The sequence below is a fragment of the Semicossyphus pulcher genome, unplaced genomic scaffold, assembly GCF_022749685.1.
Source record: "Semicossyphus pulcher isolate SPU_LCO1_2020_fin unplaced genomic scaffold, fSemPul1.0.p SCAF_18, whole genome shotgun sequence".
Lineage (NCBI taxonomy): Eukaryota > Metazoa > Chordata > Actinopteri > Labriformes > Labridae > Semicossyphus > Semicossyphus pulcher.
Genome location: NW_027211691.1, coordinates 1,302,803 through 1,588,938, shown reverse-complemented (window position 1 = coordinate 1,588,938; position 286,136 = coordinate 1,302,803). Strand labels below are relative to the sequence as shown.

The 286,136-nt window shown below is 42.8% G+C and overlaps 14 protein-coding genes, 2 long non-coding RNA genes and 1 other non-coding gene across 25 annotated transcripts in view; 9 read left to right on the top strand and 8 right to left on the bottom strand.

The window, feature by feature from the left end:
* The window catches only part of LOC138595597 (uncharacterized), a 78,051-nt gene extending 12,740 nt beyond the window's left edge, over positions 1–65,311 (bottom strand). Inside the window, exons 1-4 of the mRNA XM_069666911.1 lie at positions 65,250–65,311; positions 62,994–63,175; positions 6,787–6,905; positions 1–44 (exon numbers count right to left, since the gene is read on the bottom strand). The exon at positions 1–44 is cut by the window's left edge and continues 46 nt beyond it. Coding sequence (XP_069523012.1) covers positions 1–44; positions 6,787–6,905; positions 62,994–63,175; positions 65,250–65,311 — 407 coding nt within the window. The remainder of the gene's footprint in view (positions 45–6,786; positions 6,906–62,993; positions 63,176–65,249) is intronic.
* Positions 65,312–76,893: 11,582 nt separating this feature from the next.
* LOC138596200 (ankyrin repeat and SAM domain-containing protein 6-like) lies at positions 76,894–88,685 on the bottom strand. The gene is made up of 18 exons (XM_069667816.1): positions 88,103–88,685; positions 86,996–87,214; positions 86,680–86,875; positions 86,389–86,539; positions 84,484–84,528; positions 84,149–84,353; positions 83,930–84,036; positions 82,151–82,302; positions 81,799–82,036; positions 80,563–80,612; positions 80,176–80,370; positions 79,926–80,088; positions 79,677–79,827; positions 79,325–79,548; positions 79,132–79,199; positions 78,852–78,968; positions 78,550–78,646; positions 76,894–78,455 (listed from the first exon to the last, which is right to left on the bottom strand). The coding sequence occupies exons 1-18, from the start codon at positions 88,429–88,431 to the stop codon at positions 78,406–78,408; spliced, it is 2,757 nt and encodes a 918-aa protein (XP_069523917.1). The 5' UTR covers positions 88,432–88,685; the 3' UTR covers positions 76,894–78,405.
* Positions 88,686–89,726: 1,041 nt separating this feature from the next.
* rps20 (ribosomal protein S20) lies at positions 89,727–91,683 on the top strand. The gene is made up of 4 exons (XM_069667235.1): positions 89,727–89,835; positions 90,669–90,768; positions 90,941–91,014; positions 91,459–91,683. The coding sequence occupies exons 1-4, from the start codon at positions 89,833–89,835 to the stop codon at positions 91,639–91,641; spliced, it is 360 nt and encodes a 119-aa protein (XP_069523336.1). The 5' UTR covers positions 89,727–89,832; the 3' UTR covers positions 91,642–91,683.
* Positions 90,810–90,876, top strand: LOC138596306 (small nucleolar RNA U54). The gene has a single exon (XR_011308577.1). It is a non-coding gene; the product is annotated as a small nucleolar RNA U54 (small nucleolar RNA).
* Positions 91,684–93,262: 1,579 nt separating the features above from the next.
* On the top strand, positions 93,263–100,808 carry LOC138596145 (kinesin-like protein KIF20A). The gene is made up of 18 exons (XM_069667759.1): positions 93,263–93,362; positions 93,527–93,618; positions 94,593–94,712; positions 94,791–94,929; positions 94,996–95,180; positions 95,296–95,389; positions 95,580–95,756; positions 95,839–95,950; positions 96,027–96,089; positions 97,578–97,724; positions 97,813–97,978; positions 98,055–98,231; positions 98,379–98,518; positions 98,655–98,820; positions 99,856–99,979; positions 100,194–100,264; positions 100,343–100,462; positions 100,593–100,808. Exons 1-18 carry the CDS (start codon positions 93,263–93,265, stop codon positions 100,806–100,808), a joined length of 2,409 nt encoding a protein of 802 aa, XP_069523860.1.
* Positions 100,809–101,831: 1,023 nt separating this feature from the next.
* rgs9bp (regulator of G protein signaling 9 binding protein) lies at positions 101,832–106,567 on the top strand. The gene is made up of 3 exons (XM_069667926.1): positions 101,832–101,927; positions 103,972–104,278; positions 106,191–106,567. Exons 1-3 carry the CDS (start codon positions 101,832–101,834, stop codon positions 106,565–106,567), a joined length of 780 nt encoding a protein of 259 aa, XP_069524027.1.
* A 4,027-nt stretch (positions 106,568–110,594) lies between these two features.
* LOC138596100 (uncharacterized) lies at positions 110,595–121,509 on the bottom strand. Its single transcript, XM_069667700.1, has 4 exons — positions 121,493–121,509; positions 113,054–113,803; positions 112,711–112,880; positions 110,595–111,872 (listed from the first exon to the last, which is right to left on the bottom strand). Exons 2-4 carry the CDS (start codon positions 113,783–113,785, stop codon positions 111,068–111,070), a joined length of 1,707 nt encoding a protein of 568 aa, XP_069523801.1. The 5' UTR covers positions 113,786–113,803; positions 121,493–121,509; the 3' UTR covers positions 110,595–111,067.
* A 9,280-nt stretch (positions 121,510–130,789) lies between these two features.
* On the top strand, positions 130,790–134,314 carry LOC138596004 (uncharacterized). Of its 4 annotated transcripts, none has more exons than XR_011308569.1 (7): positions 130,790–131,134; positions 133,071–133,183; positions 133,353–133,529; positions 133,663–133,721; positions 133,803–133,860; positions 133,996–134,216; positions 134,301–134,314. It is a non-coding gene; the product is annotated as an uncharacterized lncRNA (long non-coding RNA). The 4 variants fall into 4 exon arrangements; XR_011308570.1 differs by having other exon boundaries at positions 133,996–134,043; positions 134,116–134,308; XR_011308567.1 differs by having other exon boundaries at positions 133,996–134,308.
* Positions 134,315–134,372: 58 nt separating this feature from the next.
* On the bottom strand, positions 134,373–135,758 carry LOC138596003 (putative nuclease HARBI1). 2 transcript variants are annotated; one of them, XM_069667561.1, is made up of 4 exons: positions 135,602–135,758; positions 135,383–135,495; positions 135,189–135,300; positions 134,373–135,106 (listed from the first exon to the last, which is right to left on the bottom strand). In XM_069667561.1, the coding sequence occupies exons 1-4, from the start codon at positions 135,627–135,629 to the stop codon at positions 134,733–134,735; spliced, it is 627 nt and encodes a 208-aa protein (XP_069523662.1). In that variant the 5' UTR covers positions 135,630–135,758; the 3' UTR covers positions 134,373–134,732. The 2 variants fall into 2 exon arrangements, with proteins under 2 accessions (XP_069523662.1, XP_069523663.1); XM_069667562.1 differs by having other exon boundaries at positions 135,222–135,300.
* Positions 135,759–166,923: 31,165 nt separating this feature from the next.
* LOC138595987 (uncharacterized) lies at positions 166,924–170,445 on the top strand. 4 transcript variants are annotated; one of them, XR_011308565.1, is made up of 7 exons: positions 166,924–167,268; positions 169,203–169,315; positions 169,485–169,661; positions 169,795–169,852; positions 169,934–169,991; positions 170,127–170,347; positions 170,432–170,445. It is a non-coding gene; the product is annotated as an uncharacterized lncRNA (long non-coding RNA). The 4 variants fall into 4 exon arrangements; XR_011308566.1 differs by having other exon boundaries at positions 170,127–170,174; positions 170,247–170,439; XR_011308563.1 differs by having other exon boundaries at positions 170,127–170,439.
* Positions 170,446–170,503: 58 nt separating this feature from the next.
* LOC138596199 (putative nuclease HARBI1) lies at positions 170,504–171,760 on the bottom strand. Its single transcript, XM_069667815.1, has 4 exons — positions 171,733–171,760; positions 171,514–171,641; positions 171,320–171,431; positions 170,504–171,237 (listed from the first exon to the last, which is right to left on the bottom strand). Exons 1-4 carry the CDS (start codon positions 171,758–171,760, stop codon positions 170,864–170,866), a joined length of 642 nt encoding a protein of 213 aa, XP_069523916.1. The 3' UTR covers positions 170,504–170,863.
* A 3,863-nt stretch (positions 171,761–175,623) lies between these two features.
* LOC138596198 (uncharacterized) lies at positions 175,624–184,491 on the bottom strand. The gene is made up of 3 exons (XM_069667814.1): positions 184,475–184,491; positions 176,046–176,795; positions 175,624–175,872 (listed from the first exon to the last, which is right to left on the bottom strand). The coding sequence occupies exons 2-3, from the start codon at positions 176,775–176,777 to the stop codon at positions 175,624–175,626; spliced, it is 981 nt and encodes a 326-aa protein (XP_069523915.1). The 5' UTR covers positions 176,778–176,795; positions 184,475–184,491.
* A 5,217-nt stretch (positions 184,492–189,708) lies between these two features.
* Positions 189,709–195,281, top strand: mcur1 (mitochondrial calcium uniporter regulator 1). Its single transcript, XM_069667540.1, has 9 exons — positions 189,709–190,029; positions 191,236–191,352; positions 191,444–191,547; positions 192,877–192,978; positions 193,233–193,274; positions 193,390–193,461; positions 193,804–193,857; positions 194,128–194,242; positions 194,485–195,281. Exons 1-9 carry the CDS (start codon positions 189,774–189,776, stop codon positions 194,538–194,540), a joined length of 918 nt encoding a protein of 305 aa, XP_069523641.1. The 5' UTR covers positions 189,709–189,773; the 3' UTR covers positions 194,541–195,281.
* A 103-nt stretch (positions 195,282–195,384) lies between these two features.
* dph2 (diphthamide biosynthesis 2) lies at positions 195,385–199,326 on the top strand. Its single transcript, XM_069667032.1, has 7 exons — positions 195,385–195,471; positions 195,722–195,902; positions 196,525–196,637; positions 196,842–197,062; positions 197,455–198,144; positions 198,424–198,606; positions 198,812–199,326. The coding sequence occupies exons 2-7, from the start codon at positions 195,753–195,755 to the stop codon at positions 198,937–198,939; spliced, it is 1,485 nt and encodes a 494-aa protein (XP_069523133.1). The 5' UTR covers positions 195,385–195,471; positions 195,722–195,752; the 3' UTR covers positions 198,940–199,326.
* Positions 198,647–204,552, bottom strand: ncf2 (neutrophil cytosolic factor 2). Of its 2 annotated transcripts, none has more exons than XR_011308557.1 (16): positions 204,370–204,552; positions 204,069–204,151; positions 203,778–203,886; positions 203,524–203,658; positions 202,888–202,995; positions 202,688–202,747; positions 202,306–202,349; positions 201,777–201,918; positions 201,635–201,700; positions 201,438–201,498; positions 201,254–201,297; positions 200,794–200,942; positions 200,607–200,718; positions 199,677–199,794; positions 199,426–199,574; positions 198,647–198,911 (listed from the first exon to the last, which is right to left on the bottom strand). XR_011308557.1 is itself a non-coding variant. In XM_069667031.1 (16 exons), exons 1-15 carry the CDS (start codon positions 204,541–204,543, stop codon positions 199,483–199,485), a joined length of 1,497 nt encoding a protein of 498 aa, XP_069523132.1. In that variant the 5' UTR covers positions 204,544–204,552; the 3' UTR covers positions 198,647–198,911; positions 199,445–199,482. The 2 variants fall into 2 exon arrangements, 1 of the variants encoding a protein (XP_069523132.1); XM_069667031.1 differs by having other exon boundaries at positions 199,445–199,574.
* Positions 204,553–205,604: 1,052 nt separating this feature from the next.
* garem (GRB2 associated, regulator of MAPK1) lies at positions 205,605–215,076 on the top strand. The gene is made up of 6 exons (XM_069667030.1): positions 205,605–205,938; positions 207,419–207,559; positions 207,666–207,796; positions 208,645–209,847; positions 210,514–210,668; positions 213,278–215,076. Exons 1-6 carry the CDS (start codon positions 205,818–205,820, stop codon positions 214,110–214,112), a joined length of 2,586 nt encoding a protein of 861 aa, XP_069523131.1. The 5' UTR covers positions 205,605–205,817; the 3' UTR covers positions 214,113–215,076.
* A 13,464-nt stretch (positions 215,077–228,540) lies between these two features.
* prkdc (protein kinase, DNA-activated, catalytic subunit) lies at positions 228,541–278,096 on the bottom strand. The gene is made up of 86 exons (XM_069667813.1): positions 277,931–278,096; positions 276,398–276,474; positions 276,210–276,314; positions 275,252–275,326; positions 274,997–275,105; positions 274,785–274,897; positions 274,325–274,424; positions 274,186–274,241; positions 274,029–274,059; positions 273,785–273,942; positions 273,524–273,670; positions 273,191–273,355; positions 272,928–273,096; positions 272,688–272,737; positions 272,464–272,580; positions 272,229–272,378; positions 271,395–271,504; positions 270,830–270,989; positions 270,660–270,746; positions 270,452–270,571; positions 269,720–269,879; positions 269,498–269,607; positions 267,989–268,076; positions 267,725–267,888; positions 267,490–267,642; positions 266,242–266,349; positions 265,912–266,138; positions 265,718–265,812; positions 265,351–265,453; positions 264,199–264,332; positions 263,880–264,110; positions 263,348–263,574; positions 263,062–263,270; positions 262,749–262,881; positions 261,561–261,719; positions 261,200–261,403; positions 260,811–260,999; positions 260,585–260,689; positions 260,322–260,489; positions 259,765–259,892; positions 259,468–259,675; positions 257,666–257,844; positions 257,417–257,585; positions 257,272–257,337; positions 257,123–257,186; positions 255,827–255,972; positions 255,592–255,732; positions 255,372–255,491; positions 255,154–255,297; positions 254,808–254,959; positions 253,671–253,802; positions 253,351–253,462; positions 253,033–253,157; positions 252,800–252,949; positions 252,383–252,556; positions 252,038–252,136; positions 250,180–250,390; positions 249,925–250,099; positions 249,604–249,801; positions 249,241–249,356; positions 248,990–249,121; positions 248,712–248,891; positions 248,356–248,564; positions 248,066–248,204; positions 247,767–247,955; positions 247,298–247,522; positions 247,054–247,162; positions 246,812–246,914; positions 246,577–246,739; positions 246,321–246,495; positions 243,633–243,826; positions 243,233–243,416; positions 242,956–243,116; positions 242,613–242,824; positions 239,573–239,660; positions 239,342–239,485; positions 233,597–233,804; positions 233,374–233,441; positions 233,074–233,294; positions 232,800–232,892; positions 230,617–230,697; positions 230,435–230,506; positions 230,145–230,346; positions 229,735–229,923; positions 229,355–229,494; positions 228,541–229,095 (listed from the first exon to the last, which is right to left on the bottom strand). The coding sequence occupies exons 1-86, from the start codon at positions 278,094–278,096 to the stop codon at positions 228,891–228,893; spliced, it is 12,327 nt and encodes a 4,108-aa protein (XP_069523914.1). The 3' UTR covers positions 228,541–228,890.
* Between the last annotated feature and the right edge of the window lie 8,040 nt (positions 278,097–286,136).

The window sequence follows — 286,136 nt, the reverse complement described above, 5'->3', positions numbered from 1 at the left end:
ACCATCCCATCACTGCTCACCACCAACGCAAAGCCTGTCAGAGACTGCACACACACACACACACGCGCGCACACACACACACACATACACACACACACGCAGAGAAAGAGACAGAAATAAGTGGTGACTCAGAGCAGCTCATGCAGCAAATAAACTCAAGTGCAGCAGATACATAATTGACAAACACAAACAACTGCATTCATTGTGTTTCATGTTTGCTAAGCTAACGTTAGCTAGCACGATTACACCCACACTGAGCCCAACGCTTCACCTGCAACAGAACTGTGCTCACATTCATGTACAGTTATTTCTGTTAACAGAAAGCAGCCAGATCGCGACTCCACGCCGACGTTTTGTAGGAAAAAGGACATTTCAACATTCTTTCCATCGTTCTCAGAGCAGCAAATAACATTAACAAGTGAACAAAGATGGAATAACACAACACAGATGGGTGCAGACGAGAGCGAGCCAAATACAACTTGCAGAATATTGTTTTTGAACGTCTCTTTAGAATATTTCCTGCAGGAGTTTAGATTCATGGAGTTTCTTTTAAAGCAGTGAACTTGAGAGTGACGATTTTTCTCCTTTTAAATGTGTGCATTTCAAAAGTTTCAAACTTTGATTATTAAGTCTGTTTGACTGCAAACAGGCTTTGATTTGTGTTACCAAACACTTTGATTAAAAGCAGAGAAGCTCCAGACACAAACACACTCTAGAGCCCTCTTTTCCCTCCTGAAACACACACACACACACACACACACACTCATGCACGGAGACAAGTGTTGATTAAAAGAAAATAAATACATAACTGGTTCAGTGAAAGAGGACGGACAGACGGAGAGTGTGAGAGGAGAAAGAAAACACAGGAAGGAGACGACGAAGAGGGGGAGAGCTCCTCCAGCGCGCGTGTGTGTGTGTGTGTGTGTGTGCTCGCATGCACAGCTGTGATAGCGTGACAACTGCAAGGCTACTTGACTTGCGTGACTGCCGCTGCCAGAGTCTGTCACCTCTGTTTTACTGCGAGACTATGCAGGTCTTCCCCGGTGTGTGTGTGCGTCAGCGAGTGTGTTTGTGTGTGTGTGTGTGTGTGTGTGTGTGTGTTTTACATATCCCTGTGGCCTCTAAATTCACACTCACTCTGCCTGCATGTCTCCCTCTCTCTCTCTCCCTCCCTCTCTCTCTCCTCTCAGTGATCTGATTACCTCAGCGAGCACAGCGCTGCACACGCTCCAGCTAAAACACACAACACTCTGTGATACCTGTGTGTGTGTGCGTGTGTGCGTGTGTTTTCAGCACTGTGTCCTGAGCCCCAGAGGTGTGCGAGTCATGCTGTGCCACAGCGACACAGTGACAGGAGCAGACCTTCATCATGACACGACGACATGAGAGAAACATATATGATGAGCTGGGAGCAGAGGGAGGATGACTCAGGTTGTTTTGGATGCTGATGCTGTTTGACAAGGACGATGTTCACAACATGCAGGAGGGAGGGTGACCCAACCAGACACACACACACACAGAGTCAGACACACAAACACGCAGCATGCACCGACTGATGCTAAACCTTTACTGAGAATAACACACAGGTGAATCTGCTGGACTCTGCACACCAACAGAAATCTGTTATTTTGCATGTTCAGTTTTTATGCAGATTTACTTTAAAAAGTCTGAACTGCAAAAAACACATGAATGCATTTTTTTTGCATCATCGGATCATCATCATCAGATCATCATCAGATCATCAGATCGCAGCCACATCACGAGGCGGTTTGAATCTGACTACACTCAGACTTCAACATGTGCGTGTCCCTCTCTGCTGGTTCTGCAGCCGTTTTCTTTTGCTCGAGTTTTCTGCGTCTGTTTTTGACTTTGCATCGTTTCTATATTCGCAGCACGTTTGATGTTAATGCATTTGTTTTGGCTTTTTGCAGCATGTTTTTTGATTTACAGTGTATTTCCAGTGTTACATTTGTTTTGGACTTTGCATACTTTTTTGAATGAGCGTCGTTTCTGAATTTGCAGCCTGTTTCTCCAAATGGAAACCGTTTAGGCCGTTGCAGCGCGATTGCGTCGGCCACTGTTTAAATATGATTTCAAAGTGTCTTTTGCATCTCTTGCAGGAACATAAACTAAAATAGCTTTTATTTAATCATTATGGCCTAAAGTTCTCAGCATGATGCACCACAGCCTCAGATCCTCAGGGGTTTAAAGGCGATATCAAAGGTTAGTGGGCCCATCGATACAGAAGCTAGCTACAGAAGAGTCTGCAAACAAACTGGACAGCGTGATTGTTTTCAGCGCGAGATGATGGACCTCCTGTTCTCATGCTTCTTCCTAGTTGTTTTAATAGTGTGCATAGATAGTTATATATCCCTACATTATAACAACAAGAATCTGTGCTGGTGATTTCTGTGTCTTCAGTCTTGAAGACCTGATTGGGGAAACGAGTCTGATGTGCGTGCAGCCTGACAAAGCCTTTACGTGTCGGTCACTTGGGGCCGAGCAAACATCTGGAAACATCATGTCGAGGCGAAATGTAAAATATTTATGAAACAGTTCATTTTGTCCGACACATCAACGTCGAAAATATGAAAATATCAGATTTTTGGACAAAGAATTCTGCGTCTTTAATTCATTAAAACCATGTGTCCATGTGGACATAGGGTGTTGATGTTGTCCAATCATATCTACTTTATTCAGGTTTGTTAAAATGGTCTACAAATGTACGTCCAGCTGTCCTCCACAGGTGAAGCTGGGACTCAGTGACCTGGACTCTGTCCAAACGCCGGACGCTAAAACATCCTGAATAAAGTGAAATGTGAAGTCGCCTGCAGCAGGTCCAACCCGGCTGTTAAAAAGGGCGACATTTACATGTGTGGTTCATTTCGGTTTATTCAGCCGGTTCACCTTCGACACTCTACGCTGCAGTTTTTATTCTCCTGGAACAACAAGGGAACGCACTCACAACCTGAACCATTTAAAGCGTTATATTCTGCAGGCCGATGATGTGATTGGCTTTTAAAATGAAAGAACATTTACTGTATGTGAGAACAGGGATATTTTCACATTATGGGAACAGCCATTATTAATGCTGGAACAGGACGGCCCAGTTAGAGTCTATTTATGTCACAGATACAGAGCTGGAAACAAACAGCAGCCTATGCAACTATGAGAAGGGCAAGAAAGGAAGGAAGGAAGGAAGGAAGGAAGAAAAGGAAGGACAGAAGAAAGGAAGGAAGGAAGTAGGAAAGAAAATAAGGAAGGAAGGAAGGAAGAAGGAAAGAAAGGACAGAAGAAAGGAAGGAAGGAAGTAGGAAAGAAAGGACAGAAGAAAGGAAGGAAGGAAGTAGGAGAGGAAGGACAGAAGAAAGGGAGAAAGGAAGTAAGAAGGTAAGAGGACAGCAGAAAGGAAGGAAGTAGGAAAGGAAGAACAGAAGAAAGGAAGGAAGGAAGTAGGAAAGGAAGGACAGAAGAAAGGAAGGAAGGAAGTAGGAAAGAAAGGACAGAAGAAAGGAATGAAGGAAGTAGGAAAGGAAGGACAGAAGAAAGGAAGGAAGGAAGTAGGAAAGGAAGGACAGAAGAAAGGAAGGAAGGAAGTAGGAGAGGAAGGACAGAAGAAAGGGAGAAAGGAAGTAAGAAGGTAAGAGGACAGCAGAAAGGAAGGAAGTAGGAAAGGAAGGACAGAAGAAAGGAAGGAAGGAAGTAGGAAAGGAAGGACAGAAGAAAGGAAGGAAGGAAGTAGGAAAGAAAGGACAGAAGAAAGGAAGGAAGGAAGTAGGAAAGGAAGGACAGAAGAAAGGGAGAAAGAAAGGAAGTAAAATGAAAAGAAATGAAGGAAGGAAGAAGTTTTAAAGAAAGAAATGAAGGAAGAAGGGAAGAAAGGAAAAGGATGCAAAGAAAAAAGGAAGAAAGAAAGAAAAACATAAGAAGGAAAAAATAGATAAAGAAAGAAAAATGAGTAAGGAAGAGTAAAACAAAGGAAGGATGAAAGGAAAAGGGAAGAAAGGACAAAGAAAGGAAGAGAGGAAGAAGGAGAGAAAGAAAGATGATCTTGTCGTCCGTGTGCTGCATGCTGTTGCTTCCTTCGTTCCTCACATACTCGCTGCTTTAGGTAATGGAAACAAGCACCTGCTGCTGGACGCTGCACAGATCTGCAGCCACGACGCCCCCGGCTCCCATAACCGCCCCTGGGAGACTAAAAGCTCTGCCTTACAGATCTTAAGAGGCGCTTTGCACGCAGAGCCCAAAATAAAATATTGGTCCACTGGACTCTGAAGCAGAGAGGGGGGGGCGGCGGGTCTCATTGTTTCTACAGAGTTTCTCTGGTTCTACTTCTGTCGGACTGTCAGAGATGAAAGCAGCCATGATGAGGTCATGACAAACATGACAGAGAACACACCCACATCTTACACACGCACATACTGATGTTAGAAAAATAATGGACTCTGATTTAATGAATGAAAAATGAGCCAAAGAGAGAGAAAACCTCAGACACACACGACAAACAGCAAACAGGACAGAAGCTAACCAGTGTCAGTCTTTGGTTTCTGGGTTCACAGAGACAATAATAAAGATTTAATTAACGCGAAGAAGCGTGGGATCATGGGAGTTGTAGTCATTAACAAACTATGATATGATGATATGGCTGGTGTTTTAACGTTTTATTTATCGAGGTTCATCTAGTTCTGTCATTAACTTGTTATCTTACTAATGAACTAAATCGGCTCGTTACATGTAGCAGCCAAACCAGCATGTGGTTATTGTTATGTGTGATCGGTTGGTGTAAATATTAATAGAATGATTCACTTTGACCACTTGGGCGTGTTTTGTGTCGGGGTCATTGGTCACATGATGAGGTCACATGTCACCAGAAGTTAGTTAGGTATATGTGAACGGTTCTTACTGTAACCGTTAGACGTGACACGTCTCACTCTACACTTTGCATTAAACAGGAACATCGACCGAAGCTGTTTTCATTCAGGACATTTGTTTTTGATACGCGTCGACACCATCCCGACACACCTGTGCAAGTGACTGAAGAACGTTGGACACGCACGACAAACAAAGACTGTAGCACTGTTGTCTCTCTCTGACTCATTATCTCGCGTGTTTCCGTGTTTCTCAGGGACAAAATAAAATCCACCATTACTGTGAAGGAACTGACACCTTCTCTGTGTTTGATCAGTGTTAGAAACATTAACACAAGAGCCGAGGTCAGCTCGTTCTCTGACCGTTTGATGCTGCAATGATTTAACATCATGAGATTATAATCCAGTTTAATCCAAATGAAACGCACATCTGAACAAAGTTTCCACAAATTTGCCCAAAAAATGGAAGTTTATGTTTAATAAATAATTGTTGTGGAGTTTATAGATCTTCACATGCAGTGTTACAGTTTGTGGTCGTGATTCAGCAGTCAGGTGCTGTTAACACCTGCAGGAGAGAGTGGTTTATTAAACGACTGAAACCTGAAGGATGTAACCGAGCACTCGGTGTGCTCAGCCAAACATGAAACGTTTTTGCAATATTTAAATTTCTTTGAAACGTCTGTGTGAGATTTGTTTAAGCTTTGTGTGCAACTTTAGAGCAGTGAGGTGATTACAGCCTCACAGAGCTGCAGCCTGTCTGCACACTGTTGTCATCTAGATGCTCTTTATTTAACAGAACAGTGTCATTATGCAACATTATAAATGCAATATAAAACATGAAGCATATCTACCTCCTGAAATCTGTAGTGGCCACTTTTACACACAGTAACAAGACACACACACAAACATGCAGACACTTACACACACACACACACACACACATATATATGCATCTCTCCCCTCTCTTGGGATCCGGTCACCATAACAACTAATGCACAGTTTGCTGCGAGGCCTCGCTGCAGGTCGAGTCACGCAACGGGAGGCGGCTCATCACTACGCTCAATCTCTCCTTTTGTTCACATCCCCATTGAGACAACCTGACACGTTAACAGAAGCATCAGTGGATCGGCTCGCCTCCGTGTGTGTGTGTGTGTGTGTGTGATGATCAGGTCATGGTTTCTCGTTTTAAAGACTGTGAGGATATGGAGTGAGCAGGAATGATCTGATGCTCGTCTGATCGCTCTGATGCCTCCAACAGAAACATTTCACTCTCGAGGAACACATCTTCAGTTTGAATCCAGAACACGCTCCGTGTTCCTGCGTGCCGAGCTACACTGGCCGTTCTGATCTCATGTCTCGATGCTGGGAAACTTCGTGTGATATCGTGAAATATTTGCACGTACAATTAATCCCTGATTAAATCTGATTAGAGGTCAGAGGTCAACCGGACAAAACACGGCTCTCCTCTGTGCTCTGATTAGTGTTGACAGGCTCGGTGTGCTCTTCTCACTCTCTTCTGCTCACTTTCACACACGACCACATGCATTCAGACAGAGAGGCACTCATACATGCAGACACACACACACACACACACACACACACGCGAACATGAGTGGCTTCTGAAGCCGCCAGCGTGTGTGAGTCCCCACCTCCTTCATCAGCTCTGACACTCCCGTCTCACCCTGATGTCACGCAACACCACCGCTCTGCAAAGGAGGTCAGGGCAGAGGGCGAAGGGCACACACACACACACACACACACTCACACACAGAACCCCTCCCTCCTTCCCTCCTCCCCGATTCTCACCCTCTCACTCAGACACAAACGGTTGGACGAGCTTTTCATGGCCGTGTAGGAGGCAGGTACATGAACACACACAAACACACGCACACACAGTAACAGCCGTGTGGTTTCTCACCTCCAGCAGGAGGCTGCTCTCGTTGACCGGCGTGCCCAGCTGAAGGCTCTCCTTCCTGGGTTCAGGGTTAGAGGATGCTGTGCTGATGTTCTGCTTCCTGGAGGTCTTGTCGTGGCTCACTGTGAAAAAAAAACAAGGACGGTGAGTTATTGACATTGAAACAATAAACGTTTAACAACCTGTGTGTTTACGGACGTGTACACCGTCCTTTCTGAGTAAACATAACTTGTTCATTCGGCAGGTGTTTAGGTGGTTACAGGAGCAGGTGAAGAGATCAGCCACTAATAAAGGAAGAAAAGTGCTTTTTATCAGCCGTACGCAGACAGAAATATAACCTCATATTTGCTTCGTTCAGTAAAGTCAAATCAAACACACAACAAAGCAGTGACACTGCTGCACACTCAGAACAACATGGTGAGGAATCGTCCCTCCGCTCTCTGACAGCAGCAGCGAGAGTTGGAGCGACGCGCTCACATGTGGCCGACACATTAACTGTATCAGCCTCTCTTTCTGCACGGAGCTAACGCCAGGTATTAGTCTGCGAGGTGGGCCAGCCCAACAGACAAAACAGAGCGGGATTTCATGACTTTACAGGATTCCTCTCACACGATATCAACACATGCACATGAGGAGCTCGCTGGCACGCAGACAGAGGTAATGAAGCATCTCAGATGTTTAACTGTGAACTGGTCGAAGAACAGAAAGAGGAGGATGTTTAGATGTTCGTGACAATGAGCTGAAAACTTTAGTCTGTAATTAAGTCACTTTTTAAATCTTTCCACAGCTTCGCAAAATCTGCCAAACAGTTGATTTTCTGCTCAAAACCACATTTTGTTCATTAAATCACATTTAGAAACGCAATAAAACACAGACTCGTTCAGAACTCGTCTAAGCTGACTCGAGATCAGATCCTCTGCAGCATCAGTTTGATGATTTCAATAAAGAGGAACATAAAGATAATTCAACTTTCACTAAACTATGGACAAAAAAACTGCGTCACTTTTCCTGACAAACGTTCTGTCTGTCCCACGCTCTCCCACCAGGTGTTGGTTCTCCCCAAACATTACAACTTCAAGACTAATCTTAAAACCCGCCTTCACTCGTTGGCCTTCAACTGTCCCCTAACGTATCTATCCCAGGTATTTCCTCGGTGTTGCTCTGTAGGTCATTATAATTATAATTATTACTATTATATTGTATTATTGTTGTTATTATTATCGCTGTTGTTCTTGTTGTTATTTTCATCATTATTAGTGGTGGTGATATGGTTTGTGCTTTTTCTCCTCTTCTGTTTGTAACACTTTGGACCGACTGCGTTGTGTGTGACGTGCTGTGTAAATAAAGTTGAGTTGAATAAGTTCCACCTGCAGACAGCAGACGGAATAAAGCACGCTCACGTTTTTGTTGGTGTTTGTTTAATCTAACAGTAAATCATCTTCACTTTATAACACGAGCTGTAGAACATAAAAGCACAAAAACATTGCTGCAGTAAAAGTTTTATTAGCAGGGAGAAGTTACTGCAAAAAATCAAAGAATATTTGATTTGATTCAAATGTTTAAAACCACATTTGGTCCTTTTAATCTGTTTATTAAAATGTTTATCAGCTGTTTTAAAAAGGTTTGACATTTGCTTCATTGTTTTGCACATTAAAGACTTCCATCTAATTTCTTAGTTTTTGGGCGAGCTGGCATTAAAGACGATATTTTAGAAACGTGTAAATTGAATGTATATTCAGTGAGAACAACATGAACTGTGTTAGAGTTATGGACCACAGCAGATAAATGGATTGTAAAAAGGATGTAAATCAGCGATTTGTAAATGTTTGAATGATCTGCTCAGAAACGCTTCTCAGCTGATTTAAGGAAGCTTCGTTTTAAAGGCTTCAGACTTTATTAAAGGCGTTAAAAATTAGGGAAAAGTCGGAGAAAAGGAAGTTAGCAGCTGCAGAAAACTACAAGAGGAGCTGCGTCTTTGCAGAAAACAGTGAGCTTGACCTCTGACCTCTTTGTGGAGGGAGCTAACACAAGAGCAAACCTCTGCAGGGTGTTGAAGGACCCAAAGCTACAGGCTTGTTTCTGTACCGTGTTCACTCTGCATCGCTCCGCATGTCTCTGCTTGATGAACATAAAGTAGGAGAGTTGTAAAAATCACACTCCATCAAACACACACACGTAGTACTTCCTCCTACCACCCCTCGGTGTGTGTGTGTACACATGCAATTAGCCTATAGGAGAGTGGCGTGCAGAACTGTCACATGTGCATGGGTGACGTGTGTGTTGCGTGTTGCAGGCATGTTTGCGTGTTTCTCTTATGGGTGTGCTGTCAGGGGGCATGTGGCTCACTCCAAGAGATCAGCCCTACGCTCCGTCACTCATTGTAGCAGGCACAGATTAGTCACGCAACACACACACACACACACACACAGACACACACACACACACACACACACACACACACACACACACACACACACACACACACACACACACACACACACAGCCTCATTATGAAAAACTATCTAAGTATGGATGTATGTATCTTCCGATGCTTCCTATGGCCCCACCCCCACACAGTAACCCCATTATGGCTTCCCCCCTTTAACCTTGCACCAGGTCCGTCCCTCCCCCCATTAACCCTTCCTCCACCCTCCTCCTCCTCATCTCTCCACCCTTTCTTTGTTTGGCTCGGCATCGCAGGCGATCGAGGAGCGATTTCGTGATGCTGGGAGCGTCTGGCTGCTCTTAAAGCCGCCCTGCATCACGCACAGCTGAAGGCCCGTCCACACGTTTACATTCATTCCTTTTAATCGCTCGCTTCCTGCGTAGCTGCAGTTTGTCTGAGCTGTGCTGGTGAAGAAGAAAGGCCGTAATGTGTGACGACTTGTGACAGGCAGCTTCGTAAACTTATAACTGCCAGTAATAACGTTAAGTATTTTGTCATCACCTCCGCTAGGTGCAAACACACACAAACAAACACTCAGGCCGCCGCACACACACACAACCATTCTCCTGCAGCCGTGGAAAATGAATCTAATGAGCCTCTTTATTTCCCTCCTTCGTCGCCTCGTGTGTTTTTGTTTTCTCTCTTACGGCAGCTCTTGGAGAGGATGCAGCGTCAGGAAAGACAAACACTCGGCATGATTAATTATCGGCACCGGCACTTCCTCTGCCAACAATACAGGCCTTTATTCAGCGACGCTCGTGTCTCCGCGCTTGCTTTTCTTTGCCTCCCTCTCTGGTCGAAGAAGGAAAACAGAGGAGGTAATGGTGAGGCGTTTATGTGGTCTGTGCAGGACGGGGTGTTAAGTACGAAGTGACAAGTAGAGAGGGATGCACATGCTGCCAAAGGGTGAGGCTCAAAGTGTCTCGCTCATTCAGGTATGTCTTTCCATTTCCACTCATATTAGGACCACCCGACAAATACTGAGTGCTTCCATACGCACAAGTTAAACACCTTTAATGAGCGACTGTGGAGCCAAAAGAGACACCAGACGAGTTTGATCTGATTTTATGGAAGAGAATTTGATGTAGAGAGACAGAAGAAGAGAGAAAACGTGTGTAAGGAAAGATACGAGTCATGCTGTAGGTTCCTGTGCGCATAAGAAATGTTTCTGGTGCTTCTATAAAGGCGAAAAAGCAGCTTCATTTGTTCTTCCTTTTAGGCCTCTATCAATCAGGTATTAATCTCTGCAGCCTCTAGGGGGTGAGGTGAGTCTGTGTCTCCTCTAAAGCCACTTCCTCCCACACAGCACATATCACAGAGAGGAGAAACATGACGAGAGAACAGAGAAGAGAAAGTAGAGAGCGCTCCTCTGAGAGGCGTCCCTGCGGGCCTCGTGGCGTCACTGACATGTTTCGTTCTGAGGATAATGGACATGAAACACAAAGTCGCACAAAATGATGGAAAACGCACAGATGAATATTTCAATGAGCTCATGTTCGTTAGATTCAAAGATGGCATGACACACAGCTAAAGGCTATCGCATGCCTGCGAGCGTTTCATGAGGAGCAGCGTGCGTTTGGAGGTTTTACTCCACGTTCAGTCTTTAGCTCATGTTCCTTCAGAGCAGGTCAAGTGTTCATACATGGCTGCTCAGAGACGCCAGCTGCTGCCGCTGCACGGGTTCAACCCGGCATCTACAGGCATACTTACTGCTGCTTCCCGTGTGTTTCACCTCTCCATCCTGAGCCTGTGTTGCTGAAACTGTGGATTTCTCTGCACAGCATGCACATACTATAAGAACTTCAGCTGCAGCAAAAAAACCTGAGAAAACTTTCTGTTGTTTCTCAATCCTGCAGAAATAGTAGAACAGAATAGTTTTGGCTGCTCAAAGAAGGCAGTAAAAAAAAAAGTTTGTAAAAACTCTTTCTCTGAAGTTATTTATCCATTTGGCTCAATATGCAAATGTGAATGTTACAGAACCAACAAATGACGATGTGGTTATTCTACACGTTTAGTTACAAGTAGTTCACATCGTCTCCACACATGAGAGATGCTAAACAGAGACCTGTGCTAACAGCTGACAGCGACACGTTCAGTAAGCTTCCACAGGAAACACAAACGTTTAATAATACTCATCTGTAGTTTTACTTAAATTACTTTTTGTATCACAATATAGTTATTTGAACATTCTGCCAGGATCTTAATATTTCCTCCTCCACTGAAAGAAGAATTGAGTCCTGACTGTGGAGGGAATCTGATTCTCTCTGTCAGCAGATTGATGTTTTTCAAATGTCTCAAATACGTGATTGACACCCAAACTCATCCCTGTGATCTGTGTCAGCCCGATCTGAGCAGCGTGGGTGCCATCTCTTGGCAGCTGATCCTCTCGCTGTGTTTAAAGCAGAGCTGCAGAGCTGAACATGCGAGCGCTGAGCAGCACAGCAGGCCCCGCCCCTCCCACAAGGCTTGCGTGAGTAGAGAAAACTGTGTGTGTGTGCATGTGTGTGTGTTGAGGTTGGGTTGGCTTACAGCCACTTCCTTTGCCTGTTCCCGCCCCCTTCCCTCAGCGCTCCTCTCTCTCTCTCTCTCTCTCTCTCTCTCTCTCTCTCTCTCTCTCTCTCTCTCTCTCTCTCTCTCTCTGCAGGCAGGAAATCCACAGCGGAGAGAGAAACACCGACACAGCGAGAGAGAGAGAGAGAGAGAGAGAGAGAAGCTGGCCGATCAAGGGCTGGTTGTCACGCGAGCGAGCCGTCTGTCAATCTCCCCCTCCTTCCTCCTGACAGGGTGCTGGCTGCCGGCCAAGGCCTTGCGTGCAAGCCGGCGAGCCACATTAGCCCATAAAGAATTTCATAATAGCAACAGCTGTTAAATATTGATGACTGCTGGCAAGCGCTCAATGGTGCTCTGCAGAAAGGTTAAGCCTGCGCTGTAATGGAAGCTAATACTTCATTATGCCACAGATCAAATGTCCGGATCTCAGCCGGCCAAATCCAACTCTGACTGCTTCTTGTTTTTGTAAAGTGGCAGAAAAAGAACAGAAAGTTTTTGTCTTTTTCAGAACTTTACGAACACAAACAGAAGCTTTCCCTCTGCAGCTGATGGATGAAAACAGGCCGCACTGATCCTCCATCAGCCTCCGCACCAACACAAACACTGGACTGAGTCTTTAATCTTCCTGATATTATTTTGAGAGTGTTTTGTTTCCACTCTGACATACTGTATACGATTACATTTGCAGGGATTAAGAGCAATTCCCTTTTGTCTGTTACCGAACAACAGCCACAAAAGTACTTTTCTTTGAGGCACGCAAGGAATCACAAATATTCATCTCTCAGAGGAGATTATGGAGCGCGTCACTGACTGATTTCTGAGCTGCTGGGGGAAGTCAGATTCTGGTAACTAAAAAAAAAATCAATTCCTGAATAGAGCAAAACAAAGGCTTTGTGCTCCGAGAATTAAAGAGGAAGTGATATTATGACAAAGCAAATGGGATGACACGGATCGGAGGTCGGGATGTAAACTCGATTGTTTCCACTGCTGTGTTTTGGTTGGCAGGCGGACGCTCGTCTCCGTGTCGAACAGCAGTGAGACATCTCGACATGAGCCCTGCAGCAAGACAGACTCGCAGGGCAACTCCTCGGCGGCGTGTACATACAGCTACTGTATGTGGCTCTGCTGCACATTAAACTGGCGCCACATACACACACAGACACACACTGGAGGCCTATTACAGGATCATAATGTGAGAGTCATCTAATTGCTTCTATAAATAGAGAACATGAGTGATGGCGGCGCACATGTGTTCTGTGAGCATGATGTCTGACAACTCCTCTGATGAAGCCGCTGAAAGAGACGCAGAGACGCCGAGACGACGTCTGAACACACAGCGTGCTGCGACGTTCATGCACACAATTAGAAAAGCTAACAGGATGCAGAGAGCGTGCTCCAGTGGGAGCGATGCCCTGTCCTCCACGCAGGCTGCATTCAGGCATGTGTTGCGTGAGATGAGACAGTTACGCAGGAGAGGTTTTAATTTGAATGTACCCAAATGAATGCAGCAGCGTGTGTTTTCTAATTAAAGACAACAAGAAGCTCCAGTCGGGATGCCGGGATCTGTCCCACCAGCAGAACGTCCACCCTCTGCTCAGCGGGGGTGAAGTCAGGACACAAACTCCCCCCTGAGTCACATTTATCCCTGCCGTAACCCCGCCTGCAGGCTGCATGACGGCGCAGTGAACGCTGCATGTAGCTGCAGAACAAACAAACATCAAGGAGTGAAATATACTTTTATAAAAGCAGAGCAGAGTCTGCGGCCGTTTGTTCCTCTTCATAGTATTTTAAAATCTGACAACAACTTCTTCTTCTTCTTTTTATGATTCATGTTCTGTTTTATCTGATCGCCCGTCTCATCTTTGTGCTGTTTTTCTTTCTGCTGTTGTCTCGTTTGCTCCTATATTTGTCTCAAGCCTCCCCTGATTGGCTCGCTCAAGTAGAAGCATAATTGATTTCCTTGTGGGGAACCCCAGTGTCCAGAAAACTACAGACTCAGCTCTGCAGAGGATAAAGTGTCCACCCCACTCGAGCACAAAAACAAATCTCCTTTAGACTGTTGGTGTGCAGTAAGTGATATTTCTGTAGACATGAATCATTTTTAAGCAACATAAAATAAGTGCATGTTTGAGTGTAACATTCCCGTCTTACAGTAAAAGCCATCAGCTCTGCATGCCTGCGTGTGTTTGCGTGGTTCTCCTATAAATAGCTCGTCCTTTGGATCCCTGTCTCACTGAGGATGTCTCCTCTCTCTTGTTGATCTCTCTCTCTGGTTAATAAAAGTTGCATTCAGGAACCCGCCTGGCCACAATAAAGCTATTCCTGCACTCGCACAATCTCTGTTTTCACGAGCAGCCTGAGACTGTACAGCGGCGTGTAAACCGTACAGTTCATGTGACTGATTTTGAGTTTAATTGGAGCTAAATCCTCTCGTGCTTCATCAACAAACAGAGCTCTGCAACAGATGCTCAGGAGAGGTGAAGGGAATGTTTTTAATCAATTCAAAAATGGGCTTCAGATGAGGACGAGTGAAAGTCTGACAGGAGATCAATTATCTTCTGCTTCCTCACGAGTGGAGTCCTTCAGCTCCAGGCCTCGGTCCAAACAGAACGTGTATTTAAACGCACGGCAGGCTCACGACGTACAGAATAAATAAGGTGTTTCGCTCACTTCTCACTAAACACAGCAGCACCTTCGCTGCACATTCAGCCTGAAAGAGGAAACGTTTAAACTCAGGGAATAATGATTAGTTTTCCTCCCCTGTACTTTCTGCATTCCTGCATGAGAGCAGAGCCGGTCTGCGGAGCCACATTCACCTCCTCTTCAGTAAACGCTGCCCGCGCTGCGTGCCAGCTGGTGTCACTCACATTATTCTGACTAACAGAGAGCGAAGCGTCAGATTATCCGCTCGTATTCTCGTCTCTTTTGTGGCGGCTGTAAACAGTCGGCAGGTTTCTGGAAGCGATCCACACCTTTCATGTAATTCATCAATGATCCTGTTAGCTTTTTTCCTGCAGCCGCGCTGCCGCTCCATAACAACAGGCTAATCTGTTAAAAAGATTATGGTGCCGTTTCGGCCCATTGAGGCAAATAATAACGGGCAGATGGTCCCTCAGGCTGAATCCATATGGGAGGGAAACACTAATGCTCCTGTAGCACGCAATGCTACACAAATGCTAACCGCTGAGGGAGACTTTACGACCTCAACAACTTGTGTTCAATTTGCTGAGATTTCACTCAAGAAGGAGTCGCTTCAGCGGAGGAGCAGAGAGCTAAGTGTCTGCTGTTTGAGAGCGCAGCAACACGGCCGCAGCATCGTTACTTCATCATCTTTTTATCCTTCGTTTCAGCAGAAGGTCGCGTCAGACTGACACTCCTCTGAGGGAGATCTGCTCCACACATTCAGCAGCTGCAGACGGAGTAAAAATCAAACAGTCGAGGTCACAAATTAAAGTTTAAACTCAGCTCAGATTTAATTAAATGTTTGTTGCTGTGAAACATCTCTGTCCTTTAAAAACCATGTAACTGCAACATCAACTTTTCATGAGCTGAGAAAACACGCTTGTTTTCAACTCGGTGACGACGCTCGGTGAGATAATCCGAGCGGGTTTTAAATTGTTTATTCAGCCTGAGAAGTGGGAGGACACTCTCAACACATGAAGGAACACTTAATCCTGCAGCCTCGTCCTGCGCAGGCCTCACATGTGTAATTAAACGGGCGTGAGGCGGTGAACGTGCGCGGGGCGAGGAGAGTCAAGTGATAGCCATGAAGCTGATCATGCTTTATGCACGACGGCCATTAACGTGTCAGTCAGTCACTATCAGAGGGGTCAGGTAGCCTCTGTGTTACTGTGTGTGTGTGTGTGTGTGTGTGTGTGTGTGTGTGTGGACAGGGCTGATCTGTGAAGCAGCGATAGCATCATGCACTATTTAAGGTGTGTCTCCCTTCATGAAATTAAAAGCCTCTTTTGTGCTGTTCATGTTTTCCTTTATAACTCTTTCAAGGTTATTATCAAATGCTAATTATAATAACTTTATTTATGTAGCTCTTTTTTTTTACACATTTGCAAAGTGCTTTACAAAGAATCAATAAAACCAGGCAGTCAGGAGCACAGAGGACGTAGAGACCAAACAATATTCAAATGAAGTGAATAAAAAGGGTTTAAGAAGAAGTTACAGCGATCGGTGTGTTGGGTTTGACAGTAAAAGTCTGATCGTGCTTTGTCACAAACTGCGACCTGGGAGCGCGAGCAGGACTCCATCATCCACAGGGCTCCATCATCCACAGGGCTCCATCATCCACAGGGCACAAACCAGGTAAACACATCTCGAGTTTTCGGCGGTTTAAAGTCTTAAAACCAAGTTGAAATCAAACGGGGAGCCGGTGACGGAAGGCAAGAAACGGTCTCAGTGAAAAGTCATGGAGCGTTTCCTCTCACCACCCTGTTCCTGCTGTCAGCTTCACTCTAACTCGACCTCCTCCTCCTCTCGTTTCTCACCTATAATATCACACAACAGTTTGGCCTCTGACAGCGTTGATTCATTAAGCAACACGCTAACCCCACAGTAATCTGATTATCTCTCTCTTCACACCTCCCGCCTGTGTTACAGGACATCAGGCTGCAGCTGCAGGAGCGCACGGCGAGCTCCTGGGAACGTCCTGAGGGATCTCAGCGGCTGAAACGTCCGAACATCGACATGATGCTCAGTCAAATCGAACATTTGCATTATTAAAATAAAGGCAAACTGTGGAGGATGGTTCATAACAAACACATTACAGGATCATCCGTTTATTCTATTCGGTTTTTTGGCTGCTTTAGATTTAAGAAAGAAAGCCGGTCTACGACTCGTTCGCACCGACACGTCACATGATTACCCTGACCCTCATGTTGGACAGGTGAGAAACAGTCAGGTGAGTCCGGTCAGGTCTCTTCTGTCAGGTTTGGATCTATCGTGAGCGTCCTCTCCATCTGCCCCCCTCGCATGTCATCGCTCTAATCCAGGCCTGTTCATACCCTCACTGCTGCTCTGATCACTTCATTTGGCTCAGGGAGGGAGGACATATACCCCTGTGTGTGTGTGTGCGTGTGTGTGTGTACAGGAAACAGGGGGGCGGAGGGCATGATGGGAGTGATGGTGGGATCACGCAAGCTTGCTAAAAGAGGCAAAGTCAGGAGAGAGTCACGCATGGCGGGGCTTTGCTGTGGATGCCACTCTGTCGCCACTCCACTTCCTGGCATCTGGTGTTAGCGTGATGCTACGAGCGTATATGCATGTATGTGTGAGTGTGCGTGACTGTGTGTGTGTGTGTTGTGTTTAATTCCCAACCAACAGGAGAGATTTCCAGAGTGTAAACAAACACCGACTTGTCTGCGCGCTCCGAACAGGCTGTCGCTCTGAGAGTGAGACTATTTCTCTCGCTGGACGTGTGAAGCTGACGAATCGCAGCCTGCCGAGACTCTGTTAGAGGGAAGACTGAACCCTGAGCATGGAGGGAGGGTGGAGCTGAGAGTGTGTGGTGCAAAGAAATATAAGACAAACCAGTTTGAAAGGGGCTCGTCAGCTGTTCTCCTGAAGGACAGGTTGTGAAAACAGTTATATAATTGTCTTTGGTGCATCTGGAGGAGCTCGGGGAAGCCTGACAAGCTAACCCTGATGATGTCACAGTGATGTCATCTGGGCTGCCTCAGCTTGGACTTGGAGACGGCACATTTATAACCCACATCCTGTGTGACAAAGTGAATTGTTTGGGCCTTTATTACAAGGAGAGCCTGTCGGTGCACGATGTGTTTTGCACACGTGCAGAAGTCAGTGCATGTGCAGCATGTATCCCCCTGTACTGTATGGTTTCATATCGAGGGGTTCGTCCTTCTAATAAAGTCGTATGTGACACTGTCGTGCCGCTTTAATAGAGCATGAAGCACAGGTAGACGCAGGTATTATAACGATGACGTCTGATGGGAAGAACAATCCTCTAAGCAGCCTCGAGTCGTTATATTCCTCTTGTAATCGCAGCACAACATCTTTAACAATGAGTGTTAATAAAACGAGAGCATGCAGATTCTTTTATGTTGACTTGTTGAGCCCCGTCATAAAACAACAAAACACATGTATTCCTCTTCTCTGCACGAGAGGCTCCTTTTACTGCTCTGTTGTCCTGTTGTCTTTAAGTTGGTCTCTTGTTTTGTTGTTTTTATGCTTGTTATGTTTGATTCTTCTTCAGTACATTTGGATTGGATTAACATCGCCTGATATCAGAGCCGTCGTGTCGACTCGGTTGTCTGCTCTTCAGGCTGTCAATAACAAGCCAATAAATGATCATCTCTTATTGTTTTATTCTTTGGGCCATTTTTTGCCGTTATAAATGGGTTAGAGACGGGAAGCACTGGGAGGAGAGAGTGGAGGGACTACGTGCAGCAAAGGGCCGAGCACCTGCTCGACACACTGAGCTAAACCAGCGCCGCAGTAACGGCTAATCTTTACTCAGAGTTTCTGACTGTTTCCTTCTGTAAAGAATGTTTTTAAAGTCTTAATTATTCAGTTTGTTCTTCTATTATTCTCTTTAGTCACGTCGTTTTTGTGATTACTTTAGACTGCAGCACTGTGTATTTATGTTGTATTGTTGTGTATTTTTATAACATGTAAAAAGGACATTTGTGTGGTGTCAGTAGGCACATGTGCAGAGCTGATCGGTCTCTGACACGCTCCAACCAAATGATGCTTTTTATCGTGAATGTAGGATTCAGTGTTTTGACGCCGTCACGATCTCTTTGCCTCTGATGCACCAAATAATCAACTTAAATAATCTGCTGTGAGTGACGGAGGTGTCTCATCATTGGTGCATCCTGCTATCCAAAGTATTACATCTGTTCGGTGCCATGAAGCCTGCAGGCGTCCTAAATGTTCTTTAAAGATGGATCATTGTAATCACACAAAGCAAAGATGTTCTGCTGTTACATAATCGTTAATGAGGGTGCAAGTATTCTGGACGGGTTGGTCGGGTTTATAGAGAGCTGCTGCGTAGTGAACACAAAGCATGCTGAGGTGTGACTGCAGATACCTGTGTGAAAGCTTATGTAATAGAGACAGCTAAAGCTAATGCTAATGCTAAAGCTAAAGGGAAAGATTTTTGTTAAGGGAAGTACAGCAAAAGAAGAACTGTGCGTGTGTGCGTCTGTAAATGAGAAGGCATGAGTACAACACAGTATTTGTGTGTGTGTGCTGGTGTGTGTGCTGGTGTCTGTGTGTGTGTGTGTGTGTGTGTGTGTGTGTGTGTGTGTGTGTGTGTGTGTTTGGAAATGATATCATCACCGTGTGGTTAAATCTACTTTTATCGTAAAAACAAAACTCTGCTTGTCACGCAAGCAAAGAAGCAGTGGTCAGCGTGTGTGTGTGTGTGTGTGTGTGTGTGTGTGTGTGCATCAGTTAAAAAAAGGAGGGATTGTTTTGGACAGCGAGGCGGTCGGGCACACCGGGTTCAGCAGACAGAATCGAGGGTCTCCGTCCGTTGACCCAAAAGCTTCAGTGTCCCCGGATCGAAAACGGTGAAGTGTAACGTTCACTGCCTTCAAAGTAAAAGTCTGAACACGATCTCTGATTCACGGTGACTTTTTCTTTTCTTCTTTTGGAAATACATTTGTGTAAATCCTGAAACGTTTGCAGAGACAGCTGAGCGTCGATTCACATTTTGCCTTCATGCTGTTATTAAATGTGCAGCTGAGGATAATGTGGAAAAAGTCTGAGAGGAAATATCTCGGGCTAATGTGATTTATGTAAACAGTAGGTAATATGCAGTCATTGCATAATTTGATTTGTTAGGATTTACGTTGCTTAAAAAGACAGCTGCTGAAGAACCCTGGAAGAAAGGCGGGATGACATCATGAGCGTCTGAGGTTAGTTTCCGAGCGGGACACAGGAATGTAATCAAACAGAGGAGCTCCGTGTTTCTGTGGAAGGATTAAAACCCAGCGATGGTCAGGAAGCAGGCGCCCGACGAGACGGCTGACTGTTGGTGCTTCTAAAATATTCGTTAACACAAAGAGAGAAGCTCAGGGTCAAAGTTCAGAGTGTTAGAGGAAAGTCTGATGCATGAGGACCTCACGCACACACGGCACGCCGCTCAGTCTAACCTTTAATTATCGCCTCCACACTAATGAACGTCACATTACAACCTGTGTCACAAACCACCGTCGGCCTCTGCACATGGTAAACTTCTCTCTGGTGTCGGCCTGCAGCTGAGACCTGCGGGCGACGCGGCTGGACCGGCGCCCACACCGCCGCTCTGAGCCTCCACTCCTGCTCGTTTCCACGCTGACACCTGATGTGAGCGTTTCTGTGCATCTAACAGTTCATCTTCACATTCCTGAGCAGGTGAACTCTGCACAGTCTGATATGTAGACTTATTTCTTCTCCTGCATTCATCCAAAAATATAACACTCTTCTCTTTAGACCAGGAGAGGCTCTGCGGTACAAAATGTGCTCCGAAAGTTGCATGTGCTTTCGATCTCTCTCTTTTTTGTGCCTCTCTCCTTTATCAGATTTTAACACCCAATTTTCTCAGTTTGATCTAATCAAACGTAAGAGCGAGCTTCATGCTGGAGGCATGACACGGCAGCTTTAATGTGACAGAAACAAGCTTGTGGTTTAAAATTCTGCAGACTCAGAAACTGCTCGGTTTAACTGAATACTCAGATTACATCTCCATACGTCACACGTTATACTTCTTCATTATTGCTAAGATTAATCTTTAATAAAAATGTTTAAAAGACTCAAAGGTCCATAAAACTCTTCTGTGCAGAGGAACACGTCTGAGGTGGCGAGCGTGTTTGCAGAGTATCCACCCGCTCTGTGTTCTGTACGTCACTCTGCAGCCCGTCCTCCCGCGTTCCTGCTCCCAGCTGAGGTTTGATTTATGAGCAGGACCGCAGAAATTCCTCCGGAATAGCTTCAGGATGTCTCCGGAATAAAAGCAATATCTCTGATTTGGTAAAGTATTACCAGCTTAAAAACGCTGCAGTGTCGCTGTGACCGAGTCACGCGAGGCCTGCGTGACTCGGTGCTCTGTGTGGCGTGAGGACGATTTCAACGGAGGCTTTATTCTGTTTTTTACGGCTCTGTTGTGAAATGTGATGACTGTCCGTGTTTGTCAGCTGGGGAGTGTAGAGAAGCGATTTACTCATTTACTGAGCTGACATAATTTCAGTTGATTATAAGAGATGAAGTTTGTGTGATTTTTATAGATTTCCTTTCAGAGTTGATGTATTGCTTCTTTTTCTTCTGCAGTCACTTAAAACGACTGTAGAGAAACTCAGCTTATTTGACCCAACAGAGACGACTCTCTGAATTAAAAGTATTTCATTTGTTTGTTTGACAGGGACAATGCTCAGCTGCTCAGCTGCAGCTATAGGCTCTTTGCATCTGTCGTCTCTGGGCAGGAAACAGAATAAAAACATGAGTACGGCAGCGAAGCAAAGGTTCAAACAACGAGTAAGATTAAATACGTTAGCTTATCATCAGTCCCTCCAGGACCTCGCAGCATTTTCTGTGACTGTTGCAGCTTTAAAACAAAAATAAAGTTGTGATGAAAGTTGTGATGTTTTTAGTTTAACACATGACACATCCACTGTGTGCTACAAACACTCCAATAAAGGCATCTATTGGCTGAGCGAGCTGACATCACTCAACATGCCGGAGCCTGGTCAGAACGGATCAGCTGTCCGTCTCTGGCCTGCAGCGTGTTGGAGATATTAAAGGCAAAGTTAACGACACGCAGACCTATGAAGATCAATATTTGGTGATGGACACGTCGACGCCCGAGGACACGGATTGGTCAAAGTTGCAGAGACAGGTGAAGATTGCACGAAAAAGTCGCAGGGAATCTTGAGGAACTGAATAATAATGGATTTGTTCCATTACACACACGCTGCACGCACACACACACTAAATATACACACCAACTTCCCTCCAGTTGAAATATATGCTTAAAGTAAGTCTTAAGTTAAGACTAGTTAAAATAGTTAACCTACAGTGATGTAAAGGTGAAACAGTCAGCTGACATGAGTTTATTTAGTGATGGATTCAAAGTTGAATAACTTTAAGAAACAGACAAACAGTTACTATCTGTATAAAGAGTTGGCTAACAGTTAGAGATAAATCATGTTAAACAGTCGAGTAGTTAAAAAATGGATAAATGTGTCAAGTTAGAGTAAATATGTGATGAAACTTCTCCTCGGGAAAGACATTAAAATGACTGAACGCAGAAGAAACGACAGGAGAAAGAGTTATTCTTATTCTTCACACACACACACACACACACACACACACACACTCCCAGTGTGAGCATGTGCACATGAACAGTTCAGTCACTTCGGCATGTCTTGCTCAAGGACACTTCAGCAGACTCACAGCTGCTGCCGGCTTCGGACCGTCCGTTTGGGTCTCCCGTTACACACACAAAATAAACACACTGAATACCCACATCCTCCTCACCCAACAACAGTACTGCAACTGTTTCTCATGTGACAGAGGGAGGGGGGGGCTGTGAGCAGAGGGAGGGGCGTGGAATAGCGTGCGAAGACCTAATACAACGTTTCAGCCCCAGATGGGTCACATCAGAAGCCCGCAATCAACAAATTTGGCCCTGCCAAGTTTACACGCTTTACATGTCAGAAAGGACGGCACGGGGGAAAGAGAAACCTGGCTCTTCTCTTTTTCACCCCCCATGTTTCTTTTTACGGCTGCCACGGCTTATAATTACTAATTACTGTGACTGCTTTTTCCATTGTGCAGGAGGAGGAGAGGAAGAGGGATGGAAGGACCGCAGGACGAAGACAAAACAATGAGCTGGTTACTGACATGTGGGCGTTTCATGGGAGACATTAAGAACATGTCACAGGTCACTCTGAAGCTTTGTCTCCCTCCTAATCTGAATTTTACTACAGCAGAAAGACCTCAGATAAACCTCCACGCTCATCTGATCCATTTCCTCAGTGACACCAGTGATTATTATCGGCACAGCAAAGCCATTTAGTGCTGCCAGAACACCTCCGTGTCTGTCCAAAGCGGTTAGGATGAGCCCAGAGGACACCTGGAGCGAAACTTAAGAAGGACAGCTTCCTACTGTGCTCACAGCGGGGAAGTTTAAACAGGCTGATGATATCACTGCCTCTGGAGGAATAAAGAGCCAGATAAGCAAATTATCAGTGACAAATCACACATGCACGCTTGAATCTGCACAAACACATGCAGCAGCAGCCCTCGCGACGCAGCAGATCTCTCTCCCACACACCCACACAGAGCTCCACCGTCCTCTTCCCATAACTCTGTGTGGTCTTGTCATTCAGGCTTTGTTTCCTCTGTGGCCTCTCATCTTTAAATAGCCGGCTATAATCTGTCCATTCAAGCACAGACACATCCACTCTCAGACCAAGTTTTATACACTGTGCAGTTTGAAGTCCACTGATCTGAGCACAGATCTGCTGCAGCTTTGTGCATGAGATGATGGAGGCTTAAAGGGGCATTCTGGCATTTTGAAACCACCTGGGCTGCAGGTTCAGACAATTTATCTCTTCTGCAGAAATAGGACTATTCTGGCAAACACATCTTTGGGGGGGAATTCCAGTATTTTAAAACCTAGGCCATTTTTTTTAAAACTTATTTTGGGGCTGAATGACTAAACCAAAAAAAGTTTGCCTTAAAACAGGCTGTAATGGCTGCAACATAATCCTTGATGGGTCAAAGGTCGTCCACTAAAAGTTCTTGTTGTTTCCACTGACAGGCTCAGATTGTTCTTCTAAGTGTGTGACAACATGACAGAAAGGATCCCTACAGAGATAGACCTTTTTGTTACAGAGGAAGATGATTGTTTTAACCACACACAGACGTTACATCGCTCTCTGCAAACACACCAGACTCCATTCATAAAAACACTGATTTAAGCTCCCAGGACACAGGAGCTGCTGGTTCACCTCTGCCTCAGTCCGTTAGCTAGTTTGCATTATTGTGTGACTTTGGTGTTTTAAAAAGTTAGTTCAGATCTAAGACAATATTTGTGTAAGAAAACTTAACACAATATAACTAGCACAGCATCTATCGGCTCTGCGAGGTAAAATTAGTGTTTTTGTCAATGGAGTCTGGTGTGTTTGCAGAGAGCGACGTAACGTCTGTTTCTGGCTCAAAAAAGGTCTTCCTCTGTAACAAAAAGGTCTTCCTCTGTAGGGATCCTCAAATTATAATTAATTAATCTTTTGATTGAGTGAAAAAGTTGCTTGTTCTTAGAAGATAAAACGTATGTTCTTGTGTTTAAAGGGCAAACTGTTTCCTAAACAAATTTACTTCATGAAAACAAACGAATTGCATCAGAATGATCAGAACTGTCTGGTTGCTAAATGTCTTCCTCTCTGTAATGATTTGACAAACTGTTTGGTTTTGCACTAACGCTCATCGTTAACGTTTTATTGCCACTTCAGGATGGATAAATACGCTCTTGCAATCCGAGCATCAGTTCCCGCGCTTCTCTAAACTCTGAGAGTTTGGAGGGAGAAAAGAAACATGGACTCCTTTTTGTGAGATTTTGTGAGACATTTGGAAAGAGGGGAGAGATAAAGAGAGTCCAGGGTGGGAACTGTCATAAAAAGAGCAGAGGACGAGATTCAAAGTCTTTTTCCCACCGGACAATAAAACATGAAAAAGTATGTGTTAGGAGGAAGCAGAAATCCTCCGTGGCTCCGCTGAGAGACTCGCAGAGATCCAGATGTGTCTCAAACATGCCTCAAGTTTCACTGAGATACTGAAGCGGACCCAGAGCTGAATTAAACCTGATCCAGTCTGGCTCGGGTTCAGCACAGACAGATGGCTCACATGTGAAGGCTGAGAGGACAGAGTTATCTTTTTAAACATAATGAAAGACGCCACCAATGAAATGACTCGCTATTTTTGATTTATTTCAGAGCTGCTAACAGGAGGATAAACAACATTTACACCCCTTTAATCTGCTTTGACTCCGTATTTAAGGCAATAATAAGCGACTTGTTTTGGGGGTTTCTGCAGGTTTGAATCCTCGTAAGGAAACAGTGTTTTTATTTGTTACATGATTGTGCAGGTTTCCGTGTATTTGAGGAAAATAACATTTCCAGCTCATGCAGAGGATATTGTAACACCTCCCTCATTTCAACACTTCCCCAATGTGAAAGTCAGCGCCTGACATCACCTCTCCTTTCCTGTCTCCCCCCGTTCCTCCCCCGTTCCTCCCCCCTCGCTCGCTCACAGCTTCTCCCTGTCTAAACATTTACTCTCATTGTGCCACAACAGAGAAATTCACCTCCGATCAGCAGCGCTGAATCACTGAGGCAGCAGAGAGGTCGAGACGAGGAGGGGAGGGGCTGATAAGACCCTGTTACTGCTGGTTTTATTCATGTGATCACTTTAAGTGTTAATGATGAATTTAATTTATATTTATTAATTTATATTTTTAGTTATGATAATAACCATTAAACAACAATCAGCTCTGATTGTACTGTTGATCCTCCGTCTCTGTCGCTCTGTGCTCCTGCTGCTGCAGCTGCTTACATTTCATCCGAAGAGCCTTTCAGAGCTTCAGGGCAACAAACATTTAATAAAATACCAGAAAGAATAACATCAACTGAGGGCCAAAATAAAAGTTTCAGACTAACAATTAAAACCAAATCAAATTAAACAGGAAACTCAGATAAAATCAGGAAATGCTTCAGATTAAAATACGTTATTAGACCAGACTGAAAAACAAACGCAGACTCTTATTTGTAGAGTTCGAAGAGACGGAGGACAACTGCTCGGAGACACTGAAATACGCAAAGGTTCATAAAATGTAATCAGATATATAAAATGGAGCCTTAAAGGTGATCAATAAGACTTTAAGATTAATCCCAAAACAAGCAGGAAGTTAACGTAAAAAAGGCAGAAATAGGATCCACGCGATCGGACCGTTTGGATCTGATAAACTCTGCAAACACTTTCAGTTAAAAATACTTTGCGTTAAGTTGGATGAGAAATAATTAAATGTGCATTTCTTTTCTTTTCCTTCAAACGTTTCTGCTCCTAAAATGACCAGAATAAACTGTGACGACGTGCAGAGTTTGATTCAAACTTCCCCTCCAGCTGCTCTGAAAGCGACCTTGTGTGAATGTGGAGCTAATCAAACGTCGACAGGTGCATGAAGGACTTCTGTTAATGTGGCACATCTGCCTTTTTGCATCTCGTGTTTTTCTTGACTCAGAGCCAAACAGTTTGACGAGCTGCCGACTGAAACATAAACTGTTACACGTCTGTCATATATATTTAAATGATTAACTCCAACTGAAGTCACACACGAGCAGAGTGTACATTTTTAATCACACGACAACCTGAGGAGGAACATCAAGTACGCTGCTTCTGATTGGTCGACAGGTGCAGATGGTTTGTGTGTGTGTGTGTGTGTGTGTGTGTGTGTGTGCGTGTGCGTGCGTGTGTGTGCGTGTGTGTGTGTGTGTGTGTGGGTGCGTGTGTGTTCTCATCTGATCAGTGTCAGGTACGACAACAGCACTGCATCCTGGAGATGAGTGTGTTAAGGTGTGTGTTTGAGTGATCCCACCTGATCAGTGTTAACTATGTCAGCTCTATATCCTAAAGGTGAGTGTGTGTGTGTGTGTGTGTTTGTGTGTGTGTGTGTGTGTGTGTGTGTGTGTGGGAGGGAGAGAGCTGGGATTCCCTAAAGCGTGTTCAGTAAATCCTCACCCTGCACGGATTCCCAGGCATCGCGTGCAGCAGGGTGGGACTCCCGAGCCAGACCACGCCTCCGCACATACACACACATACACACACACACACACACACACACACACACATACAGTATATACATACAGTAGACAACAGCTCGTAACAGAGGCCGGTGTAAGCTGGTGTCGTGGGAGGGTTAATGGATTTCAACCATTTATTCACCTGTCATCCCCATTAAATCCACCGCTGGTCCTTCGTGACCAAACGAGACCTCTTATCTCTGTAACAGCGCTCGTCTGGTTAACCTCCACCCCGCCGCGTGTCAGGGGGAAGAGCACCCCGTGCACGCTCGGGGCAGGGCCGCTGCAAACACAGGATGATACTCATCGCATGTAAATACAAAAGCAATGATCCGATTTACCTGCCTTCATGAAAAAGAGCTCTCAGTGTGTTTTTCTTTCTGCGACACCTGAAGACAAACGTGGCCCCTGAAGTTAGAGAGCAGTGTCCGTCTGATGAGGCTCACATGCTGACGAGGCTTCGGTTACAGTGTGGGTGGTCAGTCCACAAGAGAAACCAGAGGAGTGTGTGTGTGTGTGTGTGTGTGTGTGTTTGAGGGTGAGAGTGCAGACTATTATGGTCGACTGCACCAAAACATGTCATTGTTGAGAAATGGTCGGCTCTCCACCTCCAAACTGTTTTGGTCCTGAGGAGCAGCTTTTACTGTAAAGTCCAGATGAAGTCTGGTTTCCTTCTTGGACTGTTGAAACGTCGACAGCTGAACATTTGTTTTCAATGTGGAGAGTTGAAAGTGAAAGTTGCTTCCTCTGCAGTTAGTGTAGAAGTGTGGATTGTTTTGCATTAAAGAGACCTGTCGTCCTTTAGATCTCTACAGTCTACAGCTGCTCTCACAATATTTATATGTTTATATATTTATTTATGATTTGGTCGATTTGGACAAATATTTACTAGTTACACTTACTTGCACCCTGTGTTGTGTTTGTATGTATAGCTTCTTGTTGCTGCGGGCTCATTGTCTGGAAAAGAGTTTTTTTTCCTGTTTAAATAAAAAATAAAACAGACTCTGAATCTGTTTTCAGTGTGACAAAGAAAAGCAGCAAATCATCATATTGAAGAAGCTCGATGCTGCAAAATATTTGACGAGAATTTTGATGAAAAAGTGACCGATATCTATAATCAGAAGAGTTTCTTTTGATCGACTGCTGGATCAATAGACTGATAAATCATCATCCCATCATGCGTCGGGTGTAAATCTCAACAAACATGGCCGTCGTTCTGGAAACAAATGCTTTGGTGCACAGATTCTGCAGACGCTGCAGGAGGAGGGCGACCTGCAGGGAGCTCTGCTTGTTTACGTTCAGTTCTCTGGTTACTTTTAGGTGGCTTAGTGCTCAGCGACTTTAGATATGTTTTTTTGTTCTTGTATACTGAATGTTACATTTAACACAACAACAACAGCAGCAACAACAACGCTGCACTAATGGACTTCTACAAGATTGTACTTGTTTAACCGCGGTGACAGTAAACATCTTGAATCTTCAGTATTTACTTTAGGATGGATCAGTCGACGAGTAACTCCTTTTTTTCTGTGAGTAAAATTGCCGTTTTTGTCATTGGAGTCTGGTGACGCTGAGGAGACTAATGTGACAGGTTTTTCTGGTTTAAAAAATATTATATATATATATATAATATATATGTTAAATACAACATCCCCCAAAAAGCCATGCATAATGTGCAGACACAGCATGCTGGACAAACTCCCTTATCTGTTCACACACTCACTGCTTGGTTAAAGAGATAACGACCTTGTTTTGTTTGTTAGTTCGACCGATTCGTTCAACAGTTTGTGTCTGGTAGGTAAGACTGTTAGTTAAAGCATGCAGCCGTCCTCTCTTCAGTGTACAGTGCATGAGCATTAATGCATGTCCATGTGTGCAGCCTTGATGTTTAAACCTGACACCATTACAACATGTGATGCACACCACCTGTGCAAACAGCACTACAAAGACCTGCCCTGTTTTCACGGACTGGCCCTTTAATTAGCCTTTAATTGGGCCACGGCTCCCACAGTGAGGACAGTGAGACGCAGGCAGGCAGCTGTGGAGCGACCGGAGCGGAGAGGAGATTAACTGTGTGAAAGGATGGAAAATGACTTCTCCCATCAGTGATCAGTCATCCTGTGATCAGACTGCTTTGTGACGCAGGAGCTGTAATAAAGGAGCATATTTACATGGAGATAAATACGCTGGAGCTGTTAGGTAAGGAGGCTGTCAGCACACACACACACACACACACACACACACACACACACACACACACCTCCATTCCCCCAAAATACTTCATGATTTACAAACCGCATCTGAGAAGTTATGCAATGTTCAAACATGTGGCCAGTATTGAAAACAAACCGTGGCACGCAACGGCAGCGAGGTCACTCCATACACTGCTCCACTCTCTCTCTCCTCACTCTCTCTGAGCCTCTCTCGCCCGCTCTCTCTCTTATCCCCCGAGGAGCACTTGTGCAGCTCACAGGGAAAGCGGTCAGACATTATTAGCTCAGCATCAAGCCACTGAGTTTTTCCTGACATAAGTTGAGGCCTTAAATAGAGTAAACTCTGCAGAGGGACACGCGATGTCTCTACTTTTAGAGCCATTGATGAGAGCGGGGCAGATCTGCAGGAAGACGCAGGACAAAGGGACAAAACACGACAATATAACATAATTAAACGGCACCAATCGTGATGATCTGACAGAAGTGAAGCGAAGCGTGTTCTCCATGGTTGATAAGAAACATGTGACAGCTTCTTTCAGGTTCTGTATGCTGTGTAATGTTCATGTAATCGCTGCCACACTGAGTGGCAGGAAGCCAGGCGGAGGTCTCTAATATGACTCAACATGAATAATTGAAACTACTTCTCTCTTTGGGCAAAAGCATCTTTAAACATGCATAAATCCCCCAAACATTGTGACATTATGAATAAGTGCCCAAAATTAAGCTCTTCAAAGGGAAATTCCAGTGTTTTCCAACCAGCGCCTGTTGTTTTATTGGTGTATTTCAGGGTCTACATGACTAATAGGTACAAAGATTTTTTTGGTATTGCTTCAGTAGATTCCTTCAGCCTGCAGCCACATGACAGGCTGTAATGGCTGCAATGTAATCCTTTGGGGCAAACGCTCCCGATAGAACTACTTTCAAAGGTACCAGACTCCATTAACAAAAATGGTAATTCTACCTTGCAGAACGTGGGAGTTGCTGGTCTACTCCCTGCCTCGATCAGTTAGTTTATTTGCATTGCTGTGTGACTTTGTTGTTCTAAGTGGTTACCTCTGATCAATCGAGACACAGTTACACAGAAAAGCATAACAATTCAATACCAGAAACTCCGGAGTTCTCCGAGATAAAATCCCTCCTTTTTTAGATGGAGTCTGGTGTGTCTGCAGAGAGCGATGTAACGTCTGTTTGTGGTTAAAACAATCATCTTCCTCTGTAACAAAAAGGTCTATCTCTGTAGGGATCCTTTCTGTCATGTTGTCACACACTTAGAATAACAATCTGAGCCTGTCAGTGGAAACAACAAGAACTTTTAGCAGACGCACTAACACCAAAGTATTACATCTCTGCCATTACAGCCTGTTTCACCGCTGCCTGTTGGAACTTTTTGTTCCTGTTAGTCATTTAAACCCTAAAATTTAAGATGAGAGTTTAAAAATATCAGAATTCACCTTTAAGGCATCGAGCATCGTTATAAAGCTGGTTTGTATGAGAGGTGGTGCGGGGTGGGGGTGGGGCGGGGGGGCTGGCACAAAGAGCTGTTAATAGTGAAAATCTGTTTTTTATGATATGATTATACTAATCCGAGGAGCCCAGTATTATTATGCAATTTTATAGGCATTACATCTCCAATCTGGCAGCCGTGGTGACTCTAAAATCCCCCGAGGACGGTGAGTAGAAGAAATCAGATGTGACGTTTGGTCCTAATTAAGGATGGAGAGTGAGACTACAACAAAGAGGGTTGACGTAGAGTTTATCCACCTCTCTGCCCTGATGTAAATGTTTACTGAGTGAAATATAAAGATCACTGAACGGAGGTTGTGTGGAAATGCTTCAGAGAGAAGAGCGACTGGACAAATCGTCTCTTCCTGCAGATAGAAGCTGAGAAATGTGAGATGTGACTCAGCAGGTGACTGAATGAGAAGTAGTAAATTAAACAAAAGCAACATGTGTGGATCCATTGTTCTGTGTGTGCGTGTTGCACGTGTGTGTACATGCAGACAGCTTCCTGTGCAGCCGCAGAGGGAAACCGAACCTTTGTGTTTGTGTGTTTCGACAGCTCCTTCCTCAGCAGCACCTCCACTAAAACGGACATACGACAAGACGAAGTGGGTCTTTCTTTTGAACCTGTGCACCTTTCAAAGGTGTATTCTTTGTCACACTGACAGATCTGTGTCTCTGTATCACCAAAATACAAAGCAGGTATTATTCGCGACCTGATTCCTAGATTCCTTCGTTCCTATTCAGCAGGATCGTACTATTGTTACCAAGCAAAGATTGTTTTTTTAATTACAATTCTTATACTTGAATTAAACACATTATGTTGTAAGAATCCAGCACAAATGCTGCAGCACAGAGAGAGCGTTAAGAGCAGCAGCAGAGAGGTGGTTAAATAGTGGAAAAAGAAACCTTATAGTTAAACTCTGGACTTTTTTAGTTAAATAAATGTTATAAAAAATAATCACTTTTAGATAAATGGATGAACACGATATTGATTAATTAGTGAGGTTCAAAAACACAACCGCAGTTACTCTTTATCACCACAGGTGGCACCAAAGAGATCAAAACTGCGATGGTTCCCTTATAAGTGACAGATTAACCGTTAATAATTTATTATGAATGAAGAAAACTGTGTCTAAATTAATGTATGTGTGTTGAGAGGTTGAAAAAGCAACCATCGTCCAACAGCGACACGTCCTCTAGGAGTGACAGCCAGGTGATAAAGGACTTCCAGCCGAGACTTCCTTCTCCGAGCGCTGCGTTGTTTACAGTCCGACTATAAACTTGAGAAGCGAGGATGTAGTTAGAGTCGAGAGACGACGTCTAAGACGTGACTGTTAGCTGCACCTGCTGCAGATATCTGTTAATAGAGATTAACAAATGGTTGTTAGGTGACTGCCGACGGGCGCCGGGATGTCATTACAGTTGTTTGTGCCTCGGCGTCTCTCCACAAGGACTGTTCTTCCTGCACGCAACCAAAGCCTGACAAACAGAAACCAGAACGCTTTGGTCCTGTGCCTGCAAATATTGATTACATTAATAGCAATGAATAAATGGTTAAATTGGTTAAAACTTCTAACCAACTACTAAACCACTTCATGAGCTATTAAAAACACGATGATTAGTGTTAAATGAAATCCAGTTGTCTCCGACATTCCTGCCAAACGCTGATCCTATTAACAACATGATGAAGTTATTGTCGAGTATCTTTTGCAATCTTTCGCACCGTGTTGCTTCATGACATCCCGTCTCTGACGCTGCAGCGGTTTCACAACAAAGCTGGACCCATGTGCAGGGATCAAACTCCAGGTGTTCCTGACGCTCAGTGTTTGTCTCATGTGATATCCCAGCTAGAGGAGCATCTTTATCTGCTCTGCTCACCAGATCCTCTCACTGCCGTGCAAAACACAGAACACAGGAATCCTCTTTGGAGGAGCACGAGCGGGTATCGAACATCGCCTCAATGTACACACAGAACCACACTCCATTAAAGTCACATTTACCCACATTCCAAGTGGAAGCAACAGCTGTGTGAGAATGAATGACTGCATGTAGTACTAGCACGAGGAGGGAGGGAGGGAGGAGGCACATATGGAGGGAGAGGTGGAGTGGCACGAGTTGCCAGTAATGTATTGCTTCCACAGGATGCCCTGCACGCTCAAAACAAGCCATAATTGGCCCTGATCACGCTCAGCCATTGGAACATACAGTAAAAGTGACAGGCAGCGCAGAGAGAGGGGCAGGGGGGGAGGGGAGGGGAGGCAGGGGGGAGGGGAGGGGAGGCAGGGGGAGACGGTAAGGCTTTGTGACAGAGTGATTTTGCAGAAGAAAATGAACTGTAAATATTGACCCTGCAGAGGAGGCACAATGTGTGTGTAGTATCCTGTGTGTGTATTGTTGCCCTGCACCAGCGGGGAGACAACATCACGCACGCACGCACGCACGCACGCACGCACGCACGCACGCACGCACGCACGCACGCACGCACGCACACAGCTGAACCCCTTCACTGGTCTGGAAAATGCAGCAGCTATGAATCTTATTGAGTCGAGATAAACATCACGCTGGTTTTTGAACCGTCACAGAGGCTTCACTTCCTGTTTTAGATCAGATTCACTGAGATCTCCGTGGACATGGAAGATTCTCTAAAAGGTTGCAGCACACACACACACACACACACACACACACTCTTGATATCAGCTGATAGGACGTCTGGATGAGGAAGAAAAAGAGACACTCAAGCCTCTTGATATCGTGACAAGCTGTTAGACATCGCTCGTAAATCAGTGTGAACATTTCACCATCTTCATCAATGAATGTTGAGTTTATCGTTTGTTGTCATACTTCAGCAGGATACCATCTCTTTGTTTACACATTCCTCAGGCATCCCCACAGACTGTATGTAAGACTGCACGTCTTACAGCAACCGTGTGGAGAACCGCTTTGAAAATTCAGCATTTTAGCTGGCACCACCAGAAGTGACCATATTTGGAAGAGAGGGGGCGGAGCTTGAGAGGAAGAGAAATTTTGAATACACATTTTTCTAATTGTGACTTTAATTTGGGTGTAAAATTAGGCAAAAAAAGGCTTCAGACAAAATGTACTCAGTGAAACCTGCACTGAGGGAATACATCAGGACTATAGAGTCACACCTGCTGGATATTAGACAGAATGCACTTCCAGCTCCAGATATGCTTCTTGTATAAAGTCTGTGGGTTTCTCTATATGACTTTCGATTGGCTCAAAATGCTGCTGCAGGATTTTCACAGGCTGAAGGAACCTCTGGCTCTGGCTTCCTGCTCACGCTGACCTTCTGTCGCCTCATTAAAGAGCTCTTTTTACAGTAACTCTGTTTTCTCAGAAGGTTCATAAACTTGTTTTCAGATTTTTATAGTAGATTCTGGATTCTGGGCTGAGTGTATGGAGGAGTATTAGTGCCAGGCCTGAGAGGAGCAAATGAGAGGAGAACCGTTTATTTTATTCTCGTACTTTGAGAGGAAGTTTGAGTTTTGTTTTTGAGGAAGGTTTTCTCTCCTGTGTGATCCTTTCAGAGAATAAAGTCAAAATGTTTTAATAGAGTGAAAAAAAACAATTCAACTTTATTTTGAAAATCCTCCTCATATTAGTTTGTTCTTACGCCGACTTTAATTCGACTTTATTCTCAACATTTGGACTTTAATTAAAAAATGGAAATTCAACTTTAAGCTGGATATTTGGACTTTTATTTTCAACCTTGTAACATAATTCAGGATGTGCAAAAACACATTTAAAAACAAGGAAAAATCTTCCTCCTTTATTTTTCTTCACTGAAAGTTCGGACATTTCCACTTTATTCTTGAAAGAATTTTTGATTGTTTTGTTTGATTTATTTATTTATTTCGAACGTGTTTAAAATGACAACATAAAAGAAAAAGAAAAACTTCAGGCAAATAAAGCAAATCACAATCACCACATTCTTTCTAAGAGTCTCATTTATAACTAAAGTCTGATGGAACAGGGTGAAGTGAGAGAAGCGGATCGAGTCCTTCCCCCTTCTCTCTATTAACTATATCAACTATAGAATACAGACACTAGCTCACCACACATACACAGCAGATATTAGTCCAGTTCAGCCTTTTGTTCTGTTTAATGTTTTACATGTTTCATTTCTTCACTGCAGCTGCTCCACAGATTAACCCCGTGTTGTAACACAGTGAAGTTTAGCATTGGTTCTTACTACTTGATTTTTGAAATATATGATCCTTATTAATAATTATAATTAAAAAAAATCAAAGTACTGATTTTATTTTTCCTGACCCCTGGCTCTGATGCTCTTCCATCAGAGTGTTTGTATCAGTCCCTCCAGGAAGTTGTGACGTTCCCGTGACTTCACGCAAATTCAACCAACTTTTTGTCAACCTTGAAATTTTGGTCAATTTACGCACAGTTAATTTCTGTTCCTGTTCCCCTCCTTTATTTCACCAGCGCCACCAGGAGGAGTCATGTGACGCAGTGAGTCAAAATCATTAGAGCGCCAAATATTTCTAAATTAGTAATTGATATTTGGCACCAGCCTATTTGTAATTGTATTCCACGAGTCAGGACGGCGACATATTGTCATATTGATATTTTGTCCCACCTCCTAACCCTGACACTGAAATCAACAGGAAGTGATGTCAGAGGATAAACGGCTCGCTCAGCCAATAGATGCTCAGCGTGTTTTGTGGTGATGTGTGACACAAAACAAAAGTCTCAAAACATCACAACTTTTTAAAAAGCTGCCGTGAAATCAGACTTTTCTGGAGGGACTGAAAAATGTTCAACTCTGTGTAATAACTGTGAGCCCGGTCGTATTTATTTATGTAGAAGACTTAACTTTGTATTGTAGTAAGACAAACACTTACATGTCATAGTATGCCAGTAACATGAGGTTGGAATTAGAGATATTTACAGAGTGCATCTGATGCTGATTCTCTGTGGCACTGTGCAGTTCTGACCTGCAGGCTGCGTTATATTAAATATACGCTCCTACAGTCCAGCTTTACTCGACCTGTGTGTATGTGGAGCCTCAGAGGGGGACGGAGCAGAAAAGTGTGTATCTCACACCGAAAGCGTGAGAGTTGGCATCCCCGTTCACAACAAAGATCACAATTGTCATGTCACAGACTCGTTCGCCCTTCTCCGCTCGTCTCTCCATCTCCCTCTCTCTCTCTGGCTCTGTCCTGGAGTGCCCTCCCTCCCTCCGTCATGCTGCTGTCCCTGTTGAGCGACTCATGCATGGATACAATGTGCTCCTCTGTGCTCTTTGAAGGCTAGCATTACTGCTCACACGCAATCCTCACCCAACACCGATACGTCTCCCTCCCTCCCTCCCTCCCTCCCTCTCTTCCATCTTTTATCCCTTCTTCTTCCTCTCTTTACAGGCAGAGCGGGCAGACCTTCACAAATATTTAAACTGTTCACATCGGCTGCTTTTAATGCTTTTTACCATTTTTTCTAAAGTGAAGGTTTAACTGAACTCCCGTCTTGTATGCAGTTACTATCGTCCTGTTTGCAGCCGTAAACGGTACAAATATGCAAACATTCGAATGTGCCGTTTGTGCTGTGACAAAGCAAATTAACAGTTTCCATCTTTGTTTGATTACAGACTGCAGGTTTACAGTCTCTGACCACAATCACATCATGGAAACTAACCTGATTCTTCTCATTCTTTACTGGAAACACAGAACATTACTTCACTCTGTGCAGGAAGAGTTTAACCTTTAATTAACTAAATATAGTGTCAGCTGAAGCAGAATAATACATTTATATAAAAACAGGGATGCATGATAAACTATAAATAATGATTAACTTATTATTAGGCTCTTATTTTGAAATCTAATGCTCTCAGAAATGTCCACATTTATTTGTAAAAATAAGAAAAGTACTTTACATGCTAAATGTTTGACATTTATTTGAATGTGTATTTCCCCGCCTACTCTTTAGAGAGAGTATTGATCGATGTCTTGTGACGCGTTATAAAAAAATAAAAGCATCATTTTATGGGCAGAAACTTTCATTTGAAGGCAGTGCTGATATTTATTTTTTAACAGGTTTATACAGACGACGTTCTGTTATCATTGTGCCTCTCTAGAATAAATGTTGATTATAAGGAAAACAGGAAAACAGCAAAGTCATAATACTGTAGATTCATTGATTGATTAGGGTAACTCGAACGCCCTGATGGAGAACAAGTTGGTCCCAAGGTGTCGTCTGTTTTCAAACTATATTTTTTGCCATGTAAAAAAAAAAGGCTTTTTAATTCTACATAAATCCTACAGATGAAGAGTCACAAGAAGAATTTATAACGCTGCAGAACATTAAATACAGCTAGTTTTTCCTTCAACTGATTTAGAAACATCAGGTCGTTTCTTAGATAAATAAATGTATTTTAGAAGCATAAAATAACTGTTTTCGATGTGCTTCCCCTCAGGAATCTCTGCTGCACATTCAGAGCACGCCACCGCCACAGCAGGAAACTAATACCTGTCCTTCTTCTCCATTCCTCTCCTGTCTCCTTCCCTCAGTGACTCAAACATTCCTCTCCTCTCTCTCTTTTATCTCTGACTTTCCGCTCCTGTCCGAGCCCACTATCTGCTCCCCTGTGGCCTTTACGGTCTCCTTCTCTCACAGCTCTGAGTTTAGAGCAGAGGAACCGTGTGTGCAGGAGCGTGTGAGACTCCGTGTGTGTGCATATGCATTGAATTCCTTTAGGAGTGTCGTTCAGTGATAGTATAGCGCAAATGAGCTCATTTCTGCAGGGCTGGTCTCTCTCTCACTCTCACATTCACTCTCTCTCCGCTCGCTTCGACAGATCGTTTTCATAACCACTTTTCTGAGGTCACAGCCTCGTCTGCAGTAGTCACGCAACCCTTCGCCTGCTCAGTCAGCGTTACATGTACCCACGCACACACATGCTATATGCACACATACACTACTACAGAAATACTACACTACACAAGAGCGTGTCTTAAAGAGGCAGTGTGCGGCTCTCCCCCTGCAGCCACAACATGTTACACACTCCGCTTTAAAGGGTCGGCACGTCTATTTTTGGCTCCCTGTGCTCAAAGCATTCCTCCTGTGCAGGCAACACAACATGCAACCTGTGGCTGTGAGGGGAACACAGCACCAGCTCAAGCTTGATGTCAGATTAAACCTTTAAATTATAATCTCTTCTTGAATGCAGATGTACATAGAGCATGTTTTTATCTTTACGAGCAGAAAACAGAGAATGTTCTGGTGACTCTCTGCTTCAGGGGATTCATAAAAACGCTCTGTCTCTGTGGCTGGTGCATCCTTAAAGAGTCCTTAATGATGCAGTTGCTGGAGCAGGTCAGAGTTTCACATCAAAATGGAGGACTTCTCTTCATCCCTGATGGTCTCTCTACGTGCAGGACTTCCTTCTCTGTGTGTGGAGCTGTTAAATTCTCTCAGCGTCCGGCGGACAGAGCCCCACATTGTCCTGCCCTGACCCGGCCTTTCCATCTTTCTCTCTCCTCCTCTCTGTCCTCTTGTTTCTGTCTCCCTGCCTCTCCCAACACCTCTCTGTCCTCTCATCACCTCCCTACCACCGGGATAGCCCGGAGAGGAATATGCAGTAACTGGGGATGACAGGGAACCAGAGGGAGAAAGGACGGCGGGCAGAGAGAGAGAGTGAACGGGTTCAAGAAGACGGAGAAACAATGGGATCATTCACATTCCCGGCTTCTAAAATACTCTCAAACTCCTGCAGAGGTTTGCTTTGTTGGGCGTCGCGCTTATATAAAGGACGTGTCTGAGTCCTGATACCAGTGATGTTGAAAAGGTGGACAAAAAATGACCTCCGCTCCTCCTTCTTCTTACAACATATGTATTGTTTCAGTACCCGCTCCAGAGTTTAGAATAAACAGGTGTCTCCCTGAAAACTCTGTTACACCGAAGAGCTGTTTGCTTAGTGTTTATTTGATCTGAAATAAAACAGGAGCAACACACACCACACGACTTTAAGTCAACTATACAGGGCATAATATTTATTTATCTATTATTTTATTTATTATTTATTTATTTTTATTTCTTAACATTCAGACACCACTGAAGAATGGTGAACTCACTGTGTAGTGGACTATAGAGGAAGTAGGGCCGCCTAAGACTTGTGTCTCAAGTTGATAGTTGATACGTTTGGCCCAACACATATATTTTATATTTAAGGCACAAATTCTAATTTTATTCATTCTTCTTATTCATTTGTCATCTTGTTTTTATTTTCTTTCTCTTCTGTCACTAACCTCTCAGTTTCTTAAAAGCCCTTATTGATGGCTGCTGCAAGCAGTCGCTATAAACACTTTGATACGTGCATTGGACCGTATCACTCACACATTTTTCGGGAGGATTAGCAAGACACAGATCTGCAACGCGAAACTGCAGGAGCCACCCTCTAACTTCCTGCTGATAAGCCTGTGAGCTTCACTGTGAACAGCTTTTAATATCAGCTGCAGATTTACGACGCAAAAGAGTATTTTTCAGACAAAGGCTGAAGAAGACTTCTGTTTTCTTCAGTTGATTCAGCTGGAAAAACAACTGTGGACAGCAGATTTAAAGGCTTTAGCTCGTAAGCTAATTAGCTGAATGCGTCAAAATCACGTCTCTGGCTGAGCTTTAATGTTTCATGTTGACATGCAAATCGCAAAGTTGATGATTGAATGATTCACTCTTACATTACAAGAGATAAGGCTTATAGGATTGAGGCTAATCGATGTGTTCGGTGACCTCAGGTAACCTGGAGTTTAGACCCTGCCACATCCAATACAGCTGAACGCAGCTGCTAATGGTAGCTTATTTATTTACAACAGGCTCCCTTATAGTGAGAAATACGCCAGGTGGGTGTGCTGTTCAGGAAGACTGTGACTCTAAACAGTAGAATAAAAACGCTCCGTTAGCTTCTACAGGTAGCAGGCTAGCTGGACATGCTAACGTGTATATAAGAGCAGACAACAAGGCCTGGGTGTTTACAAACACACAAACCTTTTCACTTCTCATCACGGCTCTGTGGCTGTATAATCAAGCTGACACTTTGACACTCGCTCCACACAGAGTGGACAATAATCCCTTACAAGCTGGAATGAGATTTTCCAGCTCATCAAATCTCAGTTTGTGTTTTTTGTCATGACATCACCGGCCGGGGAGGGGGAGGCCACAGAACAGCCTCAATATGGGCTGGAAATGGACTGAGGATTTGGCCCGCAGAGGTTGCATGAGAAGGAGAAGGACTTGAAGTAGCAGAGAGGAGAGCTGTGCCAAGAGAGAAGGCTCGGGCCTGAAGGCTTCTGGCAGGTGTTTGACTCTGTTATCCATCCAGCTGCTGACTCAAAGCATGGGAGGTGTAACACGAGGATCTGTTAGCTGAACAGACAGCCTGTGATCTCTCTAATCTGCTGCTGCTTTGCTCATTTAGAAGAATCCAAAGAACACTCACTGACTGGTAGATAAATGGAGTCGACCACGTCAACGAAATGATTACTTTTATGGAAAATGTGAATCAACCACAGCAGCCTCGCAGTGATCACATGGCCCGCTAATTAGGTCAAGACAGAGTTTCTACATGAATTGGCCCATCTGACGTTTGAACAAAGGAATTGGTGTTGCGATGCCCCCGATGAAATGTGCAACAGGGGTCCTCTCCTCCTACTTTCTGCCTCCTTTCTGCCTTCTGCAACCCCCCATGCAAACAGCGCCGTGTTGAAATCACTCATGGAATTATGAATTACTCATAGCGTGACACGTTGACCTCATTACAAGAGGTCTTCTCTGCGCAACGAGAATCTACCGAGACATTTAATTGGCGGAGGTAAAGTAAGAGTGGGCGCAGGATCACGTGAAGTGGACAGGTGATGGAAAATAAAGTTAGCGAGAGGGAGTGGGAGTCAGGCTGAAGACACGCCCGCAGGCCGGCAGGTTGAACATGTCCAGGCCTCCAAGCCGAGGAGTGGTGGCACCACAAGAGAGGAAGGATTAAACGGAAGATTAACAACATCAGCGATGGCTAAACAAATATAAAATTCCCAGCCGCCCTGAGGTCTGACCGAGGACAATGACAGTGATTGATCAGGAAAAACATGAGAAGAAGAGCGAGGATCATCAAAGGAAAGTTAAATAACTTCAGGGTTAAATTGTGATTTCATTTAGGTGCAAAAGTTAACAGCTGATATGTGCTGGCTTATTTTAATGTCATTCACTTTTTACTGCTGAGATTATAAATCAGTTTTACCATCAAGCTGCAGGACAGCAAACACATGACCACCACAGCGTCTCTGTCCTGTAATCTATCTCTTTATTCTTTAAGAGAATCATCGGTCGATCCTGTAACTCAAGTGCTGTTGTTGTTGACGTGTTTTCATTAAGAAGCTGCAGATAATTGTTGTGTTGAAAGACAAAGGGCTGAAACACGAACAGATGGTGCGGATGATCCTTTAAACAGATCCAACAGCACATCAGCTGAGGGCAGAAGCATCGACAGGCTCGTCTCTGCTGCCTCTGCGTGTGCATGAGAGCGGGTATTTATAAAAGTATCAGCACATTATCATGCCTGAGACATGTGAGCGGGCGCGGCATCTTCATCCTTAACTCGTTTAGGACATATTGAGGTCATTTTCCCCGGGTTTACACAACATTGCGTGAGAAGGGAAGGGTATCCGGTGGATCCAATTGCCCTCTGTGAGGGCGGCAGCGCCTCCATGAATGTGGCCTTTGAGTGGCGAGAGGCCAGCAGACATGCAGACAGCCTGTACTTACTGTATCTGGGAAATAGGCCTGATGCGACTTCAAACAGCCACAATGATGTTATTATGGTCCCCCCCTCCCCCCTCTCTCTCTCCTTCTGAGAACTTGTTGCTCATGAGTCACAAGGAAGGAGACTCCAGCGATCTGTTGTTTACTCTCCTATTACTCATGAAGGAATCACTGAGTCAAGTTCAGTTTAAGACGATGTTTTCTGTTATCACCTCCTCAGACGATCGTCATTATCTGCTTTCACTCGGCTGAAAGTGAAGCTGTAGAAAGTGCCCTCACTACTTTTATCCAACTAATGGATTTCCACTTTTGAGGTGTATTTCATGGCTGCAACATGAAAGCTGACGTGGCGGTCGGAGGCGATGGAGGGCTCAAACAAACACAGGACCTGCAACCAGCAGGCGCAACAACAAGTCCTGTGCAAAACCAGAAGTCAACGTCAAGTTAACATCTTTTTTTAACGCACATACTGTAACATAAGGCAGCTGTAGGAGCCGTAATGAGCACTATATTTGCTGACTGTTTAAGTTGCAACTTAACTATCATTTCTTCTAATGCAGCTGGTGTGGTTTCATGTTATTCATCAGGGCTCTGATCGTTTCTATTGACCGTCACGTCTGTCTTTCATTTAACAAACAGTTAAACTCATCTGGACGTCGGCATGCTTCCGTACGAAGGCGTCACATTAAGAGCTCAATTATTCTCTCAGCAGAGTTTTCAAACACAGTCGCGACATTAACGTAACGTAACGTAAGTCGACAGACATCAGTCCTTATTCTAAAGCTATTTTCTAAACATAACCAAACTGCTTATGTGGATAACATCTCTAAACGTGGATAACGTTGTCCACGTCTTGAGAAAGAGTCCCCTGCAAGATCAAAAGTCAAAGTTGAATAAAGTGAACTGTATCGTAACTTTACTTCCTCGTTCTACCGATCCTCGATGTTCTGTAGCCGAAGCACAATATAGTTTTTTTCTCACTCTATACAAGTAGTTAGGCTGCACAGCCAGAAGGTTCCTGGTTGGACCCCCGGTTTAGACGTAGTGGGCCTTTCTGTGTGGAGTTTGCATGTTCTCCCCGTGCATGGTCAGGTAAAGATCAGAGTTTGGACTAACAGAACGTCACTGTTGACTTTTGGTTTCACACAGGATGCGCCTGTCTGGCTGCCGGGTACGTAATCCAGCAGGAAATGCTGTCGTTCTAACTGACAAGTAAAGGTTTTTGTTTTGCAGGCACCAAACACACCTCCAACTGAAATGAATTAATTTCCGGTTGTGCTGATTGACGTCTTTTGCAGCATGAAATCAGGCCGTAGTTTACAGTAATTGTTTTTTCTTGACAGGAAACACAAGATTTTATTCAACAGAAAACATTATCATTCTTTAGAGCTTTGAAATGAGTCCGCATATGGATTCATATTACTTCTGGAGCCTGAGACTGCCTTTGTAAACCCTGGGCAAACAAGCATTTCACGCTCCTTCCTCCTAAACTGGGTTATCCATAACTTGAAGCCAAGATTTGCTGTTTCTCCCCAGAAAATCAAATAAAACCTGCGAGCAAACATTTGACAGCGAGAGGAAGCAAAGTTCATCATCATCCCAACAAACCCAAAGTTTTACAACATGACGGTACAGCACAGATGTGGAAGCAGCTTTTTGAACTGATATCAGACGGGCGTGGAAGTGTTGGTTTGTGAAAGTGACGCAGGTGGCAGCCGTGTGGACGACGAGTGGATGTGACTCCGGTTTGATTTGTTGCTATATTTATCTGCCTTTCAGCGGCGGCTCAGGCTGTCATATCAACATCCTTTCAGTGTCACAGTGTTCACTGGGCCGGCGCTAACTTTTGACTGAACTGGGTTAGACTGCAGAGTGACAATTTTATCACATTTAATTTGTCAATTTATCCAGACAGGATTTGAAGAGCGCTTAAAATGATGTGTGACGTTCAGTGTCTGTACAGCCAGTGGAGCCGATGTCTGCTCCACATTAACACTTATTTTCTGGGATTTATTAGAATCAGCACCAAACTAAAAGGGTCACTACAGGATTTTTAAGACCTGCACAATGAGGACAACTCAAACAACTCAAACCAGTAACAACAGAGGTATATTAAAGTCTTATCTTGTTATTTATAATATTATTTTTTACATATTTTTGGGTCTAAGTCATTAAAAGGTACAAGAAAAAAGCTTTGTCTCTAGTAGATGTGTTCATCCTGCAGCAGTGAAACAGGCTGTAACGGCTGCAACATAATCCTCGATGGGTCAAAGGTCGTCCACTAAAAGTTCTTGTTGTTTCCACTGACAGGCTCAGACTGTTATTCTAAGTGTGTGACAACATGACAGAAAGGATCCCTACAGAGATAGACCTTTTTGTTACAGAGGAAGATGATTGTTTTAACCACACACAGATGTTACATCGCTCTCTGCAAACACACCAGACTCCATTCATAAAAACAGGGATTTTACCTCACAGAACACAGGAGCTGCTGATGTACTGCTGCCTCAATCAGTTAGTCTGTTTGAGTTGTTGTTTGACTTTGGTGTTTTAAACGGTTAGCGCTGATCAAACACGACAAAATTATTCACCAAAAACGGAACAGTTTAAGACCAGAAACTCTTCTGTTCGCTGATATAAAATCCCTGTTTCTTTCAATGGAGTCTGGTGTGTCTGCAGAGAGCGATGTAACGTCTGTGTGTGGTTAAAACAATCATCTTCCTCTGTAACAAAAAGGTCTATCTCTGTAGGGATCCTTTCTGTCATGTTGTCACACACTTAGAATAACAATCTGAGCCTGTCAGTGGAAACAACAAGAACTTTTATTAAAATGCAGCCATTACAGCTCGTTTCATCGCTGCCTGCTGGAACAATCTAGTGACACAAATGTCACAGAGGTAGACCTTTTTGTTACAGAGGAAGGTGACTTTATGTAACCAGTAACAGACGTTACAATGTTGTCTTACAGTCTGCAACCTTTCACCAAACTCCATTGAAAAAAACAGTAATTTTAACCTCACAGAACATGGGAGTTGCTGGTCTGCTGCTGCCTTACTTTGGTGTTTTAAAACGGTTACTTCAGTTCAAACAGACTCTCTGTGGGAAAAACTTTGTGTACTTATTAGTCACCTGCCCCCCCCCCCCCTCCATATTTAAAAAATAGTGCTTTGGTTTCAAAAAAGCAGAAATAAAAGTCTTGTTCTGTTTTTTTTGTTGATCTGTGCATTTAAGAGTTGTGACAGCTTTACTGCGTTTACCAAGACTCCACTCAAATCCCCCTGTCCTCTGAGTGTTGTTGTGTTGTTATACACATGTGTTAATCTGGAAACGCCGCCTGGAGCGAAGCGCTGAGATCCATTAAAGGTCAAGAAATGTTGCGTTAGAGATTAAATATGAGTGAAAAATTATGGGAGTGGTGTCTGAAAAATAAACATGGGTGGAAGCCACTTCCAGCTTTTATTTGACAGGTGAAACTGTATGAAAACACGTATTAGACTGTCAATGCCCTGAGTGGGTGCTCTCAGTGTGTGTGTGTGTGTGTGTGTGTGTGTGTGTGTGTGTGTGTGTGTGATGCATATTTAAAACATTTGCAATTTGATGATGAAAACAAACCCTGGCACATTAGCATGGAGAATTTCCCAGCTCCGCACGCAAACTTAGAGCAGGGGAGGGCCCAGTGTGTGTGTGCACGACTGAGTGTGAGTGTGTGTGTGTGTGTGTGAGTGTGTGTGTGTCGCTGTGGGTGAAGCCGGCAGCTGTTTAAATTCAGTCTAACAGTGCTCTCCCTGCAACATGCCAATTTAAACACGATCCTCTGGGACAGAAACACAGTCTGACACTCCTCTTCACCACCTCTTTCTGTCATTCTCCACTTCTCCTCCTCCTCTTCTCTGCTTCTTTTCCTTTTGTTGAAAATATCCGCTCGCTGCCTCTCAACTCACAAGCAGCAGAATATCCGTCACAGCGGCCCGCACAGCTCACTTATCTCACTGCATTAGCGGTGATGAGCTCCTGCACCTGATATGATGATCTGACTTGATCCCTGTGCTCTCTGTCATGTAGCGTCTTTAAGAGGTCGTGCCTTTGTGCCCCATGAATAAGTCATTAGATCAGCGCTGAGCTCGTCCCTGAAAGGTCCGCAGGCTCGCTGCCTGTGGCTCCTTTTCTAATAAGGTCACAAACACAAAGGAGCCTCGGTGACAGACAACAGATCTGACCTGGTCCCTGCAGAGAGGTTCAAACTGTTGGACACTTTTGGAGGTACAAACATTATAAAGTATATTAGCAGTCAAGTTGAAAACTCATTTGATGTCGTGTCCACTAGTGTGTGGTATAACTGAGCTGGATGCAGCAGTCCTGCTTAAAACTGATGCACAATCACATGGGTTATAAATGAATGAAATGCATTACTTCTTGATGCTTATGTATAAATAGTGAATGAAAAAAATGTGTGTTTCTGTGTGAGATCTAAATTTGGGCTGCAGCAGGAAGAAGCTTTTCTTTTTATCTGAAGTCAGGTGACTTACAAAAGCAATGAAAGCTTCAAGAAGCACCAACCTGCTCGATGACATATAAAGCTATATAAATGAAGCCTGTGTCCTTCATGTTTCAACCACCTGTGCTTTAATAAAACCTGTTTCATGATGGGATCGCTCCATCGTGTGTGTCCTCCAAAAGTCCACAATAAGAAGGAAAAACAACTTTTAAAAACGTGCATTCTTCTCCGCTCGTCTTCGCTCATTGCATCCATTACTCCTTCACTCGTTTTTTCTTTCTGTATTTTCACAGTTTAAACCACTCAGAAAGCCTCAGAGAGCTTTTAACATGAACTCTCCCAGCGGGCCTTTAGTGCTGCTGGTGATGTGAGTAAAAACCTCTACAGAGGGCCAGAGCAGCAGCGCACACACACACACACACACACGCACGCACGCGCACGCACGCACGCGCACGCACGCACGCACGCACGCACACACGCACGCACACACACACAAACACACACACACACACACACACACACACACACACACACACACACACACACACACCAATGAAAACACTGGCGAGCATCCAAACTGTTATCAGGAAAACAGTTTCGTGTTTTTCTGCAGAATTAACTCGTTTCAGGACATTTATAAATACAGGAAATGCTTCTAAAATGATCGACTGACTCAACAGCATCATGTGTTTACTGTATATATATATACATGTATGGTTTTGCTACATCATCACTTCCACCCAGTTTTTCACACTAACTTTGACAATGTGATGAAATTTCCAGTGGTTTGATGCAAGATGAAATCACCCGCCCTGCCCGTCAGTGCACACACGCACACACACGCACACACACGCACACACACGCACACACACACACACACACACTTTAACACCCACACACACATCTCAAATAAATCCCAGTAAGCATTCAGGCTCCGTCGTGGCTCTGTTTACTGTTGAACACTTAAGATATACCTTCCTTTCTCCTGGCTAACAAATAAAGCCTGGGGGGCTGAAGGGCTGAGCCAAGCACAAGTCACGCAACCACCTCTCTCTCTCCTCTCTCTCTCTCTTAGTCATCCCTCTCCCTCCACACACACTCCCTCTCTCTCTCTCTCTCCATCCTGACTCACTGGGTACCTGGCTGCCTGGGTGAGACATTTGGCCCTGCAGAGCTGTTCCTCTTTAACAATGTGCCTGGACGCTGTCAGCTCAGAGAGCATCCTGCGGCTGACTGATGTTTGGCTTCGCCGTGTCTCTCTCCGTGGTGCCCGAGTTAAAGAGTGTGTACGTACGATAAGGACGGATTGTCTTTACCGTCTCTACCTCCTGCCGTATACCCTCTGCTCGCGTCTCCCTCCATCCTAAATATATTTAGTCAGGCTCACTCATTCGATCATAATTCAGCGGAGAGCAGGAGTTCAGTGAGAGTTCAGCCTGAGCATCGGGTGCAGCGGAGTCTGCCAGCCAATAAAATCACACAAACACTTTTAAAAAACGCTGACATCACATGCTCTCGTCCTCTTTAATTAGCCCCCTAACAGCCCCCCACTGAATTATAGCAATATGTTTTGGCTAATACCTGTTAAATCTGTTTGACGGATTAACAAGCTGCTCAGTCCAACATTGAAAAAAGACCCCCCCCACCCCCCCAGCTTCTGTAAATCACCCTAACTTTACATGACATGATCCAAGGAACTATTTTTACCCGGGCGAGTAACGCGCTCCTGTTTTCCGTATCAAACACAGATGAAAGAGGACCTCATCTGGCTGACGGTAGTTAGTGTATCGAGCCGGATCGGGTCAGATGCCTCCTTTGCTTAGTGATCTTTCCAACCACATGGAAACATATCGATTTACATTAGGGAACAGCGGCAGGGACGGGGCTCACCCTCTGCTGCTGCACACTGAAGCATGCTGCAATTAAGATAAACGGAGGTGACAGACAAAACAAACGGTCTGATGTACAGTACGAGCAGGCAGCCAGCTGACAAGTCGATGACCTGCAGTACAGGAGGAATCCTTCAGAGAACAACCAGGAGCCTGATCCCTATCAAACACATCGCCTATAAGAGACATGCTTCAGCTTCTTTGAATTTAAATACTGAATGCATGCAGTTTAAAGGATGTAGTCCATCTTATAGCCTAGCAGTGTTAGAGTCTAGTATTATGATGCCTTCAGGTGAGGATGCAGACTGTGGTTAATGTGTTCCTTTTTTGTAACCAGAAACTGTTGTTACACACCGGTCTTAAAAATCACAAGACTCCATTGACAAAAACAGTCATTTAACCACACAGAACAGGGAAGTCGCTACTTCAGCCTCAATCTGTTTGTCTGTATAACTTGTTGACTTTGGTGTATAAAATGGTGAGTTTGAAATCAACACGATATCTGTTTAACATACAATAAGAAAATAAATGAACAATCAGGGGAGCAGAAGAGCAGCAGCTCCTGTGTTCTGTGAGGTAAAATCGCTGTTTTTGTCAATGGAGTCTGGTGTGTTTGAGCAGAGAGATCAAAACCCTTTTTCTGGTTTTAAAAAAGCATTTTACTTTTACTTCCTCTGTAACAAAACGGTCTGTCTCTGCTGGGATCCTCTCTGTAACGTTGTCAGACACTGAGCCTGTCAGTGGACGCAGTTTGAGGTAACACTCCAGCTATGACAGCCCATTTCTGAAGCAATCAACAGGAGCAGCTCCAAAAGGTTTGATGTCATTTAGAGCTGAAATGATGTAAAAAAAAAAGGTCCCAGGTTAAATAAAACCAGAACTCCCCTTTAAGCCACCTGAGGGTAACTGGTTTGTGTTGTTGATCCACATCGTGCCAGAGCAGCAGTGTCACTGAGTTCGCTCATCAGCCACTGTGAATAGCCTCTCCATCCGCTCGGTTTAGCCATCAACAGATCGCATTACTGACACCAGTGAGCTTTTTATGCGGGTGGCCATGTTAAATTGGTTGTGCTGTAGCTAATAGGCCCTGGGTGTTCACTGGGAGGAAACTGGTGGCCATTGGAGCCAGGATGACAGCCAGTGTTGAGTTCAGGGGAGTGAATCTTCGAATCAATCACCTCATTGTGCTCTGTCTCTAAAGCATGCGAGCAGGACGACAGAGGGACACAGACGGGCCTGGAAGAGCGACAGTCTGCTCCTGAGATGCTGCTATTGATTAGGTTAGCTCTGCAATGCTAAATTCCAATCAAGGCTCATTATGAGTCTTTGTTCTGAGCATTCCAGCTCTGCTGCAACGTGAATTCAGTTTTCTCAAATTCAGTAATCCCACAATAAACAGACCCCAAAAGTTTTTCCTAAACTCAGGGAGCTGTTTCTGTGCCCGCATGTCACAACAAATAAAGAAATGACTGTGTGGAGGCTTAATGAGTTATCAAATGTGCTTTCAACATGTGGCTTTGGGCAGAGCTCAATCTGTAAGCCATATTGCATGTCTGCATGGAGATCAACAAAGTCTATTTGTTTGTTGTGAGGGGGGATGAGAATAAATGTGAAATTAGTTAATCTAAGCCAAAAGGGCTGTAGCTGGGTTTAAGCGTGCTGGAGTGACGTGCTTATAAAAATAGCAACTCTGCAAACAAGAAGCAGAACAAATGTTTGTCATAAGAAATGTGTCTGACTGTAACATCACCTCTCAGTACCTGCACAGTAACTACAGTTACCACACGATGAACAGGGCTGGATACAGACATTTGTCACATGTATTAGTTAATGATGCCAGTTTGAAGAGTTTCCTGTGGCCTGAAGAAGCAGCGTTATAAAAACACCAAGCAAATCAGTTTTAAGTCGAAAGCTCACATGAGGCTGCAGGCTGAGCTGCTGCTGAAGGAGCAGATTTATCCCCAAAGGTCTTTTCTTCTCCAAAAACAAACCAACAATGTGATTTAAACCAGTAAAAACAGTTCTGTGTGAAAAATCACAGCGTGTCCAGGGCGGCTGCAGTCTGAGCTACCCCGCTCGACATCAGCTCAGTCTTTAGGTTCAGAAATCCTCAGTGTTTAACGTTCAAGTGGTTTCTACCAGGAGCCGAATTATCCGCAGATGTCTCCTCTTCTCCAAAACAAAAGGACCCAGAGAATAAAACCAGTAACGACGATGTTTTAGGCCGTTCACATTAAAAACCAGCAGCTCTCTGGTGGGGCTTTGGAGGCTGCAAGCAGAGCTGCTGATAACTTTAGCCCAGCTTGTTCCTCTGATTAGGACCCCGACATACAATGACTTAAATCTTTCATCCAGTGCTCTAAAGATATCGTGACGTGACGCAAAAGAAAAGAAAGTGGTCGGATGTTTGGCTCTAAAGCTGCAGACTTACTGCCGGTTGTCGTGTTTATTTCGACAGTGTGAAAGGCTGTTAGTTTCATTAATGTTGAGTTTGAATGTCCAAAGTTTATAATCGTTTTCAACGTGACATTTTATCAGGATCCAGTATTGCGATCCCTTAAACTTGACTTCCAGGCAGAAGGAGACATTTCTAAGCAGATTCAATGATTTTGAACACTGTGTAAAACTCCACGCTGGGATTTGTCAGTGTGTTTGTATCACTGCTGACTGCTTCAAGTGCTTCCATGATATAATTTTCAAGTTAAACTCCGGGGGCTTTGGGGCTTTGGGGCTTTGCAGCGCTGGTTGCTCCCCTCCCCGCCCCTGTGCGCTCTGTGCAGGCAGAGCGCCGCGCTAGGCGGTAGCTGTGGCGGTAATTACACAAGACAGCTTCCAACAATAGTGTTGGGCCAACAAAGGCTTCTGCTCCCTCTGCATGAGCCCGGGCTGTCTATTCACACTCACTCAAACTCAAACACACACTCTGCCCGTCTGTTCACACACACATGCACACAAACACACCTCCCATCGCTACTTGGCCGCCACTAGCTGTTACAGTTAGCGTCTAACGGGGGCCCCCCTCGGCACTGATTTGAGTAATTCACTTATGGCCTTTTGTGATCCCGGGGGGCTCTACGGGCCCCCCAGGCCAACACAGTCCAACTCCACTCAAGCGAGTTCAGTGTCTGTGGCACGAGAGGCCAGGCAGGGACAAAGCCAGTGTCATGCCTTTGATTCAAGCAACTAATGAGTTAGCTGTGAGGATCCTAAACGCGTAAGGCGGCTCCTCCATTCATGCTTCCCGACACATACGAGGGATTTGCATGGCTGGCCTGTCGCGCTGCTTAACAGCTATTGTGTGGCTGATTACAGAGGAGGGGGGGGCGCACATGCAAGAGGGTGGGAGAGCGGGCCGACATGCAACTAATGTGTAATTCAGCATGAATCATTAGGCGGGTTATAACTGTGTGTTCGCTGCAACATGGAACGCACTCTAACATTAAAGCTGCAAATAGACACGCAAGTAGAGCCGCTGTGGTTTCTACGCACAGAGTCTGAGGGAGGTGTTGCCCCACCTTACATGGTGATACTAATGTGAGCTATGATCTTAATGTTGTTTCAGTCTCAGCTTCACAGAGTATTCACAAGTTTGTTTCAACCCAGTGATAGTGATATGTGTGAGGAGAAGCTTTAACTATCAGTCAATTAATCAATAACTCCATTAAAGGAAACTTATAGTTTTCATATTTTGATCATTGATTAATCCTTTCAAATTGTCAAACACCTGCCGGCTCCAGCTTCTTAAATTGAGCGTTTGCTGCTTTTCTTTGTCCTTTATGGCAGCAAATGAAGAGTGTGAAGGGTTAGGACTGCTTTAGAAGACTTCGCTGTGGACTCTGGGAAATAGTGATAAAACATATTTCTTAAAACTGTCAAAAATATATTTATAAAGAGTTAGAGCAGAGTAAGATACTGGGTCCAGTATGATCAAATAACTAGTGTTTTATGAAAAGGGTCAGATTTAGAGATGTTGGTGTCTTTAGTGTAAATTACAGAAACAATTAACATCATTAGTCGTCTAAGAAACGCAGCGTTCAGCGTACTCCTGTGTGACCCCATGCACAACAAATGAGTGGGTTTTACCTGCCAAAATACAGGAAAGGAATGATAAGACCCTGAGCACTGGCATTAGCCTACAGTCATAACAGAGCGAGCACATTAACATCTACAATGGAAACCTATTAAGCAGCCATACGTCTACCTTTGTATATAGAGCCCGCTGCACGGAATTACAGACATCGCATGTGTAGGAAAGAGGAAGGAGGAAAGCCTGAGCACTGGCATTTAGCCTGATCACGCACTCTGCGTGGAGCACATGGAGATGAGAGGTGATTCTTTTTTTCTACAGAGGTCAGTGAAACAAACAGAAGGGCAGAACCCCATAGGGAGGAAGAGGGGGAGAGGGGGAGGAGGGGGAGAAATGTATGAAACGGGGTGACAGAGTGATTCTGTACCCCCGTTTGAAGATGATAATCACACATAAGAGCACATTTGATCTGCTTCAGTAGCATCACGCACTAGCTGGGACGATGGGAGGCTTTACATCCACGGATACTCTAAATCAATACACATGTAAGGATCGTATGAGAGTTTAGTGATGTGAAAAAGATGCAGATAATCTCATAGAGAGTGTGACCTGCAGGGAAAAGAGCGGGTACAAGCACAAACACAAAAACACTCGCAGCATCACCCTCCTAATGTAAGAGCTCAGGGTGAACCAAAGATGTCGTGCCACCAACACTTTATCAGAGCTGACCAGTCTGTGTGTATCTGTCTCCAGGCTTGTTGTGACACATGACATTTAACTGATATGATGGGCTGGTGAGTGGGGGAAGTCCCAGCATCCTTTTGGCTCTGCTGCGTTGCGTGCTGCGGGTCTCAAATGTGCAATCGTCCGGCTTTACGACATCAGCACGTAAGCATTGATTTAAAGCTCTTCAAGTTGAGACTAATTACCGCAGAAGTTTAACTGATTCCCTCCAACACGGCGATTGAGTCACACAGCGGGGGGGAGGGAAGAGGTCAGAGGCTTTGACCTGCAGCGAGTTTGAGTGTTCACTTCAAAACAGGTAGAGACAGATGCAACAAACGGGTTAATGAGCTGTGCAGTCAAGGGCTCAGTGTGCAGCCACAACATGGGAGCTCATGATGATACCAGAGCCACAGGTCAGCCTGAATGGGGTCCACGAAGGAGCCTAAAGAAGAAAGTGAGTCGCTTTAAAGGTTTTGGACAAATAAATAGTTTGACCTGATGATGCTTCAAGGTTTCACAGACATCGTGATCCATGCAAAGTCAGTCCTGTCTCTTTAACCTCTTCAGAGCGCATGTCTTCTGAAGCTAGCTTTGTTTGATAAGAAGCATCTGCAGACCTTTTATCATGCAGATACATCAGACAATTACATTATCTGTCTTTTGAATATATGCATGACAACATCTACAACCTTTTTGGACTCAGCAAATTGCTTTACATATCTCTGTGGCTCACAGCATCCTGCCTGCTGTTGCCAGTTTCAGAAGCGTAGCGCTGCAGCAGCGCTCTGCAGCCGTCCGGGCTGAACAACATTTAAAACAAAGAAAATGAGTATCAACAAATCCTCCAGCCCAAACCCACATAGCTTGTTTGTTCTTATACTTTAATACGACCTTTAGTGGCAGCTCAACGCCCTCTGACCTACACGTTCACACCTGACACGTGGAACATGTGGTTAACACTTTGAAACCGTCTCAGTTCAGTTATGTTAAAGCACCACATCTGCTGGTTTAGAAAACGGATGGTGGTTTGAAGAAGTATTCTTGTTCACACTGTAAAAAGATGGACGATATTCACGCTGATGGAAAGTTCAATGACTGTAGTGTTAGTGTTAGTTACGTCTCCTCTCGCCGTTCCTCCTCTACTCTGCTACTCGGGAACAGAACGCTGCAGGAGCCCCATTTGTCAACAGAGCTGTCAATCATGAGGCCACGCCCCCTTTTTATAGCATCAAATAACTAATTAAAAGTAAACTTGTGAGAAAAATGAACACTTGGACATAAATCAGCATGATAAGAACTAACTATAATGACGGAAACCATGACTGGGAAAAATGTATTCGACGTGTATTTTGATTTTATAGTTTGACTCATGTCCCATCTGTTAACATGGAGGAGGCGGGCTTTATGAGCTGTACTGCAGCCAGTCAGCAGGGGGCGATAGAGAGGGTTTGGCTTCACTGTAAGGGAGCTGTCATGTCGGCCATCTTTTTATACAGTCTTTGGTTCACAGTGAACTTGAACGTCAATCTTCTGGGTGAAAGTCCTGTGTTTGTTTGACCCCTGACCTCCACCCCTCTACTCTCTTTATACTACATCACCTGACTTCTGGCCGTTTTCTCCCCGTAATAACTACAATGGGCTCATAATGAGCTGTTACACAGGAAATCGACGCAGTCCATTTTTTGGTGCAGGCAGTCTCCAAACTAAATAAAGACTGCAAGTTTCGACCTCTCGTCATTTTCACTGAGGCTTCGAAGCCCTAAAAGTTGTGTCCATACAGCCATGAAACATGTCATGTGATGATCAACGTAATTATGATTAATCTTCTGAGTTCAATGAATGTTTGCACCAAAGTTAGGTTTTAGCATGGACCGAGCGACAGCCACGCTCGCAGAGCCAGGTCATAAACACACTAAGAACACAGAGATAGGTGTGAAACCATGTAGTCATAGCATCTCTTCAAAACACGTTAGAAGTTAATAAGGACGCTGTCATTACTCTGCCCTCTGTCCAAACACATTAAAAACATCAATATTGAAACAGTGTCTTTTGGTGGCCAATTGCTTTGATGGACCTGCCAAAGGTGTTTCCCATCCCTCCACTCCCGATGGGAGAGGCTCCACGCCGAAGTGACACTCAGTCAGCGGGTGAGGGCGGTTCAAAGATTGTTTTTACATAGAAATTAGAAGATTGATACGACTCTTTATTCTCTCTGGGAGGTACACACAACTAAAGCAAGCAACCAGCTAGCTTAGCATAGCTCCCCGTTAGCACTCAAAACTGGGGTAAACAGCTGGCTGTCTCTGAACAAAGATAACTTAATCAATCGACCTGCACCTCTAGCTATATCTTTGCCAAATGTAATAACAGCCATTGTGCTAAGCTAATCAAAGCAGCTAGTGGCTAAAGGTTCTTACTAACGACACAGACAGTACAGAGCATGGCGTCAAACCTGACATCTAAAGCGGGCTAATCAAGATAATCAGCAGATTTTGGGCCTGAGTCCCTCCTTCAGACAGAAGTGAGCAAAGTCCTGATGCTCTGATGCTTCTGAAGATGACCTCTCCACATGTTCCTGTGAGGGATGTTAGAGTGATTTTAGCGATCTGCTCGGAAGAACGTCGTGGCCGCACCGATTTCAAGTCTGATATCATGTCGCGTGGGGGATTGTGGAGCGTCACGTGGAACCTAACGTTAGCCAATCAGGAAGCGAGCTGAGTGAAGCAGGAAGCACAACAACCGCAGCCATGGCGACAAAAGCAAACGTGCAGCATAAAGTAACGCGTGCAGCCCGTGTTCACGCCGTCTCCACCACTTCATCCACAGTTTGTTCAAAAACCATCATCACCAGTTCTTCCTGCCCGTCGGCCGCCATCTTTGTTAACTCTAAAGTCTCGTTTGACCGCGTGAGATTTAGTGAATTTTCCAGCTGTGCGAGTCGGACTCTGGTTCCTGGTGAATGGATCTGTTAGTGTGCGGTGTGCTGTTTGGGTCAGATCGTTGCTCTGCACACACTACAGGAACAAAGCTGTTCAATCGATCATTATCTGTTGTCATGTTTGGCTCGCTCACATTGTCAGCATATGTTCAGAGTTTAGCAATCGGTATTCAGAAACTCAGGAAAGATGAGTCATTGAAGTGTTTGTTTGGGGTGAAAACATGCACAGATCTGTACTGGAATAAAATGTTTACGAGCTGTAAACATGATCTTTTTTCAGACTGTGAATCAGTGTGCGTCACGCTCAATGATTCAGACATTTTGTTTGGAAACAACAGAGCATTGACCACACGTTGACCTTTCTCCTGCTGAACCTCTTCCCTTCATTCATGTCTACGCAGCCTGCTGATTTGTCTCGGCCTCTGCCCTGCTGTCTTGTCTGCCGTTGGGTTGCTGAGTTTGGGGAAGGAAAAAAGAGCGGGGTCACTGAGAGTTTAGTAAACACAAAGTCCGACTATAACGTGACCTGATACCCATTTTCACCCTGAGCAAAGGCTCCATTCAGAAGCAGCTATCACGCTGCAGCACTTCCTCTCGGAGGGTCTGAACTTTGTATTGACTCGATTAGATGCAGATTTGACATGAAGAGGATTAACCCAAATATTCAGAGAGAGGCTCACATTCATGAAGTCTTTTCGAATTTAAAGATGAGAGAGTGCGGATCCAGACTGGTCTCTGAGGCTTGTTTCCTCCTTCCTCTCTTGCACGATGGAGGGTTAGTTTCAAAACCGTCTCCTGTCTACCGGCTGACGTCACAGGTGGCGTACGCCTGGCGTGAGTCTGTGGTCTGAGGCCTTTCTCTTCCTCTTTCAGCTCAGACAGCAACACTGAGACCGAGAGCGGCTGGCACGCGTCCGGAGATCAGCCGCACAGATACACAGATCTAAACACTGATGTATGGACTGTGTGCAGCAGTAACTAGGCATACACAGATGCACTCATACTCCAGTCTCTCATCACATCAGTGTGTGTGTTCCCGCTCGCTGTCATCGCCCTGACTGTCCTGACAGCGATGAGGGAAGGTGGGGCTTTAATGAGAGCTCACACACACTTATAAATACACCTCGCTGTGATGTGGGTTCATTTACACCACAAGCACATTCAGGCAGGAGGTTTGTTGTGGTGGAGCTTTAAGAGTTGTTGTGATGTTTTGCAGAAAGTGATGATCTTCAGGGCTGATTGTTGACTGAAAACAAAGCAGAACAAGGTGTGTAGATGCTTTTCAGGACTAGTGGAGGTTTAGATTAAACATGTTTGGTATGTTTCAAATATATTTTCAAATGTAGAAATAAGTTGACTCGTCAGAATTATTTACAGATCACTATAACATAGAGATCAGTCATTGCATGTTCTCCTCGTGCACGCGTTTTCTACAAATGACTTTAAAGCGTAAATTTAAGCTGCTGACTGAAATCTCTAAACTCAGCCTCATAATGTTGTCGTCCGTCTACAATCTGATTATCATTACGAGTAAAGGCGTCTAAATTATGTTTCTTTAGGGGCTGTCAGATATTTTAAATAAACCATAAAGATACTAAAACAAATGGGAGATTCACAGTTTATTTCTTTTTTGTTATTAATTAATTTATCTGATATTTTTACTCAAAGAGGCCTGGAGACACTTTGTGTCTATAATGTAGACTTACAGGGCCGTTTACTCAACACGTTTTAAAGCAGCATTGATAATAATTTAACAGATTTACTGAACATTACAGTCTAATTGTTTCAGGTCAAAGTTCTCGTGGGATGCTGAAGTAGGGTCTAATCTAATCTCACCACTGAAACCGACTGTTGGTCTCATCATTTCCTCAGAGTCACCGTCTAATCCAGTCTGTCGTCTTTATAAAGACCTAACTCACTATGATACAATTTAAAACAGAAAGTAATTTAGTTTTTAATGTCCCAAAAAATATCAAACCTGTGAGTCAATACTGAGGGTGTATTAGAGGTTGAATTGCTGGAAGAGATGAGGGATACATTCCTCCTGTGTCATCCTGAGAATGACGATGAGGACGGACAGAAGTAGATACGGCAATAAGACACACACACGGAGGAGTGCTCGTGCTGCGTTTTCCCAGGGGTGTGATGGGAAATCTGATCACAGAGCCACGAGGGTCAGGACCCGAGACGGTGACAGACGCCGTCAAAATAAGTCTCCGTCGCACCTCGTCAAGAACCCACTGTGGCCACCAGAACACACACACACACACACACACACACACACACACACACACACACACACACACACACTGCAGACAAACCCAACAATCATACACAAGTTTATAAAAGCGGGCACATCACAGGAGCTGCTCCTGTTAGTCCAGAGACAAAGAGGAGAAAAGAGGAGGAAGAAAAGAAGCGACAGAGACTGAAAACGTCCTGTCAGCTCATCAGCAGCAAAAAACTCATTCATTAAAAACGACATTTTCCCTTGAAGCTTCGCCTTTCATCACCTGATCCTCTCTGAGAGAGCGCGCATAACCCGATAAACAGAGCAGAACTCCACTTTTAAATAATGAGACAATAAAAAACCATCGCACAGAAACAGACTTTTAAAACACACACACACACACACACACACACACACACACACGCACACACACACACACCGGAGGAGAAATAAAGACAATCGGGGCAGAAAGACAAAGGAGGAGGTAAAGTTAATCCTCAGGGTAAATATTTAACAAGCTCAGCAATTACAGACCTAACATGGAAGAGAGGGAACTTACAGCCTGCTGACTGACACACACACACACACACACACACACACACACACACACACACACACACACACACAGACCCACTCGCTTTAGGAGCAGCCTAAAAATGCTGAAAAAACAGATCTCCTGACCAAACTGAAATCTGTGGACGGAGAGGCTGCAGGCTGCAAACTGATGACTTCTGTTTTATTATTGTATATATTCATATATTCTTTAAAGGGGCGGGCGCTCCCCCCCGGACTTGTTTTTTTTCACTGGCCTGGCCTGCTTTACCTGAGCCATGACATATTTAAACCTGATGACCTGCACATGTATTGTGCAGAGAAAGGAAGGAGTGAGAGCTGTGTTTTTCTCATTTTTATTGAAAGCTCCGTCAGACTAACTCTCTAAAGTGCGTTGCTAATGAAGGTACAAACATTAGAAAGATTTTCTACATGAAGTTAACAAATGTTTGAGGAGTGAGTCTGCAGGTTTACCTTTAAACACCTACAAACAGTTGCTCTCCACATTGTATTTTATGTGTCTATTTTTAATCTAAATAAGTGTTGGAATTAAAATTGTTTTTACTGACGATTAGACGTCCGGCCTATAAAAATATAACAAGAAGTTCAGTTAACTGTCAGGAGGAAAGAAACATTTATCAAAAAATTATTTTTACAATTTTCTCTGAAGACATTTTGCAAACTAATTAATCGATTGTCAAAATAGTTTGTGATTAATTTGGTAGCAGACAAATAATCGATGAACTGCTGCAGCTGTGTGTGAGATGGAGATGGACTGACACATCTTGTGTCCAGTAGTTTAACTAAAATAATAAATAAGCCTGTTTAAGCATATTTTTAGATTATACATTTTCAGTCAAAAGGAGTTTTTATTACAGTTTGAACTCAAACCACAGCAGACGCAGATTATTATAAAGCAGGGTGGTGCTGTTCCCCGAGGAGGTCGGGTCAGCTGAGTCCAACAAACTCTTATCTGCAAACCTTTTTACTCATCGACATGTTTCTTTCAAAGAATTATGTCTTTTAAATTATTTGTTGTTTCTAATATTTGCTTATGATTGTATGACCTGCTGCCGTTGTAACGTTGATTTTAAACAGTGCTCAGTAAATAAAGGTCAGAAGGTTTTATTTGTTTTAAACACGTCTTGAGATGATCTTTAAGTTCACGTGTAGAAAACTTCTGATAAGATGTTCTCCGAACCTCCCGGGCTGCTGATTTGAACTTCAACAGCTACACTGCTGAGGAGCTTCTCTTGTTCTGCAGCTGCTGTGGCCTCACGTGGAAACTAAAGAATAAAGCTGTAACATAAAAGTACAGCAGCACGAGAAGAAACGTCCAAAATAATAAACCCATTCACTGTCATAAAGCAGAAAGAAACAAGTCACATTCAAGAAGTTTCTTTTCTTAGAAAGTTCTGCAAACTGCTGATCGATTCATCAAAGTGTTGGTGATCACTAATCAATTATAACAACTGTGATCTGCATGCCAGAGACACAACTGTGAAGGGATATTTGTCTTGTTCACAGGGAGGTGTCTGCAGCCTGCAGGCAGACGACACTGAGTCCTATAAATAAGGAAACTAAATGTAATCAATTAATAAAGTGTATCCTTGTGCACAAACAAACGTGTGTTCATTATCTCTATGTGAGTTATCTCAGGACGTACAGTGTGTCTCACTGTGCCTGTAAACACATCACAACCGACTCCCGTGGAATATGATGAATAAGGGAAACCAGCTGAAGTGAATCTGATGCTGCTTTTTATTTACACACACACACACACACACGCGCGCGCACACACACACACACACAGAGGCAGACACACACAGCCTTGGGGGATATTTGCATACAGTTCGTAGGTACACACTATTTACTGCGCTCCACCCTTCAGCAGTCACGCAACAGAGACACCAGGTAGAATCTCTGACGCCACCTGCTCCTCGAGTTTCTTCTTCTTCTGCATCAGATTCACTTATATTTACTGTCTTATAATGCAGTAAATGAATAATTAAATCTATGTTTTATGAAAAAATAAACAGATGATACTGTTCATTCTTCAGGCAAACCCTGCGTGTCATAACTGAAGTGGACACAAGTCATCTCTGAGCCTTCACACAGTCCCCCTGGTGGACAAAAACAAGAACTGCATCATGAGAAGTGGAAAAATCTTTTGTCTTCCTCAACGCAAACGAAACTTAAGGTTGCAGGTTTTGTGGTTTCATGTTCTCAGTGAGTGAGTCACTGCTTAAAAGAAAAAAAGAGTATGACTGTTGTTCAAACCGCAGGACGGATGTGGAAATGTACCAGCTGCTCTTCTTACATTCATCTGAACGCTCAGGCCAAATTGTGCGTTTAAATATCAGCAGAAAAACTGCAACTGTGTGAGTGAAGTGAGCTGACCGAGCGGAGAGAGGGAGGGGAAACTGCGCATGCCAGAATCCCTCATGTTCCACTCTGATTAATCTCATTAGCAGAGCATCAAAGGGCAGTTAAGCTGGTCACTACTGCCACTGATAACAAGGCGTCCAGCAGAGGTGGAGCGAACAAATATAGGGCTTTGGCATCAGGTCAAAGCGCTCAGAGGAGAACATCCTAAACACGTCCTGAAAGCTATAAGCACTGTTGATCACACAAACAACATCACCTCTCACTGTCAACACAGCTTTCAAAACGTGTAGCGTTTTCCCACACGACTTTTACACTTCCAATATGGAGGATCCTCTCTTTACAGCTTCACTGAGCCTCCTCAGCATCCCGCCTCATCCACGCAGCGGTTGTGGAGTTTATCTCTGCGTGATCCCTTATCCAGGAAAGGCATCTTTAACAAGTCCGATTAGCACCTGTGACTCTGCGTGATGGCTAAGCTAAGTGAGCATTCAGGGTAAAACAAGTTAACCTGTGTGTGTGTGTGTGTGTGTGTGTGTGTGACTCTTGCATGTTGCATGACTCAGGCCAACAGGATGCCAGTTGTTTGGTGCCATGCCAAAGCAGGGCAGCAGATGACGGAGATTGAGGGGGCTGCAAGGATCAGAGCAGAGGAAGGTGACAGAGGAGAGGCACATGTGTCGAGAGGAAGATGGCTCACAAATCCCTCGCCAACTTCTCCGAGAAAACAGGAATTCCTTTCAGATCCAAGACCTCTCTACTGCTTCCTCTTCCTTTCTCCTCATCCTCACTCCACTTTATTACACGATGGGAAGACTCTTATTCTTCATTCTTAATAACTAAAAACTACCTCTTGTCTTTCCAGCAGACACATCCAGCTGTGCCACTGGCCTCTCCAACACACGCTCTGAAGCATCGGATAAATAGATGAAGGGGATTGTGAAGCACCACGAGGAGAGGACATGAGGCGTTCAGGGGTCGGTAGAAGGGTGGGAAAACGAGTGTGTGCTTCATTGTGTCTCTTAATTACATTTGATTACAAGACAGGAAGGGACGATGGCGATCTGAGGTGAATAGGCCTCATCTCTAGTGTGATGCTTTCACTGACACTTCTTCAAATCATGCTCACTAACTTTATAAAACTTTTATTGTAAAAAAACTTTAGAATAAGGTCCACATTTTCAGTTAACTAGTCGCTTATTATTGGTGATAATGAAGCACTTATTAACGTCATTTCTGGCTGATTCCTACAGCTGCTAGACCTTTGGAAAACACTTCCCTCCATAACCTCCTACTTTCTGTAAATTGATTGTAAGTAATGTGCATAGACTGCAATCTTAATATGCTCTACTCATTACTTTAAGGTGGCCATATCTTAAACATATTAAGATTTAATGTACAATAACTTCTTAGTATGTTGTTCAGTAGTCTTTCAAAATAAGGTATTAATTAGCTTCATTATAATGGCTCCCAGTTAAAGGTGACATGTGCACCTTGTCATAAAGTGTTTTCATTTAAGCCCAAAGGAAGCCGGCGAGACAAGAACAAGAGAAAACTGGAAACACATTCTCAGATCAGCCGAAGGGGCACGACGAACGTCTCAGCTCACTTCAGACTCTGAGATCATCAGAAGTTTACACACGTGTAACATTAGACCTAAATCCTGCCTGTCATTGTCCTTCACACTGAGAGGCGTCCCCAGTGAGGCACTCTGTACAGGCACCCAGGTAACTTGTTATATGTGTTGCCTATTACACCTGCAGTGTCTGTCTTTTTGTTTATGCTTTGATCGATGTGTATATTGTTTTGATTGGTGTGAAGGACTTTGTGACTTCTGTCTGAGGAAAGTGCCATATAAATAAAATGTACTTACTTACTTAATATGCAAACAAAGCAGTACAAAGGAACATATTGAGTGTCTGTCTGCCTGATCATCACACACACAAGCCTGAACCCTGAACAGCTCATCATTCACAGCACGAGACAGAGTTTGACTAATATCGTCCGGGGTTAAACGAAGTAACATTTTTTAAATTATTTAAAGTGACAATATCCAAATGATGCAAACAAAAGTCACTGTAGAAACCTGATGTTACTACTTCTAGGGCGACCAAGACTCCAAACACAAAGTACTGCTAATGATAACTTAGACAAAGAGACATCTATGGAGCAGCTTATCCTCGGGTCTATATGACATGGATCACAGTCTTTGCAGAGCCGAGCAGCAAACTAGTGGTCCGGTTAAAAATCAATATGTAAATCAGATGGGCAAAATAATACAAATATCTTTCAATAAAATGCCGACAACCTGAAAAATAAGTGAAGTATAACCGTCAACTTTCTGAGAACAACAACTGAAACTCAAAAGCTTCTTAAAACAAATCATGTCAGAGCTGTTGTATCGGATCACATGACTGTGCAGGTGTGCCGGATGAAGCAGCAGGTGAATGTATATGCAGATTTACAGCAGCAGATATCAACCTCATATATTTGTCACACCCGTACAAACTCAAAGACAACACACACACACACACACACACACACACACACACACACACACACAAACCAAGGCCCCCTCTGCTCTCCACCTGCCTCTTTAAATGTCATTTCTCCACCTTCTTCACCTCGGCTTATTTTACTATATTTGTCTGTAAATTTTGTTTTTACCTTGGAAGAAACTCTTGACGCGGAGGTAGGAAACTGCGAGGCGCAGCACGGACAGCTTGTCCAGCTTGGAGATGACATCCGGGGGGAACGGCAGCAGGCTGGCCAGCCGGTCCAGCTCAGCGTTCAGCCTGTCTCTGTGCCGCTTGGACGGGTTGGTTTTCTCGTTGGCGGAGGACGGCTTCCTGATAAGGACAGAGGGGAGAGACAGACGACTGAGTGGACTGAGGAGTCGTGATTTCAGCTGTAAAAGAAGAGCAGCTTTAGATAAAAGGCTGCAGATTAATCGTGTGTTTTTTTGTTCTCACTTCACACATTTACACTTTTCTACCTCAGCAGGCAGTGAGAGGCAGCAGCACACAGACAGATTCACTTGTTTCACTTAGTTTCAAACTCTACACGACAGGCCTTTTTATGAAGCTTACATGGTCAGCTTGTCGACCCTGATCGACTGAGCCTTAAAGATCATTTTAAATTAATTATCAAAAATATTAAAACTCCGGCTTAGATTCTGTATTTAATTTATCTTCCATAAAAACACACACACTCCACATTTGGAGAGCTACCTGACTCATGAGACTTTGTGTTTGAAAAATAGGGCACCAAACTATAAACCTGTCAAAACCCAGCAGCAGCGCGCAGGATCAGGGTTAAGGTTCTGGGAGCGTCGGGAGCAGCACAAACTAAACACTCACTCGCTCCCACAAAGTTTATCCTAAAGGTCTGAGATTTTACACACACATCATGAACATGATGTGAAGTGTATGCTGTTATTTTCATACTTTACGCACTGAGCAGGGCCACTTTAATGCTACTCAAAGATGACTTACTGAAGGTGATAAATAAATAATTTTCCTTCATGTCTGAGCAGATTCAGTGTCGAGTGTGTGCGAGCTCCGTAAAGTGATTTTAAAGGGGTTGAAGTGAGCAGTGGTATAAATAAGTTTCCAAACAGACGGTCATTGTTAATTAGTATTTCTGACTAAATGATCATGTTTATCTGACTCGTGTTGAGTTTGGCAGCCCACGCAGAGACATATGACCAAATAAACCACAGCCTGTTTACCATGCACCACACTGATTTGTATTTTTGACAATAACAAGTCTCTTTTCTTAATAACAAGAAAAAATCATATTAGATTTTAGTCTAAATTTAGCCTTAAAACAGCACAGTATCCCTCCACACTAACATCAATGATTGCATTTGTATTTACGAACATCCTCTGTGGCTGTTTTATTCCCAGAAACTTCTGATATCAACGTTAACGTTGTATACGTTACATATTTCATATTTATCCCTTTGAGCGCTACAAAGACTGTAACTGCCCCTTATTGTGCTCGTCAGCACAAAATGATGAGCTCCAGTTTCCACACATGAGAGGCTGTTTGTATCTCCACAGAGTCTTTACACTTTGTTTTATTCTAATAAACTTTTACCTAAGTTTACTTCAAGTTCAAAAACATTTAAAAGGAAATAAATTTAGTAAAACATAATTATTTCAATATCAAAATATAGCAAAATCAACAATAACTGGAGGCCAGACTCCTGAAATGTGTCGTGGAATAACAAGCAGACTAAATTTAGAGTCTCTTTCTGTACGGTCCACATACACAGTATTTAATGATACGTCGATTTCCTCTCAGATCAGCAGCAAAGGCAAAAATGAAAACTTTATAAATGCCAGAGGCCTTGTTAAATTACCACCTCCCTCTGCACAATCTTATATAACCTGCCATTTATTATTCATCACATCAGCTGACAACACTGTCCTAAAAAAGTCGCCCTGTATACTTAAACTACACCTATAACACCATCACACACTTTAATCTGACAGTAAACACATGCACATGCAGAGTTTAAAATAAAACTATATGCTTAAAGCGACTTCACTGCTAAGAATCAGGGATTAGAGGGTGGCACATATGAACTTAGTACACCGATCTAATAAATAAGCACTTTAAATAGCCGCCTCTTTGAACTATTTATAGGTTTTATATAATTAAAAGAAAGAAAAGCAATGCTTCTTTTTTTTTTTATAACAATGTGATTATAAAATATAACTAATATTTATATTTAAACTGGCTGTCTTATTCCTTATTTTGACACCTTCATGTTGCTGCCACTCAGAATCGTCCTGTCCTGTTATTGATTATAACTTAGACTCTGTTTAATAAAATCACACGTTTAAGTTAATTTCCACAGCAGCAAATAATCAGCATGCCCTGATTCAACAAACACCCTGAGAAGCGCTCCTTAACTGTTTTTGGATGGGCTTCCTCCTCTTCCTGCCCGCATACATGCAGTCTCCAGGAGGGATCATGATCCTGCGCTCCGTGGAGGTAACAGGTGCGCTCCTGCGGGGGACATACAGAGAGCACGTTCACTTTAATGACTGAAAACTTACACATGGCAGGCAGAGAGCATTAAAACATGCTCACACTGGCTGGTGCACGTTATGTCAGTCAGTAGGGAAACTACAGTTCAACCCTAACATTAAAGTTAAACAACTCTAATAAAGCTACAGATAGAGTCAAAACAAATCATTGTGAATTAATAAAATATTCTGATTAAAGGCACAAAAAACATTTTAAAACGTAACAAAATAATAACACTTCCTGTGGCAACTTATCTAATCAATATTTTGGAGCACCAAAGGCATGCCAGATCCCTGATAATAAAAATGTTATTCATTTCACAACCAAAACATGAAATAATGAAGAGCACTGACCCGAGGTCTCGGTGGGTATCAGTTAATTCCAGTATAGTGCTGTCTGTAGAGTCACTCTTATTTTGAAGTTGCATAAAAAGAGATGCGTCTCCCAGGGTGCACCGGCTCGGAAAAGCCAAATGATAAATCCAAGAGAAACAAAATAAAGCGAAGAGGTCCTGTATGAGCTCCGAGCTGATGTTTTCATCAGCTTTGCACTGCTCGGGGCAGATGTTGGCTGATGCTTTATACCCAATTGAGTCGCCTTCACTTCCTCGCGTTTCAGGTGGCGGATTCCTCTGAATGACATGTCGAGCTCTTCGCACGCAACTCTGTGCCTCACAAACAGCGCTGGGGCACACACACACACACACACACACACACACACACACGAGGCTTAGCTTGTGCTGCTTTCATGTGCTTTCTGTTAATAGGAATTACGAGCGTTCCAATTTTATGACTAAGTAAGTGCCACAAATATATATTTGTGGCATTTACCTTGACATATAATATGGACGTTACAATGCACAATAGATTACATCGCTTTCTTACTGTAGATTTTATTCACTTTGCAGACTCAACCCATAGTTGTAAAGGCGTTTTTCTATATTCTGAGTCTACTGCTTCTGTTTTGCTTACTTTAAATCATTTTAAAACACCCCTACAATACCGTGCTGTACCATCGTGCTATGTGTGATCAACTGTTTAAATCGTAGACTTTAAATAGGCTACTACTTTAATTCATGGGTCATTATTTCTAATTTTTACGAGGGGTACATGAAAGCACCAGTAGCCCAGCCCGACCCGAGCCTGCAGCCGCGCGCGACACACACACATTTGTGAGTAGCGCGAGAGGAGGGATCACACGCGAAGGGCAGCTTAGCTGAGGCACAGATCTCCGTATTCACACTGAGGCTGTACGCGGTGGACGGCGCTCACGGACCGGAGGGTATCGGTCCTGCCGCCCGTTAACGGATAACGAAGATCTTAACCAAATATAACACTGTGTTGGACACGCATGGGCTTCTTTTAACGAACATTTAGCTCAGTGGATGTAGCTTTAAGGATCCAGCTGACGCTCTGGGAAAAACAGTTCCAAGAGATGCGTCAAGCTCCGTACAGACGCCGGAAATAAGATTATTTCAAAGCAAAAGCATGAATATTTCATGGATCTGATGTAAGCAAAGTAGTGGAATTTATCTCTTCAGTGTCTGGAATAAAATGTTACACCACTGTGAGTGTGACAGGACTAAGCAATGTCGTTCTTTACCTATTTTCTAAAGTAACGTGTAATTACTAGTGTCAGTTTGCGAGCTACGTGTTGCACATTGTCTTGACTATGATACACACAACTTTTTAAATTTAGTCCAAATGATTTAAATACGTATATTTGAGAAAATTGTACTACATTCAATAAGTGTCGATAGCTAAATCTTCGTTTGCGCAGCTTTATTTTGAATGTTAGAACCGGAAGTGCTGCAATTTGGATGATTGGTTCGATCCACTTACCGTTAAATAGATCTACTTTAACTATTTATAGATCAAGTAAGGAATGAGACACTATTAGAAAGTTCTTACTGTCTGTAGAAAAGTGTATGTTTGTGAAGGTCTTCAGCTGTTCTGATATCATTGCATTACGATTCGGAATTTAGCCTACAAAATAAATGGGAAAATCTGATTTTTCGTATTAAATACAAGCTTCAACAGCCAGGTTCTTGTTTCTTCTTGATACAGTGTAGCCGGTTATTAACAACGTAATATATCAATGGTAAAAAACATCATATAAACCTGAAATGTGGCGTACCCTATGTTGACGCATATTTTGTGTTTAAATATTCTTGTATTTCTATTGTAAACATCTGTTTATAAAGTTTTCCTCGGACTGACTGCGGTACAATGAGCCATAGATAAAATCAGCTGCTGCAAAAAGCAAGCCCAAGTGCTTGAGTGATGTTTGCATACATGTAGGATAAAAGACCATCTGCAGCTACAAGTGATAATAAATGAAGATGTTCAGTTTGTCATGGATTTAATTGTATCCCCTGACTTTTAATTGTTCATTTATGTTTGTTTGTCAATGTTTAACACAATAAAGAATATCACTTGTATACGCTGTGTATTGTCATTGTTGCAACAGGAATGGTCTGAGAATATCTGCACAGTATGTAGTCGGTCTGCTGTACTACCCCCTAGTGTTCGAATCAACGCACTACAAACAATCAAGTATCCACCCAGTGAGCAAACATGCATATTGTGTATTTATGTGTAATCAATCATGCAGGCTTCTTCTTCTTCTTCTTCGTTAAATAAAGATGAGATAGTGGAGGAGAATCCCCTCAGTGATGATGTGCCACATGTGATCACAATAACACACAGCCATAATAAAACACCTTTAATGGTGGTTGAGGAGGGGGTTGATTGTCCCAAAGATATGTGTAAATGTTTTATTGATTATATCGATATAGTAGACATTGTTATTTTTGTAGTAAGTACGTAAATGTATGAGGATTGTTGTGATTTTGGTTTGTTGATATATTTTTTTTCCCCTCATGCATTGGATTTTCAATATAAATGTACATATTGATTTACTACTAATAAATAAATTAAAGTAAATTTCTTCTGTTTTTTTTTTAATTGATTTTCCGATAAAGTCTATAAACATTAAATGACAAACAAAGGCAATAACATTGTTGCTTTTATACAACCTCTAATAGAAAATAGAAACAAATAGAATCAATAGTTATCTATACTTACAATGATCCTACAGCCAATGAGACTCATTTAATTCTGATTTAGGTCTGAACATAAACACAACTGCAATTTATTTAATCAAAACCTGTCTGATTACAAGTTGCTTAATGTAAGCTCTCACATGATGTGTATATCAGAAATACTTATAAAGCCAGCAGTTCAATATAGACTCCCATGGCCAAGTTGTGGAGCTCTGGGCTCCATCTACTAAAATTGAGTCATCCAATAAGATTACTTCCAAATTCAAAGCCTCCATCAGGGGTGATGTATTGTTTGTTGTGACAGGTGGAGTTGGGGATCTGAGAGGTCCTAAGGTCCCGTTAACACCGTCAGTGGCTGCCATTAAAGCCACAGGGAGCTTTGGTATCAATGCAAATCCACCAGAAACCCTATCCAAGCTGCCGTCCAGATTAGCCCGGGCTTAAAGCCGCGCTAACACTACGGGGGCAGACCTTCGCACGCAACTGTGTGTGTGTGCGTGATTGCATGTCCATGTCCACTGTGCTTGTGTGTTTAAAGGTGTACAAAGGTGTGTGTGCGGCCTAATACACATTTCAGAATAATGACCACAGAGCCCAACAGGACCTACTGACAGCCATCTGCCAGGTGCAACAGTGTGGCTTTCATTGATTAAGATGTCTGTGTGCAGAGCTGTGACATGTCTGATGCTAATGGACATTCATTATTGATGGGACGTCGATATTAGAGTGACCGCTAAGAGCCTTCGCCTTGTACACAATTAAGTGGATGCTGATCAGTAACCGTGTTAATGTGAGAAAAACTATGACAGGAAATATGGTGATGTGAAGATGTTCATTTAAGGGTCAACCGAGGAGGAGAGTTCCCTTCTTTAAAGGATGGTTGTACAGCAGGAATAGTGTTGTCAGGATTTGTGGAGCCTGAGTATAATCCATGACAGCACAGAGTTCTTAATGGACAAGAGCAGCTCAGGAGGTCCTGTGAGGTCAAACAGGAAGTACTGTGAACATACATGTATATGTACACGTCATACAATCATACAGAACCATAGTGCAACTGTTCAAATTCATCCATTTTCACAAATGCTGGAGCAAACGGCGACACAGTGACCCCGAAGTGTTTAATACCACGTTGGAAGGGATTGTTTTATCGGGGACGAGGGTCACAGCTGCTGTGATCTCATGGGACCGTCAAAGTTCAATCCAGGAACAAATTAGATGATGAACGTAAGAAGAATAAAGCCTGAGATACGGAAAAACATTTGCAAACAAAATGTTATAAGAGCCAAACTTAGTAATGCATCACTACACATCGACTAGAACACATAACTGATATCACTTTGGATCTCATGAGGGTTAAGGCTCTGTAATACTCTGAGAAGCTTAAAGGGTAACTGACGTTTTTAGACCTGAACCCTTTGTTTGTTTGTTTCTTACATATTTTGAGGACAAAATGACAAAAAGGTACAAAAAGTTTCAGAAATGCTCCAATAGTTTGCTTCAGCTCGCCTCTGTGATAAAAGCTGTAATGGCTGTAACGTAATCCTTGGGGGAAATGCACTCCATCAAAGTAGGCGCTGGGATATCGTGTGTTAAAGATATTTTGTTCTTGTCAAAACCATTTAAAACACTAAAGTCACACAATCACATAAACAAACTCACAGATTAAGGCAGCGGTAGACCAGCAGCTCCTGTGTGCAGAGAGCGATGTAACGTCTGTGTGTGGTTAAAACAATCATCTTCCTCTGTAACTAAAAGGTCTATCTCTGTAGGGATCCTTTCTGTCATGTTGTCACACACTTAGAAGAACAATCTGAGCCTGTCAGTGGAAACAACAAGAACTTTGAGTGGACAGTGTGTTGCATAAGGCTTCACCAACGCTGTACCTTTCTGAATGTTCTCATGTAAAAACTTCTTTTTTGTGGTTGTCTGTGATGGAAAGGAGATCACATGATGTTAAAGGTTACAACAAACTAATGATATGTGAAGCTTTCGGTTCTGTGCTCTAAATGAACTAAGAAGGGCCGGTTTCACACAGACAGACTCTGACTGTGGCTTAGACATAACAAATAGTCAGACTTCAGATAGACGTCTAAATTCACCCATTTCACAAAGCAGTTTAGTGCTTAACTTAAGCAGGACTATGGTGCATTGAATTCTGGGTAAATTAAGACGTTTTTCAAAACAGAAAAAAACGGCCGACCGAGTAACCGCATCTAACCGCTCAAGTCCGTTTACCCAGCAGAAAATGTTTGTCAGTTAGAGGAATTCAACAGTTTCAAGGGCATTTTACTCGGTAAATTCAGCCAAGAGTGTAACAACAACAACAACAACAACAACAACAACAAGGAGGAGAAACCCAGCGTCTTCTAGTTTTTGAACTCGTTATATTTGACAGAAACATAAAGATTGTTAGATTTATTTGAAGAAGTTTCAGGAGCTCCAGATTAGGAGCACAAAAAAACCTCAATGTCGTGCTTTAGTGTCACGTTGTGATGCATCCGAGCATGCATGTGTCAATCGCTCTGAGAGGGGAAATTGTGTTTTGGGACTGTGTGGGGATAATCTTTTGTTGACATTTGGATTTGGGCTTTTCAGAGGGTCATTTAAGGGTCAGGTTGAAGTTGTCCTCCATCACTCTCTCTGTAGACTGCTCCATGCTGCGTCTGTGGTAAGACAGAGAAAGAGAGGGGGACAGAGGGGCAGCGAAAGGGCCACGGCGTTGTGTAACCCAGAGGATGCTGGGAAATAAGCAACTGAGTCACTTTAGTGAGGATGAATGTTGAAAGAGGAATGCTGATGTGAGAGCAGGCACCAACTGTTTGTTTGGATATAATTTGTACAAACAATACACAATGCTATGATGGTGTACGCTGCTTTAGTTTTAATTAACAACTGTTTAAAACGTACCGTTTGATGGATGAGAGAGAGAGAGAGAGAGAGAGAGAGAGAGAGAGAGACAGAGAGACAGAGAGAGAGAGAGACAGAGAGACAGAGAGACAGAGAGACAGAGAGAGAGAGACAGAGAGACAGAGAGAGAGAGAGAGAGAGAGAGAGAGAGAGAGAGAGAGACAGAGAGAGAGAGAAAGAGAGAGAGAGAGAGAGAGACAGAGAGACAGAGAGAGAGAGAGAGAGAGAGAGAGAGAGAGAGAGGGAGAGAGAGAGAGAGAGACAGAGAGACAGAGAGAGAGAGAGAGAGAGAGAGAGAGAGGGAGAGAGAGAGAGAGGGCAGCGTGGGCAAGAGAAACAAACTGACAGAGAAAGCGTAAAATGTGCGGTCAGTGTGCTCAGAGTGAACGCTCCAGAGGGCTCAGTTCTGCAATCCCTGCTCCCCACTAAATCACAGAGTCTGAACACACACACACACACACACACACACACACACACACACACACACACACACACACACACACACACACACACACACACACACACACACACACACACACACACACAGTAGTAAAGCCATTGCCCTAGGTGATGTACATGTGAAAACCGCACCGGCTTGTACAGCCAGAGGCCAATGGCCACAAAGTGAATTTCATGGTAACGGCACCCTAGCTGTTGGAGAAGACTCCAGAATGCTGAGAAAATCCTCCACAGCTGGGAACGAAGGCATCACTGCAACCTTAAATATCTTCACACACACCTGACAGAGAGCAGCAGATTATAACTCATGACTTTTAAGTCCTAAAATCTGGTATTTCTTTTAACACAACATAAATCGGAGGGAGAGTTTACTTGTTTTCAGGGATAATCCATCATGAGAGTCAATTTCCTGACAGCAGTGGAGTCAAAAGTATTAGGTGACATAATCCCAGTACAATAGTATTAGACTGGTAATTCAATGGGCAGGTGTTTTGTTCTCACATTTCTCCATATTTTGCAGCACATTTGCATTTGTGAATCAGTGTCATTTAAAAGACTAGACAAGACTAAGTCCCCCCCGGCCCTATCTGTAGCTTTGTAATTCCCAAGACACTGAACTAGAGAAGAGAGGGCTGTAAATCCATACAAAGGAAATAACTGTGCTGCAACTCACAATCATTGTTAGTACAAACTTCTATTGACAAGAAAAGAGTTTCCAGAAATGATCCAGGTGCACATTCCTTTGCATCTACATTAAACTAAGATTTTCCAAATGATTAAATGTTTGCAGACATCTTTGGGAAGATAAGGTTTCTTTCCCTGCACCAGCATCTACTGTCCATGCACAGCCTGTGAGAAGTGCAGGTGGCCACTGTGGCGTCATCCATTGGTTTGTCCGGTACTGTTTTGAAGGCTCAAGTTTTTCATTTGGGATGTTGCCATCCTTTTTTTTTTGATTGACCAGTCCCCATGGCAACTTGTCAATCACAGGTAGCCCCGCCCTAAACCCTCCCCTGCTTTATGGTCTCTGTAATCTCTGTTTACAGATTCTACATAGAAATGTAGAATCTGTAGGCAGGGACGTGGACTTCTGGGAAGTCAAGTGTTCTGTTTGAACTGCGCTTGCAGTCTGAGTAATATTGACCAATCATGTATTAGCAGTCCGTGTGGCGAGCAAAAGCAGGCGGAGCGTAATCCCCCGTAATGCCATCCCGGCTCCATCAGCGTGATCTGACGATGATTTAGCTTCTTATTAATCTCTATAAACAGACATCTGCATGCTAACAGCTAACAGCTAACAATCTGTTCTGGATCTAAAATTTAACTTGAGATGAATTCCCTTGACGCTGAGTCACGAAAGCCGTTAAGCGTTCAGATTTCTCAACTTCCTCGAATGCATCGGATCGATCCGACCTCAGTTCAACAAACAAGTGTTTAAAAAGTTTTCTTCTCCTCTTGAGGACAGACCTGACAAAGCTTGAAGTTTTACTTCTTACAAATCTGCATCATGATGTTGAGATTTGGGCTAAGAGCCGTTAATAAGTGCAGCACGCGGAAAAGGAAGTCCAGACGGGAAGTCGTTTATCGCTTACCGCCCGGCACGTTGACCGTTGTCCCCAGAGGCTATCGTCTCAGACTACAGCCGATGGGAACCGAGATTGTGGTCTGTGTGACTCTCAATGGGAGCATCAGTGACTAAATGAACATCCTGCTGTGTTGAAGAAGACTTGAGATTGAGACCATAAACTCATTAGGAACATGTTTACTGAGGGAATACATCAGGAGAGGAGGAGGAGCATGTTCTCATAGACTTCTATAGAATCCTCCTTCTTTAACAATCAGTGGAGTCGCCCCCTGCTGGACATTAGAAAGAGTAAAGGTTTGAAACACTCACCAAAAGAAATGAGACACTCTCTATGCACAGCTTTGTGGCAGTGGCTTGTTTTGTACAGTTATGTTATTGTGTTTAAACCCCCAACCACTAGATGGCAGTGTTATCCATCTTCAGCTACACACAATGCAAACTGGGACCGGACGAGGTACGCACATATAGCTAGCATAAACGTAAAGCCCACAAGCCTTCGATAATAGCAGAACATTAACAGCGCCACATACTGTATATCATCTCGCTAACAATATCGCCTTATATGGAATCGTAACCTCTTTACTGTGATGTGTAGTGTCTCTGGATTCTTGCTCATACACAGCCCTGTTATTAGAGCTAGCAGTACGTATAGCTATGGAGAAACACAGGGAATAAAGATCGGAAAACTGGAACTCACTCTAAGTGAAATCTCTCCTGTGGATCTGAACCCAGGCTTCACCTCAGACCGACTCAGGTTCCTTCAGTCAGCTGGTTCCACCGCAGACAGGAGGCCACTTTCAGCCCATGTGGCAGACATGGTGGCTCAGCCGGGGTGGACCGAGGAGGAGCGGGGGATTTAAAAATAGATTGAAATAAATTAATTTATTCATTACAGAAATCTTCTCTGAGTCACTGTCACTGTTTTTGTGGCCTCTGTGCCTCCATGATCTATGTCTGCTGTTCCTCACTACTGCACGACTACTGTGCTGACAGTTACAAACAACATCATTATTATTCAATCCATCAGAACCGTCTGTGAGAGAAATCAATTAGGAGGAAATTGAATGAGTCACTCCATTTGCTGCACACATGCCACAGCCATGATAATATATTCCAAATGTGTTCCTGTCTCTCACATGAGCCCAAGAATCTGAGCGCTCACTGTGCCACAAAGCTTTCCTACACTGAGCGATGCTTTTCATTAAACTCTACAGGAACCCTGTCGCCTGCCTGTCGGGCCAGTCCAGATCCAGGTCATCAATAATCATTTCAACAACGCCCGTGCTGTGTTGCTGTTTGGTCGTGTTTGGGGGAGGGTCCGTGTTTCTGACCTTTGTTGAAAGAGGTTTGGAGCATTTGTCATTTTTAAAACCAACACATTTTTCAGCTCATCTCGCTCACATGGTGACTTCACAAACAGAAACAAAACAACCACCAGGGACGGGGGTGTAAATGCTGAACATGTGTCTTTAAAGGATCAAAATGTGTCCTTCTTGTTGTTATTCCTCTCGGATGTTTGAGCCTCACTGAGCAGGATGATGTATGTGCATCAGTCAGAGTCAAAGCTTCTCTGAGCTCACCGTAAATATTAGTTTAATGTCCACGTACAAGAGTTAGTGACAGCCTACAACTTTACATGACTCACTGTCTTATAATGGAGGATCTTAAAGTTGTTGTGGTTAGCACAAAGGGGTCACACACAATGACTGTACATAAAGATGGATGATGACATCTCCACCTCCTCTTGTACAAAAGTGAAGCCAAAATCCCCGCCCCTTCCTCTCACCAAAGCACACCTTTACCTTGTGTCCTTGGCGTGTCGGAGCCCTCAGGTGTCCTTGGCGTGTCGGAGCCCTCAGGTGTCCTTGGCGTGTCGGAGCCCTCAGGTGTCCTTGGCGTGTCGGAGCCCTCAGGTGTCCTTAGCGTGTCGGAGCCCTCAGGTGTCCTTGGCGTGTTGGAGCCCTCAGGTGTCCTTGGCGTGTTGGAGCCCTCAGGTGGGCTCAGTCTGCAGCAGAACAGCTTCTTGTGTCGGTCTGAAGCAGATATTCACGCTGATGGAAAGTTCAATGACTGTAGTGTTAGTGTTAGTTACGTCTCCTCTCGCCGTTCCTCCTCTACTCTGCTACTCGGGAACAGAATGCTGCAGGAGCCCCATTTGTCCACAGAGCTGTCAATCATGAGGACACACCCCCTTTTTATAGCATCAAATAACTAATTAAAAGTAAACTTGTCAGAAACATGAACACTTGGACATAAATCAGCAGGATAAGAACTAACTATAATGACAGAAACACGTTGGAGAAAAATGTATTTGACGTGTATTTTGATTTTATAGTCTGACTCATGTCCCATCTGTTAACATGGAGGAGGCGGGCTTTATGAGCTATACTGCAGCCAGTCAGCAGGGGGCGACAGAGAGGGTTTGGCTTCACTGTTAGGGAGCTGTCATGTTGGCCATCTTAAACAGTCTATGGTCACACATTACAAGACGTTTCATCAGGAGTAAAGTCATTGATCTGTCTGGATGCAAGAAACAGCAAAAGACCACAAGAGAAGTTAGAGAAGTTATTTTGTCCAAAACAAGATTTTAGATTTATTTTCCACTTATTACTTTTATGGCTCTTTGTTGACTCTACTATACCTCTGACCTCTGAGGACCGGAAACACGTCGTTCGTTCTTAGAGATCCTCGGGCAGAGATCTTTTGTGTGTTTCTCAGGCCGAGCTGAAGACCGAGGAGGACGGAGCGTTTCTGCCAGAGGAACTCGTGTCCGCTGAGTCAGTGATCTCCTTTAAGTCCCTTTGGGAAACAAACTTCTCCTGATTTTCTTTCTGTCTTTTATTTCCTTTAAAGTTGTCCACTGCATCGGTATCTGTTTTGATGTTTTTATGCCTTTATGAATATTTCTTCATTTCAAAGTGACATATTTGTGCTTCGATGTGACTTTCTCAGGCTGGAGAAGAGTCCTGAATAAGAGAACCAAATCAGCACATCACATACGTTACAGCTGGACTGTACCGCTCACCGCCATCCTGTGGAGGGAAGATCGTTTCTCTTCAGATCTGATTCGTTACGATTTGGACCTTAAAACTGATCAACTATTAAACCTGACTGTCTGTTAAGCTTATTTTATTTGTTACAGACATTTTACTTGTGTTTTGATTCATCATCCACATTCCTTTTCTCACAGCGTATGTTCATCCGTCTCTTGGCACAGCACATGAATAAACAGGATGAGTTATCATCTCTGACCCACCTGAAGACTGTCACAGCTCCTTTAGATCTACGACTCGGACTATAAGCACCTGATATTTAGGAATGATGTAGCGCTCCATGTTTAATAACGGAGCCTCATGCAGGAACACAGAACAGGCTCAGTGGAAACTATTGCTCAATGCAGCTCTTTCAAACTAAATTTATACTGCTCATAAAATGCTCCCGAAATGTTTTTGCCAAAGTCTCCTCATCCCAAATCCAATAAGATCTTACAAAAACATGTAGTTATTGCATCATCATAATGTTTATTTACTGAGGACAGCTCAGTCTGTTTACACAGAGGGCCAAAGACAAAGGACATGAAGACACCAGTGAAGACGGTCCAAGAGACTGCAGGACTCAAACTCTGCTTGGCTAATGTTCCTCCTGCCCTCCGTCTGTTTGCTTTCCTCATCAGTGCAGCTTGTTTAAGTCTCCATCACAGTTTTACTGTCTAATAATCTAATTGTCATCCTCATAACTTTACTCCTCACTTACAGGGAGTTCTGGGCCCTGTTTTTTTGTGTGGTCTAAATGACTAATTGGTGAAAAACTTTGGAAATGCTCCAGTGGATTGCATCAGCCAAACAGGCAGTAAAGGCTGGTATGTAATCCATGGGAGCAAAGAGAACCAAAGTGCTTGTTCTTTCACTCACAGGCTCAGAATGTAGTTTATCAAAAGTCTTTACTATAAAGACTCTTTATAAAACTTGTACCTGCTGCACACGAGAGACTCTGGTCTACTGCGGCTTCATCATTTAGTTAGTTTGTTTCATTGTGTGACGTTTTTGGAAGGGTTACTTTATTTATTTCTTAGTCTGTTTCAGTGACTCGTATATATTCGTTTAGTGTGTTATTATCTTATTGTAGTTTATTTTTATGGATAACCTTTTAATGATTTATTATCTTGTTATTATGTTTTAATCGTACCTCCAGTGTTTCCTCAGTTGCATCAGTTCCTGTTTTTATTGATCTCTTTGTTTACATGTTTTTATTCAGGCTTGTGCATGAATTGAGGGGGTGGGGATGCTGACTGTTTCTTTTTTCTGTCTATGTAAAGCACTTACTATTGCTATACAAATAAAGATTGATTGATTGATTGATAATATAAAGTGTACCGGACTGATAGCAGCGGCAGACCAGCAGCTCCTGTGTTCTCCGAGGTGAATGTGATGGTATTGTAATGGGGTCTGGTTGCTGTGAGGAGAGATGCAACAGCTGTCTCTGGTTAAAAAGCAATAACAAAAACATTTGTACCCTTTAATCATTTAAATCACAAAATATGTAAAAACATGGAGCAGGTTTAAAGTACAGGGATACTCCTTTAACTTGCTCCACGTCTCACATGTGTATGTATAAAATAAGATCTCTCTCTTGGCTCACACTCATCTCATCTCATCTCATCATCTTGTCTGTCTCTGCTCCCTCACCTCTCTGCATACCTCAGGTCCTGCATTCACATTACATGTGGAAACTGTACCACGATGGCAAATTATATCATTCACACACATCACTTGCTTTGTGAAGTAGCAGCTCTGGACGGCCCGATCACCCCTCTGCTTTAGGATCCATCAGAGGAACACTTGAAGTCAGTCCTGGGGGTCCTTCAGTCAGTCTTTTAGGGTCTGGTGGGTCGTTTTGCTGCAGCATTGACTCTGGGACACTGGCGTCCAGAGGACTTCATGTTATTCATACCTCGGCTCGAGGAGCATTTTACTCTTATCTCAGTACCTTTGGTGGACTTCCTGGTGGGCGTCAGGGCTGCTGGGTTACCTTTTGTTGGCTGATCGAACCTGGTGTATCATCCATCCCGTTGGTGCTGATGAAGGAAGATGGAGAGAGAGAAAATCAGATAGAGATCGTGCAGGATGAGAGACGTTGAAGTTATGTCAGTTTGAACCTTTGACACTCACAGCGTGGTTCACCTGGCGGTCGTGTGTTACTGGCGCTGCTTCCAAAGGAAGACTGGAAGTTATGGATGGTCTCCTGAAGGATCTGCCTCTCTCGGCCCTGAAGGAAGCCAACAACGTTATACTTGTACACTAACATATCGTGTCCCTGTGGTATCCACTGTAAGTCGCTCCATTTTCTTTCCACTTTTATTTTGACATTATCTCTGGTTTTAATTCCAGGAAATCAAAAGAGCTTCCAGGAAACACACCACAGGAAGCTAAGTCTCCTTTGAGGTGCATCATATATGTGAAACATCACACACCTTTCCAGCGTTGAGCTCTGATATGGCAGCCAGGATCTGTTGTCGGGGTCCGTCTGTTTTGATGCCCAGCTCCTTCAGGTCTCCATCAGTCAGCGTCAGGAAAGCCTCCATGTCCACCTGGAAGAACAAAAGAGAGAAACAAGGATCATGTACAACTTTCTATTTTAAAAAGAAGAACAGAACAGTTTGTTCCAGGCACTGCAGTTCAGTGGTGCAGACTCCTTCATGTTTATGATGCAAAATACTCAAAAAACAGACTTCATGTGCAAAGACAGATTACCTCTTGTTCCTCAAATATGGGCTGGTATTTCTCCAGGGACAGTTTCTTCAATATACCAGACAGCTCATCTGAAAAGGCAGCAAATAAATATAGCATGATCAGATCTTTAGGCGACCAGCAGCAGGTCCTGCGGGTCAGTAACTGGTCTAATTACTGTAGAGTGAATGATGATGAAAGATGCCTTTGGTATCACCTTCGTCAGTAATAGTTCCACTGCTGGAGCCCCCGCTGCTCTTGGAGCGAGGATGTGAAGAGGCTGAGGACAGAGAGTCCACCGGCCCAGTGGGAGGTTTGGGTGTTGGGGAAGGAGACGGGGTGAGAGTGGGCGACGTGCTCTTGGAGGTGGAGGAATTCCCTGACTGGGGTCTCTTCTTCAGATCCATCTTCTGCAGAGGAACAGAGGTGGACAGATGCAGCCTTTAACTTTGGCTGTTAAACACGGTTACAGAAGCAATGACAGAAAGGAGACACAGACCCTCCTGGAGTGGACGTCTGAGGCGACCAGGCTGGGGTGGGAGTGGATGTCAGGCAGGCTGATGTCAGGCAGCGGCAGGCCGGGGGCTGAGGGTGGCAGAGAGGGTTGGTTCTGTGTCTGGCTCTGCTGTTTCTCTGGAGCTTGAGCCTTCACATCTACGAGGCCCGCTGCTCGCTTCCTCTGGGCTGCAATCTGTGAGAGAACACTGTCTGCACTGCCCCCTGGTGGAGGAAAGAGGTACGATTGTTTAATCTGGTTGCTATTGTTTCCCAACCTTGTTCCTCAGGATAAGTTGTTATTTGTTTGTGTTTGTGGAAACCTGATCGGTTGTGGGAGTCCCGGTTGATCCCTGCCACTCCATTGGAGCCTCCTGAGGAGTGAGGGGAGTGGTAGTGACCAGAGTTTGACGGCGAGGAGGAGGAGGGACCCTTGGGGATGCTGGGAAACTTAATGGACCTGCTAACCACACGGCTGATAGACGTCTGTCAGAAGGAGAAGAGAGCAGAAAAAGTGTGAATGACAACAAACAGGATTTACTGAAACACTAACCTTCTCTCTCTTTGACTCACAATGTCTGAGTTTCCGCTGCTGTTCAGCTTCCTCTGAGGGGGCATCGGCAGGCGGGGTGCTTCACTCTTCCCCTCCCGGAGGAGGCGTGAGCGGTCCGAGTTCCACGGTTCAAAGTTGGACGGAGGCAGGAAGGGAGGGATCACTGCTTTCAGCTTGTCATTGGGCAGCCGGGTCAAAGGGGCACCACTTCTGAGCTACAGGAGATGGAAAACATGCGTAATCATAAAGTGATGACTAACTTAATTTATACAGCAGTTATTGAAAGATGTGCAGACACTGAACATTTTAAACATTAGATTAAAGATGATTACAAAAGGAACAACAGCTTTCAGACAGGTTGTTTCAGCAAAGCATGTCGAACACAATACACCAATTCAAACTCCTACCATAGTTGTAATGAGGAAGTCCTCCTTCTCCGAGGTCGTCCTGCAAAGACCTGAAAACAGGAACATAAGTCATACTTTCACATTCCCGTCATCACGTTAAACACGGGGTTCCTGAACTACTTCAAATAAAATGAAATCCATTGCAACGATTAACCAATCAGAAAACAGTTTAAGCATTCTTATAGGCCTTCAATGGCTTCACATCTCTCACGTCAAAGTCTTTGAGCTTAAGTTACAACTCTTTGATTCCTGCAGGCTCCAACAACCTCCAAGTCTTAGGGTCCATTCACACCTGGCAGCTTTGGTCCTGACTTTTGAACTTTACTCAGTAAGTCCGGTTCATTCGGACAGGTGAGAACAAGCATTCGAACAACCGGACCATGGCCCACCAGAAAATACGGGACTCCGTTTCCAAACGCACCACGGTCCGATTTGATTCAGGTGAGAACATAAACAGAATTAAAGTAGGACCAAATACAGGAAGCAAACCAAAACACAGTGCATTGTGGGTCATTAACAGGTGCTGACACTGGCAGAGACAGTCACGCAGCCAGGCAGCAAGATGAGTAGAGAACAGACGTGGGGGAGCGACGAGGAGATAGAAATATGGGCTGACCCAACAGCTTCACAGAACACGGAGGCGTTCAAAGTCTTCAGTGAAAAACGGACGGAGAGTGAACTGATCGATCTTTGGAACAGTGTCGGTTAAAAGTAAAAACGACTCAACAAAACATTAAAGTCCGCCATCGTGTTGAGTGTGATGGAGGACTGTGCTCTCTCTCTTCAGGGAGTTTTCCCACGTGGAAATTCTGACCAATCAGAGCGCAGTGTCCTCACGCATCAAAACTTTTGGTCAGCTGGTAAAAACTGCAGCGTGAACACAAACCAAACTGGAGGCAAAATTAAACTTTGGTCTTTGATTCTAACAAACGGACTTTAGATGTGAACGCAGCCTTAGAGTCCTCCAACACTTGTCACTACTCTTGCAATTCCCTAGCTTGGATGAGCCTTAGCTTGTTGGCTAGCTAGCAACCACGACAGAAGACCATAACGAGATGACATGCAGCCAAACGCTAACACAATCTCCACTAGGGTAATTTATTGCCAACAATTAGTAGAAACATCCACCACTGGAGTTATATCCAGCTTTTTCATACATACAACACTCCCAAAAACCTGTAAATCTGTGGAGTCTCCGTTGAAGCTAAACATCTGATGTGGTTCTCTGAGTCTCACCTGAATCTTTGCTCTTGACGGCCCAGGCGGTGCTGAGGTCGTTCCCTCCCAGCGCAGGACTCGGAGCCAGCGCCCCGTTGGACCCGGCAGCAGGTTTCCTCTCCGCCTTCATCGTGGCGTCTAATGGAGCGTCAGCGTCGTCTGGAAACGGAGCCAGGCGGTTGGATGAGAGGCCGTGCCTCAAGGTGTGAGTCAGCTTCAGCCGCCGGAACCGATTGGACATCCGACTCCACCAGGACTGAAAGGGGGAGGAGTCATGAGCTGACGATAGTTTTATAACCACATATAAATAATTTAGCAGTAGCACATGGTAAGGATGGTTCTTATACAGTTTAACAGGATTTAACTTTACCCTGAGGCCTCCCTTGTCGTCGGGCGGAACGGGGACGTTGCTGAGGGACTGTCGGCTTTTGGAGCGGGTCATTAAGGCTCTGCCGCGGTGTTTCGACTTGTCCTTGTCGACTTGCATACACACCGACGCTAACAGACGCACCAACTCAGTGTCTGTGGAAACAACAAGTGGATTCATGTTTTGGCCGGTAAAGTGCAGAGCTCAGCCTTTGGTCTGTTTTGTGAAGCACTGAGAAATCAAGCATATGTTGGTGGCTAGTTAGCAGAGCTGGAGATTTTGTCAGGTAATAGCCACATTAGAGAAGCTGACTCACTCGTTTATGCAGGTATACTTAAAGCTCCTGTGAGGAGTTTCTTGGTGGTTATGAAACAGACTGACATGAATACTGATGCATCTCTATGACCTACAAAAGAAAGCGATTTCTTTGTAGATATTTTCCATGCCTGAAACCGCAGCCGGGGGGGACACAATAGTTACTTTGTCCACAGGGGGCGCCAAAACGAGCACAATCTGAAAGTTCCTCACAGGAGCTTTAAAGATAGTCTTACACCACTAATCAATAATCACATTTACAGTCAATAATTCATCAGTTGACTAACAGTTTCAGGTAAACAATTTATAATCAATGTTAAAGCTAAAGGATTTATGTGTAGAATAGTACATATGCATTTGGGAAAGATGTGCTTCTGGAGTATTGTTGGTTAACATATTTCATATTAGGATATTATAAATCACAAGTACTTAAAATACTGCGTCATAGGTTCATGTAAAACACTATTGTTGTCTTTAGAGATGCAACGATTTCAATGACAAATGTAACTGTCGATGTTAGCTTGTTAAGTCATAGCGTGTCTTTCATGCTGTGCGCAGACGTAACCTCGATTTCCGGAGTTTGCTGAGGGGTGAGACATCTCACAGCTTTACTATCTCTGCTGAGAGCTGCTCATGCTAAACAGAGACCAGGAAGCGACAGGTAAACACAACATAAGAAAACGTCGACGGCCGATGAAACACCATCGCGTCCTAAAACTTAAAGTCGTAAAGTCTGCGAGCAGTTCAGCCTCAACGCTGCAAAGAAAAGGATCGCCTGCAGGATCTGCGACTGTGTAGATGTGTGGCTCGGTTGGTGTCGTGTTTGAAGTACGTTTATTTGTTGTTTGCTTTTAATGCTGCTTCTTTGCTCGTCCTTGGTTTACTGAATAAATGGTTTCTTGATTTGATTTATTGTTTACATCAGCTCTTTGTCCGTCGTTGGTTTTCACGGTCAAAGATATCAGATTTTCCCTCGTGTATCAGTCGGAGCCAAATCAGCAGAGTTTATTAACAGACAGATTTCTGAATGAAGAACTCTTTATTGTCTTTATTGTTAGTTAGCACATGCTTCAAAATACCTCCGACTACATTCAAAGCTGACAGCAACATTCAAATTAATCGATTCAACAATCGATGACTAGTCGACTATTAAGTAAAAATAGTCGTTAGTCGCAGCCCTACTCTATTTACAGATTCTGCATAAAACACAGAATCTGTCGACCCAGGAGCAGACGTTAGAACAGGTAGTGTTCAGGTTGTTGTTTGTAGTCCGAGTATGACAGCAGCAGCACGCAGAGAAGTCTTTTATCGCTAACCGCAGGCTACACCAGAAGGCCCGGAGACTTGCTGCTATCGGCTAATCTGCCTCTGACACTACAAATGTTCAATATCATATTCTATCAATCTTTTACTTTGTAGTATATTAGGACACGTTAAACGTAAACAAAGAGAGGTTGGTGGGAGTACCTGGGTCATTCAGCAGCATCACCAAATCAAAGGCTGTGTATCCGTTCTTAGCTCGGAGGTTCACGTCTGCGCCCTGACTCAGCAGGTACTTCACAATGTCTTTGTTACTGGAAGAAGAAGAAGAAGAAGAAGAAGAAGAAGAAGAAGAAGAGAGAAAACCATCAAACGTCTGCTTCTTTTAAATCCTGAAATAATGATCCAGCAGCAGCTGGTTCTTACCCGTGATATGTAGCCTGCATTAAGGCGGTCCACCCGTGGACGCCATCTTGTTTGTCTATGTCGGCTTTCTTCTCCACCATCAGCTGCACCACCTCTAACTGACCGCTCACTGCCGCCATCATGAGAGGGGACGCTCCCTCCTGATTGGATGAATTCACCTGAGTCGGGTCCTCCTCCAGGATCTCTTTGACCAGCTGGGAGTTTCCTGAAACAACAAACACGTGTATGATACAGAAAAATGCAAATACATTGTGATCATTTATTTGTTAATCTTTCAACCAAAACACACTTCAGCTGCAGGTCGGCTTCATCTGCAGGACTTTAAACTAACTCACCCAACTTGAGAGCGCTGAACACATCCGGCCGTCTTCTCTCGTCGTCTGTGAGGAAAAGACAAACAGGAGAGACTTCTGATATTCTCAGAAACAACAGTCCGTCTTGGACACACTCCACGTGGCTCAGCATCATCTGATAGTGTGGCGGGTTTACGTAAATAATCACTGCAGAGTTCAACACTCACAATAATAACAGAGATCTGTGGGAAACATTCAAAACCTTCTCCTGTAACAGAAACACTCTGTGGAGACATTCAGCCTGAGAAGGACAGAGGGGTTACTTAGATAGAAAGGTCGGTAGGTCGGTAGGTCGATGTAGGCATCTTTAGGGGTGAAATATTGCAGGAAATTTAAATTATAATTGAGGATTTCAAATATTACGATGGAGACACTTTTCAAGATTCATTGAAATGATGCATTATTTTTATTTCAGCTGAGAAAGCCATCAAACCGTGAAGATGAAACATTAATTGGGTTCTGACCAAACAAGAATATTTTAGAACAACATTTGTGGAGCCCAGGATCTCTGCAGCGCAGCAGCTCTTCCCTTCTGTCACACATTTAACCTGAAGGTTGTTGCTGTGGATGTTTGGATATTGCTCTTGGCCATGTTGCAATTTATGGAATAATCTAATCAATTGTTTAGCGTTAGTTTAAACATGACCTCTTTCAGCCCCGAGTAGTGTCTGCAGGTATTCCTTTCAGGCTGCATGAAGCCACAGCGACCTTCATTGCTCTGAGCTCACAGTAACAACTGAAGGAGACTCAAGTTAATGAAATCTTTATTTTAACCGACTCAGATCGTCTTGCATTCGAACAATGGCGGCCGCACGAGAACAACAAACAGAGTGCTTCTAAAAGAACACTGATGTGAGCAGGAGAGCTGAGCTTAGACCTGAGTCCAGGTGAGAAGAGCCAACAAACATCAAAGAGGCTGAGAGCCACCTCTGTCGGTTTCACTCTCACATCAGTGTTAACTGCAGTGCAGAGACAGAGGCAGGTTGTTACTGAAACAAGGTGGAGGCAGACGAACACACTGACCTGAGATTCTGTTTACATGAATCTATCAAACGTCTTTACACAGATTACAAGCTGCGCTGAACGCTGCTGTTCAGCGTCTTTTTAATTCTTCTTTTTAAATGTTTCCCCATGAATCTTAACCTGCTGTTTCACCTTTTTTTAATCGATTTGATTCGATGAATGTGTCTGTGAGAGGTGCTTTATAAATAAGCTTTGCTTGAATTCTCTGTTTAACTGTAAGAAAGACATTAAAAAAATGTTCTTCATCCAAAATTTAACTCAAGTGCCGAGAATTCAACACAATCTCAGACAGAACACAATCAATTATTTACTGCAGAAGAAGCAAAACATGTCAGAGCCTGAGAGAAAACAAGGAGACACAGAAACCGAAGCCCTTTTTACTCTGCAGCTCCGCCTCAGCGCCGTAACGAAGCTCCGTCCTCATGCCACCTTTGTCATCCTACATTGGATCACGCAACGCCGACGTGCGGCCGCCCCAGTGTGTGTTTTTAAATAGCTTTCCGATGAGGCGGGAGCCAAACGTGCACGAGGTGTAAACAAACAGTGCGTGCTTCAAATACACACACGGTGCTGCTCCGCCCTGCCGGCTCCGCTGTTTACAGACGCCATTTCGCCTCTGTATATTATTCTATTATTCAAATGCACAACATTGTGTTGTTTTTCAGGACAGTATATGGTGGAGTACAGTCGTGTAGCTGTGTGATGTTTTCAGTGATGTGTAAACTATGTTTTAGCCTTTTTCTTTACCTTATGAATAATTACAGATACACTGTAAACCTTGTACAAGAGGCTTCAGCGATAATGTGTTTTATCATCGTATTAATTACAGCAAACTCGAGGTAGAGACAGAGAGGTGAGCCTCACCTGTCTGTGGCCGGACGGTGGTGATGGAGTCCAGGTAGCCCTTGATGTCTCTCTGTTTCAGCTGCATGGCGAGCTCAAAGGCCGTCTTGGACAGAACGTTGACTCGGTCGGGGTCGGCTCCTCGCTCCACCAGCTGCTGAGCCACAGCCACCTTCAAACACACACAAGTATATTTGTCACTCCAGTAGCTCCATTTTTTCTACCACTAATACGTAACTCTGCATTTAATTGTGCTGCAGCTGTGCTTCAAACAAACTCAAAACATGTTAACCATCCAACCACTGAGCCCACCTTTCCGCTGAGGGTGGCCACCATCAGTGGACCCCAGCCGGTGGTCTTCTGGGAGAAGTTGACATCAGAGCCCCACTCCAGCAGCAGACGCACTGTGGCCTCATGTCCATACTGAGCTGCCACCATCAGAGCGATGATGTCCATGAACTCTCTGCCTCCTCCTGGACAGCCTTCAGCAGCTCCAAAGCCCGCCCCACTGAGGTAAAAGAGAGGGACATCGGTTTCCCACACAAGGATTAAAAAACAGACGGACTACAGGTGGTACTGAATCACATCCAAACTGAGTTTCTTATATCTGTCTGAAAACAGCCCGAACCTGCAGCTGTTGTTGTTGTTGCCGTTTGAGATGGCATCCGCAGCAACAGCCAGATGATCGTAATCATCCACGAAGGCCCCGCTCTCCAGGAGCAGCTTCACTACATGAGTGTGTCCCCCACGGGCCGCCATAGTTAGAACACTCGCTCCGAGCCGGTTCCGTCCGTTTATCTCTGCTCCGTTCTCCAGCAGGATGTGGGCCACTGTCAGGTGACCAAACCTGGGAGGAGAATTATTGTTATTAATTGTAAACATGGTCTGAGAGACACAAAGAATCAGGTAGGTATTTGAAAGAGTTCATCAAACATGTTACATTTGGGTAGTCTGCTCTGAGCTTTATCAACTCTCTTAGGAAATGTTCCTGAAGTTTAAATCTAATACGTATACATCTATCTATACATCTGTATTTATTTCAGAGCATGAGGAAACTTGTGCATCTGGTAGAAATCCCAGAAAACAAGCAAAGGCTACACAGAAAGGCCTGAGGCAGGTGCAGAAATGTAGGACCCTAGCTATAACTAACCTCACAGCCAGTGTTGTCAGGTGATGTCAGTAGATTATTTCACAAGAATGACTGAATAATTTTAGGACAATTTGTCAAATTCATAGTCTTAAGTACAACATATAACGTTTAATTATGCTTTAGATTAGGATAAATGCATGAATACTGCACAATTTGACACCAGTAACCAGGATGTCATAACCAAGAATGAACAGAATGTTAATACTTGTTGCGCCACCAAACTCCACGCAAGAATCTGGCATTTTTTCATGATGGAGGCAAGATTTTTACAAACATCCACCACACATATAAAACTTTACATTTAAAAAACGAAAAACTGACTTTGCAAATAATTATCAAATTGTCCACTACCAGTAAACCACAGTCAGGGTTTTGTGGTCTGAAGGGTTGGTGGTTAAAACCAAACAAAAACAGGTATTTTTCACTAAATGTTGTGTTTTTTATTAGACGAAATAAAGAGTTGGTTGTGACGACTCTATCCCTGTATTGTCAAGGGATTCACTACAACCGGCATTTAGTGACACATAAAGAAGCTAGATTTTGAATGGAGTTTGGTGCGGAATGAGCTCAAGCCCGCAGCCCCACCTAGCAGCCTGCATCAGCGGGGTCCAGCCGTAGTTGTTGCGGCTGTCCACTGAGGCCCCCTTTCGTAGCAAAAACCGGACCAGGTTCTCATGACCACTAGCCGAGGCGAACTGCAAGGCGGTGTTCCCCTCCTCGTCCGTGCAGTCCACCGGTACCAGAGACAACATGTCCGCGGTGTTACACTCCGAACCAGCCTCTGACCGCAGCCTGCTCTGCCGCCCAGACTCTTTCGGGGCACCCGGCTCCAGGATCCCCCGGGCGGTGTCATAGTCCCCCTCGTCGCAGGCACGAAAAAGCAGCAGCGAATTAGCGGGGACACCGAAATTCATCTCCTCATTTAAAGTGTCTCTCCGTCTCCATTCATCTCCAGTTACTTCCACCGACGCTAACGGTCAAACGTGAAACTTTTCCTCTGTCAGTTGGCGGCGGCCTGTGTTTAGAAACCATGACGCACAGTAAAATAAAGTTTAGTCTTTGAGTCAAGGACAACTCTCCTTCTTCTCAAGCAGAACAAACAGGAGTCGTCTTTATTTTTCTACTAAACTCCGTTTCGGGATGTGCGAACGGGTTCGACACAAAACAACTTTCTAACAACCGGCCGCCGCTGCCCGGTTCCGTTACTTGTTTTGCAATCTGACTAGCAACAATGCATCTACGATACAGCATATGACTTCCGCTTCAGTCTTTCAAAATAAATGCTGCAAATGATTTGTTTGAAGTTAAAATGTTAAATTCTACTATATGTGATCCAATTTTATTCTTGCCATGTCACAATTTTACAAAATGTACAAATCTGGCAATTTCAAGTGTAATAAATAATCATGATTTTAATCAGTCATAACACATACACCATCAGTCAGTAGCAGAGGATGGTGTCTGAGGACAGGGGCAAACTAAAATAAAAAAGGGTACCATCGCCTGTCTGGAGGGCCCTGGATCAAGTTCTCAAAACTTTAAACACAATACGGAGGGCACTGTGTTATGTTTCTCCATCGAAAGTCCACCACACCGGCCTTCATCAAGTTCTCTCTGTTTCAAGGGAGGGCACTTTATCATGTTTTCTTCACAGGAAAGTGTTTTTTGTCAAACACGGGGGCGTCAGGGGGACTGATGCAATCCACCCTTCCCGCTGAGTTTACCGGTGTCCAACTTAAGTTACAAATGAGATAGAATAGTTAAATTTCTGGATAGTCAATAGATATCAATGTACTTGGCGGTAATGTAGGGTCGTCATACCATAAGTGTTATCAGGATAATGACTGGTCTGTTGCCAGGACCAGGAACAATCTGAATTAGCAATAATAGTGATAATAATCCTGATTATAATTCCTTTTCTTGCATTTATTAATTTGGATTTCAGTTCTGTCAGTGCTTCTAAAATGTTCTTTGAAAATTAACCGGATGTAATAGTATATAATTATATGTAACTTGACTCGACACTGCTGGCGAGTAGTTGTACACTTTGCTGCCATCCAGTGGTGACAATCAGAAACAACAACACTGCATTGAATCCCAAATGCAAGCGTATCCACTAGATGTCGCTGTTGGTTATAGTTAACATTAAAACACCAAAGAAGAAGAATCTGAAACCCGGATGAACAGTACATATTCCGGAAACGGGCCTCTGCTCGTTCTTTTTGTGAAGAGCTTACCACGTTGGTGGCGACCGTTCCTGGCTCACCGCTGTTCGCTTGAATTTCTTCCGAATACGTCGGTCAGGAATAATCACAATGGTATGTGCTGATCAAATATTTGTAATTGTTTCATATGAAACTTACTTTGTTGTGTTTTTGGTTATTAATTAAGATAAATTTGCCCATTGAAAATCCATCGTGTCTGGTGGCTAACGCCGACAGCTTGTGTCGCTTTAAGTTGACGTCCCGCCACGAAGAATTCACCGACTCCACTGTCAAATTATCATCGTAAAACTTATAAACCTGTCCTTAAACCAGAGCACAGATTTCAAAAAATATTTTATGACTTAAAAATTCGGCACATTTAAAGTGCACCAGCATTTGCTTTCGTCTTTAATTCCCATGATTGTCGAAGGAAAAACATTTTTTTGTTGCGAAAGAAGTGATTAGCTCCTAAGTTTTCATGTCTTCTTAAATCAAACTGCATGAGATATCTATTTCATATAGTCAGGTTACTTTGCACATTCGTGAAATGAGCATCAGGACAAACAAGTTAGCAGACGTTAGCTAGCTTATGCGCCGTTTTTATGGAAACAAATAAAGTGGGTATTTTGACGTTGGAATTTATTTATACTTAAACGTTGATAGTGATGGCTACATTAAAGCACAATTTTACTGAAGTTGCTTATTTCATATTGTACACTCCACGTGCTAGTTAGCCGGTGCTGCGTTTAGGTAGCTTCAAGTAAACCACAAGCCTGTTTGGCGTAGCGTTAAGTAAATGGGCTCAACTATTCAAATTTTAAATCGGCAAAGTCCTTAAAGTGGTTATTAAGTGTTTGTAGTTTCATGTAACCTTTAACCCTGTGAATGTGTTGTCTATTACTATCCCAGACAGTGTTCCGATACTTTTCCATTTCCTCCTCTCGTAGGCTTTCAAGGACACTGGCAAGGCACCTGTTGAGACAGAGGTCGCCATCCACCGCATCCGCATCACCCTCACCAGCCGCAACGTCAAGTCTCTGGAGAAGGGTGAGCAAAAACAAAATGGTTCATGTTGAATCAAACAGACCTGAGCTATGAGGATAAAATTTACACCTGATGAACCCTGACGACTGTATACGCTATTCTGAGCCACGGTTTATAAAGGTATGATGAAGTGACTGCTTGTTGCTTGTGTTGTAAAAGTGTTTTTATTCCCCAGTGTGCGCAGATCTGATCCGCGGGGCTAAGGAGAAGAACCTGAAGGTGAAGGGACCTGTCCGCATGCCAACCAAGGTACTGGAGCACACAGGCTAGACAAATGTATTCTACCACATGGACAACTAGAAAATGTTTTCCTTAACACTGTGGACACTGTTTATACCAAAGCTACCCACCTTCTGTGTTTTGTACCTGCCTACCTATCGTTTGTCTTTTTGCTTACTTGAAATTTCAAAAGATGTTGTGATGTTGCAAGTGTTATTCAAAAAGGTGCAAATTGCAAAAGATGTAGTTAAATGTGGAAGCATCTGCACCTTCATGGCCTCCTACAAGCCCCTGTTTATTTTCAAAGCTTGTCGGATATTCCTCAGAGCGCATACTTTGCCTGGAGAAAGAAACAAAGTCTAATGTAGCTGTACCCTCACTGGATTTCTTTACTGTGAACATGGTGTAACCACCGATCAAAGTGGGATTCTTTTTATTTTGGTCATGCTAATGCGTTTTCTCTCCCTCCTCCAGACTCTGCGTATCACCACCAGAAAGACTCCCTGTGGTGAGGGATCCAAAACCTGGGATCGCTTCCAGATGAGGATCCACAAGCGCCTGATCGATCTGCACAGCCCGTCTGAGATCGTCAAGCAGATCACCTCCATCAGCATCGAACCCGGTGTAGAGGTTGAAGTCACCATCGCAGACGCATAAATGATGCAGATGATTCAATAAAGAACAGAATGAGGAGAATGATGTGATGGTTATTTGCTTTTTTTGTTTAAGCGATGCAAAAAGCTGAAGGCTGTGAGCAGGATAACTGCAGCTCTAAATGAATCTAACCCTGCCTTTTTGCTACTTGGTTATATCTGAACTAAATCTTGGGTCCTGGGGAAATGTATCCCGAAGTTTAGACCTTTGAGTGACAGGAACCACGACCATCTGATGGTCACAATACAAAAAGATTATGGTGCAAATACAGAAGTGTATTAAAGAATGAACTAGTATTGTCTCATTTGTACGCTGTCCTATTAAATACACTGATGGAGAGAATCTAAAACATCCTGTACGCTTGGTGTCGGATGCATTATTAAAGTTAATTGAATCTCTTTTACAAAGAAGTGGCTGTGAGCAGTTAAATGCACCAGTGTCACTTCAGCTTTTCACTCAGTTGCTGCACTATAATTTGGCATTAATTGATAGACACTACTGAAATAAGTTCTTATTTAAAGATCTTTTAGGTTTCTTTTCACTGGACAGTTTCCTATCCAGCATGTAAGCTGACTGAGGCACACAGGAGGCCGTTTAATTTTCTCTTACTGAGAAACGCAGAACCTCTTCAGAGATCGCTGTGGACACGAGTGTAAACTGCAAAATCATGAATACCCAAACTTAATGCAACAGAATCACGAACAGATAAAGGGACAGAGCAGCTGATAACTTTCCCTCTGTTTTGTTTCCTGCCCACGGACTAAACTGAGCAGGTAGTTAAATCTGGGTTGAAGCTTCTTTGCAGTTTGTCCCTGATACAAAAACATTTAATAAACCAAACTAATATCAGCTTAACGTCTGTGCTCTAAGACCAATCGAGGCTGGAGCAACAAACCTTTTTATGGAAAGAATTTGGAATTCAAAAAATGTTTTATTTCTAAATGAAAAAATTATAGTTTAATTATAAATATTATGACTGTTACACAACCTAGCTTTGTGGTCAGCCTTTACAACATGTCCGATTTAAACCTAGAGGACAAAGTACTCTGTAAATCTAGACGTTTCAAACGTGTCACACACTTTGGATTTATAATGTATACTAACACGATCGATAACGTGTGCTGAGCAGAACAATCACTAGCTCTGTGGACAATAAGCAGCCTTTCTGTGTGAATCCTCGCCACAAAGTTTCTCCTGTTTCTGTATCCGTTTTCTCCAAAGGAAAGCGGCCATATTGGTTCCAGTTTTATCTTTCTATCTCACATGTAAATGTTGTTTTGTTGGGATATAAGACGTGAAAAACAAGTTGTATTAAGGTATATGTTAAAAAAAAACGTTATGTTTTTCTACCTTAAAGTTATTTTAGTCGGAAACAGAAGTCTCGGTTTGTGTCGAACTCTTTTAAATTCGTGGCTGGTCGGTCCTCCTGGTAATCTGTTTGACTTCACACCTGCTTTCACTTAAACCTGATGACGAGCTCGCTGTGGGTTTCCAGTGAAGGAACATCAGCTGACCTACATGCTGGTGAAATAAGTCATTTTAAACAGAGACCTCCTGTAAGCTGCTTCTTAAAGAGTGACAGGTGATCATCACTTCAGACGTCTTGGAGCTGCTTTGTCTCAAGATGAGCGACGTTACTGACCTGGCTCATGCAGGAGTCAGCGTGCAGCCTGTGGACGTGAGCTGTGATGTTCCTCCTGTCAGCTCTGCAGCCCAGCAGGTTTGTTTCTTTCCAACACAGATCCTCCTTCATTTCTTTTGAACTGAGGATGCTGTTCAGAGTTATTTGGTTCTTATATTATCTGTTGAAAAAGTAAAATCAAAGTCAGCTCCACCGCTCTGAGATGTACATGTGATTGTCGTCTTCTCTGTTTGTAGGCTGAAGCAGCAGCAGCAGCAGGAGCAGAGCAGCAGACGATGAGAGTTTACCTCCGAGTCAGGCCTTTCTCTAAGGAGGAGCTCGCTGACAACGAGGATCAGGTACAGTGAAGAACTGAACATGAAAGGTGTCACATATTCATACACTGAAGTGCTCCATACAGGAGCTAATAGTAGTGACGCAAATGACCTGTGTTGCGGTGTATTCCTTACTCTCATTCTTTAAGCCTGTCTCCTTTATGTACCTGATTTCCAACAAGGTAAGAGGAGAGTGTTTGTGTGGACGGAGGGTGAGGAGTAGGATGTGTGCAGCAGTCACGTCTCTTTCACCGTCAGCGTCCTCAAGCTTTACATTGTAAAATGGAAAAAATCTGGACTCCATAAAGAAGCTTTATTTTATTAATCTGAACAAACTGATTATTCTACATGAACAGAAACGGACGACCGCAGCATTCTTCCCTATAAAACATATGTGAGCAAAACAAGAGAGTGAAGTAACTGAATTAATAAACAGTATCTTACCTGAGACCCAACATGGTGTTACTGTGACTCCACATATAGAGAGGTTTAAAGCTCCCCAAATATCTCCTCGTTTCCTCCTTAAATCATTAAACTAATATTATATTATAGGCAGACTTTACACGACTTTGTCTCACTTGCATTAAATCGTTTTGCTTCCCTGTAGTGAGGGTAAGAAAACTGTGGACAACTGTCACAGTGCTCTCTCAGGATAAAATATTCATCACGTTTTAGAGACCCATGACTTTGCTCACAAAACGGACGTATTGCTTTTATGGTAAGAATCTTTTAAAGTGTCTCTGACAAAGAGACTAAACTCTGCATGTAGCAGAACACTCCTTTATGCATCAAGGTGTCTGCAGAAGCTGTCGAAGTCAGAGTAATTATTTGATTAATATTACAACAAATCTATTTAAAGGAAAGAGAGACTTCACACACCCTCCCCTGCTACATCATAATGTTCGAACTGACCTTAAGTCTAGACAAAGCTCACAGTAACTCCTTCACTGTAGCTGCACTGTTGCTCACGACTGAGACCGTTGCTTGTTTTTCCACAGGACTGTGTAGTGATTGAAAACCTTCAGACGGTGACCCTGAATGCACCAAAGGGTTCTGCCTCCATGAAGAGCAGTGAGAAAGGCATCGGCATGTCGCTGCACAAATTCTCCTTCTCTCAGGTCTGACTCTGTGGTTCTTTAACCCACCTGAACATGTGTAGGAGCTCCTCACACAACTCTGCTTTTTCTTTTTGTTAGATATTTGGACCTGAGACGACACAGTCTGAGCTGTTTGAGGACACCGTCAAAAGCCAGATGTCTGATTTCCTGGATGGGAAGAACGCTCTGATATTCAGCTATGGCGTCACCAATGCTGGAAAAACCTTCACAATCCAAGGTAACGATACAAAAACAATTTAATCAAGTTCTTCTGCAAGTTTAAGTATTCTTTCACACGTTTCAGGAAGTCCCAAAGAGCCCGGAATCCTCCCTCGAGTGCTGGACGCCACCTTTCACTACATCAGAGGTCACCAGTACGACGCGATGGACCTGAAACCGTACCTGAGGAATGATGCACAGTACCTGGACGCAGACCAAGTCAAGCAGGAGAGGAGTGCGAAGGCGGCCATTTTTGCTTCAGTCAAAGAAGTGAGAGAAGTTTCGCTTAATTTGCCGATAATAGTGCTGATAATATTTCTAAATTGCAACCACAATGTGGCAACCACGGAAGCAACAAAATGCACATTCCTTTGCTCCCCTCCAGGATTGTGAACCTCTCCGAGGCAGCGGGGGTTCAGAGTCCTTGTCCTGCTCCGGTCCTGCTCTAACATCCTCTTCTTCTTCCTACGATCAAACCGGTAACCTCACAGATTCTACACATTTTTAATGGGTTGTTTTGCATGTTAAAAATTCAAACTTGAAGTTGTCAAAGTACAAACTCTCTCAGAAAAGTGTTGGTGTCTAAAAACTGTGACCAGGGCAACATGTTACTGCAGGATTTAAATGTTCCTCATTTGACCTTTGTCCTGACTTTCTTCTTCTCCTTAGCGTTGGCATGTAACCCAGCAGAAGCAGGCAGCACTCAGTTTGCCTTGTGGGTTGCATTCTTTGAAATCTACAATGAGTGTGTGTACGACCTGCTTCAGCCTTCGCTGTGCTGCAAGTCGAAGAAGCGCGCCTCTCTGCGAGTGTGTGACGACGGAGCGGGAAATGCTTACGTCAAAGGTGAGGGCAGGAAATGTACGAAAAATATCCTGCTGGAGGATAAAAAGTGAAAGATTAAAATGTGTGTTTTAATGTGTTTCAGATCTGAGGTGGATCAACATCCAGGCACTGAGTGAAGCCAGCAGACTGCTTCAGTTTGGGAACAAGAACAGAAGTGCTGCAGCCACAAAGATGAACCAGTCGTCCAGCAGAAGGTAAAACGATCATTTCATCACATCATGACTTTTAATCTGAACGTCTTTTAAACTCACAGCAGCTTCTTTCTTACAGCCACAGCATATTCACCATGAAGCTACTGAAGATCGACGGCAGCACGGTTAGAAGGATCTCTGAGTACGTGTCGCTGATATCTGTGCTTTTGTGTTTGTGTCCGACCCGTTGTAAGTTCCCTGTGTGGCTGCATTCTAAAGATCGTTCACACACAGAGCAATTCAAAGAGCTTCACGCAGTAAAAAACACTTTAAAATACAGAATGCAAAATATAGTAAAGTATAAGAATTGGTCCCAGACTTCTTACTTCAACACTTTCAACGCTGCACTGTTAGAAACGTTCCCTGAACTTTCCTCTTAAAGGGTCACACATCCTGAACTGCTGTTTGTCGAGTTGAACTTGTCAGTTTTAATTTTCCTTCCCAGAATTCTTCTTCTCTGCTGCAATGTTCCATCTTCCCTTTTATTTTAATATTTTCAAATAGTAAATAGATTAAAATATAAAATAAATTAAAATAATTTGTTAAAGTTAATTGATATAACAGGAGTGCAGAGAGTGGGTGATTAGTTAAAAAAATAATTCAGCCATTAGCGAGCTAAGTCGGCAGTGTGAGCAGGTATGTTTTAGCTTTGAGTGACAGGTTTCAGAGTCGGGGCGTGTCTAACATCACCTGGGAGATTGTTCCAGGTCTGTGCTGCAGGATAACAGAACGCCGTTTACTGGGACGACCAGTAGTGAGCTGAGTTCTAGATATCCATGTGACGTGCACGCTCCATACACACTTAATTTTAAAGCGTGTCACTTACGATGATCCACTGAATCATATTTGAACATAAATTAACTTTGATCTGAAAGTACTCAAAACCGTAATCTAAAAATCTCAGGCGGTCACGTTATGAGAGTCTTAAAAGGGCAACTGAAGGTTTGCATGTGTCTTTGACCAATTTAAGCTTTGAGCAAGTACATTTGTGCATCACTGCTAAATGTTTGCAGGCGTCACATGTTTGCAGTTACACCGTCCACACCCTGAAGGCCACTTCAGATCAATGATTCACAAAGAGACTGGATGCAACTGCCAAAAGAATCCCTGAACATGTGATCTTAAACGTTCTAAAACTGGGCCGTTCACATCAAAGCAACGGAACGCACACAGACACAGCTGACCGTCTCCATAGCAACAACGCACTGACATACCCCACTACTTCTGCGTTAATACTATAACGTTAGTAATAGGTTCCTTGGAGAAAAATAGAATAAATAAAGAGTAGGGAATGTGCCAGTTAATATTGAACAAATTTCAGTCATAATTATAGTTTATCATTAATTTACCACATTCTTAAACAAAAGGCAGCTGAAAGTCCTTCATTTACTAACTACGAAACTAAAACAGATAATTGAATGAGAAAAATAAAAAGCATCTAAAGAGGAGAGAAATAAAGGAACTTATTTGAAAGTAGATAAACACAACGTGACTGTGATGAGGACTGATTAAACCAGATCAAGTTGTTCATACAGAAAGTGTCAGCCTGTATGTCCACTGGAAGCTCCAGCGTATGACGAGAGCTTTGTAATACAAAATAAAGTTTCATATTTGCTCTCCTGCTTCTCAGGTTTTCTCTGTGTGACCTGGCCGGCTCAGAAAGATGCAACAAAACCAAAACGTTCGGCGAGAGGCTGAAGGAGGCCGGAAACATCAACAACTCGCTGCTCATCCTGGGGAAGTGCATCACCGCGCTCCGCAACAATCAGACCGACAGGTACACGCGGTTAGAAGTGTGACAGGTGTTCGTCAGCAGCTGCAAGAATATGTTTAGTCCTGAAGTCCACTCTGTCTTCTGTCATCAGAACACGGGGCAGCTACATCCCGTTCAGAGAGAGTAAACTCACCAAGCTGTTCCAGGCTGTTTTCTGCGGCAAAGGAAGAGCCTCCATGATCGTCAACATCAACCAGTGTGCCTCCACCTACGACGAGACCCTGCATGTGATGAAGTTCTCTGCTGTTGCCAAACAGGTCAGCCTAAGAGGACATGATGATGTGAGAAGAAGAGGAATACAAACCCCTGTAGTCTTACCTGTGTCGTCTGTAGGTGGTGCAGGTGATCCCAGACAAACACCTGGAATCTCTGGCTCCTTGTTTGGTCGGCCGTGACGGGAAGCCTCTGGTGAAGAACGGGGTGATTGACAGCGAGGCTCTGGAGAGCTACCTGTCTGAGGACGAGCTGCTGGATGAGGACGAGGCCGACATGTCTCTGCTGCCTCAGAGTGTACAGCTACTACTACGAATACTAATACTACACATTGTTTCATGAACTTATCACATGTTGTACATTGGAAATTCTCCACTTGACCCCTTTCTAAGTCCCGCCCCTTTAAAGTGATCTCCTGTGAATGTTATATTCGGACTCTCCCAGGACGCTGTGGGCATGATTGAGAGCCTGCGATCCAAACTCCTGGCAGAGAGAAGAAGAAACCTGGTTCAGGAGATGGACATTCGCAAGGAAATGGGGGATGCCATGTTACAGCAGCTCATGGAGAGTGAAGAACTCCGCAGGTATGTTGTTAATTAACAAGAAGGCAAAAAATATGTACTGAACACTAACCTGTCATGTGTGCAGTCATCTCCCAAAGTAAACCCTCATTAAAGTCCAAACCAAACTTGGTGACTACCTTTTGCATTAAATGTGAAGTCGACAGATGGAGGAGCTGAAGGAGAGCTACCAGGAGAAGCTGGAGAACACGTTTGAGATGTACAAAGACGCCATCAAAGAGCACGCCTACCAGAGAGCCATGAACAACCTGGAGGACGACTACGTGCCTCTGGACGAGTTCATCGCCGAGCAGGAGAAAGTGGAGGTGTGACATTTACTCGGCTGTTAACAAGTCAGAAACATCAGAGGGTTGAAAGGGTTCATTAAATATGTAATATAATATATATATATATAATATATATACTTTTCAGAAGGAGGTGACTCTACTGGTCTGATCCTATAGAAGTCTATGAGAACATGCTCCTCCTCCTCTCCTGATGTATTCCCTCAGTAAACATGTTCCTAATGACTTTTTTGGTCTCAGTCTCTAGTTTCAAGTCTTCAACACAGCATGATGTTCATTTAGTCACTGATGCTCCTATTGAGAGTCACACAGACCAGAGAGAGGGGAGGGGTTAGGGCGGGGCTACCTGTGATTGACAGTCGTTTAGTCTCTACCACGTTGACCTGACTGTTCTTTAGCCAGCTGAGGTTAGTATCCTGACTAATACTAGTTGGATATTTATGGATACAGCAATGACTGTATATAGAGATGGAGGGCGAATCTCCATCTGCTGTCTTTGAACAAAACTGAAGCCAAAATACCCCCCGAACCGAGCGCTGCCATCCTGCGCTTGTGACGTTTCTAGGAGCCAGTGACTGTGCAGTACAGAACGTCACAGTGGCAGTTGAAATGACGGACAGCAGCAGCATTCCAGCAGAAGGGGGCGCTATAGCTAAAGAGGCGGCGGTTATTGTTAACTTCCGTCTGGCGTAGCATACTGCAAAATGAATCTGAAAAGCTGCTCCATACTACAGACTCCCGCCCACCGCAGTATATCATACACGGCAGTTCGAACACAGCCACAGTCTGTGGGATACAGCATCAAATGAAGCTAGCTTTAGCTGGTAGCTTAGCGTTGCTGGGTTACCCTCTCATACAAGTATTGTCACTTTTTTAGGCTTCAAAGAGCAAAGATGGCAACAGCCAAAATGCCATACTTACAGTTAAGTGTATTAGCAAATTAGCTTTACAGTGATCAAAAACTGAAATATATTACTTCACCAAATGAAGCCTCCAGATTTTTCCTTTTTATCCAAGTTCCCACGTAAGTTTAAATTTCGTCTCTTGACTGTGTAGGCCCTCAAGCGCAAAGTGTCCGAGTTGGAGACGTTGAATTCTGGTGACGGAGGAGGAGTGTGTGCAGCTCCAACAGAGGACAGGTCGTCTCAGACTCGACCACAGAAACCGACACAAGCAGCAGGTTAGCAAACCGGCACAGCATGTCCTCTTTCAGAAAACACCTTCTGGGAAGAATAAAGATACATTTTGTTTTAAATCGAAGCGGTTAAAAAAGTATAATCTGTATTTATTTTGTGTGTTTTCTGTTCATTATAACATGAATTTGCATGATTTCCTGTTTTAACTCAACGAATCCATTCCCTAACGACTTGTTTCAGCTCACTTAAACCCGGCAGCAGATGAACGCTGCAGCCGTCTTTACAGAGAAAAATGTGCCATAGAGAGGATGTGTGAGGACAAACAGCAGGTACGAGGACACAACTTTAAATTCTGTTTGTCTCAGTTATGAGATCGCGTGCTTAGTTTCCTTTTAATGTTGTTTCAGTTGATTTTGTCTCTGGAGAAAAGGCTGATGGAGCTCAGCGACACTCTGCAGATGGTCAGAGACAGCTTCCTGGAGAAATCAGCTGATCTGGAGATTCTGCAGAGGAAGCACGACGATCAGGTGAGGACGTTCAAAGGAGGAAATAATAAATGAATCTGCAAATGTTTGAAATAGTTTGAACGGTTTTGTTGAATCCAGCCAAACATGATATCTAATTGTTGTATTTTGGTTTTCATTTTCTTCCATCCAGACTAAATCAATGGAGGACGTGCTGCGGCAGAACGTTGAGAAGGACCGGGAGATCTCCTCTCTGAAGGCAGAGCTCTCAAAGCTCTCCCAGAAGTCTCCTGTGCAGCCCAAAACAAAGCGCAGCCTGCTGGCCAACATCAGGGAGGCGGTGACGTCTCCTCGGAAGGGGACGACCAGCCGGACGCTCAGGAAGATGTCCAAGACTCCGCATCACTGAACATCCCAGAGAGACGCCTTTTAGTTTGGAAGATTGGAAGAACGGCAAGAGTGACTCTGTATTTATTTTATTCAGATAAAGTTTTAAATGTGTTTTCTTTTAATAAAATTTAACCGCTCAAACTTTAAGGCATGAATTCCTCTTATTTTTAGATACCTTTAACTGTTAGCACCTCTGCTTTGAGGTCATGTCTTGGACACCGCACGCACCAATATTGTTTCTTTTCTTGTGGTAAGAAGAGAAACCTCGTTCCACACTGCTATAGACATGTCACGGCAGGGAATTCATGCTCCGGAAGCATTGAACCTCGTATCAACCTGGTCAAACAAGGCCGTCCATTACCCGCAGCCTGAGGGGAAGAATGACAAAAGACCCTGATGGTACAAAGAAACTGTGCAGCTTTCACTCCCTCTGAGTGCATCACTATTTAATCATTAGTCTTTACACTCAAAAGTAAAATGAATTATTTTCCAATGCAATAGAAGAAAACCGAACGTTCCCTCCACAGTAATGTATCTTTCCTGTGTTTTATTGCTCGTCCAGTTGGCTGAACGGTGCACATCCAGTGTCGTTGCAGAGCGCAGCCTCCTCCCAGTTAAGGGTCATTGTGGCAGAGACAGCCAGCTGCTCATCTGTCTCTCTGGTCTCGGTGATACTTAATGAGATTAGCTGTCGGTCTAAGCCTGCGTCAGTCCGAAGGGGTCACTCACAGGATTAGCACCTTGCTTAAGAGTTACATCACTTTATTACACTTTTTCTTCATCACTTCATTCACCCACTTTTGGCTCTTTCATTGGACCTTTTTACCTACAGAAACATGCTCAACACCTGTGATTATAGTCTAATTAGAGGATATTGTGATGCATCATGCCGCTCTGGGACTGAGTCTGTCTCGACCCTCAGCCGTTGAATGAAGCATCTTCCAGGGGGAGGAAGAGGAGCAGGGGCAGCCGGAGAAGTGAAGGGCCGCGGGGCCAGAATCTCGCCTGCTGTGGGGTCTGAGACTCTGGACCGGTCGTCCTCATGCCACTCGTAAATAACAAGGTGGGCGATGGATGCACGGTCAGCACAGACGGGGCTTTGGCTGATGGGAAGGCTCTGGTGGATTCTCTGGTGAAGGTAAGCTGCTCCCAGATTTGTCTGGTTGTATTTATGCTCTGAACTTCAAATGCGGTGGTACAATTCTGCTGTGTTGTAGTTACTTAAATGTGATCTTATAAAACAGCTGTGAGCTTTACTGTATTTTACATGCAAATATTAGTGACTTACACAATTGTTTACAAAGCACTATTTCAGTGTTGGATGTGTCACAAAAAGTGAAATAAACCTTCTTTATTGTCGTCTATTTAAAGTCTTGTGTTAGCATGTCACAGATGAGACAAACAGGACATCACAACATGTTTCCCCCTGCAGCTGAAAAAGCACTCTCACTGAAAAGAATTTCTTGGTCCGCTGCGTCTTTGTGACCGCTCTGGTATCTGTGCTAGATAAAAGAAAAGCCATTACTCTGTTACATGCATGTATTTAAGTTAATATTTTCTGCAGTATTTCTGCAGTAAACAGGATGTAGAACAATTAAATGAAGGAGAAATGTTTGCAAAGTGTAAGAAAATAATTTGATGGTCTTCTGTCTGAAATTTGAGCATGATAACGATGCAAGAACACAAGTACGCTTACCATTGTGCAGCTGTGCAATCTTACATTAAATATGATGGAGATAGGCATACTTCATATTATGCTGTTTCCCTTTTTAGACCAGGACTAAAGATGTTCTGAGATTTAACTTGTGCATAATTAAAATCAAAGTCATTTAAAATACTAAACAGACAAATATAAATGCCACATGTACTGAAGAGGCACATCTATCGCCGCTCTCGGCGCACAAGGTTGTTTTGGCTTATCTACAAATAGATCAATGATAATGAGATTATTTGTAATATTTTTCAATGAAACCTCGGCTGCTAATCCTGCAGCGCTAAGCTAATGCCAGTTAATAAAACACTGAGTTACCATCATTAAGATCATGAAAACTATTGTTCCTATGATATATTTATGCAGCTGGTTTTGTGTTGTTACAATTTACAGACATCAAACTTATGGAATAATTGTTGGTCTAGTGCCTCATGTGTACAAAAGTTTTGGGATTGCTCCAGTAGAGAATAAAACTTTTATCTTTTTAACCAGAAACGGACGTTACATCGCTCTCTTCATTGCCACCAGAGTCCACTGATAAAAACAGTAATTTAACCTCACAGAACACAGGAGCTGCTGGTTTACTGTGGCCTATATTATTTTGTTTTCTGTGTTATTGTGTGACTTTGGCATTTTCAATAGTTAGTTTTCAACACAATATTTGTGCAACTCAGAATTTCACAAAAAAAACAATCAATCCTTTGCAGCAGCAGACCAGAAACACTCATGTTGTAGGACGTAAAATCAGTGTTTTTATGAATGGAGTCTGGTGTGTCTGCAGAGAGCGATGTAACGTCTGTGTGTGGTTAAAACAATCATCTTCCTCTGTAACAAAAAGGTCTATTTCTGTAGGGATCCTTTCTGTCATGTTGTCACACACTTAGAATAACACTCTGAGCCTGTCAGTGGAAACAACAAGAACTTTTAGTGGACGACCTTTGACCCATCAAGGATTATGTTGCAGCCATTACAGCCTGCTCTACTGGAGACACTTCTAAAATGTGCTATAATGCAAATATGGGGCATCAGGGGCATGTTGACTGATACCAAACAGTCAAACTTAGAAAATGTTGTTGCACCTTTTAAAGGGTCAGGTTCCTGCCTCCGGAGCCTGTGGATCAGGGGTCTCCAAACCTGCTCCTGGAGAGCTACCTTCCTGCATGTTTTAGGTTTCTCCGTACACCTGATTCGAATGTTTTGCTTATTATCAATCCCCTGAGACACTTCAGTTGGTTGGCAGAAACCTAAAACATGCAGGAAGGTAGCTCTCCAGGAGCAGGGTCAGTGACCCCTCCTGTAGATCATACTGCATTCAAACCTGAGTTGTCAAAGAACAGCAGCCCTTCATGTAATCTCTTCCATTAGAGATTTATGTCAAGGACATTAGAACATATTAACTCCAGCAGCTTTAGATGTGCCTTACTGAGCAGCACACCGCTTCACCATCAACTCTTTCTGTCTGCTCACGCAGGTGGTGGCATGTTACAGACACCTGGCCTCGTGTGTTGGTGGCAGCACCGACAGCTTACAGCTGCGGGATGAGCTTCGTCAAACGCGAGAAAAGGCCCTAAAGTTGGCCGTGGACATCTGTAGTCATCTGACCTCACACCTCAGAAACAAGAGCCTCCCCGAGGAGCAGCGGAAGGAGATGGAGCTCCTCTGGGTGGCCTTCTCCTCCAGCCTGGAGCTGCTCCATGTTGACATGTGCAAAGTGTTCAGCATGGGGGACATCTTCTCTCTGGACAACGCTAAAACCCTGGTGAAAACTGGACTACAAGGTAAACTATAGAGCTGCAGAACTCATTGTATGTGCAGATTGCTTTTCAGTAGTTGGTCACTTCAGGTGAAGAATGTTCAGCCTGCTGGGTGTCAAGTATGGAGACTTTGGAGGTAAAGCAATAAATATTAAAGGTGTCATCTGCAAAATAATTCCACAGTTTTTAAGAACTTGCATGTGATTCAAGCTGTGACATTCTTGATTCATTGTTATAATGGACATTAAACCATGTTTATATTTACGAGACTAACATGAACAACAAACTAAACTAAAGAGGAAGTAGATGGCGTTTCAGGAGCAGTGGTTGCAAATAGAATCAAGTCTAAAAGGTTCAATTAAGTTTGGAAAATGAAGATACAAGAAAAAGAGGAAAAAATGAGTCAACTTTTAACACTTGAATTAGATATTTGTTTGAGTTAAACTTTAGCCTGATTCTGGTGTCTTTGTTCAGAGCTGCTCAGACTCCACAGGAGAGGATTCACATTGTGAAGATGATGCTTCTCTGCACGCTCTCTGCTCTCTACCATTTTAACAATAACACCATTTAGCCTGAGGGGAGCTCAGCATCCCTTCCTTATTCCTACACATATCAGACCCACTCAGACAGAGTGCAAATTAAACCGTTACAATAAGGGGGTCGACTTTTCTCCAGGATGTTGATGAACCAGCACAGAGCAGACGTGTGCTTCAGTGATATGATGTTTTTTGATTAACATGAGGTCACATTTTTATTGGTAATAAAAAGCCAAGCAATAGGCACAGCTAGCTATCTATCTATGTAGCCAACACTGTGAAACAGTTGGCGTGCTATTGGCTAGCTAACATCATTTAGCTAATGTTTGTTAAGGCCAGTGTTGTCCTTAAAGGAGCCATATCTCGTCATTCACCTCAGGCTGCCTTCTTGCACGTGCTTGTAGTCAAGTCAAGATTTCAGCTTACCATTCCGACACCTCCTGGAGATTCTTGCTCGTACATATAAGGCCGAATAACCGATCCTAGAGCAGCCATGTTTTCTACAACTTTGGAGTGACACGTGGGGGAGGGGCTACACGGTTACTCCAAATGCTTTCTGCAATACGGCTCGTTTGTTTCAGGAGGAAGGAGAAGCTCCGCAAATGTTTTAAAATGAAACAAACTTCACCAACGTGATTCAAAAACATGTTAGAATAATAGAAAACCGATTGCAGAGCTAAAATATGTCCCCTTTAAAAAGTTAGAAACTAGATGACACAGATCGTTCAGATATAATCTAAGAAACTCTAAAGTGTAGAGAGTAACGAGTATTAAACTAGATGCTCTATTGACTGGGGATAGAGTTTTATGGAGGTGCAATTCACAGGCAGGCAGACGATGTTAAACCCCTGCACGGTTTATAAATGGTATGGTCCACTTTAGGGGTGTCCATATCGTTTTATAAGAATCTTCTCGGTTTGCACACAGAAAATATTTGTAACATTACTGATAAGAAGGATACACAAACATTCCACCTGTTGTTTTGGTCCTTATTTGGTGGGGTCCTTATTAAGGGGTCAACCCCCCAATCCCACCCCTCACTCAGGAACCTTCCAGGAAACCTGATTAATAAATCTAACATTACATCTGGCAGCTCGTTGAATGGTAAGAGAATGGCTGCATCTGAATTCTTCTGTGAGCAGAAGACCACCTTATCAATATGAATCAATATGAATGTGTAATGAGAGCAGGAGAGATTCAGGCTACAACATCGTCGTGGGATTATTGGAAATCTTCTTTCTTTCTCTAAAACAGAAAGATTTTATTACAGGACTTGTTTTAGCATTTGTTGACATATATAAACAGTTTATAAGCCCACATTAGAACCAGTTCATTCATGATTTGCTGATATAATAGTGAAACTACAGACTAAAGTATGAAGCTTCCCTCTGTTGCTGCAGGAGGAGGCAGCGAGGTGGCCGCTCGGGCCCTCAGTCTGCCAGACCTGAACCACCCTCAGACCACGACCCTCCCTGCCGGCCTGGAGGTCCAGGAGCGCAGCGCCATGGAGAAGGAGATCAGCCGGATAGATCACATGATCGACGATATGGAGATGAAGGTGAACGTGCTGCGCTGGATGGTGGAGCCTCGTGGGCCGAAGCACGCGGACCAGCTGAGCAGCACAGACAGCACGTCGCTGGCTCTGATGTCTGTCGATGAGGAGCAGCAGGAGCAGCGGTCTCTGTGTCAGCGCAGCCCCGTCTTTGTGCTCTTACTGCTGCTGCTGGTCGTTTTAGTGGCAGCTACGTTATCTGTCAGTGTCGTGCTTTTCTCTTAATCCAAACCTTAGAACACTCTTTACTGTCAGACCTCAACAGAACTCTGTAAAAACTACTGCAAGTAGGAATAGTTTGATTTAGCAGCTTAATGATCTACAGAGCATATTATTAATACTCTGATGATACACTGAATTAAATCTGTTTGCCATTTACTGCAGTGAATCCAAAGCTGCCATACTTTGAACTCTCTGTGACAATGAAATACATTTAATGTTAATTTACTGTAAAATAATCAGAACATAGGAGAGGCTGATGCTGTTATTTGTTCCCTTTGTCCTTACGAACCTTCTCCTGACGAGTTTGTGACTCTTTTATTTCTTGTTGCCACTGAGAGTCAAAGGTGCTGATGCTTTCTAGTTTAGTTACTGTAATAATAATGAGTATATTCATTACCAATAACTGAAGTTTATTTCTGTACATAATCTTTGCTGTAGAAAACCGACCATGTTTAGTGACGCATTATAAAAGAATCAACTTTGATACGACACTTTCTTGTTCTCCATTTATTTGCGCCTCAGGGAAACACAATCTTTATAAGAAATAAGTACGGAGGCCCTAAGCTGACACGCATCTACTTTAGTTGTTTTCTCGAGATTTCGACTTATTCATCTCGTTATCTCGAGATAACAACGCTGCACCACTGTCACGTCAGATGATCATAACTCATATCCCCACAGCTGCAAAAGCACAAAGCAAACATAGAAACAGGATCAACTTAATAGTGTGGGCGATGGCAGCATGGTGCTCTGTAATATCACAGTAATCTCTGTGAGCAGGGACGTGGATTTCTGGGACAGCAAGTGTTTTGGTTTCCGTTTGTAGTACGCTTGTAGTCCGAGTAATATTGACCAATCACGGATCAGCAGGCTGCGGCGTATGCAGGAAAAACAGTCCGTGAGGAGATCAAAGGCAGGCGGGACGTAATCCGCCGTAATGACATCCCTCCCATCAGCGATGATTTAGCTTCTTATTAATCTCTATAAACAGACTCTGCATCCTAACAGCTAACAGCTAACAATCTGTTCTACAGCTAAAATGTAACTTGAGATGAATTCCCTTGACGCTGTGTCACGAAAGCCGTTCAGAGATGTTTCACATAAAGTGTTTATAAAATAAAAAAGTCCCCGACATAGTAGATAAACCAGTAACATGTTTTTCATGTGGATCAAAGGATAATGTAGGTCAGCACAAAACGTGTCTTTCTTCAGCCCTTGTCTCAAAACTCTTGAATGAACACACAAAGCATTTGATGGATTTTAGAATCAGTATATTGTTTACAATATATGACGAGAGAGAATACATGAACATGTTGTGGCAAAAAAGTTCCACAAACTCTCTTATCTGCAACATAATTTCAATCTCCAATAGATAATAAAACATGGTTGAAAAACTCTTAAAAATACGTTAGAAAACTTGGTTAAAAATATAATCAAAGTCTTCAAAAACTCAGACAAGCAAACACTAGAGACTGGCAGAATCTGATGCAGAAAGAGTTTATTCCCGTATAAATACAAAGAAACAAACCCGAGTCCATCCGGATGAGACTGCCCACGGCTCAGCCGCTCGGGTCTTATATACTCTCCGCCCCTCCCTCGCTGGGTTTCAGCTTGCCCCAACACCTGTTGGAGCCCCCCCCACCCTCGCTCTGGCTCTCTTCCCTCAGTTGGTTTCCTCTCAGTTTTTGCCTGACCCATTTCCAACTTTTCTGCAGGCCTCTTCTTCACTCCGGCCAATTAGGCACGTTCATGCACTGTACAACACAAAAGGAGGGGCTGGGGGGGGACACCTGATTTTCTTGGCCAGCTGCCAACCCTGCACCTGGCTTTCATACTGAGCCCAGCGAGTTTCTCAGCTTAGGATTCTATATTTATAAATCTATAGTTTTAACACTTTAGATTATGAAAACTTATTATAAAACATTAGAATATAAACCCTTAAATATAAAACATTTGACTGTTAAACCTCAACTATAAAAAACTTGACTGTAAAACTTTAACTTTAAGACATTTGACTCTAGAACTTTAACTTTAAGACATTTGACTGTAAAACTTTAACTTTAAGACATTTGACTGTACAACTTTAAATTTAAGGCTTTAGACTATAGGAAAGTTAACTTTAAGACATTTTAACTATAAAAACTTTAACTTTAAGGCCTTTAGACTATAGGAAAGTTAACTTTAAGGCATTATAACTATAAACTTTAACTTTAAGACATTAAAACATTTAATTTATAAATCTTATGGTTATATAACTTCAACTCTAAAATATTTGATTATAAAGCTTCAAAATGTTTTCCAACAAACACAGATTACGGCCCGTCTCTCTGCCTGAGAGCAGGTTACACTTCGCTTCTTATGGAACGCATAGCACGAGCGTTATCCAATGAGAACACGACACCTCTCATATATGTAAGTGAACACATCATATTTTCATGTTTCTCATGTGTAACTAAAGGCCAAGCTCTAACTTTATACGTTAGTATTAGTTTAGGTATAAAACATGTTTATTAGAAATTCAGCCACATATGCATTTTCTCATTTACTGCCCCATGACACATGTTCATCTGCACATGGGGTTCATCTACACATGGGGTTCATCTACACATGAGGTTCATCTACACATGGGGTTCATCTACACATGGGGTTCATCTACACATGGGGTTCATCTGCACATGAGGTTCATCTACACATGAGGTTCATCTACACATGAGGTTCATCTACACATGGGGTTCATCTACACATGGGGTTCATCTGCACATGGGGTTCATCTGCACATGAGGTTCATCTACACATGAGGTTCATCTACACATGAGGTTCATCTACACATGGGGTTCATCTACACATGGGGTTCATCTACACATGGGGTTCATCTGCACATGGGGTTCATCTACACATGAGGTTCATCTACACATGAGGTTCATCTGCACATGGGGTTCATCTACACATGGGGTTCATCTACACATGGGGTTCATCTACACATGGGGTTCATCTACACATGGGGTTCATCTACACATGGGGTTCATCTGCACATGGGGTTCATCTACACATGAGGTTCATCTACACATGAGGTTCATCTGCACATGAGGTTCATCTGCACATGGGGTTCATCTACACATGAGGTTCATCTACACATGAGGTTCATCTGCACATGAGGTTCATCTGCACATGGGGTTCATCTACACATGAGGTTCATCTACACATGGGGTTCATCTACACATGAGGTTCATCTGCACATGGGGTTCATCTGCACATGAGGTTCATCTACACATGAGCCTCATCTACACATGAGGTTCATCTGCACATGGGGTTCATCTGCACATGAGGTTCATCTACACATGAGGTTCATCTACACATGAGGTTCATCTGCACATGGGGTTCATCTGCACATGAGGTTCATCTACACATGAGGTTCATCTACACATGAGGTTCATCTGCACATGGGGTTCATCTGCACATGGGGTTCATCTACACATGAGGTTCATCTACACATGAGGTTCATCTGCACATGAGGTTCATCTACACATGAGGTTCATCTGCACATGAGGTTCATCTACACATGAGGTTCATCTACACATGAGGTTCATCTACACATGAGGTTCATCTACACATGAGGTTCATCTGCACATGAGGTTCATCTGCACATGAGGTTCATCTACACATGAGGTTCATCTGCACATGGGGTTCATCTGCACATGGGGTTCATCTACACATGGGGTTCATCTACACATGGGGTTCATCTGCACATGAGGTTCATCTACACATGGGGTTCATCTACACATGGGGTTCATCTGCACATGGGGTTCATCTGCACATGGGGTTCATCTACACATGAGGTTCATCTACACATGAGGTTCATCTACACATGAGGTTCATCTACACATGAGGTTCATCTACACATGAGGTTCATCTACACATGAGGTTCATCTGCACATGGGGTTCATCTGCACATGGGGTTCATCTACACATGAGGTTCATCTACACATGAGGTTCATCTACACATGAGGTTCATCTGCACATGGGGTTCATCTACACATGAGGTTCATCTGCACATGGGGTTCATCTGCACATGAGGTTCATCTGCACATGGGGTTCATCTACACATGGTATGACTCAGGTCAAAGACAGTCTTGTTAAATGACTTGGAGATGAGCAAGGAACATGAACTCAGGCACTGCATATATGACACATACTAACAGACACAGGAGAAATCATACTACAGCAAGAAATGATCCTTTTATGTTTCCTTTCTGATCCACTTTCACACCTTCACATTTCTGTTCATTGGCAGGTTTAGGAGACAAGGAGACTGAACTCACAGAGCTCATGCACACGTTTAAGATGAGCAGGGAACATGATGTTCACTAAAACACACTAACAGGCAGAAATATTCAAACAGAATAACAAAAATGATTATTATGTTTCCATTCTCATTTACTTTGACTCTTGTATAACAAACTCTAATGTACAAAACAACTTAAAGCTTCTCATTGGATTATTTTTTCATTTCCTGAATACGTGTGGGTCAGCTGTCATTACAGTGTCGTTGATAGTGCAGGCATACTGACTCTTCAGATACTCCTTGTCAAGTTTCACCAAAGTAGATCGATCACGCAGACTAGCAGTGAGATGCACGGTGGCTTTGAACCTTGTGCCCAACAGTGCCAGTGACAAGGCCAAAGACACAACATAGAACGAGACACTTTGTGAAGATTCTTCCTCTGCTGGGAGGATGTACGGGATGATGATGTGGTTCTCCTTTGGTGGACCATGTTGTTTTGTGAGAGACTCAAAATTCTTAAAGTAATCATCTGTTGGTTTCAGAGGACTGAGTATGATGTTGGGAATCTTTTGATCTCCAGCTCTCTTCAGTTTGTTCCACTCGTCTGGCAGGTTTGTAGGACGATGCTTTTCATCTGGAATTTGACAGCCATTTTCTTTATCGCAGATAAAAACTCTGTGCTGCGGCTCCATGATTCCTGTAGCAACAGCATATGCTGCATCTGCATCAATGGTGCAGTTCCAGGGAGAATACAGGACCACATCTTCGATGGTGGACAGAGGCAGGAGGCAGTTTGCTGGGATCATAGAGTCTCTGATCGCTCCGTGGGCCACAAAGGTGATGTGAACCCTGTCGCTGTGGTCTTTCTTCTCTTCCTCCTCAATGTGTTTTTTTAGGAACTTAAACATGTCTCCTAGTTTGAGAAAGGCTCCAGATTGAAATTTTTTTTCCATCCATTGTGAGACACCTTCATCCTCACACTTTTTTATTGCCCAATATATCAATGTGTAATTTTCCACAGATCTCCTGTATTTGGGGAGAAAAAAAGGCATCATGTTGTTATTCTGTCTCTTATTCTGCATCTCTTCTGAACTCTGCAGCTGGTACAAAATGCTACAGCACGTGTGCTGACAAGAACTAGGAAGAGAGATCACATCTCTCCTGTATTAGCCTCTCTGCACTGGCTTCCTGTAAAATCTAGAATAGAATTTAAAATCCTTCTTCTTACTTACAAAGCTCTTAATGGTCAGGCACCATCATATCTTAAAGAGCTCAAAGATCGCTGGGGGTGCGCGAGGCTTTGTCTACACTGAGATTGTCAAGATTAGATTTGCACATTAAATAAAGTCATTAAAAAAGCACTTACTTGATGATCAAAACTCTGTTGGTCCTCATTCAAATATAGTAGCTACTCTGTAGGCCACACCTCTATGAACTATCGGCTGATTGGTGTTAATTTTTGCCAATAAAGATTTGGAATGAATCCCTTTATTGTTTTGGTGTTCGTGTGTGCGGGGCTGTGGGGCTCAGCCTTTCTTAGATACAAGCAGGTGGGCTCCAAGGAAACAAGGTTGGGAACCACTGCTTGAGAACATTGCACTCCCAGGATGCAGGCCTGCTTGTGGTACCTAAAGTCCAGCAGTCCAGAGAAGAGAGGACACTACAAAGAAGTACTGAAAAGCACCATGTATGTCTTTAAAGCAGGTGTGGGCTCCTGGTTACCTGCCCACCTGCCCCTATCATCTTATCAGCCTCGCAGTATTTCAGCCTGTGTGCTTCACCCTTTCACGGTGGTAGCTGAACAAGCTCTACACTCTTTGCCAGCAGTCCCACCCCTCCTGAAACAATACAGAAAACTTCATACTTGATATCGTTGAGATGCTTCCTCAGTGTCCGACTGCTCTTTTGAAGCTCATCAGCTGCATCTCTCATTGATTTGCTCGCTTCAGTCACATGATTCTGCTGGATCAGGTCTTTCCAGTTGTCTATAGCCTCAGGAAGTTCAAACACCATCACAACAGCTCCGCCCAAAGCCTGATAAAGAACAGGATCAATAATATCAGATTATCGAGCTCACTGAAAATACAAAATCATGTACCAAATTGTTAATCATAAAAACATTAAATCATTTATCCTCAATCCTAAATATCAAATCTGTGATTTGTATAAATTGGTTTGTATTATTACGAAACAATACAGAATCTTACCATGGCACCTCCTTTAGCGACTTTCTTTAGTCCAGTTTTGGAGAGTTTTTTGAACAGTTGTTGGCCTCCTTTGATCAACAGACGTTCCATTTTTTCCCCAACGACTTTCAGCGAGAAAAGTGATACAATACCAGCAAGTATCACCTTCGCATCAAGTTTAAAAGAAGTCGGGTTCTGCATCATGTTTCCTGGACTTGGATAAAAATGAATCCCTGGCTGTGTCTGATCATCAAGCTTGTGCATGAACTGGTGCTGCAGTCCACTCCGTCTGGCCATGGCTTTCAGGATTTCAGTCAGCATGTATTGTTCCAGGTCATCTGGGTCTGCACAGGGACTCTCTGCCTCCAGTTGATCAAATAGTTTCTGGATTTCTTTCGCAATTTCTCTGTTCTTCCTGTCTATCTCCTGTGCCTCTTTCAAGGTGCCACTGGACAAGAAGTGCTCAGTGATTTTAGTACCAACAGATAGGCCTAAACCTGCACCTGAACACACTCCTCCTGCCAAACCTAACAATGGAGCAGCTGCACCACCAGTGAACAGAGTGGCCACGCCGGCTCCAATCAGACAGGCAGCTCCAAACACTGCCGTTGAGCTGCCGACACATTCACTAACGTTGCAGTTCCCTCTGTGCGACTCCAGCTCCTGGGCCAGTTTCTTCAGCTTCTCTGCACAGCGCTCCCTCAGCTCAATCGAGGAGAACATTTGCTCCAGCAGCTTGTCTGCGGTGGACATGGTGGAGGTCTCTGTGTGCTGAGAGAAAGTGTGAAAGAAGAAAGTCAGAGGATAACTTCACTTTCAATCATTTAATGCAAGAACACAATCTCCATACCTGTGGGGCTCGCTGCAGAAAATGACTATAATATACTGAGACCCACAAATGGACCTCGAGTTTTACTTTTTTGTCAAACTATTTCTGTGGTGAAAACGTTAGCACCCATGGGCGTGTTGGTCTTAAAATGAGGTGCGGTCAGGCAAACAGGAGGTGCGTTGCTACCTTGAGGACGCAGAAAGTGACTGCGCCTTAGACCAACAAAAACCTAAAGTCTATGGCGCAGTCTGTCTCTGCTATTTAGAGGGCGCATTATGGACATACATGGGCGAGTTCACAACACCAGTCTCTGCTTGTCACTCATCGCTTCAGTGGCTTTAACATCAATCCGTGCTTCGACATGTATCGTACAGGGACCTGTGTGTGTTCTGCGTGTGCAGGGGCACAGTGGAAGGAAACAAGTTAAATATGCTGGTCCGAGCCCAGATTAAGAAGAATGACTGAAATTCTCTGTGTAAATAGCAGGCCTGCCTGCAGGCGCACCAGACTCTTAAAGGGAATGAGAGCTCACACTCTGATTGGTGTGATTCATGTTATGCCAAAAACACGCCATGAATAATCCAGGGACTTAAGCCAACCTCTTCTGCGCCCAGATATTGAAGCTATTTTGTGACTTATCTCATTGGGACAAATCCTTTATTTTTTTCAACAACTCTAAAGTCTACATTATCTACAATAATGTAATATAATATATATATATATATATATATATATATATATATATATATATATATATATATATACCTGGTGTTTAACCCTTTCATGGTAGTGTGCGATTATCAATTTGGTGACATGATGCTCTTTAGGAATGACTGTCGGGTACTTGACTGAGTTAGGAAGGGCTGAACAACGTAGTCTTCCTTCCACCTTGATCACAGCATCCTTGTCCAAAAAGACATCAAGATGATGTAGCCTGTTGTTACTTGGTAGCAGATTTCCCTTGCTTAGTGCCTTTATTTCTTCTTGATATGCTTGTTTTTGCAGGTCTTTGATGATCACGAGCTCTGCCTTTTGTCGTTCACTTACAGTAGAGTGTGCATTTGATTTGTCCTTTAGGAGTCGCCTTCGGAGACGTGCTACAGCGCCGACAGCCTGAGCCCAGGAAGAGAATTTTGTCAGCCGATCTGTAAGACTCCTTTGTTCATTAGTCTTTGTTTGCAATGTTAGAGCCTTTCTAACTTCTGGGTCTCCTACAGGAAGTTCCAGAATCTCTTTTGCTGGAGGATTTATTTCCTTTTCCCACAGGAACTTTGGACCCATGAGCCAAGTGGATGACAGCAGCTCATCCACTGTTGTTCCCCTAGACGCATAGTCTGCAGGGTTTTCATTGGTGGGGACATAAAACCATTGTTGGGGCGTTGTGCTATTGCGAATCTTTTGCACTCTGTTTGCGACGAATGTGTGAAAACGCCTCGCTTCATTATTTATGTACCCTAGGACAACTTTAGAGTCTGTCCAAAAGAACTCTTCAACATCACTATAAACTAGCTCATCGCTTAGCATGTTACTCACTGTGACCGAGACTGTTGCTGCTGTCAGCTCTATCCTTGGAATAGTGATGACCTTTGTGGGAGACACCCGAGACTTCCCCATGATGAAAGCACAGTGAACGTCTCCATCCTTGTTTTTTAGCCTCAGATAACTACATTGTCCATAGCCAGTGGTGCTTGCATCTGAGAAATGATGCAGTTCCCTTTTCACCACCTTTCCAAAGTTGGCAGGCTCATAACATCTGGCTACCTGTACTTTCTCCAGATTGACAAGATCATTTCTCCATCGCTCCCACCGTGGTCTCAGCTGTTCAGGCAGCGGGTCATCCCAGCCACTTCCTTCACGACACATTTCTTGCAGTATCCCTTTTCCACAGAGAAGATAGGGGGCGACAAATCCCAAGGGGTCGTATATCGACGCAACAGTGGATAATATTCCACGCCGTGTGGGAGGTTGATCTTTCATTGTTATGTTAAATGTGAAGCAATCCCTTTCAAGGTTCCAGTGAATGCCGAGCGCTCTCTCTGTTTGCATCTCACTGAACGCAAGGTCCTTTGTTTTGGTGTCTGTTGCATGTTCTGATGCCGGTATACTGTTTAAAACAGCATTGTTGTTTGATAGAAACTTATGTAGCCGTAGACCGCCTTTAGCACATAATTCACGAGCCTCTCGTGCCAGCTGTATGGCCTTTTCTACTGTCTCCGCACTCCATCATCCACGTAAAAGTCTCTGACGATGAACTGTGCACCTAATGGATATGCAAGGCTGTTCTCTTTCGCTAAGTGTTTCAATCCATAATTTGCACATCCTGGCGAAGAGGCTGCACCAAAGAGATGTACTGTCATCCTGTACTCTTGTGGTGTAGTGTTTAGGTCTCCATTTTTCCATAAGAAGCAGTTCAGAATCTGTTTCAAGGCTAGGTGCTACACTGCCGACTATGCTCCAGCCTAGATCTGTTTGCACAGCATAAGGCTCATCATCTTTGCCTAGTATCACTCGTCTAGGTGCTAGTGCTCTGGCACAGTTGTAGCCTATCAAGAAACCTACTTCACAACTGAGGAGTGGCGGGACTTCATCTACGATTGGTGATAGGTGACTCCAGAGTTTAGCCGTTTCACAGGTTGGTATGTGTCCTCTGTTTACAGGTATACAATCCTTTGTGTACGCAGCAGGGAGGTGGATGTGTGTTGCAGAGCTGTAAGCCCTCACCTGGAGACCGGACACCCTTTCACTATTTACAACTGCATTCTCTCCCATCATTGTCGTTAGTTTTAGTTTCACCGGACTAGCATTCATCTGCAGCTCACGACTCACTTCTTGATCAATGAAAACGTCGTCACTTTGAGTGTCTAATAAAGCATAGACAAGTTTTTCTTTGTGTGGGCTTGCAGCAGATGACACCCAAACTGGAACTATCATTGAAGTGCTAGCAGACTGTCCTTCCTTAGCAACATTAAGTGACATAACAGCCGTTGTCTCTGTGGTGTTAGTTTGTGTTGCATTTTCCGTATTCACATGCCATTCTCCTTTTGTAGTCTGTGGTTTGAAGTAGTTATCATCGTGAAGGCAGGTTGGGTGCCTTCTCTTGCAGGTGTCACAGGTGAGTCGACGTTGACAATCCTTTGCCATGTGACCTTGTCTCAAGCAGCCATAACACAGTTTGTTATCCTTAACATATGTCCCTCTATCCCCCAGTGATTTTTTCATCAGGTTTGGACACTTGTGGAGCTGATATGTGTTTTTGCACAACATGCATGGAGATCCCACGTTTGCTCTGGTAAGTTGTTGTTTGTCACAGTGTACGTCTGTTTTTATACTGAAGACACTTGCCCTGTTTCTCTTGTTGTCCCTTTGATTCCCTTTGTCACTGAATGACTCTGAAGAAGGAAGAGCGTAGATGGAGGTGACTGGGTTGCAGGCGACTTCTGCCTCCAACAACATAAATGCAACAAAATCCTTGAAACTGGGAAACTCCTTCCCTTCCATTAGGGCTTTGGTAACCTGGCGGTTCCATCTTGCAGCTGCCCAGTCTTTGATTCTCTTCACAATCGTTAAGTATCTCCAGGCCCTTTACATGAGGCATAGCTAGCAGACAAGCATTTGTAAAGTCTGCAAAGTTTCTTAGTCCTTCTACATCTTTAGACTGTATTTTTGGCCAGCTTGATAACTTCTCTCTAAATGCCCTTTGAATTACAAATGCCTGGCCATATCGCTGGTTGACTTTTTTCCAGGCGTCTTGGTAAGCTTCCTGATCATTTCTGAAAAAGGTGCCTTCTAGGCATTTACGAGCTGGACCAGTAACATACTTCTTCAAATAATACAGCTTATCAGCAACAGAAATGCCCCTTTTGTCTATTAATGACATAAAGCTGGCTTTCCATTCAATAAAATGGATTGGCTCAACACTGTCGGCTCTGGTATGGGAAGTCTGTTCATTGCTAGGCGCAGATAACATGGCTGTGTTCGATGTGTGTGGTGCAGGGGGCTGAGATACAGAATATGAGCTCACCTGCTCACTCTTGGCTGACTGGAAATCACCTATTTCTCTGTTATAGGCTTCAAATCTGGCTCTAGCTGCCTCTACGTCTCGTTCAGCTTGCAAGCGCTCCAGCTCAGACCTTTGAATTTCCAGCTCTTTCTTGTGGGTGCTGTTTGACCGTGCAGCAGTAGAACCGTAAATGGAAACTGCATAGTCTCGTTCCAGCAGCTCACGAAGACGACATTTTTCATTTTCTGCATCAAAATCTCCGTTGATACCCGTTAATCTTTCATATATGATTTTGATAATGTCACGAGTTACTGCTTCACATGCATCAATTTTCTGCCTTAAATCAGCTGTTGGTGCTCCAAGATTTCTTATTTCAATAAAGAGTTTCAAAATGTCATCTTTTCCTTTATCTATAATTTCTGCAAGCGATGACAGGTCGTCGTCATTTATGTCTGACTTTAGTTTTTCCCTGGCCTGACGTGCTTGGATTTTCCACTGTTCATATAAGTTGGTAAGTCTTTTTTCTTTTTTGCTAGCTTCTTCCATCTGATGAGCAAGCATTTTTTCTGTTGGCATTCTGACACGTTCAGAGCGGCGAAGTTCGTCTGTAGTGCTCTGTGCTTTACATTGTAAATCCTTCAACATTTTTTCTTTACATTCAATTGTCTCTTTAATGTCCTGTCTTGTAATTTCACTTGCATTTTTAAGCAAGCATTTATGATCCTCAATTTCCTTTAGTAGACATTCAATCTTTTCATTAATGTCGTCATTCATTTTGAATTTTTTCAATTTTCAATTAAAGTGGGCATGATTGTCGGTGCTACAGGTAGTTGTGTTTGAGGATTGTTATAAATCTACCTCTTAGTTGCGTGTGTGTGAGTATGTGTGTGTTACTGTGTGAATTATAGAGAGCGTGCATCAGAATGAGAGCTCAAGATGGAGAGTTTGATGTCTGTTTTTGGTCCGTGCGCGGCTCGATCAGGAATCTCCCTGAGGTGAAGCAGGTGTGAGTGAAGCAGGTGTGTGTGAAGCAGGTGTGTGTGAAGCAGGTGTGAGTGAAGCAGGTGTGACTGAAGCAGGTGTGTGTGAAGCAGGTGTGTGTGAAGCAGCGGTGAGCTTGTCCACATCTTCCTGCGTCACCAGATCGGTAACAAACCGACAGCAGTATCATGATTTAAGGAGACGAGGGAAACCAAAGCTTGCAGTCTGTCCCTTAAACAACGTTTTTTCACTGTATCTGCAAACACACTCCTTTGCTTCATGAGTCAAAGCGCTGCTGTGTGTCCCCGTGTGAGTGACAAACAGACTCGTGTTGTGAACTCTCCCATGTATGTCCATAATGCGCCCTTTAAATAGCAGAGACAGACTGGGTCATAGACTTTAGACTTCAGACCAGGTTTTTGTTGGTCTAAGTCGCTTTCTGCGTCCTCAAGATAGCAATGCGCCACCCGTTTGCCTGACCACACCTCATTTCAAAACCAACACTCCCATGGGCGCTAACATGGGCGCAAGTTCACTTGCTATTTACACAACGTGGGCGCTGGGCATAAAAATGTCGACTGTCTGTGGTAATATTTAAAAGGTAACAAAAATGTTCTTAAAGCCCCTGGAAACTCAGCTTGAAATAGCAAAAATGCATCTATGATATCAGTTGTGAGTGTGTCATAAAGCATCCACAAAAATCTGAGTGAAAATAAACGTTCAGAACCGCTAGAAAATCTTCTTGAAAAACAGCTCGTTTGGCTGTGCAGACCATTTCTCAGGACTGTGTAGGCGTGGCAGCTCCCGTGTTGATTGACACCTGCCGGGGTCCGCCTGTCCGAGTTCTCATGGCAACTGTCAACACAACAATGGCGCATGGGAAAGCAGTGTTTCCTCTAGGACTTTCAGCAGCAGGGTAGAGGGTGTTGTACCACCCAGGTATGTGCGCATGTGCACATCTTATCAAAACTATTGCTGTCAGGTAATTAAAAAATGAATCTAATTAATTACAGGCTTTGTAATTAATCGATTTCAATTAATCTCATATATCAATGATTTCTGTGAGAAGCACATCACATGTAACTGACCCTCTTTCTAGATGGTTATTTCTTACTTCCACACTTTAATTGTTCTTTCTTCTTCACCTCATTAAGTTTTATTTCACAAACTACTTTAACCTGATCACTTTGCTTCAGTCCCCCAGCACACCTGCACCTCTGCTCCCTGCACCACTACTGGCCCCGCTCAACCCCCCGCCCCCGCCCCTGTCTGTCTCTCTGTCTGCTGTGTTGACTGTCTTCATCAGCTGTCTGTTTCATTAAGTCACAAAAGTTACATATTTTCTCTTTCGCAATTCAGTTCTCACAGCACGTGAGTCGCGTGTGCACGAGGGACGTTATTAATGACGTAGCGATCTAAACGATCGATCGTTACCAAATGACATCTCCTTTTATAAGCTTTATAAAATCGATGTATTTACAGTAGGGACGTACGGAGTTAGACAATATCTCCTCATTTCAGTATAATATTGTGCAGCTCGCTGGAGGGAGATCGCCAGGGAGCTGAACGTGTGATACTGAGCGCACAGCTGATATGGGCACGTGGATCGTTTACACTGCGTATTAGAACTGCGTATGTATGCCGATGTCAGCGTTGCGGAGCGGACCCTCTTTTGCCGTTAGAAGTAAACTGGTTCCGCTGTTGTTTATGTGGTTGCCAAGACTTCACGAGTTCACTGTTTCGGTGCTCTTCCTCAATGAGGAGAGGATGGACGATCGTTGATTTGCAGCGGAAATCTCTAAAGAGTCGTTCAATTACAACTTCATAGAAATCTGAAGCAGCGGCTGCAACAATTCACTACATGTATGTAGCGGAAACACTGCTGCTTCTCCAAGTCCGCCGCATTTAGAAAATAAAAGAATGACACGTTGTCACCTCAGATGGTGGATGTGCACCCGGGGACAGCACACACAGGCATGATGGGGAAAAAGGCAATCGTTAGGTAGGTAACTGCAACAGGTATGTGCAGAGATGTTCAAGGTATGTGGACACGAGTTAGCGCAGACTCAGAGAGAGGGATTGATCGCGAGCCCAGAAGTGTTATTGCACCTGTGAGGGCGGGGCAACTGCTGTTGATTATTTCAGGATTGGTTCGAGAAAATGTATGACGACATAAATATCTTTACTGACCACGCCCAATTTAACCCCAGCGTCAGGGAAGTTAACAAAGTAAGAATGGCAATAACTCCAGTTTGGATTAAAAGTCATTTCTAAAACTTTTTAACATGCTTACAAGTATGTACATAAGACTTTAAATTGCATAGTGAGAAGGATTTTGTGGATTTGGGTTTCCAGGGGCTTTAATAAAAAGTTAAACAGGTCATGTAAAGCTGGGGTCGATTTCTAATCTGTGCCGTCTTAGATTCAGACCAATACAGTAATAGGTCCTTTAATATGCTGACTTTCTTTCAAAAACTAATCTCACTCTGAGATAATAGTTTTGATCTGCTGTCCAAAAGGTCAAGAATTCAACTTAAAGCTCACTCAAATATTGTAAATAATCCAAAGTAATTATTTTTAAACAAAGTTTGAAAGAAACAAATATATTAAATGAGATGATCCACTAAAAATATAATTACTTGTATCTTACCTGATTTTGAGTTTGACGGCTCATGTTGGAAAAATGAGTCTGACCCTGGGCTTCACCAGTTTTTGTACTTGACACAGGAGGTGGATGCAATAGAGGTTTCTGGTTTTCTATTGGCTGACTAAAATTCAAGTGTAATAAAGCACCTGCAGGTGAAAGTGAAACTACTCCATAGTGAACAGCGGTAATCCCCTGGAATCTGCTCAGGGACACAGCTGACTGAGCTGAATGTTTTAACTGACCTCACACTTTAAAATGGTTGGGATTCCAGAGCGTCAGTGCAGACTACAGTGAAAAGAAAAACTTGTTTTTAAACAATCTTATGGAAGTCTAATGGAAAGGACAAAAAGGTTTATGAGCTGACACACAGCAGCCATAGCTCTGAAGACTCACCGTGGAAGTGTGAACAGATTTCTCACCAACATTAAACACCCTGAAATGAACAGGTTTGATGAAGTGTCTATCACACAAAACATGTATCACAACAAGTGATCTTAAAAATGCGTCTGATCATATTTGTTTTGTTGTCATGACGGAAATCCCCACAGAACTTTTGGATTGTTATCAAGTAGCTGTGAGTTCCTGTAACTTGTGTCACTGTTTGTTAGTGATGAACATTGAAGTTCCAGGTTTCATTTCCTTTTTTAGATTAGAGAACAAAGAATTATGCTTTTTTATTTATGATCAATGACTGCTTGTCTACTTAAATCATCATCAGAAATTTAAAAAACTGATGTCAAATGAACAATAGTGCATTCAGAATTAAATCGCAACATTAAGCTTCTGCTTTTAACTTGGTTTATTGTCCAAACGCTGAACATACATGAATCGCCTGGTAGCCGTATCATCACGTCTCTCCCTTCACTTCCTGTTTACCCTTCACATGTGACCCACCTGACCCAGTACATGACAAAGCCTATTAATAGTAGGCCTATAAGGCTGATACAGAACACACCAGGTCTGATCGTGAAAACCCTTCATGATATGATGCTGTGAAAATATGTTATTGTTTTCAGGGACACAAATTTAAACCAATTGTCTCCTTGTTTAATGCCTTGAGTTATGTCTGTTCACAAACTAGTTGTGAAAGTCCCTCTATTTTTGTGCCTCCTCTCTCTCCGGTTCCTCTCTTTTAGTGAATTGTCTCCTAACTGAGCAAAAGTTGTCTTAGTCCCTCAGTCAGGTCGATGCATTCAGAGACATCTTTAACGTGACGAGTACAAACTGTTTGTATGTGTCAGGACCTGAGCCTCTGCCTCGTTGACCCGTGCGTTCAGTACATTCTTGACAATGTGCAATGAATATCTGTAAGATTAACAGTGCAGGTGGTTCATCAGTCGCACATAAATCGGCGCGTAAACCCACTACAGCCTGACCGGGTCCGGGAGGGAGAGCTGGCGTCAGGGAGCCAGCGGCCGGGCAAAGCTTCTTGTGGCCACACGAGGCTGTAGAACTGGGCTGGGAGGTGGTGGCAGCATGGCTTCTTTCTCGGTTGTCAATTTTCAGAAACATTTTGAGAACTTTGTTTAGCCCTTGTTGTGGCGGTAACAATTAATTGGCTTTAAAGCTTGCAGGCTGATGGCAGCCCACTGCCGCCGGCTGTAACCATAGCAACCCGTTAAGTTCAGGAGGCTTCCTGTTTTAAGATTTCCGTTTTAATAAGAAGAGGAATCAAACACACGCAGCCAGTCAAAATCAATCAACTTTATATTTATTTGTTTTCTAAAATAATTGTTTTATAAATTTTTTGAAACAAATGCAGTTACTCTCTAGCTGGGCGGGCCAGTGCCGTCCAGGCCCATTACTGGCTACGCACCTGGTTCAGACCAACAATGAACTGATTGTAGAAATAATGACTTATTCCTGTCAGCTGTCAATCATTCAGTCAAACTTGCGCTGGGATTAATCGCTTGTGTGGTGAGACACCAGCTCCTGAACACCAAAAAATGTGTTCTGAGAAAAATACCCTGGGTGCAGTTTTTCAGAAAACAAAGGTGTTCAGAAAAAACCCCAACAACGGGTAAATATTTTAGCTTTGTCAGGTTTTATTCTTCACTCACACAATCAAACACCAGTTGCTATAACTAAACTAAACAAGCGTAGCAGGGAAAAAGCCAGCAGCAGTCATCGTGTGGGGACCGGGGAAAGCTGCATAGAAGCTGTCGTTATTAGCGGTAACGTTCCAGCTCTGTTTTTCTAGTTATAAAAGTTAACCCAACGTTCCTCGTTATGTGAGTTAGCTAACGTTAGCTAGTAAGCTCGCCCTGAAGAACGAGGCTACCATACGTACGTAAGTTACAAACCTTTAAAACAATGCAGCTTAGCTTCCTAATGTAGTGTTGAGGCAGTCACTGGCTTCAATAAAAAATTTGAAGAAGTAGTCAGTGTGTCTCAGGTGGACCGGTACATCACGCTTTAACAAAACACACACACACACACACACACACACACACACACACACACACACAGTTTGCATTTTGGTCACCCCCTTCTTTTGTTTTTGGGGTCAGAGTGACCATATTTGGACGACAGGTTGCCTAGTAGCAATTTACCAATCATAGGACGTAACGGCTTAAAGCACACCCTACTTTATTCTGAACCCAAAATCTTTTTACTTCCAGTTTCACTCTGACGGTCCTGAACTGATTCAGCTATCAAGAAATCAGTGAAATACCGAATAAAAGTCTTGATAAACGTCCAATAAATGACGTGTCGTAACTTAATCAGTGTTTGATTTTACAGAGATACAGACACATACACTGCTATTACTCAGGCCGCAGATACTTTATTGTGTTGTTTAAAAAGTTGCTCCAGCACTATAAATCAATACTACACTATAAAAAAGATCATTAAACCTGCTGTAGGAGTCCTTTCACAGCAGGGCCAACTGTTCTCTGGTGTTACGGAAGTTTCCTGTCATCCGCACTCTCATATTTACTTTATCTTCAGACACTCCGTCAGGATCGGACAGGATCTGTTTATTAAAGTTCTGTGTGCTGACCATCAAAGAAAGGTTGGCTGTAAATGTTTATTTACTTATTGTTGCTGCTGAATCACACGGTTGTGTTCTCCAGTGCGTAATGGACACTAGACAGTGTGTTAATATCTGCGGGCATGATTGTCGGTGCTACAGGTAGTTATGTCTGAGGATTGTTACAAATCTACCTCTTAGTTGCGTGTGTGTGAGTATGTGTGTGTTACTGTGTGAATTATAGAGAGCTCAAGATGGAGAGCTCGGTGTCTCTGCAGTTTTTGGCCCGTGTGCGGCTCGAGCAGGAATCTCCCTGAGGTGAAGCAGGTGTGAGTGAAGCAGGTGTGTGTGAAGCAGCGGTGAGCTTGTCCACGTCTTCCTGCGTCACCAGATCGGTAACAAACGGACAGCAGTATCATGATTTAAGGAGACGAGGGAAACCAAAGCTTGCAGTCTGTCCCTTAAACAACGTTTTTGCAATGTATCTGCAAACACACTGCTTTGTCTTCATGAGTCAAAGCGCTGCTGTGTGTCCCCGTGTGAGTGACAAACAGACTCGTGTTGTGAACTCTCCCGTGTATGTCCATAATGCGCCCTTTAAATAGCAGAGACAGACTGCGTCATAGACTTTGGACTTTAGACCAGGTTTTTGTTGGTCTAAGTCGCTTTCTGCGTCCTCAAGATAGCAATGCGCCAACCGTTTGCGTGACCACACCTCATTTCAAAACCAACACTCCCATGGGCGCTAACATGGGCGCAAGTTCATTTGCTATTTACACAACGTTGGCGCTGGGCATAAAAATTTTGACTGCGTCGGGTGGAAAATATCTGTGGTAATATTTAAAAGGTAACAAAAATGTTCTTAATAAAAAGTTAAACAGGTCATGTAAAGCTGGGGTCGATTTCTAATCTGTGCCGTCTTAGATTCAGACCAATACAGTAATAGGTCCTTTAATATGCTGACTTTCTTTCAAAAACTAATCTCACTCTGAGATAATAGTTTTGATCTGCTGTCCAAAAGGTCAAGAATTCAACTTAAAGCTCACTCAAATATTGTAAATAATCCAAAGTAATTATTTTTAAACAAAGTTTGAAAGAAACAAATATATTAAATGAGATGATCCACTAAAAATATAATTACTTGTATCTTACCTGATTTTGAGTTTGACGGCTCGTGTTGGAAAAATGAGTCTGACCCTGGGCTTCACCAGTTATTGTACTTGACACAGGAGGTGGATGCAATAGAGGTTTCTGGTTTTCTATTGGCTGACTAAAATTCAAGTGTAATAAAGCACCTGCAGGTGAAAGTGAAACTACTCCATAGTGAACAGCGGTAATCCCCTGGAATCTGCTCAGGGACACAGCTGACTGAGCTGAATGTTTTAACTGACCTCACACTTTAAAATGGTTGGGATTCCAGAGCGTCAGTGCAGACTACAGTGAAAAGAAAAACTTGTTTTTAAACAATCTTATGGAAGTCTAATGGAAAGGACAAAAAGGTTTATGAGCTGACACACAGCAGCCATAGCTCTGAAGACTCACCGTGGAAGTGTGAACAGATTTCTCACCAACATTAAACACCCTGAAATGAACAGGTTTGATGAAGTGTCTATCACACAAAACATGTATCACAACAAGTGATCTTAAAAATGCGTCTGATCATATTTGTTTTGTTGTCATGACGGAAATCCCCACAGAACTTTTGGATTGTTATCAAGTAGCTGTGAGTTCCTGTAACTTGTGTCACTGTTTGTTAGTGATGAACATTGAAGTTCCAGGTTTCATTTCCTTTTTTAGATTAGAGAACAAAGAATTATGCTTTTTTATTTATGATCAATGACTGCTTGTCTACTTAAATCATCATCAGAAATTTAAAAAACTGATGTCAAATGAACAATAGTGCATTCAGAATTAAATCGCAACATTAAGCTTCTGCTTTTAACTTGGTTTATTGTCCAAACGCTGAACATACATGAATCGCCTGGTAGCCGTATCATCACGTCTCTCCCTTCACTTCCTGTTTACCCTTCACATGTGACCCACCTGACCCAGTACATGACAAAGCCTATTAATAGTAGGCCTATAAGGCTGATACAGAACACACCAGGTCTGATCGTGAAAACCCTTCATGATATGATGCTGTGAAAATATGTTATTGTTTTCAGGGACACAAATTTAAACCAATTGTCTCCTTGTTTAATGCCTTGAGTTATGTCTGTTCACAAACTAGTTGTGAAAGTCCCTCTATTTTTGTGCCTCCTCTCTCTCCGGTTCCTCTCTTTTAGTGAATTGTCTCCTAACTGAGCAAAAGTTGTCTTAGTCCCTCAGTCAGGTCGATGCATTCAGAGACATCTTTAACGTGACGAGTACAAACTGTTTGTATGTGTCAGGACCTGAGCCTCTGCCTCGTTGACCCGTGCGTTCAGTACATTCTTGACAATGTGCAATGAATATCTGTAAGATTAACAGTGCAGGTGGTTCATCAGTCGCACATAAATCGGCGCGTAAACCCACTACAGCCTGACCGGGTCCGGGAGGGAGAGCTGGCGTCAGGGAGCCAGCGGCCGGGCAAAGCTTCTTGTGGCCACACGAGGCTGTAGAACTGGGCTGGGAGGTGGTGGCAGCATGGCTTCTTTCTCGGTTGTCAATTTTCAGAAACATTTTGAGAACTTTGTTTAGCCCTTGTTGTGGCGGTAACAATTAATTGGCTTTAAAGCTTGCAGGCTGATGGCAGCCCACTGCCGCCGGCTGTAACCATAGCAACCCGTTAAGTTCAGGAGGCTTCCTGTTTTAAGATTTCCGTTTTAATAAGAAGAGGAATCAAACACACGCAGCCAGTCAAAATCAATCAACTTTATATTTATTTGTTTTCTAAAATAATTGTTTTATAAATTTTTTGAAACAAATGCAGTTACTCTCTAGCTGGGCGGGCCAGTGCCGTCCAGGCCCATTACTGGCTACGCACCTGGTTCAGACCAACAATGAACTGATTGTAGAAATAATGACTTATTCCTGTCAGCTGTCAATCATTCAGTCAAACTTGCGCTGGGATTAATCGCTTGTGTGGTGAGACACCAGCTCCTGAACACCAAAAAATGTGTTCTGAGAAAAATACCCTGGGTGCAGTTTTTCAGAAAACAAAGGTGTTCAGAAAAAACCCCAACAACGGGTAAATATTTTAGCTTTGTCAGGTTTTATTCTTCACTCACACAATCAAACACCAGTTGCTATAACTAAACTAAACAAGCGTAGCAGGGAAAAAGCCAGCAGCAGTCATCGTGTGGGGACCGGGGAAAGCTGCATAGAAGCTGTCGTTATTAGCGGTAACGTTCCAGCTCTGTTTTTCTAGTTATAAAAGTTAACCCAACGTTCCTCGTTATGTGAGTTAGCTAACGTTAGCTAGTAAGCTCGCCCTGAAGAACGAGGCTACCATACGTACGTAAGTTACAAACCTTTAAAACAATGCAGCTTAGCTTCCTAATGTAGTGTTGAGGCAGTCACTGGCTTCAATAAAAAATTTGAAGAAGTAGTCAGTGTGTCTCAGGTGGACCGGTACATCACGCTTTAACAAAACACACACACACACACACACACACACACACACACAGTTTGCATTTTGGTCACCCCCTTCTTTTGTTTTTGGGGTCAGAGTGACCATATTTGGACGACAGGTTGCCTAGTAGCAATTTACCAATCATAGGACGTAACGGCTTAAAGCACACCCTACTTTATTCTGAACCCAAAATCTTTTTACTTCCAGTTTCACTCTGACGGTCCTGAACTGATTCAGCTATCAAGAAATCAGTGAAATACCGAATAAAAGTCTTGATAAACGTCCAATAAATGACGTGTCGTAACTTAATCAGTGTTTGATTTTACAGAGATACAGACACATACACTGCTATTACTCAGGCCGCAGATACTTTATTGTGTTGTTTAAAAAGTTGCTCCAGCACTACAAATCAATACTACACTATAAAAAAGATCATTAAACCTGCTGTAGGAGTCCTTTCACAGCAGGGCCAACTGTTCTCTGGTGTTACGGAAGTTTCCTGTCATCCGCACTCTTTGCCAAAGTAAAGACGGACTTAGATTTCAGCACACACAGTAATGACTTTTCAACTGTGACTTTTTATTTATGTGTCTGAGTGTTTAACTGTATCATGTTGTCAAAAAACGACCCCTAAAGACTCCGCTGCGCTGAGAGCGGATCCACCTCTACAGGTTTGAAGTAAGGGACATGACTGACACCTGCTGGTCAGATGAGTGTGGTGCATTTTTTAAAATCACATTTTTCATTTTCCATCTTTGCTTATTTTGTATTTTGTGTTATTGTATCTTCATCTTATTTTAAATGTTATTCTGTTTTTACAATTCACAGTCGTAAAGATCTGCTTTCTGTTTCTTTGCCACAAATACATTTTATTTATTATTGTATTAAATAAATAATAATTTTTAATTTTTCTGGCGATATAAATACATAAATGGAATGATCGTTTGCATTTTACTTTCCATGTTATTATTATGACACTCTTTTACTTCTTATTGATATTATTATAAACTCATTGTGTTCCTATTAAGAGAAGGAAATTATATCTGAAAAGAAACAGCAACAATTGGACAGATATCATTAAGACTCAACTTACTGCTTGTTTATTATATTATCATGTAAAGTGTTATTTTCATAAAAACATGTAAAAGTCTGCAGTTAAAAAACACAAAGAGGAGTTTAAACCATCATCGGCCTCACATGTGTTCGTTTCATTTCATGGGGCTTTAAATAATCTAAGAACAAACTTAGTACAGTTTACTCCACGTTTATTTTAACACTTTTGAACCAGTGACCTTCTAGCTGTGAGGCAACAGCGCTAACCACTGTACCACCATGCAGCCCTACCCTACAACATGACAGAGTTAACTCTCTACAGGCCTCACGACTCAAATGAGCTGCACGACCTCTGACCTCCACATCTCACACTCTGTGCAGTTTTTACTTTTTTTATGTGTTTAAACACAATGTGGGAAAATGAAACATGTAAACACAACATTAAAATAGGTAGTCATGGTGTCTCAGGTGGACAGGCACATCACACTTTAACAACACATGCACACACACATTGAATCTAAGTTCAGTTTAAGCAACACACACATTGAATAATGTGGATTAAATTCAATGATTTCCTGCAAAATATGGAACTTTCCCTTTAATACAAGATTATTTCTTTATGATCACAGAGGCCTGTTTATCTTTTCAGCTCATGTTCCTAAAATTTACCCAAAACAGGGCAGAATTAATGTGCTAAAGTGATGTTAATGTGCCATGTGAAACTGTAAGTCCTGTTGTTATGTGTTGAAGCACTGTGTGAGAACAAGCAACACTTAACACAACATTAAAATAATGTTATGGCTTCTAGTTGAAGTAATGCTAATTAAGAAATAAGATTAATAACATAGTTTCTCTCCAGGGGTCCGTTTCAGAAAGCGGGTTTAGTGAAAACCCCGAGTTTGTTAACCCTGAAATGAGGGAAACCTCGGGTTTGCCGTTTCAGAAAGAGAGGTAACTTTAACTCTGAGTTGGTTACTATGGTAACTGAGTCTGTGAACCTCACGTGGTCGCGAGCAGGTTTTCTTCAGGAAACTCAGAGTTTCCTATCTCAGAGTAGATCAACTCAGAGTTCAGGGTTAGACTCAGAGTTTGTTGAACCTTCTTTGTGAAACGGACCCCTGGTATTTTATCTTTTAATAGCAAATAAAAATAATAATAAAATAAATATATTTTGAGTTTGAGTTAAGATTCTGATTTTGTTTAAAAGATATAAACACCTGAAAGTCATTTTATGCGTAAAACAAAGACATGGTAGGCCTCTAGTTATTTGTTTCTCCTGAAATCAAACAAGTTGAACACAGCTTTGGACAAAAGGCACAGAGGACCACAGAAACGGTTATAAACGGTTTTATTACCAAGAACCAAATGTACAAATGGCTTCATAAATATGCTTACAAATGAATAATTTAATCTGTAAATAATGACAGAAAATTACAATAAAACGATTGACGATATCAATAAAAACTAATGAAATATTAACCCATCAATATACAGCTCAAATTAGGGTACACTGACCCGGAAGTACTGGAAGTGATAAAATGTCAAGTAAATTCCAACTTTTATGATTTTTTATTTGTGTTCTCCATAAACCACTTTAAATAGTTTTACTTGACAATCGTCAGAAAGCGCCAAGCCAATATCTGTTTTATTTTGAAATTTGACCGGATGTTGGGAAGTAGGCTCTCATAATGTGTAACTTTATGTGTGAAACTAGGCGAAAAGTTGTCATACAGCCCCAACAGAAGCAGTGACCGTCCGGGTCTTCACAGACGGAAGTTCAGCCTCTCTGCTGGCGGAACACAAACTTTAGAAATGGTGCTGAAACAGACTCAATCTCGGTTTAAACTTCTTTGTGTGAAGAAAACAGACAGGTGGTTTGACCCTGCTTTAAATCACGACAGCGGCTTTGTGCCAACACGATCGGGACTGACAGCAGCTGTCAACACATCGCCGTGTTCCCGGTGTGTCATCCACACTTCCAGCAGCTTTGTGAAGCCGATGTGGAGGAAGAGACGAGCCGGAGTGAAGATGATGCATCTTTCTACTGTGGGGCAGATATCCGCGAGAGGTAACTAATGGTCTCGTTATTAATTGGACATCGTAATTAAAGCTGCATGACAGCATATGGTTTAGTCCTGTTTATAAACTGTAATAACCTCAGTTTGTCCTTGAATGCAGAAGTCAGTACAACAGTGACACACATTAATAGAACCTAGTTTTAGTTTCAGTCTGTATTTGTTGTCAGAATATGTGAAACACTTTTAAACCATAATGACATAAATGTGATGAATGCCTCAAACGTCACATGGAGGTCGTGATCACCTGCAGTATCTCTGTTTGGATGTCAAAATAAAAGTCCTCCTCGTTGGTTTTTAACTAAATTTAGGTCTTATTTGCAAGCAGTGGCGTTTTCTTGCAGAGGCCAAGGGAAGCCAGGCTTCCTCACTTTTTTCAGAATATAACCGTCATTTAATAAAAACACTTTTTTAACAGTTTACGTAACCCTTCTGTGTTGTGTCTCTGTCGTCTCCTCCTGGTCTCTCTTCATTAATTATTGAGCGTTTTATGATGTGTAAAACAGCGCCCCTCTAAATGTTAAGTGGTGAATGAACGTTGAAAACATGGTACTGCACTCTGTTGTCTGTGAGGAGGCCAAGCTGAGTTGGCCTCCCTTGGTGAAAAAAAAAAGAATGATTAACCAATCAGGTGAGGCCATTGTCACGACACTGCTCCCCTGTGATTGGTCAGGATAGTATCAAGGGAAGCCGCGAAGTCGTTGGCATCACGCCAATCAAATCACAGTATGTCATCATCAACATCATTGAATGAAATAACGGAAGATTTGTTGATTTGTGTTGATAGCTGGGTAGGCTAGCAAAATTATTAAGCGCAATGATGGAGGGTGGAGATTTGGAATATTTAGTAAAAACATTTTTTACGAAACTGCCTCTACAGCAGCAACTCCGAATTAAATCAGACAGCAGGCCAACACCAAAACTCGAGCTCCGTACTGAGAGGAAGAAAGGTTTTCGGACTTTCAGTGAGTCCGCACTGAGTGGCTAGCTTGTAGCGCCAATCTTCAGCGGCTATTTTGCTGGCCCTGTCTCCTTTTTGACAAGGATTCCTGCTCTCTGAACAATCCCTGGGTTACCAAAGGGTTCACCGACCTTGCCAACCTGTCTCGGGCAATTGAAGGCACGGCAAATCCAAAAATCACATCGATTGTGCTGTGAAACAGAAGCTGTTTGGACGCGTCAGGATTAGTGAGGGTCTGGATTTGGCAAAAAGTCTGAGCGCAAATAGGGTGAGCAAAACGCATTTTTTCCCCCGTGTGCAGCTTAATAGTTACTGAACTGCCCAATTAGCACGTGTGTTACTTTTGATGTGATTATAGTCCTTATTGTGTCTTGTTTGCTTTGATTAAGCAGCATGTGAGTCCGCTGAAGTTGTTGTTTATTGTTGTTGTTTATGTGGAGAAAATGAGCACCACGGACAGCGGCCGTGACGGGCCGGGCGGTCTGAATACATGCACATGTCAGGTGTGCTGGTTATAGCCACCGGTACTGGGTTGTTGTGTCGCTGTATAATGAACATTTACATTTATTATTATATATATTAACGACAAGGAAAAGTGAAAAGCATTTGTGTATCTCACATAGAGCGTACAAGTCGTGTTTGACGTGGACGTAAAACTTAACGGCTTCTGATTGAGTGTGTGAATTAATTTGCATATTTCCAATATCATGTGTACTGTGCTTTAAGTAGCTGGTTGTGCTTTTGGGAGGGTGGTTGCTTAATGTGTGTGTGAGAGTGCGTGTGTGTGTGTGCGTGAGTGACTGAGGGAGAGAGGGAGAGAGCGCGCGCCGGTGCTCAAAGTGTCCGTTAGATAACAAGTGTGTGTAAGTCCTGGTAAAATGATGCTGGGCGCTGTAATAGTTCATCTGACTACATGAAATAGCAACATATAAATTGCAACATACGATTTTCTGCCCCCACCCCCGTAGGACATACACAGCTTAGAGGTTGTGTCTCACTTGGCTTCCTCGGAAATTTTCCCCACGCCACGCCACTGAATCCAGCGGGACCAAAACGCAGTACAAGAACATCATTCAAACAGGTAAGCCTTAGGAAAAATGGGCTCATGTCTGAACCTCGCTTCAATCATATTTAAAATATTAAAGTAAATATCATTCAGTGGCAGTTTTTGTGCCGCTTTATCCCTAACATAATGCTGATTTCACATACATTTCATTTATTAGGCCTCAATACATTTAAATTCTGCTCAGCCGACAGAAAGAAGGCAGAGGCCCGCAAAACGGGTGGAGGACCAGCACCACCACCTCTTAACTGCGGCAGAGGAGCTGGCCCTGAGCCAGAACACGGGGAGGCCAGTGGCAGAGGGAATCCCTGGGGGGAGCTCATCTGAGCTGTCACCCCCCAGGACACAAGTGCCTTCATAAGATGTAAGAAATAAAGAGTACGGTCTAAACCTGCGCTGCATGTTAAGTGTTATGACATTATTTTCATTGTGATTTATCACTATACAAATAAAAATGAATTGATTGATGTAATAGCCATGGCCATTTGTCCTAACAGATTGTGATGGGGCTCTCTGCCTTGTCGAGCCCCATCTAACGACAGAACACCTTGCAGCTGTAAGTAGGCTACTCAATACTCCAGAGATGATACCAAATAACAGTGTAAAGTGTTCTAAAACCGAATGCTCATCTAAACAGGAAGAACCTCAGGAAGAAGATGAAGAGACCCTCTGCTGACACAGAGAGGCCTGCAGAGGTAACATGTTAAAATGATATGTCACTGATATCCGGCGTTATCTTCCCATTCACTGCTCTTTAACTTCTTGTGTGGAATATTGTGGCATGTAGCCTGCACTGAAGTATGAACAGACATTCTTATCCTTTTAAACAGAGCATGGCTGGGCAGCAGGAGGAGGGGCCATCAGAGTCAACAGCACAGGTGAACACAGTGAGTCACTAAATGCCAGAGGTTAATTCTGCATGATTTAATGTCATCCTTATGTATTCCCAGTTACCTGTAAAGGAACTGTACAGGAGACATCTTTGGTGTTCCTGGACCTCCAGAATAAAAAGTCAGCGCTGGAGATCAAAATATTGCAACACAAGTTAGAGGTGGGTGCATAGTCACAGGTGAATTGTGTTATTTTATTTTTTAAATATTGTTCCAGTAATGAACGTCTGCTTTTGTATTTGTAGGAAATAAAGAGGACCAAATAAAATGTGACTCGTTTGTCTTATTTGAGCGCTCTCGGCAGTGGTGGTGGAAAATCTACAAAACGTGACTTTGACACAGATTTATCTTTTGATTATTTTATTATAACTATAAAAGACTTTTGCAAAGGGTCAGAGCATAACAGAGAGGCAACCAAAGAGAGCCTCATGACAATGACAAAGGAAGGAGTGAATACACAGGCAGTATATAGAGATAGGAGTACTCAGTGTCCTTGTGCTTCAGAAAGTAGAAAACTACCCAGGCCTCATCTGAGAAGCACTCTGTAAATGGGTCAAAGGTCAATCATATGAACAATGGCTAAGTGGTTGGAAGTTAAGAAGTATAACTAAGACTTTAAAGTATGTATGATCTAAATAAGGTAAGACATGTTAAAGAACTGAAAAAATAAACATGTCTTAGACGGTGAAATGATTGTGGCAGACGACACCTCTGACTGCACTTCCATCCTGCATGTCAGCTGCAGGGATGGGGTCTTCATCAGCCTCTATTTGTAGGGCAGGGTGTTGCTCTCCTCTAATTGTGGCAATATTATGGAGAACAACACATGCCACAATAATGTCGCACGCCCTCTCAGGGGTTACCCTGAGGTGACGTAGGCACTGGAAACGGGCTTTCAACAGGCCTATGGTCATCTCCACCTGAGCTCTCGTCCTGCAGTGGGCCACATTGAAGTGCTGCTGGGGGCCTGGCTCAGGGTCCGGGTAAGGGGTCAGCAATGTTGACCGGCATGGGTACCCCCTGTCACCCAGCAGATAGCCGTCAAAGTGTCCTGTAATGTATAGTGGATACTTTGACTGTGTCAAAGGAGGGAGACAAGTGAATTATATTGAACAAAGGTCGAGGCTACTGACCACGTTCTATTCTGTGGCTTACAGGAGACTCACGGTAAATCTGTGAGTCACGCACAGACCCGGGCCAGGTGGCCTCCACATTGGTGATTATATGTGCAGCATCACATATGACCTTGAGAGTGCAGAGAATGACAGATGTGAGTTGCAGGATTGTGATGCAGTCTTTCACATTTTGACACAGTGGTCATATCTACCTGCACATTAATGCTGTGGATGGACTTTCTATTTACATAGTCGCCCTCATTTTCAGAGGGAGCCCTGATGGGAATATGGGTTCCATCGACACACCCAATCACATTGGGAAATCCTAGAATACAGTGAAATTAGTAATCCTAGTCTGAGGTCACAGCAACATGTCATTAACAGTACACAATACATCATCATTCTTTAAAATAGATTTCTACATCATTTACCTGCAATCCTGTGGAATTCCTCCTTCATGGCTCTCAGAGGTTTGTGCCCAGGAGATTTAACAAACGTGCAAAAAACGTCTCAGAGCCAGACACACTTTCCTCACTGCCCTGCAGACAGTGGCTTTGCTGAGGTGCTCTGCATCCACAATATTGTAAAGAAAACTTCCATTCGCAAAAAAACGTAAGGCAACACAAAGATTAGTTGTGAGTGCCTGTCCACGGTGGGTGATATTTGTGATGTGCGGCTGCAGAAGAGTGTGCAAATAACGCAGTGACTGTAAAGAAAAACGGTAACGCTCAAATAAAAAGTGGTTCGGAAATGAAAAGACATCGGGGTCTGATCATCCTGTCCCGACGAGGGTTGAACTCCCTGCGGAGAAGTGCAGCCCCCTCGTCAACTTTGTCGTCGACAAATGGACATGCTGTGGTCGCAAATAATGATCTTCTTTGTCACACAGACAAACGTTTTTTTAAATTTTTTGGTAACCGCTCAAACACGCGCGTGAGACGGGCTGAATGAATGAGGAAGTCGAATGAGGGTTTTATATTCTAGAGGGAGGAGACGGAGCGAAACTCTGAGTTTCCTGAAGAAAACCTGCTCGCGACCAGGTGAGGTTCACAGACACAGTTACCATAGTAACCAACTCAGAGTTAAAGTTACCTCTCTTTCTGAAACGGCAAACTTGACGTTTCCCTCATCTCAGGGTTAACAAACTCGGGGTTTTCACTTAACCCGCTTTCTGAAACGGACCCCAGGTCAGAAGATCATCATTTCATACATTATCCTATAAGAAAAAGATCAGCTCTGGTTACACTGCAGGGTTTTGACCAATTAATCTATATGAAAGCATTATGCATATATGCAGGCTATATGAACAGATGATAGTCCATGGTTTCAGAGACTGAGCTCTAACAAAGGAGGTTTGCAGCACATAACGGTGTATAACAAACTCTAATGTACAAAACAACTTAAAGCTTCTCATTGGATTATTTTTTCATTTCCTGAACACGTGTGGGTCAGCTGTCATTGAAGTGTTATTGATAGTGTAGGCATACTGACTCTTCAGATACTCCTTGTCAAACTTCTGCCCAGCAGATTGATCACCCAGACAAGTAGTGAGATGCACGGTGGCTTTGAACCTTGTGCCCAACAGTGCCAGTGACAAGGCCAAAGACACAACATAGAACGGGACACTCTGTGAAGATTCTTCCTCTGCTGGGAGGATGTACGGGATGATTATGTGGTTCTTCTTTGGTGGACCATGTTGTTTTGTGAGAGACTCAAATCTCTTAAAGGCACCATCTGTTGGTGGTTTCAGAGGACTGAGTATGATGTTGGGAATCTTTTGATCTCCAGCTCTCTTCAGTTTGTTCCAGTCGTCTGGCAGGTTTGTGGGACGATGCTCTTCATCTGGAATTTGACACCCATCTCTTTTATTGCAGTTGAAAACTCTGTGCTGCAGCTCCATGATTCCTGTAGCAACAGCATATGCTGCATCTACACAAAGGGTGCAGTTCCAGGGAGAATACAGGACCACATCTTCGATGGAGGACAGAGGTAGGACGCAGTTTGCTGGGATCATAGAGTCTCTGATCGCTCCGTGGGCCACAAAGGTGATGTGAACCCTGTCACTGTGGTCTTTCTTCTCTTCCTCATCGATGTGTTTTTTTAGGAACTTAAAAATGTCTCCTAGTTTGAGAAAGGCTCCAGATTGAAATTTGACTTTCAACCATCGTGAGACAGCTCCATCCTTACACATTTTTATTGCCCAATGTATCAATGTCTGATTTTCCACAGGTCTCCTTTATTTGGGGAGAAAAAAAGGCATCATGTTGTTATTCTGTCTCTTATTCTGCATCAATAACCAATGATTTAACCCCCAGTGTTGATTCACTCCTGTGGTTGCAGTTTTAAAGACAACAACAGACTTCATTAAAATGAATTCATATTTTCACTTCTGGTCAGTTTTCTCCTGCAGTGATGTTCTTATGACAGTAGTGTCCTTCCGCTTTTATGTAGTTAAAATGCAGTGTAACATTTGCAATACAAAAGAGGCCGTCATTAATAAAAACCAAGTGGGCTTAATTGGCTTTACTGTAAGAATAGCACGTGATGAACATGTTATTTCTCAACACAGGGCATTGGTTTAGCTTAGCGGTTAAATGGGTGACCATATTCAGAGGCTATAGTCCTCGATGCAGCGGCCCCGGGTTCAACTCCTGCCCTCAGTCCTTTGCCGCGTGTCATCCCCACTCACTCTTCCCCCATTTCTGCCACTATCCACTGTCCTCTCTCTTTAATAAAAGCATAAAAAGCGAAAAAATAATCTTAAATCTTGTGTGTCCTCATTTCTGTGTCTGTGGGTGCTTTTCATTACACTGTCCTGTCTCCTCGTTTCCCTCTCGTGTCTCTTCCTCATGACTTCGCTCCTCTCAGCGAGGATCTGAAAACAGGCTCCTGGAAGAGACCCAAGGCTGGAGGAGGTGAAGCTGTCTATACTGACACCGTAGAGGCAAGGACTTCTCATTTAAAGTGACGTCACTTACTGATGACAGCTTACTGACAGCTGTCTCACCTGTCAGACCCACAAGTACAAATGTTCAGTGAACCCCTCATTAAAAACTATTTCAAAACCGAACACAATCTTTTATAGGTGGATATGAAAATCAATAATAGTCCCGTGAAAGCACTGAATGTACAAGAAATCTGTTTTCATTTCCATCCATCCATCCATTATCTATACCGCTTAACCTGTTCAGGGTCACAGGGGGGCTGGAGCCTATCCCAGCTGTCATTGGGCAAAAGGCGGGTATACCCTGGACTGGTCGGCAGTCAAGGGACCCAGTTTTCATTTATATCTGTAAATTGGGTACATAGGTGATTATCAGTTGTATTATGATGTTGATTTTAATCATTTAATCTTTATTCAAGGCACTGGTTCCCAACCTTGTTTCCTTAGAGCCCACCCAGTCCGCACACACGGACACCAAAACAATAAAGAGATTCAATCCAAATCTTTATTGGCAAAAATTAACACCAATCAGCTTGTAGTTCTTTGATGTTTTAGTTTATCAAAGTATCTTTAGTTATTATAATAAACACCACTTTAATTAAATTTAAATATGTGGGTGTCGGCATTTCTGCATGTATGTATGAATGTATGTCAAAAATATATCTGTGTGCATACATGTGTGTATGTACGGATGAATATATATTTTTAATAGTTGAACACACTTTTGATTATCAAGTAAGTGCTTCTTTTTAATGATTTTATTTAACATGTGCAAATCTAATCTTGACAATCTCAGTGCAGACAAATCTGTGTTAGACTATCGCTCAGGGGACCCCTCTACGAAACTCCTGAAGTTTGCAGACGACACAACGGTCATCGGCCTGCCACCAAACACAGGACAGGAACAGACTGCAACGAACAATCATGTCTGCAGAGAGAGTTATCAGCACGGACCTGTCCTCCATCCAGGAATTATAGCGGTCCTGGGTCAGGAAGCGGGCCGGTAACATCACTGCAGTCCCACGGAAATAAACTGTTCAAACGTCTCCCCTCCAGCAGGCGTTACAGAGCACTGTACGCCAAAACAACCAGACACAGGAACAATTTCTTCACTCTGATGAACGCTTCACAGTCGCAGAGCATCAGAACCAACTAACCAACACCCACTGTGCCTGTAAATAAGATTGTTCACGTCAGAGGCGTTTCTTGCTATATGCAGACTATGCGGATGCATACTGCCCCGCAGCCACTAGGGGGGCCCAACATGCAAGTTCAGCCTCAGTGTATTTGATGAGAATTAAATTACCTGTCTTTATTTGTAGGATATAAACAAAACTAAGCTGAAAGGTCAGCTGTGGCTTGTGTTGTGGGATAATCAACTTCACGCAATGAGTGACTGCCCACAGGTATGATGGGACAGACAGCTGCATGTCAGGTCAGTGAGGATGATTGAGTCAGACGCAGTTTCGTGAGGCAGCTGTTCAGTGGATGTGTTCCCGTTGTACGGGAAGTACGATGTGTGAGCTTTCATTTCCAAAAGTTACCCTCACCGGGCTGGTCATGCCGATTAAACATACAGTACATTTGAACGCCGATAGAAATGGTAGATGACAACTTGTCATCTTGCTGCCTATAAAGTCTATTTGTAGTCGTTAAACCAAGTGTGGTAAAAGTAGGAGGGGGTTTTTGTTTTGTAAAATATAAAATAAAGAATATTATGTTGTTAATTGTTTATAATTTTTAATTGTTTATAGGTACATGAAAACACACTGCATTTATCTGTTATAAAGTAAATCGCAATGTCAGTTTTTTCAAATATGGTGCATCCCAACTATCAGGGGAGGAATATGTCCTCTGTGAAGCCAGTCCTCCATCTGCTAAATTCAGACATCTTGGTGCCATTTGTGGGAATTTTCCGGGCATTATTAAAGGGTAACTCGTCTAAAAATATATATGGGGGGGGCAATATTTTATGACGTTTACTTGGTGAACCCTGGATTCCCCCCTGGAGAGCAGAGAAGGATCATCTTATCTTGCTGACGAAGGCCAGGTGGATGATTGAAGTACCATGTGGGGATGGGGTATGGGGTTGTTGATGTTGTACATAAGCTTGAACACTGTAACTGCAAGGGAGGAAACTGCTGTACTTCTCTCCATGCTACATGTAAAATGTAAGTAAAGAGACTTGATTCATAACATTGAGTTTGCTTGTTCTTCACAAATTATCTTCAGGAGGAGAATTTCCCTCACACATTAGAGGACAAAACACGGCTGAGTGAGGATAATAAGAAGATCTCTTAGATATTGCCCACCCCCATGTTGAGTTCTGTTTCATGTTTAAGAACTTTCTTTTGAGAATTAAAAATGTTGCATCTACTGCATTAATTGACGTAGAGGAGCGTCATCGTTTACCTTTTATTATCATTTTCTGTACGTTTAAATTGCTCAGGTCAACTTGAGATGTTTCATTCGAATTTGAGAGTTTTTCATGAATCTAGTCTGTTTCCCTCTTGTGTACCAGATTGATGCATCTCCCTGGATCATCTTAAAGCAGCGGTCCCCAAACGGCGGACCGCGGTCCGGACCCGGTCCTATTTACAGTTTTGACAAGCCCATCTATTTTAACCTGCGCAGCTTTTTTGTCTTTGCGGTAGTGATTTGAGGGTCCAAGAAACAGACCAATGCCAGACCAACTCATTGATGATCACTCTCACACGTAAAAAGTGTTACCTGCTGACAGAGAGACTCTCCTGCTCCCTCTGAATTCATTCATTCATCCGTAATAAAAGTTAGCAGGTAAATAACTGATCATGACGAGAGGGATTTTTTTTAGATTAAATTTAATAGAAATGATTCTGTTTTTGCTGCTTTTGATTTTTAGACAATTAACTTATTTTCACTCAGATGTTGACTCAGAAAACGAATCAGATCTGCAGTTGTTCACTGCATTTTGCAATAATCTCAACAGTGGGTCCACTTGTTGGAGTTTTGCTGCCCCGGCTAAAGCCATATCAACGCTGTGGGCTCTGTGTAGGAGCCCCTGCCTGTAAGTGCCTGCGACCTCCCTGTCCGCGGCTACTATCCACAACTACTACATGCACTTTTAGCCCTGTACTGGCCTCCTTTCTTTTTTCTCTGCTCCTTAGCCACCACATACCGGCTCCGGCTGCTCTTGCTGTCTGTCCCTCGCATTCCCCTCCTCCGTCAGCACGGGAAACTCTCCTGCACTGTCAACTCCTTCTCCAGGCAAAGAATTATAATCCATGTGGGAATAAACAACACTGCCTTTCAACAGTCTGAGCGAACAAAAACTGATTTAAAAAAACATTTTAACTTTTTAAACAACTCTGGAGATCCTTTTTCTTATTAGCGGCCATTGATCACAGAGTTTTAGCAGAATCCTCAGTCTACACACCTGGCTCCAGTCCGCCTGCAGGGCTCATCACATAGGCTTCATACACAATTTTAAATTGTTTTGTGAGCGCTACTCCTCTTATAAGAGTGACGGTATCCACCACAACAAGAGTGGCAGCCGAGTGCTAGCGTCTAATTTACAGCACGTGATACAATCACATCCACATGACTGACTATTTACTCTCCAAATACGCACCCTTCCCTCTTCCTCTACATCACCACCCCAGAGCACTGCGCCCAGTGAGAACCCCCCCTACTGGCCCCAGCTGTCAGTATCTCCCTCAGCTGCCGGTCACCTCATTCTCTCCACTGTAACACACAGGCGGTCCTGTCCACAATTAACTTTTAAAGCTGTTAATAATAACAACCTCATCCAGATCCAACCCAGTTATGCTCATAATAGCTCCCAGTGCAAGTTTATTCATAATTCCACCTCTGCCAACTCCATTCCATCCCTGAAGACTTAGCAACGCACCTCTGCTTCCTCATTACCACACCACAATAAACAGCATGTGAAATAAAAAAACACAGTATGTAACACTTGCTCTGTTCAACACCCGGTCACTTAGCAACAAAAGCCTCATCCTCAATTAATTCATTACTGATAATAACCTGGATTTTCTCTGTCTCACTGAAACCTGGCATAAACCCCCGGACTACTTCACACTCAACCAAACAACCCCAAATAGCAACTCTTCCCTGGACAAAGCACGCCTGGACAGTCGTGGTGGCGGAATTGCTGCCCTCCACCGCCAACATTTCATAACCAGCCTCGCCACTATCCTCTCCCCATCCTCATTTGAACACCTGACCTTCAAACTCTCTGGCCCTAAACCCCTTGTCATTTCAATAATATACCGCCCCCCCAAACATAAACCTGTCTGTTATTTCAACCTCTCTGAATTTCTTACTCAGCTCTGCTCCATCTCACCTTCCATCCTGCTCCTGGGTGATTTCAACATCCACATTGACTCCACCGACTGCAAATTAGCCTAAGAATTTCTGGACAAACTTAAATGCTTCAACCTCACCCAACATATCAACTTCCCCACCCATAACCATGGCCCCATTCTTGACCTGGTCTGCTCCACCGGTATTACCATCAACCAGCTCTGACTCCACCATCTCCGACCACCTAGCCATCATCATGAACATTGACATCCCCATTCCAGAGCCCAAACACATGTGTACCATCAATTTCCGTAATATCAAGTCCATCTGCCCTTCCTCCCTGTCATCCTGCCTCACCGAAAAACTTTCCATCCCCACCTCCCCCCTGAGCACCTCCCCCACTGACCTGGTCAACCTCTACAATAACTCACTATCCTCCTGTCTTGACCAGCTTGCTCCCCTCAAAACCAGAACAGTCTCATTCACCCACACTGCTCCCTGGTACACCCCTGAACTCCATCTGATGAAATCCCTGAAACGACAACTAGAACGACTCTACAAGAAAACCGGCCTCACTGTACACACCCTAGCATACAAAGACTACATACAACAATACAAACACGCCCTCAACACTGCCCGCTCCACCTACTACTCTGGCCTTATCCACTCTGGTTCCACTAACCCCAAGACATTATTCTCCACAATCAACAAACTTCTTAAACCTATGGACAACCCCACCCACTCCTTTACATCTGACAAATGCAACTCAATTATGTCCTTTTACCAAACAAAAATTGATTAAATCTACAACCAACCTGCCACTTCGAGCTCCTCCCCCCCAATCCTGATCTTGACTCTGCCACTCCCCGTCTTACAGATCGGTCACTCTCCCAATTCTCCCTGATCTCCCCCTTTGAACTTCACAAATCACTGTCTGCCATGAAGACCTCCACCTGCGACCTGGACCCCATCCCCACCACCTTAGTCAAAGCCTGCCTTCCTGCTGTGCCCCCCCTCATCCTCGCTGTAATCAACTCCTCCCCGTCTACTGGCTCTGTCCCCCCCACCCTTAAACTTGCCTCTGTCAAACCCCTCCTCAAAAAGCCTGGCCTTGACCCTGACATCCCCAACAATTACTGCCCCATCTCCAATCTCCCCTTTTTGTCCAAAATACTTGAACGCACTGTCGCCTCCCAACTCAAAACCCACCTGGACTCCAATCGTCTCTATGAACCATTTCAATCCAGCTTCAGCACAGGGACTGCCCTTCTCAAAGTCACTAACGACCTCCTCCTCTCCTCTGACACCCACTTCCTAATATCCTCATCCTTCTCGACCTCAGTGCTGCTTTTGAAATCATCAATCACTACATTCTTCTCACCTTGAATCCTCCCTCAGCATCAACGGAACTGCCCTCTCCCTCCAACCGCCACCAGTTTATCAGCATCAACAAATCCACCTCTAAAACAGCCCCTCTCTCCCAAGGCATCCCCCAAGGCTCAGTGCTCGGTCCCTTCCTCTTCATCCTGTACATGCTTTCCCTTGGTCACATCATACGCCGCCATGACCTCTATTTTCACTGTAATGCCGATGACACCCAGCTTTACATCTCCACCAAATCCATAACTGCTGCAACTCACTCCACCATCACAGACTGCCTTACAGTCATCAAAACCTGGATGCAAGCAAACTTTCTCAAACTCAACAGCAACAAATCAGAAATTCTCATGATCGGTCCCAAATCACTCATCTCATCCTGCCCCGACTTCACCCTTTTCTTCCATCTGAAAAACATTGCCCGTCTTCGCCCCTCCCTCCCCTTCACAGCTGCTGAGACACTCATTCACACCTTCATCACCTCACGACTGGACTATAGCAATAGCATCCTTTATTGCACATCCTCCAAAATCTTCAACAAACTGCAAAACTCTGCCACCCGTCTGCTCGCCCACTGTCGCACCAGAGACCCCATCACTCCTGTCCTACAACACCTCCACTGGCTTCCCATGCAATTCAGAATCCAATTCAAAATCCTACTAATCACCTACAAGGCCCTTCACAATCTTGCAGTAAGAGATTCCGACTGTCAGACTCCATTCACAACTCCCCGAATAAATCATGTTGTACTCAGGTCAGTGACAATCTCATGGCAATAGACAATAAACTCTCCGGACTCGATACAAGAATAGCTCTAGTGGAAGTACTCAACAAAGAATTTCAACAACTTTGCACCAGTCTTGAATTCAGCCAAGAACAAATAACCACACTCACAAAGCAAAACGAATCCCTCCAACACTCTGTTACCTCACTCACAACTCAGCTCACCGCCGTTGCAAAAGAAAATAAGGACATGAAAGAAACCTTACTCGATTTGCAGTCACGCAGCATGCAAGATAATCTCATTTTTTCCGCTCCCTGTAAGGCACACATGACGACAACCCAGAACAGTTGATTATGGATTTCATGACCACTTACCTCAAAATCTCCCCGGACACAGTACACGACATTACCTTCCACAGAGTACATCACATCGGACCCAAAAACCCTGCTAACAAACGCCCTCGTCCCATAGTTGCTAAATTCGAACACTTCAAACAAAAACAACAGGTACAGCGTCACAGGAAGGCACGGACTTTGGACTCAATGATCAATTCCCCCGAGAAATACTGGACAGACGCAGAACACTACTCCCCAATACACGAAACAATACAGAAATACACAAAACAATGCATGCAAGAAGGGAAAGAAGCAATCATTTCAGTCGACAGGTTATACATTGATGGAAAACTGTACAAGTTAATTTTCCACATCCGATAACGCTGTCTGTCCCATCAGCAAAATGGGAGCAAGACCTTGAAATTATCCCTGATGCCGACTTCTGGACCCAGATATGCAAAAACATCTATCTCGGTACCCTTTTTTTAAATTGTATTTTTTTTATTTATCTTTTCTTCTTTTCTCCCGCCCAATCTCCCTCTAATCTACTGATGATTTATTATTATCATAATTAATAATTATGATAATAATAATAATAATTATAATTATAATTATTATTATTATTGGGTGATGTCTTATTTGCTGGTTAGCTTTTTGATTAATTTTCAAGTTCATATTGAGTCACAAGACTATATCAGGATAGATCAGCTTTTTCAGTTCATGTACCAAAAGCTCAGCAATACACAACTTAAATATACAATCACACTAAACCTCACCACTCAACATCCCAATCAAGTCACCTATTTTTATATATATATGTATATATACATATATATGTATATATATGTATATATATATATTTTTCCCTTTATTATTTATTTATTTATTCTTTTTTTCCCCCTTTTTTAATAATAATCATAATAATAATTATTATGATTATTATTACCATAATTTCACAATTATGTGACCACCTCTTGCGTGGCCCTGGGGCCAGGGAGGTACTCAGGGTACTGGACTGGGTGAGGACAGCCTGAAATCAGAGGACCTGACCCCTGCCTGACCCCTCTCCTCACAGACAGCCTCAGATGAGCAGACCCGACCTGGAGAGGTGAAATGTTTTGGATTCACTTTTAGGGAGCTGTCATGTCGTCCATCTTTTTATACAGTCTTTGATTCTCACACACCCACTGGGTCAGTCGCGATGATAATCTGATTGGCTGAGTAGCGTCACATGTGATGATTTACAATGAATGCATTGGTCTGCAAGTTTCCTGGACCCCCAAAATCACTACCGCAAAGACAAAACGCTGCGCAGGTTAAAATAGATGCGCTTGTCAAAACTGTAAATAGGTCCGGGTCCGGAGACGATGGCAGGGAACCGCTGCTCTACACTCTTTGCTAGCAGTCCCACCCCTCCTGAAACCAAACAGAAAACTTCATACTTGATATCGTTGAGCTGCTTCCTCAGTGTCTGAGTGAGCTTTTGAAGCTCATCAGCTGTGTCACTCAGTGATTTGCTCGCTTCAGTCACATGATTCTTCTTGATCAGGTCTTTCCAGTTGTCTATAGCCTCAGGAAGTTCAAACACAATTCCAACAGCTCCGCCCACAACCTGATAAAGAACAGGATCAATAAATTAGTTATTTTAATTACTAATTATCAGATTATCGAGCTCACTGAAAATACTGAATTATGTACCAAATTGTTAATCATAAAAACATTAAATCATTTAAATTTAAAATCTGTGATTTCTATCATTTGATGTGTGTGTGTTATTACAAAACAATACAGAATCTTACCATGGCTCCTCCTTTAAGGGCCGTCTTAAGTCCAGTTTTGGAGAGTTTTGTTAACAGTTGTTGGCCTCCTTTGATCAGAAGTTTCATTTGTTTCCCACTGACTGTCAGTGAGAAACATGATAAAATACCAGCAAGTGCCGCCCTCATTTTTAAGATAAAGGGTTTCCTGTGAAGCATCGTGTTTTCTAATATTGGATTAAAAATTCTTCTTGGCTGTTTCTGATCATCAAGCATGCATATGAACTGGTTCAGCAGTCCACTCCGTCTGGCCATGGCTTTCAGGATTTCAGTCATCATGTATTGTTCCAGGTCATCTGTGTCTGCAGAGGGATTTGTCTGCTTCCCCTCGGCCTTCAGTTGCTCAAATAGTTTTTGGATTTCTTCTGCAATTTTACTGGCCTTCCTGTCTATCTCCTGTGCCTCTTTCAAGGTGCCACTGGATAAGAAGTGCTCAGTGATTTTAGTACCAACAGATAGGCCTACACCTGCACCTGAACACACTCCTCCTGCCAAACCTAACAATGGAGCAGCTGCACCACCAGTGAACAGAGTGACCATGCCGGCTGCGATCAGACATGCACCTCCAGCCACTGCTGCTGAGCTGCCGACACATTCACTAACGTTGCATTTCCCTCTGAGCGACTCCAGCTCCTGGGCCAGTTTCTTCAGCGTCTCTGCACAGCGCTCCCTCAGCTCAATCGAGGAGAACATTTGCTCCAGCAGCTTGTCTGCGGTGGACATGGTGGAGGTCTCTGTGTGCTGAGAGAAAGTGTGAAAGAAGAAAGTCAGAGGATAAAATGACTATAATATACTGAGACCCACAAATGGACCTCGAGTTTTACTTTTTTTCAAACTATTTCTATGGTGAAAACGTTAGCACCCATGGGCGTGTTGGTCTTAACATGAGGTGCGGTCAGGCAAACAGGTGGCGCGTTGCTACCTTGAGGACGCAGAAAGTGACTGCGCCTTAGACCAACAAAAACCTAAAGTCTATGGCGCAGTCTGTCTCTGCTATTTAGAGGGCGCATTATGGACATACATGGGCGAGTTCTGCAAGGGTCTGCGTGTGCAGGGGCACAGTGGAAGGAAACAAGTTAAATATGCTGGTCCGAGCCCAGATTAAGAAGAATGACTGAAATTCTCTGTGTAAATAGCAGGCCTGCCTGCAGGCGCACCAGACTCTTAAAGGGAATGAGAGCTGACACTCTGATTGGTTTGATTCATGTTATGCCAAAAACACGCCATGAATAATCCAGGGACTTAAGCCAACCTCTTCTGCGCCCAGATATTGGCGCAGTTTTGTGACTTATCTCATTGGGACAAATCCTTTATTTTTTTCAACAACTCTAAAGTCTACATTATCTACAATATCGTAATATAATATATATATATATATATATATATATATATATATATATAATATAATTGTAGATATTCAGATATTCAAGAGCAAGAGTTTAAAAAAAATTTCCCAAGTATCAACCTCATTTTAAAATTGTGTTTTGCTTCCCCTAAAATGTTCTACATTTTGTCCCTGTAATCCAGCCTGAGTCCTCCTCTCTGCTGGGAAAAGGATAACCCTGATTTTTGGGACCAAAGTTTTCCCAGTCCTACTCAAAGGTTTGAATCAACATTGATGTTGTGACAGAACAGAGAGGATAACTATACAGCATTTATATTTAAACAAAACCAGATTCTTTAATTCTTTATATTTAAGGGACACATTGGTAGCAGCCACTTGATGGCAGTATGACTACATGTTGCATACAGCATTATAATGGTTATTTAATATGTCAGTCATACAGTATTGTACAGAGATGGGAGGTGAACTGATGAACATCAGAGGGGTGACCAAATCCTTAGATCAGTATCACACCCTATTAAAACAAATCAGGCAGACTTTGATCTTTTAAATATCAGATCATTAAGTAATAAATCTTTTTATGTCATGATTTTATTACTTATTACTTATTGACGCTCCCCCAATGACACTCCGCCCTAAACTGAGGCCACCCATGTTAACTTTTCACACTCCTATGTCCCCTGCCTTTCGGGTCAGTGTGGTAGCATTGCTGTCATCAATAGAAATAGTTTTAATTGCTCCATTTTGTCTTTTACAATCTTACAATGTTCATTTAGCAGACGCTTTTGTCCAAAGCGACAAACATCTGAGAGTTAATGCAACACAAGCAGCGATCAAGACAGGAGGGAACGAAGTCAGCAAGAGAGAACAAACACCGACGACACAAAGTGAGATGTCCCTCGTCTTACCTAAATTACCATCTGCCTTGCTGATATCAACTGCTACACCGCTGAAACTTTCCTGAAACGTATCAATGATTAAACAGAAATGATCGTGTTTGCCACGACCAACTCTTTCAGGGAAATAGTCTGCAGTCTTGGACCCCTCTCACAAACGTAGGTGTTGTTTTTGCTGCTGGCTTTTGTTGTGACGTCCAGGTTGAGAAAGTTGTTCGATCATTCTTCTTTAGCGATATTTTATTTCCAAAATTAAACCTTTTTCATCTTTCAAGGACCGAAGGTTCGGCAACGCCCTCTATCAGGTATTACTCAGACTTCCATTTACCGTCCACAGTTGGTCCAAAAGCTGCTGTTATATTTATCACTTGTTCAGAGACTAGATGGATGGACTTTATTGATCTCAAACTGGGAAATTGATCACAAACACTTCTCTGTGACACACAGGACTTTGATCATAAACTAATCACTTGATTGATTCATAAAAGGTCTGTGGGACCAGTAATGAGGAAGTGATGAGGGATGATAAAGTCTGACTCATCACTCCAAAATTGAGTGAGGAAAAAAAAAGTGTCATGGCTGGTGACTGTCAGCTGAGTCCATTATTGGTCATGTCATACTGCCACGGGCTGCAATGTAGTGTCAACAGCGATAGGAGCCAAATGAGATCAGAGAAGGCAGCAGGACAACATCGGGGGCCCTATCTAACGGCGGAAGGTGCACAGTCTAAAGCTCATGGCGCTAAGTGATTTAGGGCGTGTCTGACGCAGCTTTGTTCGTTACACAGCGCACAATCTGGGCGCAAACCGGGGCACAAGGCACAAAGAGGTTGGCTTAAGTCCCTGGATTATTCATAGGCATGTTTTCGGCATAACATGAATCAAACCAATCAGAGTGTCAGCTCTCATTCCCTTTAAGAGCCCGGTGCGCCTGCAGGCAGGCCTGTTGCTATTTACAGCCTAACTTATTTACTTTATCTTCAGACACTCCGTCAGAATCAGACAGGATCTGTTTATTAAGGTTCTGTGTGCTGACCATCAAAGAAAGGTTGGCTGTAAATGTTTATTTACTTATTGTTGCTGCTGAATCCCACAGCTGTGTTCTCCAGTGCGTAATGGACACTAGACAGTGTGTTAATATCTGCGGGCATGATTGTCGGTGCTACAGGTAGTTATGTCTGAGGATTGTAATAAATCTACCTCTTAGTTGCGTGTGTGTGAGTATGTGTGTGTTACTGTGTGAATTATAGAGAGCTCAAGATGGAGAGCTCGGTGTCTCTGCAGTTTTTGGCCCGTGTGCGGCTCGAGCAGGAATCTCCCTGAGGTGAAGCAGGTGTGAGTGAAGCAGGTGTGTGTGAAGCAGTGGTGAGCTTGTCCACGTCTTCCTGCGTCACCAGATCGGTAACAAACCGACAGCAGTATCATGATTTAAGGAGACGAGGGAAACCAAAGCTTGCAGTCTGTCCCTTAAACAACGTTTTTTCACTGTATCTGCAAACACACTGCTTTGTCTTCATGAGTCAAAGCGCTGCTGTGTGTCCCCGTGTGAGTGACAAGCAGACTCGTGTTGTGAACTCTCCCATGTATGTCCATAATGCGCCCTTTAAATAGCAGAGACAGACTGCGCCATAGACTTTAGACTTTAGACCAGGTTTTTGTTGGTCAAAGTCGCTTTCTGCGTCCTCAAGATAGCAATGTGCCAACCGTTTGCCTGATCACACCTCATTTCAAAACCAACACGCCCATGGGCGCTAACATGGGCGCAAGTTCACTTGCTATTTACACAACGTTGGCGCTGGGCATAAAAATTTTGACTGCGTCGGGCGGAAAATATCTGTGGTAATATTTAAAAGGTAACAAAAATGTTCTTAATAAAAAGTTAAACAGGTCATGTAAAGCTGGGGTCGATTTCTAATCTGTGCCGTCTTAGATTCAGACCAATACAGTAATAGGTCCTTTAATATGCTGACTTTCTTTCAAAAACTAATCTCACTCTGAGATAATAGTTTTGATCTGCTGTCCAAAAGGTCAAGAATTCAACTTAAAGCTCACTCAAATATTGTAAATAATCCAAAGTAATTATTTTTTAACAAAGTTTGAAAGAAACAAATATATTAAATGAGATGATCCACTAAAAATATAATTACTTGTATCTTACCTGATTTTGAGTTTGACGGCTCGTGTTGGAAAAATGAGTCTGACCCTGGGCTTCACCAGTTATTGTACTTGACACAGGAGGTGGATGCAATAGAGGTTTATTGTACGTTTCTGGTTTTCTATTGGCTGGCTAAAATTCAAGTGTAATAAAGCACCTGCAGGTGAAAGTGAAACTACTCCATAGTGAACAGCGGTAATCCCCTGGAATCTGCTCAGGGACACAGCTGACTGAGCTGAATGTTTTAACTGACCTCACACTTTAAAATGGTTGGGATTCCAGAGCGTCAGTGCAGACTACAGTGAAAAGAAAAACTTGTTTTTAAACAATCTTATGGAAGTCTAATGGAAAGGACAAAAAGGTTTATGAGCTGACACACAGCAGCCATAGCTCTGAAGACTCACCGTGGAAGTGTGAACAGATTTCTCACCAACATTAAACACCCTGAAATGAACAGGTTTGATGAAGTGTCTATCACACAAAACATGTATCACAACAAGTGATCTTAAAAATGCGTCTGATCATATTTGTTTTGTTGTCATGACGGAAATCCCCACAGAACTTTTGGATTGTTATCAAGTAGCTGTGAGTTCCTGTAACGTCACTTTGCAGGCTTGTCCCACAGCACACATTTTTAATGAGGATTAACAGAACAGTATCAGCTGACCTCCATGGAAACTTTGTTCCGGTCACCTGTTGAGCTTTTGTTGACACTGTCACAGACAGAAGAATATAAGTCCATAAGAAAATGCTCCTCCTCCTCTCCTGATGTATTCCCTCAGTAAACATGTTCCTAAAGAGTTTATGGTCTCAGTCTCTAGTTTCAAGTCTTCTTCAACACAGCATGATGTTCATTTATGGCGACCTGTCAACCCTCCTGTCCAAATATGGTCATTTTTGGCTCCAAAACTATCAAGACCAAAATGCCAAACTTGAGGCTGTAGAACAGTACTTCACAAACCAATGGATGAAATCGCGTCCACTCCTTATGCACACACACACAGACACACACACACACACAGACACACCCATATATATATATATATATATACACAGTACTGTGAAAAAGTTTTAGGCAGGTGTGACAAAATGTTGTAAACTAAGAATGCTTTCAAAAATGGAAGCATTAATAGTTTATTTTCATCAGTTAACAAAATGCAGTGAATGAACAGAAGAGAAATCTAAATCAGATCAATATCTGGTGTGACCACCCTTTGCCTTCTAAACAGCATCAATTCTTGTCGGTACACTTGCACACAGTCTTTGAAGGAACTCGGCTGGTAGGTTGTTCCTAACATGTTGAAGAACTAACCACAGATCTTCTGTGGATGTAGGCTTCCTCAGATCCTTCTGTCTCTTCATGTAATCCCAGACAGACTCCATGATGTTGAGATCAGGGCTCTGTGGGGGCCATACCATCACTTCCAGGACTTCTTGACGCTGAAGATAGTTCTTAATGACATTGGCTGTATGTTTGGAGTTGTTGTCCTGCTGCAGAACACATTTGGGGCCAATCATACGCCTCTGTGGATGTACTTCCTGCGCCAGCTCAGGAAGTTCAACCTGCCTCAGGAGCTGCTTATCATGTTTTACAGCACCATAATCCAGTCTGTTCTCTGCACGTCCATCACTGTTTGGTTTGGATCTGCCACCAAACAGGACAGGAACAGACTGCAACGGACAATCAGGTCTGCAGAGAGGATTATCAGAACGCACCTGCCCTCTATCCAGGACTTATAGTGGTCCAGGGTCAGAAAACGGGCAGGACAACATCACTGCAGACCCCCCACACCCCGGTCACAAACCGTTCCACTCTGATGAACACATAAAGGTATAATACGGAAGATTTTTTTCTTGCATTTTGTCAACAACACATTCAAACTGGGCCCCGCCTCCTCCTGGGCTCTTCGTCACCAGAAGCTCACTCTCACGCTCTCATGCGGGAACGCGGCCAACCCGCCGAGCTAACACCGACAGCATCACGGTTACCTTTGCGCTAGCATGCTAACCGTCGGTTACTGTTGCACTAGCATGCTAACCGCCGGTTAGCTTTGCGCTAGCATACTAACTGCCGGTTAGCTTGTCCTACCCGGTGTGAGGCACCTACCTATCCAACAGAAAGAAGGCCTACTCTGCATTGCTCTTTGGCCATGTTCGCCGGTCTGAACGGGGCCCTTGAACCTCTCCCACGCTCACCTGTACGCTGTGATTGGCTCAGGGAACCACGACAGCGCCCATCCTGAAAACGTCCCGTGCAAAGCAAAACAACAGAACAGATGCAGAGGGAAGCGTCTCACAGGGGTCTGCACACACACTCACCAACACACATGTAGAGAGGCTCATAAGTGATGATTTATATTATATTTGTAAAAGTCTATATTTTATTTTTCTAGGAAAATCCGACTTATTACCTTTAAGTGAACAATTATCTGTATATACTGAAAATACAACAATCATCTACCTCTTGTATAGAACAACCTGATTCAACAATATTTATCTCTGCACCTTTGCACTGTTCATTGCACTACTGTCTATTGTTACCTGCCTCCCATTTCTCCTGCCTCTTTGCATGTCTGTACATTGAGAGTTAAGAAAACAACAGTCATAAACGATGTGCCCACATACTTGGTCAGTAAAACTGATTCTGATTTAGAGTTTTCTGTCTTTTTTCCCCAGGACGGGGGAAGCAGGAACAAGACTGAAAAATCATAAATCCCCATCAACCTCACTGTTACTGTTACTAGGATAATGGTGCAGATTTTCAATCAAAATTCATTGTAATTTATAAAACAATTGGACTTTGATACAAGACAGGTTCTCTAAATGATTGTTTTTACACCAAAATAACCTACTGATCAAACACAGATCTCAAGGCTCTATACAGCCCAGGGTTTGCATAAAACATGCTCTCTCTGGATGTCATGGTCGTAGTGCAGGTGTACTGCTGGTTCAGGCGCACAGACCGCTCAGACAGTGTTGTTTGTGAAGTTCTACCCAGGCAAGCAGCAAGGTGGACGGTCATTTTAAATGGAAAGATAAAGAGCACCAGGGACAGGGCCAGAGTGACGACAAAGAACGGGACTCTCCCAGAATAACCGATAAATTCTGGGAGCATGTATGAAAAGACGACTCTGTTTCTCCCAGGACAACCGTATTGATCTTATAGAAACACTAAGTTCTTCCATGCAGGATCTACTGGTTTTCTGAGGGCTAATAAAGATGTTTGGGATCATCCGTCCTCCAGCATTCTTGGACTGGACAGGGACAGCCACTACCTTCTGCACAGCGGAAGATCTTAGTACTCAGGCTGTATGCTTCTTGTAGCAATGCCATACGCTGCACAAGCATCAGTAGCGCAGCACAGGATCACATACTGGAATCGGAGAAAAGAGGCATCTTAGTTATAATTTAATATAGTTCAAAGTCTTTCAATTAGCTATTTTGCGTCACAGTATCGGCCAAGGGTGTGATTTTGTCTAAGATGCTTTAGTTATTCCTGCATTCACAACAATTAAGCATCAATTAGCAACTCCATTCTCCAGCCAGTCCTACTACAGCTGCTGATCTCTACGAATTCTTCACAAACACATTTCATGTCTACAATGTCTAAGGGTCTGGAAGCTGAATCACAGGAAGCATCATACTTGATTTTGTCCAGAAGGTTGTCAGCTGTATCTCTCAGTGATTGGCTCGCTTTGGTCACATGATTCTTCTCGATCAGGTCTTTCCAATTATCAATCGCCTCAGACAGTTCAAATGCCAATCCAATAGCTCCCCCTGCAGCCTGATAATGAACAGGATCAATACATGACTCGTTTTTTAACATCATATCAAACATAACATAACATATTCATAAATTGTGATATGTATTAATACGAAGACAATTGAGTGTTTTTTACTTTGTGTAGGTATTGACAACTGAGCAAATTCCATTTCCTGATGAAGAACTTTGGTTTCCTAGGTCAAGAATAAAATCTCAAACTGAATTCTAGTTTAACAAAGCATATAAAATAAAACAGCAGTGGCAAAATACAGAATGAGTATCTAAAAGTGCACATACACCTGCATATAGTACTATAGCAAGCAAGGCCAAATGGGCTTCAAAGGCCCCAAACATTTTCATTTGGAAAAAGGTGCTGTAACTACAACTCCCAAACACACACAAAAGTCCAAAACAAATGCAACAGAACCGTGCTGCAAAAGAGAAAACCTTTTGCAGATAAACAAGATAAAAGTGGTCTGACCTCTGCTGTCACCCCTGTGAGTGGCTCCACCAGTGGTTGACTTCCCCCCGTCCTCCTGCCAGTCCTCAGGAGCACCCGTCTATTTTGGGTCAACCTACTGCCCATCTTTCGGAGTGCCCTTGCCCTTGCCCTGTCCTTTATCTGCAACAATGACTCTGTGGCTGTGTTGATTTCTAGCAGAATACTATCAGTACCTGACAATATCCCTCTAACTTTAAGCCTTAATATAATGTAAACAGGTGAGCTGTATAAAGATTCTCCCCGTACAGTTGTCATGAAGAGAGAAATGAGCTATAGAGACCCAAACTGTTTTTTGTACCAGGCTGTAAACATGTTTATTTCTGCTGTAAAGTTGGACACAAAAATACTAAAGCTTGAAGGAACACTCTTCTTTAAACTCAGAAAAACTCTCCTCCTTCAGCACATGAAGTGAAAACAGCCTTCTTGAGAGGCTAAAATATTAAAGTGAAACCCAGTTATTGCATGAAGGTGGACTTGAAAACAGAAATGCGACGCATGTAAGACCACATTGGTTTCATTTTTAACCACAAGGTGGCTCCAGAGACTAGATCACCTTGAAAACTAGTCCACTGGTACAATAGAGCATTACATTAACAGCCAGGTACTGACAAACACCAGACCAGTTCCCCTTTGATCCTTTGACCTGATCAATGATACATTTTTATGCTACTTGATATTTAGATTTCCACTACACATAACCAGGATCCACTGCATAAAATCAATCTCTGTCTGTTAAATCGAAATCTAGGTTGGCTCACCTGGTACGGACTGCCGTGAAGGTTGTGAGGAGGACTGAAAAATCCCCTCCCAGCAGTCAATAAATGAGCAGTCTGCTCAGTCTAATCAGCTTTCATGACCTCAAACAGTCAGCTCTTTGCTTGTGTTCCTTCAGCATGGCTGTTACGAGGTGTATTATGTTCAATAAAAGCAGTGATGAAGGTTTTTGTTCCCTAGATGACACAACGATAATAACGCAGTGCTCTAAATTAGGGTTAGGTTTTTTGCAGACAGAAAACAGAACAGTTTAGTGGTTGTACCAAGTTTGGGTTAGGGTTAAATAATATATGGGTGACATATTATCTTTACTCTACATTATATATAATAATTAATATGATTTACAGATTTATCATCCAGAAAAACCTGAAGGCAAGGCAAGGCAGGTTTATTTATATAGCACATTTCATACACAAAGGCAACTCCAGGTGCTTTACACAGAAAAGAGGAGATATAAAACAACATGCTTAAACAAATAGAATATTGGAATGTTAAAATATACTTGAAATACCGAGTATATAAAATCTTAAAGATACTGAGATCATTTTAAAAGGAATAATAAAATAAAGATTGACAGAGGATATAGTCCTCCACAAATACATGACAGTTACTTACAGTGGTAAAAGCAGATTGAGTCTACAGAACAGTAAGAATAAAGTGCAGGTTTTGGGGTTCATTCACAGTCACATGAAAACAGAAATATTTTTAATCTGGATTTAAAGATGTCAACGTTTTTGACTGTTCCCTGATCTCCTGGTTTTTCAGAGGTGCCCAGAGGCTGACGACTCAAAGGACTAGACCGTCCACCCATTAGGCTTGTTCGAGATGACTGCCGGCTCGCCTCGACAACAGGCGAGAGTAGATTGCAGTCAGGGGAGGAGTCATAAAGTCGGACACCATCTTGTTTGCGTCTCACCTTGTCAAGCATCTATAACACTAACACCTCACTGTAAATTGAAGTGAATAAAGTTTTCATTTGTTATTATTATTATCATTATTATTATTATTATTGCTATCATTATTTTAATTGGACTTAATATTAAGTTCTCATTATACTTTATTCAGGGCTTTTGATAGTTATTTCGATATAAACTTCATTGTATTTATGTTTATTAAGACAGCGTTCATGAGGAATGAATAAAGCATTACAATGTGAACTAGACAATTCCCCGTTGGGAAATCGCGAGAGTGGGCTGTGCTGCGCTGCATGTCTGTGTGCGCGTGTGAACCCCACGTACATTGATAATATGATTTGATTTTTTGAATTGGATTTTTGAAAAAGAAAGTTTCATTTTTTTCACACAGCCCCATTCATTGTCAATGAGGATTGCCAATGCTATGATACTATACTACAATGCAATGCTACAATGTATTCATTTCACCACCTACCATTCATATTTTTTACAAACTATTATTTGGTATTTGTTACAAACTAAAACTAAACTTGGAACATAAATAAACAGGCATACACCGTCATTTTGTAACAGATAACATTTTTTTTTTTTTTTTTTTAAAAACAAGCAGAGGAGGCCTTCTTCCTGGAGTGAAAAAAAGTGAAAGTTGAGAATTTCAGGAAATCTGACTTCCCTTATTGTTGCAGCAGTCCTCTGGAGGTCTTCTTGCTGCTGTCTGTATAAATGTTGGCAGATTTAAAAGACATAAATTAGTAACAGATTTCAAAGACTGAAGTGAAAGTTGAGAATTTAACGAAATCTCACTTCCCTTATTTGTTAAAGATGTACGGATGTTAGCACAGTTAGCGCAGTTAGCTTTTCGCTCCGGTTAGCGTTTCTCTATAGAAAACGCAAAGTCACCGCTGTTGACTTACAGCGCGGCCTAATGCTTTATATACCAGAGCCGAGTAGCGCCGTTAGCTCGTCTTAATATTGTTGTATTGACACAGACTGACGTTACTGTTAGCTAGACAGACACATTCTGTACTTATGGATAGCCTATAGCTTTGCTAACCCCTGTTGGCCCGGAGCTACTGGGCTCCGACTAGCCAAGCTAACTGCTAACGCTCCGTTAGCGTTAGCTCGGCTACTCGCTAATCCGGACCCAAGTACCTCCGGATTAATGTTGCTGAAACAGACCGACCATAAACAAGTACATTCATTTTTCCCAAATCATGAGTAATCGTGATCACGGGAGAGATAGTAATGTCTAGCTTCAATAAAATCCACTTTTATTAACGATTTCAGTATGCTAATGTCGAACATGACCAGTACTTACCTACGAGTAGGTCAAAGGGGATCGATCAGCGCGGAGCAGAAGGTTATATCATGGCAGAAAAAACCACACACACACAACTGTCCAATCAGAGTCCTCCTGTGTTGTCTGTCATCTGTATCCGAGGTGATTTGTCCAATGAGATGGCTGATATCTGTGCACTTGACACAGACGCCGGACGATCATACTCTGCTGCAGTTCATCATTTATATTTATTTTTATGAATGTACAATACATTAAAAAATACATATACATATATATATATATATACATATACAAATACATTAAAAAAACATCAATGTTAATTAGAACACTTAATTAATAGTAATATTAATTGATTAACATTGAATTATTATATTATATATTATTAAATACATAACATAAAACAATATATGTTTTATTTATTTTTTCTTATATTAATATATTATTTATATTATATCAGCTGATGGAGTATGAAGAGATATTACAGTGAGAATGAGTCAAATACTCTGAATCAGACTGAGAAATTCAATTAATCTCGATATATTGATGATTGGAAACATTTAAATATTTCAATGGAGTTCCTGGCTTGAATGAATGAAAAGATAATCATTAAATATAGTTTAAATGTTTAGAAATATTCTCTCCGTCTGTGTGTGTCTGTGTGTGTCTGTCTGTCTGTCTGTCTTGTGTGTGTCTCTGTGCATGTGTGTCTGTGTGTGTCTGTCGTCTGTCTGTCTGTCTGTCTTGTGTGTGTCTCTGTGCATGTGTGTCTGTGTGTGTCTGTCGTCTGTCTGTCTGTCTGTGTGATTTACATTGGAGTGAATGGAGCAGTTGAGCGCTACTCTTGTCGGTTACGGGCAGATAAATCAAAAACCATAAGTCCTACTGATAAAGTAGACAGATTGGGAGAAAGAAGACAAGTGTGGCTACAACTCTGTGAAAAAATCACAGTTCTACTGTGTAATTTGTGGCTTACGACGCAAAAAATTAATATTCTAGAGATAAAAATAATAGCACACCGAGTCCGACCGAGCCGCACGTTTTGATATATTTTTTGTTTGTGTGCGCTCAAAGCTGCGGGGCAAGAAAACGGACGAAAAACAGAGGGAAGAATAATAAAAAGAGGCCCGGGGAATAACAATAGTGGGCTGTGCTTGCTATAGAGGTGTCCATAGTGGGCTTTGCGTGCACAGCCCACTAATGACAGTACTTTGATAAACCCGTTTGGTGTCTGTCTGACACTTCATTAAGTTTAATGAATAATGATGAACAAGACAGAAGTCTCATCACTTCCTTGTGGGGGGTGTCAAGGCTTTTTTCAGCCAATAGGCGCTTCACTCAAGCCAGCGCAAGTCCTGTCCCATCATGCATGGAGTTGCGGAGGCCTCGCTCATCTCGAACAAGCCTATTCATAGGCGTGTTTTCGGCATAACATGAATCAAACAAATCAGTGTCAGCTCTTATTCCCTTGGCCTGGTGCGCCTGCAGGCAGGAGTGTTGCTATTTACATGGCGGATTTCAGTCATTCTTAGATAAACCGGACCGGCCCATCCAGTCGAGGCAGATGTTCAACATGAGTCTGGTTCTGCTCGAGGTTTCTGCCTGTTAAAAGGAAGTTTTTCTGCCAATGTGCCGAATGTAGCTTAGTGCTACTCATGGTGATTCATGTTGGGTTCATTTTCATGTTCATGTTCATATGTTGTTAACATAACAGTAAAGTGTCTCGAGATAACTTTGGTTATGATTTAGTGCTATGCAAATAAAATTTGATTGGATTTGATGTTTGATTGTGCGCCGTGTAACTAGCAAAAGTGCGACACGCCCTTAATCACTTTGTGCCATGCGCTTTAGACTGTGCGCCTTCTGCTGTCTAAATGGGGCCTTCGACCAGGTTTTTGTTGGTCTGTGGCAGAGTCGCTTTCTGCGTCCTCTAGATAGCAGCGCGCCACCCCTTTGCCTGAACACACCTCATATCAAAATCAACATGGCAAGCATTTTATACCCTACCTGAACTGATAAAAACCAGCCAACTGACCAGCATTTATTGAATTTAAGGGTGTGGTGATTTGCTGGAAGGAGGGAATGATCAAACACACCTGGGCAAAGCCTGCCCATTAAAGTCTTCTTTTTGCATTTTCTCATTTCCGAAGATTCAGTCGACCAAGGCTGCTGATCTCTGCTACAAGAAACAGACTTTTGTTATTGATCCAATCAAATTGTAATGAAGCAGCGATGGCAGATTCTGTAAATCCCCAACATGTGTCAGGCCTGGACTAAAATGAGGACTCAGATGCAGAGGATATCACGTACAAGCACACTTTATTGATTTCTGATCCTTTTTGAAGAGTGACAAACAATTGGGCTATGAAAAACTCCCTAAATAACTAAGTCCTGGCAAGATAACTCGCGGAAGATAAAACTTCCTAAATAGGAAAATCTCCAGTAAAAGGAGAGACAAAAAACACACTAGAAACAGGGAAGATCCTAAAACATAAATCGCTCCCGTAGGAGGAAAACAAAAGCTAGACTAAAAATCAAAACGCTCCCGAAGGAGGAAAACCAAAACTACTGATCAACGGGACAAAAGAAAAAGGCTCACCTAAAAAGGAGGCTCTACAACTATCTAATACTAATTAAACACAAAATCGCTCCAAAAGGGAGGAAAGAAAACAGTTTACAAAATAACACAAAATCGATGCTAAACTAGAAAACTTTAACAAACGAAAAATCACTCTCAAAGGAGGAAACAGAAAACAACTTACGTGGCGTAGCAAAAAACTCTTGGCAAAACCGACTGTGACTGTGGATAAGGGCTTGGGTGCACGGACAAGGACGAAACACTTTGGCAAAAGACAAAGGGGAGACGCAGACTATAAGCACATGAGGGTAGTGAGGAACAGGTGGAAACAATCAGGGATCAGGGGAGACAATCAGACCGGTGACACATGAGGAAGGGCAAGTGACCTGAAACGAGAGGAGAGTTAGGTTTCAAAATAAAACAGGAAGTTACGAGACAAAAATCCAAGACAAGACAAACCTCACCGCGGTGTGACAACATGAAGGTGAAGACAGAACATCGAGACAGGAAACATTTCTGCAAACAAAACCTTGTAAACATACATTTGATAAAATGCAGAACAATACCAGATCTTTCAGACATCACTACAAGAAGCTTTGACCTTCTAGTCACATTTTTATCTGTAAAATACATATTCAGTCTGAAGATATTTTTTTTAACCCTGGAGATACTAAATATTAATATAGACAGTCTTTTCTTCTCTGTGGATTATTTAATGTGATATTAAAAACACATAAAGTTCATAAAACTTCGAGCTAAAGAGGCTAAAAGATATCCAACAGTTAATACTTAGTTGAGATGTTTTTTGTCTTTCAGGAAGGATCAACACTTCTGGGCGTTATTCTTGTTCCAGGAAGGAACAGAATCTGAATTCATCAGTGAGTTTGAAGAGCGACAGCCCAGGATGCTGCAGCATCTAAAAGAGCTGCAGGAGGTCGCTGTGCAGCAGGTGGGCAGCTCGGTGGGGGCGGTCGGAGGTATGCTCGTCATTGTTAGTTTGGCATTGAGTCCAGGAAGAGCTGGATCTTCTCTAGCTCTGACTGCAGCAGGGGCAGCGATAGGAGTAACCAGCATAGTCAGAGCTGCTGTCACCAAAGGAACACAAAAGCAAAAAGCCAAGAAAATCCGCGAGAGCTTAATGGAGGAAGTGAAGAGTCTCTGGAATTGTCTGAAAGATGTCATCACTCAAAAAGTCATGAAGTTAGAAGCGAGTCAGAAAGATGAGGCTGTGGGAGCAGAGGGGAGGGGTCCTGACAATGCTGGTACTATTGTAGAAGACAGGGAGTCATTACTTAAAGCTGCCTCTGCAACAAGGGCCGGTCTCGTTGGGCTCAATGCTCTGTTACTGGACAGCTTCTTCATCGGCAAAGACAACATCAGTCTGGCTGAAGGAAGCAGGGCTGAATTCTTAAAGTTCTTCATCAGAGCCACAGCTGCAGAGGTCGATTCATGGCAGAAGATCTATGATTCTCTTAAATCACAAGGAGGCAGAAATTTGCTGGGGAAGCCCTTTTATCCACATAAGTAAACCATTTTAATCACATTAAGTGAATGGAAAAAAGAAATGCTGCGCTCTGTAACTACAATCTGCATTTGTTCTGATATGAACTATTGATGTGAAATATTGCTCCAGCACTACAAATCAATACTACGCTAAAAAAAAAGATGCAGGTGGCTGGCAGAGTTTGGAGGTGGAGTTTCAGGCTGCAGGTGGAGGTGACGGTGCAGGTTGCTGGCAAAGGCTGCAGACAGGAGTTGGAGGAGACTCTTGGTGGAGTTGTAGTTGTCTGCAAGAATCTTCAGTTCATGTTTGCCATTGAATTTGTTTGCAGAGGCCTAAGCTTAGAGCTTTACCTTGATTTAGAGGCTCAAGCTGATAGGTGGAGCATCAGTTTGCAGCTGTCTGCAGGTGGAGGCTCGAGCAGCAGATGGCTGAAGTAGTTTAAAGGCAGAGTTTAGATCTGAAGGTGGATGGAGGAGCCTTCAGGTGGAGGATGGAACATCTTACTGCTGCTGGCTGTCAGAGGTCAAAGGTCATTTTAGAGGTTCTGTCCTGTCAGGGGGTGTAGGTGGAGGTTGAGGTGGTGTTCAGCCATAAAAGAGCCTCTATGGTTTCAGTTTGACTTCTTGGCTCTTTTAGTCCGTGGCTGTCCAGGACTCGGCTCTCTCCAAAGTGTCGATGTCATACAGGGGAGGATAGACTCCGCCCCCGTACGACACGTCCACGTGGATCCGTCCATCTTCATCCACTGACTCGGTGAAGGCAGAACGGTCCGGCTTCTCCCACTGCTTGTGCGTCCCAGATCCAGACTGTAGAGACGAACGTGGCCGCTCTCGTATCTATGAGGAGAGGAGGAAACACAGAGGAAATCAAAATGATACTTGTGAATAAAAAGCTGATTTATCTCAACATGTACTGATAGATTTTTAACAAACTCTTTAATTTGGACTCAAACGTACCTCAGCAGATCATCCACCACAGCGTGGTAGACGTGCTGGAGCTCCTCCACTGTGTGGTTGTGTGTGTTCACATCAGTGGAGCTCAGCTGGTCAGCAGCACTGGAGGCCCGGGGGCTGGGGGGCACACTGGAGGCCACAGGCAGGTCAGCAGGAGGGACGGTGGCAGGTCGAGGCCTGGAGAGCAAATCCACCTTCCCTGGACGTTCAGCAGGAGGACGAGGCACGGAGCTCCTGTTCCTCTTCTGGGGAGGGTTTTCAGCAGCAGCAGAGTGCTGCGGCCTCGAGCCGAAACTCAGCACCGGGAGAAGGTGAGCAGCACACGACAGGAAGTCAGGCTCTGGAAACTTCTGACTTATTTACATCTTATTTTTATCATCTGACATAAAATCAGCATCAGATGAACGACAGAGGACGACTCTGTCACAGTGAAACACCTTCACATATTCTGTCTGTTTAGAGGTGAATTCTACTGTTTTTTTTTTTACTTCCACAATATAAGGAAGAACTTCACTTCAACAATGAAAAAAATAAACTAAAATAATTTCTACTAAGAAAACTTTAACAGTCTCAGGTGTCTCACCTGCCGGTTGCTGCACACTTGCTGCAGGCTTCATGCTTCTCTGCACGGTCTGCCTGGCCTGCAGAGATTCTCCTCCTCCTCCAGTAGTCATGGTCCCTCAGGTGGACAGGAACAACAAACTGAAACACACATGTTGGATATACAAGGATTGTGTTTACAATGATTGATGTAAACACAACATTTAAAGAAGTAGTCAGTGTGTCTCAGGTGGACCGGTACATCACGCTTTAACAAAACACACACACACACACACACACACACACAGTTTGCATTTTGGTCACCCCCTTCTTTTGTTTTTGGGGTCAGAGTGACCATATTTGGACGACAGGTTGCCTAGTAGCAATTTACCAATCATAGGACGTAACGGCTTAAAGCACACCCTACTTTATTCTGAACCCAAAATCTTTTTACTTCCAGTTTCACTCTGACGGTCCTGAACTGATTCAGCTATCAAGAAATCAGTGAAATACCGAATAAAAGTCTTGATAAACGTCCAATAAATGACGTGTCGTAACTTAATCAGTGTTTGATTTTACAGAGATACAGACACATACACTGCTATTACTCAGGCCGCAGATACTTTATTGTGTTGTTTAAAAAGTTGCTCGAGCACTATAAATCAATACTACACTATAAAAAAGATCATTAAACCTGCTGTAGGAGTCCTTTCACAGCAGGGCCAACTGTTCTCTGGTGTTACGGAAGTTTCCTGTCATCCGCACTCTTTGCCAAAGTAAAGACGGACTTAGATTTCAGCACACACAGTAATGACTTTTCAACTGTGACTTTTTATTTATGTGTCTGAGTGTTTAACTGTATCATGTTGTCAAAAAACGACCCCTAAAGACTCCGCTGCGCTGAGAGCGGATCCACCTCTACAGGTTTGAAGTAAGGGACATGACTGACACCTGCTGGTCAGATGAGTGTGGTGCATTTTTTAAAATCACATTTTTCATTTTCCATCTTTGCTTATTTTGTATTTTGTGTTATTGTATCTTCATCTTATTTTAAATGTTATTCTGTTTTTACAATTCACAGTCGTAAAGATCTGCTTTCTGTTTCTTTGCCACAAATACATTTTATTTATTATTGTATTAAATAAATAATAATTTTTAATTTTTCTGGCGATATAAATACATAAATGGAATGATCGTTTGCATTTTACTTTCCATGTTATTATTATGACACTCTTTTACTTCTTATTGATATTATTATAAACTCATTGTGTTCCTATTAAGAGAAGGAAATTATATCTGAAAAGAAACAGCAACAGTTGGACAGATATCATTAAGACTCAACTTACTGCTCGTTTATTATATTATCATGTAAAGTGTTATTTTCACAAAAACATGTAAAAGTCTGCAGTTAAAAAACACAAAGAGGAGTTTAAACCATCATCGGCCTCACATGTGTTCGTTTCATTTCATGGGGCTTTAAATAATCTAAGAACAAACTTAGTACAGTTTACTCCACGTTTATTTTAACACTTTTGAACCAGTGACCTTCTAGCTGTGAGGCAACAGCGCTAACCACTGTACCACCGTGCAGCCCTACCCTACAACACGACAGAGTTAACTCTCTACAGGCCTCACGACTCAAATGAGCTGCACGACCTCTGACCTCCACATCTCACACTCTGTGCAGTTTTTACTTTTTTTATGTGTTTAAACACAATGTGGGAAAATGAAACATGTAAACACAACATTAAAATAGGTAGTCATGGTGTCTCAGGTGGACAGGCACATCACACTTTAACAACACACGCACACACACATTGAATCTAAGTTCAGTTTAAGCAACACACACATACTGAATAATGTGGATTAAATTCAATGATTTCCTGCAAAATATGGAACTTTCCCTTTAATATAAGATTATTTCTTTATGATCACAGAGGCCTGTTTATCTTTTCAGCTCATGTTCCTAAAATTTACCCAAAACAGGGCAGAATTAATGTGCTAAAGTGATGTTAATGTGCCATGTGAAACTGTAAGTCCTGTTGTTATGTGTTGAAGCACTGTGTGAGAACAAGCAACACTTAACACAACATTAAAATAATGTTATGGCTTCTATTTGAAGTAATGCTAATTAAGAAATAAGATTAATAACACAGTTTCTCTCCAGGGGTCCGTTTCAGAAAGCGGGTTTAGTGAAAACCCCGAGTTTGTTAACCCTGAAATGAGGGAAACCTCGGGTTTGCCGTTTCAGAAAGAGAGGTAACTTTAACTCTGAGTTGGTTACTATGGTAACTGAGTCTGTGAACCTCACGTGGTCGCGAGCAGGTTTTCTTCAGGAAACTCAGAGTTTCCTATCTCAGAGTAGATCAACTCAGAGTTCAGGGTTAGACTCAGAGTTTGTTGAACCTTCTTTGTGAAACGGACCCCTGGTATTTTATCTTTTAATAGCAAATAAAAATAATAATAAAATAAATATATTTTGAGTTTGAGTTAAGATTCTGATTTTGTTTAAAAGATATAAACACCTGAAAGTCATTTTATGCGTAAAACAAAGACATGGTAGGCCTCTAGTTATTTGTTTCTCCTGAAATCAAACAAGTTGAACACAGCTTTGGACAAAAGGCACAGAGGACCACAGAAACGGTTATAAACGGTTTTATTACCAAGAACCAAATGTACAAATGGCTTCATAAATATGCTTACAAATGAATAATTTAATCTGTAAATAATGACAGAAAATTACAATAAAACGATTGACGATATCAATAAAAACTAATGAAATATTAACCCATCAATATACAGCTCAAATTAGGGTACACTGACCCGGAAGTACTGGAAGTGATAAAATGTCAAGTAAATTCCAACTTTTATGATTTTTTATTTGTGTTCTCCATAAACCACTTTAAATAGTTTTACTTGACAATCGTCAGAAAGCGCCAAGCCAATATCTGTTTTATTTTGAAATTTGACCGGATGTTGGGAAGTAGGCTCTCATAATGTGTAACTTTATGTGTGAAACTAGGCGAAAAGTTGTCATACAGCCCCAACAGAAGCAGTGACCGTCCGGGTCTTCACAGACGGAAGTTCAGCCTCTCTGCTGGCGGAACACAAACTTTAGAAATGGTGCTGAAACAGACTCAATCTCGGTTTAAACTTCTTTGTGTGAAGAAAACAGACAGGTGGTTTGACCCTGCTTTAAATCACGACAGCGGCTTTGTGCCAACACGATCGGGACTGACAGCAGCTGTCAACACATCGCCGTGTTCCCGGTGTGTCATCCACACTTCCAGCAGCTTTGTGAAGCCGATGTGGAGGAAGAGACGAGCCGGAGTGAAGATGATGCATCTTTCTACTGTGGGGCAGATATCCGCGAGAGGTAACTAATGGTCTCGTTATTAATTGGACATCGTAATTAAAGCTGCATGACAGCATATGGTTTAGTCCCGTTTATAAACTGTAATAACCTCAGTTTGTCCTTGAATGCAGAAGTCAGTACAACAGTGACACACATTAATAGAACCTAGTTTTAGTTTCAGTCTGTATTTGTTGTCAGAATATGTGAAACACTTTTAAACCGTAATGACATAAATGTGATGAATGCCTCAAACGTCACATGGAGGTCGTGATCACCTGCAGTATCTCTGTTTGGATGTCAAAATAAAAGTCCTCCTCGTTGGTTTTTAACTAAATTTAGGTCTTATTTGCAAGCAGTGGCGTTTTCTTGCAGAGGCCAAGGGAAGCCAGGCTTCCTCACTTTTTTCAGAATATAACCGTCATTTAATAAAAACACTTTTTTAACAGTTTACGTAACCCTTCTGTGTTGTGTCTCTGTCGTCTCCTCCTGGTCTCTCTTCATTAATTATTGAGCGTTTTATGATGTGTAAAACAGCGCCCCTCTAAATGTTAAGTGGTGAATGAACGTTGAAAACATGGTACTGCACTCTGTTGTCTGTGAGGAGGCCAAGCTGAGTTGGCCTCCCTTGGTGAAAAAAAAAAGAATGATTAACCAATCAGGTGAGGCCATTGTCACGACACTGCTCCCCTGTGATTGGTCAGGATAGTATCAAGGGAAGCCGCGAAGTCGTTGGCATCACGCCAATCAAATCACAGTATGTCATCATCAACATCATTGAATGAAATAACGGAAGATTTGTTGATTTGTGTTGATAGCTGGGTAGGCTAGCAAAATTATTAAGCGCAATGATGGAGGGTGGAGATTTTGAATATTTAGTAAAAACATTTTTTACGAAACTGCCTCTACAGCAGCAACTCCGAATTAAATCAGACAGCAGGCCAACACCAAAACTCGAGCTCCGTACTGAGAGGAAGAAAGGTTTTCGGACTTTCAGTGAGTCCGCACTGAGTGGCTAGCTTGTAGCGCCAATCTTCAGCGGCTATTTTGCTGGCCCTGTCTCCTTTTTGACAAGGATTCCTGCTCTCTGAACAATCCCTGGGTTACCAAAGGGTTCACCGACCTTGCCAACCTGTCTCGGGCAATTGAAGGCACGGCAAATCCAAAAATCACATCGATTGTGCTGTGAAACAGAAGCTGTTTGGACGCGTCAGGATTAGTGAGGGTCTGGATTTGGCAAAAAGTCTGAGCGCAAATAGGGTGAGCAAAACGCATTTTTTCCCCCGTGTGCAGCTTAATAGTTACTGAACTGCCCAATTAGCATGTGTGTTATTTTTGATGTGATTATAGTCCTTATTGTGTCTTGTTTGCTTTGATTAAGCAGCATGTGAGTCCGCTGAAGTTGTTGTTTATTGTTGTTGTTTATGTGGAGAAAATGAGCACCACGGACAGCGGCCGTGACGGGCCGGGCGGTCTGAATACATGCACATGTCAGGTGTGCTGGTTATAGCCACCGGTACTGGGTTGTTGTGTTGCTGTATAATGAACATTTACATTTATTATTATATATATTAACGACAAGGAAAAGTGAAAAGCATTTGTGTATCTCACATAGAGCGTACAAGTCGTGTTTGACGTGGACGTAAAACTTAACGGCTTCTGATTGAGTGTGTGAATTAATTTGCATATTTCCAATATCATGTGTACTGTGCTTTAAGTAGCTGGTTGTGCTTTTGGGAGGGTGGTTGCTTAATGTGTGTGTGAGAGTGCGTGTGTGTGTGTGCGTGAGTGACTGAGGGAGAGAGAGAGAGCGCGCGCCGGTGCTCAAAGTGTCCGTTAGATAACAAGTGTGTGTAAGTCCTGGTAAAATGATGCTGGGCGCTGTAATAGTTCATCTGACTACATGAAATAGCAACATATAAATTGCAACATACGATTTTCTGCCCCCACCCCCGTAGGACATACACAGCTTAGAGGTTGTGTCTCACTTGGCTTCCTCGGAAATTTTCCCCACGCCACGCCACTGAATCCAGCGGGACCAAAACGCAGTACAAGAACATCATTCAAACAGGTAAGCCTTAGGAAAAATGGGCTCATGTCTGAACCTCGCTTCAATCATATTTAAAATATTAAAGTAAATATCATTCAGTGGCAGTTTTTGTGCCGCTTTATCCCTAACATAATGCTGATTTCACATACATTTCATTTATTAGGCCTCAATACATTTAAATTCTGCTCAGCCGACAGAAAGAAGGCAGAGGCCCGCAAAACGGGTGGAGGACCAGCACCACCACCTCTTAACTGCGGCAGAGGAGCTGGCCCTGAGCCAGAACACGGGGAGGCCAGTGGCAGAGGGAATCCCTGGGGGGAGCTCATCTGAGCTGTCACCCCCCAGGACACAAGTGCCTTCATAAGATGTAAGAAATAAAGAGTACGGTCTAAACCTGCGCTGCATGTTAAGTGTTATGACATTATTTTCATTGTGATTTATCACTATACAAATAAAAATGAATTGATTGATGTAATAGCCATGGCCATTTGTCCTAACAGATTGTGATGAGCTCTCTGCCTTGTCGAGCCCCATCTAACGACAGAACACCTTGCAGCTGTAAGTAGGCTACTCAATACTCCAGAGATGATACCAAATAACAGTGTAAAGTGTTCTAAAACCGAATGCTCATCTAAACAGGAAGAACCTCAGGAAGAAGATGAAGAGACCCTCTGCTGACACAGAGAGGCCTGCAGAGGTAACATGTTAAAATGATATGTCACTGATATCCGGCGTTATCTTCCCATTCACTGCTCTTTAAGTTCTTGTGTGGAATATTGTGGCATGTAGCCTGCACTGAAGTATGAACACACATTCTTATCCTTTTAAACAGAGCATGGCTGGGCAGCAGGAGGAGGGGCCATCAGAGTCAACAGCACAGGTGAACACAGTGAGTCACTAAATGCCAGAGGTTAATTCTGCATGATTTAATGTCATCCTTATGTATTCCCAGTTACCTGTAAAGGAACTGTACAGGAGACATCTTTGGTGTTCCTGGACCTCCAGAATAAAAAGTCAGCGCTGGAGATCAAAATATTGCAACACAAGTTAGAGGTGGGTGCATAGTCACAGGTGAATTGTGTTATTTTATTTTTTAAATATTGTTCCAGTAATGAACGTCTGCTTTTGTATTTGTAGGAAATAAAGAGGACCAAATAAAATGTGACTCGTTTGTCTTATTTGAGCGCTCTCGGCAGTGGTGGTGGAAAATCTACAAAACGTGACTTTGACACAGATTTATCTTTTGATTATTTTATTATAACTATAAAAGACTTTTGCAAAGGGTCAGAGCATAACAGAGAGGCAACCAAAGAGAGCCTCATGACAATGACAAAGGAAGGAGTGAATACACAGGCAGTATATAGAGATAGGAGTACTCAGTGTCCTTGTGCTTCAGAAAGTAGAAAACTACCCAGGCCTCATCTGAGAAGCACTCTGTAAATGGGTCAAAGGTCAATCATATGAACAATGGCTAAGTGGTTGGAAGTTAAGAAGTATAACTAAGACTTTAAAGTATGTATGATCTAAATAAGGTAAGACATGTTAAAGAACTGAAAAAATAAACATGTCTTAGACGGTGAAATGATTGTGGCAGACGACACCTCTGACTGCACTTCCATCCTGCATGTCAGCTGCAGGGATGGGGTCTTCATCAGCCTCTATTTGTAGGGCAGGGTGTTGCTCTCCTCTAATTGTGGCAATATTATGGAGAACAACACATGCCACAATAATGTCGCACGCCCTCTCAGGGGTTACCCTGAGGTGACGTAGGCACTGGAAACGGGCTTTCAACAGGCCTATGGTCATCTCCACCTGAGCTCTCGTCCTGCAGTGGGCCACATTGAAGTGCTGCTGGGGGCCTGGCTCAGGGTCCGGGTAAGGGGTCAGCAATGTTGACCGGCATGGGTACCCCCTGTCACCCAGCAGATAGCCGTCAAAGTGTCCTGTAATGTATAGTGGATACTTTGACTGTGTCAAAGGAGGGAGACAAGTGAATTATATTGAACAAAGGTCGAGGCTACTGACCACGTTCTATTCTGTGGCTTACAGGAGACTCACGGTAAATCTGTGAGTCACGCACAGACCCGGGCCAGGTGGCCTCCACATTGGTGATTATATGTGCAGCATCACATATGACCTTGAGAGTGCAGAGAATGACAGATGTGAGTTGCAGGATTGTGATGCAGTCTTTCACATTTTGACACAGTGGTCATATCTACCTGCACATTAATGCTGTGGATGGACTTTCTATTTACATAGTCGCCCTCATTTTCAGAGGGAGCCCTGATGGGAATATGGGTTCCATCGACACACCCAATCACATTGGGAAATCCTAGAATACAGTGAAATTAGTAATCCTAGTCTGAGGTCACAGCAACATGTCATTAACAGTACACAATACATCATCATTCTTTAAAACAGATTTCTACATCGTTTACCTGCAGTCCTGTGGAATTCCTCCTTCATGGCTCTCAGAGGTTTGTGCCCAGGAGATTTAACAAACGTGCAAAAAACGTCTCAGAGCCAGACACACTTTCCTCACTGCCCTGCAGACAGTGGCTTTGCTGAGGTGCTCTGCATCCACAATATTGTAAAGAAAACTTCCATTCGCAAAAAAACGTAAGGCAACACAAAGATTAGTTGTGAGTGCTTGTCCACGGTGGGTGATATTTGTGATGTGCGGCTGCAGAAGAGTGTGCAAATAACGCAGTGACTGTAAAGAAAAACGGTAACGCTCAAATAAAAAGACGTTCGGAAATGAAAAGACATCGGGGTCTGATCATCCTGTCCCGACGAGGGTTGAACTCCCTGCGGAGAAGTGCAGCCCCCTCGTCAACTTTGTCGTCGACAAATGGACATGCTGTGGTCGCAAATAATGATCTTCTTTGTCACACAGACAAACGTTTTTTTAAATTTTTTGGTAACCGCTCAAACACGCGCGTGAGACGGGCTGAATGAATGAGGAAGTCGAATGAGGGTTTTATATTCTAGAGGGAGGAGACGGAGCGAAACTCTGAGTTTCCTGAAGAAAACCTGCTCGCGACCAGGTGAGGTTCACAGACACAGTTACCATAGTAACCAACTCAGAGTTAAAGTTACCTCTCTTTCTGAAACGGCAAACTTGACGTTTCCCTCATCTCAGGGTTAACAAACTCGGGGTTTTCACTTAACCCGCTTTCTGAAACGGACCCCAGGTCAGAAGATCATCATTTCATACATTATCCTATAAGAAAAAGATCAGCTCTGGTTACACTGCAGGGTTTTGACCAACTAATCTATATGAAAGCATTATGCATATATGCAGGCTATATGAACAGATGATAGTCCATGGTTTCAGAGACTGAGCTCTAACAAAGGAGGTTTGCAGCACATAACGGTGTATAACAAACTCTAATGTACAAAACAACTTAAAGCTTCTCATTGGATTATTTTTTCATTTCCTGAACACGTGTGGGTCAGCTGTCATTGAAGTGTTATTGATAGTGTAGGCATACTGACTCTTCAGATACTCCTTGTCAAACTTCTGCCCAGCAGATTGATCACCCAGACAAGTAGTGAGATGCACGGTGGCTTTGAACCTTGTGCCCAACAGTGCCAGTGACAAGGCCAAAGACACAACATAGAACGGGACACTCTGTGAAGATTCTTCCTCTGCTGGGAGGATGTACGGGATGATGATGTGGTTCTTCTTTGGTGGACCATGTTGTTTTGTGAGAGACTCAAATCTCTTAAAGGCACCATCTGTTGGTGGTTTCAGAGGACTGAGTGTGATGTTGGGAATCTCTTGATCTCCAGCTCTCTTCAGTTTGTTCCAGTCGTCTGGCAGGTTTGTGGGACGATGCTCTTCATCTGGAATTTGACAGCCATTTTCTTTATCGCAGATAAAAACTCTGTGCTGCGGCTTCATGATTCCTGTAGCAACAGCATATGCTGCATCTACACAAATGGTGCAGTTCCAGGGAGAATACAGGACCACATCTTCGATGGAGGACAGAGGTAGGACGCAGTTTGCTGGGATCATAGAGTCTCTGATCTCTCCGTGGGCCACAAAGGTGATGTGAACCCTGTCACTGTGGTCTTTCTTCTCTTCCTCATCGATGTGTTTTTTTAGGAACTTAAAAATGTCTCCTAGTTTGAGAAAGGCTCGTGATTGAAATTTGACTTTCAACCATCGTGAGACAGCTCCATCCTTACACATTTTTATTGCCCAATGTATCAATGTCTGATTTTCCACACGTCTCCTGTATTTGGGGAGAAAAAAAGGCATCATGTTGTTATTCTGTCTCTTATTCTGCATCAATAACCAATGATTTAACCCCCAGTGTTGATTCACTCCTGTGGTTGCAGTTTTAAAGACAACAACAGACTTCATTAAAATGAATTCATATTTTCACTTCTGGTCAGTTTTCTCCTGCAGTGATGTTCTTATGACAGTAGTGTCCTTCCGCTTTTATGTAGTCAAAACGCAGTGTAACATTTTCAATACAAAAGAGGCCGTCATTAATAAAAACCAAGTGGGCTTAATTGGCTTTACTGTAAGAATAGCACGTGATGAACATGTTATTTCTCAGCACAGGGCATTGGTTTAGCTTAGCGGTTAAATGGGTGACCATATTCAGAGGCTATAGTCCTCGATGCAGCGGCCCCGGGTTCAACTCCTGCCCTCAGTCCTTTGCCGCGTGTCATCCCCACTCACTCTTCCCCCATTTCTGCCACTATCCACTGTCCTCTCTCTTTAATAAAAGCATAAAAAGCGAAAAAATAATCTTAAATCTTGTGTGTCCTCATTTCTGTGTCTGTGGGTGCTTTTCATTACACTGTCCTGTCTCCTCGTTTCCCTCTCGTGTCTCTTCCTCATGACTTCGCTCCTCTCAGCGAGGATCTGAAAAAAAGGCTCTTGGAAGAGACCCAAGGCTGGAGGAGGTGAAGCTGTCTATACTGACACCGTAGAGGCAAGGACTTCTCATTTAAAGTGACGTCACTTACTGATGACAGCTTACTGACAGCTGTCTCACCTGTCAGACACACAAGTACAAATGTTCAGTGAACCCCTCATTAAAAACTATTTCAAAACCGAACACAATCTTTTATATGGATATGAAAACCTGTGAAAGCACTGCATGTACAAGAAATCTGTTTTTATTCATATCTGTAAATTGGGCACCTAGCTGATTATCAGTTGTATTATGATGTTGATTTTAATCATTTAATCTTTATTTAAGGCACTGGTTCCCAACCTCGCTCCTTAGAGCCCACCCAGTCCGCACACACGGACACCAAAACAATAAAGAGATTCAATCCAAATCTTTATTGGCAAAAATCAACACCAATCAGCCTGTAGTTCTTTGATGTTTTAGTTTATCAAAGTTATATTTAGTTATTATAATAAACACCACTTTAATTAAATTTAAATATGTGGATGTGGGCATTTCTGCATGTATGGATGAAAAAGTATAAAACATAAAAACTCCTAAACCACATGTTAAACAAAAACAACCAAACAAACACTCTCATGTCCTGGAGCTCCACCCGCTCAAGATGGTGGAGATGACAGTGGACTTTAGGAGGATTCATTGTATGTGTTCATACCTGGCCAATAAAGCTGATTCTGATACACGTAGGAAAGCTAACCTCTTTCTCGAACCATTACGCCACGCCAATGCACAAGACTCCTATCACACATATATTTTCACCATCCTGATGCTTGTGCAAAGATTGGTGATTTTCGGGGCGTGTTTAAGCTGCCACATATGTCATTAATTTCAACAAAGAAAGAAAGTAAAAAAGAAAAACCCTCCCAATAACAAAAGAGTCCTCGCACCGCTTGGTGCTTGGGCCCTAAAAAGTGCAGTTTTGTGTGATGCTAAATTACTTTATTATTTATTTTAGATATATTTATATCATTCAATTTATTCTGAAGTAGATTTATCTCACACAGTGGAAATGTGTGTCAATATGTTGCACTATCATGGGGCATTATACTATTACATTTTCTGTAGATCAACGCTGTGAAAATAAACTGAAAAAGTGTGAAGGCGAGTCGTTACGCAAATGCTGCACCTTCACAATACACCTGAGTCTCCTTGCTCTAAACTCCTCCAGCAGCCTCCTCTCTCCTTGCTCCTTAAGGTGTATTTAAGGGATTGTAAAATCCTAGATGACGGCAGATCGCCGGGTCTAATGAGAAGAGAGACACTACAAAGCATCATTTAGCGTAATAAGAAGCACCATGTATGTCTTTAAAGCAGGTGTGGGCTCCTGGTTACCTGCCCACCTGCCCCTATCATCTTATCAGCCTCGCAGTATTTCAGCCTGTGTGCTTCACCCTTTCACGGTGGTAGCTGAACAAGCTCTACACTCTTTGCCAGCAGTCCCACCCCTCCTGAAACAATACAGAAAACTTCATACTTGATATCGTTGAGATGCTTCCTCAGTGTCCGACTGCTCTTTTGAAGCTCATCAGCTGCATCTCTCATTGATTTGCTCGCTTCAGTCACATGATTCTGCTGGATCAGGTCTTTCCAGTTGTCTATAGCCTCAGGAAGTTCAAACACCATCACAACAGCTCCGCCCAAAGCCTGATAAAGAACAGGATCAATAATATCAGATTATCGAGCTCACTGAAAATACAAAATCATGTACCAAATTGTTAATCATAAAAACATTAAATCATTTATCCTCAATCCTAAATATCAAATCTGTGATTTGTATAAATTGGTTTGTATTATTACGAAACAATACAGAATCTTACCATGGCACCTCCTTTAGCGACTTTCTTTAGTCCAGTTTTGGAGAGTTTTTTGAACAGTTGTTGGCCTCCTTTGATCAACAGACGTTCCATTTTTTCCCCAACGACTTTCAGCGAGAAAAGTGATACAATACCAGCAAGTATCACCTTCGCATCAAGTTTAAAAGAAGTCGGGTTCTGCATCATGTTTCCTGGACTTGGATAAAAATGAATCCCTGGCTGTGTCTGATCATCAAGCTTGTGCATGAACTGGTGCTGCAGTCCACTCCGTCTGGCCATGGCTTTCAGGATTTCAGTCAGCATGTATTGTTCCAGGTCATCTGGGTCTGCACAGGGACTCTCTGCCTCCAGTTGATCAAATAGTTTCTGGATTTCTTTCGCAATTTCTCTGTTCTTCCTGTCTATCTCCTGTGCCTCTTTCAAGGTGCCACTGGACAAGAAGTGCTCAGTGATTTTAGTACCAACAGATAGGCCTAAACCTGCACCTGAACACACTCCTCCTGCCAAACCTAACAATGGAGCAGCTGCACCACCAGTGAACAGAGTGGCCACGCCGGCTCCAATCAGACAGGCAGCTCCAAACACTGCCGTTGAGCTGCCGACACATTCACTAACGTTGCAGTTCCCTCTGTGCGACTCCAGCTCCTGGGCCAGTTTCTTCAGCTTCTCTGCACAGCGCTCCCTCAGCTCAATCGAGGAGAACATTTGCTCCAGCAGCTTGTCTGCGGTGGACATGGTGGAGGTCTCTGTGTGCTGAGAGAAAGTGTGAAAGAAGAAAGTCAGAGGATAACTTCACTTTCAATCATTTAATGCAAGAACACAATCTCCATACCTGTGGGGCTCGCTGCAGAAAATGACTATAATATACTGAGACCCACAAATGGACCTCGAGTTTTACTTTTTTGTCAAACTATTTCTGTGGTGAAAACGTTAGCACCCATGGGCGTGTTGGTCTTAAAATGAGGTGCGGTCAGGCAAACAGGAGGTGCGTTGCTACCTTGAGGACGCAGAAAGTGACTGCGCCTTAGACCAACAAAAACCTAAAGTCTATGGCGCAGTCTGTCTCTGCTATTTAGAGGGCGCATTATGGACATACATGGGCGAGTTCACAACACCAGTCTCTGCTTGTCACTCATCGCTTCAGTGGCTTTAACATCAATCCGTGCTTCGACATGTATCGTACAGGGACCTGTGTGTGTTCTGCGTGTGCAGGGGCACAGTGGAAGGAAACAAGTTAAATATGCTGGTCCGAGCCCAGATTAAGAAGAATGACTGAAATTCTCTGTGTAAATAGCAGGCCTGCCTGCAGGCGCACCAGACTCTTAAAGGGAATGAGAGCTCACACTCTGATTGGTGTGATTCATGTTATGCCAAAAACACGCCATGAATAATCCAGGGACTTAAGCCAACCTCTTCTGCGCCCAGATATTGAAGCTATTTTGTGACTTATCTCATTGGGACAAATCCTTTATTTTTTTCAACAACTCTAAAGTCTACATTATCTACAATAATGTAATATAATATATATATATATATATATATATATATATATATATATATATATATACCTGGTGTTTAACCCTTTCATGGTAGTGTGCGATTATCAATTTGGTGACATGATGCTCTTTAGGAATGACTGTCGGGTACTTGACTGAGTTAGGAAGGGCTGAACAACGTAGTCTTCCTTCCACCTTGATCACAGCATCCTTGTCCAAAAAGACATCAAGATGATGTAGCCTGTTGTTACTTGGTAGCAGATTTCCCTTGCTTAGTGCCTTTATTTCTTCTTGATATGCTTGTTTTTGCAGGTCTTTGATGATCACGAGCTCTGCCTTTTGTCGTTCACTTACAGTAGAGTGTGCATTTGATTTGTCCTTTAGGAGTCGCCTTCGGAGACGTGCTACAGCGCCGACAGCCTGAGCCCAGGAAGAGAATTTTGTCAGCCGATCTGTAAGACTCCTTTGTTCATTAGTCTTTGTTTGCAATGTTAGAGCCTTTCTAACTTCTGGGTCTCCTACAGGAAGTTCCAGAATCTCTTTTGCTGGAGGATTTATTTCCTTTTCCCACAGGAACTTTGGACCCATGAGCCAAGTGGATGACAGCAGCTCATCCACTGTTGTTCCCCTAGACGCATAGTCTGCAGGGTTTTCATTGGTGGGGACATAAAACCATTGTTGGGGCGTTGTGCTATTGCGAATCTTTTGCACTCTGTTTGCGACGAATGTGTGAAAACGCCTCGCTTCATTATTTATGTACCCTAGGACAACTTTAGAGTCTGTCCAAAAGAACTATTCAACATCACTATAAACTAGCTCATCGCTTAGCATGTTACTCACTGTGACCGAGACTGTTGCTGCTGTCAGCTCTATCCTTGGAATAGTGATGACCTTTGTGGGAGACACCCGAGACTTCCCCATGATGAAAGCACAGTGAACGTCTCCATCCTTGTTTTTTAGCCTCAGATAACTACATTGTCCATAGCCAGTGGTGCTTGCATCTGAGAAATGATGCAGTTCCCTTTTCACCACCTTTCCAAAGTTGGCAGGCTCATAACATCTGGCTACCTGTACTTTCTCCAGATTGACAAGATCATTTCTCCATCGCTCCCACCGTGGTCTCAGCTGTTCAGGCAGCGGGTCATCCCAGCCACTTCCTTCACGACACATTTCTTGCAGTATCCCTTTTCCACAGAGAAGATAGGGGGCGACAAATCCCAAGGGGTCGTATATCGACGCAACAGTGGATAATATTCCACGCCGTGTGGGAGGTTGATCTTTCATTGTTATGTTAAATGTGAAGCAATCCCTTTCAAGGTTCCAGTGAATGCCGAGCGCTCTCTCTGTTTGCATCTCACTGAACGCAAGGTCCTTTGTTTTGGTGTCTGTTGCATGTTCTGATGCCGGTATACTGTTTAAAACAGCATTGTTGTTTGATAGAAACTTATGTAGCCGTAGACCGCCTTTAGCACATAATTCACGAGCCTCTCGTGCCAGCTGTATGGCCTTTTCTACTGTCTCCGCACTCCATCATCCACGTAAAAGTCTCTGACGATGAACTGTGCACCTAATGGATATGCAAGGCTGTTCTCTTTCGCTAAGTGTTTCAATCCATAATTTGCACATCCTGGCGAAGAGGCTGCACCAAAGAGATGTACTGTCATCCTGTACTCTTGTGGTGTAGTGTTTAGGTCTCCATTTTTCCATAAGAAGCAGTTCAGAATCTGTTTCAAGGCTAGGTGCTACACTGCCGACTATGCTCCAGCCTAGATCTGTTTGCACAGCATAAGGCTCATCATCTTTGCCTAGTATCACTCGTCTAGGTGCTAGTGCTCTGGCACAGTTGTAGCCTATCAAGAAACCTACTTCACAACTGAGGAGTGGCGGGACTTCATCTACGATTGGTGATAGGTGACTCCAGAGTTTAGCCGTTTCACAGGTTGGTATGTGTCCTCTGTTTACAGGTATACAATCCTTTGTGTACGCAGCAGGGAGGTGGATGTGTGTTGCAGAGCTGTAAGCCCTCACCTGGAGACCGGACACCCTTTCACTATTTACAACTGCATTCTCTCCCATCATTGTCGTTAGTTTTAGTTTCACCGGACTAGCATTCATCTGCAGCTCACGACTCACTTCTTGATCAATGAAAACGTCGTCACTTTGAGTGTCTAATAAAGCATAGACAAGTTTTTCTTTGTGTGGGCTTGCAGCAGATGACACCCAAACTGGAACTATCATTGAAGTGCTAGCAGACTGTCCTTCCTTAGCAACATTAAGTGACATAACAGCCGTTGTCTCTGTGGTGTTAGTTTGTGTTGCATTTTCCGTATTCACATGCCATTCTCCTTTTGTAGTCTGTGGTTTGAAGTAGTTATCATCGTGACGGCAGGTTGGGTGCCTTCTCTTGCAGGTGTCACAGGTGAGTCGACGTTGACAATCCTTTGCCATGTGACCTTGTCTCAAGCAGCCATAACACAGTTTGTTATCCTTAACATATGTCCCTCTATCCCCCAGTGATTTTTTCATCAGGTTTGGACACTTGTGGAGCTGATATGTGTTTTTGCACAACATGCATGGAGATCCCACGTTTGCTCTGGTAAGTTGTTGTTTGTCACAGTGTACGTCTGTTTTTATACTGAAGACACTTGCCCTGTTTCTCTTGTTGTCCCTTTGATTCCCTTTGTCACTGAATGACTCTGAAGAAGGAAGAGCGTAGATGGAGGTGACTGGGTTGCAGGCGACTTCTGCCTCCAACAACATAAATGCAACAAAATCCTTGAAACTGGGAAACTCCTTCCCTTCCATTAGGGCTTTGGTAACCTGGCGGTTCCATCTTGCAGCTGCCCAGTCTTTGATTCTCTTCACAATCGTTAAGTATCTCCAGGCCCTTTACATGAGGCATAGCTAGCAGACAAGCATTTGTAAAGTCTGCAAAGTTTCTTAGTCCTTCTACATCTTTAGACTGTATTTTTGGCCAGCTTGATAACTTCTCTCTAAATGCCCTTTGAATTACAAATGCCTGGCCATATCGCTGGTTGACTTTTTTCCAGGCGTCTTGGTAAGCTTCCTGATCATTTCTGAAAAAGGTGCCTTCTAGGCATTTACGAGCTGGACCAGTAACATACTTCTTCAAATAATACAGCTTATCAGCAACAGAAATGCCCCTTTTGTCTATTAATGACATAAAGCTGGCTTTCCATTCAATAAAATGGATTGGCTCAACACTGTCGGCTCTGGTATGGGAAGTCTGTTCATTGCTAGGCGCAGATAACATGGCTGTGTTCGATGTGTGTGGTGCAGGGGGCTGAGATACAGAATATGAGCTCACCTGCTCACTCTTGGCTGACTGGAAATCACCTATTTCTCTGTTATAGGCTTCAAATCTGGCTCTAGCTGCCTCTACGTCTCGTTCAGCTTGCAAGCGCTCCAGCTCAGACCTTTGAATTTCCAGCTCTTTCTTGTGGGTGCTGTTTGACCGTGCAGCAGTAGAACCGTAAATGGAAACTGCATAGTCTCGTTCCAGCAGCTCACGAAGACGACATTTTTCATTTTCTGCATCAAAATCTCCGTTGATACCCGTTAATCTTTCATATATGATTTTGATAATGTCACGAGTTACTGCTTCACATGCATCAATTTTCTGCCTTAAATCAGCTGTTGGTGCTCCAAGATTTCTTATTTCAATAAAGAGTTTCAAAATGTCATCTTTTCCTTTATCTATAATTTCTGCAAGCGATGACAGGTCGTCGTCATTTATGTCTGACTTTAGTTTTTCCCTGGCCTGACGTGCTTGGATTTTCCACTGTTCATATAAGTTGGTAAGTCTTTTTTCTTTTTTGCTAGCTTCTTCCATCTGATGAGCAAGCATTTTTTCTGTTGGCATTCTGACACGTTCAGAGCGGCGAAGTTCGTCTGTAGTGCTCTGTGCTTTACATTGTAAATCCTTCAACATTTTTTCTTTACATTCAATTGTCTCTTTAATGTCCTGTCTTGTAATTTCACTTGCATTTTTAAGCAAGCATTTATGATCCTCAATTTCCTTTAGTAGACATTCAATCTTTTCATTAATGTCGTCATTCATTTTGAATTTTTTCAATTTTCAATTAAAGTGGGCATGATTGTCGGTGCTACAGGTAGTTGTGTTTGAGGATTGTTATAAATCTACCTCTTAGTTGCGTGTGTGTGAGTATGTGTGTGTTACTGTGTGAATTATAGAGAGCGTGCATCAGAATGAGAGCTCAAGATGGAGAGTTTGATGTCTGTTTTTGGTCCGTGCGCGGCTCGATCAGGAATCTCCCTGAGTTGAAGCAGGTGTGAGTGAAGCAGGTGTGTGTGAAGCAGGTGTGTGTGAAGCAGGTGTGAGTGAAGCAGGTGTGACTGAAGCAGGTGTGTGTGAAGCAGGTGTGTGTGAAGCAGCGGTGAGCTTGTCCACATCTTCCTGCGTCACCAGATCGGTAACAAACCGACAGCAGTATCATGATTTAAGGAGACGAGGGAAACCAAAGCTTGCAGTCTGTCCCTTAAACAACGTTTTTTCACTGTATCTGCAAACACACTCCTTTGCTTCATGAGTCAAAGCGCTGCTGTGTGTCCCCGTGTGAGTGACAAACAGACTCGTGTTGTGAACTCTCCCATGTATGTCCATAATGCGCCCTTTAAATAGCAGAGACAGACTGGGTCATAGACTTTAGACTTCAGACCAGGTTTTTGTTGGTCTAAGTCGCTTTCTGCGTCCTCAAGATAGCAATGCGCCACCCGTTTGCCTGACCACACCTCATTTCAAAACCAACACTCCCATGGGCGCTAACATGGGCGCAAGTTCACTTGCTATTTACACAACGTGGGCGCTGGGCATAAAAATGTCGACTGTCTGTGGTAATATTTAAAAGGTAACAAAAATGTTCTTAAAGCCCCTGGAAACTCAGCTTGAAATAGCAAAAATGCATCTATGATATCAGTTGTGAGTGTGTCATAAAGCATCCACAAAAATCTGAGTGAAAATAAACGTTCAGAACCGCTAGAAAATCTTCTTGAAAAACAGCTCGTTTGGCTGTGCAGACCATTTCTCAGGACTGTGTAGGCGTGGCAGCTCCCGTGTTGATTGACACCTGCCGGGGTCCGCCTGTCCGAGTTCTCATGGCAACTGTCAACACAACAATGGCGCATGGGAAAGCAGTGTTTCCTCTAGGACTTTCAGCAGCAGGGTAGAGGGTGTTGTACCACCCAGGTATGTGCGCATGTGCACATCTTATCAAAACTATTGCTGTCAGGTAATTAAAAAATGAATCTAATTAATTACAGGCTTTGTAATTAATCGATTTCAATTAATCTCATATATCAATGATTTCTGTGAGAAGCACATCACATGTAACTGACCCTCTTTCTAGATGGTTATTTCTTACTTCCACACTTTAATTGTTCTTTCTTCTTCACCTCATTAAGTTTTATTTCACAAACTACTTTAACCTGATCACTTTGCTTCAGTCCCCCAGCACACCTGCACCTCTGCTCCCTGCACCACTACTGGCCCCGCTCAACCCCCCGCCCCCGCCCCTGTCTGTCTCTCTGTCTGCTGTGTTGACTGTCTTCATCAGCTGTCTGTTTCATTAAGTCACAAAAGTTACATATTTTCTCTTTTGCAATTCAGTTCTCACAGCACGTGAGTCGCGTGTGCACGAGGGACGTTATTAATGACGTAGCGATCTAAACGATCGATCGTTACCAAATGACATCTCCTTTTATAAGCTTTATAAAATCGATGTATTTACAGTAGGGACGTACGGAGTTAGACAATATCTCCTCATTTCAGTATAATATTGTGCAGCTCGCTGGAGGGAGATCGCCAGGGAGCTGAACGTGTGATACTGAGCGCACAGCTGATATGGGCACGTGGATCGTTTACACTGCGTATTAGAACTGCGTATGTATGCCGATGTCAGCGTTGCGGAGCGGACCCTCTTTTGCCGTTAGAAGTAAACTGGTTCCGCTGTTGTTTATGTGGTTGCCAAGACTTCACGAGTTCACTGTTTCGGTGCTCTTCCTCAATGAGGAGAGGATGGACGATCGTTGATTTGCAGCGGAAATCTCTAAAGAGTCGTTCAATTACAACTTCATAGAAATCTGAAGCAGCGGCTGCAACAATTCACTACATGTATGTAGCGGAAACACTGCTGCTTCTCCAAGTCCGCCGCATTTAGAAAATAAAAGAATGACACGTTGTCACCTCAGATGGTGGATGTGCACCCGGGGACAGCACACACAGGCATGATGGGGAAAAAGGCAATCGTTAGGTAGGTAACTGCAACAGGTATGTGCAGAGATGTTCAAGGTATGTGGACACGAGTTAGCGCAGACTCAGAGAGAGGGATTGATCGCGAGCCCAGAAGTGTTATTGCACCTGTGAGGGCGGCAACTGCTGTTGATTATTTCAGGATTGGTTCGAGAAAATGTATGACGACATAAATATCTTCACTGACCACGCCCAATTTAACCCCAGCGTCAGGGAAGTTAACAAAGTAAGAATGGCAATAACTCCAGTTTGGATTAAAAGTCATTTCTAAAACTTTTTAACATGCTTACAAGTATGTACATAAGACTTTAAATTGCATAGTGAGAAGGATTTTGTGGATTTGGGTTTCCAGGGGCTTTAATAAAAAGTTAAACAGGTCATGTAAAGCTGGGGTCGATTTCTAATCTGTGCCGTCTTAGATTCAGACCAATACAGTAATAGGTCCTTTAATATGCTGACTTTCTTTCAAAAACTAATCTCACTCTGAGATAATAGTTTTGATCTGCTGTCCAAAAGGTCAAGAATTCAACTTAAAGCTCACTCAAATATTGTAAATAATCCAAAGTAATTATTTTTAAACAAAGTTTGAAAGAAACAAATATATTAAATGAGATGATCCACTAAAAATATAATTACTTGTATCTTACCTGATTTTGAGTTTGACGGCTCATGTTGGAAAAATGAGTCTGACCCTGGGCTTCACCAGTTATTGTACTTGACACAGGAGGTGGATGCAATAGAGGTTTCTGGTTTTCTATTGGCTGACTAAAATTCAAGTGTAATAAAGCACCTGCAGGTGAAAGTGAAACTACTCCATAGTGAACAGCGGTAATCCCCTGGAATCTGCTCAGGGACACAGCTGACTGAGCTGAATGTTTTAACTGACCTCACACTTTAAAATGGTTGGGATTCCAGAGCGTCAGTGCAGACTACAGTGAAAAGAAAAACTTGTTTTTAAACAATCTTATGGAAGTCTAATGGAAAGGACAAAAAGGTTTATGAGCTGACACACAGCAGCCATAGCTCTGAAGACTCACCGTGGAAGTGTGAACAGATTTCTCACCAACATTAAACACCCTGAAATGAACAGGTTTGATGAAGTGTCTATCACACAAAACATGTATCACAACAAGTGATCTTAAAAATGCGTCTGATCATATTTGTTTTGTTGTCATGACGGAAATCCCCACAGAACTTTTGGATTGTTATCAAGTAGCTGTGAGTTCCTGTAACTTGTGTCACTGTTTGTTAGTGATGAACATTGAAGTTCCAGGTTTCATTTCCTTTTTTAGATTAGAGAACAAAGAATTATGCTTTTTTATTTATGATCAATGACTGCTTGTCTACTTAAATCATCATCAGAAATTTAAAAAACTGATGTCAAATGAACAATAGTGCATTCAGAATTAAATCGCAACATTAAGCTTCTGCTTTTAACTTGGTTTATTGTCCAAATGCTGAACATACATGAATCGCCTGGTAGCCGTATCATCACGTCTCTCCCTTCACTTCCTGTTTACCCTTCACATGTGACCCACCTGACCCAGTACATGACAAAGCCTATTAATAGTAGGCCTATAAGGCTGATACAGAACACACCAGGTCTGATCGTGAAAACCCTTCATGATATGATGCTGTGAAAATATGTTATTGTTTTCAGGGACACAAATTTAAACCAATTGTCTCCTTGTTTAATGCCTTGAGTTATGTCTGTTCACAAACTAGTTGTGAAAGTCCCTCTATTTTTGTGCCTCCTCTCTCTCCGGTTCCTCTCTTTTAGTGAATTGTCTCCTAACTGAGCAAAAGTTGTCTTAGTCCCTCAGTCAGGTCGATGCATTCAGAGACATCTTTAACGTGACGAGTACAAACTGTTTGTATGTGTCAGGACCTGAGCCTCTGCCTCGTTGACCCGTGCGTTCAGTACATTCTTGACAATGTGCAATGAATATCTGTAAGATTAACAGTGCAGGTGGTTCATCAGTCGCACATAAATCGGCGCGTAAACCCACTACAGCCTGACCGGGTCCGGGAGGGAGAGCTGGCGTCAGGGAGCCAGCGGCCGGGCAAAGCTTCTTGTGGCCACACGAGGCTGTAGAACTGGGCTGGGAGGTGGTGGCAGCATGGCTTCTTTCTCGGTTGTCAATTTTCAGAAACATTTTGAGAACTTTGTTTAGCCCTTGTTGTGGCGGTAACAATTAATTGGCTTTAAAGCTTGCAGGCTGATGGCAGCCCACTGCCGCCGGCTGTAACCATAGCAACCCGTTAAGTTCAGGAGGCTTCCTGTTTTAAGATTTCCGTTTTAATAAGAAGAGGAATCAAACACACGCAGCCAGTCAAAATCAATCAACTTTATATTTATTTGTTTTCTAAAATAATTGTTTTATAAATTTTTTGAAACAAATGCAGTTACTCTCTAGCTGGGCGGGCCAGTGCCGTCCAGGCCCATTACTGGCTACGCACCTGGTTCAGACCAACAATGAACTGATTGTAGAAATAATGACTTATTCCTGTCAGCTGTCAATCATTCAGTCAAACTTGCGCTGGGATTAATCGCTTGTGTGGTGAGACACCAGCTCCTGAACACCAAAAAATGTGTTCTGAGAAAAATACCCTGGGTGCAGTTTTTCAGAAAACAAAGGTGTTCAGAAAAAACCCCAACAACGGGTAAATATTTTAGCTTTGTCAGGTTTTATTCTTCACTCACACAATCAAACACCAGTTGCTATAACTAAACTAAACAAGCGTAGCAGGGAAAAAGCCAGCAGCAGTCATCGTGTGGGGACCGGGGAAAGCTGCATAGAAGCTGTCGTTATTAGCGGTAACGTTCCAGCTCTGTTTTTCTAGTTATAAAAGTTAACCCAACGTTCCTCGTTATGTGAGTTAGCTAACGTTAGCTAGTAAGCTCGCCCTGAAGAACGAGGCTACCATACGTACGTAAGTTACAAACCTTTAAAACAACGCAGCTTAGCTTCCTAATGTAGTGTTGAGGCAGTCACTGGCTTCAATAAAAAATTTGAAGAAGTAGTCAGTGTGTCTCAGGTGGACCGGTACATCACGCTTTAACAAAACACACACACACACACACACACACACAGTTTGCATTTTGGTCACCCCCTTCTTTGGTTTTTGGGGTCAGAGTGACCATATTTGGACGACAGGTTGCCTAGTAGCAATTTACCAATCATAGGACGTAACGGCTTAAAGCACACCCTACTTTATTCTGAACCCAAAATCTTTTTACTTCCAGTTTCACTCTGACGGTCCTGAACTGATTCAGCTATCAAGAAATCAGTGAAATACCGAATAAAAGTCTTGATAAACGTCCAATAAATGACGTGTCGTAACTTAATCAGTGTTTGATTTTACAGAGATACAGACACATACACTGCTATTACTCAGGCCGCAGACACTTTATTGTGTTGTTTAAAAAGTTGCTCGAGCACTATAAATCAATACTACACTATAAAAAAGATCATTAAACCTGCTGTAGGAGTCCTTTCACAGCAGGGCCAACTGTTCTCTGGTGTTACGGAAGTTTCCTGTCATCCGCACTCTTTGCCAAAGTAAAGACGGACTTAGATTTCAGCACACACAGTAATGACTTTTCAACTGTGACTTTTTATTTATGTGTCTGAGTGTTTAACTGTATCATGTTGTCAAAAAACGACCCCTAAAGACTCCGCTGCGCTGAGAGCGGATCCACCTCTACAGGTTTGAAGTAAGGGACATGACTGACACCTGCTGGTCAGATGAGTGTGGTGCATTTTTTAAAATCACATTTTTCATTTTCCATCTTTGCTTATTTTGTATTTTGTGTTATTGTATCTTCATCTTATTTTAAATGTTATTCTGTTTTTACAATTCACAGTCGTAAAGATCTGCTTTCTGTTTCTTTGCCACAAATACATTTTATTTATTATTGTTTTAAATAAATAATAATTTTTAATTTTTCTGGCGATATAAATACATAAATGGAATGATCGTTTGCATTTTACTTTCCATGTTATTATTATGACACTCTTTTACTTCTTATTGATATTATTATAAACTCATTGTGTTCCTATTAAGAGAAGGAAATTATATCTGAAAAGAAACAACAACAATTGGACAGATATCATTAAGACTCAACTTACTGCTTGTTTATTATATTATCATGTAAAGTGTTATTTTCACAAAAACATGTAAAAGTCTGCAGTTAAAAAACACAAAGAGGAGTTTAAACCATCATCGGCCTCACATGTGTTCGTTTCATTTCATGGGGCTTTAAATAATCTAAGAACAAACTTAGTACAGTTTACTCCACGTTTATTTTAACACTTTTGAACCAGTGACCTTCTAGCTGTGAGGCAACAGCGCTAACCACTGTACCACCGTGCAGCCCTACCCTACAACACGACAGAGTTAACTCTCTACAGGCCTCACGACTCAAATGAGCTGCACGACCTCTGACCTCCACATCTCACACTCTGTGCAGTTTTTACTTTTTTTATGTGTTTAAACACAATGTGGGAAAATGAAACATGTAAACACAACATTAAAATAGGTAGTCATGGTGTCTCAGGTGGACAGGCACATCACACTTTAACAACACACACACACACACACACACACACACACACACACACACACATTGAATCTAAGTTCAGTTTAAGCAACACACACATTGAATAATGTGGATTAAATTCAATGATTTCACGCAAAATATGGAACTTTCCCTTTAATACAAGATTATTTCTTTATGATCACTGAGGCCTGTTTATCTTTTCAGCTCATGTTCCTAAAATTTACCCCAAACAGGGCAGAATTAATGTGCTAAAGACCTCAGGGCAAAAATGACCCGTATTAACCTCCATGTGAAACTGTAAGTCCTGTTGTTATGTGTTGAAGCACTGTGTGAGAACAAGCAACACTTAACGAAACATTAAAATAATGTTATGGCTTCAATTTGAAGTAATGCTAATTAAGAAATAAGATTAATAACACAGTTTCTCTCCAGGGGTCCGTTTCAGAAAGCGGGTTTAGTGAAAACCCCGAGTTTGTTAACCCTGAAATGAGGGAAACCTCGGGTTTGCCGTTTCAGAAAGAGAGGTAACTTTAACTCTGAGTTGGTTACTATGGTAACTGAGTCTGTGAACCTCACCTGGTCGCGAGCAGGTTTTCTTCAGGAAACTCAGAGTTTCCTATCTCAGAGTAGATCAACTCAGAGTTCAGGGTTAGACTCAGAGTTTGTTGAACCTGCTTTGTGAAACGGACCCCTGGTATTTTATCTTTTAATAGCAAATAAAAATAATAATAAAATAAATATATTTTGAGTTTGAGTTAAGATTCTGATTTTGTTTAAAAGATATAAACACCTGAGTCATTTTATGCGTAAAACAAAGACATGGTAGGCCTCTAGTTATTTGTTTCTCCTGAAATCAAACAAGTTGAACACAGCTTTGGACAAAAGGCACAGAGGACCACAGAAACGGTTATAAACGGTTTTATTACCAAGAACCAAATGTACAAATGGCTTCATAAATATGCTTACAAATGAATAATTTAATCTGTAAATAATGACAGAAAATTACAATAAAACGATTGACGATATCAATAAAAACTAATGAAATATTAACCCATCAATATACAGCTCAAATTAGGGTACACTGACCCGGAAGTACTGGAAGTGATAAAATGTCAAGTAAATTCCAACTTTTATGATTTTTTATTTGTGTTCTCCATAAACCACTTTAAATAGTTTTACTTGACAATCGTCAGAAAGCTCCCAGCCGATATCTGTTTTATTCTGAAATTTGACCGGATGTTGGGAAGTAGGCTCTCAAATGTGTAACTTTATGTGTGAAACTAGGCGAAAAGTTGTCATACAGCCCCAACAGAAGCAGTGACCGTCCGGGTCTTCACAGACGGAAGTTCAGCCTCTCTGCTGGCGGAACACAAACTTTAGAAATGGTGCTGAAACAGACTCAATCTCGGTTTAAACTTCTTTGTGTGAAGAAAACAGACAGGTGGTTTGACCCTGCTTTAAATCACGACAGCGGCTTTGTGCCAACACGATCGGGACTGACAGCAGCTGTCAACACATCGCCGTGTTCCCGGTGTGTCATCCACACTTCCAGCGGCTTTGTGAAGCCGATGTGGAGGAAGAGACGAGCCGGAGTGAAGATGATGCATCTTTCTGCTGTGGGGCAGATATCCGCGAGAGGTAACTAATGGTCTCGTTATTAATTGGACATCGTAATTAAAGCTGCATGACAGCATATGGTTTAGTCCCGTTTATAAACTGTAATAACCTCAGTTTGTCCTTGAATGCAGAAGTCAGTACAACAGTGACACACATTAATAGAACCTAGTTTTAGTTTCAGTCTGTATTTGTTGTCAGAATATGTGAAACACTTTTAAACCATAATGACATAAATGTGATGAATGCCTCAAACGTCACATGGAGGTCGTGATCACCTGCAGTATCTCTGTTTGGATGTCAAAATAAAAGTCCTCCTCGTTGGTTTTTAACTAAATTTAGGTCTTACTTGCAAGGCCATGGAAGACAAAAAACCCCCAACATGCAGTATAATATAAAACTTTTGATTAATTTCTTTTCCAATAATCCAACAGCCAAATACTAACTTACACACTTACATGTAGATCCTGATATATATTGATATTGTGGTGCATACTGGGAAAAAATGTTGGGACAAGAAATCAGAAACACAACAGACACATGCTGCTAGACTCAAGAAACAATCACTTATAGTGACAATTATTAAATACACTTATAATAAAAATAAAAGCACAAATAAGAACACTATGACAATTACCAACACAAGCACCGTGTTCTGAATACACACATATTTCTAAAGTCAGACCCTGATGTTGAATCCTGCGTGTTGTCAATAGAAACCTTTGCCCACACCTCACTCTGTATTTACATAATATTCAACAAGGCTGCACATTTTTACAGGTGTGTCACCAGCACAGAGTGTTACCTGTGATCACGGACAGGAAGGTTTTATAAACGTATCTGTGTATAAGTTGTTTTTATAGCTAACGTGTGTGAGGTGTTATCGACCTGTCCTAAACAACACACTCTTCTCTGGAGTTGTTGTTTAAATGGAAATCATTTTGTGCCTGTCGCCATGATATTAAAGAAACTTTGTAAGTACTGATAAATGTGTCATTAATATTTCAACATGTACAGTTTGAAGGAGGGAAGCATTTATTATCTGTAAATAATGAGTTAGAAATTGCACCACAGCAGAAATAATATAGAATATATCGAATATATAACATTACATTACCTGTTTACTCATTAATATGTGCATGCATGTTGTGGAATATCTTGGAAAACAAATAAAACTCTCGCGTGCAGTAAATGTTTGATCTCTTGATTAATCACTGACACTGATGTCAGCTCTGAGCACCTCCGTCAGATCGCTCCAGTATGATCTGAATACCGGAGCAGCGACGTCTGAGGCCAGCAGACTGCTGTTTGATACGCACGCAGTGGTTCGACTCTTTGAGGAAAACGGTTTGTCCTCTTTTGTTACATCACAACATTCTCACTCTGTTTATACGAGGCCGCTGATTTGTCCTCTAAAACAAACCCTCCCCACGAGCAGGCTTCACCACTCAGCAGGCTGAGGTGATGGTTAAAGTGCTGGTGAGGATGACGAGCTCCAACATGGAAGTGATCTATGGGGACATGGTGACCAAAGTGCAGCAGGTGAGACTGAAAGAGGAGGTTTGTATCATGCACACGTAGTCCTTTAAAGGACTGTTGCAGACGTTCTCTGTGCCGCAGCTCAGACATATAGTATGTTGTTCTTCCTATTATCTAGTGGGGCGAAGAACTATTACAGCTGCTAGTCTCCACCTTCGCCTCTATTGCAAAATAGCATCAAAACCAGGCTGCAAGCAGAGAACATATTACAAAATGTGAGAGCAGAAGATTTTATGGCTGAAGAGACATTTTACAGAGTTTAGGCTGACGACTTATTTTAACGACTGAAGAAGAAGTGTTGTCCCAACTAAAGGTGCTTTTCAACAGCAGGAACTTTCCCCAGGAACAAGGAACCTTTTGAGGAACCATGTTCGTTTCGACAGGAACCAGGGTCTAAATTTAGTTCCAGGGTAGTAGACTGTGGAAAGTCTCTGCTCAGGGGGTAGTACTTTCCAAAGGTCCAGGAACTTTCAGGGCGGGGCCTGCAGTGCTGATCGTTTCTGATTGGTCGAGTACTCACAGCGTTTTATTTCACACACCAGGGCTGCACAATAACGAAAAAAAACATGCACAGCGATATCTTTTTGTTTGTTATTTCAATATGAAAAAATACAGGAAATTATACCAGATGAATGCAGAGTGTTTTCATGTCTTTATAAACAATTAACAATCATATTTCTTATTATTTGACATAACTACCTCCCCGTCCCCTTTTACTTCCACCACTGGATCAGACACCCTTATGAAAAAGTAGGGTTGTTCAGGTTGAGCGACACGATTCCTTACAAAATGAATACTAACAGACCTGTGGGCTGCTGCTGTGTTACTTAAACGGTCTGTCATCAAGCGTTTCTAATGGTGCTCGAATCGAAGCGTAATCAGCGTGATCTGCACCGCGACACTAACTTTAGGAAAAGAAAACGTGCGTCTCCTACTTCCTGTCGGCACACACAACCTCAGGCCATGTGTGTGCTGGAGAGGTCTAAATCTAGCAGTACGCAATGCATCCTGGTAAATGTAGGCACGGCCTGCACAGCTCCTTGAGTAAGAAAAGTGTCAGTGTAGCAGCACCAAGTAAAACAATATTAGAAGCACCTGCTTATCATTCATTAAATGTATATGTTAGCCAATACTTTCATTTGTTTCCTGTTCATACAAAAGTTTTGGAACAAATGAACATGAAAAAGGGTCATATTTGTTAATTAACATTGGAGTTGTTTCTAATCACTATTCAGTCTCAGTGACAGAAATTCTTTGTTTCTGTTTTTTATTTGGTTTCAGGACGAGTAGTTTTTCTTTTTCACTTCTGTATTTGTCGTGTTGTTTTTGCAGGAGATCATGATGCAGCGTGTGATGTCTCAAATAGCAGCTGTAAAAAAAGACATGATCATCCTGGAGAAGAGCGAGTTCTCTACTTTACTGGCCGAGAACGAGGTGCGTTTAAAAACTGCTCCAGTAGTTTCTGTTGAGTGATATTCATGGTCCCTGAATTCACATGCATGTACAGAAAACTGACAAATCTTCCTGCACTTGCATCATCTACTTGTTCACTCAGTTAATAGTGAATTGAAGTCCTGGCTAAATATAACATCGCTTTTCATAGTTGGATGTTCCAGAAAATCACCAGAATCAAATGTTTTTTAAAGTAGTTGTTTCTTACAGTTTCCTCAATTTATCGCGTCTTTCAGAAACTCAAGATCCAGTTATTACAGCTGAAGGTCCAACTGGCTGTAAGTCGTTATTCTGATTTAATAAATGAGTCCAAATAAACGTTTAAAGCTTTAAATGCAGAGTGTTTTTAATAAGCAGTCGTTTTGTTGTGATGCTTTGTGTGTCTCCTTGCAGGATGTCATGAATAAAGTGCGATCAGACACTTTGTTGGACATGAATCTGGAGAAAAGTCGTGTAAAAGAATTGGTATGTGGAAAAAAATGTTTTTGACTGCTCTCTTAATTTAGTCTTGATTCATCTGGACTAAAATTTGTAATGAAAAAACAGGATGTTTCAAATGTAAACCTTGTTTATTATTATGAATAAGTTTATCTGTATCTTCTTGAATACAATACACAGTCATTGCAGTGTTCAGACGTTACCATCAGTATGTTAACTTGTTGCGTTAAAGTCAGGACGGACAGCAAGACTCAGACTAATTCAAGGTTTTCATGTCTGTCCTTTGCAAACCGTGAACCTAACGAGTCATCTCTTTAATCCAGCTCCTTGTATTCCTCTTCTAAATAAAACTTTGTTTATCATTTCCAGAAAGCAGATCATGAGAGGAAGCTTCTAGAAACCAGAACTGACATTATGGAAATGGTTTGTATACGTGGAGTAAATCTACAGCTCATGTTTCCAATCTGTCCACATCATACATAAAGTATAATCACAGGACAGACAGCTGGGCAGTAAATAATGTCATGTAGATGTGATCAGACCTAAAGAACACTGTTCCCTACATTCATTACTGCCTTATTAAAGGACAGAAAGAAGCATAACAATTAGCAGTAGTAAGTTGTCAGTCTATTAAATCTGTTGCACGGTCTTTTGCAGGTGTTTGAACACCTGTGTTTCATTTCCTTTTCACAGACTGCAGAACAAGAACGTTATTTAACTCAGACCAACATGAAAATCGACACTGAAGTGGCCGGTCTGAAAACCATGTTGGAGTCTCATAAGCTGGATACAATAAAATACCTGGCAGGTAAGAACATCATACTCGTGCATTGTGGTTGTAAAGAGTCAGCAGTCATGATGGTGGGCGTGATCATCCTCATCAGGGTGCAGCGGCTGAAGATACATATTTACTGTAATGCATTAGATATATTAGTAATACTGCACGTCCTATTTATAACTGTACAACTGTCCTCGCTCGAAGAATAAAAGTCAAGTGAATGTCTCCCCTGTAACTCACTGAAGTGATTGGCCTGTTTCCTTCTCTTTCAGGCTCAGTGTTCACCTGTCTCACGGTGGTCTTGGGTTTCTATCGTATTTGGATGTAAGCTGGAGTACGACTTTGATTTTATCAGAACCCCTGGTAACACTTGAAATTTAATTAGCATTTCTTGATGCAGTGTTATTATTTTAAGAAGTATGAGTTATGGAAGAAAACCTTTGGCACCAGATCCCTGTGGAAGTTTTTGAAGAATCAGGTTTTGACTCTTAAATCATGTAACTATCTCAGGACTTAGGCCTTATTTTTAAGATGTACAGTTTATATATGCGCTGGTAAAAAGTTCTGGTAGGACCACTATCACTCATATGGAAATGTATTGTCATTCTAGAAACTCTCCGTTCAAAAGATGTTGTATCAAATGAAAATGACCTCTTATTGAGATGAAGTAGTTTGAAACAGAAGATACACTTGTTTATGTTCTGTAATTATATTGTTTATGAATATATGAAGCTAAGCACTGGAGAGAAAATCAGAGGAAGGTTGAGTCAGTGTGACTCTGAAGCACTCCAGTTTATTATCACTGACGTTTAACTTTTATCTATTTTTATGGTTTGACAAGTGTTTTAACCCGACAGAGAACCAGATGTTATTTCAATAAACTGAATTCTCAACCAATATAAACTCTGTGCCAACAAATAACGTGTCTCTTTCATTTTGATGATGCCCATAATGGTATTTACACGTGTTGATTTACTCTATTGTTTGGCAGCCAAATGATCTGTAAATATGAGTTAATGATTTCAGGGGAAAGTGGAGAAGAAATATGAAATTAATTTACGGAAAAATGGCAGAGAAATAAAGCACGTCATTCTGGAATTTTCAAACTCCGGCTCTTATTTTGGAAAAACTTTGAACCGGACGTTTTGATTAAAGTTCAACCCGGAAGTGTTCGCCCTGGTTAAACAGAAGTAGTGTAATCTCCACTGTCGGCACGTGTGAAGCTGTCAAAGAAGCTTTAACCCACATGACATCAAATTGTAAGTTTATAGTTATATAGTAATACATTTGAGAAACGCCATTAATTGTAAATATTAGTCTGTTATGATTTAGATATAAAAACAAAGACCTCTGAAGGCAAATCAGCTAGCGGCTAAGCTAGCTAAAGTAACAAGGCTACCTCAGTTAAGATAACTTAAGCTACGGTTAATCGTACATTTGATTCTATATGTCAGTATAACAAGTTCAGCTGATGAAGTGCAGAAATACATTTTATTTTGTTTGTGACAGGCACTGACTGGTGACCGTTTCCTCTGCGATCATGGCTGATGCGTTCAGTAGCAGCTCGGAAACCGTTCTTCAGCGTGTCGTAGACGTTACAGCAAAGACAAACACTCCTGTGGAAAAACTTGAAGAGTTGTATCAGATCAAGGACACCTGCGGCTTCATCAGTGATGGTCAATTCAAAAAGGTGAGGACTTTATTTTAACTTATACAAAACCTTTCAGTCCATTGGTATGGTCTTGCATCAGCCTCTCTCAGAAAGGCTGTTCAGATTAGTATCAAGCTGGTCCTCTACAGATCATCTGCAGCTGGATTCCTAATAGTCCCAATGTTATTCACTGAAACGTAAGGGGATTCAGCTTTTAGATAGTGTGGTACTGTGGTACTCTCTAGAACAGTCTGCCAAAGAGATCTGTGGGACTTTAACTGAGTGAACAGCTTTAAAAGGAACCGAGGCATACCTTGTTAGCTGGGCTGAAGGTGCATCGCTATTTGTTGCTATAGTTTCTGTCTGAATGACTCGGTTCTATACTGCTCCTCTGTACCCTGTGACTATTTATTGACTTGCTTATATTCCCAACATTTTATTGTTTATTGCTGTAAATGTAAAATATTTTAGTTGTATTATTATCCTTTGTGCTGTTTTAATCTCACAGTTTGAAGCACTTTGGGCTGCAGACTTGTATGAAAGATGCAATATAAATGATTTATATACAGACACATGAAAGGACCTCTTTATCTTGTTGAGATATGAAGGAACACCAGATGCAAGCTTAAGTTCATTAGTCTAAAATGAAGATTGTTCACAGGTTGCTCTGCAGTTTCCTGACGAGCTGCTGGTGGATTCAGTTGCCATCGCAGCAGAGATTGAGAGGAACTGTAACGCCACACCGTTCATTTTAGGAGACACGTCTTATGGCAGGTAACCCACCAGGTTTCAGTCTTAATAATGCATGCAGGATACAGTACATGTGTCATTTGTAGTTCAGTGATTCTTAAAGTAAAGTGAGGTGTCCAGTGGGACCTATTCTGATGTCTCGGAGACAAAAACACATGTTAAAGAGTTTTTGTGCTTTAAATGTGTTATTTTCCACTTTGATCATTTATATTGCATTCTCTCGAGCAGTTGCTGTGTGGACGAGGTGGCTGCAGAGCATGTTGGAGCCGACTGCATCGTGCACTACGGCAGCACCTGTCTCAGCCCGTCGACGAGGCTGCCGCTGATGTACGTGTTCGAGAGGAGAGCGGTGGATCTGGAGAAGTTCTCTTCTGCCTTCAGAGAACTTTACCCGGACACACAGAGTCACATCATCGTCCTCTACGACGTCAACTATGTTCATGCCACAAGTAAGCTGCTCTGTAAATCCCTACGGGGTTCTCTGATGTATAAAGGATGAGTAGACCGATGTAGAGATTGTATGTTGCCTTCATGACATTTCCTGATCTCTGAACAGTGAATGTTTTTCTATGACAGCAGTGAATTGTGAACTCTCTGGTTTTGTTTGCATTTTGTATCTTCCTTCACTCTAAGTCCTCCCCGTGTTTATTGGATGCATCAAACAAAGGCAAACTCCTTCTTACGTTAAATGACTTGGCAATATATCTGATCATACATCATGAAATATAAACACTATCAAGCCAAAAAGTGTTAAAATCTTGCTTATTTACATCTGAAGGTATTAAAGGTTTAATGATTTCCTCTCGGTGCCTGAACACATCGTGTTGTTTCATGTTTTCAGATGATCTTCACACCCTCGTCTCTGCGGAGTATCCGAACCTCGTCCTGTCAGAGCTCGTTGTGGAAGGGGAGCAGTGTTACAGCCACGGCTGGATTAAAAGACCTCATGATGACACCAGCGTGTCTGAGCGAGACAACAGTCAGGTTGTTTGTCAGTTTGGGAGGAAGTTCTGCTTGAAAAGTGGTTCAAGCTTAAAGGATTACAGTATGTTCTACGTCGGCCAGGAGGGGGCGACGCTCACTAACTTCATGATGACCTGGAATCGCTGCTCGTTTTCTTCGTTTGACCCAAAAACGATGACAGGGAGGACTGAGTCAGTAAGCATCAACCGAGCACTGATGAAGCGATACTACGCTATAGAAAGAGCTAAAGATGCTAACGTGGTTGGCATCCTGGTTGGGACACTCGGTGTGGCCGACTACCTGAATGTCATCCAGCAGCTGAAGGAGACAATCCGCCGAGCCGGCAAGAAGAGCTACATGTTCGCCATGGGGAAACTCAACGTGCCCAAACTGGCCAACTTTCTGGAAATTGACATTTTTGTGTTAGTGGCATGTCCCGAGAACTCGCTGCTGGACTCCAGTGAGTTCTATAAACCTGTGGTGACACCGTTTGAGATGGAGGTGGCCTGCAACACCAAGAGGGAGTGGTCGGAGGAATACGTCACAGACTTCAGACATCTGCTGCCAGGTTAGGCTTCATTCACATCTTTATGTTAAAAGGCCGTATGGATATTAAGAGAGGAAGCAAGGTGTTTTTGCCGAGGCGGTGGGGCTGCACGACATGGAACAACAATATATTCAGAGACGAAGATTATCTCATCTTTGAAATTCTGATGCTTTTCCTCTTCAGTTATTATTGTTAAAAAGATGTAAAGAATTAGTCCAAGCGAAATAGATTCAACCTCTTTCCTCCTCCTCAATCATTTCTCCACGTCTGATTCTTTCTTTTTATCTCACACGTTACCAGGTGGGCAGAGTCATGTGCCGTTAGCCGATCAGCAGGAGGAGAACGATGAGACGGACGTGTCTTTAATCACAGGAGCTCTGCGCAGCCACAACCTGTTGATCAGTGCGCCTGCAGAGTCCTCGTGTGGCTCCTCTGTGGTGCTCAGGAACCCGACTCTGACTGTGGCCAACACCAACTCAGCTGGTACGAGACTCAGCTGCTCATAGGACACAGTTCGACTCCGTTTCAAAGCATAAATATGTTTATTGTAGAATATCACACACACACTAACACTTTGTGCATGTTAGCATTTCTCTAAACAGCAACTTTGGTTTACTTGTAACAGTCTTGCACTTACACATTTATAAATATCTTGTATTAATTACACATGTATTCTTTGTCTTTGCAGCATCTTTCCTGGCAGAGCGAAGCTGGCGAGGTTTAGAGCAGAAGTTGGGGGAGACGCCGGTGGTGAAGGCCGTGAAGGGCAGGAGAGGAATCGCGATCGCCTACGAAGAGGAGGGAACGTCTTCATGATCAATTACCTTAAAACAGATTATTTAATCATGCCTGGCTGCACTTACACGTATTTAATGTTTATTGCTGGTAATTGTTCTACGTTGTTAGTAATTATTAAATGTTTTCATAATATTTTACACATTCTGACTGTTTTTTTAAATGCATTTTTGACTCAAGCACACAATGATTAAGTGACTCGTCAAAAGGAGTTTCACTGGTTCAGGGCAGCAACTAAAGATCATTTTCATTATTAAACATTACTTCTTTAAATTGCTTATTTTGTCCAACCAAAGGCCAAAACCTAAAAACTCTTCAGTTACTTAAATGATAAAGAAAAGCAGCAAATCGTCACATTTCAGAAGCTGGAAGCAGCAAGAGCTTTTTCTCTTGACAAATGAGAAACAATTAAACGACACATTTGGCATTTAATTTGTGTTTGATCAATTATTCATTGCAGCTCTAAATGAGTTCAAAGTTTAAATGAGTTGTTTTGGTTGGGGGTACCTGTCCTGTACTCGATTACCTGCTTCTGTGTCTCTTCTGCTAACGTATTGATTGAAATCAGTGGACACTGAGAGGAACTTCTTCCACAAAGGCAGACGGAAATATTCCAGTGTTCCCGTTACACTGGCCCTCCAACCAATCCTGGTTAACTAAAGAAAGGAAGAATTTATTAATTAGAATCATATTTCTCGACCAAATCACAGAATTTGTTTTTATTGATGATATTAACAGTGAAAAGAAAAGAGTCTCACTTCTGGAGAGTAATGTGATTGTGTCTCCTTGATGGAAACTGAGATCCTCTGGATTTACCGACTCGTAGGAATGAAGTGCCACAAAGTGAATCTCTGTCTGAGGCTCTCCATCAGTTCGCTAAAAAAAAAAAATGCTGACAATTATTTCCTAATCAATTTCACCACAACACAAGCTGAAACAAGAGATCTTTGTTTGGAATCATGGTGGAACTTTTACTTCTCCAGTGTGTGACACTCCCAACCATGGTCCAATTTAAACACGTTTTTAGGGTCTAAATGATTAATAGGCACAAACGATTGGAGGAGATTTCTTCATCCTGCAGCAGCGAAACAGGCTGTAATGGCTGCAACATAATCCTTGATGGGTCAAAGGTCGTCCACTAAAAGTTCTTGTTGTTTCCACTGACAGGCTCAGATTGTTATTCTAAGTGTGTGACAACATGACAGAAAGGATCCCTACAGAGATAGACCTTTTTGTTACAGAGGAAGATGATTGTTTTAACCACACACAGACGTTACATCGCTCTCTGCACACACACCAGACTCCATTCAGAAAAACACTGATTTAAGCTCACAGGACACAGCAGCTGCTGGTGTACCTCTGACTTCATTATTGTGACTTTTGTGTTTTAATTAGTTATTTCTGATCTACCACGATATATTTGTAACACACAATAACACTAACTAACTGATGGAGGCAGCTGTAAACCAACAACTCCTGATGCGCCCGACTGCAGGACCTCCATGAGGATGAAACACATTGTGAAAGGCTCCTCACATGTCGGTGAATAATGAAAAGTTTTAACAGTCTCAGTGTTGCTTTCACCCTGACAAACATGAAACACTTGTAGCATTTATTTATTTATGAAGAACCTCAAAGTAAGAAGCAGGTCCCATTCATATATATTCAGTAAGACACCATTCACTCACGTCTTTGGTGTTACACCACACGGTGATGCGTCTGTCTTTGGCACGACTCCACACACTCTTCATCTCTGTGCCGGCATCGATTACACTCTCACCTGATGCCTCTGATGTTAAACTGAAACAAGGAGTTAAATACTTTCAGTAAACAAATTAAGCTTTATTTATTTGTTTTTTTAACTGTACACTGTACCTCAAGGTGATCGCAGCAGATGGGAGATTCAGTTTCTTGCTGACTTTGTCAATCAGTAAGGCATAAGGAGAGTCAGCCGGCACGGAGACAGCAAAGGTGAACGTGAAGCGCACTTTGACGACACATGAGTTGTCTGCAGGCTGCGCTTCCTGGAAATAATGAGAGGAAACATCAGTGGAATTAAGTGACAACAGAAATATAAAGAAATGGTTTTAGGCGTGAGAATAAAAATGTATATTTTGTTATGTCAGGAAACAAAGCTTGCTTTCTCTAAATAACAAAAAGAAACACTCTTGCTCTCAGGATAAAGGTATTTAAAATAATTTACTGCTCTTTGCATGTTAAAAAATCCACTTCAAACACTTGTAACACCTAACATCAGCTCATGATGTGGATTACAGGTGTGCAGTGTTTATCTAGTGAGCAGGAGTAACCACATGAAGGATTAGAATGAACATACCTTTGGCTTTGTGTCTCCACTGCTTTTATCACTGCGAGAAACACCTTCAATACAGACCAGGAGTTTATATATCGGTTAAATTGTATTTGCAAATACTTCCTCTTACAGTACAACAGTTGTTACGACACACTGAGTCAATCAACTGCCATGCTATGACGAGCGTTATAAGAGAGAGTGTCTCTACCTTGTTTCCGTTCAGGTCTGGTTGGTGGCTCTCGAGTTGGAGGCACAGAGACGCCCTGTCCCTGGTAAACAGCATCAAATTAATGCCGTTCAAAATACAGAGATAAAAACATGAAGATGAACAAATACATTTCATCAATTACCGTTTTAATAACCTGCAGAGTTCATTCAGAAAATAAGACAAAGTTACTAACTCACCTCGTTCTGCTTAGAAGCCATCGAGATCTCCAAACACTCCAGGTAATTATACGGAACGAGTCCCCTCTGTGATTGACAGGAAGGATTCTCTTTAACATGACATGAATGATGGTTTCAGCGCATCATTAAGACGCGTACTCACTCGTTCATTGAAGACGACAGAAGCCCAGTTGTCTGCTCCTTTCTGCAGCACAAACACGATGTTTCCCGGCACCACGGCGAGCTCGTCGCTGGTCTCAGGATCAAACTCAAACAGGACGGTGTGGGGTTCTCCCTCTAACGCCCTGAGAGACACACACACACACACAAGCTGCTGAGGACGCACACACATTAATCCTGATTATAACTGTAATCATACATGTCTATCCTGCTGTTTTATCGGTTTACAGTGAGTCATTTCAAACACTTTCCTCTTGTAAAATTATTACATTTTATAGCTTTGCCCGACGCTTTTCCCCCTACTGACTGTTTTACATTAAAATCACTCTATGAACAGTGAACAAGCATCTTTAATCTGAAAACCTTGGCAAAGATTAAGGAAGTTCTCAACAATGTGTGTCTACAGTAAAGCTGAGTGAGAACGTTATTATTATCATTATTCATCATTGTAATTATAATAATATATTTTAAAAGAGCATCAAGTTTCTACAACTTCCAAGTGATTGTTGTACCTTAAGACCTCAGGTTCTTTTGGACGTACTGGATTATCTTCTACCTGTCAGAATCAGAATCCAGTTTATTGCCAAGTAGGTTTACACATACAAAGAGTTTGACTTGCACGTGTGTATAGAATAAAAAGAAGTAAAAGCTATTAAACAGTAGCACTCCTACTTTCAGGGACGTTAAATAGAACAAGATAAAATGTAAACAAAGACACAAAGCATCCAATCATTCATACACAGTCTTTGACAAGACGCCAAGCTGCTTCGGTGCCTCTTGAATTCTTGACATTTTCTATGTAATATATTTTAGATATAATAATATTAAATAATAACTAATAATAACAAACTGGCTGTCTTGTTTTTCACTGCCATAGAAGAGCTCATACGTCACCTGTGGCTGTAACGGAGCAAATCCAATGAACTCGTCCTGAGGAACGACAGAGGCCAGCAGCTGGAAATGACAGAAAACAAGCGAGTTATGTGTGTCGATGTCGATTCATTCAATGAGCTGTACCTAAAGTCAGTCAAATGGAAATATTTCACACTAATGCTGTAACTGATTCAAAGGTGTGTCATCATATAAAGTGTTACCTTTGCTTTGCCCAGGTAGTCCTTCTTCTCCAGCTCAGCCACATAGTGCTTGTTAGGTTTAAAAAGCACTTTGGACGGAAACTCGACCGGTTTGAAAAGTTTCTGTTTCTGTTGGTGGAAATTAACATGTCAAGCATTTCTGTCAGGGAATACAATTCTCATTCGACAGTGAACAACGTGGCTACGCTGGCTGTGCCTCATCCTTGAGCCTTCGCTGATCATTTGTATTTATTTTAAAACACATACAGAGGAATTGTACTACGAACTGGTTACTGGAAAGTCAGTGTTAACTAATTCTTCAGTTACAGGGCTGTGTATTGGCAAGTATCTGGAGATACAAACCTACTATATATAAGGGTTGAGATAAAGCCATGTGCATCTAAAGTGTGGTTGATTGCATCACTTTGCTTTTAAGTACTGCCGTTAGAAAACAGAGTTGTTTGAGTTTGCTTCAGTTGGACCGATCAAAGTCGAATTTGCCTGAGGAGCTGAATATTTTTCAGTCTTTATCATGAATATAATCGTTCTACAGATCTACAGATATGGTGCAGGTCAACAAAATATGTTCTTTGTAGCTTGTTAAATTCGTGTTCCTGAGGACTCTGTGTTTTTAGTGAAATGCAGACGTGGACTGACCAGCGTGGATTGCAGAGCTTTGTCGATGGCGTTGAGCTTAGTCTCCGTCTTGAAGTCGAGCGCCTTCACGAGGCTCTCCTGAGCTTTCTCCCAGTTTCCCAGCTGAGCCTCAGACAGGGCCATGTTATGGAGAACCTGTGCAGGATGCATTGATGTTACAGTTAAAGCCTGTCACTATTTGAATCGCTCTGACATTTTTAAATCCATTAAGCATAAATCATTAAAAAAAAGATTGAATGCTTTAATTTTCTTACCTCACATGCAAATAATTTGTATCTGAGGCCGAGTGCTTTGTAATCGATCAGCTGGTTTCCTCTCAGTGTTTTGAAGGCATGCTGGAAATCACCTAAACTCTCCTCATACCTTTGAATAGTAATAAAACTGTGAATTGCTCGAGCATGGACCGACCAATAAAACATGAAAAGAGGAAAGTGGAGAAATTATCATACAAGCACAGTGTGTCTCGTACAGAGTGTTCTAAAATCACAACGTTAAATACGACAAATGATTTGGACAGTGTAAAGATGAGTGTGGCGTCTTCTTGCCTCTCTTTTCTGTAAAATGTGATTCCTCTTTGAAAGAAGGCGACGGCCAGATGCTCGTCCTTGCGTATGCTGCAATCAAAGGCCTGTGAAATATCAGAAAATACTGTAACTTCCTCTAGAAGAAAAGAGAAACGGCCAGCCCTACTTCTTCTTTCTCAGTGACTTGCACTTTCAGACTGCAAAAGATCAGAGCATTTCATCTTATCTTCATTTGCTACATCCAAAAAAAGATTTAACTTTCTGTGATATTATAAAATAAATACCATAGACATTAGTGTCCAATGTTTAAGCTTGCACTCACCTTTTCAGCAGCTTCCAGGTCTTGGTTTAGAAGATGGAGACAGCCAATGTCAAAACAAATTTTGGAGTTTGGTTCCTTGATAGAAAGAAAAATCTTCAGTGCTTCTGCCAAATCCCCTCTGTCCACACAGGTTACAGCCTCGTCCCACTGTCGCAGAGTGTCCAGAAAAGACATGTTGGCAGTTTAGAGTTCACTGAGCTAATGACCAAATTAAGGAAGTTCTTCTGGTTCGCACCAGGAAGACCAGGAAATGAGTCACAGTTTCAGTGTTGGTACATTTACATTTGCATCCCAAACTGGTTTTAAAGCCTAACGATTGTGGCTTTACAGAGGTATAGTTTCCAATTTTAACTTTCTCCTCTTGAGCATAAAAAGTCACACATCATAAATCATATACCTTAATAACTATCTCCACAAATGGAACAGTCCTTTGTTGACTGTCTATTTTTGGAGGCATGAAAAAAGAGACAATTTGAAGGAAGAAATATTGTAAACACATGTTTTTTGTGTTACACCGGAAGGAGTTTTATTTTGAAAAAAGACCATCTTTACAGCTCTCTCCTTTCCCGGATCAGTATGTCATTTTTTTAAAAACTTCTTTTACAACTTTATTGAACTATTTATCCATCAAGTTTGCAACACTTTTTGCAGACATGGACTAAAAAAATAAAGAATACTATTAAAAGTAAATAATATCCCGTAAAAGTTCCTGTGGTCAGATGTTTAAACAGATGTTTTTTGTTTGGGCATTATTGTAACATTAAGAAATAGAAGAAATACTGTTTGATATCGACAGTCAGCAGTGAAGAGATCGGAATTTAAATTTGCGATCATAAAATTTGGTCATAATAACTAGAAAACATACCAGATAGTATTGCGAAAGATCCTTGTCTTATTTAGCAAATCCAAACAATTCATTTTTTCAAACTGATGGTGTCTTTTAGCTATCAGCCTGTGTAACGCTTTAAACTACAACTTCCGTTAAATTCTTTTGAGAAATACTTGCCTGTGATGAGCCAGTAAACCATTAGCAAACACCATTAACTCAAGGACACAGTATCTTATTGTATATTCTAAGAAAACACAACAATGTCACGAAAGCATAATGCGTTTTGATGCTTACCCTTATTCACTGTCCAGTGCAACACGAGTAAATACTGCTCTTATTTTTAAAGGAAAATTACGTATTTCCGTTTTAATGTGGACCAGTTGCATTGACGCAGCCGTCGCTAGCTAAACAAACATGGCCCTGCTACTTTATCAGACATCGGACCTTTATGATACGTAGGCAAATGAAGAAGGAAAAATGCAGCGATTAATAAGAAACGTGCCACATACAGGTGTAGACGGAGAGCGGATGAATTATTAAGTTGGTTAGCTTAGTGTAGCCTTTTGTGACCGTGTTTACATATTGCTAACTATACAGTTAGCTAATGTAAGCTAGCAAGATGGACCTTGGAACAATGTTGTACAACAATTTAAAAGATGTTACATGGAGCACGACGTCCCTGCCGTTAGATCAACTTGTCAGTGCTTATAGGCTGCCTCAGATTGTCAAGCTGGATAACGGTTAGTAACTTTCAGTTACACCTTCTTATGCTAGCTGCTAAAGTGCTTGTTAGTTAGAAGCTAAGGTAAACCAAGCCGTTGGTTTCGCATTTTTTGCGGTTGGTTTTGTCAGTGTAATTCTCATTAAAATGTTTAATAAAATATGTTTCTAATTATAAAGATTTAAAACCGCGTCTCTGTCGTTTAGCCACGTTTGTCGCGCAAAACTAACTAAATATGACCGTCTAGTAAGTCTATGTTATTGTATAGATGTCCTGTGACCTCTCTGCTGTCACTCTGCAGCAACGTATGTGGATGCAGTAGGTTATATTTAAGACAGCTATTGTCTTACTAGTAATAGTATTTCCTGTTGGGACAGCAAATACAAACACCAGAGGACTAGTAATGCGTAGATCAGCGACTACATGAACATGAGTGCACTTCATGTGCAGACCAAAGTCATTTTTAAAAGAAATCAAGTGCAGGGGTAGAAGTGACAGTAGTGGCAGTATGTGCCAAATTTAACTGTTCCATAAAGTCTGTAAACTCTTCTTTGGTCTCATTTCTGAAGCAAAGAAGACGCATTTAAGCAAAACAATATGCCATTATAAATCAAAGGTACAGTACACTTCATTTAGAATAAAAGCTAGAGATTACTCTATTATGAGGTCAGTGAATGAACATTTACATGTTAATTATGGTCGTCACTTAGAATCGAAGCGATCATGAGATTATTAATCGGTCATCCTCTGTCCCGCTCTGCTAAGCCTCTCCTGCAGAATTTCAATGGTGCATTGCACTTTTAAATAGTAGTGCTTGCTTTTAGAGAGGTATGGATTAGAACATTAGTCAGTGTCCTTGGAGAATAGTGACTTGAGTGTGCGGAGTAATCCAATGCCTTGGCATGAGTGGAGCAGCCGCAGAGGCTCACATGTGGTGCAAAAGAGGGAACAGACTTTATGGCATTCCTCAGCATGCTATTATTTATTGTATATAATCCTTCAAAATATGTCTGTACCATGGATGTTTTCAACTCATTTAATGTTTTTATGATCCACATTATCTAATCAGACTTATTATTAAAACAATTAAAGTCTGGTAATGGCTGCTGTATGGTATCATACTTTCTCTATCAACAAAGATTTTTAACAATTAATTTTAATTTTGCAAGCATCAGGCACATGGTGTGTAACATGACAGGTGTTCCACCTCTCATCCGAATGGCTTCTTCAGTTCTAAACTGACTGGTGGACGGAGCTAGAACTGAAGAAGCCTTTCGGATGAGAGGTGGAATGTCTTCAAGTACTTCAACCAAGTCCGGGTGCCTTTTGGATTAAGTTTAGGAAAACCTGACCTGGATGACTGAGAACCTTCACAGACAGACAGTTGTTGATGTTTAATGACAGTTAAGATTTTTATTCTTCAAAAGGTGCAACAGATAACATTACATTTTTGTCAGTTGCACCTTGCAGCGTCACAATATCTGTGTTGAATTCTGCAGGTCAGTCGGTTGAAGGCCTCAGGGACAATGACTACCTCTTAATTCATTCCTGCCGTCAGTGGACGACTATTACCGCTCACAGTCTGGAGGAGGGACACTATGTCATTGGGCCCAAAATAGAGATTCCAGTTCACTATGAAGGTGAGCAACCTCTGCATCCATACTGGCTGCTGTTGAATTGGCTTGACTTTCTTTTTAGATGATCTTTCTCTGTATATATTCCAAACCATGTGTTTGCCTTCATCAGGACAATTTAAGCTCCTGGAGCAGGACAGAGATGTCAAGGAGCCGGTGCAGTACTTCAACAGTGTGGAGGAGGTTGCCAAAGCATTCCCTGAGAGGGTTTACGTCATGGAGGAAATCACTTTCAATGTGAAGGTACGTCTGATCTGTTAAAGGGATTGTTATGACTTGTTATGGTTTCTGTACCTTTAACTTAAATTAATATCCTTTTTGGACTTTCTGTTAGAGCTGAGCAATACTTTGGTTTTATTAATTATTCCAGGTGTATAGGTTAGGAGGGCTTTAATGAATCCAAATCAATTTTCACTTTTAACGTGAGTAATTGCAGTAAGTGCTAACACTGCTTCCCTGAGCTTCATAGTTCTCTTAAAGTTCTCTTAACACTTCAGCATGGCAGCATGTGCTTATGAAGGAGTGAAGTTAATTCCAAAATGTCTCTTTAGTTGTCTAGAAGTGGTTCAATTTTGGTTCCTTAAACAAACTACAAGTCTGACGCAGCTACAATCCCCGGCTCCACAGGTGCCCTGCCCTCATATCAGCACCATGTTATCAGACAAGGCAGATTAATGTGGAAGATTTCTAGTTGTATAAATATCTATTACATCACTATCTTTTGCTGATTGAGTTAGCACAACGGTGACTGAGCCTCTGACTCACTGATGAAACATGCAGCAACAAAAATGAGGTCTTTGATATTAATACTTTAAGCTGGGACATCATGAAGACTGCTGCTGTCTAACCATCTTTGTTGGGTCTTCCAAACACATTCATCAGAAACGTTTAGGGATTCAAAACCTTAAACTTTTATAAACATTTATCTAAACATCACTCAAAAAGCGTGATGCAACACTTCCTGTCTTTCAACATTTACACAGAAAGCTGTTGTTAATACACTCTGTCAGTTTGTGCAGGAATAATTGGATTTCTAAATATAAATCAAAGATCAAAAGCTCTTCTTAATGTCTCCATGTCCTGTTTCACAGATGGCCTCAGGGGAATGTAATGAAGACACTGAAGTTTACAACATTACTCTGAGCACTGGTGATGAACTGACATTAATGGGCCAGGCGGAGATCCTTTATGCCAAGACCTCCAAAGAAAAATCCAGGTTCAACACCATTTTTAAGAAGATTGGGAAGTTAAACTCCATCAGCAAGATCGGACGAGGAAAGATGCCCTGTTTGATCTGCATGAACCATCGCACCAATGAGAGCATCAGCCTGCCGTTCCAGTGCAAAGGCAGGTTCAGCACCTGCAGCCCGCTGGAGCTCCAGATGCAGGACGGCGAGCACACTATCAGGAACATCGTGGAGAAAACTCGCCTCCCCGTCAACGTCACTGTACCCAGCAGCCCGCCCCGCAACCAGCACGACCTCCACCTCATCCGCGAGGGTCATCGCTACAAACTGGTCAACATTCAGACCAAAACAGTGGTCGTGTGCTGCATTCTGCGAAGCAACAAAATAATCCCCACACACTTCCCCTTCCACATGGCCATGCCAAGGTTTATTATTCCGGAGGAGCTGCTGCAGGGGGAGCTGTGGCTGGAGACTATGGTGCATCGCTGGTTCTCCTTCTGCCAGGAGCAGTTCGACATAGACGACTACTCTCGTGCTGTCCGGGATGTGCGGACGGACTGGAACGACGATGGTAAAAGCCCGAAGAAAAGCAGCGGGAATGGTAGCTGCAGTGGAAGCAGCGGGGGCAGCAGCACATCCAACGGGTGCCCCAACCACATGCACATTCCCAGCTCTTTAACTTACGCCCGGGATGAACTCACCCAGTCCTTCCACAGACTCTCTGTGTGCGTGTACGGCAGCAACCTGCACGGTAACAGTGAGGTGAATCTGCAGGGCTGCATGACGCTGGGTGGAGACTGGGCTCTTCTCCCCTCTGACAGCATCGCCCCAGACTCAGGAGAGAATGAACACTTTTTCCCCGAGCTGTTGGACAGCACAAACACACAACCGTCCCTCCACAAGTCTGACGTCCCGTACGAGGAGCTGTGGTTGGATCACCTGAGAGGTCAGATCCCAAAACAGTCCTTAGGCGAGGGACTTCGAGGCATCAACAACGGGTGTGCATCAACAGCCGCGCTGTCGTTCCCTGTCACGTGTCCTGTCGGTGCAGCAACCAGCTCAGACGTTTCTCTAACTCCACCTCCGGTCCCGCCCAAGTCTGAAGCTGTGAGTATACCTGTAACCTGTTAGACTTAAAGGTGAAAACCTTAAGAGTTCAGTCTTGGTTTGTAGTTTTTCTGTGGCTGCTTAGCAATAAAAGCCCCACCAGTTGAAAGTTTTTATGTGAAGCAGCAGCAGTGTGTTCTGTTTGTAACTTCATACCGAGCTAATACAGTTTAATTTTGTGTTCAGACCACAGGCAAGATAAAGTTTTGCATATACAGCCGCTGAAGTGTTTATCAAGTATTTTGCATTCCAATATTATTTACCAGTAACAGCGAATGGCAGCACTCCCTAACGCCTAATGCTAACTTGGTTGTAGTAATGTATAGCTGTTAGCCTTCTCCGCTGTTGTTCTCTCTCTTTGCATTAAAGATTTTAAACCGTAGAGCTGCGAGTGCCCACTGATGGGGGCAGTACTTAGTTTTAACAACTCTACCAGGTTCATGTCCCATCAAAGTTTAACTTCTCTCATCTTATCTTATCTTTGGTTTGTCCTCCGTTTCTGTGACAGCAAGTGAATCTCAGTGCTGGTTGGACTTTAAACAATTTCACTCTGTGTTGTCATTTGGCTGCCACCAATGTGTGTCTTTGTGTTGACTTTGTATGAAATGGCAGATAAATATTTGTTGTTCTACCTCTCATATTCAAACTGTTGATTTTTGTGTCCAGGTGAAGGAAGAATGCCGTCTTCTGAATGCTCCACCGATTCCTCCACGGAGTTTGAAACAGATGCCGTCAGTACCGATCCTGTCAAAGCCTCGGCAGCAAGACACTCGGTCTCCGAGTCCGACCCTCTCCTATTACTCCTCTGGTCTCCACAATATGTAAGAAGAAGTGGAACTTTTTCAGCTCGATATTTTACAAAAATAACAGGAGACTAAATTTGCTTTGTAAAAAGTGAGGTTAAAATTCAGACATTTCAATTTTTACAGGCTAATTTAAGATGCCATGTCACAGTCGTAGAGAAACATGCTGCTCTGTTCAGCTGCCTCCACCTTGTTCTTTTGTCGATGTGTGCCTTGCATATTTAATCTGACCCTTCATTTATGTTTTCTGAAGCCAGGTCCTTTCTTTCATATTTGGTGTTAAATGACGTATACAGTTGAGGTCAAAGTGATGAGCCCCCCTATGAAATTTTAAGTCTTTTTCAAAAATTTCCAAAGTGCTGTTAAACAGATCAATTCATTTTTAAGACAGCTTTTCCAAACATCGTAGTTTTATTTTGGATGCTTACATCATTTTACTTGCTTACATCATTTTACTTGCCTTGTGTCCTTTTTGCTGGATAACAGCGTGCAGTCGTTTGTTGTGGTTTGTATCGAGTCTCTGACACATCTCCTGAGGAATCCCAGCCCACTCTTCTTTGGCAAATCTGTCAAGCTCCTCCAGATTTGATGTCTTCTGGCATGGACCCTGGTCTTCAGTTCACCCCACAGATTTTCAATGGGATTCAAGTCAGGGCTTTGTGCAGGCCAGTCAATAACGTTCACTTTGGTTTTCTGGAGGTAGTTCTTCACCAGGATCGACGTGTGTTTTGGGTCGTGGTCATGTTGGGTCATGTTGGAATACAAAGCGACGACCCAGACCCAGTTCTGCTGCTGACTGCTCGAGGTTTTCTTTCAAAATCTTCACATATCCTTCTTTCTTCATGATTCCTTCAACCTTGACGAGATTCCCAGTTCCAGATGCACTGAAGCATCCCCACAGCGTGATCGTCCCACCAGCGTGTTTAACTGTTGGGACGGTGTTCTTTGGGTTATATGCCTCTCTCTTCTTTCTTTAAACATAAGCAACGTCTCTATGGCCAAAGCACACGCCTACAGTGTGCATAATCTTTCTGCAGATTGTCCTTAGCATACTTCAGTCTGGCTTGAAGGTGTCTCTTCTGTAGAGGTGGAGTTTTTCTTGGCCTGCATCCTCGCAGTCCATGTCTGTGCAGGGCTCAAGTGACTGTCTTGTTTGACACTACAATTCCTGACTTGGCTAAGTCATTAACTCGTGTTTTGGTAGTTGTTCTCGGGTCTTTAGCGAATCTCTCAGTAGTTTTCTTTCCCGAGTCTTTGAATTCTTTCGCTTCCTGCCTCTGCCAGGCTTGTTCTGTACTGTGTGGCTCTCTTTGAATTTCTCAATGATACTTCTCACTCCACTACTTGACACTTGGAAACGCTGTGATAACTTTGTGTATCCTTCTCCTGCTTTGTAAGCATCAGCAATTCTTTTTCTCAAGTCTAAACTGAGTTCTTTTGTTTTTGGCGTGATGCTTTCTCAAGTGACAGCTCAAACCCTTAATGACTTTTTATTCTGTGTGTAAAGTGTAGGACAACCCTCAGTTTTAACTTGATTGATTGATTACAAGCTGTGAGCATTACGAAGTTAAAGCACATGATTGCACAACAGTGGTTTGTGCTTTGGCTCAATAAAAAGGTCAGTTCTTAAGGGGGCTAATAATTTGGACCTCAACTGTAGGTACAAAAAGTTTTTGACGTTCTCCAGGAGGAACCACAACAGTCGTTGCATCGCTCTCGTTAAATCCATTAAACTCCACTGACAACAGGAGATTCTGTTCTACTTCCGACTTGATCAGTTAGTTTCTTTATTTTGCTAAAGTTGTAATCCAACACAAATGTAACATGCATTATTCCAAACAACTATACTATTAAAGACAGCAGGAGGCGAAGAATTACTGTTTTTGTCAATGGAGTCTGGCTGCTTTTCAAAGAGTGATAACTGCTGTTCCAGAAGCAGACGTTGCATCTCTCTCTTCAAAGACACCAGACTCCATCTAAAAAAACACTAATTTTAGCTCACAGAACACAAGAGTTGCTGATCTACCACTGCCATTATCGCTTAGTTTGTTTGTGTGGCTTTTCAATGGTCAGTTGTAACACACAATAACACAAACTAACCCAACAAAGCAGCAGTAGAGCAGCAGCTCATGTGTTCTGTGAGGTAAAATGACTGTTTTTCTCAATGGAGTCTGGTGTGTTTGCAGAGAGCGATGTAACGTCTGTTTGTGGTTAAAACAATCATCTTCCTCTGTAACAAAAAGGTCTATCTCTGTAGGGATCCTTTCTGTCATGTTGTCACACACTTAGAATAACAATCTGAGCCTGTCAGTGCAAAAAGTGGACGGACTTTGATCAGGAGCATTTGCCCCCAGGAATTAGGTTGCAGCTATTTGCCCTGTTTCATGACTGCCAGCTGAAGCAATTTACTGGAGCAAATCTAAACCTTTTTTTTTTTTACCTTTTAGACCACAAAATATGACAAAAGAGCCCAGGTGTAAAATACCAAAATTCCCCTTTGAAGTCAGAACACTGAAGTTTGTCTTTAACCTTCGATCAGTTTCAGCTTTTTGATATCATTTTTTGATATTGTTGACATGTGACGAGGTTTGCTTGAACTACAGACTAATCCCATGTGTTTCCTTCAGTAGTGGAGCGTGTGAGCAGGAGGCGGCCGACCCACAAGAGCAGAGTCATGTGTGCTCCCCCTGTATCTGGGGTAAATCCAACAGCTCTGAACCAACCGCCACGTTGTCCAGCGGCAGCCTGCCATCTGACGGGATGTCCTCAAGGTTGTCGTGGCCAAATAACTTCAGTGGAGGAGAGTCACACGGCATGGATGAGTTCCTGCCCTCCAGCTGTCGAAGCTACTACAGCTACCCCAGGAAGAGAACCCCGAGCACCTCGAAAACCTGCACGTCCAGCCTGGTTGACTTTGATGGGCGAGAGCATGCATACAGCAGTAAGGACTTCAGGCTGCAGAAAGCTTCTCTGAACCAATTCTGCACCAAGTCTTCAAGTTACAATTCAGAAATGTACAGAGACAAGCCGATTGAAGAATCAAACACTAAGCAGAGCCTCTCTTGCCCCATTTTACCACCAAGGACACCCAAAGCAAACGCTATAAAGAAGTGCACAGATTTACCGACAGGATCGACCTGTGATGGCACACAGGAAACATCGGACAGCTCACTAACTCCGGGCACTAACGAGGTCGTTTCCCTCTCTAACTCATTAACTCCTAACTGTTCGTCCTGGCAGCCCCCATCCAGTCTGGCCGGTCTGTCTATCGAAGAGGTTTCTAAATCTCTGCGCTTCATCGGCCTGCCAGACGACATCGTCTCTCTGTTTGTGTCTGAGAAGATTGACGGGAATTTACTCCTGCAGCTCACTGAGGAGATTCTGTCTGAGGACTTCAAGCTGAGCAAGCTGCAGGTGAAGAAACTCATGCAGTTCATAAACGGGTGGAGACCCAAAATATAACTAACAGTATGTGACACTAAAGCCTGCTGTGAAGTACAGACAGTCATGCCTTCAGTATATATGCTATGCACACCAAGCCACAAAGAGTTTCTTTGTATAATATGAATTTATCTCCTTGTTACTATAACATGGGGGGACTCGTCCCCACTTTAAGTCTGTGACTGCTATTTACTAACCGAATGGAATCATCGGCACTTTCACAAAGACATTTTCATGTCAGCTTCTTAGTACATTTCTCTTGAAGCCTACAAGTGTTCATGCCATCACACACAGTCAACTAATTTGAAGTGAAACACTGATGTGACAAGAACATCTGCTTATTGAGAAGATTGTATGATTCAGTTCTTGAAGGGAAGTTGTAGTTTTTTAAACTTGGGGCAGATGTTTTACATGTTCAATGGTTAAATAACAAACAGGTACAAAAAGTGTGTGAATGTCTCCAGTAGATGTGTTCATCCTGCAGCAGTGAAACAGGCTGTAACGGCTGCAACATTATCCTTGATGGATCAAAGGTCGTCCACTAAAAGTTCTTGTTGTTTCCACTGACAGGCTCAGATTGTGTGACAACATGACAGAAAGGATCCCTACAGAGATAGACCTTTTTGCTACAGAGGAAGATGATTGTTTTAACCACAAACAGACGTTACATCGCTCTCTGCAAACACACCAGACTCCATTCATAAAGACAGTATATTAAACTCACAGAGGATCTCAGTTCCGTTGTCTTTGGCGGCACCTATAGTGATAAACACTAACTGCAGCAGCACACTTCAGATATCCAGACAGTTTCGCATGTGTGACGTCCACGGTCGGCTCCGGTTGTAACTCTTGATTTTCCTGGCTGACGGTCGCTTTCCTTTTCAGACTGTTTGCTTCATCTGAGCGTCGAGTTTGTTTCTTCTTCTTTGGATTTTCACTTCTTGTTGAAGTTGTATCTGTAGTCATCCATCTTTTCTTTGTTTGTTCAGCCATAGTAGATTACTGTTTACTCGCAACACTTGCAGAGAGCGGAGAAGCAGCCGCTTAGCTCCGCCTACCCTCTCTGGCAGACCAACCACTGCTGGCTGATGGAAAACGCGTCACTAACTGGGCGCCGCCACAGACACCCAGCCCATAATAATAACGATATACTGCAAATGCAAAGGCTTCCATCAGTGGGCCATAGGCTCAGTCACCATGTGTTACCTCAGTCAGAGATAGATAGAGACTTACAGACATTTATTTAAGTGAAAATCTTGAAGATTATTACTTTAAATCCAAAGTAACTATTTAAAACAGCAGAATCACTAAACCCCCTCACAGCCTGTTTCACAGCTTGTGGATGAGGAAATCTACTGGAGCGATTTTACAACCTTTTTGTACCTTGTTATTATAATAAAATATATTTAAAATAGAATCCAGGTTTAAAAATTCCCCTAAAAGATAAACTTCTTGTTCTTTAAAGAAAATCTCTTTATCTAAAGCTCGGTCTGCATCGGTGAACATCCACTGATGTAAACCTGATCTGTGGGTGTCATACTGATGCACACTGCCTTAGGAACTGTCAACATGTGAGGCCAGCTGTGAAAATAACTGAACATGATCTGATTTTACAGCTTTAAAAAAAATCTAGTTATAATAATTATGAGAATAATATGAAACCAAAAACATCAGTTTTTCATGTAAACTTTAAAAACACTAAATTTAAACCAGTTACATTCTGCTGATAAGAAACTAAATGTTCATCCGTGTCTTTGTGTGCAACATGATGTCATTTCTGTCATTATGCAAACTCTTTTTTTCTATCTCTGTCCTTTAATCTAAAGTTAAATTAACTTTTACTTCTTTCTTGAACCTAACACACGGTCACTTTGACTGACTGGGGCCTAACCAAATTAAGTCCTTACTCTTAAACTAACATGCAAATAACCACCAGAGGTCACGGACCATGGCGGTCTACATGAATACAAATTATGCATCATGCACTTTGGAAGATTTCAGACTAATTAGTTGCAGAGAAGGTGATTAAATATAAAGTTATAGTGCTTTTTCTAAACGGTACTTCTCCTTTGTTCTCCCTGTATCTATAATGAGTGTTTCTAATGCAACATGTCTGCGCCTTAACCCAGAGACCTTAAGATATAATGTTAATGTTAATAATGTAACTCTGAGAAGATGCTCCTGACGTAACGGATGCTGAGCGTTTCCCTGAGAGGTCGCAAGCTAAAACCGATCAGTTCAAATGACACACAGGTTTTTATGGTACCAAACTGAGTTATTTAATTTATGCAGCTGTTGAACTCATTTACCACAATGTAAGAATATGCAGAACAGTTCATGTCCGACTGTTTGTGTGGCTGATTTATAAAGGTGCCTCAGCAGCAGCAGCAGCAGCCTCTGCACAGCACAGGTCTGCTCTGTTGTTTTATTTCTCCCTCTCGCAGCGGGATGTTACATATTTTACTTGATATTTTTATTTTGTAAGTGCAAATATAATGTCATTTTTTAAAAGAAAATGATTACTAATGTTATGTTTAGTGAGCAAAGAAGCTCATGTTCAAATTTCTGTTTTGTATTGTGTGTAATGTGGGTTGTATTTGGGTAAATTCATGTATTACAATAACACTTGGTAATGTCAGTCACACTACATACACAGTGACCAAACAGTAATGTTATTAATATGCCTCCTGTCCAGGTCATTCTGCAGATGTCCTGTATCTTGATGGTTAAATGGTCTCCATCCCTTCACACTATCATTACATGGTGGTTAATGTCCTATGCAAAGTCACTGCAAAGAGACGGAACAACAACAGAGTATTACGTGATGACATCACATTTCCACAGTGTTCATTCAGGAGAATACGAACACCAAAGTCAAAGATTTAACCTGAATAATTCTGAGATACAAACTGTGAACACCTTAAATGCACCATCATCACGCTCTTAATATGAAAGCTGTTGAAGATGTCTGTTAACTCTCTGAGGGCGGATGTGGAGGGCTGAGACTGCGACTCCTGGTGTGATAACGTTGGTCAGCATTAATGAAATCTTGACGTTTTGATCTTTCAACTCTTGTTTCCTGTTTTTGATTGTAATCTATTAAAAATGGATTAACTGATGATTGTGGGGTTTTATGTTCAGTGCCGCTCATCAGAGCCCAATCGATACTGATTTAAATTAATTGATGAAATTAATGTTTTAATGAATATTTTACATTAGTGCACATGCAAGTAAACTCCTGCACACTGTCTAACTGTCAGAAATACATTTATTAACTTGCATCATTCGGTACCAGACCTTCATCAGTCTGGTACCTAATCATTGCAAGCTAATAAATGTATTTCTGACAGTGTGCTTGAGTTCATTTGCATTTCCATCTCTCCACCCTTCACCTGGAAAGGGTTGTCCTGTTCGACATCCCCTCGGATGATCAGACGTTTGGGACGGCGAATGGACAACATCCCCTTTACCTGCAGGACAGAAATACACACCAACTCACAGAACTGTGCGCTGTGTTCTGTTTTGCAGTGAAGAACATTAAAGGCGTACCCTCTCATCAAAGCCCGTTATTTTAGCATGATACTCCGGCAGAGGTTTGGATCGGCCGTCATATTGTCCTGCAAACAGGAAAGAAATCTTCATTAGTGATCAATTACAGACCATAATAAACACAGAAATTAGTAGAAATAATCTATAACAACATCTATAAACAAGACACCACCAATGTTTCCAGAGTTCAGATCAGCCTGATCTCAGCAGTGTGAAGGTTACTGACCGGGGATCTCCAGCTCGTTGCTGAACGCGTCGGCTTTGAATCCACTCAGCCAGGGCGAGTACTCCTTCAGGTTCCCGGGCTCCTTCTGAATTCCTCTCATGGAAGCTGCCAGCTCTTCCACCTGCTTCAGCATGCTCTTGTCCTTCCTCTTCTCAAACAGCTTGCTGCCTCTCGAGCCCAGCACTTTCTCCACATCTTTGGAAAATTTCTGCAATGAAAACCAAAATAACAGTAACATGAAATATTGTTGCTGAGGAGCTGAACGTTCACTGTTGAGGGCTGTGTGCTCTTAATACAAAATAAAAAGTCTCCAAAAGCCCGAGATGATGTCCTGAAATGTTTTATTTGTCCACAAGATTTTCAGTTTACTGTCAAAGAGGAAAAGAACCAGAAGATATTCACACTGTAGATTAGAATTTGAATGTAAAAATTCTATCAAAGAAAAAGAAACTCAAGATCAAAGCAAAACACATGATCAAAGGAATGATGTCATAGGTCATTGGCAAAAGTTTATAAATGCAGCTCTTCTGCCAGTCAGAGGTATATTGCTCAGCCCTTGATATACATATAATTACATATAGCCATATATATAGCCATATTATATCAGCCTTGAGAGAGAGTAATCTTCATCATAACAAACAACAAGCTAAGCGATATGGAGCAAGAGAGAAAGTCAAAAGGAAAGGCCAAAAAAGTGCCTGCAAAACCGAAGCAGCAAAGTAACATGAAGGCAGAAACTCAGACCACACAGCAGCAAAATAACAATAAGGCAGAAACTCAAACTGCAAAGGTGGTCAATGAGTTGAGGGAGTCAATCAAGAATAAGACTAGAAAAGTTCTTGAACAAGACTATGAACAGCTGCATGAGGCATACTTAGCCAGAAAGAACAGGTCTAATAAGGAGCTGGAGCAGGAGCGATCAAAGTACTCGCTTCTCCAAGAAGAACTGGAGAAATCTGAAGCCAATTTCGCTGCCCTGAAGAATGATCCTGAGGTCCTCGCTGTCAGAAAGCAGGTTGACGTCCTTACGCGAAAACTGGAGAAGGAAGTCAAGGCCCATGCAGACACAGTGATGCAGAACCAGGAAGTGATTTCCAACCTGAGGGCTGAAAAGGAAGACCTCCAGCTCCAGCTTGACTCTGAGCAACAGAGTAAAAGAGAATGTGAGGAAGCAAATGAAGCACAGAAAGTCCTCCAGGAGAGCCTCACAGCTCAGCTCCAGCAGATGCAGGACACATGCAAGCTTCTCCAAGACGAACAGGAGAGCACCAGAGTGACTTGGAATGAAGAAAGCCAAAAGAATGACGCTGAGATCCTCACTGTCAGACTGCAGATTGACGTCCTTCACAATGAACTTGAGAAGGAAGTCAGGTCTCATGCAGACAAAGTGTTGGAGAACCAGCAAGTTATCAAGAATTTGACTGCTGAAAACAAAGCCCTCTGTAAGAAGATGGAGGAGATCTGTACCATAAACCTCACCACTATGGAGAGGGAAAGTCTTTATTTAAGAGCGGTAGAGGACCTGAAAAATCTGCTTAGCATCCAGACCTCACTCAACCTTAAGCTTTGCAATGACCTCAAGGCTGAGAGAGAGAAACATCTGCCTCCCCAAACAGCTATCACCAGCTGTGAGGAAAAGCATGGAACTGAGCCATGCCAGCAGGAGGAGAATGTTATGGACTCTGAAGGTAAGACCTTAAAGCAGGAGTTATCCCTCCCTCAAGCAGTAACTGTGGAACTTCAGGAGGAGGTTGAGGTCCCAGTGACAAAAAAGAAGTCAGCCTGGAAGCGGTTCAGGCACTTTCTGGGGTTGAGGAAACCGCAGAGGTGGAAGAGAAACTCGTCCACAACTGCTGACCCTCACCCCGATCCCTCTGACCCCTCCATAACTCCCATCTAGTCCCACTCCCATCAATCCTCCCCACCACCACCCTTTGGGTTTTCCCCGGGTTGCTCCGGTTTCCCCAAAATCACAATTTAGTCACCTATATTTCAATAACATCTGAAAAATAAATCACTAAAAATACAAACATAAGATTTCAGCGTCGATGGTTTAATGAGGTTATTAGTATCAATACTGTCAAATTATTAAATAAACCCGTTGTCAAACAGGAACTTGTTAAATAAATATGCTTATTGTCATAAAAGAAGGATATTGAATTAATATTTGGTGAAGAATAATAAAATGTCATGCAGAATTAAAACAAACAGTTTACTGTATGGTTTCAGCTACTTTTGAGGTTTTTCCACAAGTTTAAAGAGTCATACTCAGAAATCAAAAAGTCTTGCTGGTATTATCTACACATGCTCATTCTTTATGGAACATCGTTCATTAAAATTTACATGATTTTCTGTGAGATATAAGAAACTTTGTTGCAATCAGAGAGGAGAAGAAATCAGTTCACAACCTTTCTCACTATTAGCTGACATTACAAACCAGCTCTTTGTCTTCTTTTTGTTTCTCCTTTGTGTTCTTCTTTTCTGCACTGTGATTTGCTGCTGAAAATATACGTCCCTGACACCAAATGTGACCTCTATTAACCCTCACACACGCTGTTTTTTTCCTGCCTTATTGTTACAGTGCTGTCAATTTAAACTGCACACAAAGAAATAAAAAATAACTAACATTCTTTTTGAATAATCAGCATGGTTAAATACACATCAGAACATTCCCTGCATTTACAATTAACTGCAAAATAGAGTTTGCCATCAAATGTCCAAATTCTCGTTGTTGGTTGAGGCGTTTCCTTTGGAGATTTTGCAGGACTTTTCCTGCTGTTGCTGCCCCCCTGGACTAACCTGCTAAGCCCTGAGGTTGTGTTTGTTTGGACCAATGACTGCATGGACGACACGTCTCGAACCTCCTGCAGTTTTAGTAAAGTGGAGCAGGCGCTGTCATCTTGTTCATTTGCATCCAGAGTGTGTGCAGTAGAGAACGGCTGGTGGAGCCACCATATTGACGTTCCGCCGCTTCGTCTACCCAAAACACACCTTTACCTTGTGGTCTTGACGTGTTGGAGCCCTCAGGTGGGCTCAGTCTGCAGCAGAACAGCTTCTCGGGTGTGGCGGACAATACTTATTAAATAGAAGGTGAGGAAACTGAATTGTTTTAACAAAGCTGGCTTAAAGATTATTTGGAATTTGTATCTATGGAGCACGCAGCATCACTCCTCGATGGTCTTGGCAGTGGCCGCAGGGGTTTTCTGAGCCTTATTACATCAGCTTTGAATAAAAGGCCTTGATGGCAGTTATACAGGAAAATGTGTAATGTTTATCATCCTGAACAGAGAGTTTTATCTTACTATCCTTTGTCTTTTTTTCTTCTTCATTTTTGTAAAGATACATTTAAAAATATGCACCCTCAACCTCCTGTTCCAAGTCTTGTCCTGTTGAAGGCTAGCTGGGTTTCTGACCTGATGCACAATCAGTCAGATCCTCAGTGCCTGCCTCACAGAATCTGGCTTTCGCCTTTGTGTATTTCTTTTTCTTTTGTTAGTTGTTTGTGGTTGTCTTTTGTGTGTTGTATCGTCTTTTCTGGGTTTTGTTGGATTATAATTTTGTAAAATTAAATAAAATATAACATAAAAAAAAAACAGCAGCCATTGATCCTGAATGTGATCAAGAGGAAGATGGACTGTCACAAAGCCGAGCTGCTCCAAGAACGGCCTAACGTCACCCAGCAGCCCCGTGACCGACTGGAGGAGAGCATGCAGAGATGCATGAACGCTGTCATTAAAACCAGGTTATTCCACCAAACACTGACCTGTGAACTCTTCCTGAGTTAAAACATTAATATTCTGTTGTTTAAACATGAACTTGTGCAGAAGATAAGTTTTCACAGAAATTCTTAGAAATAATCTATAACAACATCTATAAACAAGACACCACTAATGTTTCCAGAGTTCAGATCAGCCTCTCAGCAGTGTGAAGGTTACTGACCGTGGATCTCCAGCTCGTTGCTGAACGCGTCAGCTTTGAATCCACTCAGCCAGGGCGAGTACTCCTTCAGGTTCCCGGGCTCCTTCTGAATTCCTCTCATGGAAGCTGCCAGCTCTTCCACCTGCTTCAGCATGCTCTTGTCCTTCCTCTTCTCAAACAGCTTGCTGCCTCTCGAGCCCAGCACTTTCTCCACATCTTTGGAAAATTTCTGCAATGAAAACCAAAATAACAGTAACATGAAATATTGTTGCTGAGGAGCTGAATGTTCACTGTTGAAGGCTGTGTGCTCTTAATACAAAATAAAAAGTCTCCAAAAGCCCGAGATGATGTCCTGAAATGTTTTATTTGTCCACAAGATTTTCAGTTTACTGTCAAAGAGGAAAAGAACCAGAAGATATTCACACTGTAGATTAGAATTTGAATGTAAACATTCTATCAAAGAAAAAGAAACTCAAGATCAAAGCAAAACACATGATCAAAGCAAAACACATGATCAAAGGAATGATGTCATAGGTCATTTGCAAAAGTTTATAAAAGGCAGCTCTTCTGCCAGTCAGAGGTATATTGCTCAGCCTTATTTGATATATATTATTATATATAGCGATATATATAGCCATATCATATCAGCCTTGAGAGAGAGTAATCTTCATCATACCAAACAACAAGCTAAGCGAAATGGAGCAAGACAGAAAGCCAAAAGGAAAGGCCAAAAGAGTTCCAGCAAAACCGAAGCAGCAAAATTCGGAAGCAGAAACTCAGACCACACAGCAGCAAAGTAACAATAAGGCAGAAACTCAAACTGCAAAGGTGGTCAATGAGTTGAGGGAGTCAATCAAGAATAAGACTAGAAAAGTTCTTGAACAAGACTATGAACAGCTGCATGAGGCATACTTAGCCAGAAAGAACAGGTCTAATAAGGAGCTGGAGCAGGAGCGATCAAAGTACTCGCTTCTCCAAGAAGAACTGGAGAAATCTGAAGCCAATTTCGCTGCCCTGAAGAATGATCCTGAGGTCCTCGCTGTCAGAAAGCAGGTTGACGTCCTTACGCGAAAACTGGAGAAGGAAGTCAAGGCCCATGCAGACACAGTGATGCAGAACCAGGAAGTGATTTCCAACCTAAGGGCTGAAAAGGAAGACCTCCAGCTCCAGCTTGACTCTGAGCAACAGAGTAAAAGAGAATGTGAGGAAGCAAATGAAGCACAGAAAGTCCTCCAGGAGAGCCTCACAGCTCAGCTCCAGCAGATGCAGGACACATGCAAGCTTCTCCAAGACGAACAGGAGAGCACCAGAGTGACTTGGAATGAAGAAAGCCAAAAGAATGACGCTGAGATCCTCACTGTCAGACTGCAGATTGACGTCCTTCACAATGAACTTGAGAAGGAAGTCAGGTCTCATGCAGACAAAGTGTTGGAGAACCAGCAAGTTATCAAGAATTTGACTGCTGAAAACAAAGCCCTCTGTAAGAAGATGGAGGAGATCTGTACCATAAACCTCACCACTATGGAGAGGGAAAGTCTTTATTTAAGAGCGGTAGAGGACCTGAAAAATCTGCTTAGCATCCAGACCTCACTCAACCTTAAGCTTTGCAATGACCTCAAGGCTGAGAGAGAGAAACATCTGCCTCCCCAAACAGCTATCACCAACTGTGAGGAAAAGCATGGAACTGAGCCATGCCAGCAGGAGGAGAATGTTATGGACTCTGAAGGTAAGACCTTAAAGCAGGAGTTATCCCTCCCTCAAGCAGTAACTGTGGAACTTCAGGAGGAGGTTGAGGTCCCAGTGACAAAAAAGAAGTCAGCCTGGAAGCGGTTCAGGCACTTTCTGGGGTTGAGGAAACCGCAGAGGTGGAAGAGAAACTCGTCCACAACTGCTGACCCTCACCCCAATCCCTCTGACCCCTCCATAACTCCCATCTAGTCCCACCTTCATCAATCCTCCCCTAACCCCCCACCCCCCTTTGGGTTTTCCCCGGGTTGCTCCGGTTTCCCCAAAATCACAATTTAGTCACCTATATTTCAATAACATCTGAAAAATAAATCACTAAAAATACAAACATAAGATTTCAGCGTCGATGGTTTAATGAGGTTATTAGTATCAATACTGTCAAATTATTAAATAAACCCGTTGTCAAACAGGAACTTGTTAAATAAATATGCTTATTGTCATAAAAGAAGGATATTGAATTAATATTTGGTGAAGAATAATAAAATGTCATGGTATTATCTACACATGCTCATTCTTCATGTAACATAATTCATTAAACTTTACATGATTTTCTGTGAGATATAAGAAACTTTGTTGTTTAAAAGAACAACAAAATAACCAATAAAATGTTAATTTTGAGTGTTGATTAAACCAAAAAAATGGTGAGATCGTGTTTTCTGATACCTACATAAAAGAAAAGGACCAGTTGAGAAAAGATGAAAGAACTATGTGAATGACTGAACAATTGGATGAACCAGCATGTAGGGTTCTTTAATGTGTCTAAATCACAAATAATAGTTACTATAAAAACAGGTGACTGTGGAAAATCTGTTGCTAAGAGCAGGAAGTTAACAGGAGACAACAGAGTACAACCTGTAACATTAAAATGAAGGGTTGGAATATCTTTAACTATAATACAGTCATCTGGTCTCAAAACTGTACAAATAATAGTTAACAGTATTGTAATCACAATGATTAAATACTTAACAACTTAATAGTTGAAGTGAAATCCAAATTAATTTCCCCTCAGTAATAACTATGTATTGTAATATACAGGCGATTTCTGCCCATGTTCCTCTGCTTGATTGTCACTGTTCAGGTTCTGCAGAGGAGAGAGCTTTAAATGGGTGGCATTCTCAAAAGTTAACATTATGACAAATCAAGTGAAAATCTAATACCTCAACAAAGTTACACTGTTGCTAAAAAATGCTAGTGTCATAAATACCTAAACATCCTACATAACAGTGCGAAATGTCAGGGAAATCCATAAGTTATTAATTTACCATAGTCACACCTGACTAGAAAACCTGATAAGAAAAAATAACCAAAGTAAACTTTAAGTTATTAAAGTGAAGCTTTAAATTTTAGATAATCATACCATACACACCTTATGAAATCCATGATATTTCCGAAGTCAGTAACGGTGATTTCTGCTGTTGGGAATGCCAAGTGAAGTGCATACTTGACCCCAGAAGCCTTTGGCAGCCGAGGCATTGTCTTCAAATTTAATGCCATTCTTTTGCAGGTCACTCTGAAGTGAAATTAGTGTGTGATAACAGGTAGTTTCGTTTTAATCCTAATATGAAATCAGCGGAAAATTATTTTATGTAAACCATTGTAGAGGGCTCTAATTTTGAAATTCCATTTAAATTTGAGAATGAAAAGTCGCTTTTATTTTGAAATCAGTTCTTTCACGCTGTTACCGTACCGCCGAGCATATATGCGCACTCCAACTCCACTCCTGGCTTGACTGTGTTATTTGAAGTGGAGGCTGGCTTGACTTCAGTCTTGTGTTGATGATGGGAGAGTCGGGCCGCTGCGTAAAGTCTTCTCCAGCACATCCCAAAGATTCTCAATGGGGTCAAGATCTGGACTCTGTGGTGGCCAGTCCGTGAAAATGATCCCTGAACCACTCTTTCACAATGGCATTGTTATCTTGGAATATGTCCGTGCCATCAGGGAAGAAAAAGTCCATTGATGGAAAAACCTGGTCATTAGTCAGCTGACCAACATTGCTGAACCTCGACCTGACCAACTGAAGCAACCCCAGATCACAACAATGCCCCCACAGGCATGTACGGTAGGCACCAGGAACGATGGGTGCTTCACTTCCTTTTTTTTACGATTTGATTTCACCAAACGATTTCTCCGATCACGATCAATCAAGATTTTTTTTTGCGACCACATTTCTTACTTGAAGATGATGGTTCGCCTCTATCCTTCCAGGTTTTAATAATGCGTTGGACAGTTCTTAACCCAGTTTTAGTAGTTTCAGCATCTCCCTTGTCGTTTTCTTTGTTTGATGCAGGCCAACGATTTCACCCTCTGAAACAGAGTCAAATCTTCTACCCGACCACAGGATATGTCTTCTAGCATGGCTGTTTAAGAAATGAGAGGCAACTTACTGCATCAGTTAGGGTTTAATAACTTGTTGCCAGCTGAAATACATTAATCACTGCAGTCATTTTCCATTGGAAGGCTCCAATTACCTATGTGCTTAGTTAAATCCAGGTGGTGACTTTTTTTTGGCCAGGCCATGTATGTTCCTTAGAAAAAGTAAAAAAACACCTGTACCAATACAGATACATTTGTCTTTGACAGGTATATCAGGCGAGCTCTCAGGCTGATAAAACAGCTGCTTTAATTATGCATACATGACTTGAACCACTGGGTTCCCTCCGGGGTCTCCGGCTTCCTCCCACAGTCCAAAGACATGCTCGTTAGGTTAATTGGTGACTCTAAATTGCCCATAGGTGTGGGTGTGAGTGCGAAAGGTTGTCTGTCTCTATGTGTCGGCCCTGTGATTGACTGGTGACCAGTTCAGGGTGTACCCCGCCCTTCGCCCAATGACAGCTGGGATAGGCTCCAGCCCCCCGCGACCCTGAACAGGATAAGCAGTATAGATAATGGATGGATGGATGGATGGACTTGAACCATTTGCTTCACCACACCCTCAGATACAGGACGCATGTTTTAGATATAACCTAAGCTGAAGCAGTGTTCTTGTTTGGCCCAGTGAGTATGCACATTTTGAAAAGCATTATAGTTTTCAGCATCTGCCTGTAGCAAGGTGGAAAATATTGGATATTGGCAAAAGTCTATTGTGTAAAAAACATTTTCACTGTGCAGAAAAGTCATGGAAAAACAACCTCAATAAATTGGCAACTCATTTTAGAAATGATTTAATGTAAAAAAGATAAAATAAAATAAAGTGTAGTTTATCTTTAACCTCTAAAAGGTGACTTTATTTAATTCATCTGCATTCTAAACGTCTCTCAGTATATGACTGCAGAAAGTCTTCAGCAGAGCTTTCTGAAGAATTTCAGACAGAAGTCTTTCATGAGTTCTGCTTTCGTTCTTGCAGCAGCTGTTTCCTGCCTTTCATCAGACAGGTTAACATCTCACAGTTCAGAGGTAACGACACTTCTGCTCTCAGAACAGCTTTATATTTAAAGCCTCAAGTTAAATGGAAAAAAGCTACAGAATTGGTTCCAAACGACGAACAGTGACTAAGCATTTTAATGAGTCATACTTTGTCACCATCTTTTAGAACATGCATAAAGTATTCAGGTAAGATGTCGCTCTTCTCTGGTTTATAATGAAGTTCTTTCTTCATACCTACGTGAACAATTTCACAGACGTTCCTCTGACTTTTTATTCAGCAGAAATGAAGTAAACTGTCTGAACAAAGCTTACTGGAAGAACTAAATGGAACACAGCCGTCAATAGCGTCTTAACCTGCTATGACAAGTAGTCGGGCCATGTCAAGTATTTATACAGGTGTTTAGGATCCAGACTCCATTCAGCTCCGGACAAACCAAATCCTGATCACTGACCAATCCAAGGAGCATCCATACCACAGGAAGATCAGCTCACCAAGCCTCCTCCTGTGTCAGCTGTCTCTGCCCGCTGAGGGATCATAGTATTTTTGTTCTGAAGCTGGTGACTGCTACAGGTGTGTTTTTGGTACCTGAATGGAACAAAGAGGGATGTGGCCAGCTCAGTTTGAATATCCAGGCATCATCACTTAAAGGAGCAGTGTCCCCTCACAGTTTATTTTGTCCTTTGAGGGCTTCTGTAGAAACATGTCCGGGCAACATTTGTGCTCTACAGCTGTGTCCCAATGCAGGGGCTGCATCCTTCGCTCTCGAACCTGCGCTCTCTGAAGACGTACAAAGTTAATTCCAAGACCATGAACAACGCTACGATTCTTAAACTCAGGTGATTGTAGTGGTATATATAGCTAGTAGATAGCCCTAAATCTCTGGAACTTTGATCACTTTATACCCTCACTACCTGCTTTGCTTAAAGGAGCAGTTCACCACTGTAAAAAGCCCCTGTCAATCAAAGCTGGTGTTCTCTGTAATTGATCAAAGCAATAATATTAGAAATTGGCGCCATAGCTGTGGAGAAAGTTGTATAACCAGCTCGTGGTTTCACCCATTCTACAGTCCTACAACACCCAGCATGCATTGCGCCCCTCGCACTGAAAGGAACGGCCAGCGAGAGATGTTGGAGGCAATGGCTCAGAGCGGGACGGAATCTGAATTACGATGAGAATATACTGGTGGATTGTCTAAAAATCTCTGGTCTGCAGTCTACATTTCAAAGCTGACGATTTTGAACGAGACATGACATCAGAGGCGGGCGTCCTAGATTGAGGAAGGTTAGTTTAGGGAGCTCCCTGGCCTCCGCCAGATGAAGCGTTTTACGTAGTCTGGCGGAGGTTTTCCAGGGCCCATTGGAGAAGCGGATAGCGTCCTCCAAAGGCACAAATGCATTTCTTTCCTACCATAATGGCATTAGCTCCCCATAACTGTATGACAGGACGGAGGTTGAAAATCAGCGAACTGGCCCTTTAAGAGCTGCAAATGTCTGCCCTCCACTCTGGTTCACACTGAAATATCTCAACAACTACTGATTTGATTGCAATGAGAATCTGTTCAGACATTCATGGTCCACAGAGGATCACGAATACCTTTAAGACCTTCAGAGAGTCTATGGATCTGACAGTTCTGGTTCTGGTGAAAAATCTCAGTGAGCATTAGATTGATAGCAGTGGAACATAGAACAGATATTTATGTTTATTACAGGATGATTTGTGATGACTTAGTGATAAAACAATCTGACAGTATTACAATTCCCAAACTCCAGACTTAGAGGTCTTTATTCTTAGTTAATTGTATCACTGACGTATGAAGACAATCCTTGAAAATGAGTTTTCACATCTAAAAAAACCAAACATTTGACATCACAGGGATCTTTTAAAGATGAACAAACACACGTCCCAAACTTCCTCACCAGCACATTCCCCTCATTCTAGACACATTTCTCTTCACCTGTGTTGAGACTGATGTTCAGTTATAGTGCACGATTACTTCTCAGACCCAGGGCTCCCAGCCCACCCAGACTCTGCCGAGCACATTGGGGTCCATGGCCTGGTCCAGCAGACAGTCCACCTGCTTCTCCACCGACAGGCCGGCAGCTGGAAGCCGAGCTCGGATGTTGTGCTCCTCAGAGCCCAATGCCACCGACTGCATCCCAGTGAAGGCGTCGCTCTTCTCGTGGCCCAGCTTCAGCTCCTCACTGACAAAAGAAAACAACCGAATTATGTTGTTTTTTTTGTAGACCTTGATGGATCAAAGTGCGTCCAGGCTCAGATTGTTATTCTAAGTGTGTGACAACATTTTTTTTAACCACAAACAGACGTTACATCGCTCTCTGCAAACACACCAGACTCCATTGACAATAACAGTGATTTTACCTCACAGGACACACACTTTGCTCGTCTAGAGCTGCCTGGATTAGTTTTTTGTATTGTGAATATTAAGATGTGATGATGTACCTGGTTATAACAGCTGGATTTGCTCCTTCTAGTTTTCTCCTGGCAAAGTTCACCTTCTGGAGAGGATACCAGTTGATTTCTTTGGTGTTCACGTTCTCCGTCCACGTGCCTCCTTTCTTCAGCTGCTTCAGCTCAAAGTTCTGTGAAACAGCAAACATCATCATTAAAGTTTATTTACTGTATAAAAGGTCAAAGGTCGTAACTTAAAGATATAATAAAAACTGTAGCGACAAATGAGCAGATTCAGACCAAATGTTTTGTCTGTATCACTTCTTATAATCTACTGACATCCCTGAGGTTGTCTTCTTTATGTGCCTGTTAAACACTTAAAGATTATAAAGGACTGTTTAATGGGATCTTTGTGGGAGCAGTGATTTTACCTTCCAGTCCAGAGACGGCTCCTTCACAAACACGTCCATGGTGTTGAGCAGGAGGTCGGGTTTGGCCCTGTAGGCTCGGAGGGAGTGAACCATTACGCTTTGGATCAGACCCGACTCCTTCAGTGGCTGCATCAGATTCACAAACTGCCGAGTCAGCCGGAAAGGCATGAGCTCCGGCACGGGGAGGAACTGAGAGAAGACACAGAGTTACATGGAGAGGAGATGGTTGTGTTTCTTTTCAACAAGGTGCTTTTCACAGATGGGTGCAGTCCCTCCTAAGAACCACTTAAAAATTGTGCAATTTCAGCCATGCAAGCACTGAAACAATGGATGAAGATGCTGGTTTGCCATACTTGAGATCTTTTCAGACTAAAATATCTAAACATTTATAGTACATGAGCATGACTGACCTGTGTGGCCGAGCCGAATGCATGACCGAAGTCGATGCCGATCATGCCTCCTGTCTCCATGTTGATCATGAAGTTGGACAGGTGGCGGTCTCCGATACCCAGAATCCAGTGGCTCACACACAGCAGAGCGTGAGAGCTGATGAAGTGAGAGCGCAGGGACAGGAAGGCCTCGGGGCTGTTACACATCTTCAGGAATGCTCTCCTGGAAATTAAGGGAAAGTCCAAGTGTCCAGTTTTGTTTTTGAGATATTTATTACATATAAAAGATATCACACAGAGATGAAACTTACTTCAGGAGATCACTCGGCCAATGCTGCAACACTTTTAAAAAGTTGCTGACGGTCTCGGCACGTTTGGCTTTCCTGGTAATACATAACAATGTAAAAACAATTATTATTTATCCTTTTAACCAAATACAGAAGTCAGAATACAAGAGGCATCCTACATTTATTTTAGGGACACCAACACTCACCTGTAAGCCGGAGGGTAAAGAGCTGCAGTGTTCTTTTCTTTTGAAAACGTGGAGAGCCACTTACTGAAGAGTTCAACAGACCTTTAAGGAAAACCAAACAGAATTATGTTATGTCTGTGTCACAGAACACAAGAACGTGCACCAGCAAGAAGCTTTAGTATATATAGACAAAATTGCCGACACGTTTACACGATAAAAGATCACGTTTCATAGACATCACTGTCCTCTGCATGTCTGCATGTGAAGTATAAATATCACACTGTACCTGTATCTGCCCCTTTTAAGGGTGTTAAACACAATTCTTCTGAATGAGAACTGTTTTCCTCTGAAGATTATTCAATATTTTAAATTATTTGTTTAATTTAAGAGAGGACGAACTTCCCCGTCAGCAGCACCTCACGATCTTTAAAGTCGAGTTTGAGTTCTTTAATGTTTGTTTTTCTGACTGTAAAAGATCATCCTCATCTAGCTTGAATAAATTAGATATCAAATAGATAATTATTGATTTAATGACTCTTGTAGTTTGTTTTTGGGCTGCTATTTTGCCCATGTTGAATGAAAAGTCAAATCATTTCATAATGTTTAATGTGAGGCAGCTCTCCAAATCCTCCATGAATCAGCATCCCTACATGCATTAAAACGCCATTCTATTCCAGTGCCTGTTGAAGTTCAACACAGTCACCCTCGTTCTACTTAATGAGGCACTGATTAGGTTATCACCTCACCAAATCTCACTTAATGACGAAAAGTATAAAAACCCACTGTTGTGGTCATCAGTATCCTCTTGAAATAGGATGAGTTGGATGGCAAAAACAGTGACTACTGACCACTCCAGAGAGAGTCCAAAAGAAAACTTTTGAGTGAGGAAAGGACGGGTGCAATTCTGGCTTGACTGGCAGAGGGTTGCAGGGAGCATCACGTTGCTTCCATCCTTAAAATTTCAAAGACGGCAGTTCATAAGCATAAAGTCAAGCAGCAGACACGGGACAACAAAGCTACAGACGGCAGAGGGCGAAAACGACTCCTCGTCACGGGATGACCACCAACTCATTTGAATTGACAACATCAGCAGGATGACATTAAGTGACCTAGAAAAAGAATAGCAAACAGCAGCCTTATTTTTTTTTTGCCGTATTTGGAGTTGAAATCTATTCTGCTCAAAAAGATCACACTGGGTCATAATAAAATTATTGATATTCAATTAAGAGATGCAGCCACTGGCAGAGTAACTGCGTCCAAACTGTACAAATTACTGTGTCATCAATTCTGTGATTGTATCGCATCTACACTAGCCTAATGGGAGGATGACCTGGGGGTTCGTCTCACAACAGAGCAGTGGAAAGCAATATTGAGTAGATCAAACTATCTTTCAAAGTGTGTGAGGTACAAAGTAATTCAAATGAAGATTTTGTGGAGGTCATATATCACCCCACAGAAACTGAACAAAAGGAACCATAGAGTTTCAGATTGGGGCTGGTGTGGCTGTGGGGTCACTGGCACTTTCATGCACCTCTTTTGGCACTGCCCAGAGGTCCAGAGATTCTGGATTAATGTAAAAGATTTTTTGAGTAAAATATTGAATGTAACTTTAGCATTATGTCCCACAGTGGGTCTACTGGGAAGTCAGGCAGTTGGAGTAATGTCAAAAGAACTACAACACCTGATTGGATTGGCTTTTCTGTCAGTGAAACGGACAATACTTATTAAACAGAAGGTGAGGAAACTGAATTGTTTTAACAAAGCTGGCTTAAAGATTATTTGGAACTGGTATCTATGGAGCACGCAGCATCACTCCTTGAAGGTCTTGGCAGTGGCCGCAGAGGTTTTATGAGCCTTATTACATCAGCTTTGAATAAAAGGCCTTGATGGCAGTTATACAGGAAAATGTGTGTTTATCATCCTGAACAGAGTTTTGTTTGCACAAACCCTTTGATATTCAGATTTTGAACAAATTTCATGTATGTATGCACATAGGTATATGTATAATAATTTTTATTTTATTTTACTATCCTTTATCTTTTTTAGATACATTTAAAAATATGCACCCTCAACCTCCTGTTCCAAGTTCACTTTACTCTCTATCATACCTCTTTGTAGCACTGCACATTTTGCAAACCATCAGGTGGTGTAAAAAGTTTTAACAGCTCTGCAGGAGAGAGAGAGAGTGAAATGTATATACTGACCCCACTGCCCTTGGCTCTTCCTCTTTAGTCATGGTGCTATACAGGAACTCCTTCAGGGTGCAGGTGTTCTCCATCCATTCAATCAGGCCAATCCTGGAGGGCAGTGAAAGCAGTGAATTAAGGTTTGTAAAGTTGTTCTTCATAGAATTCTTTCAGGATTCATTTGAGACATCACTTAGAATAAAATCATCATGAAAGCAGAAAACTGTGAGGCCTCTATCAAACATTGATCTTGTTCTAATTCACTCCTCTCTCAGTGTCTGAGTTTGAGTACCTGGTGTTGATGGGAATGACCTGATACGTGCGCAGTTGCAGGCCTCTGTGCGTGCAGGCGGCGTCATGACTCAGCAAAATGTTCATGACAGAAAAAAGCTGCTCGATGCGCTGGTCCTGACGGAGGTCCTCTCCACCCTTCACCAGGAACGGGTGATCCTGCTCGTCATCCCCTCGGATGATCAGACGTTTGGGACGGCGAATGGACGACATCACCTTTACCTGCAGGACAGAAATACACACCAACTCACAGAACTGTGCGCTGTGTTCTGTTTTGCAGTGAAGAACATTAAAGGCGTACCCTCTCATCAAAGCCCGTTATTTTAGCATGATACTCCGGCAGAGGTTTGGATCGGCCGTCATATTGTCCTGCAAACAGGAAAGAAATCTTCATTAGTGATCAATTACAGACCATAATAAACACAGAAATTAGTAGAAATAATCTATAACAACATCTATAAACAAGACACCACCAATGTTTCCAGAGTTCAGATCAGCCTCTCAGCAGTGTGAAGGTTACTGACCGGGGATCTCCAGCTCGTTGCTGAACGCGTCGGCTTTGAATCCACTCAGCCAGGGCGAGTACTCCTTCAGGTTCCCGGGCTCCTTCTGAATTCCTCTCATGGAAGCTGCCAGCTCTTCCACCTGCTTCAGCATGCTCTTGTCCTTCCTCTTCTCAAACAGCTTGCTGCCTCTCGAGCCCAGCACTTTCTCCACATCTTTGGAAAATTTCTGCAATGAAAACCAAAATAACAGTAACATGAAATATTGTTGCTGAGGAGCTGAATGTTCACTGTTGAAGGCTGTGTGCTCTTAATACAAAATAAAAAGTCTCCAAAAGCCCGAGATGATGTCCTGAAATGTTTTATTTGTCCACAAGATTTTCAGTTTACTGTCAAAGAGGAAAAGAACCAGAAGATATTCACACTGTAGATTTATAAAAGCAGCTCTTCTGCCAGTCAGAGGTATATTGCTCAGCCCTTGATATACATATAATTACATATAGCCATATATATAGCCATATTATATCAGCCTTGAGAGAGAGTAATCTTCATCAGTTCCAGTTTATTTGAGGACTTTCAGTCAGGATTTAGAGTCCACCATAGCACTGAGACAGCCCTTGTGCGAGTTTCAAATGATCTACTTACTGCTTCAGACAGAGGACTTCTCTCTGTACTCGTCCTGTTAGATCTTAGTGCCGCTTTCGACACGATAGACCATCACATCCTGTTACAGAGATTAGAACATTTAACTGTCATTACAGGATCTGCATTAAGTTGGTTTAAATCTTATCTATCAGATCGATCTCAGTTTGTTAATGTTCATGATGTGTCCTCTATGCACACCAAAGTTAGTCATGGAGTTCCACAAGGTTCTGTGCTCGGACCGATTCTTTTTACCTTATATATGCTTCCTCTGGGTAACATCATGAGGAAACACTCCATTAATGTTCATTGTTACGCAGATGATACTCAATTATACTTATCTATGAAGCCAGACGAAACCAATCAGCTATCTAAACTAGAAGCATGCCTTAAGGACATAAAGATCTGGATGACTAGAAACTTTCTGCTACTTAATTCAGACAAAACTATTATTATTATTATATATATATTATTATTATTGTGCTCAGCCCAAAACACCTTAGAGATTCTTTCTCTAATGATATAGCTGCCCTAGATGGCATCAGCCTGGCATCCAGCACTACTGTTAGGAATCTGGGAGTTCTGTTTGATCAGGATATGTCCTTCATCTCCCACATAAAACAAATATCAATGACAGCCTTCTTTCACCTTCACAACAAACATCAGACACATCCTGTCTCAACACGATGCAGAAAAACTCGTCCATGCATTCGTTACTTCCAGGTTGGATTATTGTAACTCGTTACTATCAGGCTGCCCTAATAAGTCACTAAAAACTCTGCAGCTGGTACAAAATGCTGCAGCACGTGTGCTGACAAGAACTAGATCACATCTCTCCTGTATTAGCCTCTCTGCACTGGCTTCCTGTAAAATGTAGAATAGAATTTAAAATCCTTCTTCTTACTTACAAAGCTCTTAATGGTCAGGCACCATCATATCTTAAAGAGCTCATAGTGCCATATTACCCCTCTAGAACATTGCGCTCCCAGGATGCAGGCCTGCTTGTGGTACCTAAAGTCTCTAAGAGTAGTGTTGGAGGTAGAGCCTTCAATTACCAGGCCCCACTCCTCTGGAACAATCTACCAGTCAAGGTCCGGGAGGCAGACACCCTCTCTTCTTTTAAGACTTAAAACTTTCCTCTTTGATAAAGCTTATAGTTAGGGCTGGCTCAGGCTGGGACCAGCCCAGAGTTATGCTGCTCTAGGTTCAGACTGCCGGGGGGATCTGACACACCAAGCTTCTGACTCTCTCTGACTCTCTCTGACTCTCTCTCTCTCTCTGACTCTCTCTCTCTATGACTCTCTCTCTCTCTCTGACTCTCTCTGACTCTCTCTCTCTCTCTCTGACTCTCTCTCTCTATGACTCTCTCTCTCTCTCTGACTCTCTCTCTCTCTCTGACTCTCTCTCTCTCTCTCTCTGACTCTCTCTCTCTATGACTCTCTCTCTCTCTCTGACTCTCTCTCTCTGACTCTCTCTCTCTCTCTGACTCTCTCTGACTCTCTCTCTCTCTGACTCTCTCTCTATGACTCTCTCTCTCTCTCTGACTCTCTCTCTCTCTCTGACTCTCTCTCTCTCTCTGACTCTCTCTGACTCTCTCTCTCTCTCTCTCTCTCTGACTCTCTCTGACTCTCTCTGACTCTCTCTCTCTATGACTCTCTCTGACTCTCTCTGACTCTCTCTCTCTCTGACTCTCTCTGACTCTCTCTCCCTCTCTCTCTCTCTCTCTCCCTCTCTTTCTCTGTCATATTAATGCAGCTCATTAACTCTGTATCTTCTGGTCCCATTAACATTACTAACCACATATCTTCCCGGGAGTTCTCGTGCTCCCTTGTCTTGAAGGTTCCTGAGGATCGTTGCTGCAGACCACCTGCTGCTGTGGACCTGCTCGACTGCAACAACTACTAACATCAGCCTTCCCCATAGTATCATTATTGTTGCTGCTAATGCTAATAGTAGACCTGTTGACTTCAACTGTTACAATTACGATTACCTCAGCCTTTATCATTACTCTGCTTCTCTCGCTAATTTATTTATTTATTTATTTATTTAGCCAATCTTCACCCTAGTCTACCACTATTATTGGCATTGTAACCATAAGTATGTGTCTGTTGTTGTTCATGTAACAAGGACATATGTTGTTGTGGTAACAAGGACATATGTTGTTGTTGCTCTCTTTGCCTGTCTCTATCCTGCATCTCCTTCTATCCCATGTTCGGCCCATCCAGTCGAGGCAGATGTTCAACATGAGTCTGGTTCTGCTCGAGGTTTCTGCCTGTTAAAAGGAAGTTTTTCTGCCAATGTGCCGAATGTTGCTAAGTGCTACTCATGGTGATTCATGTTGGGCCTCTCTTTAAATAACACAACAAAGAGTCGGTCTAGACCTGCTCTTTCTGTAAAGTGTCTCGAGATAACTCTGGTTATGATTTGGCGCTATACAAATAAAATTTGATTGATTGATTGATCATAACAAACAACAAGCTAAGCGATATGGAGCAAGAGAGAAAGCCAAAAGGAAAGGCCAAAAAAGTGCCTGCAAAACCGAAGCAGCAAAATAACAATAAGGCAGAAACTCAAACCAAACAGGTGGTCAATGAGTTGAGGGAGTCTATCAAGAATAAGACCAGGAAAGTTCTTGAACAAGACTATGAACAGCTGCATGAGGCATACTTAGCCAGAAAGAACAGGTCTAATAAGGAGCTGGAGCAGGAGCGATCAAAGTACTCGCTTCTCCAAGAAGAACTGGAGAAATCTGAAGCCAATTTCGCTGCCCTGAAGAATGATCCTGAGGTCCTCGCTGTCAGAAAGCAGGTTGACGTCCTTACGCGAAAACTGGAGAAGGAAGTCAAGGCCCATGCAGACACAGTGATGCAGAACCAGGAAGTGATTTCCAACCTGAGGGCTGAAAAGGAAGACCTCCAGCTCCAGCTTGACTCTGAGCAACAGAGTAAAAGAGAATGTGAGGAAGCAAATGAAGCACAGAAAGTCCTCCAGGAGAGCCTCACAGCTCAGCTCCAGCAGATGCAGGACACATGCAAGCTTCTCCAAGACGAACAGGAGAGCACCAGAGTGACTTGGAATGAAGAAAGCCAAAAGAATGACGCTGAGATCCTCACTGTCAGACTGCAGATTGACGTCCTTCACAATGAACTTGAGAAGGAAGTCAGGTCTCATGCAGACAAAGTGTTGGAGAACCAGCAAGTTATTAAGAATTTGACTGCTGAAAACAAAGCCCTCTGTAAGAAGATGGAGGAGATCTGTACCATAAACCTCACCACTATGGAGAGGGAAAGTCTTTATTTAAGAGCGGTAGAGGACCTGAAAAATCTGCTTAGCATCCAGACCTCACTCAACCTTAAGCTTTGCAATGACCTCAAGGCTGAGAGAGAGAAACATCTGCCTCCCCAAACAGCTATCACCAGCTGTGAGGAAAAGCATGGAACTGAGCCATGCCAGCAGGAGGAGAATGTTATGGACTCTGAAGGTAAGACCTTAAAGCAGGAGTTATCCCTCCCTCAAGCAGTAACTGTGGAACTTCAGGAGGAGGTTGAGGTCCCAGTGACAAAAAAGAAGTCAGCCTGGAAGCGGTTCAGGCACTTTCTGGGGTTGAGGAAACCGCAGAGGTGGAAGAGAAACTCGTCCACAACTGCTGACCCTCACCCCAATCCCTCTGACCCCTCCATAACTCCCATCTAGTCCCACCTTCATCAATCCTCCCCTAACCCCCCACCCCCCTTTGGGTTTTCCCCGGGTTGCTCCGGTTTCCCCAAAATCACAATTTAGTCACCTATATTTCAATAACATCTGAAAAATAAATCACTAAAAATACAAACATAAGATTTCAGCGTCGATGGTTTAATGAGGTTATTAGTATCAATACTGTCAAATTATTAAATAAACCCGTTGTCAAACAGGAACTTGTTAAATAAATATGCTTATTGTCATAAAAGAAGGATATTGAATTAATATTTGGTGAAGAATAATAAAATGTCATGGTATTATCTACACATGCTCATTCTTCATGTAACATAATTCATTAAACTTTACATGATTTTCTGTGAGATATAAGAAACTTTGTTGTTTAAAAGAACAACAAAATAACCAATAAAATGTTAATTTTGAGTGTTGATTAAACCAAAAAAATGGTGAGATCGTGTTTTCTGATACCTACATAAAAGAAAAGGACCAGTTGAGAAAAGATGAAAGAACTATGTGAATGACTGAACAATTGGATGAACCAGCATGTAGGGTTCTTTAATGTGTCTAAATCACAAATAATAGTTACTATAAAAACAGGTGACTGTGGAAAATCTGTTGCTAAGAGCAGGAAGTTAAAAGGAGACAACAGAGTACAACCTGTAACATTAAAATGAAGGGTTGGAATATCTTTAACTATAATACAGTCATCTGGTCTCAAAACTGTACAAATAATAGTTATCAGTATTGTAATCACAATTATTAAATACTTAACAACTTAATAGTTGAAGTGAAATCAAAAGTAATTTTCCCTCAGTAATAACTATGTATTGTAATATCTTTGAGACAAGACATAGGTAAAATGTAACTTCAATGTAGAGTATTTTTCTATTACAGCCCCGATTAGACTCCAATGTGTAACAGGGGTTGAACACACAGCTGAGTGTGCAGAAGCTTTCAGTAATAGGGGTCGTTTTAATAACATGAACAAGAAGCAATGCCAATGGGAATCGGTGGTAATTTTCGCAAGCTAAGCTAAATGTCTTAACCTTGGTGGAAGCTACTTAGCCTAGCTTTCAAGCATTTCTTTTTCTAATGGAAGGAACTAAAATTAAAATCAAATGCACTAAAGTGACAGATGTGTTAAATTCCTAAAAGTAACCTGAGCTGGTTGAAAGGGGAAATAAAAACAGTTCACACAGCTCGTGTCAAAAGCAGACCGTAGAAGCATTCTGTAAAATATCAGTCACCCACCCAGAGGTCCAAAGGAGGCTATGATACTGTAGTTTAGAATAAGCAATCTGAGAATTTGGACTTTTTTCCCCTTAAAAATGTACTCACAGGGATTACTCTGTGACTAATCAACTACTTGTTGCAGCTCTAAATCTCTTTGCTTTACAAAAGAATAACAGATGAAAGCAAAGTACAAACCCTGATGAATTTCTTGCGAAACATCCCGTGTCCGTCAGTGTTTTCATCCCCGAGTGACGAATGCATCTCCTCGTACATGCGACCCATCCGCGTCTTGTCAAAGCTCGGTTTCTCCAGCTCATTTTTCACACCATCCCACCAGTCCTGTGTGGAACAAGGAAATATAATCAACGACAGACACACAACATTACTGTGGGTGGCAGCTAATAATGAAAAGGTTGAACATGTTACCCTAAAAATCATGTCAGGGTTCGTCAGCTGCTGCAGAGCGTCCACAAACTTCTTCACAGCTCCGCCTTTATCCAGCAGACTCCTCAGCCTGGTCACACAGACACACAAGAGTTTAAGAGCAGATGTTTACAATATGCACATTTATCAACTGAACAACCAGTAAAATCTGTATCTAATGGATCTCTTTTTATCTTTAACTGATCTCAGGGAAGCAAAGGGATCAATGTGGAGTTTAATTTGATTCAGATATCTGATCAAAGACTCAACAGAAACATTAAATTGTCACATTCCCCATGATCATCCCTGGGCAAATTAGCCAAATTAAATCTATATTTTATTCAAATAATCTATTTACCAGATCAGATTACTTTGTGATTTCCAGGAGAGCAAAATGTTTCTCACGTAGAGAGAAAAAACATCTTTTGATTTAGTGTTTAAACACAAATTCTTTTAATGAAGAGTTTTTAATGATCTTCTTCTAACTGTTGACTCAGGGAATTCTGCTATCACGCCTTGAACAGTGTGTGGGCATACAGGTACTGCCCTCAAATGGTTTCAGTCGTACCTGACAGATAGGAGTTTTTCGGTGCACTTAGGTGAATATCCGTCAGTTGCGGCCCCACTTACTTGTGGGGCCCCTCAAGGCTCCATTTTGGGCCCTATCCTCTTTTCATTGTATATAACTTGATAAACAAATTAGTTAAGACTCTCAGCCAAGGTAAAGGCCCGTCTCTCTCCCAAAGATCTTGAGAGAGTTATTCATGCTTTAATTAGCTCTCGGCTAGACTACTGCAATTCTTTGTATGTGGGCTTAGACCAGTCGTCCCTCCGTCGCCTGCAGTTAGTGCAAAATGCAGCCACTCGTCTATTAGCTGGTAAAAGAAAGCGTGAGAACATAACACCAGTACTGGCCTCCCTCCTGTCAGTTCTGGAATTGTTTTTAAGATTTTCTTGCTTGTTTTTAAGGTCTTAAATGAGCTGGCACCACCTTATCTAGCAGAACTCCTGCATCTGCATACTCCAGTTAGAGTACTTAGGTCGACAAACCAGTTGCTCCTGGATGTTCCCAGATCTAGACTTAAAAACTGTGGCGACCGAGCATTTGCGGTGGCTGCCCCTTATCTCTGGAACAGCTTACCTGTTCATGTAAAAACTGCTCAGACCCTAGAAACCTTAAAGTCCCTGCTGAAGACACACCTCTTCTTGTTGGCGTTCGAATTGAGTTGAGTCTGACACCTTGTTGTTTTATTGTTCTTCTTTTATTCTTATCTGTTGTTTGTACTTTGTATTCTTTGAGCCTGTTCAGCACATTGGCCAACTGCAGTTGTTTTAAATGTGCTATACAAATAAAGTTTGACTTGACTTGACAAATTACAGACTTATTGTCTCATAAAGAAAAGCAAACATCCATCTGTTACCCTGTTCAGCGTTGCGGGGGGCTGGAGCCTATTCCAGCTGTCACTGGGCGAGAGGTGGGGTTACAGCTGGACAGGTCACAGAGACAGACAACCTTACACGCTCACGTTCACACCTACAGGCAATTTAGAGTCACCGATGAACCTAACAAGCATGTCTTTGGACTGTGGGAGAAAGCTGGAGTACCCTGAGGGAACCCTATGTGCACAGGGAGAACATGCAGACTCCACACAGAAAGGCCCGCTACGCCTGTGTACACTCAGGAATATTATCATTAACTCCAGAGACCAACAGGTTTAATGTCTCTACAGAGGGACAGACATTTTTTCGTGGGAGAGGTGAAATTTAGAATGAGGTACCTTTTTTGGGTTTGTTGTGCGGTCTCTGAAGACATAAATTTAGTGTATTTAAGTTGATTTCTTTCGGTTGGACATCATTTAAGCAACGTTTTAGAGAGGGAAGCTTTTGTGTAGCAGGGTTTGTTTTGCCAAGTTTAGGAGAGAAGGCAGAACATTTTCTTAAAGAGACAATCTCGAAGATTTTAATTTTTGTGCTCTTGAGCGCCTCCCGCTCGTTGTGATTGTAACTCATTGTCACTAACTGGGCGCCGCTTCCACAAATGTCGCCACAGACACCCTGTCCATGATAAAACTATATACTGCAAATGCAAAGGCTTTCATCAGTGGGCCATCGGCTCAGTCACCACTGTGTTACCTCATTCAGAGAAAGATATCAGATAATGCACATTCCCTTTAACACCACCATTATATTGACACGCGATTAACGCATGTGCGTTCTATTATTATGACCCTCCACCCGCCCCGTAGTAGCGATGCAGTGGTAATGTAGCAAGCAGAAACAAACCTCCGGGAGCAGAAATGGATAAAGAAAAGGGTCTTTTGTCTTGTCCTGAGAAGCATCTAGCAGGCTTCACTTTTCAAAGTTATTTGTATTAACTGTCGATGTGAACGGAGTTACCACCGGAGTACATCGAGTCTTAAATACCACCTGCTGGCCGAGCACACAGCTGATGCAGAGAGCCACAGGTTGTGAAAAATGTCTTTAAGTTAGTTATTTTAATCTCCTACTGCAGGCTCAGTGACTTATTACTGACTGTTCAGGTCAACATGCCGTCTGTTGTTGCTTGTCGGGCTTCAGTTTGCCATGTTATGGTTTCGGCATATGTTTTGAGCGTGCAGTACCTTTGAGCTGATTCTGTGGAATATTCTGGACAGTATTTGTCATTGTTTTGGAATGTTGCAATAATAATAAACATACATGCATAAAGGAAGCATGTTTGTCCATTCCCATGTTGATAAGCGTATCAAAAACTTGAGAAATATCTCTTTAAGGTACATTTACAACAGGTAAAAAATGTGAGATTAATTTGCGATGAATTGCGAGTTGACGGTGGACAACCTTGCGATTAATCCCAATTAAATATTTTAATCAACTGACAGCCCTAATTTATTTTCATGAAAAAGTTTGAGATTGTTACTTTAAACACCAAGCTTTAAGTTAACATGAAGTTTTCTGATGACATGTTTTGTATTTAGTATCTTAAACTTTTTGTGCATTACACCAGATTAAAAACAAATAATCACTTAATCAATCTCCAGTTTACCTGTTGACAAACTCCTGATGCTGGTGTCCTGTAGCTGAGTCCTCAAACTGGTAACTCTCACAGCTGATCATGAGAGCGTAAACCAGAGCCTGAGGGTAACACTCTGCGATCTGCCCGATGCAGTGCTGCACCGCCACTGCTTCAGGTTTATCCAATAGAGCCACCATTTGACTGATCCAGCCAATCAGCATCCAGCAGGGGACTGACATCATCTACACACAGAAGGACAGTGGTGTCATGGGTAAAATACTCACAGCATTGCTGGTGTTGTGTTTTTACTGCATCACAACTACAATCATTCACATAAGCCTTGACGAGCTGTATGAGGTCCTAACACACAAACCTCTCTGGTCATGAGGTCCAGAGTCTCAGAGGGGTACGTCTCGATGATCTGCAGCAGGCGGGGGAACTTCAGACGAGCTTCCTCTGAGTTCATCTTCAGAGCTTTCAACATGCTCTCCACCACGTGAACAGGCAGCGTCAGCAGGTCGGGAAACTGGCTCTCTGTGATGAAGAAAGATGTGTTCGCAGCTTACTTTAAGTCGCTTTTATAACGAAGAACAAACTGGAAGCACAAACATTTTTACTGAATCAACAAGAGCACCTCCTTAGCTCCTCACCTGTCTCCCCCTGCTCCTCCTCTCGCAGCAGTTTGTCACAGAAGTTGGCCAAAGCCATGTACGTCTCTGTGATGCTGCTGCTCTCCACACAGTCCTGAGTGTAAGACTGAAGCTCCTCATCTGCCTTTTTGCTGGCTTCACAGAACAGCTTCATGGCCTGTAGCTGCAGCCCCACTTCCACCGTCTGCAGGGGGAACGGATGCATAGCAAATAAATAATCTCTCTTTTATTTAAATAGCCTTCCTGCATGTTTTCAGCACAATTGAAAACAGTCAGCAGGAAACAATCAGCTCCACGAAATCTTTATAAGACCTCTAACAAAGTCAGCGCCGTGCAAGACAAAAATACCACATCCTTTAGTCAGACTGAAAATAGTATAAATAATATAGATGAAGAGTACCTTTGGATTTTCACTTGGCCAGGCAGTTCCAGAGAGCTTAACGACTCTCTCTGCCTTCTCAGCATCAATGGTTCCCAGCACTGAGGGGCTTCTGCTCACAGCCGCAGCCAGGATGTGGAAAGACGATCCCTGGAGGATCTTTTGGTATCTGAACACCTTCGCTGTGGCGCTCTGACAGTCAACCTGCAGGTCCTCTGTGGGGAGAAAAGAGATTATACAAATAACCTTAATGCAATCGGGAGAAGTTAAACCACACCTGTCTTACGGAAAATAATCAGGACGTGTGGATAAAAATAAATAAAACGATAGACAGAAAAACATCCAGTAGCATCTGAGAGTGAACACAGACATTTAAGTGTGGTGGTGCCTTTCCCTCACTTTCCAGCAGATAAACAATTACTGCTGATTCATACATGTCTATATAGAAACAAAGTGTGTCCTAGGAAATTCTCCAACCAAGGCTCCTTTAATCAAGTTATAAAATAATTAACTGGTGTTTAGCGTGCGGTGGGTTTGGTTGAAAATGCACAGACCAGGAAATGTTCGGAGGCAAACTCCGTTTATTCTGACAGAGATAAATCAACAATAATCCTCCGGTCAGTCAGGATATATACAACGAGCCCCTTCACAAGTCAGATGATACAGAAACAGAACGTAAATTTAAGTTAGCAAGCCAGCCCTTTTTTGCCACATGACCCAAAAGCATCTACACGAAACCTCAATCTCAGCACCCATCAGATATATTTCCTCTGGGGACAATAGAACATGTCGGGCGTGTCCGGTTTACCCAGCATTTAGCAATAACGACTTCCAGCCAAGCCTTCCTTCTCCGTGCGCTGCATTGTTTACAGTCCAGTCAGCAGCTCGAGAAGCGACCGTGTGTTCAGATCAAAGTGAAGGTAAATTCTCCCTCCAGATGTGTCTGCTAAATAAACGCTGTCATCTCTCGGTTCGTCCCATCCCCCGGAGGAGCACCCGTTCATCTGTCTGTGCTGAGTCTCAGTCTCACTGTAAACAGGAAGTTACACAGAGGCTGCACTCTGGCTTACTGCAGCGGGATGAAGCCCAAACAGAAACAGATTTTCTTGTGATCGACTTTAATTAACGGCTCTTCAGTTTGCTGAAAGAACAACATCATGATGCAGATTAGGAACAACACGAAGCTTTGTCAGGTCTGTCCTCAGGAGGAGAAGAACACTACTGTAACATGAGACGGAGGGCGGAGCCATCGTTTATGATGCATTCAAGGCAATCAGGAAATCTGAACGCTGAACGGCTTTGGTGACACGGCATCAAGGGAATTCATCTCAAGTTAAATTTTAGATCTAGAGCAGATTGTCAGCTGAACTTGCTGCAGATGTCTGTTTATAGAGATTAATAAGAAGCTAAATCGTTGTCAGATGATGGTGATGGGAGCCCGGGTGTCAAGACGGTGGATTACGTTCCGCCTGCTTTTGCTCTCCACCGGGACTGTTTTTCCTGCATGAGCCACAGCCTGCTGATACGTGATTGGTCAATACTGCTCTGACTACAAAGGTACAACAAACAGACACCACAACACTTCCCGTAGTAATCCACATCGCTGCCGACAGATCCTACAGTACACTAAAGTAAATAAGGAAAAACTATTTCACAAGATATGGAGCTCAGTTTATGAAGCCCTGTAGGTCGAGAAGAGTCGCAAAATCACCCAGCACCTTAATATTATAAGGAACATAACGTAACGTCTTATCAGGTCGTGTTGGGTCTCTGTATCTATGTGTGTTGGGTATATCCAAGCAAGGTTGGTTGGATGGGTGGGTCTGTGCATATGTATGTGGTGCATGTGTATCTATGTGTGATGGGCATGTCTGCGTGTGTGATTGCGGTTTGGGGGTTGGGAGGGTGGGTAAGGTTATAGACTTCCTACCTATAGGTAGGAAGTCTATAAGTTTGTATGGGTGGGGATGAAATATTATGTGTGATGACTGACAGATGGAATTATATGGACAGAGTAACTGAAATCATGTTACATAATGAATTTCTGCTCAGTCCATGCACAGTCATTGTTATTATTTTATGTAAATGTTATCCTTATTCTATATTTTTCTGTATTTATATATATATATTTTTTGTTTTGTTTTGTTTTTGTTTTTTTAAGAAATGACAGTTATGTGAAATGTTGAATTATGGAATGTTCTGCATTTAGACCCTCACCCATAAAAACAAATTAAAAACAAATTGAAATAGAGATTACGAAAACCTCAAAGAGTCACACGGAGGATTCGCAGTTTTTGAGCACTTGAAGTGCAAATCAATCTCAGATGCACTTTAATGAAGGTAGCACAAGTCAAAGCCAATCGTGTCATGTTTTGTTCTTGCTGATCCACAGTTTGTGGCCACAACACAAAAACAAAGACGCTCTCAGCGATTGTGGCGGCAAACTGCAGAGATTTCAGTGTAAAACTGGCTTTGCAAATGTTTAATGAGGAAGAAAAGCACTAAACATTTTCTTTAGACCTCAATAAGATGTGCTTTAGTGATAAAATAAACATAACTTTTGATTGTTTACAAAAAATGTTTTGCATCTACAGAAAATTATTACAAATCCGGCAAGTCAAAAGTAACTTTCGATCATGAGCAACAAATAGAGTCATCACACGAGGCTGTTTGTGCCCATGATGATATATTAGTCGTTTCTCTGCTCACCCAGGAGGGGGATGGTCTTCATCATGGTGCTGACCTGCTCCACAGGCCCCTGAGTCTGGCTGCGTTTGTGGCTGAAGCGGCTGAAACTGTGGACCCACCGCAGCAGCCAGCGTCTGTTTGTTTTGGCGTCTCTGTGGAGCTCCTTCAGCAGCTTTGTGGCCACGGGGAAGTTATTCTGAAAACAACAGTTAAAAGGTGAGTTTGTGGTAAATATATGACAGTGATAAAAAGGTACCTTTCACAGTTGTTTCTCTACCTGCTTCCACGCGCTGTCAGCCATGCGCAGCTTCATGTTGAACTTGCAGTCATTCACTAACGTGTCAATGTCTCCTGCTGCGTCTTCTAACCCGTCCACCTCCATGCTGTCACTGGGGGCGTGGCCTCGCAGCTTCTCCCGGATCTTGTCCAAGAAGAAACACCTGGAACAAAAAGATCACATGTAACACTGTGTGACTTTAAGATATCTTAAAGGTAAACTTTTGTTTTCTTACCGAGACGTGATGATATCATCCCACAAGTTCACTGGATCCGCTTTAGTGTCAGGGTATCGCTCAGTCCACAGTCTGATGAGCTGCTTCAGGGAACTCACAGACACTGATGACAGAAACACAATAAAAGGTACAATGTTTTACGAGTGGGACAAACAAGGATTATTAAAAAGAGCGGGAAATGATTCTGCAACTACTTGAACATATACTGGGTTAAAAAATGTTTTGATACCATCTCCGCTCACCTTCTCCTTTAATGAACAGCAGGAAGTCCTGGATCTCTGTCAGGGCCTGCACAGACTGCAGGGTGGTCAGCCGGCTCTGAGTCAACAGCGTGTCCACGCTGGAGTAATTCTACAGGAGACAAAGGTGCACACAAGACATCAGATCAGAACATTTCTCCACAGATCTACAGGATACATACATCAGCATATATGCAACACTCTTTATAGTTAATAAACTTTGATGTGGTGATGTGTATCAGCAGACCTCCATGAAGAGCTGCATGGCGTTGTTGGTGTAGTACTTTGCGCGGTCGTAGTCCTCCTGCAGGATGTACAGCAGGCTCAGCTCTTGGCTGTACTGACTCTCCAGCAGCTTTTTGCGCTCCTCCACCCTCATGGCTTTGTCGATGAAGCTGAGGAGAGTCTGGTCCGTCTCCCCCAGCTGCAGCTGCTTCAGCATGCTGCGAATCATGTGATGCAGGTACATTTCCTGGCACGAAATAAATAAATAATATAAATACATCTTTAAAAAAAACCATGAAGACGATAAAGAAGACATGAGACCTGCCTTTTTGCATGATCTCTGTGGCAGTTACTAGCGCAGACGTTGTTGTAGTTTCACATAGTACTGGGGATTTCAAAAGCAAAAAGGCTGACAGCAGAAGGGCAGAGGAGCAGGCGGCTGATGGACGGCTCCTACACAAAGTCTGTATCCGGTAAGTCCGGCTCTTTACCTGGTAGAGCGGCTCCGACCACATCCGGTCGAGGTTGGGTGGAGTGTTTTCATCGATGTACACCGTGGAGCAGTACTGAAGAGACTTCCAGTCTGTCAGATGACTGTAGGCCTCCATCGCAGCCACGTCCCAGAAGTCCCGCTCAGAGGAGGTGGGCTCACCGTCACTCCACTCCTCAGTGTTCAGAGCCTGAGAGCACGAGAGGACTCACTTTAACTCTACAGTGCTGCACATGCAATCGGCTAACAGCGCATCTCATTACATTTATTCACATTCAGGATTCAACCATCAAACTTCACCTCGTTGTAAAGCTTCACAGCTTCTGCGAAGTCAGTGTTGGCTTCAGCTTGCAGCGCAGCACAGGTGATCGACCTGGTCCCAACTTTACCACCAAAGATGCCGCGCACGACGTCATAATCCTCCAGAGATCTGTAGAGCCTAAAGAGCACAGGGCATGCAGAGTACCACACTAAACAAAAGATGCTACAATCATTAAGTGCAGATTCATCTGCACATGTAAAGCAGCTATAATTTGACAAAATGTTTAGGGACAGGTGAAAGGAAGGTTCAAGTTAACATATTGTTCTACTTGGCGAGGTGGATCCATTTCTTGGTGTCTGGGGGGATCTCTTTGCGTCCTCGTGACCGTTTTGTAGGAGGTTCATCCTGGCCGGCAGCGTGCAACAAGCCCTCTTCCAGCAGCAGGATCCCAGACGGCTGCTGGAGGCTGACCAGGCAGGTGGAGCTGACGGCTACTGGGTCCAGATGCTGCAGGTCCTTATGCTGGAAGCACATGTCCTAAACAAAGAAAAACAAGAAAAGCCAAGAACAACACAGTTTTTAGCCCTAAATGACTTTAAAAATTAAGCTATTAAAGGAAAAGGAACGGCGCACATGCATGGTAAACCTGAGTCTCTGTATTATATTAGTTTGTAGAGGTCGTACCTGCACACATGCTATGAATGGAGGGAAGCAGAGGGTGCTCTTGCTCAGGAACGTGTTCATGCTGCACTGCAGCTCCTCTTTAATCCTCCCGCTCTCTCCTCTCTGTTTGTGTGTTTCCATTTCTACGAGGATTCCAGCAAACAGGGAGCTGAACAGCTGCTTGGCTAAAATCGGATCCCTCTGAATGAACATGCAGAGAGAAAAAACACATCAAACCTTGTTTATTTCCTGGATTTTTGTTATTTATGTTAAGCACATTTACAGGTGGACAGTCTCACCTGGGCTAGAGCTTGAAGGGGGGCGATGAGGCTGCTGTATGAGATCTGGATGTCGGGAAAGTCTCCCACTCTGTAGTTACGATAAAGAGTCACCTGAGCTTCTTTTCGCAGCCTCTGATCGGCTTTATCTTCCTGCAGGGCACAAAACAGAATCACTGATGGTTAGAGACACGGGCTGTTTGGAGAAGTTAGTGAAAGATTTTATACTCTTTTAATGATGATAAATATGGCTCAGCATATAACATAGTCACCTTTTTCTGTCTCTGTTGTCGGATCTCTTTTTGTGCAAAGTTCAGGCTGACTTTCTCCTGATCTTTGAGAAATCTGCGTCTCAATCTCAGGATGTTGTTGCGTTGCTCGTTTGCTGCTGTTGACGTTTAGAAACAAACATTAATACAATCCACAATCATTAGAAATGTTTCACTTAAAAAATAGGATTGTTGTGGTAACCGACAGAACATGTAACAGTTATGAAGAGGGCGGGGAGCTCGATCAAAATGAGGACCAAAGCCAGAATACAAAGTACAGCTTACGTAAGTTGCGATGTTGTGTTCCCACAAATTCCCACAAAATCAACCAAATTAGATCCATCAGCAGTTTCTCCTCAGACTAACCTCTGGTGCGACTGTCCACCTCGTCTGTTGGTGCCGTGAGGCGCCTCAGACCGAATCCTTCTCCTACCGGTCTTCTGGCTGTCCTCTCTGCTTTCTTATCAAACACCATCAATGAGGACAGAGACTCAGAGCCGAGAGAGTACTCTGCGAGAGTGTCCACACTGCTGCCCGTCAGCCAGTTATATGTCGTGCTCCGACCTGAGGGGGAAACATTACACCTGTTTAATCCTGCAGGTTCTGTCACTGCAAAGCTTCAGGTACAGCTCACGTTTCCGTCTTAAGGTTTTCTTTGACATCAGGATGTTGATTGTTTTGTTGTACCTGCTGTTTGTGTTTGGGAGAACTCTAAAGTAGTCTGAGTGGCTCTGAGTTTCCCCTTCATGGATCCAGACTGCGACGCTGCCACGCTCTCTGGGGCTTGAGAGCTTTGAGTCTCAACGAACATGGGAGTCATCACTGTGCTCCTGAAGCGCCAGTTAGAATCAATCACATAGTCCTACAGAGAAGATAGTTATTAAAGCATCATCAGTAACATAGTGACAGAGAGAGATATGAAGTCTGCAGGTTTGGTCTGACCTGGAAGGTACACTCTGACAGAGGATACTCAAACATGTTTCGGGTGAAGTCAGGACTCTGGCTGGTCGTCTCCAGCAGCAGATTGGTGGCCAGGCTTAAGAAACATCTTTCTATCTGACAGGAGTACAGAGAGCGGAGCACCGTCAGCATCCGCTCCAGCGTGGCCGTGGGGAGACGCTTCTCCTGACTCCAGAAGTTACGAACATATAGTCTGAAAAAACAGGGATGATGTTTTCAGTTAAAAAAAGGTTTCACAGCCCGACCCTTTCTTTTGCATCGACTGTCACGCACGTCACAAAGAGCAGAAATCATTTTTAACCACAAATATAAAGCAGTCCAAAAGCCTCTTGTGATGTCAGCAGTGTGAGCATGTTGTTAAACGGTAGCAACAGAGCTGCGTTCAATGCCACCAGTAAAATAAACACTCAGCAGAACACACAAGGATCCCTCAGGTGGATCCTGCAAAAGCTGCACTGACAAAACAAATACTCAAAGATCCTTTTGGAACTGATGAAACTCACAATGAGAGTTTGAGTATTTGGCCGTACGATGTTTCAGTGTGTTCATGCAGAGAAAGCCCCTTTAGATAAGAGCTATCGATAAAGATAAAATAAATAAATAATTGTTTAGCTTGTTTAGTGATTTGGTTAAAAAATAAATGAAAACAAAATTGTCATAAGAAACATATAAATGATTGAAGGTTTGTTTACTTAGTAAATATAAAGAGAAACATAAACACACAGCTCTGATCTGTTTGTGTCTTAATGCCGACGTACACACTGGACTGACTTTAATATCTTAACTCTACTGTCACGATACCAGACTTTTAAACTTTGACACGACACTATTACAAAAACACAAACGATACTCCATACCTGTTTTGTTACTACGGCAACAATAAAAGAACTGTTAGATACACTTTTCTTCTTGTTAATTTCCACCTTCACACAGTGCTGCAGAAAGTCACTGAACACAAAACCAGCTCATTTTACAAACTGTTTAGAGTACAGAAATGTGCTTAATGAGCAGGAGGTTAATGTTTAAAATGTTTATTTTTAATATTATTTGCTTCTGTTTAGACAAGTTTATCAAATTATAGCCTACCCTCTCGGTTATCAATCATTAACCTTAGAAGAAGTGTTAAGTTGGGTCGGCACTTTATCTCTATTTTCTTCTAACTCTGCTGTTTGGGACATTTCTGATTTCTGCCGTGTTCAGCTCACAGCCAACGGTCCGCGGGTCAGGACTAAAGGAAAACGTAGCGTCCAGGTGACAGTGCTGTCTGTGTGTCTCCTCTGTCTCCTAACGCTAACGTTTGCATCTTTATGAGACGCCAAACGGACTTTACAAAACGTCGGTATTTGCCGACCTGTGGGTGTGAGCAGTATGAGAGCTGCAGGTGTGACAGAGGGCGGAGCAGACAGACACACAGTCAGCAGGAAGACGCCGACTTCAGCTCAAACGAAACCCTGTACCTTCCTGCGGGGTTGTACAGCGGTGTAGGTAACCGTCTGTAACCGTGGGAAAAAATGAACGTCTAATTTTGCCATTTCACTGTTTTCTTTAACTGCACTTGCTGTATCCACTTCCTGTCAGTGTCACTCGACCACAGCTGCTCTCTCTCTCTTGTCAGATTTAGGGTGAAAACTGACCCTAAATGTGTCGTTTTTTTAAAGCTTCGGTATCTTTCGGTGCTATCGAATGTAAAAATAATGTCCCGATGCATCGTTTTAAAACAAGTGGTATCGAAAAAGTATCGATGTATCAATAACCTTAAGTCAGAATGTGCCCTGTGCAGCTGCATTAGAGGAAAATACAAGTATGGGGTGGGGATTCAGCAGTGCTGGTTTGTACTTACTGAAGGCCCTGGTTTTCTTCAGAGAGGCCTTGAAGCAGCGTTTCTTTAGCAGCATTCAAGACCTGCACCGAGGTGTCGTCCTCCATGCTCTCTGCATCACTGAAGGAACAGAAACAAGTGTTTCATTAAATGGACTGAGAGCAGGAGTGAAACTGTCTTTACACAAACTCAATGCACCGACTATAAGAAGCAATGTGACAGGACGTTAGAATATATGCAGACGTTTCTGCGCTGTGGAATATATTTTGCTCCTCATCAGTTGTTTCAATTTTGAAGTGACCCCTCAGGTCAGATCTGAAAAAGGCGATCTGTCTGATAACAGCAGGTGAAGACGGCTCACAGTACCTGTAGTTGTCCTGGATCCACATGAGGATGTCGTACATCCTCTCTCTGCACACGGGTGACGGGTGAGACACAAACGCTGCGACGGCTCCGAGGAGCTCCTGAAGCTGGACTGGAGTCAGCTGAGCGATGATCTTATGGATGATGTCCAGACACACTCTCTGCCTCGCCTCATCCCTGCAGGAACAGATAATGAGCCGAAACGTGGCTGAATGTGTTTTTACACTTCACAGAGAGGGGGTGCAACAGGTGCAGGGTTTTTATCCACCTTTTCAGACATGGTTCAACCTGTTTCAGGTAGCTACAGTACTTTACTTTAATGTCTTTGATGTCAGATTCCTCTCTGATGGATATGAACCAAAACAATCCAAAAAGACATAAAACATGGAGGTCAGAGAGGAGACACGAGTCAGGACTCACCTGTGGCCCATCATCTGAATGAAGCCTGTGATCTTCAGCTGCATGAAGATGTCCGGGATCACCTCAGCTCGGCTCAGCACGCACTCCAAACAGTTGGTCTTTAAGATGCCGTGCAGCTTCGGCAGCAGGAAGAACACATAGTTGACAAACCTGGAAAAAAACAATTAGACAAGTTAGATGACTTTACTGTAGGGTTTATGAAATCATCTTTATAACAGCCAAAAACATCTCACCGATCCATAAACGGAGGAAAATGTTTCGACACTTTGTTCAAGCAGATGATGAACTTGTCGTCCATTTCTTTCTTCTTCAGGTTTGTTATTTTACTCGCAGCCAGACTGAGAAGTTCCTGATGGTTCTGAGACGTCAACAAAAACATCAGCAATCCGACATTGTTAAAATAAGTCAGGAACATTGCAGGTAACAGAGATGGTTTCATCATGAATATACAAGTACATCTGCTGACTTCACCTCAGCAGTAACATGAAAATAAATACTTTCATAAACATAAATTACATGTAACTTGAACAGACGAAGGAAACGTCTCTTACGTTGTCCATTTCAGTCATATTCTTCAGGACGAGGCCGATAATCTCCGCAGCAGCTGCGTAGACGTCTTTGTACCTCACAAAGGACACGTTGTTGGTGAGCGACTGGATGTACCTGAAAATACACACCACACATTACTGATGTGATGAAGACGGCAGCATGTGAACGACAGAACATTACACGTTTGAACCCGACAGCCCTCTGGGCTCTAGTTTCACCTAAAGATGCATCTTTCACCTGAACAACATTTGTATCAGCGAATGAAATTATGGCTTCAAACAGTAAAAATACGAGGTGACACAGCGCATGCTGCATATGTTACCTGTCATATTCAATGGCACACGAGGCATCGTAAGCAGGCAGGTTGTTGGCCAGGACGATTCCCAGCAGCTGGAGTCCCACAGAGTTGTCTTTACTGTTCGGGTCGGTGCCACAAAACCGCTCGTATATCAGACTGTGAGGGCAAGAGAAGAGATGAAGCTCAGGACAAACTATCTCCATGTTATTGATCAGTTTCTGTAGTTACTGCTGTGAGGAGCTTTCAGTTTGGGTTGATTTTGGCGCCCCCTGTGGACAAAGCCATACCTGTTCCCTCTTTGCTGATCTTGTCCTGTACATGCTTTAGTGGTTACAGTATATGTACTATACTCACTGCGAGTCTTTGTCTTTGAACGTGTAAACAAGGCAGCGTGCAGGTAATCACTTCGTCTGCCCCCCCACCAGACGTTTCAGGCATTTAAAATAACTATACAGAAATTATCAATCTTGTGGCTGATGGTCTGGTTCGCTTTTTTAGTTCATAGAAAGTCATCAGACTTGTTTTCAGTCCGTTTCATAACAGCGAATAACTCCTCACAGGAGCTTTAAGTACCAGATGTATGACTGTGTTTGATGAATAGACACATTATCCAGTTAATAGATTTAACATGTAAGACGAACATAGAGTTTATTCTCTTCAGACCAGCATTTAAATGTCAATACATGGATATAAGTTACAATATCAACGAAAGAATATCTTCATTATCAACTAATCTGCTGGATCAAAGACTCACTTAAGGACTGATTAAAGTTAAAGACGGTTATCACAATTTCCCAAAGTGACTTTAATAAAAGTCTTAAACCCCAACTCCTTCCATCTACTGTCATAAATGACAAAGAAAAGAAGTCATCATTTTATTTAATACGCTGGAAGTATGCTGAAGAGTTTGGGTCTGTTGTTACAAAAAAAAGGTTTAAAAAGTAAACAGATTGTTGGGTCTGTTCATCTGTATCTAAGGCCCCACAGAGCGGACCAAAGAATCCACTCAGAACATCTGAAACTGAAACAGAAGGACACGCTAACTCCAGAAAGCTCTGAGCTCGCTGCATTCTTCCTCCCTGTAGAGTGTTAATCATGCACATCAGCCGGCCCTTAAACTGAGCCACAGGCTCTGGGTAAATGAGAGTGTGCAAACCGTACCTGTAAGGCACATGCAGACAGTCTTTCCAGCACTCGACCAGCGTGCGGATGATCTCCAGGTTGTGTCTGAAAACGGCCCTCTTGTGGTGGAAGCTGTTTTTCATCAGGAACTCTAACAGCCGGTTGGCCAGCACCTCATCTCTGGGGTTACCCTGAGACAAACGTGTTACTTTGTTTAGTGCGACAGAGTTCACAAGCAATTTATCTGATACAAAACGACCCTTTAGATTAGCCAAGAATTCAAATATATATCAAATATTTTATAAAAATTCATTCATGCACAAATCATGACATAAAGGTATGATTGATTCATGTGAGCTGTCTTTAAAATGCACATATAAGCTACCTTGGGACTGGCCAGGCTCGTCCAGGAGAGCACTGTGACCACGATTTCCACCACCATGAAGTGGATCCCCTCTCCCCCGTTGTTCCCAGAGACGACGACCTGCAGGAGCGGCCCGAGCCAGTGTTTGGCGTACGGTCGAAACACCTGGAAGGATGAACGGCAGCATGAACAGATAGTGGACATAAAAGAAGAGGGTGTAACCATTGGAGAACACGTACCTCCTCTGTGTTGATGAGCAGCTTCGAGATGAAGAGTCGGATATTCAGAGGTGTTGCTGGATTTGAAAGTTTTGTGTGTAGAAATTTCATCCATGGAGGAAGCTCACTCGGCACGTTTCCCTGTCAAAATGATACTTCTATTAGATTATATCTTTTCATACTGTTAAACCTAATACATCCACAGTTACCAAGCTCTTTTTTCTGTTCCAGTGGCACTGACCTCTTCAACTTTAGGAGTTATGTTGTTCCTTTGCATGTGTCCAATCAGACCAGTCATCGTCGCCATGCATTCATGCTGATTCAGCTCATCCATTTCCAGATCCACCATCACATCCTGGGAGGGATTTGTCTCCTCTGTCTCCTGGGAGAACAAGAAAACACGATTGTAACGTATTTGTTTTATATTGCAAACCTTTAGTTGCCTTCAAACATCACACGTCATGATCACCACTGACTCTCTTTGCGACGGCGCGTCTGTGTCCTTCCGGGTTTTGGGAGTTGTAGGAAAAGCTTTGGACTCCGGTGGAGAAATCAAACTGACTCATCTCCTCACTCAGGCTGCTGTCGGCCATGTAAGACTGGGAGGACAGGTACACCGGAGCTTTATGGGAAACACAACACAAATGTCATCAACAAACATCATCACACTGGAGATGCTTTGTCCTCTTTGGCTCATTAATTACCTGTGGAGGACACATCACACCACCTCATGGAGAGATGTTTAACCTTTTTGTGTTAGATCGGATCCAAATCAATATTTGTGCAACACAATACCACAGAAAAAGGAGGCAGCAATAGACCAACAACACCTGTGTTCTGCGAGGTAAAATCACTGAGTCTGGTGGCCTCAAAGCGAGCCCTTCAAAGTCTGTTTGTGAATCCCAAAGAAGCGTTTTACTCTGTAACAAAAAGGTCTATCTCTGTAGGGATCCTTTCCGTCATGTTGTCACACACTTAGAAGAACAATCTGAGCCTGTCAGTGGAAACAACAAGAACTTTTAGTGGACGTGATTCCAGAACTTTTTGTACGTCAGTTATTTAAACTTGTGGGACACTTTAGGAATCATGAGACTGACAGACGGATCAGTGTAACTTCAGCTGTAATGCGAGCGTTGTCCCGGACCGTCGTGGTGATGAAGGAGCTGACCCGTAAGAGGAAGCTCTCAATTTTTACGCTCCAACCCTCACCTGTAGTCATGAGCTTTGGGTAGTGACGAGATAATGAGATCACGGAAATGAGTCTCCTCTGCAGGGTGTCCGGGCTCAGCCTCAGAGAGAGGGTAAGGAGCTCAGACATCCGGAGGGAGCTCAGAGGAGAGCCACTACTCCTTTACATTGATAGGAGCTAGTTGAGGTGCATCTGGTTAGGATGCCTCCTGGGCGCCTCCCTGTGGAGGTTTTTTCGGGTACAGCCGACTGGGAGGAGACTCGGGGTAGACTCTGAAATAGAACGCCTTGGGATCCCCCAGGAGGAGCAGGGAAATGTTGCTAGGGAGAGGGACGTCTGGGCTAACTTGCTTATCCGGCTGCCACTGCAACCCGACCCCTTGATGTCATTTAGATTCCAAGATGTGCAGGTTTAGAAATCCTGACAAACGCTTTCATTGTAAAGAGGTTTACATTTTTATAAGACTTAGTGAAGTGTAATACCTCAGCCTTTACACTGGAGAACGACTGTTGGACACAGAGCGTGCAGTGAGCTAAATCTCCAGGTGCTCTCTGACAAAGTCGGTTAAAAACATCGTAATTACCTCCGTTCTCCTCGTTCACTTCTTTTCGAATCATGACGTATTTCTTCTTTCTTTCAAGAGGAACCTACACGGATGAAAAGATAAATAAACTTCAACAGTAAACGGTTAAAGGAACAGGTTTGTTTATAAAGAAGAATATATATACATACGTCAACTTCAATAGGAAAGGTGTACGTCCTCCCAACATCGATGATGTTTTCCAGAATGAACTGATACTGGACGAGGAAAGGAAGCCATCAACACCAGACAGCAGCAGAAACGTGTGTGTGTATAATCATTCAGTGCTTTCAGTACCTTCTCTGGCTTCTCGCTGAAGAGGAAGCCGTGGTAGAACTTGGGCTCATTGAAGCTGCAGCTGATGACGGCGATGGCACAGTTGTACGCGGCGCAGTGATAGTTCCTCCTGAGCTCAAGCAGCTGAGTCTCACCTGCCATGTTCTCAGTGAAGGCCTCAAAACATGACCTGAAATCAAATCATGTATTAATAGACCCTGTAAGAACATTTCACATCACCGTCATCTCACTCCCGCTGATAAATCCTACTTGATCAGGGTCTTGGACAGCTCGTTGCCCTCCGTCTTCTCTGAGCGGCAGTAGGCCTGATTGATGCGGGAGTCTTTGGAGTAAACCTCTTCTTTAGGGAACCGAGAATACAGAAGCTCCATCAGCTTGTAGCAGCCGTTCTTCTTCAGCAGCTGCGTCTCAAACGCTGATTCACTCGACTGAAATAACACACATTAAAATCAGTTTCTGAAACACGTCACACTAGCTGGAAGCTGCTGGAGAATAAATGGACATAACTGTCGATCATTTCATGTGGATTAAAATGTTAAAAATCACTGCATTCATTTATCAATATTTTTAGAGAACATTTAGAAAAAAGGATTAATGCATTAAAGTGAACAATGAAGTGACAAATAAAAGCCTAACAGCTATTTAAGTGTTCATTGTGTAAACATAACTTAGGACTTTATGTCAATGAATGAGGATAAGCTTCGCATAGTTGTATTTAACATGCATGGATCTGACAGCCTATTACAATGCAGATATAAACGTAACGTAACGTTTTTAGCTTGCTCGTCCTGCAAAGCACGGTCTGAGCTACAGGTGAGAAATCGGATGTCGTCTGTCAAAGAGGTAAAAATGAAGGATCACAGACAAATGTGGATCCTCGGTGAACTCCAAAGATGAGGAAACTATTTCACAAACAAGTACCACATTGTGTTGCCAACTCCTCAGTAAGGAAAGTAGCTATTGGCTGTCCTAAAAGCCGTTAGAAGTCACTAAATAACGTCATCGCCTAATTTGCATAATTATCCATTTGCATGTAATTGTAATGGACACTGTAGGAGAGATGACTGACGACGAGGGAGAGACAGAACGTGAGTAAAGAACACCCTAAATATGTTTCGAACTATAAATGAACTTTCTTCTTCTGATTCTTGTTTGTTTTTGTTTTTTTATTTTGCCATTGAAATCGGCCGTCACCTCTCAGAATAACTTCATGACTAACGCTTTGTCTCGACCCACATTACATAAATCACTTTTGTCCTGTGTTGTTAAATGTTAGAATATCACTCATTTACGTCCCGCTCTGTAAGCCGGGGTGGGATCAGCGGCGGCTTTGCGCAGTGTGGACGTGGAGTGGTGTGGGTCTCCTCTGCGCTCTGACTGCAGCTGGGACTGCTGCGCGAGGCGACTGTGAGACCGACCGCCTGCGAGTGCTTTGGGACGGGGGAGGGGCTCACGGCAGCACCTGCTGCTCGATGAGGACAGTAACTGCAGAACGATACGTGCGTTCACATCAGAGTCTCCAAAACACCAGAAAAAGTCGCTAGATTTGTCGCTAGTCGCTTTTAACAAAAAAAGTTGCCAAGACGATTTGGAAAGTCGCCAATTTGGCAACACTGGTACCACAACATCAACTATATGGATGCTGTTTGTGTATCTCAGTGAGGGCAGATAAAGACAGTTTACAAAATGTAAAAATGTTATCAACGACAAAACCAAAATGTAAAACAAGCGTAGCTAGAACGACTGGAAACACAGCTCTTACTAACATCCTGTAACTGCAGATGAGCATCAAAGAGACAGCACTAAGACTGATTGACTCAGTGTTTAAGTTATCTCTACTTTAAATAATATCTTTAAAAAAAGAATACAGCCTCAAAAAATGTGTGATGGACAACTTTAGCGCGTGTTCATAAACTGTATTCATCAACATTTTCCAACTTCATCAGGATACTCTTTAAACTGCAGCATTATCACACTTTAAAGCTTAATAAGTCAGTGTTGACATGTACATAAAGCCTTGGTCCTTCAATGTAACAACAGTAAGAACAAACCTTGGTGAAGCGGCTGAGCAGGAAAGCAGTGATGTCGGAGACGTTAGCCACGAAGAAGTCGCTGAGGGCCTTGGTGCTGCAGTGAGACGCCAGAGGCAGCAGAACTCTCTCCATCATGGCCTGCAGCATGGAGATCATGGGCACGTCGCCCTGCTGGATCACCTGGTACACTGCACACAGCAGCTGCAGCTGGCGCTCAGGGCTCGACCTGCACAGACATACACGCAATGTAAATATATCTGAGAGAAAAGAGAACCTGATGTGTTGTTTTATTGTGAACGTTTGTGTTTTTCTTACCGCCGAGCAATCCTTTGGAAGCAGGTTTGGAAGTTTTCCTCCATGATGTGTTTTCTGTCTCGACACAGAATTCCTGCCATCAGTTTGAGCAGGAGAGGGCTGTGAGAGAGCTCCAGGGCGTCCAGCAACTACAACACAGAAGGAAAAGTAGGGTTAGTCCTACTGCTGCCTTAAATCTGCATTCTTTCTAATGTCCAGCAGGGGGCGACTCCACTGGTTATAAAAAGAAGTCTATGAGAACATGCTCCTCCTCCTCTCCTGATGTGTTCCCTCAGTAAACATGTTCCTGATGAGTTTATGGTCTCAGTCTCTAGTTTCAAGTCTTCTTCAACACAGCATGATGTTCATTTAGTCACTGATGCTCCCATTGAGAGTCACACAGACCAGGAAGAGGGGAGGGGTTAGGGCGGGGCTACCTGTGATTACCAGATCCTACCATGAACCTGTAAACAGGGATGAACAGTGAGGGTCTGCTTGTTCTAAATTATCTATGAAATAAGATTACCTCAATAATCAGTCTGTTTTATTAACTTTCATCTCCAGAGCACAGCCTTTACCTTTCGTATACAGTCCATGTAGTTGTTGCGGTGAAGCGAGCCTTTAGCGAACTCGTCTGACTGCATGGGGAAGTGAGACGCCACCAGAGCGTCCAGAGCTCTCCGCAGCTCAGCCAGCGGCTCCTCGGGGAGGGTGGTGAAGAAGGGCAACACCAGCAGGGCCTGACTCTGAAGAGGTCAGAGAATCAAACAAGAGAGACTTACGTTTGAGCTTTATGTACTCCATGAAATATCAAATATAGAAAGTAAAAAGTGTAATTCACCTTGAGATTCAGCAGCAGAGTCATGTCATCCAGCAGCAGAGTGAAGGTGGAAAACACCGCTCTGAACGCCTCGTGGTTGATATCAGAGCAGACAGAGGAGTCAATCTGAAGAGAGACAGTGTGCATAAAATAAAACAGTTACAGTTACAAATTACATGTGTGAAGTAATGCATGAGCTTGACATTGTTCTGGGGGACATACAGTATTAACATGACTATGATAATACCTGCAGGAGTTTGGAGAGCAGCAGCAGAGTGGCTGTTTTGCTCTCTGCAGTGGAAGACGGTCCTTCCCACCACGACTGCAGGCTGTTCCATCTCTTCAGCACCTCCTCCGCCAGCTGCTTGCCCTGAGTCTTCCTCACAGAGCGCTCTCTGAAGCTGTGGTCCAGCAAGCCGTTCAGCAACACACTCACCTGATGACAAATCATACAGAACTCACGCACAGCAAAACACTAATGCTCCTTTACAAATGCATGACTACAAATATAAAGACATAAACCAAGTGAAGAGTAGGAGGACGAAAGAAAACCTAAATTACTTACATTACATTACATCATTACAGAGTTACATTATTAACTGTATTTGCATGTAAAAAACAGAAGAGCTTCAGTACCATGGAGGGGTTCTGGGAGGAAGCTTTCATGAGGCAGGGGACGGTGGTGTCCAGGCATCTCAGCAGCTCCGTGTTGATGGTCGTCTGGAAGAGGCTGTAGAAGTACTCTCCGTGTGAGAAGCTCAGGAAGTTGCTGCTATGACTTCCAGATATCGGCACAGAGAGCATGATGGTGTTCAACAACAAGCCCACCAGCTGCTCGCTCTGCAGGGAAACAGAAGAGATTTAGGTATGTTTCAGTGGTATTCCCCCATCATGACCTGCCACCATCAGCTGACTGACAGCAGATCAGTTCCTCTCCACAGGTAGTTCAGATTTCACCTGATTGTTCAAACTGAATCCAGTGAGAGTTTCCACTGACCTGCTCACTGAGCGAGAAGGCGAGCTGCAGCAGGCCGTCTGCGAGCCTCTTGGTGTTGATGTCCAAAGACGGGAGAGCCTTCCTGTCCTCACCAGGTGCGATACCTTTATACACGGTCATCAGCAGTCTGGACCCGAGGGACTTAGCGTAGACGGCATCCTTTGATACAAACGAGACAAAACGATGTGGCAGCTGCTTTACTGGAGAAAATGAAATAACATACGATCTACACTCCTCAAACAAATATCTGTTTCCTCGAATTCTTCATGTCCTTGAAATCTGTGCAACCAAACAGTTATGTAAGTTATGTACATCATGCTCTTTTCATTACGTTATTTTGTGTTTCTTTTAGAGCGACAGATTGCAGCAGCCTCCACTTCACCTGGTTTCAGAATCATCGATTTAAACAGGAAGTACAAAACCACAAGAACAACAACCTCTCCTATGGCCCTTCAAAATTTTGCCTGGCTGAGTATTAGGAAGATAAACATTTACATGAGTCGGATTTACACATATCTTTAATTGAATTACAGATATCAGAAGTTCCTTTGTTTTGTAGGAATAACATTAACAGATATCTACAGTTGAGTTCCAACGTGCTGAGAAGGGATCGAGACTTCAGAAGGTCTGATTTCCAATATCACAAGTAATATTCTAAAATGGCCCTTTTGACATTTAAGAGCCCGTGTCCACTAACTTTAGCTCTGGCAGCGTCTATTTTCTACACAAAACCAACGCAGAGCGGTGTCTTCAGCTCCTTAGCGCACCTTAGCTCAGTTATCTGTCGCTGCGCTCCGAGTTGAAAATAGTTCAACACCGTTACGCTCGTTAATGACGCTTCTTCCTCACCAACCAATCAAAATCAAGAAGGGGCGGGACTTCCGATTCCAACTTTGTCAACAACAATGGCGGAAGAGAAGCAAATTCTTTCGTTTTTTCGAGGATACAATTTCCAGGTGTAGAGCTGCTGCTAACACAAGGACACGATTCCTTTACACGTTTTCATGTTTTCTTTCAATAAAAGCAAATATTAAACAAACAGAGCAACTTCAAACAGACGTAACGGTCACTACCAAGGGAAGCGAAGTGCCGCCAGACAACTTTGGTAACCTAGCAACACTAAGCGCCGGTGAGAAGCGCTCAGAAATGGAGGTCTCGGACATAGGCCCATGCGTTCAGGACAAATACCTGGTTGTGTAGAATGGAGCTGAGGAAGCCGGCTTTGTGGATCTGCTTACAGGAGGACAGAACCATCTCCATCTGCTCCTGGTGGCCCGCTGTGCTGGAGTGGTAGAAGTCTACAGAGCACAGCTCCTCCACACTGCAGGGACAGTTTGTGAATGTTTTGTTTTTTTAATTAACATTTATTAACCAAGAAGTCTTTAGAGGTACAGGAAGTCTTTCAAAAGAGACCGTGAGTAAAGAGAAAAAAGGTAAATGACAGTCATTACATTCGGCGAGTAAACTCAACATAAAGCTGAGTAAAATGTGATTAACTCACTTTTTACGTGAGATTTTCGTCCGCAAACTGCTTTCAACTCGAGAGCAGTGAGGTGAGGCCAGCAGGGCCTTCAGTAGAGGAACACACTGTTCTGGAAGGTTCTTCATCACCTCTACGTCGGCCATGTTGAAGCCGACAGCAGACGGCTCGCACACCACCAACGCTGCCAGCTCAAAAAAAGCAGTGACGAAGACGTCTTGTTCCAGAAGCTGCGGACGGAGAAAGAAGGCCGTTAACAAAAAGGAAAAATCCTGACTTTGTTTGTGAGTCTTAACTTGAGTGATACCTCTACAAACTCCTGGCCTCCTTTCACAAGGATCATGGTGACGAAGTCCAGCAGGCGGACGATGATGGTGCACTTGCTGAAGTTGTACTGGTCCACCTCTCGGGGGCTGAAGTGAGACGTCTTCTCTCCCAGAGGGAAGCAGCTCTCTGCTGCTGCCAGGTCGTGAGTCGCCAGCTCAGTCAGGAAGAAACTTACAGCTTTCAGAAAGCTCGACTTCTCTTTCAAACCTTGAAGATGAAGAAGTAAAAGAAGTGTTTGTTAGAATAACTGCAAGGCCAGTACACAAGACCATGTTAGAAACTAGGCTGCAGCCATTAAAGCCAACTTTACGGCTGCTGTGTGAAGCAACCTACTGGAGCATTTCCAAAATGTTTAAAGCTATTGGTTATTTAGATTGCAAAGTACGAAAATGAGGCCAGGTTTAAAAAGACCAGAATTCCCTTTAACTCAAAACGTAAATAATTATGCACGCTGAGCAGACGATGTCAGAAAGAGGGATACACCTAATATCCTAGAAGTGTAACTGACTCACTGAGCATGTGATGAGGCTTGACTATGTGTAAGCTGATGAAGGTGTTGTAGCAGTCCAGTGCAGCCAGCAGCAGGTCCAGCCACTGCAGCGTGGCTCTGACACTGAACGGCCCCCTCAGGTCCCTGAGAGTGGGCTGGCAGAGGAGACCCCCGCCCTCAAAGCGAGAGACCAGGAAACCAACGCCGTGATCCTTCAGCATGCCATCCAACCACTGAGGGGGGGACGTCTTTCCTGTCACACACATCAAAGATACATTCACACGTAAAATACTGTTGTTTATACTTTACTGGAAGATTAAATATTTGGTAGGATGGCTCACCTGGGAGGAGAGGCACAAACTCATAGAAGAGCTCCATGCACCTGTGGCGACACTCAGTCTGAGGTCGGCCACATTGTTCCATGAGCCACACGACCACATCAGAGAGGCACAGCTTCTCATCGGGAGGAAACCCTCTGAAGAAGAGGAAACGTTCATTTACACAAGTTAATTATTATTTCTTATCAGTGCATCAACATTACTGCGTCATAGCAACAAGAAAAAGCAGAGTGCACAGGTAGCTGTAGAATTTAACTGACTTCAACTGCACCTTGTTTTCTCTGCACATAAATTCAGGCATTGAAACATCAAAGCAAAAGTCCACCTGATATCCTTTGTACTTGTGATGCACAGGACGGATCTCACGTCAACTAATTCTGCATGCATCCGTTAACCAAGTGAAACAGATTGCATCTGAGGTCTGAAACCTGCACCTGCACGTAAATAATGTCTTGTTTTTGACAGGAAGACAGACAGGAATGTGGGGAGGAGAGAGTGGAGTGACAATGTGCAACAAGGGCCGACGTCAGAGTCGAACCAGCGGCCAATGCAGCCAGGATTTTGCCTCTGTATGTGGGACGCCTGCTGTATTAAAACGTTTGAAACCAACATGGTGCTGAATGAACATCAGCAGCTTTTACAGGTTATAACAGGAACATAAGTAAAGTTTATAACAGGAGCATAAGTAAGTCTCTCTCTCAGACAGGTACCTGACTTTTGACGGCCCTAAACTACACTTTTATCTTCTGACATAATTTAGTTTAATAATTTAGACAGCTGGAGCTCCGGATTAATCAGGACGAAGCTGCTTTGTACCAAAGAATTTCACTGTATGAACTCAGACTGCGAGTGTGTGACCTTCACAGAGTTAGAAAAAACTGTGGATTGTGACCAATCCTGACGGTGTGTCTGAAGATATAGACGATCAACATAAGCTGCAGTGCCTCAGATTTAAATGTGCAAAGCATCTGTTCATGCAGCAGTGAGACCGCTTTATGCATTAAAGAAACTTACAAAGGGAGCATAAAATAAAATATGTCCATATTCGGAGCAACACAACAGCTAATAATCAGTATGTTCGCTTTATAATGCTACATGATACAACCATCATCATAACCATCATCCGCCACTTTACCCTGAACACAGAGCACCAACCTCGGGACGCGTCTCTTCACACTCGGCTCGTTGAGGCCGGGGGCTTTATGTTTGATGATTCTTTTCAGATGATCGATGGCACCGCCGCACTGCTGCACAGTACCTGAGGATACAAGAACAGCTTTATAACAATCTAACAGATATCTTTAATTTAAAACAAGCTACTAATTACGTTTCCTTTAAAGTACAATGGAACCTTGTTTAACTTGAGGGATGTTTTTGCAACACAAAAACATATAAAACATAAAAACAAGCTGATTTTAGGCTAAAATAATCACTGCTATTTATAATCTATTTCACTTCAGCACATTTATTAAAGACAGTAATAAAGACATGAAATCTGAATTTAAATCTGAAGAACTTTTACCCATTGATCGCTCGTCTGAGTGTGCCAGAGCCAAACTTTCAACGAATATGACGAGAACCTCAAAGACAAACTGCTCCACCAGGGAACTCTCCTCCCTGCAGACAGATGGAGCACAGAACAGAGCGAACAGGCGGACATGTTGGTAATATGAACAGAGAACAGAGAAGTGTAAACACAGAGGTCAAGCGTTGCACCTGAACAGCCTGTAGATACTGTTGAAGGCTAAAGCTGCTCCCAGCCTCTTGAAGCCGTTGGGGTGGAGAGCCAAGCTGTAGATTCGCTTAAACAAAGACTTCATGTTGGTCGGGCTCTTCTCCTGCTGCTTTGGGGTCGTTTGTTTGATCGACCATTTGACAAACTCCTCCATGCAGCGTCCACAGAAGTCTCTGAGAGTGCTGTCCATTGGGTCCACCACACCGTCCTGAAACAAAAAACTAAACATGAATATGACGCGCTTCAAATGACAGGAAAGAAACCATCTGAACATCTGACTTTAAAGCCCTTCATAGAGTTCAAACACTCACCATGATGGCCTCCAGAACAGCTACTGTATCCTGACTCTCAAACTTCTTGTTGTTGGTGAACCAGTGAATCAGCTGCATGACCAGCGGTTCAAACAGCTGCCTGGTCACCTGGTGAACACAGTCAGATACATAAACATCACTGTTCTATGAGTACACTCCAGCATCTCTTGTCTTTCATCTTGTTTTTATTTACCTTGTTTTTAACTGAGGGTTTATTTTTATCCTGTGTTTGCTAAGGATAACCTTTCAGTCTCGAACGCTGTCGTCACTTTGTGAACATGTTTACCAAGTCTGTCTCGTGCTGCTGATTGTGTGTGTGTGTGTGTGTGTGTGTGTGTGTGTGTAAAAGGAGGCCTATTCATACACTGTAAACCAAACCTACCTACAGGTACAAACACAACTCTAAAAAAACTTTGTTAATACTCATGTTAATCACAATATATCAGGAGATTATAGTAAATAAAATAACTGTTAACCAAGTGGAAGCTGGTGCTATGAAAGATTAAACTTTTATAGCAGCTAAGTAAGTAAACTAGTTTAATTAATATTTAGCTCAGTTTTTAAAACTTTTTTTGTGGTTTTATGTCATAGAAAGCAGAGTTCTCCTGCTTGTTGACCTGTGCCATCAGTGCCTACATGTACCAGGATGCATCGCTTGCGAACAGCCTCACTCCGCTGCATTTCTTCAGACGTGTACTCCGGCTCTGATAAATACATCCTCATCCAAACAGCCTGCACGCTTATGTTTCATTCACGCCGATTTAAATGTAGCTCGATTGCAAAAAGAGCAAAGACAAGATCAAAAGCTGAAATCGTCTGTAGTTCTTCTGGTGCACCAACAACATCAAATGACCGAGCTGGTGCTGGAAGAACTGATTCTGCAGCTGCTCTGCTCTGCAGCCTAAAGAAAGAAGGAACATCTGCAGAAACTGCACAAGAAGTTACTTTGGTAAATAAAGCAAACACAAAGTGTTCATGTGCGACACATGTCGAATCAAAGAAATCAGAAACACAGCTCGACAGTTATGTTGAATACTACTTTCTCATATGATTAATTGTTTGAACGACATGGTAACTTCATCCTTAAACTCTCACTCACATTCTGGTAACATCCAAATAATCGTTGATTTCTAGAGCGAGATTTTACCATAAATCTGTCTCCCTGTCTGAATTGCCATCCCTCTAAATCCCATGAAATTCACAGACCTTCCATGAGCAGCAGGAACAGTGTTTGAGGTAACATCATACCTGATCCACATCACAGGCCAGACGCAGCAGGACAGGAAACAGCCTCTTGTGCAGCTTGTACATCGGAGGTAAAGTATTCGTCCCTTCAACCATCTGAGCACTCTTCCCCACCATGTAGACCACCAGGCTGTGCAGCAGCTCACAGGCTGCGACCTGCAACGCACACAAGACGAGGTGGATTTAAACAACCACTGGTTTCTACAGATTCGTCCTTCGCTGATGTTGGAGGACTTACTTTGGTCTGCCTGTCACTGGTGGACAGAGCCAGTTCACTGATGCGAGGCAGGAACGGGTCGAGGTAGATGACCGGCTTCATGTCGGCGAACGGCACCGCGAAGCTGAGCCGCTTCTCTGAATCCCAGGCGACAAATTTCTTCATCATCTCCTCCGACGACACCACTGCATGTGAAAACAGATGGCTATGATCAAATCTTTATTCAAAATTGATCTTCAAGTGTAAAAAATAATGAGAAGGAGGGTTGGTTATGTGAATCCTTACCAGTCACAAGGTTCCTGTTGAGCTTTCCTCCCAGGTGGCCGAGTAACTTCACCACCCTGAGCCTCACCACAACGAGAGGAGCATCTTCCTACAGGCACACAGAAGTAAACTGTAATACAGGACCTCTCAGGGGAAAACATACAATCATATACATTTCTGTTCAATAATAGGTACGTCTTTAGATTAGACCATTAAATGATTTCTGCAACAACACCACAGTCATTTGGGGGGTCTGTAAATTCCTGCTATCATCAGATACAACATGTTCACCTCCTTCTGTAATTGTTTTAACTGATGACATTTCATAACAGTTCCTTTACGGGCGATTCTGGTATGTTGAGTACCTTAGTTCTATTTGTTTTTTTCATATTTTCAGGTGTAAATGACTAAAAGGTACAATATTTTTTTTTACTGCTCCATTAGCTTCGGGAAACAGGCTGTAATGGCTGCGACATAATCATTGATGGGTCAAAGGTCGTCCACTCAAAGTTCTTGTTGTTTCCACTGACAGGCTCAGATTGTTATTCTAAGTGTGTGACAACATGACAGAAAGGATCCCTACAGAGATAGACCTTTTTGTTACAGAGGAAGATGATTGTTTTAACCACACACAGACGTTACATCGCTCTCTGCACACACACCAGACTCCATTCAGAAAAACACTGATTTTAGCTCACAGGACACAGCAGCTGCTGGTCTACTGCTGCCTCGATCAGCTGTTGTTTTGTGTGTTATTGTTTGTTACACAGTTATTGTGTTGGATACAAACAAACTATTTAAAACGTGAATATATGAATCACCTAAGCAGTCGAAGCAGAGGTAGACCAGTGACTCTGAGCTCTGCAAGGTAAAATCACTGTTTTTTTCAGTGGAGTCTGGTAGCTATAAAGAGAGAGCGATGTAACGGCTTTTTCTGGTTTAAAACAATCATCTTCCTCCGTAACAAAAAGGTCTATCTCTGTAGGGATCCTTTCTGTAATGTTGTCACACACTTAGAATAACAATCTGAGTGTTTATATCAAGATCAACAGGTAAAGACAGAGATAGACCTGCTTGTTAAAGAGGGGGACGTGTCATTGCTCTCTTCAAACGCACCAGACTCCATTGACAAAAACAGCAATTTAACCTTTGTTGTTGTTGTTGTTCTCCCGCCGCGTGTTCTTGTGTGACTTTGGTGTTTGTAGTTTTAGATGCAGTCACTGCCTGATTCTATCGACTGGAGCAATCCAAAACATTGCGTACCTTTTAGCCATTCAAGCCCGTAAATATGCTAAACCAGGTTTCCCCTTTCACCTCGTCATAGAATAACTGCAGCCAAATTGTGATGATTGATCGTCAATAAAATGATAATGTTTATTTGAAATCAACTCTGACTTTAAGGAGTAGAGAGACACCAAAGAGACAAATCAGTAAATAAAAAGCGATTAAGGTTTGGAAATCGAGACACTCCTAGAGCCAGAGAAGAAAATACTGAGCACTGAAAACAGTTTCCCCGCTTCCTGTCGTTACCATGGTGAGCTGGTTGGATTTTTTCAACAGCCTGGTCATCACTCGGCTGTAACCTCGGTCACTTCTTGAAGACACAGCAGACATCACCTCCCAGTTACTGTCGTCTCTGTCTGTAAAAAGACAACATCTGAATCAGACTCATGAAATATTTATTCACTAAACTGCCATCAGTTCCATCAACGAACAAAGAGCTGGCCTCCCCTGACGGTGTTCTGTGCTTACTGTCGGTGGAGGTGGTTTTCAGGTATCCGTCCAGGAGAGGGAGGATGTTGGTGTAGCAGGGCTGCATCGTCTCCATGGCGATGTGGGAGGACCAGTCCTCAAGAGCATCGAGGGCGATGTTGGCCAGAGGAACATGGCTCAGACCCAACTTCAGAGCTGCCTAGACATGCAGAACACACACACACACACACACACACACACACACACACACACACACACAGAAGTCCAGAATCGTATTGTTACCATTAGCCATCATTTATCGGTTACCTTTAGCTCGTGGTTCCTCTTAGCTTCTCTGATGCTTGTTAGCTATTTTTCACACACTCTTTTTAACATGTACTTTAGACATCTGACAAATACTGACTACCAGGCCGATATGGGCCGATAACAGATTTATACATATTGGCAAAACAAAGCTGGGAGTGATTTAAAAATGGTGTCTCTTTAATGTAAGATCCTCTCAGCTCTGTCTGCAGCACATGTCGCAGAGCGTCATAGCTTAGCAGACGGCTGTCCGCCCTCTGTTTGAAAATGTTCAATATTGTTTTATAGCGTTATTGATCTACGAAAGCTGCCTGCTGTGCACCTCTGCAGAGCCATATCCACGTGATGATTTAACTGAAATAAAAAGAGTTTACTAGAATATTTCGTCTCTAAAATCACTCGACTAAAATACCACCTGTACAGCTTTTACATTTAGTGTTTGTTCCACAGTGAAAATAAAGATCGGACCTCCAGAGCCGGACAGTAGGCCTTGATGTCGAGAGCTACGATGTTGTGGTGCAGCGAGAGGACGAACGTCAGGCAGGAGGCCAGCAGCTCGTCTTTGTACTGCTTCATCCTCACGCACACCTGATGGGAAACAACAGGTCACTCACGTCTCCTACAACAAGAGCATTAATGACACTCTGAGGACAGGTTGTGACAGGAGCTGCAGTACCTCTTTTCCAAACTTAGAGAAGAGCGCGAAACAGGCACTTCTCACGGGGTCACTCTGCGGGGAGGTCGAGGCTTTCAGACCGACTCCCTGTTAGAAAGATCATTTACATTACCTGTATGATCTGTATGATACACCTCACATACCTGGCTTAGAAACCAGAAAAGTTTTACCTGGTAGAACTTGATTCTCTTTGATATTCTCATGGTGACAGAGAGCAGCTTGTAGAAGCCGCTGACCAGAGGATTTCTTATGGAGTGCAGGATCAGCTCGTGGCTTAGAGGAAACACCCAGGACTGAAAATACTCCACGTGATTATTCAGCAACAACTGGCTGCAAAAAAACAAGAAGTTTTACTGCTTCAAAATGAATCTAAATGTGCTACAATACCCAGCATGAGAACAGTGGGGGACCAAAGACTGTGTGCAGGCTTCACTTAAGTAACATTCACACAGAGTTCAATGTCCTCGTGATTTGATGTTGATGAAAATTAAAGTTAAAAGGAAATAAGGTGTAGACTTGGCAGACATGATATCAGACGGACAAACACTGCCCTGTTTAAACTACAAATGGTCTCAGCTCAAATATACGCCCGAGTAGAGTGGAAGCTCGGCATGAACGTAGCAACGTGTATGTGTTTAAAAGCATGTATGTGGATGCAGCCTGAGATGGGACACATTAAACATCCTTCTGTTTGTATTCTGACACCTGGGAGAGTTCGCATGCTGTCTCTTTTACCTGCAGAAGTCGACCAGGTTGATAAAGGCAGTGAAGTCTTTGATCTTATTGGGCAACAGGTGAGCTGTGGGGTCAGAGGAGGGCACGACATGAGCTGCATCATCGGGAGCCTGACAGGTAGAAAGGAAACGATTCGACGGTCAGCAGAAGAAAACAATTCGGCACACAGCAAAGATTTCACTTCGTCATGCCTGCTTAAAATAAAGTGTAAACAATATCAACAGGTCTGTGTACTTGCTCATCAGGACGTCGTGTTTCTCCTGCACACCTGTCAGCTATGTTTCATAAACTTCAACGAACTACATTCACACGGGCACTCCTGACAATTCCCTGAACATTTCAGGACCGTCTGCCCGTGACAGTTTGTCGAGCTGCCCTCTCACACACGTCGGACGCAGTAGTGGCGGGGAGTTTGTTTGGCGACTCATTCTATCAAAACTCATCGCTTCATTCACTGGACACTCTCGCTCTCTGTCTCTCCCATACGTGGAGCAGCGTCTCCACACGTGCTCGTCAGAACAGAGAGAGCGAGAGAGAGAGAGAGAGAGACGTCCACTGGTACGTCCCTCCAGTAAATGCAGTGATTCAACGTTTTCTGTTAAATGTTGACCTTATTGTTTAGTTCTAAAAGAAGTGCAGCTGTGTAGTGTCTCGTTTCGATGCGTAACATCTCTGCTGCGTTCACACACAGGCTGACCCCGACTTCTCCTCGACATCTAACTAGGAGGCGTTTGCGTTCACACATGCAGCCCACCCGGACAATGTCAGGAAATGTTCAGGAGTGCAGTGCACGTGTGAAAGGGCTTTAAGTTGGACCTGACAGTGACCTCTCACCTCCTCTCCTGTTGTCACGTTCTGCACAGATAAGTCCAATTTCTCCACAATCCGGAGAATCGATTTCACCAGCTCATCATAAAGCAGGCGGCTCAAAGACACCAGAGCAGCGTTCTGACTTTCAAAAGCTCCGTCCAGAAACCCTGAATCCTGCAGAGGACGACACAGGAAAGAACCGTTATTTAAAGGCTTTATAGACGTTCTGTATAAAACTTTTAACAGAACAAAGCTGCACCTTCAGCCGATCACAGTCCAGAAGGCTTTTATACAGAGCCAGGTAGTTCTGACTGGAAGGAACTTTCCACTTTCCAGCTCGAACTTGTGAAGACTCAGCAGAAGCACTTTCTTTGTCCTGAGAGAAGACGGACGAACACGATATTTCATCGAGAGTAAGCAGAGTAAATAAATAAAAGTTTGTGAATCCAGTTATGAAACAAACATCGTAAACATTCGTCTGACCTCAGACATCAGGATGGGCTTCGAGCAGACACGAATCAAACCCTGGTGCACTGAAGGATAAGGAGTGAACATTTTAGCACACGTTGCACGAAATCTCAGAAGCAGCATTTAATCGAACCTGGACATCCATAATCGACACACTTACGAGGGCTTGATATAACAGTATCTGATAAAGGACAGCGATTACATTAAGACTTTCATGATGGTCTTTTAAGTCCGATGTGTCCGTGATCAACGTACCCACAGAGCTGATGAAACTCCACAGCACCGGGCCTTTAGAGGCCATGGCCACCAGCACCTTCAGGATGGACCTGCAGCACGCAGTCTGCATCTTCTCGCTGTACTGAGGGAAGCTGTCGATCTGCACCACCAGGAGGCGCTCCAGCAGAGGAGTGTACACCTCTGGAATCTGAGAGACAGACACAACATGGCACCATTAACATCAGACTAAAGAAAGGACAGGTGGAAGCTTGTCAGACTGTGCGTGTGTGTGTGTGTGTTACCTTGTCCAGGTGAATGAGGACGCTGGCGATGGAGTCGAGGAAGCTGGGCAGCTGGTAGAAGCTGTCGTCCTCGCCGTCAGACTCGGTCAGGTACATCTGCTTACAGCGCTGGATCAGCTCTGTGTACATCAGGTCCACGTCCTGCGGACACACCTTCTTACACGGCTACAGAAGGAAAAGGTTTTATATTTATTATACATTCAGAGGTGAGATTGTACATAACAACAGAACAACAGATTACATTTAAGATTATCTAGTGGCTTAAATAAATACAGTCTGGGACGAGCTTTAAACAAAGTGCTGTGATGAAAGTAAACATGGGACAGAACATACGCCTGCGAAGAATCCATATCCTCGTATGGCGATGGACAGCTCCTTATGTGTCGAGTCCATCGTCTTTATGATGCCGCAGAACTTCTGCATGAAGAACTTCAACTTGCTCTTGTGCTCCTCGATGTTCTCGGCCACCAGCATCGCGACCTTCAGAAGGTCACAGAGACATGAGAGGAATCGTTTGACTTTGGCTGGCATCATGACAAACAGTGTGAGGCTTTAATCACAGCGCTAACACGGTGTCAGCCTTCATGTGTTCACCTGTTTGAGGAAGGACTCGAGTGCGTAGTAACTCGTCTTCTTCATCTCAGCGTTGATGTGTCCACACAGCTTAGACATGACCTCGAACAGAGCTCTGTAGTGGTCCATGAGGCAGCTGCTGAACTGGGAGGCATGTCTGGCTACAAGTCGAAGCCCAGCTGTGAAAGAAGAGTCACAGAGATGTTTGAGTTTGGTGGTTAGTTAAGTTTGATTTTGATTTTCTCGTGGAAACAGTCGTCCTTACCAAATGTGACAGCGTAGCGACTCATCTCCATCTACAACATAAAGTTAACGAGCACAAACAGGAGTCGTGTTACAGACGATCGCATTTCCTGTAAATTCAGTCACATCAAAGGTCGTGAAACATCCTGCACAGACAAAGGAAGGTTAAAGACACTCACCTGGGGGCTGATGGCCTTCAGGGCGTACTGAAAGATGTCCTTAGACGTCGCCGGATCTGCAAGTTAGAGGAACACACTGATCATCACGCAGCTTCAGACACAGCTGTTTGTACATGTGGAATAAAACATGGAGACAAACCTTCTTCCATGGTTTTAGTGAAGTTGACCATCAGAGCTGTGACTCCTCTCAAACATCCAGCGACAACAAACAGCTTTGGTTCCTTAGTCGCAGAGGTCATCTGGAACAACAGGAGCCACACATGAACAAACACGTCGCTACATTTACAGGATTTATTTAGTGCAGAAAGTTGCTGTTTCTACTTTCAAGAGAGACAGCTGCAACTATTTAGGCTTTTAATTAGCTCTGAACAGCCTTCATGTGTAAAACGCATTCGTTTAAATGTTTAAATCTACATAACAATCTTTCAAATGAACTATGTTTAAGGTCTGTTTACTAGCTGCTACAATAACTGTGTAATATTTCTTCTTTATTGTTCTGTAAATTACTGAATCCTTTATATCATTCCCAAATGTGGCCCTGCTGATGATCTGAGCATGGTGGTGCAATGACAGTGAAGACATTCCATCTGTCAACAAACCTGTTCCTTTAACTCCCCCAGATAAGCTTTGTAGAGTTTGTCCGAGTTGTTGACCATCTCGCTGGGATGAACCTCTGCAAGGACTCCCAGCAGCTCGTAGATTTTGCCGAGGACTTTCCCAAAAGCAACAAAGAACAGTTAAGTATTAATAACCTTCAATAAAATGATGGTTATAAACCCAACCTTGGTGTCAGACATCACAAGAAGCTCACCAGAGTCGGGTAGTTTGCTCTTCTGACAAAGCTCGCTGTAAAATCTGTTGAAGATGTCGCAGATTCGGAGGTCTGCAGCCACGCTGGACGCCTTCGTGGTTTGGAGAACCTGCGGAGAACAGGAACAATGTCTTTTTATAAACAACCACTTATTAAGAACGTATTAACAAAGACATCACAGAGACTCTCACCAGATGATAGTAAGTCATTTTGTCAGTAGTGGATCTGAACACATCAGCTGTCAGAGAAACTGACCTTAATAAGCAGCTCCAGCACCGGAGTCCTGCATTTGGCTATCTTCTCCTTGGTGTACACAGCCATGCACGTGTCCTGAGGAAAAGAAGAGGAGAGAATGAATATGAGAATAACATTCAAAAGAAGTTTGACTTGTTTCTAATTATTGATACAAATTGGTGGACGTTGAGGCGACTAGCCGTCAGACTTGAGCGGGACAGGGTTCCTACAAAGTTTAAGTTTACAGACTTCTCCAGGCTTAAACTTTCAGACATCTCTGTACATTCATAAGACAATATGTGAGGACAATTAGCTGGATGTTTATTACATATTTCTTCCAAATAGGAACCCTTGGCCAACCAGGTTAAATATTTTGTATTCTGAAGCCAACTGTAGAAAAATGATTTAACTGTTTTGCTCATTCAGTCCTCACTCCTACGCTCCACTGTCAAACCTCTCTGTCCAAAGATGAGGTAAACTAACCTTTGTTACCTTCACTCGTATCATATTCCCTTAACATACTAAGTAAGTAATAATATATAGTTTGTCCCCCCATACTTCCTGGTCTCTTTTATGAATAAGAACAGGTTCACTTACGCAGACTGTCTGTTTAGTTCTCAGATAACATCGTTGAAAAGTTTTGCTTATTTGTAACGTTGTGTTTCAATTCCAACGAATGTATTTGTCTTGTAGTGGTTCAGCTAATAGACACTGTGCCGATCTCACACAGAGGTCAACAGGTCGGCTTTAAACAATCTGCCTGTATGATCAATTTTAAGAAAGTATGAAATTATATATTTTAGAAAACAAAATAGTCTGAAACATAAACATTTCCTGGAATCATTTTTCTTCTTTCCAAGTTACTAAAATCAAACTTAATCCTTTTGCACACTGCACGGGACACACGGCGATGTGTAAAAAGCTAAAGAAGCCAAACACCAGCTGTAAACTGAGTCTGTTTTCTAAATGAGAAACTTACTCTGATGTCAACGGCGTACGTCTTCTCCCAACCTTTGACTCTCGGTGAGACCCGGTCCAAGAACTTCTCCAGAAAACACAGGATGTCGACTCGAGTGTCCCGGAGCTGGAAGAGAAATCTCTGTCAACGTCAGAACTCTAAAGCTCTCTGACAACATCATTATGGACCGAAGGCTCCTTTATATCTACCTCATCTGACGACAGAGACTTCCTGAGGAAGACGAGCAGTCCATAGTCTTTGGAGAACAACAGGGACGTCTGTAAAGCTTCAAGACGAAGACGGAATCAGAAGGAAAGTATGTCCATTCAATGCCAACAATTAAAGACTAAAGCCTAAATATCAACTGGGTCACTAATGTGGTTACTGACTAACTCACTGATGAAAGGTAAACGGGACTAAAATTATTGTTTAGACACTTGGAAGAAGTTGGATGGAGAGCCGGAGAGGAGCATCGCAGGAGTATCACAAAGAGTTTGTCCATGACTTTAAACTCAAAACTCGTCACAGCTTTATTAAATCATCTGCTCAGAGACTGTTGGCCAAACCGTGAGGAAAATAACTACAATAATATGTTAAGTCTGGCCAACAACATTGTCTCTGACAGTGACAGTTACACAATTTAATATGGTTAGACTGAAGCACTCTTTTGTACACCATCAATCCACAAATTAAATATGGATGTTAATCCAAGTCATGGTCTGAATTTAGATCTTTTGTTCTCACTGAACATTTTTATCTGACACCTTACAGTAAAAATATGGAATATATCATTAAACGTTAATCCCTGACGACGTAATTCACGTAGTTCAGTTCTTTAAGTATGTATATAATAAAATACAGCAAAGGGAAAAAAATACAATAACACAAAGCCAACATTTACGCTCTATTTGGCAATATTTTCTCGTCATGTGAAATCAAAAGTACAAGAAGATTTTCTTTGGTTGTAATTTCATGTTAAATTTAAAGATATTTGTATACTACATATGAAAGTTGAAAATTGGGGCTGCTGTAATAAACTAAAACACAGTCACATATACCCGACAGAGAACATAGATAAAATATATAGGCCTACCGGTATTCAAATGACGAATTTCTTTATAAATATTTATAACACAATATAATAACATGCGATATTTTAATATAAATATAAAATATTAAAATGTGTCACGGTGGCAGTTGCACTGTACATGCCCAACATGTACCCTGCAGGTGGCAGGTGTTGATTCACACTATCGGGAACAAGGTGTCATGGAGGGAATCTGTGGTTTAAACAACATCGTAAAGACCCGCTGTTGAAAATCCTGAAATAGTTTATCTTTGCTTTTTTGACTGTATAACTACTTTTATTGTTCAGACTTCTTGTTGAGTTGTATTTGCATCGTGCAAACTTTAGTTAATCTCAAAGAATCCCGCTGTTTTTATATATTGTGGTCTGATGGAGTTACCGCCCACCACGCTGCAGTTTTGGCGGACCAGGCTGTTCTGATACTGGCAAAGGTAATAAAAAGTTATCGACGTTGATGCAATAAATTCTACATGACGAACTGATAAGTGGCTTCTAAAGGTCCTGAGAAAACTTTATCCTACAAGATGTTAAACACCCATCAAACACAAAAGCATCATTAACATAAAATTGCCAGATTATGAATGGAGTTTGGCGAGAGTTCAATGCGTCCCTTTGTGATATTTATTGGACTATTTGATAGACTTGATTGTCTTACCAAGTTCATTCTCGGTAGGTGTTAGCATGCACTCCTGCCCCAAGTCCCCGACAATATCGTGACATTTCAGCGCAGCGGCTCGTGAGTCCTCGTCTGAAAGTGATTCATGAAGTTTCAGGAGAAGCCCGTGAATCCCTCCAGCAGTACTGCTTACAGGAGAAGACATGACTGCAGCTCTGTGCTAAGCTAACATTAGCATCACAAGCACCACAAACCCACTCGTATAATAAGTACACAATTACAGAAAGTTCTATTACAGCTAAACAAGACAGACACAGCGCCAGCGTCAAGCTAACCTGCGCATTCAAACTCAAATCACCACGCACATCAGGAAGAACAAGAACCGGATACACACGGCGTGGGTTTCAAAATAAAAGCCCTGATGATATTGTTCCAATGGATTTCAAGCGACAAAAAGACCTAAAGACTATAATTATATTTATCAACGCTAATGTATAATCAAACTACTAACGTCTCTATTGTCATAAAGATCAGCGTTAAGCGTTATTTCTGCGCCAATGCCTTCTTCACTTGGACCATACTAGTTAAAAGTTAAATTTTCAAGCGTAACCGGAAATCGTATTATATTGATTTTGCACATAGTGTAAATATACAGTCATTGATTTTGCATAATAATTAAGCATTTTTTAAATTATTTTTCTTCCTCTCCTTCTTCTTCTTCTTCTTCTTCTTCTTCTTATTCTTATTATTATTATTATTATTATTATTAATAAACAGTGGATCTGGGGCAGACGGATTTTGTTTATTTCATTATTACAGAAAAGTGAAGACCACGTCAGGCAGACCGTGCAGAGAAGCATGAAGCCTGCAGGAAGTGTGCAGCAACCAGCAGGTGAGACACCTGAGACTGTTTAAGTTTTCTTAGTAGAAATTATTTTAGTTTATTTTTTTCATTGTTGAAGTGAAGTTCTTCCTTATATTGTGGAAGTAAAAAAAAAAACAGTAGAATTCACCTCTAAACAGACAGAATATGTGAAGGTGTTTCACTGTGACAGAGTCGTCCTCTGTCGTTCATCTGATGCTGATTTTATGTCAGATGATAAAAATAAGATGTAAATAAGTCAGAAGTTTCCAGAGCCTGACTTCCTGTCGTGTGCTGCTCACCTTCTCCAGGTGCTGAGTTTCGGCTCGAGGCCGCAGCACTCTGCTGCTGCTGAAAACCCTCCCCAGAAGAGGAACAGGAGCTCCGTGCCTCGTCCTCCTGCTGAACGTCCAGGGAAGGTGGATTTGCTCTCCAGGCCTCGACCTGCCACCGTCCCTCCTGCTGACCTGCCTGTGGCCTCCAGTGTGCCCCCCAGCCCCCGGGCCTCCAGTGCTGCTGACCAGCTGAGCTCCACTGATGTGAACACACACAACCACACAGTGGAGGAGCTCCAGCACGTCTACCACGCTGTGGTGGATGATCTGCTGAGGTACGTTTGAGTCCAAATTACAGCTGCAAACTGATGCTCCACCTATCAGCTTGAGCCTCTACATCAGCGTGCAGCTCTGAGCTCCACCTTCAATGTCCATCTTTGTCAAACTGTATCCTCTGCCACGATGTTCGACTTCTAAAAGCCAGTTGGAGTGAGAAGCTCCTTCCTCCACCTAAAGTCTCCTCCATCAGCCTGTTCCAGAAACTGTTGTCTTATCACCATGACAACACACCAAAGCCCTGCAAGCAAGTATCATTACAACCTCCACCCGTAGATTCTTGCAGATGACTCTTGAAACCAATTCCAAAACTTAAAGTCTCCTCCACCTCCTGCTTGCAACCTGCACCATCGCCTCCACCTGTTGAATCTGGAAGAAAGCTGCATAGCAAATCTCCATCTACAGCTTCTGCCAGCAACCTGCAGCCTCCTCCACCTGCAGATTCTTGCAGACACAAAAAGGCCTGAACCTCCACCCCTCATCTTGGCCAGAAACATGCAGCCAAATCCAACAACAGATTGTGGATGCTAAAGCTCCACCCAGAACATCTGCCAGAAACATGTACCTGCCTCCACCTGCATAGGGAGCAGAGATCTTACTGTCAACATCTAGCTGTAACCTGCAGCCTCCTCCACCTGCAAATTCTTGCAAACAGCTGCAGCCTGAATCTCCACCTCTGGACTTTGCCAGCAACCTGCAGCTTCCTCCACCTGCAGATTTTGCATCCCAGAGCTCCACCTGCAACTTTTACCACAAACATGCCTTGCCTCGACCTGCATATCTACCGTAGCAGAGATCTGAGGCCTCAACCTCCACCTTTGGCCTCTAACAGCAACACTATAGATGCTGGTTGACACTAAGCCTGACACGCCAACTCCAGGCTCTACCAGACGCCTGCTGCCTCCACCTGCAGATCCTGGCAGACAGCTGAGCACTCTTACTCGACCATTGGCCCTGCCTGTAGCCTTCAGCTCCCACCTCCACCTGAAGATTCAGGCAGAGAAACCTCAGCTTATGACATTTGCTAGTAACATCTACTGCAACCTAAGGACCCTGTGTCCAAAAGCTCCACCTATAACATCTGCCTCCACCTCCATCTCTAATAGAGATCTAAGACTTAAACCTTCAAACCTCTGCCAGCATTCTCAGACTGCTCCCTGTGACTATCAAGAAGAGACCTGACGTCTCATCATCCACCTCCAACACCGAGAAACAACCCGTAGCCCTCCACCTGCAACTTCTTCTAAACGACTGCAGCCTGAATCTCCACCTCTGGACTTTGACAGCAGTCTGCAGCCTCCGAGAAAGAAACGGCCTAAGGCCTCTGCTAGCAAAAATAACTGTAACCCCCACTGACCTCTACCTGCAGTCTCTGGAAGGTGCAGCCTAAACCTCCAACTGCAGCCTCAGCCAGTAACGTTTTTCCAGCCTAAAACCAGCGGACTGTTCAAGACAACAAAGCCCAGACGTCCACCTAAATATTCTGCCTGCATCCTGGAGAACCAAACTCAGCATTCCGCCTCCACCTGAAGCCTACATCTACTGCCTCCACCAGAAGAGTAAAACCGAGAGCCAAACTCAGGTAAGCTCCATGTTTGAATATTCAGTGAGGATCAGCAGCAGGCTGATTTATTTCTCCAAACGTTTCCTCTGGTCTTTTATTTTCAGTTCCTCTTGTTGCTTTGGAAAACCTCCGGTCACTGTCTCTCCTGCTGTGAAGTTTCTCACTCAGTTTCATGTTGTCATGTTTCATGTGTTTTTCAGACCAAACCTCCCTCTGAGTTCACGTTCAGAGATGACAGGATCCACGTTTTTTAGCCACCATGGAAACATCCAGTGTTTACCAAGAGGAGCGTCTGCAGCTTGAAGAACACAATGAACAACGATGAAAGTAAGTCGCATATTTGAATGAAACATCTTTAAATACAGTTTAGATAAAGTACATTTCTACACACTGTAAACGAAGTTCAAGCTACACCCATCAAAGTCCCTGACCTTTGACCTTTCTGTTTAGAGAGAAACGTTTTGCCAGCCTCCACTTCCAAAACTCCAACCACTGCCTCTGCCAGAAACACGCGCATTGGCCTCCACCTGCAGGTTCTGGCACGAACTTGAGACCAAACCTTCAGCCTCTGTCAGCAACATGTTGCCGAGCCTCCACCAACAAACTCTGGCAGATGGCTGACCTCCACCTGCATTTCCACCTCGAGCTACAGCTTATAAGAGCAACCTGCAGACTCCTCAAACAGCTGAGGACTCGGCCTCCACCTCTAAAATCTGCCAGCAACCTGGAGCAGATTCATCATCCCAAAGCTCCACCTACAACACCACAGAAAACCTGCCTCCTCCTCTACATCTCGCAGAAATCTGAGCTCTCAACCTCCACCTTCAGGCCCTGACATTAGCCATGAGCGGCTGCCTCCGCCTAAGATTCTGGCAAAGGGATGCAGCCTTAACCTCCACCTACAACCTGCAGCTTCACCCACCTGCAGATTCCTCATACAAAAGCTCCTTCTACAAAATATGTAAAATCCCTGCGCCTGCCTCCACCTGCATATCCAGCTAAGATCTGAGGCCTCAACCTCCACCTACAACATCTGCCAGAAACCTGCAGCCTCCTCCACCTGAGGATTCTGGCAGACAGCAAACCTCCGCTTCAGCAGCTGATGGAAATCTACAGTCCCTCCACCTGTCTCCACCTGTATATCTGTGCAGACAGACAAGCCTACAAGGCCACTCTCTGCCTCTAAACTGCTGCCGCCTCCACCTGCAGACTGAAGCAACAGAGTTTCAGTCCAAAGCTCCACCCAAAGACCAGCATCAAACCAAAACTGAAAACCAGCTCAGACTTCCACCTAAAAGTTCTGAAGAGCCAGCCTCCACATGCAGCTTCAAAACCTCCACAGTTAGCTCCAAGTCTCCAGCCTCTGCTAGCAGCCTGCATCTAAGCCTCCACCAGCCTCCACACAGACCACCTGCAGCTCCACCCTTCGACTCCAGATGACAACCAGATGAAGCTCCACCTCCTGCCTACATGTTCCTGCAGCCAAACTCAGGTAAGCTTCAACCTCCAAGTTTTACTGTTCAGTGAGGATCAGCAGCAGGCTGATTTATTTTCTCCTCTGGTCTTTTATTTTCAGTCTCTCTTCTTTCTTTTGAAAACCTCCTGTCACTTCTTCTCCTGCTGCAAAGCTTCTCACTCATGTTTCACGTGTTTTTCAGACCATCCAAACAGATTCAGCCTCTTTGTGTTCACCGTCTTACACGCAGTGACAGCCAAGAGGAGTGTCTGCAGCTTACGATGAAAAACAATGAAAGTAAGTCACATATTTTAATGACTTTCAGTAACTGAACATCTTTAGATACAGTTTGGATAAAGTATATTTCTACACTGATCCTTTCACTGAAAACAAAGTTCAAGCCACACATATCAAGCTCCTGACCTTTGACCTTTCTGTTTAGAGAAAAACGTCTACCTGCCGGGAAAAAACAACCTCTGAGAGGCAGCTGGAGAAAGATGTTCCAGCCTCCATCCACAGCCGCCGCCTCCACCAGAAGATCTCAAACCTCCACCCTAAAGCCTCTACATGCTAAATCTGCTGCCGCCTCCAACGTCAAACCTCCATCTGCAGCCTTTATAAGAAACCGGCAACAAGTTAAAGGCCGCCCTGAGAGCTGCCAAAATGTTCATTTAAAAAAACTCTAAAGTGTTGTTAAAAAGTGTGTCAATAACATTTGTGTTAAAATCAAAGTTTGTTCTGAGATTATTTAAAGAAATGAAACGAACACATGTGAGGCCGATGATGGTTTAAACTCCTCTTTGTGTTTTTTAAAGACTTTTACATGTTTTTGTGAAAATAACACTTTACATGATAATATAATAAACGAGCAGTAAGTTGAGTCTTAATGATATCTGTCCAATTGTGTTTGACGCTTCACTTTCCTTCTTTTATCACTTAATAAAAACACAATACGTTTATAGTAATAATAACAATAATTAGAGTGTCATAATAATAACATGAAAAGTAAAATGCAATAGATAATTCCATTCATTTATTTAAATCAGACAATTATTTAAATAATAAAACAATAAAAAACTAATAAAAAAATGAAATAGAAATATAAATGGAAAATCACTCATAAAACAAATAACAGAAGACCCACATTGTTCTGGTTTCATGGATGAATAATGAGCAGCAGCTTAATGGGACTGCACTACACTCATCTGACCAGCAGGTGTCACTCATGTCCCTTACTTCAAACCATAGACTGTATATAGTCATTGCTTAAACCTGTAGAGGTGGATCCACTCTCAGCGCAGCGGAGCTTTTAGGGGTCGTTTTTTGACAACAAGATACAGTTAAACACTCAGACACATAAATAAAAAGTCATTACTGTGTGTACTGAAATCTAAGTTCGTCTTTAGTTTGGCAAAGAGTGCGGATGACATGAAACTTCCGTAACACCAGAGAACAGTTGGCCCTGCTGTGACAACATCTGGAACAACTTTCTCTGTGATCTCAGGAATGCCCACGAAGCTAAAACAAGTGTTCCAAAGATGGCTGAACATACATTGAACTACATTCAAAAATCTACCTGTGACTTGACAATATAATTTATATTTAAAATATTTAAATAGGTTAGTTGGCCGTGGTGGGAAGGACTGAAGTGCATTAATTTAAGTAATGTACTAAATTACAAATATAAGGTCCTTGTACTTTACTTCACTATTTGTGCCATTTTATACTTTCACTCCACTTCATTTATAGGGAACAGTTATATTTACAGTTCTACTATTTCTCTGAAAGCTCTGTAACATTTTAGATTCAGATAAACATTTTAAAATATAAACAATAAATAAATATCATATGATTATATCAATATGGCGCCCTGGGAAAATTAACAAAATACCCAGCAGAACAGAAAGCAATTTATATGATAAAGTGTACGATCAAAATCAGCTCCACTTTTACCTGCAACATTAAAGTGATGAAAACATTAATGCTTTAGAATAGAGATCGGACAATATAATTTTTACACAAGTTAAAAATCTGAGTAGACTTCTTCCACTGTCATATAAAGGTTGAGTGCAGTTCTGTGACTGTGAGATTAACTTATTTTAAGAGTTCAGATGTGTCTGTATTTCTCAGGAAGTTGTTCCTCTCCACAGTTTATGCAGCAAACTGAGGCTGCTCCACAGACAGGAGGGCCTCTGTATAAACTGCAGAGATTTACAACCCGGCAAACACAATAAAGAGTCTGCGGCCTGAGTATCAGCAGTGTGTCTGTATCTCTGTGCTCTCTGTGCACTGTAAAATCAATAATTATCAGGTTACTGCACTTCTTTTATTGGACTATTAACTTTTACTCGGTATTTCGCAGATCTCATGTTATTTCAGGACCGCCAGACTAAAGCCGGAAGTAAATAGATTTTGGGTTCAGAATAAAAGGCGGAAAATCCTCCTCTACATATAAACCATTGATATATACATATATAAAGGGTTTCTTTTTGTATAAATAAAAAATGTGATATTAAGTCTGGTTATGACTCAGACCTGTGGGTTAAAACACATTCAAGTTTATAGGCGACTTATTCTTATATTTTTTGATCGTTTTTTATTCTGTCAATATCATGTTTTTGGGATTGAGAGGAAACATATCGTTCACTTATTTTTTTTTTAACAAATAAAAATAACTAATATTCTTTCTTCAGTTTCAAGTGAAGATCTTTACGTTTTTTCAACTCCTTAACATGACGAAGAAAGTTATTGAAAACGTCTGGCCAGGAACTTATTTTGAAAGGTATAACCGGAAGCCTAACGTTTTATGAATGGTTTCTTGACACTTTAAAACTCCGACACCTGTTGTTAAGGGAGGACTGCACGCAGGCACACTAATCACAAGTCCCAGCCCACATCACATGGAGAGAGGAGTCCGGACTCAGAGGATCTGAGCCGGGGATTGAGAGGGGTACGGGTCTGGGACGCGCGCGCTGGTTGTGGATTAATTCGTCTTTCTCAAGATCAGTTTTACGACTCTGGATTTTCTTTGGCTGAAATGTTTCAGCATAAAACAGCAGGTGTGTAACTCTGTCTGAAACTGTTTAACATACCGTATGAGTGAGTAGCTATGAAGTGTGGGGAGTCGGTGTAGCTGCTTACTCTTTACGGGGAAATTCAAGCGAAGTCTCGTACTTTTCTTCTTAAATGCTGACTTTTGCGGGCAAAAAGCGCACGCAACGTTTTCTATAAGATGACGTACTGTAAACTCTTTCTTTCCTTTTAATCACTACTTCGGCATATACTTAGTAAACACACGTTTTCTACAAAATCCCAAATTCAGATTGTTGTTTAAATAATTGTCCGAGCTAACTAACGCAAATTCCGGTCGCGACCGACAGTCAGAACTGTTTGCAGAAGTCGAGATTTTACATGAAAGAGTGTTGCATGGTAGATTTTTCATACGCCGAATTACCTATTAGACTTTTGTAATTCGACAGCTTCCATAGGGATTGAAGTTGTTTTGTTTTATTAGGAGATAAGCAAGAAATGATGACATTATAGGACTTTTAACCGGCAGTGTCGTGTTGTCGGAGTTTTGCTCCGATGCAGTGTAGATGGGAAATGCATGGGCACCTGAGTTTAAAGCTTTTCTCTGCTGTTTTCTTTCTTAAGGACACTTTGATTTGACAAACGAATGTTTTGTTTACATTTCTCATCCCCTTTGGTTAAAGTGTGCATCTCAGTTAAAGACTGGTTCGCTCTGTCACGAT

Bases quoted from the DNA above. Each gene is read 5' to 3' on its own strand.
- LOC138596200 (XM_069667816.1), bottom strand. From the start codon at position 88,431: ATGAATTTCGGTGTCCCCGCTAATTCGCTGCTGCTTTTTCGTGCCTGC. The intron at 84,037-84,148 runs GTAAGAACCAGC...TTCTTCTTCCAG, and splicing joins ATGCAGGCTACATATCACGG to TAACAAAGACATTGTGAAGT. The intron at 80,089-80,175 runs GTGAGTCAAAGA...TCCTTCTGACAG, and splicing joins GCAGCGGAAACTCAGACATT to ACGTCTATCAGCCGTGTGGT.
- rps20 (XM_069667235.1), top strand. The intron at 90,769-90,940 runs GTGAGCAAAAAC...TTTATTCCCCAG, and splicing joins CGTCAAGTCTCTGGAGAAGG to TGTGCGCAGATCTGATCCGC. The intron at 91,015-91,458 runs GTACTGGAGCAC...TCCCTCCTCCAG, and splicing joins CTGTCCGCATGCCAACCAAG to ACTCTGCGTATCACCACCAG.
- LOC138596145 (XM_069667759.1), top strand. From the start codon at position 93,263: ATGAGCGACGTTACTGACCTGGCTCATGCAGGAGTCAGCGTGCAGCCT. The intron at 93,363-93,526 runs GTTTCTTTCCAA...AGGCTGAAGCAG, and splicing joins CTCTGCAGCCCAGCAGGTTT to CAGCAGCAGCAGGAGCAGAG. The intron at 95,951-96,026 runs GTAAAACGATCA...TCTTTCTTACAG, and splicing joins AACCAGTCGTCCAGCAGAAG to CCACAGCATATTCACCATGA.
- rgs9bp (XM_069667926.1), top strand. From the start codon at position 101,832: ATGCCACTCGTAAATAACAAGGTGGGCGATGGATGCACGGTCAGCACA. The intron at 101,928-103,971 runs GTAAGCTGCTCC...CTGCTCACGCAG, and splicing joins TGGTGGATTCTCTGGTGAAG to GTGGTGGCATGTTACAGACA. The intron at 104,279-106,190 runs GTAAACTATAGA...CTGTTGCTGCAG, and splicing joins GGTGAAAACTGGACTACAAG to GAGGAGGCAGCGAGGTGGCC.
- LOC138596100 (XM_069667700.1), bottom strand. From the start codon at position 113,785: ATGTCCACCGCAGACAAGCTGCTGGAGCAAATGTTCTCCTCGATTGAG. The intron at 112,881-113,053 runs GTAAGATTCTGT...GTTCTTTATCAG, and splicing joins TCGCTAAAGGAGGTGCCATG to GCTTTGGGCGGAGCTGTTGT. The intron at 111,873-112,710 runs GTATGAAGTTTT...CCCCAAATACAG, and splicing joins AAGCATCTCAACGATATCAA to GAGATCTGTGGAAAATTACA.
- LOC138596003 (XM_069667561.1), bottom strand. From the start codon at position 135,629: ATGAAGGAGGAATTCCACAGGATTGCAG. The intron at 135,496-135,601 runs GTAAATGATGTA...ACTGTATTCTAG, and splicing joins GGAATTCCACAGGATTGCAG to GATTTCCCAATGTGATTGGG. The intron at 135,301-135,382 runs GTAGATATGACC...TGCACTCTCAAG, and splicing joins TCCACAGCATTAATGTGCAG to GTCATATGTGATGCTGCACA.
- LOC138596199 (XM_069667815.1), bottom strand. From the start codon at position 171,760: ATGAAGGAGGAATTCCACAGGACTGCAG. The intron at 171,642-171,732 runs GTAAACGATGTA...AGGATTACTAAT, and splicing joins GGAATTCCACAGGACTGCAG to TTCACTGTATTCTAGGATTT. The intron at 171,238-171,319 runs GTCAGTAGCCTC...TATACATTACAG, and splicing joins AAGCCACAGAATAGAACGTG to GACACTTTGACGGCTATCTG.
- LOC138596198 (XM_069667814.1), bottom strand. From the start codon at position 176,777: ATGTCCACCGCAGACAAGCTGCTGGAGCAAATGTTCTCCTCGATTGAG. The intron at 175,873-176,045 runs GTAAGATTCTGT...GTTCTTTATCAG, and splicing joins TCGCTAAAGGAGGTGCCATG to GCTTTGGGCGGAGCTGTTGT.
- mcur1 (XM_069667540.1), top strand. From the start codon at position 189,774: ATGGTGCTGAAACAGACTCAATCTCGGTTTAAACTTCTTTGTGTGAAG. The intron at 190,030-191,235 runs GTAACTAATGGT...CACTGATGTCAG, and splicing joins GGGGCAGATATCCGCGAGAG to CTCTGAGCACCTCCGTCAGA. The intron at 191,353-191,443 runs GTTTGTCCTCTT...CCCCACGAGCAG, and splicing joins TCGACTCTTTGAGGAAAACG to GCTTCACCACTCAGCAGGCT.
- dph2 (XM_069667032.1), top strand. From the start codon at position 195,753: ATGGCTGATGCGTTCAGTAGCAGCTCGGAAACCGTTCTTCAGCGTGTC. The intron at 197,063-197,454 runs GTAAGCTGCTCT...TCATGTTTTCAG, and splicing joins CAACTATGTTCATGCCACAA to ATGATCTTCACACCCTCGTC. The intron at 198,607-198,811 runs GTACGAGACTCA...TTGTCTTTGCAG, and splicing joins GGCCAACACCAACTCAGCTG to CATCTTTCCTGGCAGAGCGA.
- ncf2 (XM_069667031.1), bottom strand. From the start codon at position 204,543: ATGTCTTTTCTGGACACTCTGCGACAGTGGGACGAGGCTGTAACCTGT. The intron at 202,996-203,523 runs GTCAGTCCACGT...TTCCACCAACAG, and splicing joins AAGCTCTGCAATCCACGCTG to AAACAGAAACTTTTCAAACC. The intron at 201,499-201,634 runs GTGAGTTAGTAA...GCTGTTTACCAG, and splicing joins TGGCTTCTAAGCAGAACGAG to GGACAGGGCGTCTCTGTGCC.
- garem (XM_069667030.1), top strand. From the start codon at position 205,818: ATGGACCTTGGAACAATGTTGTACAACAATTTAAAAGATGTTACATGG. The intron at 209,848-210,513 runs GTGAGTATACCT...TTTTGTGTCCAG, and splicing joins TCCCGCCCAAGTCTGAAGCT to GTGAAGGAAGAATGCCGTCT. The intron at 210,669-213,277 runs GTAAGAAGAAGT...TGTTTCCTTCAG, and splicing joins TCCTCTGGTCTCCACAATAT to TAGTGGAGCGTGTGAGCAGG.
- prkdc (XM_069667813.1), bottom strand. From the start codon at position 278,096: ATGTCTTCTCCTGTAAGCAGTACTGCTGGAGGGATTCACGGGCTTCTC. The intron at 253,803-254,807 runs GTACGGTTTGCA...TTGCCCTCACAG, and splicing joins TGTCTGCATGTGCCTTACAG to TCTGATATACGAGCGGTTTT. The intron at 252,950-253,032 runs GTGAGATGTTTT...GTTTTTTTCCAG, and splicing joins TTTCCTCCGTTTATGGATCG to GTTTGTCAACTATGTGTTCT.